The sequence below is a fragment of the Bradysia coprophila genome (genome assembly GCF_014529535.1).
Source record: "Bradysia coprophila strain Holo2 chromosome X unlocalized genomic scaffold, BU_Bcop_v1 contig_185, whole genome shotgun sequence".
NCBI classification, from domain to species: domain Eukaryota; kingdom Metazoa; phylum Arthropoda; class Insecta; order Diptera; family Sciaridae; genus Bradysia; species Bradysia coprophila.
The window spans coordinates 251,058-477,430 of record NW_023503305.1 but is presented as its reverse complement, the minus strand read 5'-3'; the positions used below and the strand labels follow the sequence as shown (position 1 = coordinate 477,430).

The 226,373-nt window shown below is 34.1% G+C and overlaps 5 protein-coding genes and 1 long non-coding RNA gene across 11 annotated transcripts; 5 read left to right on the top strand and 1 right to left on the bottom strand.

The window, feature by feature from the left end:
• Positions 1-59,904: 59,904 nt before the first annotated feature.
• LOC119068518 lies at positions 59,905-216,861 on the bottom strand. The gene is made up of 9 exons (XM_037172124.1): positions 216,417-216,861; positions 197,144-197,219; positions 194,253-194,464; positions 188,419-188,554; positions 161,503-161,614; positions 161,417-161,438; positions 96,434-96,505; positions 93,163-93,289; positions 59,905-60,980 (listed from the first exon to the last, which is right to left on the bottom strand). The coding sequence occupies exons 2-9, from the start codon at positions 197,202-197,204 to the stop codon at positions 60,877-60,879; spliced, it is 846 nt and encodes a 281-aa protein (XP_037028019.1). The 5' UTR covers positions 197,205-197,219; positions 216,417-216,861; the 3' UTR covers positions 59,905-60,876.
• On the top strand, positions 71,560-75,596 carry LOC119068517 (multiple inositol polyphosphate phosphatase 1-like). Its single transcript, XM_037172123.1, has 6 exons — positions 71,560-72,008; positions 72,087-72,178; positions 74,198-74,344; positions 74,450-74,665; positions 74,730-74,957; positions 75,013-75,596. Exons 1-6 carry the CDS (start codon positions 71,795-71,797, stop codon positions 75,592-75,594), a joined length of 1,479 nt encoding a protein of 492 aa, XP_037028018.1. The 5' UTR covers positions 71,560-71,794; the 3' UTR covers positions 75,595-75,596.
• LOC119068520 (extensin-3-like) lies at positions 143,755-157,558 on the top strand. Its single transcript, XM_037172129.1, has 2 exons — positions 143,755-143,858; positions 156,926-157,558. Exons 1-2 carry the CDS (start codon positions 143,844-143,846, stop codon positions 157,469-157,471), a joined length of 561 nt encoding a protein of 186 aa, XP_037028024.1. The 5' UTR covers positions 143,755-143,843; the 3' UTR covers positions 157,472-157,558.
• Positions 165,379-173,074, top strand: LOC119068515. Of its 4 annotated transcripts, XM_037172119.1 has the most exons (10): positions 165,381-165,922; positions 166,014-166,073; positions 166,311-166,537; positions 167,189-167,346; positions 170,697-170,864; positions 170,930-171,090; positions 171,153-171,276; positions 171,332-171,487; positions 171,551-171,820; positions 171,884-173,074. In XM_037172119.1, exons 3-10 carry the CDS (start codon positions 166,456-166,458, stop codon positions 172,961-172,963), a joined length of 2,199 nt encoding a protein of 732 aa, XP_037028014.1. In that variant the 5' UTR covers positions 165,381-165,922; positions 166,014-166,073; positions 166,311-166,455; the 3' UTR covers positions 172,964-173,074. The 4 variants fall into 4 exon arrangements, with proteins under 4 accessions (XP_037028017.1, XP_037028014.1, XP_037028015.1 ...); XM_037172122.1 differs by having other exon boundaries at positions 165,379-166,073; positions 171,335-171,487; XM_037172120.1 differs by lacking the exon at positions 166,014-166,073 and having other exon boundaries at positions 165,381-165,823.
• On the top strand, positions 203,175-203,554 carry LOC119068521. Its single transcript, XR_005086167.1, has 3 exons — positions 203,175-203,244; positions 203,387-203,393; positions 203,544-203,554. It is a non-coding gene; the product is annotated as an uncharacterized LOC119068521 (long non-coding RNA).
• Positions 206,481-209,455, top strand: LOC119068519. 3 transcript variants are annotated; one of them, XM_037172126.1, is made up of 4 exons: positions 206,481-206,640; positions 206,718-206,924; positions 208,485-208,643; positions 209,126-209,455. In XM_037172126.1, exons 1-4 carry the CDS (start codon positions 206,574-206,576, stop codon positions 209,293-209,295), a joined length of 603 nt encoding a protein of 200 aa, XP_037028021.1. In that variant the 5' UTR covers positions 206,481-206,573; the 3' UTR covers positions 209,296-209,455. The 3 variants fall into 3 exon arrangements, with proteins under 3 accessions (XP_037028021.1, XP_037028022.1, XP_037028023.1); XM_037172127.1 differs by lacking the exon at positions 209,126-209,455 and adding an exon at positions 208,774-209,119; XM_037172128.1 differs by having other exon boundaries at positions 206,499-206,650.
• Positions 216,862-226,373: the final 9,512 nt, after the last annotated feature.

Here is a 226,373-nt window from a genome sequence, read left to right as displayed (position 1 = left end):
CCAGAATACTTTCAAAGTATTTTTTTGCATGCTGCTACGTACTTCATTACTTCGGAAACACTCGCAAACTCACTCGTGTGTTTTTGAACAACTTACTTTGAAATTGACTTCTGAGTTGTTTTTTATCAAAAAAATTGTTACACTCGCACCAACACAACACACTCATCTTCTATACAGTAAAATATATCTGTCCAAATAGAAAAGATCACACACAGCGTGCGATGTTTAAGTACTCAACAAAAAGTAATTATTGTGAGAGCTGTGAAAGGGCGAACTGTCAAGTAAACAAAGCAAAAATTGATAAAATTCAATTTTGTCTATCACACGGAGTACTTTTATGGTAAGTGGAAATCAAGCATTACATTTAATGTGTCCGCTAAGGCAAAAGATTGTGCAAATTGAGGTAAAATTGATTTTATGATTTTATTATGATCTATATGGAATGCTGATTCCAAAATCATCAGGGCCAACTCCGGCAGCTCACTCGTTCCGCCTGGAGCGGCCGTTATGTCACTTTGGCTTCACTGAATTTTCATGCCCATTTCCAAACATATATCGATTTGGAATAAGTTGTAACATATCCTTAAATGTTCAAAGTTTTTTTTAGAATAATTTTTTTGTTGACAAAAAATCCAAATGGCTGAAAAAAAAAATTCTGCTTAAAACCTTGAAATCCCATAGAAATACTAAAAAATACCGAAAAATTTCTTCGGGAAGTAGCCAATTCAAAATCCTATAGTTTACGCTTTAAAAAAATTTAGATCGGTCAAAAACTTCAAGAGATATCCAGCATAGAGTGCACTTTTTCATAGGGTATTTCAAAAGTGTCAAAAAAATTTGTCAATTTTTTTTAGTTATTTTGTTTTTAAATGACGTGTACTGGTAAGATAAGTAGATCCTGCCCATTTCTTTATTTTCGAAAAATGTCTAGAATGTCCAGAATACGATAAAACCGAAATATCTCGGCGAACTTTGAACCACCCTGTAGCGCACTCAATTTATTTTACTGTCCAAAATTTAATTTTACCTGAAACTGTATTTCATCACCTTTGCAACGATACCCCACACGACATATTTGAACAAGAATTGGATTTTTGATTGAGCCTGAAACGACCCAGAGTCGTGCTACTCGAAAGGAGAAAGCACCTCAATAGTAATCCTTGCGGAAGACGCAATTCCTCTTCAAAAATGTGCAGTTCTGTATTGTTTTGAAGGAAGTGGTTGAGGCTGTAAGGAAAAAGATTAAAAAAAGTGGTTGAGTGATCAATTCAGGGCGACAGAGGACCCTCAAAAGGGAGTGACTTAGGTATAATTTTGAGTTCATGAATCCTCAGAAAGAATGTACCTGAGCTGTGGAAAATACAGGACATACGGAATCGAGTTTGTAGTGAATATGTATGTATATGCAGGACCAGACTGGGCAATAAGGAAAAATTACAGGCTTACTTTTCGAATCAATGGTTTTTCAAACACTTTGACCATTTTGACTCTTTGATGCAATTTTGAGTGAATGTTGTTACACTCTACGCTACGGCAGTATAATTTTAATTATTTTTTTGTCTTTAAATCAAATATTTAACATTCAGAAAGAAATCGCAATTTAGCGCAATTTTTCGTAATTGTATCGAACTCGAATTTTAGAGTGTAATATAAGTGTTTGAACAAATTCCGTTTGCTTACACCAAGTTCCTTTTCATGTTGAATTTACAGCGGTCTTACAGCGTCAATTTTGCAGACAACATATTTTCAGAATGATTAACAATTCCTAGTAGACGAAGTTCTTCATACTATGACGTCCTTTAAAAAGATTACTTTACGCAAATGTATTTATTAGTTCTAAACAAAAGTGCAACAAGGATTGGTTCATTCTGTGTTCTGTTCTGTTCACAAATTACGCACGCATAGAATTATGAATTTCAGATCCATCCCTCTTTTAGATTAAAACTCTGAATGCAATTTCTCATAAAATAGTTTTCAATGAAATAGATCCTACAAAATTTTTATCCAAATTTCCACATTTCCACATCAGACGCCGCAAACTTTTTTTTAGATTGTCTTAAAAGTTTTCGTATTATTTCATCACCTGTTCAGTTATGTCGTACAACCCGTTCACAGCAATCACGGTACGTTCTTAGACATTTCTCAATGGTGCCCTTAAATTCCTTATTTTTCGACAGAGTCAATGGCGATGTTGGTATGATAGCAGATTAGCATTGTTGTAATTTTCACACCGATGTTGAACATTCCATTCGTTAGGTCTACTTTCATCGAGAGGTGATGTGGTGAACCATCACACCAGCGACGGCGTCTGTTGAGCTGGTCTTGTGTTGGTGGGACCATGTTCACAATTAATTTTTTTTCTGTAAAATAAGAAACAGATAGCAATAAGTAAGTCAGGGAGATTGATGTTTCTATGGTGTAGACTTTCGTAATTTTTGTCAATCCCATTCCTGTAGAATACATTTCATGCTTAGTGCTTAGTTATGCTACATTGTGCATAAAAAAATATGGCAGCGATCACACATACGAACTTTCTTTATAACTATAGTGTTCTAAGTGTATCATGGAATTGAATTTGGTTACGTGATCACTTTTAACTATTTTCTGAACAAACAAAATTACGTTCGACACTGTAAGGTAGTGAAAGAATCAAGTAGCCAGCCAAAATGTAGAATAGTGTTTGTAGAATACAAAGAAATAAGGTGTGAATTTGACACAGAGAGCTGAGAGTTTGTTTGCTAGAGAGAGTATTGATCGGATCTATTACTTCAATTTTTAATAGATTTATTTCAAATCTTTAACTTCATGTCTTGAATTTGTTTTTAGCCCCGTACGAAGTACAAAGGGGCTTATAGGATTACGATGCCGTGTGTAATTGATGGAATTCGAAGCAGACGGTAAGGGCAAAGTGTTTGCCTATGTTCATAGATGACGAATCTGCAATAAAAATTTTGTCTGTCCGTCTGTCCGTCTGTCCGTCTGTCCGTCTGTCCGTCTGTCCGTCTGTCCGTCTGTCACGTCGATATCTTGAGTAAATCAAATCCGATTTCAAAATTTTTTTTTTTCCCTGAAAGATAGTCGAAATAGTGAGGCTAAGTTCGAAGATGGGCATATTCGGGTCGGCCCTTCGTGACTTAGGACCACCTAAGTGATTTAAGGTCTTTTGGTGATATTTATGGCAAAATAAACGATGGAAATGTAAATGACACGGCAAATGATAGGTATTGTCAATACCAATCCAGGAAAAAAAAGTTTTTTAAAATCGGGTGAGTGGACCGTGAGTTAGGGCCTTAGAAGTGAAATGCTACTAGGGCCCTATGTGTATTTCACATAGAACTCGAGTAAATTTCATTCGTTTTTCGTAATTTTTGTTTGATTTGGAAGGTAATCGAATGCCGAATAGAATGTAGTTGAAAAAAAATTAAATTTGGGTCCTTGGCCTAAGGCCGCTACTAGGGCCCTATGTGCATTTCACATATAACTCGAGTATATTTCATCCGTTATTCGTAATTTTTGTTTCATTTGGAAGGTAATCAAAGGCCGAATAGAATGTTGTTGAAAAAAAATTAAATTTGGGTCCTTGGACTTAGGCCACTACTAGGGCCCTATGTGTATTTTACATATAACTCGAGCAAATTTCATCCGTTTTTCGTAATTTTTGTTTCATTTGGGAGGTAATCAAAGGCCGAATAGAATGTAGTTGAAAAAAAAAATTAAATTTGGGTCCTCGGACTGAGGCCGATACTAGGGCCCTATGTGTATTTTACATATAACTCGAGCAAATTTCATTCGTTTTTCGTAATTTTTGTTTCATTTGGAAGGTAATCAAAGGCCGAATAGAATGTTGTTGTAAAAAAAATTAAATTTGGGTCCTTGGACTAAGGCCACTACTAGGGCCCTATGTGTATTTTACATACAACTCGAGCAAATTTCATCCGTTTTTCGTAATTTTTGTTTCATTTGGGAGGTAATCAAAGGCCGAATAGAATGTAGTTGAAAAAAAAAAAAATTTGGGTCCTCGGACTGAGGCCGATACTAGGGCCCTATGTGTATTTTACATATAACTCGAGCAAATTTCATCCGTTTTTCGTAATTTTTGTTTCATTTGGAAGGTAATCAAAGGCCGAATAGAATGTAGTTGAAAAAAATTTTAAATTTGGGTCCTCGGACTGAGGCCGATACTAGGCCCTTCAAAAAAATAAAATTTTAGGGCGATTTGAAATTTTTGTTTCATTTGAAAGGAACGTCGTACGGGGCTTCGTAATTGCGCTATGCGCAATTTGTAAGATGTACATATTACATAATAATTTTACTTTAACTACATTAACCGGCGCAATAGGCTTACGGTCAAAGTAGGGTGACAGACGCACTAGGGTCACGTACGCAATAGATATACGGGTTTGTACGGGGCTCAGTCGCAGCAAACGCTCCGACTGTTCTGATGGCTCGTTTGAGATGAAGATTATTCAGAGTTTGTCGTATATTCCTGCAGTCGTTATCGATAACAGACACGACAGAGTAAAGTTAACCAGGCAGGAGCGCTACTTTGACTAAGGACCTGAATAATCTAGTAGCCCTACATTTTTTGCGAATAAAATTTTTCAATTTATGTCAGTGTTCACTTGAGTTCATTTTCATATAGGTCCCTTATTTGACTTTTCGAAAATGAACCGCTACTGCCTGGTTTATTTTATTCTGCCGTGATAACAGATGATAGTCGTCCGTGACAGAGTGGTACATGGAACTACTCGTTCAATGGATGATTACGATTGGGGAGATGCGTGCGATATGACTTTACTAATTCTCGTTGTTAGCGTCATAGGAACCTCTCGTCGAGAGTAACACTATAATGAGGGAATAATTTGTGTTTAAATGTGTGGTTTTGTTACTCCGTATCCATAAATCTCTTAATCTATGAATGCAGCAACATTAATTTGAAAAAAGAATTTTCGACGCACGTAAATGAAAAATATTAACATAACAACCGAAGATTTGCACTCAAAAGCAAGCAAATTCATACGTTCAACAAGTGGCTGTATCTCTAAATAGACTCCACTTGATGTGTTTGTGGTTATATATGTCAGACATCTTCATAAAAAAGGCAATATTTTTTTAGAAAAATTATGGAGCTAGAAGGAAAATATTATGATAAAAAGTCATGTACATGCTAATACATAGGAAAAACAGAGCAAAAAGGAAAAAGGGAAAAATTGTTTAGCATCCAACCAAAAAGGAGTATATGTACATCGTATACACGACCGATTCCAACCTTTCGCAGGAACGAAAAGTTTCATTGTTTTTTACAAAAATTTATGCAAAGAGCAAGCAATACTTTAATCTGATTCAAATTTTAACGCAAAATATTTAAAGATTCGATTACAGTTGACAGACTGTCAGACCTGTGACCTATTTGTAAAATTAATTATTTTTTCCTATGGCACAGCACCATAACATGGATTATGACCGGTGATGCCTTCAAACAAAGCATAGTAAACAGGCAGTAGCGGTTCATTTCTCAAAAGTGATAAGTAGCAGTGCAGTTGACTATATCTAGAATGAACGCAATGAATTTTAAGTGAAAGTAATTTCGGCGCTTGCCGATCTTATCATAAGACATCATTCGTAAAGGATGTCACATGTGACGACTATTGACATCTCTTTCTATCACATTTTAAACGGTATCTTTTTCACACGCGCAACATACATCAACGATCCCTCATGTGCTTGATCAGAAAGATCTATTTTGTTGTTAGATTTCTATAAAGTAGTACCTTGAAAGGTACTAACTGCCCAATTTCCGATATGGTTTGAAACATTGTTTGAAAACATATTTCTCATGGCCTGATGCTTATATGGATTCGGTGACACATGAGAAAGTTGTTATACCTACTATAATGGAGCACCACGTAAGCATAATAAGCATAAGAAAAACATTTATGCTCCGTAGTTTATCACAGCATTGGTTCAATCGGAATACTTTCGAGTAGAAGTCAATTTATTCACCCCCTTTATACGAAAATATTGCCGCGTTACGCACATATACACACATACAGGTAGGTACATCATTCCTATTTTTATCCACGAAGTATAAACATTCCTGTGTTATTTGTCATGATTTTGGAGGTTGTTTTTTTGGTATACACACAGTATATTTCGGTTATATGTATATCTTATTGTTTGAGATGGAAACGATGAAAAGTACCTATATATCATATAATTGGAGTTTGGAAGCATTATATACATCTTCTTGAATCGAACAATTCGCTCCATGATTCGCGGGTAAAATGTTATAATCAAAACTTTTCTAATAAAATTTTCATTGAAAATTGAGAATATATTTCACACATTTCTTTTTTCTTCTTCGTTTAACTGTTGAGTTTTATTGCCTTACATGGTGGCACTGAATAGAAAATGTTAACATTATGAGTGACATTATAATTGGAAATTTAAATTATTTTTTTTACAATAAAAAGTTGTAAACTAATTACGATGCAGTACATCTAAAAAATTTCTTTGTCGGTTGTTACGATTTTTCATACGCCACAAGATCTATGGGATATGAAAAGTTCCTCATGAACTAAACATATGTGGTTGGTTGTTACACATTTTACGTAAATGGCAATACCGACAAAAGACTCAAAACGAATATCAGTCCCTTTTCGTACTAGTACATTGGTTTAGTTTCATTAAGAAACTATTACACTACTCGATACGAAAAACATTCGTTCAACTTTAACTTTCCGAGACTTTCTCTGACTTTTTCGACTTTCGTGACTTTTTTTAATCGATCCGGGGTCTACCGGATACAACGTAATTTTGACGATTTTCATGATTTCGTGACATTGACTTGACTTTCGTGACTTGTTTGATTGTTGTAAATTACGCAATTCTCATTATTATGAATGGTTTTCAATGATTTTCCAAAAATTGTGTATTTACACAATGTTCGTCACATTCAAAAGAGTCTTAAAAGCTGTACGACGAACATTAGGAACGAAGTGTCATTGGCAAGACTGGAAGTCTACCTTCAAAATGAGAAATGCTACGAATGGTTTTAATTGTTATTTATGCCACAACGACGGAAAAAGTTGAAAAGTCGAGAATGAAAAGAATGAAATTCGAAATATGTTTCTGATTTGAAAGTTGTAAATCGGTAAACAAATGAGAATTTAGATTTTCTATTTTCTGCCTTTTTGCAAGCTTCGCGCACTTGACCTGCAACGAAAAACTAGATTTTCTAAATTTATGTGGAAACAATGGGGGATTTAGGTTTTATAAGTTATTTTGAATCCACGTAAAACATTATTCTAAACAAAAAATTGTTCAACGGTATGTCTCTAAAATGCACTGATCTTTTTATAAGTTCGTCTTAACTTCGAAACGTACAGCCGCCCGAAAGAAAATTACAAAATGGCGGCCCAATATTTTTGATTTTACACTGTTTTAAGCAATTCTTTTGATCAGAATTGTCGATACCCATTTAGTTCTTGCTGCAGAACACCTTACACATACTTATTATCATCGAAACTGGAAACGGCTACCGGCACATTTTAGGCTGCTGACAAAATTGGGTCGATTTAGGGTCATACTTTGTCAACAAAAAATCTGTGCATTTTGTAGGCATGACGAAACACAATTTTTTGCGTTTTTCGTCGAATTGGTCAAAACTTCAACCCCCCATTCCGAACTACAAAAACTCTCAATTCAGAAAATATGTCGGATTGCACTTTTCCAATACTGTAGATTGCTCCTTTGAGGTGGTGTAGTTCACGACTGTATAATGGTGACTTTTCCTACCTCACGAGTTTTTGACCTTTCGTTGAGTTTTGTGATTTATTTGGACTTTTAGCATGACTTTGTCACTTTCCGGATACATTGTGACTTTTCTTGGCCCTGTATTATGACTTTCCGGATCAGCTTCCTCTTCGACGCAGGGCCTTATATTGGTAAATTTTACCCAAAAAAATTCGGTAAATTTTTGGTAGAGTTTAGTATTAGGCGCTGGTTCTACGACTTTAATTTTTGGAAGGGCTGAAAGCGACCGTATAATAACGTGAATATCGATGTGTAGGACTTTAGCCGCAGCTGCTTACAACTCGCCAGCTTTTCCCATTCTTTATTTTTTTTGTTTACAATCGGAAACCGACACAATCTTTGTGTTGTGAATTTAGTTGTGAATTACATTTACTTTGCTTAACAGATGGAAATTACTACATAGATTGGTTAATATGGAATCTCCGAGATGAAGTACTAGAATTTTATATCGTGAATTTTGTTGGATACGTGCTCGCGATTTATAGTGCGGTTGCTTGGACCAGAAAATGTATTCTGTTTACTATTTTTTTACGTTTGTCTCGACTACTACCCCTTCAGCTTTCATCGAACCTAATCTACTTTCTTTGATGATAGCTGATTTCGGATCGTAGTACCGTTGGGTATACAATACTGGTGTCAGAAATTTCAATTATTTTTAGAAGCTGCGATTTTTAGACAAATGTGAGGCAGTGGCAATATTTAAATAAAATGGAACATGTGAGAAAGTACACGCCTATTCCATTGTTTCTCAATAAAGAACACCCATTTGTTTTTTTGTTAAATGTCTTATTATTTTAAAAACCGATGTTGTCTTCCTTCGTATTTTGTTAGCATTCGTTCAATTGAAATTGAATAAGATAAACAACTAACATCAATTTTGATATAGAATTTCATCTAATTGAAGCACCATTATATCTTATATCCAAGAGATATCAATCTATGAACAGACTGGAAAACATTTTGTTGATTTTTTTTGTTGTTATATATATATCATCGTTTCGGATTTATTTCCCGCTGATACAGAGAATACATTGAAGAATCATCATTTTATAGGATTGTTTATCTACGTGGATTTGTTAGGAAAATTTCTAATCGTTGTTTTTCTCCTTGTTAATTTGATGAACCTTTGTTAAGCACAGAAAAATACGCGGCATGTAACCCCTAACATTCATAAATTATTGAACGAAAAAATTACGATGCTCTCCAACAAATTATCATTTTCACAAAAAGAATGTGTGGACCTTAACGCAAGACTTACACCCTTCCTCCAACTCTTGCGCTAAGTAATTTATGAATGACCTTATAGTAAAACTCTGAAAATTCAAAATAATTGTTTTTGTTGTCTTGCGGCCAGAAAATGCTTCATTACTGTCTTCGGCTCGAACTACAACCTCCCCACACCCCTCAACAAAAAATGTCCCAACAAGACAGTAATTTGCTATTAAGAACTAAAAATGGTCTCTGCTGATTTACTTACGATACAAACAACATTGTTAACCACATAGTTCAACAAAACAGCTGTTTTACCAAAAATTACTGAAAATTTTCTGAATTTACCGAAAATCAACTTAAGAAAGTTTTCGGTAATTTTCGGTAAATTTCAGTGAATTCGGTTAATGAATCTACTAACAATAGGCCCTGATTTAAGCATTTGTTAGATGCAGGATTCAATTGAGACGATATACATAAAGCTAAGCCTGTGCCAGGATATCAAATTCAATGTACTCTAATTTCGCATGAAAATCTCCATCGCATCAATTTTATCGGGTTGGAAAATATTGAAAATCACCTCATTTCATCCCTCATATATCCACATACATTACAATAGACTGCATGAATGATGTAACTAAAGCTAAATCAAATTACATACCAAATACAAAAGCGAAATTTTATTGGTCTCTCCGTGTTCCGTGTTCTATTATATGTCGAATTTTGCAAAAATCATAATCAATCTGAGGCGATCATGTAATGTGTACACATTAATACGTCGAAATTTTGTTTATAGAATTGACATTTTTCATTATATTTATAGAGGAGTAATGTATGCTATGATGTGAGTGCTTATATGTACCTAATAGGTACTACCTATACACATCGTTTAGGAAAAGCTAACTTGAATTGTATTTTAGTCGACATGAAAAGCTATTCATAAATAACAATTGACGTGTTCATTAGCGCTAATTCGTCTCTACTGTTCATATTATTGTAATGTTTCGCAACATAAAACACACAAATGTTTAACTTAAACCAGAATCATGTTTTTGGTCGGTCTGAAAATTTAATTGATTATGGTGGATGGGTGTATGGATATATGTAACATACATCCGAATTTCTGATTTACTTTCACATTTTAAATTTGATATAGCACATGTAGCTGACACTCTACTTCGTGTAGCTGTGCAGCCACAGATTGAGGGTTTATATTGTTCTCACATGATGTGATTTTATTTTTCGGAAATTTTAATTTGTTTGGACATTTATATATGGCAGCGATATGGAAAAATTCAAGTTGGTTTATCTTTTACACGCACACACACAGACACAAAACAAACCAGCACATGAAAATCATACTCACGCTCTCGCACATCGTATTTGCTGGGCCTCCATTTCTATATGTTTTGTGTCGCTGCTAGAGAGTGTCATGGTTTGGATTAAAAAAGAACAATGATTTTTGCACGGTTCGTTCAATTTTAATGAAACTTTTCGAGCTTTTTCATTATATAGAAAAACAGTCACAAATTATAGCTAGTGCCGGAATAAATAGATTTCACACTAGACTCAATTCACATAGTGTGAGGTGAAGTGCTAATAGCAATCATCCAAAAGCGTCCATGTTGAAATGGTCAAACAAATCACTTTCACTTTTCCTCACCATTTCAATTGATATAACCAAACTTCTAAACTCTGCAGAGATTCTTATTATTTACGTACATTTTGTTCAGTGTAACACACTCCATCTGCTCAAACTACCAAATTTTATCGACCAATATTCAACATGCTAGCATCTCAGAAAGCGTGTAAATTTGAAAGTAATCTCGATTATCATCTAACAAGTTCAATCTCAATAGCATAATTGCCCACAGAGCAAAAGATATTGTTCCAACTTAAGATTCCCACAAGCATATTACGGCCATGGTATCCGAACATACGTAGTTCTTTAAGACGGAACTGTATGCAAGTGTAAGCTAAAGAAAATCCAATTTCCTTTCGTTTTAAACTTTCAAAGATGAAATTGTTTGATAAACCACAAGTACTTATTACAAGAGCAAAAATGTGTTTAAAGTACAGTGCATAAAGTTGGTGTTTCTTAAAGTCATCACTTTAAACAATTCGTTAGGCTGGTATGTGCCGTGTGTAATCAAGAGGATCAAGGACCAGCAAATGTTGGCGAAAATTTCGTTGTTATGTCGTTCGGAAAATTGTGCATTCACCTGCACCAATAAATTTCGGTTGACCGAATAATATACCGTAAAAATCGACATCAATAAGCAGCACTATAATACTTTGTACAGACGCTCAACATTATTGAGTGTATTCTATGTGGATCATTCGTGCAATTTTAAGGTTGACAAGTTAATGTTACTTGTGCCCTTACACGTTATCTGCATAAACTTATGCGAAATATTCAGAAGAAACGAAAAATTGTTTATCACACTTCCAGTGGGGCACCAAAAACGTACATCCATTGGTGGGACTTGAATTGCGACTCTAACACTTTGTACGTTGCTTTCGTTTTTCTTGTTCCCAATCTTGATACGAAAAAAACTCTTGATGGAAATTCATAAAAAGAGTTATTTTATGTTAATGGAATATTCAATATGAAAAACAAATCCTTTGCGTTCCAGAGAAATAATCCACAGAATTGATAAAAAAAATTATATCGAGGGGTAAATCACTGCCTGAATAACTGGATAACAATAGTTTTTCTTCCAATTTCCAGTCATGTTTTTGATTTATTATTTCATTTTTCTCAACTTGTGAAATAAATCGCTTGAATTATGGACTTGTCGATCGATTTTTTTTTATTAGATTTGTGGTACACATTTTTTGTCCCAGTTTAGCCCCTGGGAGAATTTTCATCTGACGCGATTTTTTGGAAGATAAAATTTATTCTGTGTGCAGTTGCAGTACGTGCTGTGTGGACGTAAGACTGTAAATTGTTTATTTATTTACCGACTTGATAACAAAGGTGACTGGTCGACTGTGGATAACTGTGGCTGCTCACAGTCAACCTTTACGAATTTGCAACTTTAATAGAGGTGTGCGCCGGGTATCTTTTCTTCAATCGGCGTGACCCTCGGCGTTGGGTCTAAATGACATCCTAGACCAATGCAATCTTCAGAAGACTTTTAGATAACAATCCAACGAATCAATTTTTTTAATTTAAATGAATCGGCGTGAAGCAAAGTTAAAAGTTATAGCGTTTACGCCGACAATTTTCGAGTTTTTCCTTAAAATGTCAAAAAATTGTCGGCGTAAACGCTATAACTTTTAACTTTGCTTCACGCCGATTCATTTAAATTAAAAAAATTGATTCGTTGGATGGTTATCTAAAAGTCTTCTGAAGATTGCATTGGTCTAGCGTGCCATTTAGACCCAACGCCGATGGTCACACCGATTGAAGAAAAGATACCCGGCGCACACCTCTAACTTTAACAATAGAAATCATTGAAAAATATTGTTGCCATCCCACTTATTAGAATCTTAGTAAGAATCCAATTAAAATGAATTAAAATGGTTCGGATATCCTTTTAGTCTCATTCAAATTACAGCTTTTAAAGTGAGATATAAAATCAAGCAGACATTTTTCAGATATTCTGTTTACACTTTTGTTCTACAGAATTAAAAATAAATTATTTATACTTAACACGGTCTATTAGTACATACAGTTTCTGAAAGATGTGTGCTTTTGAGCAGTGAACTTGGGATTGCAATGTGTCAGCGAAATGATGCAAAATTGATTTTTCGATATAGATCATTGTCAATGTCGTTTGAGATGTCAAATGAGCTGTCATTTTCACAAAGCTAACCAAAATGTTACAAAAATTTATATGGAGCTGTCATTGTTTGAGGTTAGCTTTGTGAAATTGACAACTCATTTGACACTATTTTGAGAGAAGAACAGTTATTTGACACTGATCTATTGGTTAATGTTATATCGGAGATTGAATTGAAGAGAAAAGTATGTACAAAAGTCAGAGTCATACATCGGTAGTCCCAGAGCTATAAAAAGACAATCTACATAATGATTCATATGTGATGCTAAAATTTTCTAAAAAGAAATACTTCCAGTGAACATTCTGTCATAGGAAAAATTATAAAGGCCACTTCAGGGGAACCGCGATCAATAGATTATTTATTGCAGAAAATTTCAATTGCGATACAAAGAGGCAACGCTGCGTGTATTTTGGGGACTTTGGGACCGGATAGAGTAGATGATTTTTATGTTTTGTAACCTTTGATTTTTGAAAAGATCGTTTTTTTACGGGCTGCATCTGAGCAGCCTTTTTTTTCGCATATTTAAATAAAGAGAACGTTATTCTGTCATAGCATCTAGTGACACGTAAAATAAATAGTCCGGTAATTCAGTATTCTTCAACAATCGATGTTCCAAGTGGGTCCAAATGTTTCTGTTGGTCTAAGCGAAAAATACTGATTGGTTTTGATGTTACATCATTTTTACGTGGGCGATATTCTAAGTGGAAGTTTTACATTTTTTGGAAGAAGCAAAAGTTTAAATAGGAGAAAAATGTACCTGCCACTACCTTCTATTCATCAAAAATAATGTGGACGTTATTTACGCGTTAATACCAGCTAGATCATTAAAACTGTTAAAAACAGACGACATGACTGGAAATGAACCAGATGTGAAGGTTTTTCGGATTAGTTACAGAACCCTGAAGCACAGTAAGCAAACTTAATAAAAAAAATAATTCTCTGATGAGTTAATATTTTCCTCTGTTCATACAGTGTGAGTTTGATAACGCAAAAAATAGACATAACAAAAGTAAGTCCGGTCAAACAGAGTTATTTATTCGTTTGTTTTGTCTCGAATCGACAATGTGTACAATTTGTCGGTCACAACAAAGGGTTTTACTTTCTCTGAGTATAGTAATTGAATTAACATTCTAAATTCCTCGTTGCTTTTTTTCTGTTGTGAATTGCTCTGACTTCGGGAACAAATGGAAAAAATTTAATTGAAGCTTTATGTGTACTGTAAATTCGATAAATTTTCTGCAACGCACAACTGTAATACGACTATATTTCCCCTGATTTTTGTTAAGGTGTCACTTTTTTCGTACGATAAATCAAAAAAGTTTTTTTTTCGAGTTTCGAAATGGTTGCCTTTTCCTCAGTAGTGTGATAAAAGATTTTGATATATCTTTTTCGAGTAGACTGATTTCGTCGAAAAATCATCAGAGTCCAGAAATTCGTGCAAGAATCTTGTATTGAGATGATCTAACTAGATACGGTGAATGTGATGTTAAAAGTCTATTGTAATTGCTTGTACCTTGATAGGAATGTTGATTTTTTCAACACTCGCTTCGCTCGTATGGACAACTGCAAAAGCGCTGGTGAAAAAATCGACTTCTGCTAGCTCAATGCAGAAAGTACTATTTTTCCATTCAAATGAATTTTTTCGGTATAACATTATTGCTTTGAAAATAGAAGAAATTTAAAAGCTAAAATAGAAAAGCGTTTTGCTTTGTTCATTTCTCGTTTTCATTTTCCATTTTACCACAATTATTTTTGAAATACTGTTCCTCTATCGACAATTCTTTGTTATTTACGTAAAACTAATTCAGGGTAAAAATACCTTTAGCAATTGTTATGCGTGTTGGACAAAAGTTTTTTAATTAATTATAATAATGACACCAAAACACTGCTATTATCAAGCGAGAAAGAGAATTATTTTCAAACGGAAGAATGGTATTGCCACTCTCATCACCCTCACGCCTCACGGGTATTAGTACCATTTGCAGCGATAGTTTGTTTGGAGCAAGTAAATTTAATGCGGTCGTTGTGTCCTGACTGTATCTGATGAAAGTAACGTTGAACGTGTAATTGGACATCACATTAATATGTTGTCATTTAACTCGTATCCAATTCGTATCTAATTTTGATGTCAAAGCTGAAACCATCTTGTCATTCAAGGGACGGAAATTTTATTGGCACAAATTAATCGAACATCCACGACGAGACTTTTCTCCATGGAGTTTAAGTTTAAATATATTCAAGAAATGTCAAAGGGCAGCTAGAAAACTCTCGCCCATTAAGCGTGATCTTGATCAGAGCGAGATTCTTACTCTAGGGTAGGAATTTAGCGCCACTATGTTTTTCAGTTTTGATTTCGCGATTGACGATGTTTTTCCGAGAAGATTAATAATAAATTAAATTAAAAAAAAAATGGGTAATAGAACTCGATATAGAGTGTATTCGAGAAACTAAAAATTGAAAACGAGAGATAAGAACACTCCGCAAGATTCGCATATAATGAAAATACAAAAAACTGATAAGTGGACGAATTGTAGAAACGACTCAGCAACGCTTTAACCGACAGGAATCAATTTGAACAATTTCCATGCAAATACATTATTTCTTTGCTAGGGATTAACGCAATATAATTTTGAATATGAGAATCGTTTCCAAAACCTTCCTATAACACGATTTTAGGCCTGCATGTGATAAACATTTGTAATGTTACCCGAGACCTGCACCAGTGCCAACTAACTAGGTCATAATGAAAGCAACATAATCATTCCGAATATATTTGTTTTTCAATCAATTCTCAGATTTATAAAACAAACACGGCAAACTTCTTCAAATAAATGTTTAATGCATGGCTGAATTTTGGACGACTCAGGTACAATTTATCATGCTACACTAAGTAGACTTATTCCTATAACTTTCGAATGGAAACAGACGCAAGGATAGAGGTATTCTATGCAAACATACATTCGTGGTTATAAAATATACAAAGCATATACCATAAGTTAGACATTCATTTATCTATATCACATAGACACACACATTCTCTAAAGAAGATCATATTAATATTAATGGTTAGGTATTGCGAATTTCGAATCATTTACATTTATTACTTATCTGATACGTTGAGAATTAAGTGCTGAAATAACATGATACAATATTCACAATATCTACATATTGATCTTTGCCATTTTACCACCTTAAAGTTATTTTGCGAATGACTTAATTTTCCTTCTACAATGAAGACTGGAAAATGTAACAAATTTTAACTGGTAAGTGGTCGGAATAACGTTGATATTACGGAACTAGTTCACGAGGCACTGTAGGGCCTATGTATTTTCGCACATCTCTAGCGGTCTGCTGCCACTTAAATTCGATTAAAATCCGTTGATGTAAACCATCATGGGTCGTAAAGTCCGTGAGTATGGCGATTTCGTTGTCTTTGGACATAAAATATATGGGAGAAATGTCACATTTACCACATTTACGAACCATAATGGTTTACCCCTCCTGTTTCCTGTTACATTGTGTAACATGTATTGACATCAAGAATCAACAAAGTAGTACGTTTCTTAGCGCATGCTAAAAGATTGTCTTTAGAGAATACGAGGTTTCCGGCCCAAGCAAGAGGCGTTTTCTGGAATCGAACTAGCTTAAACAGCATTTTTGTTAAAACGTGACGAATATCAGGCGATCAAAGAGACTTTTTTAGAGAAAATGTTTTCCCATTTTTTTAAATTTTGCAAAGATTTTCCCACCTTTCCTCAAATAGTTCGTTTTTGGAAAATTGTGAAAACATTTTCCCAATTATAGTCATTGGACATACGTTCTAAGTTACCATATAAGCGTAGGGAGTACGAATATTGCGTATTATTATTTGGAAAAGATCACAGAAAATCTGCAGACGTGGGGGTTAGGAAAAGAATTAAATGTTTTTTGTTTGCAAAGGGAAGTGTATGAAGATTAAAAAATGTTTTATAGAAATGAAAGGTGACAGTAAAGGCGAGAAAATGATATACGTTTTACATCAGGTATTTAGACAAACTTGAGTTTTTCATTAAACATAGAAATGGCTATTTTTTATACCAATGACCCGAAAAAATACTACTCGCACCACGGACTAAAAGTCTTTTTTAGCGTATTCGATTCCAGACCTCGTCTTCGGGAAACTTCTCACAAGCTAAAAAAGACTTTACGAAATGCACTATTTCATGCTAGCGATTCGAAAGTCCTTAATTTGTCCACTATGAAGCGTTGTGAAAATGGCATTTTGTTGTTATTCTGAGAGGCGCCATTACTGCTGAGAAAATAATCATTTTCTCCCATAAAATGGCAGGTTCAGCCATATTGCGTGAGAAAATGATCATTTTCTCGCCTAAAATCAATTCATTTTGTTTTCTTCAAAGTGGACAATAATGCGGATTTTCGCTAAAGGAATGCATGAAAAACATTGTGTTCACTTCGGGGAAAAAACAGGAAACTTTCGCTCTTGGTGAAATTACCTATTTTCGCCCCTTGGTTAACAAATAACTATTATTGAACGCAGAAATGGACATATTGTTCGGTTCCATTGTGTTCTTGTATATGAATAAACGTAGCACTTGTTTATAACGTATTTACCAGACCTGTTCCGAAATATACTAAAACCATACGGGAATTTGTTGTTGTATTTGGTTTTCGGATCACTTAGCTATAATGAACGAGTACATATTTTGAATTGTTTGGAATAACAATAGCATTATTTTCCGCACTTATACATTTGTCTCATACACAATTTTCTTCATTGCTAAAACCTTCAGTCTTACAGATTCAAAGACTTTCGGGTTATTTGTAAATTATACATGTTCGAACAGACAAAAGGAAAATTTTCGAACCCTTTACGTATAAACCCGAAACCATTTACTCAAGCATTAGCTGATGTAATGAACTTAAAGTTTTTAATTAGGTTAAGCAAACGAAGAGTAATAGGTAGTACTCACATATCTGTATTTGTATACGTAATTATATGAATTGGTGAATGGGATGGAGAATGATTTCTGATAATGATGTCGAAAATAAAATTCTTCCATCTAAATCCCTTCTCTAATCGTCTAATCTTCTCCATGTTACAATCGATGATTATGGTTTAGAGACCACGTACATAATGTGTAGCTATACTGGACGGTCGTAGCATAGTTGATTTGAGGATGGAAACGGGTATATAGAGTTCGTCTCCATCATCGGTTGACAACACTGTCGGTTTTCTAATAACCATTAAAAGTGGAACAACAAACAGAAACAAAAATGTCGTCGATTATGCCGTTCAGCTTAAGTGACAATAGTTGCGGCAATATTATTTTCCTGCAAGAATTATCCCGTCGTCATATTTTCCAACGAGTAATAAAAGCTAAAAAAAAAATTGATTTGCTGTTGACAATTTGATTGTGGTGCGCAATGTAATCTCGCTGTGATTTTTTTTTTCTTCCTCGAGAAATCTCAACACTAACATTTCATAATGTTTCCATTTCCCGATATAATGCACAAAACCCCAGCACCAACACATTATTAAAAGAAAAAGAAGTTTCAAGTTTTAACACTCATTGCAGCAAGTTTCGTTGTGAAAAATGTTCTTGACATGTTTCAGTGGAAACGGTCTGGGGGAAGAAGGAGGAGGAGAAATCAACAACAACAACAAAGTATTTTTCGGTTGTATAAGTGTTTCGCTTCATATAAATGGATATTTTCAAGTAAACATTTTGAAATTGTATTGATTTTCAACTGTAATCTTTCCGTTTACCGTACAAGTAATTCCTTTGCTGGAGAACTCCGCCTGAAACAATATTTTAATTCCAATAAAGTGTCTTTTAGTAGACATCGGATATATACGGACGTATAAAAGACATTATTGTTATGTGGTGTTCGAGAAGCGGACGGATACCATTTTCTACACATTGCTTTTATACTATGACGCCTAGTGTGTATTGCTAAGATGATTTTATCGTTTCGAAGGGAATTCACCTGCGTAATTGAGAGATTCGTATCATGACTTGGATACGCGTATACAAACAATCGGATCAATACGAAAAACACATAAATGCTTACCATTGTAAATATATCGTTTTTATTTACTGATCAATGAGCAGTGTGTAATGTAATTATGGCAATTTTGCCATTTTGTTTGAAAACATTTATAGCGAGCGTGAAAAAAAAAACCAAAATGATAAAGCTTGTGGATGGTAGGGATTTGCCAAACGAATTTAACCAGCAGCAAAATTGCATTTAAATTAAAACACTTGTTACCACTTATACAATTTACAATAAAATAGGACGAGACGGAATACAGTCGGAATTTCTTTTGTTTATTATCTCGTTCAAAATGCTAAATATGTAGATGGACCAGTCAGTGTTCCAGTGTACATACACAAAACAAGGAGAAAAGAAAAACATGAAAAATCATCTCGTAAAGAAAATCATTATATAGCTAGCTAGCATTAGAGCTAAAGTTGAAATAAATTTGAGTTAGCAATTTACAGACGACATTAGCCGAAAGCAAACAAGAAATTGTTCTCCGAAAATGTTCTTCGAATTTTTTGTTGAATTTTCCCCCTTTGACAATGAACCAAGGTTCTGAAAAAAAAAAAACTGCTTTCAGAACCTTGATACGAACTGGGGTCAGGCTAGTCAATTTTTTTTTAAACATATGTGTTTGATTAGTTATTTGCGTACGAAGGCAATGTCGCGAATTGTAGGCTGAACGAAGTGAGGCTTACAAGCGAAAGTGCCTTAAATCAATCGTCACAAACAGGCACACATGTAAGTTTTCATGCAGAAAGCCGAAAACCCGAGAAAAGTTGAAAAATTGTCCTCATTTTCGGCCCGTAAGCATGCAAAAGTAAGTAAGTATTAAGATGAGATTCTTAATGTCGGTTTAATTAAAGGGTGACGAGGAATTTAATAACAAGCAAGGACACACAACTACGTTAATATTAGCATGATAAAGCGAAATCCATCATAATATAAAAAAAAATGGAAAATGAAAAATTATCCTTTAAACTGTGAAAAGTTGAATTTTGTCCATCATTATGTCTGTTTAACGGATAATTTATCATTTGTGAATTTTTAAATAGTCGCTTTGACGCAACCCGTGTAGAGGGAGCAGCATTGAATCACTGGTCAAGTTCATCAAATTACATACCAAACCAAATAAATACAAAAGCGAGATTTTATTGGTCTCTCCGTGTTTTATTATCAGAGAAATGTCGAATTCTGCAAAAATCATAATCAATTTGAGGCGATCATGTAATGTGCGATCATGCAATTTTGTTTATAGAACAACATAACATGAGGATTTTACATGCATCGCACTCATGCCGCTGGGATAATAGCATTAAACACAAATAATTTCATCAAACAACCTCGTCACTTTTCACAAAGTCGGCAAAGTCGCATTGTTTCAACTCGTAATGCTTAGTTTCCTCTTACCAAAAAAAGTACTCCGTGTGAGAGACAAAATTGAATTTTTTCAATTTTTCTTTGTTTATTTGACAGATTGCTCTCTCACGGCTCTCTAACTTCTCTCTCACGGAGTACTTTTTTTGAGTGGAATGGGCACTTAAAGCTGATCTTTTAAATTCAATACAATAAAATTTGTCGGCAAAATAGATTTTAGATTAGAATTTGTACGGTGCGGTTGAACAACTTTTTTTCGAAAAGTTCGTAAACATGGGGTTTTCTTGTTAAAAATGATTGGGGTGATCCTAACGATTATTTTTCTCCTAAATTTAAAATGTTTTGCCGGGGCCTTCTCGAGAAAGGTTGAATTATCTTTAAAAAAATGAGTCAAAAATGGCCCTTTGGGAAATGTTTTCTACTAGGAAAGCTAGTTAATGTATTTTTTGGTTTTATAAGCACAATTATACGAAGAAGAGACTCAAACCTTTACAACGGTGCCTTACACACCATATTCGAACCTTTTAATATATGATTGGAATCCCGTTTTGGACGAACTTTAAGGAAATTTCGATGGTTAGGTGGGTTTTCCCGGTATTTTTTTTAGCTAATAGGTCCGAGCTATTTTTTTTCAATGGTTTCATAAAGATGACATCCATACCTTTCGATTGATACCAAACAAGACATATAAAGACTCGACTAAGGGAGCCGGAACTGATTTCCCCTCGAGAAATAACGATTTTTTATGAAATAATGGAACTCGGTAAAGTGTTTTACAGCAGGAAATCTCATTAATTCAATTTTTTAGGTTTCTTATTACTTTTGCAAGAGAAAGAGACTCTAACCTTCACAACAGTACTCTACACACGCTATTTAAACTTTTGGACCAGGAGTAGGATCACTTTCTTCGAGCAGTTTTAAGGGAGTTATAAACATTTTGCAACAAAAAAAAGTTGGTTTTATACACAAATTTAGTATTTATTGTCCATTTTCAATGTGTGATGTTAAAAAATGAAACCAAAGAGTTAACAATATTCACACGAGAAAAAGAGCTTGTGTCTCTCGAAAAAGGACAATAAATACTAAATTTGTGTATAAAACCAATTTTTTTTTGTTGCAAAATGTTTGTAACTCTCTTAAAACTGCTCGAAGAAAGTGATCCTACTCCTTGCAAAAGTAATAAGAAACCTAAAAAATTGAATTAATGAGATTTCCTGCTGTAAAACACTTTACCGAGTTCCATTATTTCATAAAAAATCGTTTTTTCTCGAGAGGAAATCAGTTCCGGCTCCCTTAGTCGAGTCTTTATATGTCTTGTTTGGTATCAATCGAAAGGTATGGATGTCATCTTTATGAAACCATTGAAAAAAAAATAGCTCGGACCTATTAGCTAAAAAAAATACCGGGAAAACCCACATAACCATCGAAATTTCCTTAAAGTTCGTCCAAAACGGGATTCCAATCATATATCAAAGGATCGAATATGGTGTGTAAGGTACCGTTGTAAAGGTTTGAGTCTCTTCTTCGTATAATTGTGCTTATAAAACCAAAAAAATACATTAACTAGCTTTCCTAGTAGAAAACATTTCACAAAGGGCCATTTTTGACTCATTTTTTTAAGATAAATCAACTTTTCTCGAGAAGGCCCCGGCAAAACATTTTAAATTTAGGAGAAAAATAATCGTTAGGATCACCCCAATCATTTTTAACAAGAAAACCCCATGTTTACGAACTTTTCGAAAAAAAGTTGTTCAACCGCACCGTGATTTGTTGTTGAATGAGAACATACTTCCACTTGCCTCCTCTGATTCGGTCTCTGTAGCGACACCTCCGACCAGCTTCATTGCAACACTATCCAGAAAATGTTGACCCACAATAACTGTAATTCTCCGCATGTTTTGCAGTCCACAATTTATCCAAATAGAAGCAGAACCCAGAGGAATCATTGTCTTGTTGAATATGTTCACTCTGCACCTCTCCCTTTTTCTTTTTTCGTGTTCAACAGGTTGAATGCCGTTTCGGCAATGATCCAATGGTCGATACCTGTTGCGACAAATGCGTTCAATCGTACGCCGCGCCATTGCATTTGGCCACAAAAACAATTTTTTGAATATCATCCATTCTTCTAGTTGGCGGTTGTTGTGATGAAGAAAAAGTTGGGTATTAGTAGCTAGATTCGCTCCCTGAACCTTGCACTATTACGTAATATTACGTAATATTGCATGGTTCAGGGAGCGAATCTAGACGGTCGAGCTTAACTTTTTCTGGGTTCAGCAGCGCACTTTGGTGAACTTTTGTGAGTACTTTAAAAGTTCGCAAACCAAAAAATTTTATCTCGCCGAATGGCTTCAGAAATCAAAGATGCCGTTTGTAACGCTACATTACATTACAATGTATGTGCAATGTGTAATGTAGATGTAATGTTGGATTTTTTTAGTTATTTAGTGATATTTCTTGAAAGGGCCTGCAAAAGTGAACGAAAGTACGCCGTTTAGCACAAAAAAGATGAGGCCCATGTCTTCAGGATCGCTCCCAGGACTTAGTGAAACATGTGGTTTCTTAGTATCACATTTAGATTGATGGAGTTGTTCTGGCGATTTAAAATTAGATTTTAGTGGGTTCAATAGCCTACTGTGATGAACTTTTGCATGTTCCCCACAAATACGAAAAGCGTAAGGTATATATTGCCTAAAGACCTTGGAAGTAGAAGTCTTAGTGTGGTGAACTTGTAGGACAGTACCGAATTGAATCATATGCGTTTTTATTGCCTTTTCCCGCATCTTCCACTGTAAGGTAAAATAGGTCTATTTAGTGAAAAACTGAAGTTCTCAGTGAAATCGAGCTAAACGCGTTCATTTTCCAGGACTCGGGAGATTGCTTTAGTTTCTAGCGGAACTGTCTATTCCAATTAATAAAAATAGAGGAATTTTAGTATGAAATTCCTCTTTTAAATATAAAACATCGAACATAGTTTTACTGCAGACCTTATCGTTTTATTTTTAAAATTCTTTTCTTTTCGTGAAATTTCTGGTAATAACAAATACATCAGTCTTTTGCTTCTAACATATTAGATGAACTACAAAATAACAAATACGAAGCGAAAATTCTTCTCATTTTTATCTGATACAATTTTTTGTTGTTGATAAATTTGCGTATATTAACTGTATTAAGCACGAATTATGCTCAGAATTATATTCCAGATAAATGTAATAACCTCGAGGGTTGATGGGTTTTTTTTTCTTGTGCTAAATATATCACGATAAATAATGATGCACAATCCGAAAATCTTCGCTTTTTTATCGTCTAAGGGTCTTTCTCAATAATATACTGTCTGCAAACAACGATCTAATCAATTTTATTGTACTTTATGCTGCATTTGATAAAATCGTAAAATCGTTATTATATTCCGATGGTTTATATGTGACTATGCCAAGGTGATTTTTTCTTTAGGTTTTTTAGAGGACGGTTTTTTATGACGCCAAAAAGAACATTTCTACGGAATTGCATAGCAATTGATTTTGATTTCATATAAAAGATACTTCGTTAAAATTTACGAAAATGCTATTCGCACAATGTGTGATTAGTCACTTTATAATAATAGCCTTGAAGCCTTCTACCAAAAAGTACAGAATAACCAAAGTATCATGTCCGGAGCGATAGCGGAGGACTTGACGCAGTCTAACTTCCAAAAAAAGAACGAAGAAAATTTTTTGAGACGCGGCAACTATATATAGGCGAGAATTTAAGTTTCTTTCCTTTGGCCTGTATCACCACAAATCCTATTCTATCTTATTCGCGCTTCAAATACGAGCAAAACGAGCTATCACTCGACTATGTAACTTTAAAATTGCCGGAGATACATCGTTTTGAAGTTGGTCATTTTGATAGAAAATGCACCAAATTAACGTTTTCCAAACAATCAAAATCTTTCAACTGTATGTTTCTATCTGTCTATCTGTCTATCTGTCTATCTGTCTATCTGTCTATCTGCCTATCTGTCTATCTGTCTATCTGTCTATCTATCGACGGTCGATCTCGGAAACTAGTCAGCCAATCTCCATGAAATTTTGCAGGAACCTCAGGGTGGGCATAAAAATGAAAATGTGCTACGCCACTACCCCAGGAAAAACCAGAATTTTGTTTTATTGGCCTCGAAGTGGTTTCTGAGTGTGGTTTTCGAGGGTCGGGAACGCGTTTTCAGCTGTAGCTCAGCTGTATTGAAACCTGCAGGGGCGTGTGACCCATCAAATGAAAGGTATTCGCCACACGAATCGAACAAAAAAATAATTAGAAAAATTGGTGCAGATTTGGTTGAGCTAGAGTGGTCAGAGTGACCAAATTTTGAGCTACTCGAGCGTAGGATGAAAGGACTAATATTTTTTGGCTTATGAGAGATAGAGATTTACTTTCTTCGGCAAAGTCTCAGAGTTTTACGAGTAGAACACATTGGCATATGTGAAAAATGTCGAAAGTTGGAAATGGGTGGGTCAATTATGTTTTTAGAGGTATTTCTTGAATGGTGGCAGATAGAGAGTTACTTTCTTCGGCAAAGTCTCAGAGTTTTACGAGTAGAAAAGAAGGGCATTTGCGAAAAATGTCGAAAGTTGGAAATGGGTGGGTCAATTGGGGTTTTGGAGATATTTCTTGAATGGTGGCAGATAGAGAATTACTTTCTTCGTCAAATTTTCGTCAAATTTTCGATTTTCGTTAAATTTCGTCAAATTTTCAAATTTCGTCAAATTTTCGATTTTCGTCAAATTTTCGATTTTCGTCAAATTTCGTCAAATTTTCGAATTTCGTCAAATTTCGTCAAATTTTCGAATTTCGCCAAATTTTCGAATTTCGTCAAATTTTTGAATTTCGTCAAATTTTCGAATTTCGTCAAATTTTCGAATTTCGTTAAATTTCGTCAATTTGGAAAACTAGATCAGCTAATTTCAATTAATTGGCTGTGAAATTCAATTTTGCGTAACGACGCTGACAGCGTCACCTCTAGCGATATCACTTGTTTTAGAAGTTATCACACATATAGACTGTAGACTGCGTCCAACTTTGCTCTGAAAGAGTTTTTGCCGGGATTATAAATTGACTATTCGCACATTATAAAATATGGTGAATTCTTATCATTATTGTAAGACGGTTGGGTTCGAATCTACAAAATGTAATATAAAGGCATTTCGTTCGATCCTAGTGATTTTTCGTACTATCGTAAACATTTTTTCCTTCTATAAAGTGAAATAACGCGAATAGCCACAGTATTATCGGACGCATGGTCGTGTGTGGGGTGTCATAAGCAAAGAAATTTCACGTTCTTTCTGGGCCAAAGGAGTCTTACGATGAAATATGAGCGCTTTAATACTTCAAATTCCCATAGTTCATCGTAGATGCTGCCCCATAAGACCCTATTTTCTTTGTACGTGTCGTGTAGCTATCCAAAAGGGCAATGCTGCATCTTTGGGAATTGTACCTCCGACGCAAAACTTAAGTGAAATATTCTACTTGTAAACTAAATGTAGTTGAGTACTAATAAGCTAATGAATCCCGAAAATACAATTACCGATCTAATGACACCCCTTGTACGTTTCGTGTAACTGAAGAAATTTTAGTCCGAAAAGTGTGTGTTTTTGGTTTTTGATCACCTCCCATTGGACACAGAAGCGTCAAGGGATTTTTTTTTTGAAAGTGGTTTTGGTTTGTAGGTTGGAATACCTTTCTAGGCACATATGAAAAAACCAATGGGAAATGCGTCCGATCTCGGTAGGTGATTTTTGAAAAGAATCCCTCAAAGTGAATATTCAGTATTCAGTCTTCGACATCTTCTTAGACCAACAAGTGACGAGATTTTTAAATTAGTCACATTCCACTGATTGAGGTAGTTGGCAAAACGAATTGGCTGAATACTTTAGTGTGGTTTCGAAATATTAAATTCAAATTAATTCGCTTCAAGTAAAAAGGAAATATATTGATCAATCGATTTTGATGTTTACTTCATTAATTATTGCGCTCGCGAAACTGGAGTTGAGTTAATTTCTATTTGACATGCACCCATTTGTTCCCTGTGTTTCAATGTACGAGCTTTATTCAACGAAACCAGTCCAACCACTCATCCAACATACATTTTCTATAGAAAGGACAATCGTCAAAATTATATCGAAGCCACAGAAGTCTCCAAACTAGAAGGTAAAGCCATCGGTTCATCACTCTGCTTTTTCATTTTCTTTCTTGTTTTGCTGAATTTTCTATGTTTTCACAAGAACATAGAACATCTTGGTATTATCTTAATATATTAATAAAAATTAGGTTGATGAACAGATGATTTTACCATCTAGTCTGCAGACTTCTATGGTTTCGATGTCATTTTGACAATTGTCATTTCAATAGAAAATGTAAATTGTCTGAGTGGAGTGGTTTTGTTGAATAAATTTCGTTTATATAACATTTGTATCATCCACGGCCAATCTTCAATTACCTGCAAAAACAGTCAGCGCCTCGAGTGGCAATCTTACTTTGAGAATGCTAGTTCATTATCCATATCCATTCAAAGCCTACTTTCATCGACTTTTTCCCTTTTTTTCCTTTTATACTGGAAGAGTCCTAAGCTACATCACTGGCTATACAAATGATTTTTTTCACAATATTTTGCAGATTATTCTATGTCATTTTCCCGCAACTCACATATGAAATCTACTGATACTGAACATTCATCTTAAATGTATACCGGCCACAGACAAATTTATGTGAACAAAATCCGTATATAATAGAAAATGACTTGGATCATTCAATTTTCACTGTGAATATTCCAAGCTCTAGTTTTTGTATTAAACTAAAAAATTTTAAATTTTTAGTATTTTCCACAAAGTTCTAACAAGTTGCAAAACTTTGAGCAAAACATTTTTCTTTTCACAATGAAAGCGGCAAACTTTTGAACATTCATAACTTATAGCATCATGTTGAGTGTAGCTCTAAGTGAACGAAAAGAAAATATTATTTTTCGCCTTTGCACGTACTTATATTATCAGAGTACTAATGCGTCACTTGTCGTAGCCCAACGCTGCTATTCTATAGAATAAAAATGTCGTTGATTAATAGCCATACTCGCCAATGTTGATTTGTATAATAAATAAAATCGGAATGCGCATTTATGTGTATAGTTGTCAAATTAACAAAATATAATTTTGGGGCTGGTGTATCAGTTGGAAAAATGATCATAAATTTTCTTGACTGCGTGTATTATTATGATGACATTGAATTGCATTTTCGTATGAATCATTTTGAATCATATCCAATGTTGAATGTTCTCAATTTGGTCAAATTTATGACCAACTACCATTATGTGGCAATTTGAATATAAATTTCGGAATTGAAAGAAAAATCATTTACGGAAAAGCTGAAAAAATAGATTTCCTTTAATTTTTTTTTTTGATGGGGGCGAAATTCATCTGAACAAAAGTTTTTGTTATTCAATGGCAAATAGTATTGTTGTGGCACAATGTTACCGCTAATGCACCTTACCTTCATTTTAAATGGAATTCAATCTTTAGCGAGCGATTCGTAAACATCATAAATCTTTTAATAAATGGGGAGTTGTGTACCATAGCAGTTATATGGTAGAGGGCATTGTATTGTCGATTCATCGTATTTCTTTTTAAAACGACGCTTTACCTAAAGTTCCGTTGACAATCAGGCGTTATTTAGATGAAAGTCGCACAAACGTTATTGCCAATCATTCATGTTGTCAGCTGACATAGTGGTTGTAGTGAGAGTGGCAAAAAAAAATCATAATTCTCATGGATGGTATCCTTTTGAATTTATTCGTTATAACGTTCATGCCCGCTGTCTGGTCCAGACACTGGTAGCATGTCTTAGTACTAAGACTTTTACTGTTTTCCGCTATGTTTTTCCGATTTCTCTTATTTTCTATGCTACTACAAATGGCAAATCAGAGAAACCAAGACAAACAGCCTAGATACGACAGTGGGATTTTTTACGTGTGCGAAACTACCACATTTTCGAGTGAAAATATTTTAATTCTTCTGAGGTGGAATTTCTATTTTTTGCAAAATCTCACGAAGCTTCTTACCGACCTTCTTGCAAGTTTGCCTTATGAATTTTGAGAATTTTTAAAGAATTGTGGAAATAGTTTTAATAACAACTTGTGTTCAACTGTTGTTGATATCATAAGACGAATAGTCAATAGACATCAGCAAAGATTTCATGTTAGCCAAACATTATCCCATTACTAAATCAAAACCGACTCTATGTTACACGAAAATATACATCAGATCCGCATGTTTTGGTATCGAAGTTTTTTTTATTATTAAATTGACTTTTCGTCTCACAGTGGGAATCTCGTTTCAATTGCAGATGATTACATGGTAACACATCATTATTTGTAGCATTGTGTGAGCACCGAATCGAAACAATTTGCTTTATTTACTTGCTGTAGTTGGTGTATCAATATTATTATTACTACGATGATGATGATGATGATGCGCTGCGTCTCTCATGCATTATCCCGTTTCAATTAAGAAAAACAATAAATCTACCCTGGTGATTAATAAATTATTGTAATAGCACATACGACTGATGTATACGTACACTTACTCTCTCTCTCTCTCTCTCGCCTAGATAATTTGAATTGTCCATGTACAAGTTATGCAAAAGCGTAGACACTTCAACACCAGAGCCAAGTTTCTCCATATTGTACATACAATTATTTAAATTGATTTATTTCATTCTACACTCACCACTTTGCCATATAATCCCATAAATTAAAATGTAAAATTCAATAAAGACGAATTTCTCGATAGCTACTGATATATTTTGTGCAACCGAGTACAGTTTTGAGCCAAAAAAGAAGAGAAATTGGACGATGGGAAAAAAATAAGAAAATTGTTACATATGGAAAAAAATACACTTAGCCAACCATCTACACACAGTTATACTACTGAAATCATATGGTCAGACTCGTGGGTTGAACCAGATAGCAACGAGCAATAAGGAACCTACGGAAATTGGATCACTGACCTATATTATGATATTCAGCTGTTTTGATGACGCTTTTCAAGTGAAACCCTAATGGTTTTGAAGCAAATTTAGAGTCATCCGGCGGTAGCTGGTAAATAGAGAAACAAATTTAGACAAAATAAGAAAACCATCGCTCCGATCCTGCGTGCAATTCAATCGACTCAGTAAAAATTCCATTGAGTTTGTTTTTCTTAAAAAAAAAACATTTTTGGCTGTAAAAGAACAAAAATTGATTTATGAAGGTCCATTTTCATTGAAGAAGTTACAAAGGGAAATTGGCGACATATTGAAATATTTTGAAGTTTAATGTTCTATTACTCCCGTTAGACTATATCTCTCTGTATATAACAACAATAATTTCTTTCGCTGCACTCGCCTGCAATATGGAAAGTTTTACACATCACATTCCGTCTGGGTGCGCATTGATATTTCTTGGAAATATTTTTTTTTCTAATGTGAAGTGGAATTTGGATCAAATAAATCAAATAAATCGAAAATGTTGGAGCAGTTTTGAAAGAAATAAACTTCGTAGTTGTCACATATAATCTTTATCAAAAAAAAAAATTGTTGAATTTAGTAGTTTGGCCAGGTGCAGTTATAGATATTTATTAAGCTTTCAAGCTTAGACTCGTACAGGAATGGTTTCTATCGCCGGTAAATTTATGAAAATTATTGCACTGATTATCAAATAGATCTGTTTTCACAAATCCGTATTATAAAAACATAAATTGGCAGGGGTTATGGAATGTGAAAAGTTCATCAATTTGCTATCGTTCGTAAAAGTTTGCAGCAGAAAAAATTGTAATCTAAAGAATAGCAGCTGGACACTTCCTTTGTTATTCTTGAGATTGAGAATTCCCAACAAAAATCTCTACGAGAAAAGTGGGACGCAGTCTTTGAAGTACAATTTCTAAAACGAATGATAGCGCTAGAGTTGACGAAATTAAATTTTACCCATAGTTAGTTCAAACAAGCTAGCTTAGCTTTCCTCATCATCTGGCCAATAATTTTTACCCAAAAAAATTTAACTGAAAACAACAAAGATTTTACCAAAAAAATAGAAACTAAAATGGTCGGCCATACTTAGTTGACGCGTCTCAAAAAATTTTCTTCATTCTTTTTTTGCGGAGAAACGCTGCGTCAAGTCCTCCGCTATCGCCCCGGCCATGATAAGCCCCGGCGAACTTTAGACGCGTTTCTACGATTACTCGGAAGCGCCTATAGAGTGCTTCTGTTCGTAAATGCAGTTTTGGAGCGCCTAAAGTATAGTTTGTAACTGTCTTCAAATTGTTGCTTTGACGAATGTGAAAAACTCATTTAAACTACAATTTGGAAGCAGGCACTAAGTAATGTACTAATAAATAATTCATAAAAATTAACGCAAAGCGGCTACTAAGTCAAAAATTTGCTCTTGTGGTAATTTCCAAAACTCTGCATCCTACTAAATAATCGTAAATCTTTAAAGTTCATGTTTGGTTTTTTAACCTTAACGTTAACTCCTGAAGGGTGTTAAATATAACTGCTGGCAGACCACGATGACCTACGCCCTTAGGTCGAAGGAGCAATGTTGATCTACTTTATCTTAATCATTTAACATGGACGATGGAAAGGGAAAGGCATCGAGATGCTCTGCTTTTAACATTTGCTCTGTTATGCTTGTTCGCCTTCTGGTTAAACATGAATGATTGTTTAATGAGTTGTGAAAGCGTAATGTTAAAAAACACCAGTAACCATTTCAACGTAACATTTTTGTTATAATGTTTAAAGAAACGTTCTTAAAACCACGAATTAATATCTGTCTTTTTTCAAGTTCGTTCTGCGCCGTTGCTACGTCCATCGTGTGGGACTATTTTCTTTTACGGAAAAATGTTTTCAATCTATTTAACAAGTGTACATCGACTTTCTTATAAGCCTCATCACGAAAAGCTCATGATTAGTAGAAGAGACGACAATTTACCGTTTATATCATTCATGAATTACGAATGTGTATAGCATAACGGTCATGGCAATAGATAAGAGAGTGAATTAAAAATATATTTTTTTGTGCACCACAAATGGCAGGGGATGCAATTATAACATATATAGCATATATAATACTCGATAAGCCACGATCAAAATTTCATTCATTTTACCGTTTAATGCTTGCGGATTATACATTTATCATCATTTCAAATCAGATAGAGTTAAACACGCTAACGAATTGAAGGTACAACGTTCACGTAGTTTTGTTGTTGTTCATAATTGTTTGCTACCTGCGACCACACAGTTCACACACTGTGATGTGAGCAGCATTTTTTGCTGCAGATGCCTTTGATTCGTATATTCGTATAGTCGGCTCGGCATGGCAGTTGCGTAACTGTTTTTTTATTCGGAAACCTAAACTAACACCCCTATCAAAAAGAAAGTTTTTCTTTGTAGCCTTGTCTGTTATTACGATTTTTTTTATTCTCATTTTGTTGACTCTGATCGCTCTGAAGACGCAAAGAGGATAACGAAAGGGTAATTAGTTTTGGCAATATTTTCGAGATTATTTTAAGATACTTTTCTTAAGAAATTAATTATGAACGATTTTTCCGTGCAATTAGATAGAGCAAACAAGAAATATGTCATAATCGAAAAACATATAAAGTCGTTGGAGAAAACTCACTTTCGAGTAGGACTTTTATGCTAAAAGATGCATTAGACCACTTCTGTGTTAAAGATCAGTGCAGTTGTAGGTGCTGCGATTTGAAGAAAAAACTCTATAGCTCTATTGAACAAAGCAAAAAAAAGTTTGTTTGTGTACATTACGATTTAATAGATTTTACCTCCTATGTGCTGCGAAAATTCACTTTCGCCACTTTTAAGAGTTTTGACTCGCTTTCGGCTCAGCATACAAACTACACACTCTTCAAAAAAACGATTTTCCGCACAAGATCATGATATGAAATTCGATGAAAAGAAAGATTTTCGACCCTCAAGAACAGTACATTACGTCCGAGGTTCCAAATTTTTATTTTGACGAGTGGGGACGTAAATGCATGTATGAACAACGCGCCATTTACATTGCCGTACCACGTAAATAAATATTACTTAACGTACTGTTGTCCTAGTTAGATAAATAGGATATTAATCCATGCTGTGATAGTACATTACGCCCGTGTTTGGAGAATTTTATTTTGCCGATAGGAAGGTTTGCCTTCGGCTCGGGCTATAATACCTCGTGGGAAAATAACAATCTCCAATTAATTACCGAAGATATTTTATTTGTGAAGCCCTGCGAAAATGAAAATTGTCGAAAGTGTCAACGGTGTGGCCCTTGATAAAATTTCACTTTCGCAAGGTGCCGCAAGTAAAATTTATTTATTTTGCTCTTTTGTTACTTATTTATGAAATTAGTAATCCGTTTGAAACACGGCAAGTGTGTAACTATCTCTTCGGATCCGTTTTTGAACTCTTAGTTATTGTTTCTTTTCTTCTTTTTAGTTTACATGTAATGTAATACCATCGATAATAACCCCTCGTATCCATTTTTCACAATTTCTGCCATAGATACGAAATCTACAATCACCAAAATCTACAATCACCAAATTGTCAGTAGTTTGATTTATGACCGCGATACTCAATTATTGTCGTGAACTTTTCGAAAAGAAGGAAACAAGCGACACTTTTGTTAAAAGTGTAGCCTAGATTTTGTTAAGGAATCTTCTGCTGCTACGCATTCACTTGAAAGGGCTGATATTTTGGGTTTTGGCAAAATGTCAGTATTTCGCCCATTTCAAGGGAATGCGTTTTAAGAAGTAAACCTCAGTGAAATTTAGACAGGAATTTGATTCAACTGGTATATATATATACGGTTTTACCACTAAACGTACGTGCGTGTAATTGTTTCACTCGCATAAAGACGAAAAGGTCCATTTGTTTGCATAAGTGCACCAGATGAAAAACAACTGGAACAAATTCGTGTACAAATTTCAATGACGTCGGCTGTAAGAAAATACCGCACAAAAACATAGCTAACGCCGACCCGTATGAAACACCTAGTCGTATCAAAAGCCTTTAATGTGAAACTCTTTATTTCTCTTACTTCATACTCTTCTCTACTGAAAAGCTATTCGCCCTTTAAAATCACTTACATTATCCACGCCTTGTTATCATATACAAAAAAAAGCCGGAGGCAATATCGACAACCCCGTACGAAGTCAAATTTCATCAATTCCTATTTAAACAGCTATATACCGCTATATTTACCTATATTTTACTTTAAATAAACTTTTCACAGAGGAATATGCTATTATATAGCTATATATGCCTGTATATAGCTCAATATAGCTGTATATAGATATATATATATATGTCCACATATGGAATGCCTGCAACCCCAAACACAAAACCAATTACTTCTCTGTTAACAGAAACTGAACTGCCTAAGTACAATTTTTCCACTTTTACTAAAATCCAATATGGCCGCCTGCAGCCATTTTATTAGTAGACCGGAAATAGTACTGACGCTTCACATTAATACCTTTCAAACAAAAACAAAATTCATGAAATTCGGTCAAAATTTACTCGAGATATTGACAAAATACTTTAGACCCCAGTCTAAAAACCTAGTCAGAATACATAGCTTAATTCATCGATATCGATAAAAGTCGTTTAAAGGTCTAAAATAGAACAAGGAAGAGTGGAAGGCCTGATCTACTGGTCGGTATAGTCGGATGTCGTATGAGGGGATTATTTTTTAAAAAGCTAAACCCAATTATAAATTTTCCAATACGCAGTGAAGAACGGTGCAGTGCAGTCTACATTTTTTTTTTTCGTATCAAGAACAATTTGAAAGTAATACAAATTACGCCACCTCTATAAGCACTAAATGCTTTAGTTGGTTAAATCAAATACACAAATGGTTCTATTGAGAGGAAAATGGGATAAGCTGCAGCACATTGTAATTTTTTTTTACACGGCTTTTCATACTGGTATCATTGTTCTACACGAGACGAGAACATATTAATTTAATGTTATTACATTACACACATTTTCTCGTGTATATAAATGTTTCAACTTTTTGTAGTAATTTCCGTTATTTGAATAGCTAAGAAGAGGTTAATTATAAATGCTTTAAAACTCAAAACCATAAATAATTCTATAATTTACATTGTCATTTTCACGGAAACGCACATATATTCACTTCTCTTGCTGTTACCATTTATAATAATAATCATCTACAATATAATGATCTGCAAAACACTAAATTCTAAATAAACACGTACAAGAAAATTCATTCCAGCACACAGCCAATGTACATTATTTACGAAAAGCATTTTGACTATAATATGGTACAAAATTGAGACCTTTCGCAAAAAAGGAAACTTTCTTTCTTCGCCAAGGTACTTCGTGTGTATGTGTGCCTGGCTGTGTGAATATATATATGTCATATACATAGCCGAATTGAAAATTTTGGAAGATATGAAAAGCACGCTCAAAAACGGGGTGCAAATTATGTAAATAATTTTATTCGAAAATATTCTGATTTTGCAATGCGACGAATGGAACTGCAAGTTTAAGTTTGTTAAGTTTTGTTAGAGAAATGCATTGTAGGAGTTCTTCGTTGGTGGTTCCGTTGTTTCACTATTTTCTTTTTAAGTTTCAGAACAGCATATAATATCCGCCCTTACACCAACCGCAAGCAAAAGCAAAGTCCCGACGCTTTTTAATTTAATTTTTGTTGTGCATTACCATTCATAATTTCAGTAACGCATTCTATGGCTTTTCTTCTTTCTAACGGATTTCGTTAACTAAATTTACACACAGCTTCGTTGTCGAACATGTGTACCGAGCTACACTCCACAACACTAACATTACGTGTCACCTTGTGTTATGTTAATTAAAGCTGGAAAATATTTCAAATCAGTTAATGACGCAGAACTTTCTACCGAAAAAGGGATGGATTATTAAAGTCACTTTAAGTGGTTCTAAACGACACACTTTTTACACGTTCATTTAACACTTTTATCATACTTTAAAATTTCAGGGTAGGGTGGTCGATTTTCTGTGGCGCTACCGAAAGTTGTCATTGTACATAGAGTTCGATCGAAAAAACCACTTTTTTGGAAAAGTTTTAGGAACAACAAATTTTCGTTGGGATGTTCGTTTTTCTACTCTAATTACCTGCTCCCCAAAAAATTTGACTTTCAGCGAATTGTGATTTTCAGAGCAAATTGACAACTTAAATAATTCGTGCGAATTATTTATAACTTTCGAAACGACTTCAGAGTTTGCTAGGTAATCGCGATACCCTTCTATGTGCTGTTGAATTTTGAATTCGCACGACTCACGTCTAATTCCTTAAAAATAATGAATTTGTAACTTATGCTAAAAAGCAATTCAATTAGAGAACTTGTGACCAGATCGTCCTGGAAACCTCGTCTCATTTCTTGTAAAAATTGTTGCTTCGAATGATGTCGTAGAACTTAAGGACATATATTATTACACCAATACATTATTTTAATCACTCCTTAGTCTACTTGCTATGGTAGATAGCTCATTTTTGTGCACATCAAAGAGAGTTACGCTCTATCTTCGAAACAAACCTTGGCTGCTCTGTCTCGTTTACCTTAGTAAATCTTGGAATTTCATGACTTAAAAGCTTCTTGTCAAGGCCTTAATTTTCCAATTGTTTTAAAATGTCAAACTTGCGAAAGCTACGCAATTTGGTCGATTGATTCATTTAAATTTTATCAAAATTGAGTAGCTTACGCAAGTTTGAAATTTCAAAACATGGAAAAGCTCCGAAAACAATAGTAAATTACTTACCAATGGAAATGCAAATAATGGAAATGGTACTTCTTGTGTGAAATGTACAGATAGAGGCGCAGCCAAATTTTATTCAAATGCGTGAGGTAAAGTTAGGGGCCATTCAAATAGTGCGCACGCTACTTTACTGCACGGATCCAAAACTTTAAATCAAGTTTTTGAATAAAATTCCCAACTTGGCAGTAAGGTAAATGATGGAAATGGTACTTCGGCTGCGCCTCGATCGGTAAATTTCACACAAGAAGTACCATTTCCATCATTTGTCCCATTGTTAAGTAATGTACTATTATGTTAAACTCGCGTTGCTATGATCAATATGACACTGTTATCAAATAATGATTGTAACTGGAAACCCGCATGCTGTTTACAAATGTAAAAGTTATTTACGTGAATGTTTTAACGCTTCTGATAAAACTGACGATTCGGTTAATGAAAATTTAAGTAGGTTTGATGGTAATGTGTATACCATTACGCCGAAATATTGAATTGGATTTATTTTATTTTTTGTCGTTGTTGCTTTTTTCGCAGATTACCGACAAATCCGAAATTAAATTATTATTAGTTAAAATTCCATGTTTGCATAAAAAGCGACATAATTTATTGGACAAACACAAAAATATTGTTTTAAATTTTCACAGATTTTGTCGCACCGTAACAATGTGAATAAAATTTAGTTTTTACTATTCAATTTATTATAAGTAAATTCAGGTTGTACCAACATTGTACACAAGCGGATATGTACACGTGAATTGAATAATTTATTGATTTTTTGAGTATATAATGAATTTAATGAACTCTTTTGTTTTTTTGTCAGTGAATAGAGCTCAATGTGTGCCTTTTATTATTTGGAAATTGATTAGAGAATTCTGTAGATTCTCTAATAATTTCACGAAGGCTTTATCGTAATCTCAATGCTCAACTTGAAAATCTACCTCCAATGCACATTTATAGAATCATTAACGGTGGCGCCACTACCCTTAGTTCCAGTAGATGTGTTAGGCAACGCATCTGGCACAATAATACAGTATTGCTTATGTCAAACGGCACAGTGAGTTTTCATTTTTACACTGTTTCAAGGTCATGTTAGTGTAAATCTTACTCAATATTCTACTACTATGCCAGGTGCTTTGCTGGTTACATATGAGTTTTACTGAAAATATTTCACCTCCAATTGGTTTTCACATTTGCTTTATACTGATCGCATTCAGCTTTGAAAAATAAAGATGGGGCCACTTGAAAAATGACGAAAAAAACATCAGTCTTATGTTGAACCTCACATTCACCTGAAAAGCGATGAAAAATCTAATTAAGCAATGATCTATTGTGTGGTGATATTTATATGAAGTCTACAACAGCTTTATCAAAACAAAAAAGGTTTCGCGATAGCAGAGAGCCATATTCATTCAAATTAAAACATATTTTTTTTCGGTTGCCAGGTTTTTTGTAGCTGAATTTTCAAACATGCAAATTGATTGCGTTATATGGTGTACAATGTACATAAGCCGCCATTGTTTCGAAATATAGTGAACAACTTTCAATTTGCAATTTCCAGTTATTTTTTGTAACATTAATAGAAAAAAATTATGAAAATCAAAAGCCTTAGTCGAGCCTTAAATTGGCGTGTCAAACATTGTCCCCGCAGCCCTCTCCCCATATAATATAATAATCCCCTCATGTCTCTCACTTTTTGTACGCATGCACAGATTTAAAAAAAAATGGCAGCCGACACGCATCATATTTCTGGGTAATATTTACAACTATGCATTAACATCAGATCTAGATCTCGCTTCGTTCTGGTCGCAAACATTCGCTATCGGGTGAAATTTCCTATTATATTTTGACCAGCTGATTAGTGCACACGAAGGTGCATCAATATCGTATCGCCAAAAAACATAGTGCCGATTCGACAAATCATCATTCTTTTTCATGCTAGCGATGCGAAAATCCTTATTTTGTCCACTATGAAGCGTTGAGATGTTTCAATACTCGCTTGATGATTATTACCCAAATATATTCATCGATGTGATGCAAACTCGAAAAGCGAATTGCATATAAATCAGAACGAAATTTGAAAATTCGAAATTCATAATACTTAATTTGTATGCAACTTTTATGTCCCGTGATAGTTGCAAACGATTCATATTCACGTATAAATACTCTGTATAATACATTTATGGTAAAATTGAGAATACTCCCACAAACAACCAAAACAACAAAATTCGAATCTGAAACCGAATTGAGAGCTTTAAACGGTCGTTTCGGTCTTTTTTTTATATATTTTTGTGTCGATGTGAATGAAAAACGGAAACACATGACCATTAAGAAAGCAAAATGCAAATATTGTCACAGATAATAAATTTAGCCTAAATAATCCAGGCATTGATCTGAAAAGATTTTCGCTTATCGATAAAATGAAATGAAAAAAGACGCACACAAAGCCCATTACATCGAGGCAAGAGTAAATACACTAAGGGGTTTTTCACCAGATTACAAAGTATATCACAAGGGATAGAAAATCCTTCCTCACCGCTATTTAGGACAAAAGTTAGAAAACATAACGATATTGGGTAAAAGTTGGTTTAAATAAATGGATAACGTAAAAACATAAGTATGAGGTCACATTTTAGAATAAAATAGAGAGAGACAGAGGGAGAGAGAAGACCGATTTAATGTTTTGTATATTTCCAATTACGGTTTTAAGAAAAAGAAGAAATATGGAAAATACAAAGTGTATGCTGTGCATTCGATAGAAAATGTAGAAAACAACAAGAAGAAAAAAGTTCGATAATAGACGGATTATGGTTAGTATTGATTTGGTCAGTGTCATATAGAGATGCGGGTACTTGTGAGTAGGCTTCGCACATTGCAATGAAGCACATTCTGGAAGTTGGATTATTCGTCCGACCAAGTCACTCACATTATGTTTCTCTGATTAAAAATCGAGTATCTACTGAATGAGCCATTTTTTTTTAAATCTTTTTTACTTTGAAAGTCTGATTAAGGGGTTTTTTCGAGTTACCTCACGCCCCGTTAATTCAAAATCGATTTTTGAAAACGGGATTTACGCCACTTTGTGCAGATGTTTAGATATAAGCCTGTATTTTCACAGTTCCTAGAACTGAGATTTTTCCACATTATTTATTATCTGTTTATAAACAGAGAGAGAGTAGTGACATTACATTAGATTCCATTCGGGTTAATTTCGATAATTGTTTCTCAATAGTAGGCACTAATGTTAGGAATGGTCCATCAACAACAATTATTAAACGTAAAGCTTGTGCAGAATCAGCAACAGCACAAACACATTCTAAACAACGAGTTTACCCCAGTCATACGTGTCATGTGCGCACGTGACATAGATGATCTTATTTTTTTTAAATTAAATTCCAGCCATCCTACCGAAGTGACTTTTGAGCGGAGACCACCTGTTGGGCCCAAGCTGTTATTTCAAAGAACTGAATAACTATTTCGCGGGTACTGACTAAACTGAATAATCTGTTCTAACAAATACAAAAAGTATTTGTCATTCCCCAGGTGCGTAAAAGGGGAAGACCTTAAAACAGTTGCGTTAGCCAAATGCGACAACGACAACAACGATTCGGGCTAACGTAACAAAAGAGAAGAATGAAATTGCAAGTGCGATCAATGAGGAACGCACCACGATCTTAAATTAAATTGAATTAAACGCTGAGAGGGATTCTTTCGAAAATCCACCTATCAATATTCGACCCATTTCGTCTGGGATGGATATATACATGGTTTGATAGGTCTTTGCCAGTAGACCTAAAAACAGTCTCGAGCCACACCTGGTTGCTGGTGGAAGATCTTCGAAGTTGGAAAAATAGTGATTTTTATCCGATTTTTTGGCCGTTATAAATGATCGTTTCGGTTGAGAGTGGGCTCGTTGGAAAGCTGAGCTTAAGTACTTTCGGGTCATACCTAGTTTGATTAGATTCATTGATTTATGTTTCCAAAGATTTGCAATACAAATTTTCAAAATCTGTATGAACTTTAGACAGGTCTGGGCTGGTACTGATGACGCTTAATGAAAACCTAACATGCTAGTCATAACACGCATTGTCTAAGCTTTCCATCGATACCTCATTTGCAGTGCTGGTGTGATTGCTGGCGAGTTTTCCGAGTAGCGGTTGTACTAACATAAAATTCTGTTATGTCGGCAATCACCACCATTGGAAATGAGGTACAAACGGAAAGCTACGTAAGCTATGTTACGACTAGCATATTAGGTTCACATTAAGCGTCATCAGTACCAGCCCAGACCTTTCTAAAGTTCAAACAGATTTTGAAAATTTTACTTGCAAAATTTTGGAAATATAAATCAATGAATCTAATTGAACTATGCATGACCCGAAAGTACTTAAGCTCAGCTTTCCAACGAGCCCACTCTCACCCGGAACGATTATTTATAACGGCCAAAAAATTCGGATAAAAAACACTATTTTTCCAACTTCGGAGATCTTCCACCAGCAACCAGGTGTGGCTCGAGACTGTGTGAGGCCTGTTTTGAGGTCTACTGGCAAAGACCTTTCAAACCATGTATATATCCATCCCAGACGAAGTGGGTCCGATTTTGATAGGTGGATTTTCAAAAGAATCCCTCTGACCCTGAAAGGTAAAATCAGGATTTTTTTTGCATACATTAGACGTAAGCAGAAACAAAGCGAGGAAGAAAAAGAAGAAAAAGAAAAAGAAATGGGTGACCGGATCAATGTTATAGAAAGCTTGCAAAGGATCGAGCTCGATAAAATTGCTGTTATTCAGTGACTCACTTCTAGATTAAATGGATTAAATGGATTAAATGGAATAAAAATTGGATTAAATGGATTAAATAGGAAAAAACTTAATTTTACCAAATACTTTAAAAGTCTTAAAAATGGTTGATTTTGATTGAACGACGTACTACAACTCATACAACAACGTTAAAAAGCGTAAAATTCCACTTTTAGAAGTTTTTGATGTAAAGTGGAATAAATTGATCAAATGGATTAAATAAATTTAATACCATTTTTACCAAAAATTTTTTTTCTATACCTCACGAGTACTTAAACGCCTTGGAGATCGTGCAGATCTAATTTTCGTAATTAGTTTACAAATTTTTTAGGTGGGTAGCCTAATTATTTCGGTAAAACTAACATTTTTTTTTTTGGATTAAATGGATTTAATGGATTAAATGGAAGTGAGTCACCCCTCACTGTTATTACAATTCCACTCTCACCTTATCATCGAAGCATCATGCGTTATCCATATTCAACCGTTCGATTGGCCGTGATTCTATTTTATTATTAGGAACAACGTCGTTACCAGACGGAATACTTGGTATGCCAGACAAACAGAAATTAAATTCATGTCAATATTAACGTTCGCTTATTTTGTTGTTATACCGTTTTACTCCAATCACTGACAGAGCATGTTGTTTTTATTTTTCAGCAAAATAAATGTTCTCCCATTAAAAACGAATACATCTTTTTCTTCAAGCAAAACAAAATTGACTTCATCACTCAACGTTAACATCTTTTCATTTTTTTTTTCATATTTTTATTGTGTGTAATTTTCAAACATTTATTACAGCTTTTGTTAATGTCGTTGACCCTTATACAATATCTTGTCGAAAAAAAAATGATCCTTTATACATCGAAAAAGTTTAGGTAATAAAAAGTCGAATGGTGACATTTACTTCATCAATCTTTTCGTTTTGCCTTGTACGAGTGTGCTTTCAGAAATTTATCAGATGTTAATTTATTCGCAACGGTTTCCCTATTGGAAAGACAAAGATAGAAAAAACAAAACCCACCCCGAATCATATCTTCTCTGCATTTCGGTGGCTTAAACCGAATTTATGAAATTTATGAAATTTTCAATTCGCTACGCTCCGATAATACAACTCACGTTCAGCACAGAAAGCTTACTGGAAAACTACCCATATATACCAATATATACCTAAAGTCTATATGATTTTCACCGCAAAAATGGAATGGAATAGAGTCGAACGCTCGAGGACAATTTTTGTTGTCGACGGTAACGTACGAGCCTAAAGAAAGATTATTCTTAGGATCATTTTAGCTAGATTTATTATCGTCGCTATAAAAATTGTGTCTCAAACAAGGCCAATCTATTTATAAATGTATGAATAATGCATATAAATAAAAACGAAATGTACACAGATGAATCCTCAACAAAACGACCACGACGTCATATGATCTCATACTCATTTTTATTTTTATTTTGATAGAAGATAATGTTACATGTTACCATTATAAATGATATTTTTCCTTTTTTTGTTTTTATTATTCTTACGAAGTAAATAAACGATTTACAGTTTTCAAGAAGTTGATGTCATTGTGGAAAATTACTTTCTTGTACGAATGTCGATGGGAATGAGGGGGGAAACGGAGAGGCTTGTACAAGTGCAAAGAATCGTAAAGAAACTTAGAAATCATCGTTCTTGTCATCTACCTCTTGAGTTGATTTTTTTTTTATCTTCTTGTTGTTGCGAGACTTTAAGTGGTTCAAAGAAAATAAAAATGAAAATCGTGGGACTGGAAACAACCGATTCACTTTTGGGATAAATAACATATTTTTAGTTTTCCATACAGATACGCTTGTTTCTCAGAGTCAATACCTCTAGATTAGATATTGTTCAATTCAGTAAGTTCAATCAAGCACTGCGACTCCATCAGTTCGAAAATTTTACGAACTATTAAAATTTAAATTGCGCTCAAAGGGATGATTGATTTTAATATTTATTTAGTAGCTCATCCGGATATATCAATTGGTAGAAGGTTGCTCTAATTAGCTCTAATGACTCTAACAAAGCATTTGCACGCACAAGTGCTACATCTACATTTAAATAGCCAAATTATAACTTCCTACTTAAAATAAGAAATGAAAGGAAACTTGCTCTTAAAAACATGGGAATGTATGTACAACATGCCTATTGGCGTTTAGGAAAGATGGGTTTTCTGACCCATCCTATCCTATCTCGTGTAAAGTCGTATCAAGGTAACAGGAATCTGACGGAAATACAAAAAGTTCACTTTTAAGAAACACGTAAGATCGAAGCTGTTTGGTATAAGGAGGAAATAGAGAACTTTAGCAAATCACACAATAACGACAAAACCAATAATTCTCAACAATAACGAAAACGATATTGACACGGAAAAATTGTATCATTGTGAATGAGGTGAGATGGGTAAATATGTTCACAAATCATGGTGTGTCATGTGGTGGTAGAATTCAAACTTTCTTGTGAAAGTAGATACTTTTATCAAAAATTAAATTCGAAAAAACAAAAATTTCAGGTTTCTATATAAACTGTGGCAATGCTCCGCGCGAGATTAGATAGAGACATTTCCCACTCATATATGCACTTTTCAATGGCTAACTTGATTTAGAAAATTTTTACGAGTACTTGGTGATAGGTTGGCGGTAGATTCAGTTGCGTTTCAGGCACATATATTTTTGAGATGCAGATTTTATTCTAATACCGACGCATATTGTATCAGGGATACCGGTATCCCAACCTAGAAAATGTGGATTTTGTATCACGGATGCCGGAATCCCAACTGATATACACGCATTTTGTATCACGAATGCCGGTATCCCAATTGAGATACACGCATTTTGCATCACGGATGCCGGTATCCCAATTGATATACACGCATTTTGTATCACGGATGCCGGTATACCGAGTGTAGATAATTCTTTTACTTATACCGGGATACTGGTATCCCAACTGATATTCACGCATTTTGTATCACGGATGCCGGAATCCCAACTGAGATACACGCATTTTCTATCACGAATGTCGGTATCTCAACTGAGATACACGCATTTTGTATCACGAATGCCGGAATACCGACTTAGAAAGTGTGGATTTTCCTTTTATTTATACCGGGATACCGGTATCCCAATTGAGATACACTCATTTTTGTATCAGGGAAACCGGTATCACTACTTAGAAAGTGTGGATTTCCTTTTAGTTATGGCTGACATAGCTCGCCTTTAGAGCGCCAAATTGGCAAGGAATTTAGAGTAGCGCTAGATTTCTACGTTAATAGTGTAATTTCGCGACTATACGGCAGTATATAGACAATTTCAACCCGAAAAGTTATGTGCTTCTATTTGAATTTCATTTTTGTTTAAGTATCTACTTTCACAAGAAAGTTTGAATTTTACCACCACATAACACACCATGATTTGTGAACATATTTACTTATCTCGCCTCATTCACAATGATACAATTTTTCCGTGTCAATATCGTTTTCGTTATTGTTGGGAATTATTGGTTCTGTCGTTATTGTATGATTTGCTAAAGTTCTCTAATATCTGGCCGACGGTACTACATAATATAACACTCGTTCTGCGGTAATTTATGACAGCCCCAGCTGTTGTAAAAAATGATTGTAATCAATAAACAAACGAATACCGTTTTTAAACAGGGAACCGAAATGGTGGTATTCGCCATTATCGCATCTGCCGAAGTTCATGGACCTACGGGATTTGTTCACAGATTTCACCTCCAATCAAATCAAGGTCAAGTCTAAACATTTCTAAAAAAAATGTATTGACCCATCAACAATTACATCGAATATCTCGCCGATATCGTTGGAATATAGAACAGACTTTCAGTCAACAAAATATGAGGTAAAGTCAACCCTTCACGTCATATAGCCGAATGATTTCACCTCTCGTTTACGAGTCTACGTTTACGTATATACGAATTATCTATGGGACCAATGGGATGGAAATGTGTGAAATTTGTTCATCCGAGTTGAAGACATTTATACAATTTTGTCATATTAAAAACTGTTCATACGAGTAATGAATCTTCTGTATTTGACAAAGACCATGCCATTTTTAGGGGGTGACAATATATAAAAAAAAAATGTTTAGAAGAGATTATGTGAAAAGATCGCTCTGGGCCGTATAAGCAAACAATATGATGGATAGAGTTAACAATAGAGAGGTTTTTGCCCATGATTTTTTATTTCTCTTCACTTAAATAAAATCAAGCTGCGAACATATGTTGCAGAAATCTTAAAGGTAAATAGTTTTCCAATTGTAATGAGAAAAGTTTTAGTGACGCTTATTATATACACTCATTGCAAGTAAATTGTTGGTATAAATTTTGTATGTACTTCAATGCTACTACACATAGCAGGTTTGCGCGAAAAGTTTTCGGTACATAGTTTTTACTAGCCGTTCTGTTTTCAGTGGACATGAATCGTTTAGCAAACGGTTTGTATTTAATATTTATGTCTTTTTGCTACAAATTTATCTTGCTCATACTTTTGTTTAAAACAAAAGATTTTATCATCGCAGTTCGGTGTTGAAGTTAGTTTCATGTTTTATAGTTTTTAACACATTACGAATGCAAAATGAGAAACTCTTCAAATTGTTATCCATCGTTTTCAATACGATTTCATTAGGATAGAACTTACAAACGATATAGTTAAACATAGGCTTGGCAGGCTATCGAGGGGAGCGTTGGACGAGCGGATGGCGTGACGCAGAAATTAATGACTCATTTAAAAAAATGAAAATGAGACACATAAAAAAACGACCAAAGAACGCATCGGACATCGACCTTTTGCTAGACCGTCAGAGGTATAGTGTCCGAGTATATAATAATCAGAAATATGAAATATTATGTCTAGTCACCCGAAAATCCCACATTACATATTACTGGTACACACAACATTCTTTGTTAATAGATGAGAAAGAAAAAAACGAACGAACGAAAATGCGAAAACACCATCATGCCGAACGAACATTCAGAACGTTGTTCAAAATCTCCGAAAATAGTTGAGAAACATACTTCTAAAAACCGATTAATTTAATTGAAATTGTTAAAATTCGTTGAAGCACAGACAAATGGAAAATAATGCATAAAGACTAGACGAACCGACGCAATTGCCGAGAGCTTATATAAAGAGTCAATTTGTTTGTGAAAGTTTGTATGGTTTTATCTCGAAGTTCAAAGAAATAATCGCAAGGATTTGACGACTAAAGTCTATTAATACATAAGGCGAATAAGGAACGATGTTAGTTCCGACGGTCTCCAGCGGCCAAAGAAAGCAAAATAATTACAGAGCTTCCGATACGAATTTGTCAATTTTATACGTAAATCTATATCGCAACGGGCAATCAGAAAAAAAGGACAAAACGCTTCGACGGTTCGTGCTAATTTACTTTTTCATAATTCTATTGCTCATACACACAATTTGGTATGGTACACATAAGGTGTGTATAGCCTGGAGTATATCTATATGTACGCACGTGCGAGTTTATTTATCGCTTATTTGCTAAACACTGTGAAATGTGTTGCTTTCGGTGCGTCTTCCTTACTAACTAACAAAATGTCTTTAGATAAACGTACGCCAATTTCAATCTTTTTAAAGGTAATTGATAACATGAAAGCTGTTGCGCAAAATGGTGTGCAATTTACTTTTATGCTTCTACGTGAAAAGAAGTGATAAAGGATAAATGAACAGAAAATGCGAAAGATACCATAAAAAAAAATTGAAATGAAATATTATGTTTTATATTTACCGAGGTAATTGGTGTGTATTTTCGATACAATATCAGTTACTCATACTTCGACTGGCAGACACCATTATATGCTTTCATAAATATCGTATCATCCTTTAACAGCTATGGCGGCGTATATGGAATATAGAATAAATGGATAGCAGCACGTATTTGATTGCCAGTGTTAATTTATTTGCTTTCTTTTTTCTGATGGTCTCGTTTTTTTTTCAATCTTATTTTCTCCAGAGCGTAACCCCTACCACCACCATCCGAATCTCCTGAGATTCGCCATGTTTGTGCGACTTGTCTGAGAACGGATGGAGTTTTTTTTTCACATTAATTACTACAATTACTATGCATGCGATTTTATGCGAAAATCAATTATTCAGATGGATATGTACGTATTCCGTGTATTTGGAGCGGGGATTTTCAAGTAAAACGTACAAGATGTAGCTAAGTAAGCCGATTGAGAGATTTGAATCGTTTCTGCCAGAGAAGGCAATCTGCTTAAATGAAAATTGAATGCAGATCGACACACCGAGAAAAATATGGAAATAAAAATTGCACGCAAAAGAAGTACTAACTCCGCAATAGTAATTTCCGCTGTACAAATTGAGAACCGCGTTCAATTTTACTTCGGAGATCGCAAGAGTGAAATTAAGGACAATAGTGTTGGAGATTCCAATTTGTCCCAAGAAATAGAAGCGGTTTACAAAATATTGTCTTTATTAATTGACTGACACAAAACGAATGAACAAAAATATTCTTCTGTACCAAAGCTAATGTGATTAGAATAAACAATAGAATTTATACGAATGCTTCGATCGCTAACTAACTTCAACACTTCTTCTCATTCATATAAATTCTTTCAATTGCATGAAATAAATTTCTCCTTCAGCAGGATCAAAAAACAAATTTAACTCATCTGTTAAACCTCAAGAAGTTCCTTTTTAAATGTTGTCGTATAGTTGAATATCCTGTTCTTTCCACCATTTCCTACAATTTACTTTCTCCATCTTCTTCGTTTCTTCTTTCTCTTCTTCTTCATCTTATTTTCTTCTTCTTCTTCATCTTATTCTGCTCAAACTGTGTTGCTCTCCGCTCAAGTTCTATTGCAAGCTGTATTGGTCAAATTCTGTCACTCAAGCTCTGTTGCTATCATTCCGCTCAAGCTCTGTTGCTCAAATTCTGTTCTTTTCTTCTTCTTTCTGTTCTTTTCTTTTCCTTTCTGTTCTTTTCTTTCCTTTCTTCCGTTAAACGTTGCCAAGGTCGTTGCCGTTAATAACATTTGATTGTTTCTTCATTTATCTTTGAACTGTAATTGTAATCCAATCTTTGCTCCTTTTTATTCCAGTCATCAACATTTTCTTCTTTCAGTTCGCAATTCCAAATCATAATCCATTTTCGTTCCGATTTCGTGTATCCAATAATGTGTTCATAACAATACCATTCCGCACAAATCCATAGTAATTCCATTCATTCAATCCACAAATATTCGACCTGCATTCTATACGGCTCTATTCCCGATCTGGGCCCATAACCTGTTGGAAATTCCAATTTGTCTCAAGAAATAGAAGCGGTTTACAAAATATTGTCTTTATTAATTGACTGACACAAAACGAATGAACAAAAATATTCTTCTGTACCAAAGCTAATGTGATTAGAATAAACAATAGAATTTATACGAATGCTTCAACTTCAACTTCAACAAATAGATCGATTAAAAGAGAGAATTTGCTCAGTTCCGCTGCATATTCTATTCCTCGTTGCTGTACGGCATTGTTTAAATTTCCATTTAACGCAATGGAAAAGAATGAGACACACTTATATTCTTTTAGCCGTACGAATACAAATTTACCAAAATAGCTCTCCTTTTATCGGTCTTACTCTAGCTACAAACAGCTACGCGAAGGACATCTGATCCAATTTTATCTCTCGGTGTTAATACAGATCGAGCGACGCGAATGATTTGCTCTTTTTCATTGAACCTGCATCGACAGTTGTTGCAAGCACAATTTGGTCTGGTGTTTCGTATCTAATCGGTTTCTACTTTGTCTAAGTAATTCCAACGGTAATCTTGTGCTACATGAGTTATAATAGTTATTTGTGTATCTGTTTTGTACGATTGTTTTTAGGTAATTTCGCTTGTTGTACATTCGCTACATGCGAAAGTGCCTAAAATAAATCGTCCAAAACAGATACTCAAAAAAATTTTCATGTAAGGGGTCGAAAACCTGAGAAAAATATCGAAACTCCCTCATTTTCGGTCCCGACACATGAAATATACATTTACATACTAAATGACTCCAAAACCGCACTTTTTATGTTTCAAGCACTTCTCTCGACGTTGGGGGCAGCATATAAAATCCATTATATAAATCGCGATAACAATGAAAAGTCGCACACGAAACTCAACTAGTCTACTCTAATTTTCATCTGTTTGTCCCTAGTTATGTAAAATAGTATTTGCTATAATAAGAGCTGTAGCTACTCCCTTATCATTGTCTTCTCTGTTGATAATAGACTTCTTAGCCGTCTAGAAAAGCAATCAATGAATTGTGGCATCTTCGATTTTACAAAATAAATGCAATGCAGTGTTAAGGATTACCGCAACTACCTTTCAATCTAGTTTCTCACCATTTTTTTTTCTTCATCACAATCAAAGAATGTCAGGAAAAAATGCCTTACAGCGAGCCTTACAGCCTCTCAATACCGTCTAATAAAGGTCTCATAACATTTTTGTTTGTGTTGGAGCTTTAGGTTTCGGTGGATAGTCTGGCGATCAAGACTAGGCGCCGCAGTTGTTAAACACACAGAAAAACTCAGGTTTGAAAATGTTCGAATTTAACTTAGGACAAGTGCTACAAAGATGGACTTTGTGCAAGACAGTGCACAATATACTATTATGGCAGCGCTGCCTAATGAAATCATACAACCATTTTATAAATTTAAAGTATTTTGACTGAAATTTGTAATTCAGTAAAATAAAAGTACCCAGGCGGCAAGACTATCAAACCGTTTTGAGGCACCATAACCTTCAGATTTAAATAAATTCTCTGCAATTTCACCTCGAAAATTCATTTGAATATGTAATCAGTTAGACTGATAAATACATTTTAGTATGTATGTAGGTAGGTAGGTAGGTAGAGAGAATGCTACTTTTTCACAGCCACTAAAAGTATAAATTCTCTGGCTCTTTCGCATATATAAACTTTATTTAAATGAAACTTTAAAATGCGCTTTTGAATTTAATTACAACTAATTAATTATGCCATTTACATTAAAAAGCTTGTATAAAAGAAGGTTAACAGTTCACACATCCACACCTTTGTTATATGCACCGAAACAAAGTGTTATAAAGGACATAATTCTCTGTTCTGTGATGGGATACCGTTCATCGGAAAATTCAAAAAAAAATTTATGTTAAAAAGTCCTATTCCCAAAAGAACGCACGTTGGACATATTTTTTATTTTACACATCTATCGTGATGTAATGCGTTTTAACATATTTAACACCAGGGTTTAGTTTTTACCTCGTGTTACTAGTAGGATCATATTATATTCCTCCAACGCGAGCCACAAACTTCCCACTCGTCAACTACACAATTATTTCCACGAAAATGATAAATGTTTTTGAACGATCCCTTAGATTAACACGGTGTATACAGCAACGGCACGAAGCGTAACAAACCAGAAAAAAGTCACTCTGAACTAAATACGACGCCATTTGAAAAGTAACTTGTAGTGGCAGACGAAATGTGAACCATAATATCTCATTGATAGAGATTGTGCGTTCATACGGCTGTATATGACTGTGTTACGGATGCCATATGAACCAGCTGTTATCAAAGAAGCTTTGTTCTAACAGGCAAAAGGTTAAATGGTTAATAATTAACTGAAAAGCCACTTATAGATAAGTGGGTGCATTACGTCTCATTATTATTTGATCGATTCGATGACTCAGTACAAATTTTTGTTATATATGCGACATCGTTTCCAAGGCTTAGTGAGCGGTTTTCATCACATCGAACGAACTTAGAATCCATTCATCGAATAATTATAATTTTCGCATATTCCGTACTTAATTCTTTGTCAAACGAATGCTATTGCAACCCATCCCATAATTTTGGGATAAATTGGAGTACACAAGTTCAGTTCATAAATTATATTAGGATGCGTTGAATCGTGTTGAACATGAACAAACAAGTAATAAAATACAAGAATCTGTTGAACTATCGGCATTACGCATACCCATAACTGCAAAAAAAAAAATGAAAAATGTAACCGAACAAGGGAAGCAAAAAAAAACGTTAGTTTTATGGCCCATAACAGCAATCTGGTTTTCAAGTGGATATTGAACTTGTAATAAGATTCCGTTTACGGCAGTATTGAATTTACAATTTCTTTTTATATCTCCTTTTTTTTGTTATTCGGTTTTATGTGCAGAAATATCACAAGCAAACAGCACCTACATCAAATTACGTTTATCAATTTCAATTTAAACAGAGGTGGTTTCGAAGGCGTCTTGTTTTTTTCGGTATATATTCTCCGATCGGTGTTCTGCATCGATTATGCTGTTATAGTTAAGGTAAAAAAATGTTTTCATGTTTTCTACCGCATTTTGGATTAAGCATTTCCGTTTGTCTTCAACAAAATACATCAATTTTACCCAGCGGAGACAAATACTTAGGTTTTGATAACAAACAAGAGAAAATAGCAAATTCTAACAAGTTTACGTTTAGAGTGCAGCGAGTGTCACAGATCGCTTTGATTTGGGGTATTTTTAATGTGACGCTTTGGCAGCGGATTATTTTAGTACATGAGTAAGTTTAAAAGGTTCATTGTGGGCTTGTGGACATGAATTGAAAAACTGGTGCAGTGACACCCCAACCCACTTCACCTTTAACGACATCATTCGATAATAGTTATATTACTAACACATAGTAGTTTTGCGCACTAGATGTGAGTTTGCCGATACGAGCAAAGCGAGTTCAGCAACACATAGTGTACGCAAAAGCCCATTTACTAACGGACAATTTTTGTGTGCAAATCACCTACGTTTGCTAAACTAGATTGTTGCTGAATGTTATGAATATTAGATAAAAACCTATTTCGAACGTATCAACCCAAAAACAGTTTATTGAAAATGAATAGTAGTAGTAGTAGTAGAAGAAGTCTTATCAGTGAAAAAAAAATTGATGAAAATCGATTCACTGGATCATGAGCTAGCTGGCTTTAGTTCGTTTCTGCTTTATGTAGAAAACACGGCTGTCTCGTATTACCTAATTCACACGTATACTGTCATTTCGTGGTTTCGATCCTGTGATGCACACAATTTTGCGCTCGTCACACCCTGAAATACACAAACAACAAAACCAAATATAATACACACCGTTCAAGGTTGAACTTGAATGAATAGAAGAAAAATGAGAATAAAAACGAAACCGAAAATACGGGATATAAAGCCGAACGAGTTGATCGTTCGATGTGCATCACACTACTCGTTGATACGGAGAGTAAGCTCCGCCTTCGTATCAAATTTCTCTCTTTTACGAATAACATAAACAAACTCCACCATTAAGGAAACCGTCGCCTGAATCCCTAGACCTGTTTGCAAGGTCTGCTAAGAGAGAACTTAAAAAAGTGTGGTTTACGATAACTTTTAACGCGAGATATTCAGTGTTTTCATGGTTTGGCGAGTGTAAAGTTTTTATCGAAATCGAGAGTTGACCATTGCATGGCACTAACTCCATTTTTGGAAAAGTGTTGTTTTATACCTCGTCTTCGGCTCAGATTAACAAACTCCACACTTGTCGAAAATAAAGCTACCAAAGCTAGTTGCTCAAAAAACACACTTGTGAGTTCGCTTTATCACAAAATTGTTACCTCATGTAATGAATTCCTTCCAACGTAATCTACTTTTACTGTAAAAGTATTCACATCTTCTGTTCTCATAACAAATAGCATAGACAATATCCCACTTTGTCGTTACTTAAACACTTCCCATTTTGTGCGGAACAGACGAAGGAAAACAGTTCTTCCACTAAACCGTTTAATTCCCAGGTAATATACCGTACCATGTTTAACGTCCAGTAGTAGTATCGTTGTTGTTTCGCTCAAACATCCTTCTTCAGCTCATAATTGATTTTACGACGTAAAATTACGTACACATTTACTTTTCATTGCTTGGGTTAAAAAAAAAGATAATAAAGAGAAGGATAAGTGCAGAATAATAGTTTCAGTAGCTTTGTAAAACATTTCACTGTGGCACATATGGTATGGATGTTTCATAAACTAATGAAACTGAAACTTAGTTGACTGACATTGTGTGTGTTTTTATAACTATTTTTTTAAAGACTTCCCACAATTACACGGAACTTGTTGCTAACTTATTTCAGAAAAAAAAGGTTATTATATTTACCTACCTCTGTCTCCGTACGGAAGAGTAATTACATCAAAAAGCAACAATTTTCATTTTCATTATTTTCACATGGCAAACAAAATTACAAACTTATAACGCTAGTAGGGCGTATGATACCTTAAGCACACAGAGGAGACGAAAGAAAGAGTTACAGCGAACATTTTCCATATATAAATGTTATTATATGTATGGATGTTGAAGCTTGGATGGGAAGAAGGAGCTATGAAACTCCGTTGAGTATAAAACCACACACGTAAATAAAGAATGCATACAACACAAAGTGGTTATTTTTTTATATACATCACATGTATTTCCTTAGTAATTACATTAAAAGTTTCACATTTTTTTTTCTTTTACTTTTAGTTTTCTTATTAATCAAATTATTTTTTTTTTGTTATTTTTTTTTAATATGAATATTCTGAAAGGAATCTTAAGCTTTTTTGTAATAAATTTATATATTCAATACAGAGAGACTTAATTTTCTATCTTTGACTGAAGTTTTCCCATTTTACTTATTGAAGACACGTTGCTAAAGAAGGGGTTTCATTGTGATTAATTACCATTTCGGTGTAACGATATATTTTTTTACATAAACATTAAAACGTTGAATTCTTAATAAGGTGTTGCTGGAACAAAATTTACAACCAAACTTTTTTTTTGTCGTAACAAAGTTTTTCTTTTTCATTTTTTTTTCTTCTTTCTTTCTTTCTTTCTATCTTCTTTTTGTTGATATGGAAAAAAAGCTGCCGAAATCTATACGTCAAAATGGAAGAGGAATTTTATCTAAGTGGAACCATTTTCCGGAGGCTATTTTGAACCAGGTTATATACGTGCAAGAAAAGAATCGACCGAGTGGAATATATACTGTGTGTAGTGTGTTTGGTTTATACAAATGACATTCGTGGATGACAAATTACGTATGAGTGCTGGTGTGTTGAACCAAGAATTGAACATTCATCATCATACGAAATCGATTCTGTTTCGCTTACAGAAGAAGAAGAAGCAAAAAAAATGTGAATGAAAGAAAACGAATTCATTGGAGTCGGGAATTGTGTAGAGTGAATGCTGAAATGAATGGTAATGTTATAGTCATCTTTCGATCTTTTCGTTTACACGTTAAGGTTTTCTAACGATTTTAAAGAAAGTATTAAACAAATCTTTGAATTGTTGCCGAAGTTAAATGGCTAGGAATTAATTTTTGTTTTCTCTTGTCAAATAGAAATTGACGGAACCAAAAATTTTCATTGCTACGACATGCGCTGGTAGAAAACAAGTGCATCGCAAGGTAATTCAACTTTACTAATACACCTAGCTCTGTTTATGTCAAAATGGTAATAAATTACGACATGTGATTTCTCATTTTCACACTGTTTGAAGGTCATGACGGAACGTAAATATTACTTTATTTGACATAAGCATTATTCTACTACAATGCTAGGTGCTTTGACTTTACCGTTCAACGAAATGGTTAAATTTATCGTTTTTGTTTATTTTGGAAAAATCATTTTCTATTATGATGGTTTTCCGTTCAGTCGTGTCATATGATTTTATTTATATTTTTCGAACGACTGTTCGTTCTGCAGTTGTTTCTTTTTCTTCAATACGGTTTTTACTTTTCTTTGTTCGGGATTTGTTTTGATTTTATGTTTTTGAATTGAAGTTCTCTTTTTTAATTGTTTTACTTACTAAAGATTCTAGACCATTCACACAGTTGCATTATGTTTATTTAATATCAATTTAAATCAGAGCCTATATTCGTGAAAATGTATTGGCGAGTTTTCACGATTTATTGGCGAAAATTATTGAAAACATTTTCTCGAATATAGGTCCTGGTCAATAATCGATTTTCATTTTTTTTTTATAAATCATTAATTGATTTATGCTTTTTTAAACTTAACTACACTTTTATTTATGGTATTTTGAATATTTGAATTAAAATATTTTTGTTTTGGTTTCTGTTTTTATATGGAAATTATAATTTCTTCAATTTTAATGATTTCATTTTGGATTTATATTATGTACAGGTAGACAACTGCTTCGTCATATTTAATTTCATTGAAATAAAACAATGCAGAGAGCAAAAGAATAAAATATGTGTTGTGTGCGTTAAAGACTGGTGTGCAACTTAATGCAGAGCTGTTTCGCCAAGGGAATTGGACTATAGGCGCCAAATATTTTTTTTTTATTTTTTCGTATCGTAACTAGACTTCATAGTCTGCACCGTATTTTCATGTGACGCAACGTCACTGTAATCATTACAGAGTAAACGTTTTAATAAGGAAGTTGGTTCACATGAAAATAAGCTCCACGACATCAGCAATTTTTTTACAGAAAGTTACCAAGAAATAATAAATTAGGAGAGATTTCTTTTACATTTTACACTTAGTATCTAAACATCATTTTGCAATGACCCTAAACGCATAAGGCAAGTGCAAGTAACGGGAAATTTCTCTCGCGTGAGGCAAATACTATCATCTGATAGGCTCAAACTCCCTGGAAGGTAAATGGCGTTGTTTGATTGGATTGGTCATTTTCTTTGACTTTCTGCACTTGATTTATAATTCGAGCCAATCAATGTCATTTGCCTTATGTAAGAAAGCTTGAACCAATCACTTTCCCTGAGGAACATTCACAAATTACGCACGCTCTTCAGGGGGTGGGACACTCGTTTGTCAAAAGCGTAGTTTTCATATTTTTTTTTTAATTTTCTGCACACTTGACGAACGCACTTGGATGGAATCGGAAATTTGTAATTTTTCCCATGCATTTTTTGTGAATTGCCCCTTACAGGTGATAAATTTACTATTATTTGCACAATGTGCAAATGCACATATACCTTATGAATGCTATTGCATTGAAGATGAAATCTGTCGCTAGTTTACATCAACAGTTTTTGCGAAACTCACAATTTATCTTTGTGCTCAAAAGAATCAGTTCTACAGGCAATATCTTTCTGTTGTATGAATTCTTTTGTGAATAACACAAAGGGGATTGACGTGAATCTAAAGTATTTCCTGGTCAAAGTGTTTCTCCTATCTATTGTGAATAATCTTTTGTGAAAAACACAAAGGGGATTGACGTGAATCTTAAGTATTTACTGGTCAAACTGTTTCTCCTATGTATTGAAAGGCGTTGCGTGTTTGAATTTGAGAGATTAACTGTGAAAAACTCACTGGTTGTTGAATGCTGTGCGTCACTGTCTAAAAGATTAAAGTTTTCAATGACCCGTTTATCATCATTTTTTTTACACCGCACTGCACAATTTATTTCATTTTTTTTATAAATGCCAGTTATTACATATTATGTGAGAGCAAACACAACTCGTAGAGCAGGTTTTTTTTTTTTTAACTACTTTGCTATTTCACAAACAGGAGTGCCAATAATACGGTAAATTCAAGTGCTTTTCGCAAAGGCTTAAACTAGAAAAATGGTTTCAATTACTACCACTTTATATGAAAGTAAATATTTCAAATAAAGATTTACGTTTACATTTTGCATTCGAACAATAAATTAACGATCTGCATTTCTGAATGGGAAATTGTACGCAATTGTACGGAAAAAAAATTCAAACATTTTCATTTATGCAAATTAATCGGTTTTTTTTCGTAGCAGCTGCTAGCATATAAAAATACTTAACAAAAACAAGAGACTGATGAAAAAATGCAACTTTTTTGCAATATGGGTACGAAAATTGTGTGTCATTCCGAATGACTCATTCGTCAATCGTTGTTGTTCTCATTGTTGTGACACTCGTTTGGATGTTATATTACCGTTTGTTTTGGTGTTATTATCGAAATATAGTGCTGTCAACTGTTTATTGACCTTGGCTTCGCCTCACATCAACACCATTAAACAAATGGACATTTCAAGTTTTCCTTCCAATTTTTTTTCGGTTTTATTCTAATGTCGTTATTAGAAAGGGACGCGTATTATACGACGTTGACACTGGAAAATAACGCACAACAAATTGAGACACAGCATGAGTTCTGTAAACTTTTCACTTATGACTAAAGTGAAGAAATTAAAAAAAAAAAAACAAATATGACGGTAGTACACCTGTTGATCTTTTGTTGACGGATGACTACGTGAAAGTCTACAAAAATTCTGAACTGCTGACATTGAACATTGTGCGTGCAGATCGTACAGCTGCTTTACTAAACTCAATAGATTTCGTCGTATTGACCAAATTTCCAACTTTTTTATTAAACCAATTTTTTGAACAAAATCTGTTTAATAAAAAAGTGACCTTTCGTTTTCGCCTTGATTTCCATCCAAAAGCTTCACGTTTTTTGTTGCAATTTGCTGAACAATTTTATTTTGATCATTTGGAAGGATAGTTGAATTAGTGGTAGGGCAAATACTAATTAGCTAATAGTTGAAACTTGAACGATAGCGACAATGGGAAGGTTCATCCGGAGGTCTTGGTCACCGTTCATAAAATATATGCCACACAGAATTATGAGTTTTCAGGACAACAATTTATTTATTTGACTTATCCCATTACTTTCCATGTGAGTCAAATTACTGTACAGCTGATCGAACATGGAAATGATATCAGCGAAAATTTATATAAGAGAACGGCTCCTCATACAATAAATGTGTTTGTGTCACTGGGACAGAAAAATGAAACAAAAAACAAAGTTTAAAAGCTTCGCAACAAAGCAACGTTCGGGAGTGGCGAGGTAATAGAAATAGAATTGATTTAAAAAGGAATCTTATGGACGTAAATTGTTTAGCGCCTTTTCAAACCTCCGAAAATTATGTAACAAAGGAACGCTGTCTTAGCTTTAACCCTTTCATTTTTGATTTTTTTTTTAAATTTATTTTTTTTACAAATTAATTTGAAATTTCAGATTTATTTATTCTGATAGAAACAACGCATATAGATATAACAAGTCTTCGATTCTAAATTAAATAACATTTTCCAATCAAAAATAGCAAAGAAAATATTTATTTATTTTTTCGTCTATCAATTTCACTACAATTCTAATTTTTACTTAACAATTATTCACAATATCTAATTCGGTTAATTTTTTAGTTAAAAACATTTATCTTGAACAATGTCCACTATTTTTATAACGATTTAATCATTCAATAGATGGAGAAGATGGCGCTGAAGTCGAACTTGCCTAATAGTCACTATAGTCTGCACAAACTAAATAATCACAAAAACATAGGATAAGTAGCGCGGAACGCCATTTTATTAGAGGCTATGCACTACTTCCATATAACCAAAACAACATGAATTGATTTTTTTTGTTAGTTTTACCCAGCTTTTAAATGCCTTTGAATTTATGTGTTGAACTGGAATGTTTAAAATTTAAATTTGAGTAAAAAGTGATTGGAAAACGAATATAAATTTACACAGCGAGCATTTGAACCATTTGTATAACATTCACAAGTGCTAACCACTCGTGCATAGGCTCGTAGTAAACACGGCAAAGGGGTTCAGATGTTCGTTATGAAAGCTGAAACATTGGTGTTTTCGCCAGTTCAATCATTCTATGTTGCTTCGACTTCACTTTACTGGTGTTGGTGATTTTTAATCGAAAATTAAGTGTGTTAGAATGAAGCATCACGATTGCAAAAAACATCTCAGAAGACATAGAATTTGTTTTGTACTTTTTATTTGCGTAACTCCAGCTCGACATGGCGACGTAAGCGAGTTTGACACAACTTGCTGAGTTGCAACGCGAAAGGACTTAGCTCTTGTCTATTGGTGAAAAAAATTGAATCAAATGAGTTTTGCTGTCGGAACAGATGTTATGAATGAAATTTAGTGTTGTCATAAGAGAAAAATTTGGATTTTGGTGTTTCTGATGCGAGATATTTCGCTTACGTTGCCGATTGAAGCAACAGTAACTGTGTAAACTGACTGTGGATTTACATAGCAACGTAAAAGTGACAGATGCAAAAATTTTCTCATACGGCAACTCGAAATTTCATTCATAATTTTAATTTTATGAATGAAATTTCGGGTTGCAGTATTTAAAAAACATTGCATCTGTCACTTTTACGTTGCTATGTAAATCCACGGTGAAAGTTCACAAAAACACATTAAGTCAACAAAGAATCGCTTACCTTGTTTGGCAAAACAACACAACAGTTGCATAACACAGCACGACCACGCGGCACGACCTATATGCAATCAAGCTATTAATTAAAAAAATAAAAGAAAGATATTAGGCCATTCTCTTTCACTACGTTCGCACAAAGAAGTTAGTGCCGTCACCACCTTTTCTTCCTTTCTATCTTTTTCCTTATTCAGCTTTGCTGAACGACATGGCAGCACTTAAAAAATAAGGACAAAGTGTCGTTGAATTCGTACACATGTCCAAACTCCAAAAATAATTTGCACTTGGAACAAAAGGGGAGAATTTGAAAGTTTGCTGTATATCGTGCCGCACTTTACGACAAAAGAAAATTGAATTTTATTCTTGTAAAGCTCGGTTTTCTAATGTACTCAGCAAACTTTTTAATTGAAAATAGTCATCTTATCACCTGTTGAATGATTCTATAACACTCTCAAAGCTCAAATGTTGATCTCAACATTATCAGTATTTGTGAGACTGTCATGTGTTCGTTGCAAGCTCGTTGCAAAATGAATAAATTCGCGCCTGAAATTATCTACGTATTTTCGTATCGAAGTTTACATCCGCCGATCAGCCGTACAAATAGCCGGTAAATTTTCCAGACGCATGCGTTTAGCTATAATGTAGAGGATGCAAACTTTGACACAAAATCACGGCAGAGTAAAATAAACCAGACAGGAGCGGGTTCATTTTCGAAACGTCAAATAAGGGACCTAATACACTGGATGAAAATGAACTCAAATGAACACTGACACAAATTGAAAAATTTTGTTCGCAAAAAATATAGGGCTACTAGATTATTCAGGTCCCTAGTCAAATCAGCGCTCTTGCCTGGTTAACTTTACTCTGTCATGCACAAAATTGAATGCCACTGGCTGTATTTTGATCTTATAACACTTATCGTTAATATAGTTTCACATTTTATAAATTTTTTGGATAGTAAACTCTACACTTAAATTGGAGTGTGTATGTGTGTGTGAGAAAATAAATGCTCTACCCGAATTCACGCCGTAGGTGTGTTCAAAATTCAAAATGAAAAAGGACAAACGAATTGCCTGGGTGACAAAACGTCGAAAAGCTACAACTTACGATGTCGCTTCAAACTTGTCCTAATCCTCACTTTTTATGATCGAAGTGGGAAGCTTTTCTTCGTTATCGCATAGGGAAAAATTCTCCCACCACCCAACTTGGCTTACAAATAAATTAACACTAGAACCAAAGTTTCAGTCAACTCAAGTTGAAACTTCTCGACATTGCTGCCACTGTCAACTCTATCGTAACGCAGCGTTCAAGTGTTGTCATTGGCGACTGTTTCATATAACGGAGCGTTGATCTGTGGTTTACATATTTCGTCGTTCACGGGTAAAATACTGTGGCGCACTTACGGCGTGAATTTGAATAAATTTTTAGTTATCTTTTCAGCTTGTCATAAGAGAAACGATCACTATCGTTTCGTTTCTTTCTTTTGAATTGAATCGGTTTTATCGTAAACTAACACACGATTCATATTTGATTAGCATTATCCGAATATTTTTCCAATTAACTTTCTCTCTGCTTATTCATTTTTATGTTCTAAATCGTTTCAACATTAAAATATATACAAAAACTCTCTGTTCCGTCATTTTTTTTTTTATTTTTTTGTTTTTGTTTTGTTTTGTTTTTCAAATGGAATCACTAAATCATTTCGGGTTATAATATCCATGGTTTCACCAAAAGTTTCTCCATCCTCCACTTGCACTCAATTCCACGGTGATAGCCACACTATCTCAACACCGTTCGCACAAACAACATGCATATGAGACTTGATGTAATTGACATAATATAAATGGTTGAAGCGGTTCGACCACTAGAGCTGGGTGAAGTAACTGCAAAAGGGATAATGAATAGAAAATTTAAATTAAAAAAATATTTTAATTTAATATGAAAAAAAAATCGTCGAAATGGAAGAGAGGAGTCATGAATTGTATATTTTTCTCGGGTTTAATTGAGTGCACTTTAACGCAATGATAAATTGTTGAATTACTTAAAAAGGGATTATACGCTTGCGGTGAAAATAAATTATTCTTAGCACTTAAATATATATTTATCAGCGTTCGCTGAAGATTTCCCGGAGAAATCTTGTGTGCTTGTGTGCACAGTGCACATTGTAACGTAATCCGATTCATGTTTGTAATGACTCGTCAGGACATTATTATTTAATTATAAAGGGATTTAGCGCTGAAACTACTACACAGGGTTTTATCATTAGAAAATTAAATTCTAATGAAAATGCTAAACTTTTTCGAAATCGTCTTACAAAACCTTCCGACAGACAGTGGAAAATACTGTAAGAATTCAAAACGGAATTATTGACTACACGTCCTGAGGTTATAACTCAAGGTATGTATGCCACGTCTGTGCCAGGCGTTTGCTCCGTATACATGCGACAATGTTTCGTTTAAATCGAATGCTCATACAATGTAAAAGTTGCGATTCTCAGTTGGAAAACCCAGCTATCAATTACAATCGAAGTGATGCTTGTTGTATAAAGAAACGCCCTTAAAAACCGAATATCACAGCAATACCACAGCTAATGTATACGTACACGGACACATTTTTACTCGGGGTTTTCGGTTTGTTCACCACAGACTGCAGCTTTGGTCTATTTTATAGAAAACTTATAAAAGGATTAAGGAAGTGTTAACAAAAGTTTGAGGAGGCAAAAGTTGGATTTTAATTGGATGGATTGGAGCGGTGGAGTGTTCGTTCATACAAAATTTTGCTAAATATGTGGTACACTTTTGCAATGGACTTAATCTAATACAACTTTAACTAGCAAAAACCAGACAAAGATTGAGTATAAATACTCATTCATTATAGCTTCTTTTGAATACTGGGAAGAAAGATATAATTTTCGCTGGAGTTGTGTGTTTTAACTCAACAAAGCAACACTGCTATGGAAGAAAAATGAAGTTTCCGGAACTTTAAAATTTTGTTGATCTTTGTAGTTGGATGGTATTTTGTATTATTGAACTTTTAATCGAACTTTATTGAAATATTGAACCATTGGTTATAAATGAGAGAAATTCTGTAGCTGTAATGAAATACAACCAATTATCACAGTATAACTTTTTGAATAGAAATCGCAATAACTGTAATTTGTTTTTTAATGAAAATGTGAAGAAAACTCGTTTCGTAATAAAAACGAAGTAAACGTAACAAAGGTAACTGTAGCATTGATTGTTATTTCTGAAAAAATGATTTACAAACTTTTGCAGAATGGTTCGTTGCCATTAACAATTACGTTTCTTAATTTCGAACATTCAATTTGTATAAGTGCCATGACCAACGAGAAAAGCTATACGCAGAATGAAATGGTATACAAAGAAGCCGAAGAAAAGGGTTCTCAGAAATAAAATGGTCTATATACAAGTCACCGAAACAAAGTTTAGGTGCTACTGAACAACGAAGATTTCATTTTGATTTTTGATTGCTATTGAAGTCTTTCATCAAACAAACGCTTTTGTTTGCGTTATTTTCGAATTGGCCCCAGATCAATGATGTCCAGGAATTTATACAGAGTGTTTTGAGGGAATGCAGCCACATCAATAACAATATCCCGGCTTAATGTTAGATTGCTTCGATGGTCAATCCTTTTTAACCGAAAAGAAATAGACAAACAAAATCTATTTCCCTGATTGCAATTGACCTCAGCTTTCAAACGACACCGATCAAAGAAATTTTTTGACGGTAGGTTTGGCTCTAGGGACCAATACAATCTGACATCTCATTTTTGAGTGTGGAAAATTTTGCAGAGAAAATTTTGTTGATAAACGATTTTGAGTTCCATTTTATCCAATCGCCTAAAAAAGAGATGCAAGTCCTTGAGTCTTTTTCCATACAAAATAACTGATATTGCAATTTTTGGGTGAAAATATTCTTTGTGTAAGTTCCAACGCAAAATGCGTCACCACCAGCCATATCAGTTACTTTTTTTAGTAAAGGCCCCTGCGTCACCTTCACCCTTTATGGGTTGTTTGACTGATTGAGTTCATGACGAAGCAAAGCCATAAATTATCCTATCATTGTAGACAAGAAATTGTTTAACAATCACACAAACAAAAAGTGGATTGAGAAGTCTCAAACAATTTCGTGAAAAGTGCATTTTGAGAATAGTGATATTCACAACCATGTCGGAAGTATATTTAAGGAAAATGAATGGATTTCATCAGATAATAATTGCTTTGGACTATGAGTTAAGGCTAGTTGCTTAAATAATAATAATATAATTCCATTGTTCAATAGTTAATAATGCTTGTATCAGCATCAGATTAGACTGCAGTTCTGATTTAAAAGATTGGTTCTCTAAAATATATTGTCATAAGGTTATTGTCCTATTATGACGACTGTACGGCAGTGCCGTCGGCACTTTGTTTAGTAACAATTATATTTGAAAACAAAAACAACGCAACAGCAGTTGCGTATGTGTAGTTCCGAACCACAATTACCATAATCGAACAGTCTATCATACGGTCGACTGGCACTTGTAAAAAGATGTTCGTGCAACTAAGATACTTTGCATGTCATTCTTAAGTGCAGTGCTAATGCTGGTGCGGTGTTGAAAGTTATCGGACACTGTCAATTAATGAAACGTTAAAAGTAGTGCTCCATCGAATATGGATAGAAGCGGCTCTTGGGTGGTTCAGAATGTTTGGGAGAACGACCACTTCTGGAGACTTCCTTGACCTAAGAGTGCTTTTGAAAACAATTTAGATGAAGTAAGTATTACCAAATGGCTATAGAGTACAGGGGTAAAATATGAATATGAGCGGAAATCTACTAAAGTTTCATGAGTTATCAGAAAGGATTCAGCAGGGCGCTAATTTCATTTGTTGGCACATATAAACGAAAACCAATTTATAGATAACAATTCGCAACGGAATTTCTGAATTCGTTAAAGCTTCCGAATAAATTTACAACTCAATCTGAAGTCCACCATCATTTCTATTATGACCGCATTCGACCAACCCGAAAAACTTATATTAAATTCAATGGGTTGCGATGTTCATTTAATCTTTTGAAAATGCAAAAAAAAATTGAATTTCGTATGGCATATGAATCAGAACAACTCCTTTCGGACGTGGAGAGCCATATTCCGTTAATTGAAGGAATTATATTATTAAATATTTATTTAAATTCAAAATGCCATGAAATCGCCATGAAATGGCAAAACTGATGAATTGGTATTCATTTTGAAATAAGTCTCGTTTAAATGAAATGAACTATGCCCTAACATCTAGAATTAAATGCTTCATGAAGTCAGAGCTCAAATAAAATTCGGAAATTAACCTTTTCAATTCCAAAGCAATGATGAAACGAAAATTTTGATTTTTGAAAGCATTCCGTCTGTCTGTGCAATCAGTTGCAGAGAGTTTTAGCCAATTAACCAAATCCCTTTTGAAGATGGTTGAAGGTGTAACAACTATGCACTTGGAATTTCATATTTTCTATGCCGTTCATAGAACTCTGAGAATGCTGGCTAAAGTGCGCTCCCTATAACAGATGCAGAGGAATTTGTGGTCGACGGTTCTTCAGAAGTGTTTTCAAGTAAATCCTCAATTTAATATCTGATTGTATGTATAACATGCAGCCTCGACAAGTCATTACAAAATCGTTTTTCCTTTGTCTATTTTACAGATCTTATTCAAACGAGCATCATATACGATGAACACAGCAGCACACCATTATTTCTTTGTTTGACTATGGAATTTAAAAGAATTAATTTTAAATACCAAAGAGAAATCTGTTTTTGAACTAATTAAAGTTGTGATTCCCATTTATTGAGACTCGAAACGTTTGCCGTAACACCATCATCCTGTTTCACTGGAAAATGAACAACTTTCAAATTCTTTGAATCGAACTAATTATTTTAAAATGTTGTTACTCGGAAGTAATGCTCCAACGCGGTGGTGGAATACGGGATGTTTTGGGCATGTTAAGCCAAAACACCGTGTCGCATTGTTTGTGTGCTTTGGAGAGCGTTCGAAAGCTCTGAGCTTCTTTTGGATTCCATTGGAAAAGTGGAAAATTTCAGAGGAGTACAAAAAAGCTTACAGATCTCGAGACTCAAATGTGATATGGTGTTTTGGCTCAAAACCGCAGATCGTTTCAACACGAGCCAGCCCACACCATTATTTACAACCATCGAACGATAACTCCAGAAACAGAAAGCAGTGCAAAATCTGGTTTGTACTCTTCAAAAACAACAACAATATCGCAAATTTAAATTTTCGGTTTCGACTAGTTAATTTTCCCATAGTTATCTGACATCCACTGTTTTCACACTAAGCGCGTGGATACTTTATGCAACCCTAATCCCTGTTTATTCTTGCGATACATGAACTGTTAAGTTAAGCGCTCAAAAATTTGACCTAAAATGGATCAGGTTGATACAAGTCGAGGCGGTCCTTCTATATAGCAGAGAAAGTTAAAAAAAAAACTGTCCAGACGTTCTGCGGACAGGAAGTGGTTTTTGGAATCGATTCTCACGGAATGGTTATCACCTAGTACAGTAAAATTTCATAAAACACAGATCGAAATATTGCACGGTGCACTCTACAACAAAACCTACTCCAAAGACAATTCAACCGAATATTCTGTAATGGATTTTACCGGATGTGACCAAATCTTCAATCAGTCAGAGGGGTACTGTGGTTTTTCCCTTTTGTGGGCAAGATAATTCTGCATCGAACCAAGTTTAATTTAGTAATCAATTTACTTAATTGATTCTATGTAACTTTATACAAATATTACAATTAGGCCTCACGTTGGGTCTCTTTTGTGTCCAATTTGCTTCTCACAAACTTTCCTCTGTCCGTATACTAGACGCTAGCACACCCAGTTTTGACGATGAAGAAAATTTTAGAAATCGATACAAAAGATCTTTAATTGGAATACCAAAGAGTCGGTCTCAGGTATTATTGAAAGATGATATCTGTTACTGCTACAGCGGGCAGACTATATTTATACAAAAAAAATTCACTGTAACAGGCAGATGACAAACTACATAAGGACCGAACAGAACAAGCATCAAATGGTATCACACATTTAAGGAGGGTTATACATACACAGCAGTAAGTACAACAGGGCTATTCCCTTCATTTTATTTATACTGGATTGGATATACGAGCGTAGTTTTTTAATCAGACCAATATCTGCTGAGCAATAAGACTTTGGGAAAAATCTTTTTTGCACATTGAAAACAACGTTGTTACAACGTCCAATACGTTGTTTTCAATGTGCAAAAAAGATTTTTTCCAAAGTCTTATCGCTCAGCAGATATTGGTCTGATTAAAAAACTAATTACCTTGCCGGACTCCTGAGATCTCGCGCTACACGCTGGCATCTTGTTTGATCAAAATCCGTCGCGTAAAAAATATCATTTTCTTCCAGGTGGCAGTTGTCAAACTAATACGATTATACTCGATATACGGGATATATTCAAATATACTTGATATGCTGGATTGGGATATACGCTCGTATATCCAATCCAGTACAAATAAAATGAAGGGAATAGCTCTAACGAATTTGTCAGAACTCTTTGTGGGAGAATTTGCAGTCATATCTCGTATATAGCAGACAAGTGAATTCATATAGCATACCACCTTCAGCTTTAAAGTCTTTCACAAAAAATTGATTTGACTTGTTCGCACTCGACGCTAAAACATCAATATTACAGTAAAGATAAACAAGAGATGTGTTTCTTGGAAAGAATCTTCTTCTATCGAAAGAAAATTAGTAATCTCACATCACTAATAATTTTATAAAATAACGTTACATCATGCCATCTATTCCACTTAAGTAACTTTACACACAGTCCATCACACAGCCAACATGTGCAGACTAATTTCATTGAGTTTCTCGTTCAATTTTTGTCTAATCGATTTTTTTTAGTATATGTAAGTTTCACTTCGCTTACAACAAGAAGAATTGAGACTGCAAATTCAATTATACGTGTAATTCGAACAGCATCAAAAGAGTACCGTACATATTAATGGAAGCAGAAAACGAAAGAAAAGGACATGACGAAGAGGAAGAAGAAGAAGACGAAAAAAAAAAAGTAAATCGATCTTAGATTCTCGTAAAAGTAACCAAACATTTATTAATAAAATTGCCAGATGCTGCATGTCACAAATATTATTACAAGTAATAAAGAAAGAACGAAAGTAACAAAAAAAAACTTTCTGCCAGATAAAAGTTTTGTATGGGATTATTACAGACAATAATTTGCAGAAGTCTCAATGAATGCTCTTGTGAAAGAGCATTTATAACCACACGAAGACCTAAAAATAAGTGAAACTCCAAAATTCTATTTACTTCGAAAACTAAAACTTTATATTGATAGATATAAAAGAGAACAACCCATAAAAGGGATGGTAAGAACTTTGAACAGACATCACACACTAACACACAACATAACACGACATAACTACATTTTCGGGTTATTTTTTTCCCCTTCTCTGTATCATTTGCGCTTTTGTATACAACTTAATTCAATATAAGTATTCTGGCCTACACCACGATCTGTAGATCCCAGAAATCCAATGACCCCCGAAGTCGCCACAAAGCAAAATATTAATTTCAACAAGAAAGCAGAAAATTATTCCGTAAAACTTTGATTGGATGCGATTGTGCTATGTATTACACCAATGGCTTTATACATGCAGAAGAAGAATTTTTTTTTTGTTCTACGAAAAATCTCCGTTTGTATTCATAGCAATTTGAATCATATAATTTACCGATATTTTCCTTCCTTTCTATACATCATTTAACTTCCGCAATTTCGTTATTTCGCAATCTATGCAGCAAGTAATTTGCGATCTGTTTTATAAAATACGTTATATGCTGTTCGACTGGAAGTGGGGGAGGCGATTAAGCATTTCATCACAGTGTAGACAATGAATTTAGTATCCAAGGGGAACGATCAAATAGTTTAATTTGAAAGCGTCGTATTTTATGGACAACATCCTCTTCTTCCTGGAAGAGTATAGAATGTGTAAAGCTCTACGTAGATATACAATGTATATATTCATAGAATCTTTGGCTTATTCGTTTAGCTTACTTCATTTTTAAAATTCCTACCGTATACCATTTTAATATTAAATTTCTGAATAATTCGCAAGAAAAAAAAATGTTAATATAAAAAGTTTGGTTGTAGTGAGGGGTCATTAACAGTTGCTGTTATGAAGTATATATCGTGGAGGTGAATGGTTAGGTTAGTTAAAAGATGTTCATTATCTTTTCTTTTTTCTTTTTTTGATATTTTTCTCATGAATATTTTTTTTTTTTCGGTGGCAAATTATTAAAGAACCACTCCAATTCCGAAAGATTCATTAACGGTTTCGATTTGAAGGCGGCGATGAGCATTTTGTTGATTTAATATTTATGTAACGTTAGCGTTGCTATTTATGCAACAAGTTGCGGAATATGGCGTTGTTTCAGATAAGAACACACAGATAAAAGTCTCGAACGTTTCAACCGTTACAGTACAATACAGAATACATATCTCTTTTGTGGACATTAAAGTACAGTACCGGAAGGTAAGTTGCACGATTCTGGTGTAGTTAATGTAGCATACTGATGTAGACAATGTGCTATTTTCGTGTAATGTCCAAAGCTTATAAACACTAGTGATTGCATTTACCGACTCCTGTAAATTTACGGTAAATAGCAGATGCAGTTTAGAACTCTAAGCTGATGACAATTGTATTGACAATAGTGAGTTAATTTATACATGCTCTGACCCACAGGTACTGTTTCTAATAATCTCTAATAGACACTGGTGGTAATGCAAGAAAAATACTGAGCCCAAGATTCGGTGGTTTTTATAGAACCAAAGGCTCTACACCAGGCAAAAGTTGAAAATTTTTTATCTGGTCAGAACGGTCCCTAACAGCTGTCGTTTGTTTACATTTTTATGAAGAATTTTGAAAAAGTCGGATATTAGGGGCCCTTTTTGGCAGATAAAATTTTTTGATCTTTTGCCTGGTAGACATGATGGAATGTGACGACTACACTAGAATTAACCCGAAACTTGAGCGGATCTGCCATTTTTAATTTGATTTTAATTTTGAGGAAAAATCGTTTGTAGTTCTATGTCACGAAATAACGGCAGAGTGAAATAAACGAGGCAGGAACGGTTCATTTTTGAAATGTCAAATAAGGAACCTAATCCAACACTGACATAAATTTAAAAAATTTATTCGCAAAACACAAAAGCTTCTAAATAATTTAGGTTCCTAGTCAAATCAAACACTCCTGCCTGGTTTACTTTACTCTGCCGTGCACGAAATTCTCTTCAAATCAAACAGCAGAGATGACTATTGAATATGCGCGTGACATTGGGATACGTAACTTTGATTCAAGTCAATAGAAATGTCTGATTCCGCACAGCAAAGATTGATCAACGCTCACGCTCGTTTCATTTAAAATCGCCACCAGTCACAAAGTAGCGAAAAGAATCACCAGACCCGGTTTCTGGCCAAAGGTGTGTCTTATCAAGCGATTCGTAGATAAGTCAGTTGTCGATTTGTCTCAGATTAACGATTCGTCGAATTTATTATTTCGTTCGGGAACCAACTGGCTAATTTTTCTTTTTCCGATTGACTGGCTAATTTAGTAGTGGGATAATAGATTAATAATTAATAGTTGTTGGCCTGCCTATTTTGCCAATTTTTGACGACGAATTTTTTCTACTAACTTTTCTATTAATTTTTCATTGAAAATTATTTTTTTTCCTAATTTAACTGACGATTTCTATTTTCTTGTATTTTTGAACTTTGTAATTTGCAATGTTTTAAGTCTGCTTGGATTAAGTTGACTATAAATAAAATGATTTATTGATTGAATGATTGATTCCCAAATGCTTTATCAGTGTGTAACTGAATGTTTGAATATCATTGTGCGTGACTCAATGATGGAAAAAAACCACTAAAAGAAGAGGTCAAGTGAACATCGTATAGAAAAAATTAACTTTTCACAACGGCATTGCATTTCTTCTAATTAGTGATTCGTTTGAAATTAGGTCTACAGCTAAGAATATCACCGCACCACAAAATGGAAATGTACAGGAAGAACGGGGAACATTTAGCACACATTTCGACAATAAGAGAAAACATTCCGTGTTAGAGCTCCTGTATGCAACTATAAATTTTACCATTTTCCAGGAAAAAAACGATAAGTTTTTCGCGGCTTCTGGACCACCGCATTACCATTTATTTGTACAGTTTTGACGGTGCGGGAAAAAAGTCAAACAGATTTTGGGACTAACAAAACTTTGCAAACGAGATGTTAAAGTCAATGAAGAAACTTCGTAAACAAATAGAACGAGATTGTCAACACGACTATCAAAAGTTTGAATCTTATACGAACTCCCAACATTTTAATTCATTCTCCAGTCTCCGTTTTCAGTCAATCATTTGCTTATGATGTCTGGTAATGCAAATTTACTAGTTTCACTTCGGAAATTATGGGAATTTAAATAATATTTTAACGGAATTCGCATTATACTTTACGCGATGTTTTTTTTATACAAACTTCAACAATCAATTAACTAGCGAAAACTGTTCATCAAAAACAATACGTACGTAAGTTTACAGTACAACTTTGAAATAACTACCGACGTCTTTATGGATGATGTTACGTACAACTTTGCTCACCAATCCTAAATCAACATTGTGTAACATTCATAATTAACCAACATTTTGTTTACAGACTGTCGTCACTTTATTTTGTCACAATTTTCGATCATGCTTGTAAATGGTAAATTGAATCGTTTCAACAAAATTTGTTGTACATTTTAATTCCAAAGAAAATTCAATGGTATGAATGGCGCTTTTATGTGAATACACAACATGTTATCTGCAAGTTTAATGTGTTTTATGTGGCAGTTTTATGTTGGTGAAAAATGCACAAAACATTTCCTCCAGAAATCATTTGAATTCAGTTTTAAACATAACCGTAGAGTATGTGGAATGACCTTTAGCTATATAATGTGAAGCATTTACTGGGAAACGGTGATAGAAACTAAAATAATATTGAATCGACACTCCTTGCGATGATATAAAAATTGAATAGCTACGTAACGTGTTCCTCACCGAAGCTTTTTCATCTCCATTGCAGGAAATATGTTTTCGCTGTGGTTATAGTGGTCGTCTATATATATATGTAAAGACTATGTGAAATGAGAGTAACAGAAGTAAAAGAATTTCAATTTCCACCTATTTCTATTATATCCACGGCAATGACTCAATTTTTCAATAAAAAGCCCGACCAAAGCACACATTAGTCACACAAAAAATTAATTAAAAACTTTCTTATCTGCTACCAAATTAACAGTATCTTGCTATTAGCAAATCTATACGATCTGGTAGGTATTTCCTAATCAATAAATTGAAAAACAGTGGTAAATTGAAGCCAGTGTGAAATGGGATTAATTGCTTTACACTTCCAAATACTCAATGGATTAGAAATTAAATTGTGTCAGTAGCGTTCAGAAATCGGTGAACATTCGTTGTGCAACATAGAATATCGCTCGCGTCTAATTCGAGGTGATAGTGAAATTTAAGTATCGCTGTGTGCAGCCGTTACGAGTTCTTGAAAATTATTACATTTGGATATCATCGCATCCACAATATAAATCATGATGAACACGAGCATACATTTCAAACCATCGCTAATAATTATCGTTGTTATTGGATGTCTGGTATTAACACCACTAGCCCAGGAATGCTGTGAAGATTATTGCTATGAACAGGACTCAACTACGCCATTTCGGCCACAATACCGAAATTTGGGTCAACGAAACTCTTATGATTTTATCAAAGGATCTAATTATCAAATTTTTAACATAGAAGGTGAATTATTTAAAGGAAAACTACCAAGTACACCTAAGCGGTTAAGATAAACGTTTGTGATTTTTTTAAATGTTGCAGGATGTGAGGCGGAAAAGCTGTGGACTTTAGTTAGACACGGAACGAGATATCCTAGTCCTGAATCTATGTTGGAATTGGAAACGTTGGAAGATGTGAGTAGAAGAACGATAAAGAATCAGAATTTGTCGAAGGTATAAATGAAAGTGGTCCGTACGTGTTCAGAATTAGTGATTTTACGAAAATGTGTTCAAGGCTTGAATAAGTTGATATCAAAATTATTGTTTTTCGACAGTCTGTCGCAATGTGGCGATAGATCTTAAATTGTTTAATTCCCAGGACTTTGACGCTTTTTCAAAATCTCTAACTTCTACAGCTATTGAAGCATCGAAATTATTGCTTCTTTTCAAACTGTTCGTTATCGTTATTAAAAGGTAGGTCAGAAAGATGGAATTCTTTAATTGAGAATTCGGAAACCAGATCAAAGATCCTTTGGTCCCTACTCCCCGAACTTACTACTTCTATCAGGGAAATATCCGTATTTTCGATAAGAAATCGTTAAGGCACTTGTCATCTAATGACGGTAGATCCTCATCTAGGAGTTCATAATACTCGAAGGTGCGAAACCTGAGATTGGTGTAAAGTTGTACTAAAAGTCAGATTCCAGAATCTATTTATTCACGTTTCTCGATAGAAAAAATTGAGTTTGTTTGTCCGCAGCCCTCATTCCCTATTATCTTTCAAGTTAGATCTATCCATCTACCGCTAATATTTGCAATATACATCTGCGGCTGATCAAAAAAAAAAGTTTTTTTTTGTCCGCAGCCCTCATGCCCTATTATCTATTTATTTAGATCTTCCATCTACTATCAACAACTATTAATTAATTTATTTGAATTTAAAATAATATTTATTAAAAAATGGAGACACGGGTTTGCCACGTTGTTAGTGGCCTTACTTGTGATAAATAAATTTTCGAAAATTTCCTATAAATTTGTTAGTATTTAAGTATAGTTTCCACTTAAAAAGAGCACTCCGTTTAGCCTCCGTTTACATGACAGTTGTAAAATAGAACAAAGGAACTGTCACGTCAACGGAGTAAAAAATTGAAATAAATTCAATTTCCACTCCGTTTGCGTGACAGTTTTTTTGTTCTATTTTACAACTGTCATATAGACGGAGGCTAAACGGAGTGCTCTTTTTAAGTGGAAACTATACTGTTGGCAGACTTCGATAAATGGCTTGAAAATTACATAAGGTCAGCGCAGTTCATATTTCTTCAATTGCCAGTAAAAAATGAGGTCTCAAAACGAACAAACTAAAAGACTCTGATTGACCAGCCATATCTAAAATAATTTTTCAAATAAAATCGAAAATCGCAGATAAAATGGATAATAAATAATTACATTTATCACATCCTGTTCTACCAAAAACATAATCGATCTACGAAAGACAAGCATTTCAAGCAATAAATAAACAGAATAAATAAGATCTGGGAGCCATTAAAACATCACTACTCATATGTTGGCATTAGTCTTATCAGCTTATCATGAAAATGACGTTATCAAAAGAAAGATGAATAAGCTTCAATAACATATATTATGGCGCGGTCATTCAAATAAAACTAATTGTAAGCGAATGTTAAGTGTTGCTACAGATAGTAACTCGAGAACTGGAGATAGACCTAATTCGAATTTTTCTTTTGTTATGCTGTCAAACTTGACCGTAGAACAATAGAAAAATTGAATTAGTTCTGCTGTTTCGCTGAGAAATTTGCATTTGAATTTCGTTTGTGTGAAAAGATAGACTCTTTTTGCGTATCAACACATTTTTTATGTGAATCCGCCTATCAAACATTCTCGTATGGAGACGTTCAAGTTTAGTCAACGTTTTATATTTTAAAGGGGAAAGTTCAGCTAAGTAGACCCATTTGGAAAATCCTTTCGACGTCTACAGTTCAGTATCGGAACTGATTTTTTCAATTGCCAGGATATCAAAATCTTCCTTTTTGACATTGAATCCTATTTCAAGGATCGAAATCAGTACAAATGCAGGATACAAATTAAAATATTTGAGATTTCTCCCCTTAAAATTTCCATGCTTCAGCACAATGTTTTGGTATTTGGTCGTTCGTTATGGCTAAGTAGCGAGTAACGAAAATTTTCTATTTTCAGCTACGAGACGAAGTCATTCGTTTATACAACGAAAACACTTCGCTGCCGGAAAATGGTCGATTATGCAACAATGATCTTCAATTGATCAAGGATTGGAGTTGGGATAAAAACATAACGGCGAGATACGATGAGTTTTTAACAGTTTCGGTAAGCATTGTCTTCAACAGAGATTTTCAACTACTTTTTAGTTGCTGCAGAAACCGCATGCAAAATTTGTCGTGGTCTTCATTTTATTGTTTAACTTTTTTAAAGGGTTGGAATGAAATTAGAGACATTGCACTTGTTTACAAGTCCGTGTTTCCTGCTCTAATCGAAAACAGCTATTCACCCGCAAAATTTCTATTTCGTCATACGGACTATCAACGAACCGAAGGTAGTTTCAAGGCATTCGCTGAAGGGCTGTTCGGTGAAGGAGCCTACAATAGCTTTACTATAGATCCACCAGTTACGCCTAGCATGTTATTGAATGTATGATTGAATACTTATACATAATTCATGTCGAAAATGGTAACTGATTATACTGAAATTACAGCCAATGGATTTATGTCAAACATACACCGATAATATTATCAGACAGAATGGACCCGATACAGAAATGACGAAGTTTCGTGAAACTGAAATTTTTCAGAAACTTCGTTCTGATGTTTCTAAGAAACTTGGCATTGCCGAGACACTTGACGACAAAACTGTTTTAAACATTTATGAAATGTGCCGTTTCGATAAAGCTTGGTTTCCACTTAAACCTAGCGCTTGGTGTGCTGTGAGTAAATTTTTGTTGTAAAATTGAAATGTACAAAAAAGCAATCCATTTCTAGGCATTAACCCAATCGCAATTCAAAATTCTGGAATATCACGAAGATTTGGAATTGTACATGAAAACCAGTTACGGTCATGATGTCAACCTAAAGCTCTCTTGCACCTCCATAGACGATATGGTGAATCATTTAAGAGGAAATTCAACGTTGAATGTTGTTGCATATTTTGCACATATTGATAACATACATGCACACTTGACTGCAATGGGTGCATTTCGAGATACCACCCCATTACGCAGTGATGGTTTCGAAACGATGGCCAACCGAAAGTGGAAAACGAGCGAAATCTGTCCATTCTCATCGAACATTGCTGCTGTTAAGTATCACTGTCCCAATGATGTCGAGGAAACCGAAAAGGTTCGGTTCTTTTTGAACCAGAAAGTCTTAAACTTGGATTGGTGTGATGGTAACGGAATTTGCAAATTGTCGGAAGTGCTGAAGCAGTATAGTGTATTTACGAACGGCGATTGTGATCAAATATTCTGCTCCAAAAGTGGTAGATTGAACAGTGGATTAATGCTGGTTTATGCATGGCTGTTTATAATGTTTAGTAATATGGTAATAAACAGATTTTACTTCTAAAATTTCGGTTTTACGTAGTAGTAATATCTAACTCTTACTTAAGGCTCGGAATAGGTCAGATTTAAAATATCTGAACCTGTTTTGACTCGAACCTCTTTCAATCAATTTTGAAGCCTGATTATAGTGACCCACCTAAAACGTGATAGATTGATCCTGAAGAATTCTATAAAAAATTCAGGTTTCCTGAAACCTGAAAGGTTGAAATGAAACTAGATTCAATTCAGGTCTGTTCAATTTCAGGTAATACTGATTTTTGACCATTTTCGACTTATTAGTAAAGCTTGGATACTTATTTATACTGTCAATAGGCGGTAATTGTTTCTCGTTTACGAACATCATCTATTAAAATCACGTCGAACCCTCATATGAAAATTTGAATTATATATTAGTTCAGCGGCCGTTTAGTCCACAATCACCATATTAACCTCACTGGCAGGCCACATTTTTATTTTTAATGCGAAGTAGTCACGTCCAACAACAATGACATGTGAGTTGAAACAATCGATGGTTTTTAGCAAGGGCGACACTATTAGACAAAACTGTATCCAACCACTTACTCTTAGTGCAAGCTATTTACACTTTAATCGACTTTATGTGTGCAAATTTTATATGTCATTCGTCTCCACGATTCACCGGTTGACCCGTTTAGAGGCATACATACGTTCACTACTGCAGCAACGATGTGTGAAACGGAAAGCTTGTTGCGGTTGACTACAAATCATACCAAATTCAATCTATTGCTTACGTCGTCTCTATAAAGCGATTGAGTTAATTTTGCATGACCTGGATTTGACCTGTTCTGAGTGTTAAACAAAGCTACTGTTTTTTAACAGCAAGCTATTTCAAAACTATCTGTGAATGGTTTTGTCTCAGAATAGAATGAAGAAGCAAGGACTGAATTAGCTAAGACGAGCTACTAAAAAAGAAACTGCAAAATTGTAAATAACCTTAGCATTCAACGCATACAACGACTCGTTAAATTATTATTGTTCTTTTTCAATGCAATACCTGTCGCTATACATTTCTGTATCATTTTGTCCAGTTGTTCCTAAAATTTGGCATAATGTATACAACAATGGTAGGCAAAGACTCTTGTAATTACCAGCAGACCGTAGCTAAAATTTTGGTTTTAATTTGATAAAATTTAATGAAAAATGTAAATTTTATCGAAACCAGCTGTTTGTTTATTGATTTTTTTATGGCGTTTCGCACGGTTACACTTTGAATGATACTACATGGATATTCTGCCGAAACTTTAGGAAATTGATAAAATTTAGTAGTAACGCTGATAACCAACGGATAAAAGGCCTTTGATAGAGTGATATACCAACGAATATTATTCATTCAAACGAATGAAGTTAATTCTCTCATTTTCATTGAAATAGATTAGTGTGACCTGAAGTCTTCGTTAACTCATGAGTCTGATTATTAACTTTACCCGAATAAAGCCAAAACCCGAATATTATTGACTAGATCACCATAAAATGGTTCAGGTCGGGTCACAATTGAGGCAAGTCTGTCAGGTCTTCGATTAAAAATGTCAGATGGACCTTGAAATCTGATCTGACCTGAACTATATTTCTAGGTCAACTATTTTCTAATTTCATTTTATAATGATAAACATCACCTCACAATTGGAATTGTATCAGTGCTGTCGTCAAAATTAAATCTTAAAAAACTCGAGAAACACGCGGCCTGAGAAGTTATAACTATGTTCTATCGTTGTGGTAGAACATAGTTTTAACTTCGCACGGCGGGTCTTTCTCGAGGTATTTAAGATATATTTTTGACATCATCACTGGAAAACCAATGCGTAATTTTTGAATGATCCTAAGCTATCAAGAGGTTGGAGTGGGATTATAGGTATTCTTGTCGTTTATACCTATTTCTTCAACCAGAGCTACCCTCTGCTCATTTATTCGTGAAAATTGTCAAAATTCTTCAAAGTTTATTTTTCTTCAGAATTTTATTTTCAATAAAGGGCCCTGTTCCGATGAATTTGTTGACGAAATAGAAAAATGTTTTCTTTAGAATGATTGGAGAGGCCACTAGAGAGCGGAAAAACGGTCCGCTTCAAAACAATGACTAATAATAATCATATGAAATTAATGGAAAGAAAATTTTTTTCGTTTTTTTTTTTTTTTAAGAAAAGTTATCGATATCGATTATAAATACAGCACACAAAATAACGGTTAAAATCAATCAAACATTTACGGTTTCGCTTTTTCTTATTCGAATTTCGGGCATTAGCAGAAAAACAAAAATTTAATGGCCATAGAAAACTCCATTAAAACACTGCTTTATGTACCAGAGAAAAGCGAAAAGAAAAAAAAATGTTTGTTTTATTAATGACTATAATAATCTGTATTATGAAACGCACTTAATTAGAAACGTCCAAAAATTGATGCGAGCAATAAACTTTGTATAATCATGATTAATGATGAGAAAAAAAATATATTTCTCCAAATGCTTTTCATGGTAACAATATCAATCATTTCAGATGAAAAGGACCTTTTATTTATTTAGATATATATACTGAAGCATACGATTTTATGCGATATAATAAATAAATTGTATAGAAAATTATAGTTAAAACATATTTCCATCATTTATTTACTTCCATACATCAGACAGCCCATCTTACATTACAACTCTTTGAATTTCCTTTCGGTCCTTTTATAATGTAGGAAAATATCAGAAAACCATTACAATAAGTTTATGTTGACTACGAAAAGATGAAACCCAAAACGAACGCAAGAAAAAAAAATAAAAATAAAAATGTTTCATAAAATATGGTTGATGTTTGTTATAAATTTGTTTTCCCAGATATGTACGTACATACAATACCTACGTATATGTATATACGTAACCGAAGTGTATATATACCTAAGCAAAGCATTTACTGCACACGGCCCCGTGTGTATAATATTCAATTTATTTAGCTCATAAATCAACGTGAAAATTTTCGCATAAGAAAATTTACATTTAAATTCAATGCCATACAATCATATCGAAGAAGAATTTTGTTTATTTTATGTGACAAGTAAAAAATGAGGTTTTCGTGGCGGGGCCGATGCTGGGCAGAAAATAGAGACTGTATATATGCATAAATATTCTGATATATCCCTTATTGTCTGTTAATGATGATTCCTTTAGGTATAATGTTGGATTTTCAGTGCGGAGCCACTCAATGACGGGGTGGCATATGGTTGAACTTGAATATGAACTCTCCGCGATATGACGATAGCACATCTTTTGACTGTATGGCAAACAAAGAAAAATGTGTCCGAGCGCGCGTACAATATTCAAATTATTTCGATTTTTCGTGCGACCGATTGACGTTATGAATTCATAATCGAGCCAATCAATTTTACTCTGTGCGAGGCTAGATTCTAATCAAATAACTATTTTTACCGGTTAAAGCGTCTAGACAGCTTTCTATAATGGCAACTGCAAAAACTCTCGTCAATAAATTTCACGTCAAAAATGGCAGAATTGGAGAACTTTGTTGCACCTGCTTTTGATATCTTATCCCGACAGAGATGAAAAATGCAGTGAATTTCATTAAGAATGTTTTGTTTTGTTCTTTCGTATAAAACGTAAAATTTTCAATTTTCTTAAGTCAATATGTCGGCTCTCAAATGCATTTACACTTCACAAGACATAAAAGGCAAGACAAAGGAACCATTTAAAGTGTTGCAAAAGTTTACTGAACGTATACCAGATATCTTTAGTTTTCAGTCACTGTTCAAATTCGATCGAAAAAGTAAACCATTAGTTTTAAAGCACACTTCTGGTTGTTGATGTTGGGTGCTGGCTGATTGTAGTATATGATTTTATCGTCCAGATGCAGTCGAAGAAATACGTTTTCGTATATGGTTGAGTGTTGGTTAGTAAACAATGGTTATATTAACAGCACCCACAGAACCTTGTTTTGCGTAATCATCACAACGTCCAAAAATTTTCCCTTTCTCGATTTCGACCATAAAATTTTCATTTTTCTACGCTATTTTGACCAGAACATTTTTAATTTAATTTTCCCGCCCTATTTTATTATAAAAAAAATCGGCATTTTCCCACCTTATTTCGACCTAAAAATTTCATTTCCCCGCCTAATTTTGTACAGAAAGTTTTAAATTTTCGAAGCCGTTTTGGACAGCACAAACAAGTATAACGCTTTCTTTAACACAGCCGTTTAATTTTTCAGCATTAGAACCTGAAGGTTTGGCAAATCGCAAATGTCAGCCCAATCACAAAATCGATTTCCCATCAATGTACTAGTATCGATTCTCTACTTTTCATCTCATGTAATGACATCTGAACAATTATAACTCCGGGGGACTCTATTTAAAGTTACAAATAACAGAATGTGTGTGTGCTTAACGCTTAATCATTCCAATAGAATGTACTCCAGTTTCGCGACATGAATGCCTGTACATTGACAAAAAAACAAAAAACAAAAAACAAATGGAAAATGTGCCGATCCTAGGTTTTTTCCCCTGACCTTCTTATAAAAGCCTACAATGTAGTTCTTCAGTTGAATAAATCGTGAAATGTGAAGAGTTTGGACAAATACATTCAAAAAAAGACAGATTCCAATTGAGTTCAGTTGGAAATCATATCAACTCTTTGTCAATTCAAAACTATTTGAAAGCTCTATAAAGATAAATTATTATTCCAACTACCTACCTATCTACATCGTTACGAAAAAAAGAAAAAAAAATGAATGGAACGGTGAACTGAGCAAAATGATTATGTACAAGCATCGTGTACCGAAAGTTTCCTATTTCACGACCTAAGGCGGAAAATGCATTTTTCAATGCCTTTGGCATGTAGAATTTCATGCGAAATTCAAAAGGATTTTTTTTTGTACTGTCTCTTCGACTCGGGCTACCTCACAAACGTCAACCGAAAAAACCAACCATTTCTACATAGTTACGCAAATAACTGTATTTACCTTTTCATGCATTTTTCATAATATTTTTCTTATTCTCGATAACATTCTCATTTGGACCATTCATAATTTCGCTTCACATTTCATTGCTATACATATACACGAAATATTTTCTTTTGGTGTGTTTTAAAATAAAATTCGCTTTACATAACGGAAGTAGACCTAGGTATCACAGGAAACTGACTTGAAATATCCGTGCTCTTGCACAAATTATTTTCATTCAAAATATTCTATTCTATGTAATATACCGATAATGTGCATTGCATGAATACATGAAAATGTCTCAATATATATCTATTCAAAAAAAGAATTCGCAAAATATTCCCGACTAGAATTGTAAACTGAATATATTCGAATCGTAAAAATGACAAAAAATCAGCGTAAATAAGAGACAATTGAATTCTTCTGACAAGAGTGACTAAATGGTTGGCTTACTGCACCATATATGAAAATAGTCACCCTAAGCCGAAGGCAATTCCGACTGCACATCAATGCAATAGTTATTTGTGTATCTGTTTTGGACGATTGATTTTAGGCAATTTCGCGAGTTGTAGCCCGAACGAAGTGAAAAACAATAATTTAGGATCGTGTTCGATTTTCTTCGAACCTCAGATACGACAACAGCTGCAGCACCTCCAAAAAGCGGGATAAAAATAAAAGCTTAAAGGACTTCGGCTCAATTTTTCGATTTCTAGTCCAAGCGCTTTTATTCTTTTTATTTTCTAAAAATTGGACAAATGGGTGGTCAATCTAAAATCACGCCTGTCTAAAATATTTTTTGGATTCTCGGAATTCTGTAAATTTTCAAAGAAATTAGAAATTCTTCAGAAATTTACAAAATTCTTAGAATCCAAAAAATAATTTAGACCGGCGTGATTTTAGATTGACCACTGTATGGGGTGAAAAATAAGCTTTTCGCCAAAGAATGCGAAACTACGGAAAAACAAGTTGAAAAGTCAATTGTTGGTGTGAATTTTTTTGATCTGAACTCACAGTTGCGTTTTTGAGCCGAGGGTGAGGTATACAACTATGAGAATCAAAATAACAGTTACCAAAGCATGTTGTCCATAGTCAAAGTAAACTCCCATGAAAATTGAACAGAACATACACGGAATGACAACTTTTCGTGAAGATGTAAGATTAACAGTCCGGACAGGACATCAGATAGTAGTAGATTATGTGCTTTAATTTCCAAATCATAATGTAAGTATTTACCTGTTTTATAAAGAAAACTGCTGGGAAATGAGTTTTAACGTTCATGTCAATAATGCTAATCGAATTGAAACATGAAAAGTTCGGTTTACGTACAGCAGTGCGATCAAAATAGTTTCAAATTGTCAAGTAACTAGTTAGCAAAATAGCTATTTCTACGCATGTAATAGTCACACATCTACACCTAGTGCCCCTAAAAAGCATTTATCACTCGGTTGCGTAAATAACTACTATTGAAAAATATAAAGCCTGTGTCTCGTTTATGTGTGATTATTGATATCGGTTTCGTCTCGTATCGACAAAATTCACTTAACTTTTAAACTTTTCGTTCCGAGTTTTATGTAAATATTTTATCATTGAGGTAAAAAATACGTCTACATCACATCATTGAGAAAATAGTTTCAATATTTTACTTTACAGTATACGAACAACAATATAATTTATCTCATCGTTGAAGAAGAAAAAAAAAACCGAACATATGATGTCCTTCCATCTAAGAATATTCTCAATAGCTGTGCCGGTTTTTTTTTTGCACTGGAAAAGCCATGCTATTATATGCCCTGGGTATATTGCGTCATAATGTCAATACAGTGTATATTTTATCTACCTATATACCTATAGCTTTTCACAATTTAAATTCAATTTGCCAAGAAGAGTGAGTCGAAAAATGTAAATTTTAGAAAATATTTTTTTTGAGTAAATATGTAATTTTGTTCCATTTCATTTAATTTAAATATATTGAAGACGTATGGAAATTGCATTACATTTCTTTTCCTCACATAGAATGGGCTAATTTATCTGTTTCAACTAATTAAAGGATAAAGTCGTTTTCATTAAAAAAAAAGTTCTCAAATAACTACCAAAAAAGGCACTCCGGTAATGTACATAATCACTCAAGCAAGCATACAATGTCATAGTTTGTCAAAATACGCAACAGAGTATAGTTCCCTTGACTGTAAGTCATGGGTTTTACAAAAGAAAATACACCGTACATAACACGTTCACTATGATTAAAAACGTATGGAAATGTGATGAAAAAACGTTAAATGTTGAAATTGTGTGCCCTTTGTTAACACGATAACTTAAGTAAATCTCAACCGATTTTCAATTATTTTTTTAATCTACGAAGTCCTGAAATCCTGAAATCCTGAAATCAAGTTCGAAAATGGGTGGTATCGGTTCAACAATCTGGTGGTAGTTCTCGAAAGAAGCCTTTTCTGCTCTTTGTTAACACGATAACTGGAGCAAAGTTCAACCGATTTTCAAAAACTTTTTTTTATTCGACGAAGTATTGAAATCCTCAGGTCAAGTTCGAAAATGGGTGGTATCGGTTCAATCATCTGAAGGTAGTTCTCGAAAGAAGCCTTTTCTGCTCTTTGTTAACACGATAACTGGAGCAAAGTTCAACCGATTTTCAAAACTTTTTTTTTATTCGACGAAGTCCTGAAATCCTGAAATCCTGAAATCAAGTTCGAAAATGGGTGGTATCGGTTCAACAATCTGGTGGTAGTTCTCGAAAGAAGCCTTTTCTGCTCTTTGTTAACACGATAACTGGAGCAAAGTTCAACCGATTTTCAAAACTTTTTTCTTATTCGACGAAGTATGAAATCCTCAGGTCAAGCTCGAAAATGGGTGGTATCGGTTCAACAATCTGAAGGTAGTTCTCGAAAGAAGCCTTTTCTGCTCTTTGTTAACACGATAACTGGAGCAAAGTTCAACCGATTTTCAAAAACTTTTTTTTTATTCGACGAAGTATTGAAATCCTCAGGTCAAGTTCGAAAATGGGTGGTATCGGTTCAACAATCTGGTGGTAGTTCTCGAAAGAAGCTCTTTGTTAACACGATAACTGGAGTAATTCTCAAACGATTTAAAAAAAATGTTTGGTGGAAAATGGAATTAATTCCTGAGGCTAGGTTCTAAGATAGATTATGTTGGTCTAACGAACAAGCTGATGCTGCTAACAGAATTTGTATATCTATTTCAATAGTATTTTTTCTTGTTATGTGCCTTGTAAACAAAGCCGAATAAACAGAACAAAAATTAACGAGTGTGAAGTTAAACGAGTTTAAATTTTATTGAAAATATACGTCATTTTTTACCGGGGCATTTTATATACAAAGTTTCGAAGATTTTCAGTGAAACTAAACAGAATTAAATCATCAATGAGAGATTTATTAGACCGTTCTAGTAGTTCTTCTTCTAAATGCGTTTTTGTGGCCATCAACATAGAAAATTACATTTCACTGAAATAAATCAATAAATCATTGCCAATAAAAATACTATCGAGAAGCTCAGACAAACAGTCAAGGGATCTGACCCACCCAACAGGTTGGACCTAGTTGCTCATAATATTTTTTTTTTAAATTGGATTAAACATAAAATCATAGTTTCCACTTTGCATTGAGTTTTCCTGAGAGACCTGTACTGTTAACGTTTACAACAATAAAAAAAGAGAAGGGAAGTAGAACCAGCTCGTTTCGAAATAAAAATGTAACGAAAACTCCGTAGAATTCTCCTGCGGGATTTGACTAACAACAGTTGGAATTGACTTTCGCGGAGACGATTTTTGTTTTAAACGAAAATCCTCAAATAATTTATTATCGTCATTTACGTGATTAGATGGCCTGTCAGCAATCAGCATATATGTTAGTCAAACTTTAGCAGTAGACAATTTACTATCTATCTTTGTTGTAGAAGTGGAAAGTTCGTTAACAAAAGCTTTGTGCCATTATCAGGATTTTTTCGCTATTTTCTTTTTGTTAAATACTGTGGCCAACGCTAAGTGCATTCCATGACATTAAATTGTGATATTCCATAATTTTTCCTCTGTTCCATTTAGTCAATTCACAAAGTTTCGACGAAAGTGCTTTCATGACTCTCTACTCGATATAAAGTATAAATTTAACGTACTTTTAGCACCGTTCCACCGTGTGTTTTGATTTCACTATAGTTTAATCACTCAAACCCATCTACGAGAGTAAAATTCAATTACTTTAGTTTAAAAATGTTAAATTAAATTAAAAACATCAAAGTCTCCCTGGGGAAAATTTTCTTTCAACAACGCGACGCCGCTAGAAATTCTTTTTTTTTTACCGAAACACTATGATAAGAGAATGAACGCATTTTCGTGCTTGAATAATATTAAAGACAGAAATTTTCAGGATTTGTTTTCATCTTTAACACAAACGTTTATACTGAATTATTACGAAATTATTTTTGAGGTAAAGAAGATATTTTTTTGTCGACAATGTAAAAAGGTATACCTTTTTGTTTCATCATTCCAGGCAGGAAACACTCCTGCATTTGACGTACGTTTCTATGGTACAAGTGTTGCAATAGCTATTTTTGGAACATGTATCGAAATGGTATACGTACTAATACGAACCCCGCAGGTGAGTTTTGCAATATGTCTTCCGAAACATATTTCGACATTTCGAAATCAAAGTACAAAATAGTAGTTTAGGCAACACCACGTTTCGAAGAAATTAGTTTTTGTTTGTATGAGTGGATTAGCTGAAAATCAGCTGAAGCAAATTTCTCACTAAATTGCTCTGACGTACACTGTTCTTCATTGTATTTATCAACGAATAATTGTAAAATCGATGCACCAGTCAGAGTTCTTACAAACAAAAATCAAACAGTTCAACAGTTCTATGTTCTAAGTCCTCAGACACAGGTAGAATGATAAAAATGGAGAGACAATAGGATAGAGTGGGATGAAACACAAAATTCCCTATGCAGTGGTAAAAAGTGAAATTCGAGTGATAAACAACCTATTCGTTCTCTACCAAAAACTTGTACGAAAAAATTCACTTCTCGCAACGGAATTGCATAAAAATGTTTCTGTTGTGATTGGGGAGTCATTAAAATTGATCGTCTTCGACTCGAATTTAGAAACGCTCTTAACATAAAAAAAACTGTGCATTTCTGTTTTGGCAAATGTTTGTTGTCATCCTTCGACGTTACCGCCCCAAGAATACAGCTTTTCAGCCACGCGTGGATTTTGTTGGGTACTACAATTATTAACAGCACAGGGAAAATTTTGTACAGGTTTGTGCATCGTACCATCATACACTCACCTCAAAATTGTTAGCAGGAAATTCATGTCTTTGGTTGCTTTTCTTAAATTCCAGTAGTTTTAGTGTAAGCAATAGATCCGACTCATACTAAAATTTTAAATGTGTGGAACTAAGAAAAACAGAGAGCCGCATGAACATTGCTAACTATTTTGAGGTGAGTGTAATATTCAATATGAATAAATTGCCGTATTTATGTAAGCTTTGTTTCGACCAATTTCGATGAGCCTACTTGAAATTCAGCTACATCATATTGGTTAAATTCTATTAATATGTTGAAGTCGACCAAAAAATTATAAGAAATAAAATTACCATAAAGAATGGCATGGCATGTTTTGCGGTACCGACATTAGCTAAACGCCTCACACATTTTCGACAAAAAAAAATTGTTTTCACCACATTTCTCGTCTAAAAATAAGAAAATCGCTATTGTCGCTACCCGCAGCCGTAACGTACAACTGCAATTGTCGCATACAAAACGGTTGTTTTATCCGGAACAGGATATTGAAAGTTTTCAGTGAACAATAAACTTGACTGTTGAACTGAAGCCCAGGTCCCGACAAAGTAAAAGCACTGCAAAACCAAAAAAAAAACAACAACAACTCTAAAACCATTTTCCCTCTTCCGGCTTTAAGAAGAAACTTGGTATTAATTTTTAGCAGGGGTATGCTTCAATAAGAAAAGCACCAACAATGAATTGAGGTGTTATGATCTACGAGTTTCGCTGATTTGAATTGGCAGCGAATCAACTTTCTACCGAAACGGAAATCTAATATCTCAGGTCCAAGCGTGTTGAAAAAAACTCCTCACAGGTCATCCGATTAAGATGATATTGTTCGTTCGTATGATTACATTTTTGTGTGGAAAATATTCGGATCGTCATCTATGATATATTATTTGAACGTTATACTCTCTCTATTTATCGATTCAGTTCACACTTACCGGTTTCGTCGCATCTTATATCTTTTCTATATAGGAAAATGTACTACATTAACATCAAACGAAATCTAATTTGACCCACGACAACACAACTAATGCAGATAATTTTGTTACAAGAGAGTTATCCAAGGAGATCTCTCAAAAGAACATGATGAAGACGAGAACCACGAACGCACACTAATAATTGGCCTACATTCTTATTAAATTAATAAAGCGAATGACACGTACTCAATTAGGTCACTTTGACGCTAAGCTGTGAAGTAAGTTTAGAAAAAAAGGAACATTCAATCACAATTCAACTAGGCTTACAGCTATATCCTTCCTGTCTTGTATATATTTCTGAATATCTTTTATTAATGAGATGTGACATTCTGCGTGACTTCTGGACGTTAAATATTATTATTTGCCAGGTTCTGGAGATATTTTCGTTTCGAGTTTCTTTTTTGTAAATGTATTTATATGTGGGAGAGGAATGAAATGAAGAAAAAAAAATGTTTATTCGATTCATTAAAATAAATCAATCAGTTGCGCTATTTATGCCTCGGAAAATGAGAAATTATAATTTTTGGCGGAAGCTTTTCGTTTAGAAAATGAGGCCAATCGAGCAGTTCATTTATATAGGTGTGTGTGTGTGTGTGTGTGTGTGACTTTTAGCGTTATTGTGTTCTAACCGGAAGAGAAAGAAGGAAATAATTTTCACTTGATTAGGTCATTCAGTTATTCAGACCGTTAATAAACGGGGGGAGTCCCTTTTTTATAACATTGATATTTTTGGAAATTAAATCTGAGATCAGAGAAGTGATGTCTTGTCCGTTAGTTAATTTACGGCCGTCACCTGCGATAATCCTGCGCTAAGGTGTTCTGTCAATTCTTTACCACGATCACTCCTCCTTGAAATATTTCCTTTCCTTTTCTTGTATCAAGTTAATTGTTGGGAAATATTGCGCAGAAAACCTAATGGACATGTTTCTACACATTCTGACCCATGACCATTCGGAAAAGGAATTCTTTGCCGAATCAAACAAATTTTGTGATGCAAGGGACACGAAAAAAAAAAACATTTTTTCCGCTCTATTGAATAGCATAACTTGATTAAATTTGTTATAAGAAACTCGGCGTAAAGTATATGCTAGTATGCTTGACAGAATAATAAAAACGGTTTTCCCTTGACTATTAACACATAGTATTTTGTGCTGACAGCTCCTCTGTAAATTTGATGCTTTGACATTTTATTTATTTATGGGCAATAAATTCAATGTGTTAAGACCTGCAAAGAAGATTTGCTCACATATCGGAAGCCGGAAAGTAGATTTTCAAATATATTCTTTAACACTTTTTCGAAGACGATATGTTTGTGAATTTTGTGTATCGTCTTTTATGTGTACATTCCATTTGAATATGGTTTGAAATCTATACAATATGCATACGAAATGTTATATGCATAATATAATACAGTTTTTTTTGTGTGCAAAATGTGCTTGCTCAAATCTTTGGAAGGCAACGAAAAACGTTGGGGGTAAAGCTAAAAGATATTTTTTATGGAATGACGGCGAAAAAAGCTTTAATTTTGTTATGCTAACGAGGAAAAAAAAATTTTTACTTCGACTCTATGATACTACCTCGTGTTGTGTAGCGATTGTATTATCTACAACCTAGAAGATGCAGCGGTGAATACAGGCACATTTTTGCAAAAATAAAAATGTGATTTAACATACACCGTTTGGAACGTTGATATTGTAATATGTATTTGGCAGCAACAAGAGCCGTAACCAGCTTACATAGGTGTCGAAATGCATATTTCCATTTGTGTAGGGGAAATTATAATCAGAATTCTTATTTACTGATTTTAATTGATTCAATAAAAGAAAAGGTTTTGGGAGAATGGGCGAAGAACCTCACAACCGTACGTCTAACATGAATAATAAACAGCCAATAGGTTTCGCAATAGGTTAACGCTCTTTCACATGAGAAACGCTAAAGCAGAAAACACACGAGTAATTTTCTTTGTCGATTCTAGCAAAGTCTCACATCTATATTCGTACTATTAATCACTCAGTAGAGCAAAATAGCATGTGTAATGTTATTAAATTACTTAAATGAAACTATTAGTACTGAAAACTTGTATGAAAATTGTTAGGATTGACAGTTCCGATTGCTCGCGTGTTTTCGGATTAATGATGATCTGTGCTAAGCTTTCACTATCAAGTGGATTGAGAAATCGTGATGTCAGACTGAAAACCACAGATCGTCAGCTCAAATCTTTACTTTTTCGTATTTTTTCACATCCCTTATTTTCAAAGGATCGGGACGAAAAGTACATATGGGATGGGATGCAAGGTAGACGAGGGGCAAAAACGTGTCTTTTCACACCACAGATGTGAAAAGTTCTGGAAAATAAGAGACTTATATTCAGCATAGTCGTTGTGCCCGTCTCTGATAAAATTGCAAGTTAAGTGAATTACAATACCTGCTTCGCTTCTGTTCAAATTATCTCTGCTTGTACCATAATAACTTTGCCCTCGTTGAAATTTTCTATTTTCTCTGTTAGTTATGAAATTTACCAATATATTAAGTCTGAAGATCGACCACACTCGAGATATAGTTTCTCCTGTTTTCTTTAACGTTCAAGTCGTTTATGCTGCTGTTGAACTTGTTTCACCTACCTTTAGAAAGTGGTGTTTACAAACATAAAAATGAACCGAGAGGTCCTATATATATATATAAATCGACCCTGATAACTGTGAATGGCTTTAAGTCTATCACGTTTATGTCAAGTACTAATATACTTTGATGAGAACACACTTGAAATTTTTTATAATGCGCAACAGATGGTAGGTATGAATGGGGTAGATAGATACAAATACCTCGTCGAATGAGAGAGCCAAGAAATATATCGACTTTGGTTCTAATTAAATTAATTAAATGCATTTCTCAGTAACATCTCAACGAAGTGATACTGTTGCTGACGTTAATGAATTGAAACAGTAGGTATATTTCGAGACTAATTTGAATTTCTACGAAAAATGAAAAGAAAAACGAAAAATGAAAAGAAAAACGAAAAGTTTAATTGTTTTGGCAGCATTTTCTTTAACGTAAGAATGAAGCCAATTTCTAAATCAATTATTGTTCGATTTCAAAAAAGAACGGGAAACTAATAACTACGAAGATGTTTGCCTACCGTGAAATTGACGCTTATAAAAATGCCAAATAAAATCTAAATAGCCAAGCTAAACAGACGTCTTTTTAAAGCCATAAGAACTTTTGCCAAAATTTTAGATTTGTTTTTTTTTTGACAAAGTTTTCGTTAGAATAGTTATTTCCTCACTGCACCACCGGAAAATGAGTCATTATTTCATTGACACGAGCGTTAAAAAACTCATTTGGCGAGTAAGATAACTTTGTATTTTACCTTTTTCTTCGGCTCGGGCTGCAATCCTCACACTTGGCAAATTGAAAAGTTTCAAACAAATCAACTATTGTTATCGAATGTGGAAATTTTCGACAACAAGGGAACAAAACGTTTCATCTGCTGAGGGTAAAGCTAAGGGTAACTGTGGTGCAGGTCCTTGTGCCTTCATTTTCAAAATTTCTATCATCAATCGTCACAAATATTTTACGGATTTTTGAAGTTAAACCAAATTTTTAAGAATCGTCCCTACCTAGGGGACCTATAAACATATATAATCCTTGTCCTCTATAAAGAAGAAGACAAGAAGAAATGGAACAATAAAAGTCTCTTTTTGTTTATTGTCTATTGTCCCATGTTAGTCGACTTCCTGACTGCACTGCAGTTGCGTAGAGCACCTTACTACCTTCCTCCCTGAATACAACACAATCTGTTATGTCTTTGTGCATTGACAAATAGATATTTTTTGTCATGACGTCACGGTATTCAGCAATTATTCGCTGGAAATACTCATTCCCGCTGCATTTACCACCACTAACCGAAGATAAAAACCAATTACGTATTTCAATTTACAAATACTTCTGATATAGCTGCCAACCAATCGGAGAATATTTGAGCAATTATGCATCTTGATTAGCAACCAATTTCAATCCTTCGAATTGTTATTGGAGAATTTAATAATCGAAATATACAAATTCGTGATGGAATTTAATGACTGGAAAACGTAATTTTATCGCTATTTTCTTAATAGTAATTTCCTTCTATGCGGACGACTCGCTTGGAACGAAATGTAAAATCAGTTCAGTTTTTAAGTTTTTGGTTGCATAAATTTTGGTTCTATTGAACTTTGAAAAAAGAAAAGAAAAGAAATTATACGACAGACGTGATCTGCGTGTCTCCGACTTAATTTCATCGTCTTATCTCTACATTATCGATTGGTGCAAGTCATTTTAGAAAGTTCGACAAAGTCAAATCAAATCACCTTTCCCTTTTGGAATTAAACATTTTAATCACGTCTTGTGTGCAGTTTCATTATCACTTTGTACATTCAAGTACATAAAGATGTCGATTAAGATATACTTTAACGATTGGTTCGACTTTCACCGATTTTTAGTTTGCTATTTTCTTTCTCGTTCTGCCAAACGAGTTCATGCACCGAAGAAACGAGTTTCTATGCATTACTCGCTGCAGGCAATCATTTGCGAAAGTTATGCTCATCTCTCGAATAACTTTTCGACGAAATTAGGTGTCGGGAGTTGATTCAATAAAAAATGTTTTTATTTAGGAATACAGCAATCAATCAATGGTACGATGTCGAAAATGAAATTCTTACACAGTTACCCAATGAAAACCGATTAGAAATTGAATTTATTGTATTTAAAAGATAAAGCGATACGACGTTGTTAATGCTTTAAACTTTAGTCGAGAGATCGAGAATTGACGCAAAAGCGCTTTATGCGACGAGAAGTAAAATACGGTAGGTTTAAAGTTGCTATTGTGTTTTAGTCCCGCTGCCTGCATGTGACGTTAAAATAGTATGGGTTTTGGGCCTTGGATTTAAGGCAATTTCTTGTGTTTCTCTCACTCCGGTCGGGCAATAACAAGTAAAATTACTAAATGACTAAAAATAACTAGTGCTGAAATATTGTTATTTCATCGTTCCTAACTTATGCTAGAAGGCTTTTTTCGATTTCAGAGCTCCTCCGGCTCCTTTCCTGAACTTTTCCTGACCAGTTTTTACTAGTTTCGAAATTTATGGCACTTACATCGAAACAGTGACACACGTTTCTGGACTCGTTTCGAAATGAATGTGGGTTTGTGGCACACATGCTACATTTCTCGCTCCGTTCGTATGGAAAGCTTACAGCTAGTACCATGAAATTGAACTCTTTGCACCGGACAACTGAAAATATTCTTAATCGCGAATTGAATGTATACTTTTGTCGATCTAGCGCGAGAATGAAATTTCGTATACATTTTGTTTGTCTAGTGTCGGAATATCGCGACTTCGTCGCACATTCCAGACACACTATAAACAAAACGTTGTTCCTTCCTCGCCTCCGGCTCGTGCTGGAAACCTCTCGTTCGCTAAAAAAGCCTCTTAGCATGCGTTAGGAAAAACACTATTCCCGCACGAGTTGTGACTACTTGATTATTTGATTGTTCGTCGAAGTGATTTATTGGGGTGTTTGTCTATTTCAGTTGTTTGTACAAAGACAGGAAAAGTCGATTTTTTCAGCAGACTTTCTAAACTTAGGTCTAGTGCTGAGAAAATCATTTTTTCCTGACTTGGTACAAAGAATACTATTTGTAAAGTGGTACCAGCGGTGCCAAAAATGTTTTTATTCCCAGCTCGTTCGATTCGCGAAAATACAGCTCTTTTCACACCGGAACTCCGAGAATTTATTTTTCGCTCTGTTTACCTACTGCAATTCGAATTTGATTTTTATTCTTTAGTAACACGAAATGTCGAATAATACAACTCTCTTAAAAGTTGAATATAACTGAAATTGCCAGCAATTTCCAACTTATTTAGATTTTTCATTATATCCAACAATTGCGATTGCGATTGATTTAGAATGAACAATGAGAAAACTTTCTTCAAGACAGCGAAAAAAGTAAGTGTGACGAACATTTCTATTTCCGTTGTAATCAATTTATTTGATTTCGTGAAATTATGAAGTTTCTGAAGAGTATAGAAGAATTAAATTGTATCTTTCATAAAATTCAAACGACGTTATGAATAGATGAATACATTTCCTGAAACAAGTGACAAGAAGGAATATATATTTTAAACCGGTGTAGCATTTTATAATAAAATATATGGAACCAACTGCAGATGTCATACATAAACGACACCTTATGTACAATATTATATTATACGTACACACAGTCTCGAAGTTATAAAATAAAATAAACAGAGTCGAATGTAATGTCTAGACAGAACGATGATGTTATGACAAAATATTAACTTCCTTTACCTCGTTCTGGTATTGGCTCCTTCCGTGTGCTCCATAGTGGAGCTTCCGCACTTTCAGCATACAAAGAACCAACTTCCGCCGTACATCTCAATGTTAATTGGCCATTTTGATAATGAGATGGCAATATCTGGAATGACAAAATTTTCTCGTTTTTTTATTGAAAATATTTAGCGTTTATTACAGGTTCATGGCTCAATAACCGGCAACGAGGAAAAAAACATAATATGTTTTCGGATGAGTGAGCAAGTTAAGTGAGAAAGAGGAGAGGCATGGAGAAACGGAGGAGATGGGGGAAAAAACTTAAATTATTAATATAAATACACTTCTGTTTAATATGGGTAACAAAAATTTAATTAACTTTTTAATGTCTTTAATTTTGAAATTATGATGTACGAGAACCGTTCATATTCTTACATATTATAACCATGGAAATATTATTCCAGAAACTGACTGAATTAGGTTGTTTTGTATGCTATGACTGCCTTTTCAAATGGTTTTAAAATTGTGGAGGGTTTATGTTCCCGAAATTACGGGTAATGATTTCGAGTTTTATGATTATGTGATGTTGTGGGTGTGGGGTGTTTAAAAAGAACCGGCCAAAAATGCTTTTAAAATTTGTCAAATAAATGTGGTGGGTTTTTTTCTGGTTGGTGGGATAAAAATGACATGTTTTATGTTTCGACAAAATAATGTTTTGTGTGAAATTTATTTTATGATTTTCAAAGGGGTTAATTGTTTTGTGCTAAATGGTGCACATACATAAAAAAAAAGTTAATTTCATAATAAAAGCCAGTGTACAATTATACTGTAGCTTTAGATAAGACAGAAAAAAAATTAAATCTATATTTTCCCGTGATAATTATACCAACCATTAAAGTATGAATATCACTCCAGTGACCGAACAAAAAAAAAACAAAAGTTTCCTGTAACATCATTCATTCAATATTGGTATATTGGTAATTGTTTGTCATCTGTTTTTGCCATATCAGATAATTAAAATTTGACAAATAATAATTAATCAAAATATCACCGTACATAGTTATTCACCGAGGAATCATTAATCCCCAACGTAAATTAGTGGCTATGTTTACGTACATGTTAATATGCCAGGCCGTATTTATGCTTCCATACATAAATATAGGCAAAATTTTCGAAATGCAAATGCTTTATCACAAAGCAGCGGAAATATAATTATTTTAATTAATTAATTTGTTTAAGTTATTTATCAAATCAGATCGAGGATTATATGTATATTTATAGATAGATATATATATATATATATATATATATATATATACAACTCATGTGATTATAATACGAATATAATACAAAGCCATTTCGCTAGAGTGTCAATTTTTCATTTTTCGGACATTTGGCAAGGGTGCCGCGCCGATATTATATATGTTGGAAAAGTTTATGTCACACATATTTATATACCGTATATCCACCGTATCACCGGAAAAAAAAAGACGAGGATGTAGTGTGAATGTAAATATTTTAATGAAAATTAGGGACTATCCTGTCACTCCATGTGGATATGATGGATTAATCTTGTAATTCAATTTTAAAAAAGGAATGTTTCTCTCGGTAAGAAAATTGGATTAGACCTAATCGCCGCTGGTGAAAAGCTTTGAGAGTATTTTTTTTTCCTCTGCAAAAAGAACATAAATGTAATTACACACAGAAGGGTTTATTATTTGCCACTGAATATATTTCAATTAAAAATTATTTTTTTTTAATCCTTTGGCTTTCACATACAGACTTCTAAATGTGATGTTCATAAAACGGAACATATTTTTAGGGGCTGTGCGAAAAGGGGATTATTAAAATCACAAATTATGAAGTTCCAGTTAGCATTGTTGGTGGCTTCTATCGACAATGCTGTTAATATTAAAACATCCATCAAAGCTTGGCAGGGCCTATTTACAATCAGCACACCACCAGCCATATGATGAAGCCAGGTAAATTTTCATTCGCTAATTGGACACCATTTTGTAATAATCAAGTTTATACCATTTAAAAAATGTCTTTAAACATGGTTATTGCAAAATGCTGCTGAATTATCTTAACTATCAAAAGTGCTGCTTGTGCATAAATGATGGTAAATCTGAAGTGGCAATTTACCACCTGAACCATCTGAATGGCGGCTCGAAAGCAGAAAATCAGGATCAACAACACACCGAGCTATTTGGGTCTTCCATGGATTGCTCTTTGGCATTAAACCTAGTGCTGACCGCTGACGAGGTTCTGTGAAAAGCTCAAATTATGAAATAAACTGGTTGGAATTGATTGGGGTGCTAAAGGCAACACAACAGGCCTTTTGGTCTACTCTATTGCTGAATGTACCCATATGGTATCGGAGAAGTCGCGTGGACAAAATGGACACGGAACTGAATATGAGAACCATCACAGGTACAGTAGATTCAACTTCGGATCCATGGATTCATGTATTATCAAAAATTGCTCATCTAGATTTAGATTTATCAGTTTGGGACGATCAGTGACGATCTCGAAACACAGATCTGTTGATCCTTCGTTTCCACTCCGCAACATGTAATGCATCCACACTCCCAGAAATTACAGATTTCAGATAGCAGATGATCTGAAAATCCTCCAACAGAAAGGCTTGCATCGTGGAATTCGATATGAATCGATCATGTTGTAGTACATGATATATATTCGGAAACGATATATATTGGAAATCTTTGATCGAGAACGAAAAGCTTGAAGCATTTAACTTGATTTGCCGGAAAGACATGCATGGAGAATTTAGAACCGATTGATGTGTGGACACAGCTGTTGCAGACAACGACGTTTGTCGGGCAATTTCAGTGAACTAAAGCCGAATACACAAGAGGAATTTTGTGTTGCTGAGGTCAATAATTATGCTGTTTTTTTTCCAAATTTTGACGTATGCTGCAAATCGAAATACGATGGAAAACGAAGCCTAATTGTCGATCTCAGTAACGCAAAAATTGCTGCTGTGTTTTCGGCTTAAGTTTGGTGACGAAAGATGCAGTTGAGTGGCTTAAGAACTTGGACTGAAATATAAAGACCAGATAGTGAAGTAATTTTTATTCGATTTTATGGAAAACTCGTAACGCATCTAAAGCAGGGTCTATTTTTGAGACGTTTTCCATATTTTCCAACATTTTCCTTAAAAATTTTTTTTTTGGAAAAACTTGTCTAGGAAAATTCAAGAAAACATGGGATAATGTTGTCCCAAAAATAGCGCATTTTTTTCAAGTAACAGAAAATAATATAGACTCACCTGTATCGACAAATCTTTGGAGGCCCACTGCAAATTATCGTGGCTATGTAAAACGGTTGGATCCGATTCCACCTGCAAAAAAAAAGAGAAAACAAATTTACATTCAAATGTACACCTCCAAACGGGTTGCATCAAAAAATATTATTTTTCCAGCGGCTAAATTGTCCGCTAGACCAACAACAACAAAAAAGATTATTTCTAATCCATAGCACTATATTCTGCCATTTAAAACCGCAGGGAGAAACAAAAATTAAATTAAATTCTAAACAAAAACCAATAACATTTTGACTTAATCGCTCATCCATATATATTCCTCCATATGTTTCTTTCGACACACCGTTTAATATTCGATTTTCTTTTTTTTTTATTTCATTTTTCAATAAATCCGGCACATATTTCTGTTTATTCATATCCATATTCAATCTATTCGAGCTTAATATATACACAAAAAAAGCCGAAGTAATATTTACTTTATCAATCTTTTAGAAGGTATACGGATAATGGTTCGATAAACTTTACGTTTTTTAAAAAAAACCGCATTGTTGTGTGTGTGAAGTCATGAGTACGGTAAAGCTAAAATATCATTGAAAATGTGAAAAGAAAAAAAAAATGTTTATTGTTCCTGTTCCGGAATGGTACAACAATAACAACAACAAAAAATCTTCTACGTTCGTGCTGAACTTGAATGAAATAGTGGTATTCTAATAATAGATTCAGACCTTAATCTGAGAACCGTTTCATACGATCGCCGATTCGGATATCTGCCAGTGCAAAAATCGGTAAAAGGTGAGTTGTACTCGGTGACAATGATCTTAATAATCCATTGACCGACCAATCAGAATCAATTGAATAGATTTTCTTTACGAAATTAATTTCGTCGGACAACACCTTTTCGATATGAATTTATTCAATTTATTTTTCTTTTATTTATTTACCATAAAAACAAATTGGGAAAGGGTTCTACGACTCGGCTGCACCGTCGACATATACGGGTCTAAATGGCATGTAAAAAGATTTTCCAAATAGTCATAAAACATATATAGAATTTAATACGTTCGGCTGTCATTGGGGCTAAATTGCATGTGTTTTATTGTCTCACAGATATTTTATGGATACTTTATTCATTTCAAAGTAATAAAAGCTTCGTTTATGTTGCATATTGAACATAAAGTTACACACCCACAGATATATCACACAAGGGAACATACTTCCTGGTTTGGAAAGCTTTATGCTCTTGTCGAATATATTTTTTTATGTGCATCGTCATTTCACATAAATAGTCCTACTTAAAGACGATTTAACCGCATAACACAGTGTGTGTATTACACATCTATATCTATCTACAGATATGTAACAACGGCATTATTATGTGAAAATCAATTTGAAATATTTTATTGATTTTTCATGATGGTGAAATGATCGTTCCGCATGGTTTGGTCTCTCTTATTGTTTTGAAAACAAAAATAATTTCATTGTCTTTTCTTTCGTCATATTGTTATTTTCATTGCAAAACGAGCGATATACAGAGGAGGAGAAAAAATAATAATAAAATAAATTGAATCACAAAGGCATCAAAAATAAATAACAATCGAGCTACAAGTTTTGATAACAATTCCATGTCGAATAATAATATACTTCGAACGGGAGGGGAAACGCACAGAAAACAAAAAGACCTCCGACCCAGACCCACACACACACACCCACCGCGCACAGCCATTAAAACAAGGAAAACTATTTTATAACTCAATAACTAAATGCTAGAGACTAAATTTCACTAAAACTTAAAATTAAAATAAAATTTCCAACATGCGACTATCGCACAGTATAATATCCTATCCTAGACAACGACATTAATAAGCGTTTCTTCTCAGTGACATCATTGAGAAAAGAATTTTTCGTTATTGCCATAGCAAATATCTCTGTCTACGTCTTATTAAAAATTTAATTTGCTTGTAAAATTGTAGTAGAAACTTATGAAAATGAACTGAGCAGTGAAATGGCAAATTAAGCAATATACTGCTGCTGGTTTACAAATGTCTGCTTCGCAGCACATTACTATAGATTTACAGTATATTATATACTACAACAGAACAAAACTACACCGACTTCATCTATATATTTTGAAGTAAAAAAAATATTATATTTTCATTGAGAAAAATCATCCATAAACGATAATCTCTTTTTCTTTTTATTTACTTTTTTTTTCTTCTGTTCATTCTTTATTCATACACTTTCTGCTTCCATTACACATACACAATACACATTATGTTTACATTCCAATGGATGCGGATATTGAATTTAAAAGAATTTACTTATTTGCCTCTTTCAGCATATGCCAGTATAACCCTCGGTGTATAACCTAACCACAGCAGTACAGTGTTAATGCTTCTACCTCAAAAGTGGACCGAGAGATCTGATCATAATAACTTCTTTTTTTTTCCTTCGTATTTAGAAAAGCTTGTGCGGTGCTATACTCTCTGGCTCTGCACAAAATTGTACACTTTTAGATAAAAATTACCGTTTCCTCTTTGTCAATGACGATGGGAAAAGCTTGTTTTTGTCTGCGAAACTGGAGCAAAAACAAAATAATTTGAATCTGGTTAAGGTTTAGCGACCCAAATCAGTTCAAGTAAAGTATAAAATGGAATAATTTTAACACCAGGTGCTATAATCGTAAAATAATAGTCGAGGTTAAGTGCATTTTCACGCACCAAGACCATAATTTTTTACTCGCATATCGTGATAATTTAGCCTCTTTGAAATTAAGACAAAGCACGATAAGCAACGATGAGTTCTTTAATAAAAAAAACAGGTCGTCAGAACAGTCGGATCGTCTGCTGCGACTGAGCCCCGTACGACCCTAAAGCCTAGTGCATCCGTAGCCATAATGATTCTGTAACCCCATTGCATACTTGATATTATTGCCCGCTTAGCCCAAGTGTGACATGTGAAATGAAAGTATTCAACTTAAAAATTGCACATAGCATAACTACGAAAGCCCGTACGAAGTACCTCTCAAAGAAAAAACAAATATTTACGATGTAATTTTAAGAACCCAAAAAACCTCAGAAATCCTTCAAGTATCTTGAACTCTAGAAGTGGGAATTACCTTCCATATAAACAAAAATTGGCAAAATCGGATGAAATTTACTCGATTTAAAAATGCAAAAAACACTTTAAGCCGAGTAATACCCTCAGTCCAAAGACTCAAATTTAAAACTTTTCGACCAACATTCTATTCGGTATTCAATTATCTCTCAAAGCAAACATAAACTAGGAAATTTTTAGCGCACTAAACTGTGTGAATTGATTGAATAAAGAAGATGTTTGATTCGGTTATAGAACGACCAAAGTGATCTCACATTAATATACTATATTCTGTTGAACTCGTACTTCAGTTGTTCTTGCAGGATATTTTATATAGAATTTAAGTTCCTAATATTCCTAAATTTCTTTCATCTTAATTGGAATTTAAAAAATTTCATCCGAAATTAATTAATTGACTCGAAGTCATAAAGTCAACGTCGGTATTTCAATAAAGTTTCAAATTCAGATTCTCGCATTCCCGGTGATTTGTAATTCATTGTACGTTTACAAAAGATGTATGTTATAATCCAGATTTATCGCCACTTCTACCTGTTCTAGCCTGTTTATTATTTTTATCACAGTGGTAGCTATTTGTTGGGCACATAGAATACAATAACTCTTAGAAGCAAGTAACAAGGGATGATAATTATTTATTGAATTTGCAATATGGACTGTATTGACTGGTAAAGGAAGGTAATGGCATGCTTGTTAATAATCAAGTTGTTGACATCAACAAACATTCACAATCATTACATTCTCTTTCAAGTGCAATGATTCGATGGTTATTGGTTTTAATTATGGGACGAATTGTGTTTAATTGCCCGAATATTGACCACAAAATAGTCGGCTGTGTATTATAAGCACAAATTTTGTACATTTGGTAATTGTGAGTAATAAAATTGAATCTGACTTAATAATCATTGTAAATATTTGATCTAAAGGTGAACTCAAACAGATCAATCCACTACGTAGAAAACGGGTAACATTTCAACCACAACCGCTTCTAATCGGGTTGTAATTGATTACCACAATAATAGTAGTTGACGGTGATGGTTGCATGTCTATTAAATTAACAGGGATTATAGACCATTCATATCATGCGATATAAGTGTTCAATTACAATCAAGACAGTGTATCGAAAGTAGGTTTATGGATTATCTAGCTCTGACAAATAAAACGTCAATGAGTCAAACAAATAAATGCAGAGTTCATGGGACTATGAAAGGCAAAATATATTATTTAATTCGTTTAAGATGGTCCAATCAAAGGAAAATGCTTTTTTGTACGGTTAAGACCTATAAAGACGTAAAAGAAGTTTTGTGTTTATGAGGCGACCAGCCGAAAACCAGCTGAAACGAAATGAATCGCTTATTTCAAGTCACCGACTGTAGAACTTTGGATAACCTGATAAAAAAAAACGTTCGGAAACTTGTTAGTTTTCGAGAAAAAGAGAATTCCGTAGATATTAGATGTATTGCGAATTTCGACCATTTTTCGGTGTGAGGTGTGCGAGACTACCTTACCCGCTTTTTTCGATCATATATTAAGAAATTATGAATAAAAATGTTAACGTGATAAATTGGATTTTTTCAAATTTTCCACACTCACCAACAAGCCAAATTCACTGCATTTTTGGTGTAGTAATTTTTTAACAACTCATTGCCCTAATCATCTAATTTACAGCCAAAAAAACATAAATTGAACCAAAAACAGTTTTAAATTCAGACAATGGAAAGTACTGACCACGTACCAATTAGGCAAATAAAATTTCGTCGAAACCTGATCATTGTATAAGTACTTCGGTGGTATAGTGATAGGTGGTGGTTTTTCTTCTGTCTCGAGTAACCTTTAACCTATTGGAAAATGTGCCATTCTGGGTACTGCCAAACAAATGTCCCAGCAAGAAAGTAATGTTTGAAATAATTTTTTTGTAAAGCAACGTAAAGAAAAAAAGGAATCTCCACCGAAATTTTTTCGATTCCCCACACCCTCATCTAGTGATCCTACCTTCTAATAAATTTTTTTAATTTACTGTCGACCCACTAACCTGCATATCCCACATCCCTGTTGTGCACAACGGTATTTTATTTTCCTTTACTAATGCAGTACATAAAATGTTAAATCAAAAAATAAAAACTAAAAAAAACAACAACAACACACAACCCAAATCAAGAAACGAAACCCGAAACGTATAAGAACGTCTTTATTTTTACAAAATAAACATCTCATTTTCATTACACTCACGTGGCGCTGTGAAATTCTCCCGTATAGTTTTACAATTCGGTATTCTGTTTCCCTTTGTTCTTTTCATTTCTCCTAGTTTATTGTATATTATACATATATGTGGTTCGCCTTTTGCCTTGTATATGTTATGTCGTCTTGGTTCGCATGCATACACGACTACAGAAAAACCCCATATAAAATATTCCAGATTAGATAAGTATATAGGCTGTTAAATCTAAACGGAAAGTTATTTCGAGAAAATGAAACATAAGAAAAGTCAACACAAACAAGTCTTCAGGAAAACAAATAAAATGAAAAATAGTTGAAATTAGCCTTATGTGGCGGCATTATATCTATACAATGATAGATATGTGACAGTGTCAATGTTTTTACGGATTCGTGCATATTATGTAGGTATACTTATAACACGCAATTACCCACGTTTGCTGTATTAACGGAGCTCTCTGTTTTGTAATTAGAAACAACCAATAACTCAGGAAGTTTCTTTGAAAATATTTGGCTCAGAGCATGTGAGATTGAATTTACTCGTTAATTAATTTTGGGACAAAATGCGTTGTTAGCACTAACAAGTTGCATAACGTTGCTGTATTTCTTCTGTGAAAAAACGTGTCCCACCACAATGAATGTATTATAATATTATCGCAGTGAATCGTACGCGTCTTAAGATAAGACAAAGACATGACTAAACTCTTTAGTAGTGGCACACGTGACTAGTGTGTTAGAAACATGTTCAACCACCAATTGAATCGGAGGAATTTAAATGGATCGAGAGGTCGGTCGATTTTTTACGGTTATGCGGGTATGGTTAATTGTAATGCAGTCTTAGCCAAAGAATCCATACAAACAACAGCTGGTAGAAAAAATTAGGTTTTTCCTAACAAGAACAAGTAATCAGGGTCGGACTGGCCATATAGTAAAATTGGACGATCCCGATTGCGCCATTCACTTTTTTGTTAAAATGCCTATCTTCCCACCTCTTTTGATTAAATCTTGCGCCTCTTGCCTTTCAGCACACTATGCGCCATTTGGTAGTCAGTGCGGCTCTGTAAGTTATCATTATAAATACCCACAAATTCTCATTGTTCTGAATATACCTCTCAAAACTCAAAACATTGATGTACAGTAGATGAGAATAAGTAAAAACTTCCATACATCACACACTTCAAGATAGAGTTCGTGGCGAAATCTCGTATGAAGGCTGTGCTGTTTACGAATAAGGTCTGAATTCAACCCATTCAACCACTACATTGAAAACAGTGGCAGCCCTTACATCTTACCGACATGAAGAGAAAATTCAGAAGAGACGGGCTGGATTCTCTTGTACATTGTCTTTAAAACGATCGTTGAAATCTTCAGTAAAAGTTTATGAAAATGTAATCTCTCAATGTCTTAAGTGGGGACTCCTAACGTTCGTTTTCTTGTTTTCTGAAGCAAAATACGTTAAGGATGTACCGTTCTTATTCGAAAACCATGCGCCATAACAGAGTGTACTTGAGCAGAACACACCTGAATTGAAAGCTTATTACTCAAAATGTAAATGTATAAACTATTCCTTGAATCGACACCTGAAGGCTGCCCAGAATATCTTGTTCTGGAAAGTTTCAGGTTGCTAATCATCACTAATTGTACATCAGCTAACAACAACAAACCAATCTCTGCATTCATTCGGTTGCCATTTTCTATAGAGCTTTTTTCGAAAAGACATCCGAAAAGAAGTGCTGATCTTGTCAGGTCGTTCCGAAGACATGGTGAGAAAAAATGTCATTTTATAGGGTTTTCGAGTGGATTTTGTTCGTGTACAATATACGGAAGTAACTTCATATTACAGACATACAGTTCATATGGGTCTCCTACACGAAAGATAGGTGTGATAAATATATTTATAAATACCTTGAATGCAACACAAACACGCCACAGCCAGCGACCATGTCGTATAACACAACTATTCCCTGATGAAACTCACTGATTATGTACGAGTACATGGATTTAAAAAGAAATAAAAATGTGAAGTCAAGGAACGTCTGCTATTTAGCCGATTATTTAAACGGAAAATGTCGAATTTTGTCAAAATGTCACTTCTGCATAACTTCTGGATTCATGTGGTATAGATGAAATAAAAAGTTTTTGTTATAATGAAACTATCGCCACTTTCGTTACATCGCAGTATTAGGTCAGGCCGTAACAACTGGTATCACTGATGTATGATGTCTTCCAGTGGGGCCCAGTAAAAGGGAGAGAGGGTAACAATTGCCACTGCATGTGAAATATTGTTCCACTCATGAAATGGGAGAATAGAATCAAAGCAGATTTGTAACATTTACCGAAATATTATCTGGTCCCCATGAGCAAAAACCGAAGTCGTCGACGCCTCTGATGTCTTCCCTAATGTATTTACACTTTTACGTTTATACTCTCATATATGTAATGCGATGCTAATTTCAAGACTAATTTACCAACGGAATGACCATTACATTTTGTTTAACTTTTGTTGGAACCTATGACAAACAACAAAAAAGAAACTTTTCCTTCGTACTTTGTTGTATATCCAATATATCAAACTTCTAATTTTTTCCACCAAACATCCGATTCTTAACCATTAAAAAAAAACTTTTCTCATTTCTAATGTTTTAAACTTATCGCTGATTTTTTATCTCGAAATTCCTCTTCGTATTTTTTTTTCTGTTCTTGTTGAGAATGGTAAAACATCAATGCTCTGGGTAAAATTAAAGGTAATGAGTCTGGTTCCCTGACGCGAGTTTTTACCACCACCAACAACAATTCAGTTACAGCAATACAGAATGAATAGAGGGAAAACTCTTCACGTTCAGATCGTTATATACTTGTCGGATGTTGTTGTCGTTCCTTTTTTTTTCTTAAATAAAAATTGTTTGTCATCATTTTTCCAGTCACAACACGAACATTAACTCAGCTGCTGCATTCATCACAGAATTATGTTTGCTAGTATTTTTTTTTTGAGAAGATACCCAGGTCTTTCATTGCAATGACAACTTTAATACACACATGTCTACAGAAGATTTCCGTAAGAAAAACATATTTTCTCACACAACGTCAATTTTATATTAATTTCTAATACCTGTTTGTATCGCGTAAGCATTTTAAATAAAAAAATGTGTAATACGCCAGTGCTATAAAAAAATATTTTTTTTTATTTCTTCCTATTTTCACTTAAATATCGAACGTAAAACCTTTTAACTTTTTACCTAGGTACAGAGAGAGAGCATTTATAGAGATCGAAGAACACACAAAGAAAAAGATGAAGGAAACTGTGACGGAAGAAAAAGATATGATTTCGTACTATATATGGTTCATGACTGCAGCAAGCACCGAAGCTTTCATGGTTACATATTTATAGATATAAAATATGTATACAACCGACCGACATATCGCTCTCAGATGCGGGGTGTAAGGGTTCACCGAATGATAAATTGCAGGATTAGCAATTTTTTTTTTCTTTTTGCTTGTAAGAAGAAATATGTCTGAAAAGAAATTAGTTTCACTTGTCAGTATAGTAATTACTTCAATTTGTTTCTTATGTGGTTCTATGTACGGTTTTCAGTATTTATACAGAGAGGGTAAATCAACACAACGACATAATGAAATGAGTGAGCTGTGTCTGGGGATTGCAATCTTATGTGTGAATGCTTGTGATACGGAATAGTCAATTAAAAGTTAAAGATTTTTGTTTTTTGTTTTTTACAAAGAGAGTAAATAATTTTTAAGTTATTCACTCTTTGTGCTGCAGAATGTGACTCGTCGGTTAGACGTGATCAGTAAAAAGAAACCCATAAAGGGTAAATGTGACACAAGTTCTTTATCTTACATACAAAATAACTGATATCGCTGAGGGTGACGCATTCTGCGTCTGTACGCAAAAATTTTATAAACACAAGATGAACCCAAAAAAGTAAAGAAAGAACTTGCGTCACATTTACCCTTTAAGGTTTTTTTTTGACTGATATCAGTTCTTTTGTAAGCTTTAAAGTTAAAGCGCCAGTTATGACATATCAAAAGTTTTTTTCTAGAGGCGAAGAAAACAATATTATATGTCCCGTAACACAAAAGATAATACCAAAACCAAATTTGAAACAGGAAAATAGAACGACCCGATTTTCATATTTGCTTCTGTTTTCTACTCTTAAAACTCTGAGACTTTGCCGAAGACATCAACATTCCATCTGCCATAAGTTTCGAAAAAGTTTAAAAACATAAAATTGGAAAACTTTTCCATTTTTGGTCATTTCGCCCGTATTCTACTCTTAAAACTCTGAGACTTTGCCGAAGACACCAATTCTCCATCTGCCTCACCAACTGAGATAACCCTAAAATCCCAGTTGAAACACTAAATTCCAACTTCCCGACATTTTTCGCCAATACCGTCCAATTCTACTCCCAAAACTCTGAGACTTTGCAGAAGAAACCAATTCTCTATCTGCCCCACCAACGATACCCCTAAAAACACAATTGAAACGCTAAATTCTACTCCAAAAACTAACACCACCATCCATCCGTCATCGCAACTTGATAATCGTTTCACAAATCATTTCACGATTATACAATTTCTCGAAAACACACACACACATACAAATTGGCTGTTACATGGCGTTTGTATGGAGTGTTTGGGAAGCTCCAATTCCTAAGACATGTGTTTTCTCCAACTTTTGAACATTCCATTCTTATTTTTGGGCCATTATTAGCCTATCACCAAAATTTCAGGAAAGTCTATGGAAGTTAGGAGTTGCTGGATCCACTTTTCCATAGGAACTAAGTAACTAACGTAGGTGATTTGCATTATCTGAAAATTCGAGATTTTGCTTATTTTCATACAAACATCAATATTTCGAAGTTCAATATCTCTACCAATTTTGAAGCTGCAGTAACGTGTGATAGCTCGTTGAACTCGTATGGATTACTAGATTCCAGATATCCAGGTAAGAGGAAGAAGTCAAAAATTTGCTGTAAATATGCTCCGCCATCCTCAATTTTTTTTAAAACTGTTTTGGTAGTGGACTCGCGTCACGCTCGCTTACTAACATGCGGTCATGATCTCTTCTCAATGGAATATAATTGTCATGGAACTTTTTTTTTTTAGTAAAAGTCGACACCATTTCTGACCCTCATACTATGTTGTTATGTGTGTTTGTGTGCAGTGCACGAGCATACTAGGTCATTTCGTTTCGTTACAAAATTGAGTATGCATTCAACAAAGTTGATATTTTTATTGGCTATAAGCACAACTACTTCATTATACATACTAAATAACCTCACCGAAACGTCTTATGGTTGAATTCAATTTATAAAAGAAAAGAATAAAAAAAAAGTTCAAAGTGAGATTAGTTTCGGGCAGCAAATACCATACGACTGTGAACGGCGGGGTAAGATTATTATGTTCGTTTCACAAATATGGAAACTTTAGTGCTAATTTCCTCGAACCACCTTCCTACGTAAATTATATGAAAAACGGAAATATATTTCCATTTCAATTGCATTTCGCTGCAGCCAGCGCCACTTACATGTATATTTCAGTTTATATACGTAGATGTGTTCGCCCGAATATATAAACCGTCAACTCGATTAATCTTTGGCTAACAATTTAACATGAACGAGCTAGTTTTTGAATTTATAATGTAAAGTTTCGGCATTCATACTGTGAAGAAAAAAGCCCGAATGGACTTTAATTTTTGTTTTGTTTGTTTTGTTTATAATTGAATGCACAACACTGACCAAAAACAAGGGTGATATTAAGTTTTCGTTCTTACAATTTATACAGCCGCACATTGTGTGTGTTTCGCTTCTCTGGTATACGCTGGTTACGAGAAATGTACGCTGAAAATACAACGTAAATATTTGCACTGCTCAAACCACAGTCACATGATGCAGGATTTTATGTGCATGTAAACGGTTTCTGTGTTTTTGCATTGTATAGTCTGAATAGTAACATAGTATCGGTCATGCTGTTGTCATTATAGGTATGATAGTCTGTATCCTCTATATATATGTGAACCAACCAGTGATATAATAATGACTTGGCGAGTCATTCTTGCTCTAAAAGCCTTAAAACATCAACTGGTGTAGTTGGAGGATATTTACCGTGATGTTGTTGCTTTATTTTTTTGTATTTTAATTTGAATGGAACAACCGTTGGGTAACATGAATAGGGATGTACAAAAAGTTGCAAAACAATTGATTATTTCCATTCAAATTGAAAGTTATAGATAAAAGGTGCAATCATTTGTTAGTACAGACCGCTTTTACATTAGTTTAGAATTAATTAAACAAACGAGTTTCTTGTTGTTATAGAAATGGGTGTAGTAGCCGTTGTTGTATTGTGGATGGCAATTTCGTAATTTATGAATCAAATCGAACATTTTCAATCAATTTAATTACATATCGTTTTTAATTAACACCGATTGATTCAGCACGTGCGGGTCGGGATGGGATTGAACTTGGGCAGGTCGGACCACATGATATGACAGGAAATAGGTGGACGCGAAAGATGTGGGTCAGAAATTTCTAACAATATGAGGAGGCGACATCCTCAATGATTTTAAGTTTGATGTCATGGAGACAACTATGGAGTAACCGTAGGGCATTGGCTGCATTTCGTGACTCTTTTGGTTTTAGAAGTAAAGTATCACTCAATACAAAAATGTTTTAGACTCGGTCCGACTTGATCTGAACATAGAATTTGCTTCGTTTTTTTATTTGGTTTATTGAAAGCTTAACGAGCTTTTGCGAACTTTTATTTTCTTAGACTCGAAGCTTACAAATAACAAACAATTTTGAAGGCGATTTGCCTCAGTTGTTACGTACTTACACCTTACACCAAAAAGAGCCGGAACCGTTTACCCTGTCAGACAATTCCATAATTTCCCTCAAGATTCATAAATTAGTTGTAGCGTATTTAGTGACGGTAACGATGTACACACTGAATGACTCGTATGACTTAACCCAAATACGATTAATTTATGTACATTATGACCGGCCTACATTTAGGCGAGATATCAAATAAGCACCTAACTTTCCTCAGAAAATATTAGCATTATTCGAGGAAAGATTCGGAAGGCATGTTAAGCCTGTGGTCCCAACTACATATGTTATTGACACATTTGCACAGGAGAAATTTAACTTCACACTCCCCATTGCGTACTCAAAAATTGAGGTCACTTTTAAAAGGCTAAATTACAAATTACATCCCCTCCCCTATGTCGAGCGTGCGTAATTTGTGAACGTTCCCAATGTTTTACGTTGATTGGATTTTAATAACATAAAGCAGGAGACTCTTAGACGAGATTGAAATTTTTTAGACCCAAATATTGTCTCGGATTTTCGTATGCACTAGAAACTAGTCTTTTCTTGGCACTCAGAAATGGAAAACTCATTCGACTTATCAGATGAAATGGTTCCGGTTACCTCAGATCGTTCCCATATATATAGTTTAACAAGTGTGCGAGTCTTGTCGCCAATGAACGCAGAAAAACTGTAAACTATTATCTCGAAAAACATATACACCGACCGACACGGTTGTGTTAAAAACATTGATTTATGGGAAAATGGAATTGAACTGCACTATACGTTATATATTGCATACAATATACTACGTATGCTCATATGTGGATACTACCGGTACGGTGCTAATTCAACTGAAAACAAACACCATTATAAGATCCAGTTTATACGATAATGTAGTAGTTTTTTTTAACTGAATAAATTGATTTCTGCAGTTTGCGAATATATGTACTTGCTTGGAAACATGTGACTGCAATTTCCTCGGTTTGATTTATTTATACTTTTTTATATTGAAAAGGTATAGCCACTTGACCATAACTGATTAGTCGGAAAGTAGCAATGAATAAAATATCTACAGTTCTAGTTACACATACGATAGTAATTTTTACTGCATTAATGAAATGGATGAGACAAATCACAGATTTTATGGTCGAAAAATAAAGGACGTTCGCGATTCTGTGTTGCCAAAAACTCACTAATTTATGCTGTACTGCCCATTTAGGGGGTTTATTTTACGGTCGGTCACACATTTTAAATCTCAGAAATTCACACTACTTATAAAGTCATCAACGACTGAAAACTGAAAACCTGTATGACAACACTGAATCTTCATGTATATCCCATATTAGTCAAACTAATTTTGGGACAGCTTGATACTACTGAATTTTGGAATATTTTCATCTTTCTTTGGCGAAATGTGTTGTTAAAGTTCACGATTCATTAAATGCATATCGAGGGTTGCGGGAAACGTTAGCAACTTGTAGAAATGCGAGCGAACATTCAATTCATCCGTTCGTATTATTGAACATTGTCAATGCTGCTCTTTATGAAAGAGTATTGACAGCGTTAATTGAAGAGTGAGTAGCGAAAATGATTTTTCTGGAAAATCAATAATTGAACTGTGGAAAAAATCGTATTCGTGTGTTGCAAAGGCTGTACAAGTACATATAACAACATTTACACGTATACCAGTTGTTGTTTACCAAATATTTCCTCTTCAAGCCACTTTAAAAGTTTTTTTTTTCAGAGGAAATTTGTTATGTGTGCTCTGATACCATTTCCCAATTTCCTCACACATTTTGTATTTTCCTGTTCAAATTTATTTTAGAACTCATCTCCGTGCAAAGAGTTGGGACTAGTTACAAAATATGTTGAAGATTTCCATCAAATCTCCTCTCAAAGATTTTGGATAATCAAAACTTTAAATTATTTCAAAAGAGAGACAATTTTTAACTTGAATCATTCTTGGTTATTTACCGATACAACAACACTTCGGAGACTGATTCTTTGGTAAAAGGAACATGTTTTTGCTGTATGAGTACATACAAAACAAACAATCTGGAGTGGTAGCTCTTATCACTAAAGCCTCCAAATTTGAAGGTTGTCAATCCAGTGTTAATGATATGATAAAAGCGCTTTCGAAATTAGACTTAGCTCAAAATACGTTTGAACTCTTTCTTGGGTTTTATTCGTTCCATACTCATTCCAATCAATCCACCCTCTACTTTCACCGCATAAATTCACGTCTTCTCCAAGCAAAGCTTTACGCATCTACAATATGTATTTCGGTATTAAATTCGCCACCCGACACAATTACACTGAAATATCAATTGTAACAACTAGTATACATGGTTTCCGTATCTGTTTTGAAAGCTTTGGTGTGGAACAAACAAAACTGTTGATTCTGTGAAGTACGCAAAAACTTATTTTAAGCTCAGTTTATGGTGAGGCCATAAGTATTACACACACTCTATAGATGAATGCGTGGGACGGGTATAACATGCTTGAAGGTGAACGTATTTAAATGAATCGGTTCAACATCTGCTTCGGCTACAAAACATATTTTGGATGCCTTTATAATTCGTATATCAATGAATTATCTGAATCATTTATTGTGCCAAGAAACAGGATTCACCTTTATCCATCTGAAGATAAATGTGTGGTGTGTAAATAGATTTCCCTTTTGCCCGTAAACACTCTGCTAAACTAGAAAACGATAATAACCTTTGATTTATCACTGAAAAACAAAAATCACCTAGAAAGTCAAAGGCAATCGGTTAATTTGAACTGATTAATATTCCATCTCTAATTATTATTAAAACTCAGACTTTTTTTGTGTTTCAAATTCAATTATGTTGCTAATTTACATAAATAATATGCAGTCAGATAGTTGCGCATACTAGCCTAAAAAAATATAAATTATAAAAAAAAAATTAATTGTTGAACAGAGCGTTGATTTTAACCCACTCTGGTCGAAAATTGAATTTAAGCGACAATATTATTTACAGCCAATCGTATCTCGATTTTGATTTTTTTTTGTGTGCAAAAAAATGTGTTTTGACTCTGAATAGAAAAGCACGACCATTTCTGATTATAAATTGACTATTTTCCACACTCTAGGGGTATTGTAATTTTGTTTTAAATGGTTATTTATTCCCAAAATAATCGAATAGATTTTTCAATGCACTGTTGTGACTCCCACACCGAACACCAGCATACAGTATTGTAGTAGTACCGTACATATACATATATATATATATATCTAAAATATAAATTCAACGATAATTTATATTAAAACCTCATTAAATTATAAATTGTATTTGTCAATTTGAATATTTAACGAAGTTTCTCTTTCAATAAAACTAATTCACAATTGTTTTGGTCTCGAAAATAAAACTCAATTTGTGCCATACCAAAATGAAAACATTTCCATATATTTTCATGCAATGCATGGCGCACAAATTATTCATTCACACGTTATAATGGCACATCAGCCATCTATATTGTGTGACATAACCAAATAAAACAATATATGGCAATACTCAGAATACAATATTAAATAATATAAACTGAAAATGAAAATAATATCATTTGGGAGTACGGACTTGATGCTTAATTAACATGCAGTGAATGTGGAATTGGTTTTGCTGTCATTGAGTGTTGGCTAAAATTGTACATTATTTCATATATGATACAATGATATTGCGCCCACTTTACACCATAACATTTATTTGAACTTTTTGAATAAACAAATAATAAAAAGTTACTAAAAGTGCATTTTACAAACAATCGTCAAACTAAATGAGTTTTAAAATTGAGTACCTGACTCTCGTTCGTGCAATGCGATTTACGTTTGAAAGTAGAATGGTAACACGTCCCGCATTTATTTCTTAAAAGTTTTTTTTTTTGGAAATTCAACGAAATAAAACTTAAATATGGTTTTTAACACTGCCTCACTTAACGAGTATACGAGTACATTTTCAGTCGAGTTGCAGTTTGTTTGTGACTTGGAATTTTCGTCTTTCGAAACATATTGACTCGCTGCAATTATAGTTGCGTTTCGTGTTAATTGAGAATCACAATTGCAAGATGTATGAAATGTTTTTGCTCATACTGGTCTCCACCAACATTCTGCTTGTACAGCACAAGAGCCCAGGACAAGCTACACAAGTGTATGTGATACGATAACGTTATATACATGTGCGTACATATCACGCCTTAGCGACTGCTTACCTTAACGTTTTAGTTGTTTCTTACACATGTATGTGTGTTTGTGGACCAGCTGGTCAACTTAACAAAAACTATTAAGAAAAATTAAAGCGGGAATGATAGCAAAACATAAAAACAACTCTGGCACTCCAAATCCAGTTTTCGATGGGATTAGATTAGATTAGATTAGATGGGAGGGTGTAAGCCCAGCACCTAAGCCTCAGATGGGCCTGTTGTGCTATTGTACAAGTCTCTTGATCATATGGACTGTGATTTTACATCATATCTCTCCCGACTTAGATTGTTCACAAATCGACCGTGTGTTAACGTCCCATACGTTGTGAATTCTCCAAGCCGTGGGTGGTATGCGAATACCACAACCATCACTAATTGACCTGTACATTTTCCCAAAGATGGCGCTATCAACATTGTCATGTTGTAGCTCTTTCTACTATTGACATTATGTCGATATGGTTTCTTTTATGGAGAAAGCGAATGTTGGGTTTTTTGATATTTCCGACTTTGTTACGGTTACGGCTATTAGTTTTAGGTAATAGCAAGTGTCTAATCACCATAGGCCATGAGTTGCCTCTTCGTATAAATCGCCATGCCACCATGTGACTGAACTCGTTCTGGCGTTGCAGGTTGTAGCGTTTGAATGATTCGTATTTCGTCATATCCCTTGACATCCATACAACGTATCAATCAATAGATCTGTTAAACCTCGCGGTCATTTTGGAGTACAAGATAGTTTCTGTATCTTGGGATTGTACCACAGCAAATTTGTAAAAATTTGCTATGTGGTTTTGGGGTGTCAAATGAGAACCCGAAGCGTTTGTACCTTACCTGCACTAAAATTGACTGCCAGATGCCATACGGCAATGTGTCATTTTCGTACATTAATCGAGCACGTAATTTAGCATTAGCTTCTGGTAGAGTCGATTGTTAATCCGTAAACCGACGCCACGAAGCACATGTTAAATAACAAAGGAAATAACACAATTGTTGATATCGCACAATGAGGCGAGAACGACTTTATTGATCAAAGAGAAAATGACCTACGAGAACAACACTTTGACTTCGTTAATAAAACCTTTAAAATAATTTCACCATTTAAACATTACAGCAAAATAAAAACACCAAAGCCGTAAAAGTTGGCACAGAAATTAGACAAAATCGAAAATGAATTCACACACAGCCACACAAAAGAAACACTTTTAGAGAGCAACGCATAAACACGTCCGTTCTCTGTGACTGCCGTTGTCCAACTCTTTCGATGGGATTAGTGCAGAGGTCTGCATGGTTAACTGTTTCACTAGCTATTTTTCTGGTCTATAAAAATATGGTGCTAAATTGAACCAAAGAAAAACGGTCAAATATATCAGCATTAATTTGCTCGTTATATGACGAACTAAGACATTTTGTAGTTTTGCTGAATACTAGAGAAGAAAACAGTTCAAATTAGTGCCAAGTTTTCTGCGATTGGGTTTTCTGGAATGACAGACTTTCGACTAGTTAAGTGCGGAAATGGTTAACCATGCAGACACCCAAATGAGTGTGTCATATATACTTAAATCTAACTTTCAAGTTCTTGATGCAAAATCTATTACTTCGTAATTTTAACTCATAGTTTGGTATACACACACGTAAGCGCACCTGACAAGGGCCGACCTTGCTACCCAAATGTGGTTCGATCGATTGCGCTTAAGTCGTCAATTTTGTTCACATTTATTACAAAGTTGTTGTCGTTGCTCTACTTCAAAAAAACGTTTGCATCAAATAAATATTTATTTTTGACAAATATATTTAGACAATATAATCCGAGCCTGCACATGACCTGAGAACCATTAGAGAGTTGAGTGGAAGCTATTAATCTAAAGTTGATCGTTTGTCGTAACTCACAATTATTATTGAAGAAATTACTGTTATTGGTTAGAGTAGCAGCCCGGCAAGTTGAAGGTTGTGAGTTCGTGTCCCACCCGTGCATATCAAAATTTTTATTTCAAATCCAATTCGATTCTAGTATTTCTAAAGCTGAAAATTAAAAAGAAATCGTCGCGGAATATAGCGTTTCTCTAGAAAATTACTTTTATCATTCTGTTAAGGATTGCACCGACATCGAAACGAAGCCAATCATTCGATCATTTATTAAAATAGTCGTGTGAAGTTAACTTTCACCAATATTTTGACTTAAAAAGTCTAGCACCACCATTTCGATACTCGAGACACTTTTTATTATAGAACCAAGAACCATTAAGAGACATTTTCCGACAAGGGGCGTCAGACTTGGCGAGATCTTAGTTTTTTTTTCTTTGGATCTATCCTACCGTACCGTATATTATATATCTATCACCGTCGTCAATAACAGATGACTAGCCGATCCCGATAGTTTTCTTTTCTCTCTTCTAGCTTAATCAATGTATGTCTGCGATCCACACTGAATTTAAGCTGATAAGAATGATATAAGCTGTATTATACAAATGCAAACAAATCCTAATCCGAAGTTATACAAAAAAAAGAAGAACAAAAAAAAGAGAAAGAAAAATGAGAGAATAAAACTCTTACAGCATTCGTACCATTATATTGAGTCGAAGATTTACCAACCCTACAAGTAAACAAACTAATCTCAGTGTTGTGAATTTGTTAATGCAGTTGTAAGCAATTAATGTCTAAGTGTAACATAAAACATCTCTTTCCTTTTTATATTTATCCCCGCACAGACAAATAACACAAAAAAACCACTATCACTAATTTATTACAAGCAACAATAACCCCTAGCTTTGAAGACTTTTGATATTGCAGACAATGTTTTATTGCCGTACATTTTCGTAAGCGAAATTGCTGTAGTTACTTGTGACGATTTGTAATCATCAAAAGAAGTACACAAAGCATTCAAACGGAGCGATATACAAAGTTAATTTTATTGAACTTCTTTTTTTTTCGATCAGTAAAATGTCCGGTCAGAGAACATTGTAAACATTTTCCATTCATGTCGGTAGAAGGGAAAAAAATCAATTCCGATAATGCGAAACGATTTCGCTACGTACAGAACTCGAATGGAGAAACTAAAAACGTGAAACCCCAGAACCGTTTTTGAGTTACAAGATTAAAGTTTATTTGAAACTGATTAACAAACAAAAGAATTTTGTTTCTTTTTTTTCTTTCTCTGCAACAAAAAGTCGTTACATTACGTTGAATAATCCAACCGGATCGATGTTACTCTTTCGTTCGTTTTGTTATTAAATTTTGCCCATTCCCTCATCTCCTTCCACCATTCCCTGTGTCTCGGATATAAAAGAATTTATCAACGCATATTTAAAACTCAAAAGAGCTGCTTACGTTCAATGGTCTTACATCTTTTAATAGAAAATTGAGGATAAGAATTTTACCTTAAATACGCTTAATGATTCTGGTTTAATGGTATTAACTTGCTCTTAATTTAACAAAGGGATTATGCAACCCAACTTTCATGTATAGCACGATGGGGTATAATGAATAACATACACATCGTACAAATTCTTTAAGCATACTGACTGTATATCTATATACCGAAATGATAGGTATATACCACTCGCATGGGGTTGTAACTTTTGTGAAGACTTTTGCAGATTTTTGTTTTGTTGATTTTGTATTTTCAATAAATATTAAAATATGTTAAAATTTGTCAAAACGTATATCTAAACATGTATATATGAGCGGTATGGTATGTTACGCAATTCACTAAAGAATGTAGCAAAAGACGAAGGAGGAATACGGATTTTATGGAAATGAACTATAAAATTCCCATTCCGATCAAACGTAAAAACATTAAATATAATCTTTGTACCAAATGGAATTTCAGTCGTTTCAAACCATAGACACTAACCGCTTCAAGGCATGAGTGTGTAAAATCCAGTAATTTCGACTGAATCGCCACGAAGCTAAACTTTAAAAATGTGGCAAATTTAAAGATAGTGAAAGGAATTGCTATATTGATTTCGATGGTAGACAGAGAGATAAATTCATTGTCATTTTTTACTTTGTGCTCGGCATTGGTGTTGCATGTAAACGAAACTATGGGATACATCAAAGGATTTCTGTAGATACTGTTTTACATAAGTATTCGATCGATAGTATCAATAACTTGGTTTGGAATTCACACCTTAGGTATGTGAGTTATTCGGTTTCAAAGACGTCCTTCAACGTTCGTAATTGCAGTCGGAGAAAAAAAGGAGTTACAATTATACAATTCTATTTATTCATTCCACATGCATTAGCAGTGTTACGACATTTATATGTAATCACGTGGGTATCGCATGTGTAATGGATAACATAAAGGGGGGAGTGACATTTTGACAAGTTATTTTTAATTGACAGAGAACATCACTCTAAGCAAAAAATGTTTTGCCAAATGCTTCCAAAATGCACTACATTTTTTATAAGTTCGTCTTAATTTCGGAACGCACTTTAAGAAAATTACATATTCATATTTTCATATTTCATATTTCATATTTTTTATTTTTAGGAATTTTTTTTTATTTTAAACATACCGATACCGATACAGTTCTTGCTGCAGAGTACCATACAAATACTTAAGTTTACCGCGGCTACAAATGGTCTCAGGGTGAGAATGTTTTGTTTTGAACTATTGTAATTTGGAATGTAATCGGTTGAAAATGTGACTTCTTCATTTTACCCAACCGTTATTAGCAAGGGATTTTTCACTTCAAAATAACGAAGTGATTAGAAACAAAAAAAAAACTTTTAATTCTTTAATCCTCAAATATTATCAATTTTTATTTGATTGATCTCGAAGTGCAAGATTTCGGTAACAGTCGTGCAGAAAGTGGTCGATGTTCTAACTAAATGCCAAATATGGATTTTTTGACTGTACAGTGGAAGTATAGGGGTTGAGTGTTCAAAATTATCAAATTGACAGTGTGACACATATGGGATCAATCTCACACCGTCGCCTGAGTCCATTCGAACGGGATGTTGTTTTTCTTCCCGTGCGCTGGCACAACAAAATAATTATATTTGCTAAAGCATACAAAAATGGTTAACAAACCATCACAAGCATGAAGCTTGATAGCCGAAAATATTGTGTGTATGAGAGTTTAATTTCACCTATATACGGCACGGTAACATTTTGTCACCAGACGGCATTTATGTTTGCAAAGGATATTGTTTGGGAGATTTTTTTTTCTTCTCTCTAACCGAAAATCCCGAGTTGTCGGGGACAGCTTTCTGATTTATCGATTCTGTTGATGAAATATTGTTATGTAATACTATCAACCGTACTAATACCAAAAATAAACATTACCTTAAACCTCGGTTATTAAATTTATCTATATATTCGTCGAAACACAAACAAATGTCCAATATATATATATGGTACATCGTTCATATGAATCGTCCATATGTATCTCCACTTCACTGTTCGACAAAAATTTCATTTCTCCATATATATAACGACCGATATATGTTACGTTTCCTTATAGATGTTTATCTAAAACTCATAAACAACTCATTTATTTTCAGAGTTTTCTTCAAAAGAAATGTCCAAACAATTGCGAGTCTTGAATCGCACATATGCTTTTCAAAATGATGAAGAAAGAGGAGGGAAAAAAATATCTGAAAAGATTGAACCAACAACCTTTTGTTAACTTTTCAATGATGTGTTTCTACATATGAAAATATAGAAAAGAAAAATATATTTACAGCAATACCGACAACAACAACAACATCATCAACAACAACAACAACAACAACAAGAGCAATACAACAATCAGGGAGAAAAAAAACTTTCAACATTTCCACACATTCATCTATAACACAACCAGCCTCCACTCTGTGTAGGACAATACATATTACGCTATTTCTCATATATTTATTTCATTTCATTCAGGACAAAAACGAGGAGAAAAAAAACTATTATGTTTATATAGTTAGAAAATTCACAAAAGCATTGTTACTTCTTTTTTTTACAAAGTGAAACCTTTGCTTCTGTATATCTCTCCACTTCTTTTCATTTAAACCCTTGGGGAACGATTTAATTGCCTGCAATGTTATATGTGGCGAAAAAAAGTCAAGAGGAAAAATAATGCGACCGAAAAAGAGAAATATAAAAACAACACCCTGCAGAAACGGTGTAACAGATATGGCGCCACAAAAATTTATGGCACCAGCCAGAGCTTTACATCCTCAGCCCATAATGTGCTAAAACAAAAAAAAAACCTTCATATAAAACCGAAAGCAGCCAGCTCAACCAAAGTTCAACTCCCACAAAAAAAAACGAGAAGAAAGAAATTTTTAAACAACAAATACTTATATTCTATATATACTATACACACACTGACAAAACGGTAACAACAGGGCATTGTTTTCTTTTAATTATCTAATTTCGTGGAAATAATATTATCAAACGAAAATTTTCTTGAGAAAATAGCGCGCGAGCAAGGGAAAATATGATTGTATAATTTACATTCGTATTATGCCCCATGCCCATGACACCAAACAAAAACTTAAAAACATATTTATATATTATGTTATACAATAAATGGAAGTGTTATATGCTGCGCTGGTATGTACATAGAGACTACAATTTTTGAAGCATTCAGAAGAAATGAAATGAAAAATCAAAGGAAAGAACAGATTTTGCATCAAAGAGCAAATAAAATTGTTTGGCGCCACACAGCTGCAAAGTTCTTTTAACTTTCTTTAAGTGCATCACATACTTGTATCAATACATTTACTCGAAATTTATCCATATATGCATTGCCATATTTGCCATCACATTACTTATTTATGTACATGGAAAATAGGAAAAAGGTTGGGAGCGACAAAAAAATGCAGAAAGACAATACCATAAATTAAACAAGTTTTTAACTTAATTGTCCGTATAAGTGTCGCAAACTTTGTTTTGGACTTTTGTTGCCAATTTTTAATTGAATACTAAAAGTAGATGACTAAAAATTGTTTGTACATGGACATGGTATATAGATAAATATGTATGTATTGGATGCGTTGCAAATACAAAAGTGCAATTTGTTTAATTGTGTAGAAAAGGGGAAATATAGAGGAAAAGAGCATAAGTTTGTTAAAACTATTTTCCGCCCTAATGGCATCGCATAAATACAATTAAGTTTTCATTTTATCAAGTTTTATAAAATATTTTTGCAATTGTCTGAACAGATTGTTTTTTAATGGTTCCCGACTAATCGATTAGTTTTTATAAGTAAATATGCAACGGAGAGGCTCCGGACGTTTTAAGAATATTATTTTAGGTTCAATCACCCGAACTGATATTCTGTTTTATGCGGAAATTGTATACCACCTCATTATGGCTGTAGCTATCTTACATACACACATACCCAAACATTTTTCGATGCCACACATAATAATGTCGGTAATAATATCTATGCTAATCAGTGGAAAATTTATACATGGCTAATTCGCGATGCACAGTTACATGCTTTAGATATGTTGATTTGCATAATATTACATAGAGCGATGCTGTGGCGTGTCATACTAATCAGCATTTAACATATCTAATAATATCCCTTACAGAAAAGACATTGATAATCGAGTTCGATAATATTTATGATTGAAAATCGTCTCGGGGAACATGTACTGCAAGTAATTCCAATACAGATACCAATATCTAATCATGAATGAATGAATACGATAATGATGTTGTTTTTTTAAGATATCATCAATAAAGCTTGCACAGCTAAGAAATTATCGATGTGTTTCGGAAGAAGAATTTCTAAACAGTCCTGCAACCAATTTACACGTTTAGTGTCCGTCTGAGACACAGACTTCATATAACGAGCGTGGGCTCAATACTACCTGAATCTCAGCTCAGTGAAAGAAAAATCTTTATTTATAAAACAAAGTGTGCTGCCCTCTTAGAGAAGGTTGCCCGACCACACAGCATATCATCACAAGGGATGATCGTCGACCCAAGAACATCTTAAAACGAAGGGAAACATGTGTTCTACTCCCTAATTAGGGGGTCTATTTAGCGGGGTAGAGAACACATTTGACTTTATAAAATGAATTGAATAATGATTATTGATTAATTTGTGATTTAAATCTACTGGCAGCACTGAAAGATGTGGGCGTCATTAAGGTCAAATGCTCTCTGGCAAACATCGAAAGGTATACAGATCTACTCTATATAGGAAATGGTTAATTCAAAATTGAGTCTCTTTATTAATCCAAAAAAAGAGATTTCAATGAAAATTACATATTTTACCCTGCAATCTCTGTCAATACGATGTTCGTTTTCAAAATTTTAGTGCATTCAGTTCACATTGGAATTCGAGGAAAGTTTTTGATTTACCATTGAAGTGCTGTTGAAGGATTCCACGAATAATCAACGTATGCAAGAATACGGCAACGATCAAAGCCGATAACTTATTATTAAGGTAAAACGTGTAACGAAGCATATGGTAATTAGCTAGTTAGTTTGAAAGAGATATAATTGAATGCCATGCACGCCAACGATTCCAGTACAAGAGATTCAGCTAAACCTTTAAATTATTTCGGAGTATTTCACATTGAGTGAAGTCATTTAATAAAATTTAAATTATCTTTCATGACCGTTATATGGATTTTAATTAGAATCGTCGTCTACCCTGAAGATGTGGGTGGGAGTCTCATATTTAACCGCAAATTAGAAAGGAGTGATATAATTTTTGAAAGTACACTTCTTGATATTTGCACATTTGAGATGGCATTTATCGTCAGATTTAAAGGCAACCAAATCCGTGTCGCGGTTTGCTTGGGATGGTTATACGGTTTCAGCAACACGTGTGACTGTTCATAATTCTATTAATATGCCTTAACTACCCACGAAGGGTTGGGAGTGTCCGTGGACTGTGTTTTTTTGAGATTTTCACAGCAGTCTCTCCGATTTTCACCGTTTACTCGTCCTAGGACAAAAAGCTACAAACGTTGAACGAGTTACTGACAAACTCACTAAAAATTGCCATCTACTGATGGAACGTTCGGAAATACGTGGGAAAACTGCTCAGAAAATCAACCCAAAAAACGCAGCGAAAACAAACATTCAAGTAAAATTCACAAATTCAGACAAAATCAAAACAACAAATTAAGCTCACGTATACACATGCCATAGGTCACGCTAGTCTCAGACCGCCACTGAATCCCGAGGTCGAAACAGCGTCTTTGCTTCATTGTTTTCACTTCACGTGATCCGTGAGGGTAAGGGAAGAGCTTTCTTGCTCTGTTGGTTCTGTGAATTTGTAGCCTTTTACCTTTGAATTTGTAAGCATTTCACCTTTGAATTTGTAGACTTCTGCCTTTGAATTTGTAAGCATTTCACCTTTGAATTTGTAGACGTTTTGCCATCGGATTCGTAGACATTTTGCTTGAAAATTCGTGTTTCATTTTCGCTTTTTGTTTGTAAATGTTTTGACTGATTTCTTAAGAGTTTATTCGTAGGCATTTCAGCTTAAAGTTGCTTACATTTATAGGCATTTCAGCTTCTTGGATTAGTAGGCATTACGCCACCCTTTTAGTACCTTAAATTTGTAGGCATTTCAGCTGTGTTAATTTGATTTTTCGAGTCTTCAAAGATCTTTTCAAAGTTTTTAGTCTAAAAGCCTCGCGCTGTGGGTGAGTTCTACTGTTGCATTTAGTCCGTTGCTAAATCGTAACGTTAAAAAACCCGACGCTGCCCTTTCTACCCACGAAGGGTTGGGGGCTAGATCATCACTGCACTAGTTTTGTTGCTAATGGTTCTATTCGTTGAGACCCTTCATTACTGAAATATTTTATTGTACCAGTGCCGAGAGAACAACTTACGATTTACTAGGATTGAAAGTAGAAATAAAATATCGGTCGTCCCGACGTTTTTTGATGCTTTGGGGCGGTAGTAGCTATTGCCGCCTCATGAATAAATATAACTCAATTTTCGCAAGCCTCGACATTAAAAGTTTTTTATGTTTAACGTATGCAGTAGCAGCTATTGCCTTTTGCTCAGGTAACAACTTTGCATTCGCCAAAAAAAACCTTTCCCCTGGACATGTAAATATTTATTGCATGCATGTTAGTAGTATGAGGTAGCGACGCTATTGGAAACCTCGGTTGGCTCTACAAGCCTCAATTTTTTTCAATACTTCATTTTTTGTGTCCCGTTCTCTTGTGAAATAACTTCACTCGAGTAAATATTCATAAAATGCCATCGCTGTGAAGTTGGTTCCCAAAAATCTGTTACATTTGAGCTTTAGTTTCTAAACAGTATTTCCATTTTGAGCTTGAGACTGTTACATCCGTATTAACACTCATAAGCAGTGCGTTTGTATGAGTAGATGACTGTGACTGTATTTTTGGTCAGAAATTTTTATTATCCTTCACTTTCTTCATCAAATAGTTGGAGGATCGTTATCGGCTGTGAAGCTTTTCTATACATCTTTCAGATACGATCCGATTGGGGCATGTCATAATTTATACTTGTGCATATACTTTGACCGAGAAGGTTCTGTGTAAATTGTAAAATGAAAACGCAGAAGTAATAGATTATTCCCTTCGAAACATTGGTCTATGTGTGGCCTTTCAAATTGCACAAATGCAGAAAGAAAGATTTATTATATTCGTAAAAACAAAATAATAATTTTTCAGTATGTTGGTCTAATGGTAGTTCATTGCATGGTGCACATACCAACACTATTTGAAAATGAGGACGTGAAGGTATGTATTTCAGTAAACAACCGTACAAAATGAATATAAATTTGAAAATTCAACGTGTATACGTTATTAATCGCATACCATTTGTATGAATATCTTCACCTTTACATGTACATAACACACGTCTTTCGGGGAAAAAATATAAAAACCAACCAACCAAAATAGCGATTTCTGGATTGAGGTTTGGAGTTGTTGTTTTGCAGTCGATTTTATTTCGACACAAAAAAAAAGTAAATTCAAAAACATTTGCGAAGGTAATAAAACGATTTAATCGATGAACTTGGTTGGACAAATTACTTTTTGATTAAATATAAAAATTAAATTAAAAATTCGCTGCTTTGTTGTCTTGTACAGATATACCCTTTTGCAAGGTGAATTTTAAATAATTTAAAATTTCCTGCACTCTATTATAACATTTTAATTATTAAAAAAGTAATTAAAACTATGATGAAGAGGATAATTCATAACTTATTAAAAGGGGGATTGATGGTCAAACTTTTTGAAGACGTTCGTATTTGGTTCAATTTACATTGTGCATTTTTAATTAACTAACACATAGGAACGGTCTATCTAGGATATGTAAAGGATACACCATCTCGTGTGGATGGCATATAACATACAACAGATATACGTTTTAGATTGTGTACATGATATGTTATAACGGAAATGGAAATGTTCGAAGAAACTTTTCTACAAAACTTAGGAATATTCTTCATTATGTGTGTTCAACTCAACACATTATTTAATACGATGGAATTGATATCTTGTAGTAGATAATAAAAGTTTGTATTTTAATTCAGATGGGAATTCGAGTTGTTGGCGCCAACATTTCCATGTTTTTGGCAATAAATTTATGTTTAACAAGCAAATATGTTCCTTTCTTTATATTATCGGTAAGTTTGCAACAAAATCAAATACGTGGTTCATTTTCGTAACAATTTTTGTGGGATTTTTCTTTTTGTATTTTTTTTTATTATTATTTTATTTTGCGCATTGGTTGCAGGTGGACTTTTTCCATAGATTTTTTTTATTATTTATTTTCCGTCGTCCCTTGTGCATAATATTCTACTAACGAACTTCATAAATTTCGAAATCGATTATTTTACCGCAGATTTTAAAATTTCCAATTTTTTTTTGTCCATCGTGACGCATTCAATAGCACTCGTCATATATAAATGATGCAACATAATTTCGATAATTGCTTACTAACGATGCCATTCTATTCTAGAGGACTAAACAATTTTTTAAGTGCGGAAAACTATTGCTGATGTGAAAATTATAATTTTGTCACTGGTCATGGATACTTTAATTTTTTATCTACACACACAGGGTTACGACTACTCAAAAGCCTTTCAGGCGTCATATGGTGAAAAATTGATTTTTATAGAGACTTCACTAGAGCCTCTACGACCAATAACGCCTCAATGTATGCAAACACTCTCCGAGGAAAGTTGATATCTCGCCTGAATGTACGCTAGACTTGTATACTTAAATTCATCGTATTTACGATTCATTGAGTACATCGTTGCAGCCACCAAACACACTACAACTACCCAAATTGACTAAATTATGAAGCTTAAGTGAACTTTAGAATGATACCAGTGTGATATTGTCGCTAGAAAAATTCCGTGTGGAATTGTCTGACACGGGGGGATTCTCGTGACGGGAATCTAATCTGGATTTTTTAGGTGAAAGCCTTTCGCTCATACAAAAAATCAGTGATCTCATCGGGCATCGACCGAATGACCATAGAGCCCGAGCCTGTACAATACCAACGAAATTCTATACAAGTACTGAGTCGTACAACAATAACTGTGTTTGCAATTTTAAAACTCAATATTGTACACTGACGAAGCAGATGATGCACTTTCGCGCACACGAAATGACGTTCCATATGGTAGAGTAGAATCGTTCAAAAAAAATGAATTGGCAGATGCCATCCGAATCATGAAGCACATCAATTAAAAGTGTCGTCGTAAAAAATACTCCAGTTTTCTATCCGAATTTCCATCAAAATAAAATCGTTGCTCGCTGCGTAAGGCATTAACACAGGGACCTTTTATTCAACATTATACGTATATACCTGGGCAATACACAATGTATACTGGTAAATTGTTATGTGACGGACTTGGAAGGTAGAACTTTAAATCGTTACAATACCGATATTCACTTCTTTTTATTACTTTTCAAGTTAACAAACCCATCCACAAAATAGGGTTGTGTCAGACAAATGGAATAAGAAGGAAAAAAACCCAGTTCAAAATATCCCTTTTCCTTTCAGACACATATATAAACACTAAATGTAAATCAGCAAACTATTACTTACCATCAATAAAATTCTACCCATATCCATCACGCCACATTAAGCGATTACCCTTGTAGAGCACAAAAAAATGAACCTACATTGTTTGTGACACTTTCGTAGCTTTCTATAATTGAAATTGAATAATTTTACGGATTTGATATCACTTATCATCGGTGTTATTACTTTCGCTTCTGGTGTATGTTGCTTTTCCACCTATTCGAAATACACTTTCCACCTTCGTTAATTGAACTTTGGAGAGTGTGCTGTTGCACGGTAAGGAAATTATCCGATCCATTCGTATAGTTTCATAGGAAATGTGACGAAATTGCATTCCATCCAAAAAAAAATCTTCGTCCGACCTTTTCATTTTATACCAACTCCACTGAAATACAGTGTGTGGTGCAATGACAGTATCGAGATTATTTTTGGCATTCATATAAAGCGAAAAATGCGACGAAGAATTTGGTGAATGGGGGATGAAACGGAATGGTAACCGAACGGGACATGACCACTGAAATTTAATTTATTTGACTGAGGATTTTCTGAAAAAAAAGTCCCGGCTTTGCTCTAAAAAATTACCTACATAAGCGTCAAAATGCTCCGTTTAATCTGAAATCATTTTTTTGAGACTTTCCTAAATATGCACATGCACACTTCTTTAATTAAACGTTGGAACGAAAACTATTTTTTCGCTAAATTATAGCTAAATATTTGCACTAGCGGCTGCATCAACTGACATAAATAAAATCTGGTTGAGTATTCCTATTCAGCATTCCATTTTCCTATCTTTTTCTCCCTTTTTTTACTGAAAAACGTTCACATTTATATGTCAGTTTGAGGAAAATGCGACATATTCGAGAGCCTTCGTTACAAACATCATGCATATCCATAAAAAAGAGTTTATCGGCTCTAGGATTTTATGATGTTATATAAATTTTTATTCGTCGGCGAGAATTTTGTTTTATTTCGTCCTCGTCTGATCTCCACTACTCACACTACAGTATGATTTTCGGATCGGTGAACAAAACTGATTGAATCGGTTCAATTCACGTAAAGTTGTAGAGCTTTCGCATGGCTTGCCCGTAAAAACATTGTTTGGAGAACCGGTATTCGACTAGTATACTACTAGTTTAGTTTGTATTACATCAAAGATGGCACTAGGTATGTCGCTCAGCTTAACACTGGTACAGTGAATAGGTCACGCGCAGAAATAAATACAAAGAGCTGCATGAAGAAAAAAATCGAGTTGCAGATCAGGAGCCACCCCTCTCGAATGTATACCACAAATTTTGAGGATAACAAGAGCGCGTCCACCTATTCCCATCAATTTTGAAAAGAGTTACACAATTATGATATCTGCAAAACGTCTCACTCCGACGGAAATAGATCATTTTCGTTTAATTTACCAAAAGAAAATTTAAAAAAATGACCTATAGATCTTGAGGTGCCTTCAGCACGCGCAAAGAATGTAAATATGAAAGACAAAGCAAAAAGTCTCCCCAAGGTTCTCCCACTTGCTGTGTAAATACTCTTAAGTATGCTAATAGAAGGACTATTATACGGTATATACGTAAATAACAAAAAGATTCATCAGAGTAACTTCTTTTTCGAGTATAACTCAACGAGAACAAGTTTCGTAATGTTTGGGTCGTTTTAGGCTTCACAAAAAACGAAACAAAACAAAATTGTGCACAAATAATTGCATAAGAAAATGAAATTAAGCCAAACACTGAACCAGCGTTCATAATATAAGACTTCCTAGACTAAGTCTCAAAGTTTCAATCTTAAAATTTATTATGCATTTGAAAGTACGTGACGTCATCAGTTTTATTTGGTGAAAAAAGTTACGGAATACAAATAAAATGCAAATCACGTAACTATACCATGAAATATGTGTATATTTCAGTGTTAAGTCCTGGTTTCGGTTGTATGTACGTACATCCAATAATGCAATGAGTTTATACTATGTTGTTGGCATTACTACATATAGTATTGAATGCACGTAACCGTGTATTGTAATAATACCATTTTACGATATTTTATAGTGAATAACAGAGAATAGGTTAGGTGTACAATTTCGGTTTTAAAGTCTAGGGTATACACTTAGCAAAACTACGTTAGAAACTTTTCCTGTTTTCACACACGAATTCCACAAGTTTCACCCATATTAATACTGATGTTCGTAAGATTATGGATTTTGCATTTGGAATACGCACACATTGTTAACGACATTTCGCCAACATATAGTGTATCGCGTTCAACCATATAATATGATAAAGTGGATAGGAAAAACAAGTTATTTCTTGTACCTTTTGAACAACGATTGTTTGGGTGAATGATGATAAATGATTGATTATCATTGATTTGGAATTCACGGTGTTTGATCCGAAGTGTTTAGCTTGAGACCCCGACTGGTCATAGTGTAAATTTGGGCGATTCCTAAATGGTCCTTTAAAATTTTTATTTAGTGGAATTTTTGCAAATGGGCATCCGGCCCTGTCGAGACCTTATACATGCGGGACGACGACAACTAATTAAAAAAAAAAAAATTGAATAAAAAAAGTTTCTAAGATGTTCGCTGTATCGTAAAAAATGTATCGAAACTAGTTCCCACCATTTCAATGAAATGATTTCATTTTTGCGACAAATGTATATTATAACCCAAGTTCACCAAGTTCACCTCACACTTACTGTTCCTTCTGTTTCTAAAATTCTGGAATAAGTTTTGCTTAGAATACGCACCTATCGCATGAAATCTAGTACTTCGAAGTCGGTGGAAAGGATAAATTTAAAAAAATTGACAGCTCCGGCATACTTTTCGACCGAGTTACAGAATACGTGATCGACCTACATCACACAATCTCCCTAAGTAATATTTGCGGGTTAACGAAACAGAAAATAAAATCGAATCCAGAAAAACGTTCCTAAAATCATTCGGTTGTCTGTAAGTACATATGCGGTTGGTTGGCAATATACGTAAAAGGCAGTTGTATATATGTATGTTATACACAGTCCTTTCGACCGATCTGCAGTCCCGCATAAAAAAAGGAAATTCATTTGATATTATCTTCATATTCAGAAGAAAAAGAAGAAGTTTTAAGTACTTAAGTGTTTTAATAGCAGACCGCTTAAACTGTCTTCCATTTCATCGAATCTGTAAATAAGTTCGTCCAGCAACGGTTTATAAAATGTATGATATGTCACGCTTCTTACAAACACTTCTTTCATTGAATTGCAATATTTATACGATGAAATTTTAACTGAAAACTCAAACTGCGAAACAAACTGGAAAATAACAGATAAATAAAAGTTTTTGTTACATTGCTGGAAGGAGAGTACGGGCGAAAGGGTTAATAGATAGATAGATAGAGGAATTCAACTGAAGGACAATTCAAGTGGAATTTATATAAAATTTCAAAATTTGATAGTAAAGTAAACTTGGGCAAATCAACAATTTAATTTAAGGGAGTCCTTCATTGAAGTGGGGGAGAGACTAGCCGTGAGTGGAAGTTTTTTACCCATCGGCGCTATTTGCTCATACAAAACCATAAAACTGCAGCAAAGCTGCATTATTATATGTGAAAAATGAGCCGGTAGGCAATCACTTTCCCCTTATGAAATAAGTGTATTTACCATTGAAGACTCTGATTTTAAAACGAAAACAAACGAAACGTCAAAAACGAAAAACAAACTGGGTATGTTCCTCTCGAACATTAGAGAACTTTAGCAAATCACACAATAACGACAAAACCAATAATTTCCAACAATAACGAAAACGATATTGACACGGAAAAATTTTATCATTGTGAATGAGGCGGGATGGGTAAATATGTTCATAAATCATGGTGTGTTATGTGGTGGCAGAATTCAAACTTCTTTCATTTTGTGTTTAAAATTTTTGAATCCGATTGATTTGACATTTTCAAATGAAAGTCACACAGAGGATATAAGCGTTTCATGTGAAAATGATAAATTTATATGAATCTCTCGATAGACCAGCGTTGACAATAAGTGAATTTCGAATTTTTATGAATAAATTCTAGATTTAGTCTTCACAAGTTGTCAAGGATTTACTTTGAATTAGCACCTCCAACTAAGGAGAACTTATAAATATAAAATTGAATCCATGTGAAATAAAATCGCTGATTTAGCCTATCGCTTTAATCAATAGGAATTAAAAAAAAAAGAAAGACAAACGAGAGGAAAAAGCACTAGTCTTCAGTTTTAGGACGTGTGCTGAGAAAATCACTTTTCTGTTGAGGTAGAAACAACGATTTATGCACAGGACAACTGAAATAGACAAACGCCCAAATGAATCAAGACTCGAATTTATGCTCCAGTAGATCCAGTAATCCAGTATAGCTCCAGCAATCCAGTATATTTGAGTATATCCACTATATTGTTTTTAATTTGTTGACAGAATCGTCATATCGTTGTTTATTTAATTTAGAATTTTTGTCTACAACGTGTGTCTCTGAACATACATAGATTTATTGAAATCTGTAGACTAGAACATTCTGAAGCTAGTGGAAATGAGATGGAAAAATTAGCTTGCCTTTTGACGACACAATTTACAGAACAAGTTGTGCTGTGGTGAGCATAACCTCACAAACAGCACGTGGAGCACATGCTCACTCGAAACACATTTTTTTTTCGGGTAACTCCCTTTACCATTCAAATAGACACGTTGTAGAGAAAAATTCTAAATTTGTAAGTTGACTCAAAATTTCTAGTTGTAAGACAATTATTATTGCGATTTTATATTTGTCGCAAGTGGTTTATGAAACAACAGCATGAGACAAATATAAAATCGCACCCTCTGATTGGTTGCGCAATTTTTGACTCTCAATAATAATTGTCTTACAACTGGAAATTTTGAGCCATAAATAAGAAGTTAAATTGTCCATATAACAGATTTTTATGTAATTACACCCGCTACTCGTAAAATTCACCAGCACTGCAAATGAGGTATCAATGGAAAGCTTACAACTAGCATATTAGGTTCACATTAAGCGTCATCAGTACCAGCCCAGACCTGTCAAAAGTTCACACAGATTTTGAAAATTTTTGTTGTACATTTTTTACAACATCTATCAATGAATCTAATGAAACTAGACATTCCCCGAAAGTAGTTGAACTCAGCTTTATAATGAGCCCACTCTCACCCGGAACGATCGCCAAAAAATTAGGTTAAAAACACCCTTTTTCCATCTTCGGATATCTTCAGCCAGGAACCAAGTGTAGCTCGAGACTGTGTGATGCCTGTTTTGAGGTCTACTGGCAAAGACCTTTCAAACCATGTGTATATTCATCCCAGACGAAATAATAGTACTTTTCACTGCTAAACTGCTATTATTTCACCTAGGTAGATAAATTTTTTAAAGCTGAATATCTGCTTTTAAGATAGTTGTCCGGTGCACAAATTATATTTTTCTACTTGAATTTAATTTCTGTTAAAGTACTTCATAAGTATTTTGAATTCTGCCACCACATAACACACCATGATTTGTGAACATATTTACCCATCCCGCCTCATTCACAATGATAAAATTTTTCCGTGTCAATATCGTTTTCGTTATTGTTGGAAATTATTGGTTTTGTCGTTATTGTGTGATTTGCTAAAGTTCTCTATTATTAAATTTTCTCCGTAAGTACGCTTGTACGTAATTCAATGTTGCGTTTAATTTCGTTTTTTGCGTTTTTTTATGTTGATTTTGAAGCGCAAATACGTTCTGAATAGTAAATGAATGTGTAACAGCAGAAACACAACGAAACAAATCCGTCATATAATGTAACACTGTTGCAGATCCAACATAATAAAAAAATCTTGGAAAAAATTTCAAACCAGCGAACGATGTGATTTCCACTAAATAATTTTGTTTATGTGGCAAAAAAAATGGTAACATTAAATATCACCTTTATGCTTCAGGCGTGGTACACACGTTCATTCAAAATATGTGTCGCTTATAAGTTCATTTATTGTTTGACAAATTTTTATTTTTCTCCATAAAAGTCCAAAATATGTCGTTAACTGCGTGTAGATAAGAATTTATATGGCTTCATGCAACCATTTAAGTGTGTTGAAAAATGGATGTGGAAAATACGTAAGAGTTTAGTTACGAGATTTTTCATTGTGATGAAATTTTTATTTAGTATCCGGGGATACAAGAAAGAAAGCAGAAAAAAAAATCTTGTAATTTGTCGAACTTATCGTAAAGGAAATTGAACTTCTAACATTACATAGCCGTCATGAACCATTCACCGTCATATGAAAGTGAAAATATCCAATCCAATGAGTATACGTCTGAAAACTTTTGATCCGAACTTCTTAACAACAGACATATCAATCCTGAAAGGATCACTCGTTGAATCGTTGAATAGTTTAATTCGTAAAGACTCTGTCGTGTAGCGATATCGCAAAATATATAACACAAATAAATTGAAACCCTTAATACAATTATGCATGACTGAATGTTTATATGCCATTTTCGTAATGTGTGGCTTTCACATCAGATGTTAAATTTCTAGACAGAATCGTCTTGAGACCAGACCGCCTGTTTCTGTCATTTTGTTTTCTTTTTTTGACTTGTTGGGTACAGACAAACATTATTTTGATTTTGTAATCATTAAAACACGTTTTTACGACGAGGATCTTTCTGCCGATTCAATTCCCAGTTGAATCGAAGGGATTATGTTAAAGGTTTCGAGTTTGTGCATATTTAACAATGTCGTTAAGTAGTTGATGTTGTTTTTTTCGGGTGGTGTAATGTGGGAACAGCTTACACCAAACAAAAAAAAAACAGTTTTACGAAAAGTTTTCTGTCTTTATTAATTCAACCGTCAAACTCTGAGCTAAAGTAAAATCGCGTGAACAGTTTGAACTCGAACAAAAACTATTTGAATTTATTGGCTGGAAAATTTTGTCAATCGAAATAGTATACCGAGCCACATTTCAAACTGTTACGATTTCAAATTCGGTAAATTTGAGTTGTGCCGGCAAGAAGAGTGGTGAACGGAAACGGAATTTCGTGGATACAGTAACTTTATCGAGGTGATTGTCGACACAAATCGGGAAAAAAAAAACACTCATGTGCAATACATTTGAATTCGACATTATATATCTTTCCGGGAGATGTAACATTTACTTTTCGATTTTGAAAATTTACAACTAATTGATCGAAAAGTAACAGTTGTTGTCGGAATTCGATATTTCGTTTCATTCATATGTGTGCGCATTGCATGGCGGTGCTGCAGTTAAAGTTAAACATTTTTGCAATAAATTTACAAAAACTACAATAAAGCATTTTGTATTCATGTACCAAAACTTTCATCCATCTGCAGATTTTTATAACAATTTTTGAAGTTTTATTTGATTTATATTTACTGGAGAAATTCAGACGTTGCAACTTTCGAAATTTAAATGTCTGAAGCGTTTTATTCTCAATCCTACCAAGTATATGACTGACAGAATGATGTGTTGGTTGTAAATTCATTGCTTTTTATGTTCGTTTTTTTCGGAATTTTACGTCGGTCACAAAAGATCATTTGCAAAACATAACGCAAACAGCGATACATATGCACATGGTATATATATGCGTCACACTTGATAATTGATACGGACTGTAGCAGTCAACTAGAAAAAAAAATGATCCCAGGCTGGGCAGAACTCTATCTCACTGTTCAGAAGCCACTATTTGAAATACCTATACGACACTTAAGTGGAGGGGCGTCAAGGATTTCTTCAATACAAAATTTATTTCAAATATTGTAGATTACGCCCTTGTTTGGAACTTAATATTTTACCAAGCAGTGCCGCCTTTTCCATATGGGCCAAATGGGCAAATGCCCGTGGCGCCTGAAGTGGAGCAGAAGTAAATGGCGCCCGAGGTCCTTAAAAAAATTTAGCTTCACTAAATTGGCGCCTATTTTTTCAATTGCCCGATGGCGCCCAAAAGCTAAAAGCGGCACTGTTACCAAGTGTTGTGTTTGCGGCTCGAGTCGTTGGCGAGTGATGCAACCATACAATGGAAAATACAAAGTTCCACACAAATACTTAAGTCAACAAAATGTATTGACTGTCACACAACTGTTCCTTCCAAATTCTTCCCTTTCGCGCTACGTAGCTTATAAACCCCTAATAGCAGATTACGTTTCTACTCGAAATTTCGGGTCTGGTTACTGTCGAAGTGTATAAGTACCCTTGTATTGTTATATGGAGTCCAGACAGGACTTTTAACAGAGCTGACGATAGAAAAAGATGAAACGAAAGGAATGCGAGCTACTCCCAGCACTGAAAAAAATTGTCTTTTGCTACTAAGCAATGCTTAGTAAGCATGACATAACGACTACTGTAACATCCTATTGCTAAAACGGTATTGATAGCGAAGTTTATAAAAGAGGTAGAAACATGTGAAACAAAAATGTCTACACGTTTTGGACATCTTTTCAGTCACCCCAGTCTCTAAGCCAAAAGCAGGTGGTAGTAAATGTAAGGTTGCGAATACTTCAGTTAGATTATTTGTAATTCTGTAATCGAAAAGTCATTTTGTTTCGTTCTCGAAATGGCAATGGAGTTAGAGGTACCTAAATTTTCGCAAGAATATTTATTTACGCAAATTGGAGAATTATTTTCTCAGCGAAAGATTTTGTAACATGCTAATGCAATGTCGAAATGAAAAGAGTTTCTCACAAAATACGCATTCTCTATTCATATAAAAATAATTTGAGCTTATCCCAGATTTATACAATACGACAAGCGACAGTATACGTATGTACACGTATACTTTTGCTTATTTACATTTATGTGTTGTGTTGGTGTAGCGCAGGTAACCGAGATGTCTTACAATCTTGCGGAAGCAGATGAAAATGGCACAAAAAAGCGAGACATACACTGGCGGTAAAAACGGTGCATTTCTCACAACATTTGCGAAAATACTTTAAGAAGAAAATCGTCTACTGTCGGTTCGTTCAATGCATTTTTTTTACTCTTCACAAACATGCTCTAGCGTCAATGCTGAACCAAAACCGACACAATTAATGAATGAATTACTTTACACAATTTTTTTTCCCGATTGTGAAAAGAAAAACTCCGACCAGTCCAACCATCAAAATCGCATTCTTTTTTTTTAACCAATGGCAAAAAGGGCTGTAGAAAGGAAAATGTGTTTTGTTTTTCGTAAAATTAGTGAACTGTAAATTAAGTGCGACATTATACAAATCGGTATATTTGATTGAATTCCTTTTGTACACACCTTTAGCTAACTCACCCTCACTCACTGCCCCCACCACCACTTGTATTACGATGTTTATGATTTACAATGTCAACAAAAAGAAGCATTTCAATGATTATTTCCTATTACTTTTCGAAACACGAACTCACCGAAAATGGAGTACTAAATTATTTACGTGACCCAAAACCTCCAATTTACACTTCGACGCGAACATTATTTTCGTAGCATTGATATATTCTTGGTCCATGGTTACTGTATATAATTTATGCTATATATGATTGTATACGTATTTTTCTGCACATAAAACATTTACCATCCTTTTCGGTATAAATTGAAGATTGATGGAATTCAAAATCGAATGCTGGAGAGCAGCGTAGAGCGACACGTTCCGCAGATATATGTTATCTAGGTACCCACTTCTCCCCCCACTCTCCGCAACGAAAAAGAGAGAGCAAAATGAACGAATGGACAAAACATAAAACAGACCGTAAATTCTATGCCAGCAGGGTATATTTTCCCACTGATGAAGATTTTTTAAACAACAATTGAACACGTACAAAACACTGACTTCGACAAACAATAATAAATCAGATACAAAACGATAGCAGCAAAATGAAAAGATTTAAAGCTCAGAAAACTTGAATGGTACAATAATGATAGCAATTCAGCTAACGCTCTATTGAAATGAGAATTTTATCAGATATTTTCGCCTGTACATTATATTCAGTGTATATGTGGTTGGTGTAATAGTAAAGACAACGGGAATGTGAATTAATCCTTTTCCTAAGTGGAAATCGATCATATAACATTTTATCCATGGGCATAATCACTTAATCGACAATCAACTAATTAGACTTGTTAACCCTCCTTTTCAATTTTCCTATCAGTGAGACACGTATAAATCGATCATAATGTTATTAAGCAGTGCAAATGGATATGTAAGGGGTTATATCCACTAAATCACAAACGTTCTAGCGTATTCATACAAGATTATGTAATTATTTTCAAATTATTCCCACCGATAAAGTTTCTACGACGGAATTTTCTAAGGGAAGTTTTACGTGAAAGTTTAACTTTAACAGTTACAAGTTCGGATAGCTTTCAAATGTATCAAGAAATACTATGTAATTGATTCAATACCTCTTTTAAGCTCGATTTCAGATTGTACTCTGTATCATTTTGTATACAACTTTAACCTCGGTCCCATTCACCACATATGTTAGCATTAGATTCTTAAGATATCAACCGAGTAGATTGAAGTAAGTATAAATAAATGTATGTACGTATATCATTCCGGTAGGTGTGTAGTGAACCATCGGGGTAAATACACCATAAGGTACATCAAAATTCAAGACGAACGACCGTGAAAACTTCTTGAAGTAGACGTGTTATTGGTATAACCGTATTGAAGAGTCATGCGAGTTGAAAGTTTTGTATTTTAGGTTGGGTGGTTTCTTCATTTATACCAATTGGTATATTAAAGGGGAGTGATGTCATTGATATATCCATATATTTTATTATATATTGTTCAGTTCAGTTCAATGAAACGAATGTTTCGGCAAAAGTCCTATCAATACCGAATTGATACGGTGGCAGTTGAAATAGCAACTATGTGAACTGAATACATCATTTGTGGCGAATGATATTGGAATTTGTAAGGAAGTATTATTGTTACGACATAGTGATAGAATGCTTTTATTTATTTGGTGGGATGAATTACGATTTCCATGGGAATGGTATGTGTTCGTAGACGGAATATATCTTTCTTTTCGGTCGGGAAGCAATGAAATCATTTCGCGTTGGTGTTTAAGAACAGGTTCACGAAATATAATTGGATTATCAGTTATATCGCAGAGGAAATTTTATATTTCTTTTGTGAAAAAAGAGAGGAAACAATCGACATAGGATTTTCCAATATCTGTTGCTTCTCGGAATACAATAAATGGTGTAGCAACTTTTACAAAATTGATAAGATTCATTAAGAGAATCAGCGAACTGACCAAATAAAATCAAGAGGAAAATGTATTTAATAGTAGTAACAGTCTGAATAGGAAGGTGTTCTGTTCGATATGTGAACCAAAACTCGTACGATAACAAAGGCATCAGCCCAACCATAATAAGGCGACCAATATGTGATGTCCGTCGGTAGGATGGACAACGACATCAAATGAAGGGCAGACACGATATGGAAGTTAGTGACAATGGAACGAGTGAAGTAGCGATCTCTGGTAAGCAAATGCGCCGACTTTGGCTTTGCTCATTTGGGCAAAACAATTTTTCGGATCTCTCTTTTTTGGGCGCTAATCTGCATTGAAACAACCGTCTCAATCATGGGTGGACTCACAGACTTTCGACTTTCCAATTGCTCCCATTGCCTCCGTATGCTCGGCGCTACTGAAACGGAACATCTTGCATTGAAAATCAAAGGCTGAAGAAGAATTAAAATAAACGAAAAATTGATTGAGTTGTCCTAGTCCCTGAATTGGTTGTCTAATTAAAGAAAATGTGGGAACGATATTCACTTTCCGCTGTCAAGGTCATTAATCAAAGCGGTCTCTGAAAACCCTGAATGAAAAATCTAAGTGACACTTACCGTGGTGATTGGTACGAACTGAATCACATGAAAGAAATATCGCAAAAAATAACTCTGCAATACATCATGCCACCATTCCCCCCATCCAGTGTAACACTATACACTATACACGTTATACACGGTATACACTCTAATGAAGAATGTATGAGAAATCGTTTCGGAAATAATTGATTTTGTCGACAGTCCTGCTGTTTCTTTTATCAACAACAACTGTGTTCTAACCTTGAAATGATGTTGTCTGGAGCAGCTTCATTTTACTTGTTTATTTAGTGTCGTACCATTGTTCGTTAAATTAGGTAGAAGTAGTGAGGAAAGTAACTCATTTTTTTTGTGTAAGTGTGTCAAAGCAACATCTTTAGCAAAAGTGGACACTGAAACCATACAGATGATGTTGTAGTTGGTTGCCAGTACTGATACTATAGACGTTAAATTTCTTCGAAAAGACGTCACAATGCAAAAAGCGCCCATTTTGAATGAGATCTATTTTTAAAAAAACTGAAAGAAGTCGAACATTATAATGGAAACATAGGACAAAGTAGTAAAAAAGCGTACTCCAAACGAATATCAATTGAAAATCAAAGGGACAATCCTTTGACAGTTGATGCAAAAGCTCTTTAAAAATTGGTCAACTCTTTGATAAATTCAAGTGGCCATCATATATTTAAAAAAAAAATCTTTTTTATCTGCACAAAAAAAGGGACATATTCCACTACATAACTTATATCTCATTCAATGTTTAGTTGGATCAATAATATGCAAAATATCTTGTATCTTTCTTGCTTAGCATTGTGTCTAACCGCAAGGGTTAATCGCTAGTACTTCGTTGTGAAAATATATTATACAAAAAATATCTTTCCTTCACAATGTTTTTCCTTCTTTTATTTTGCGTTTCGATACATAACAAGATTGCCATTACGTGCAACTACCGTACGTAACTCACAATTTTAATGCTCCATGAACTGAAGTTTCTTTTCATTTATTTTTTTTTTTCTTCTCGTCTCTTCATTCCCCTGTATTCAATACGTATTTATATTTACAATAACCAATTTATTAAAAAGAAAAGCATGTTTTTGAAATATCGTATCCATGGTTTTCAGCCAAAAACTTTTAAAGCAGTCTAATTGGATCTCTTGATATTTTTGTTCAGATTTTTTTTTGAAATTCTTTCCTTTGCTTTGAAGATTTTATAGTAACACATTTTAAAATCATTATATCTGAGTACTCTGAGTGAGCATATTTATTCGATTTTGTCTCGAATTCGATCTATTAACGGTGAGGAAGGAGCATCGCATGTGGCCTTTTACGGGTAAAAGTAACACAAAACATAACAAAAATTAGAAGATAATTAGAAACTCAATTAGGACGTGTTCATAAACGACGTCTGGTTTCGAGGAGCGTGAAATTTTTTTTTTTGGTTAATTACAACATTTTATCGTTACGCTGTGCTGCCTGTGCCAAGAAAATCTCAATAATTATGTTAGGTAAAATGCTTTTAAATTCATAATTGACTGAGGAATTCAGAACAGAAAATTGTTTTCGGACATGTCTTTGGAAATGAGTGAATTATAATTTATCTTATACTTTTGAATGAGTGTTCCGAAATGTAGTCAACGCTAAAGTCGTTAGCAAAGTGTCGTACATTTTATGAGGACAAAGAACTATACGTAGTAATCTAGGTAGTACCTTAACCCAAAAGAAGTTTATTTATGCAGATGTGTACTATAGAAGAGTGATGCCAGAAGTAGAACACTTTAAAAAGACATTGGAAACGACTTCGCGTACGGTAACCATATTTCTAATAGAAACGTTCGGATTGCCAATTAATTTAGGTTTTTTTTACATAACTGGATTTGCAATGGAGTGTGTAGTACAAAATTAGGATAAAAATGAAAGTCGTGCACTTATTGACCTCAGCTTCGCCTCGGACCAAAAGCGAACAAATGCACACACATTTTCATTTACATTGTCTCATCACGTAAATTGTACTTATGTAGGTTCCAAGTTGTTATTTGGCAAGTGGGGAATACACCCCACATATCAAATACACAACTTGGAACCTCGGAAGTAATATACTATTATCCTAAGTTCTGTAAACAACGATTGTTTCTATACTGATTAAAGAAATTACGTTACGTCTGTTAAACCCAACCGGTGTAATTAGCTATCTAGATCTTCGTATTTTACAGTGTGAGTTGTAAAACTTGTGTCGTATATTTTTATCGGTTTTCCAAAGAAAAGCGAATTTAGTCGTTTTGTTACATAGAATATGTGGGGAATGTTTTTGTATTTTTGATGATTTACATGTCAATTAACTATTAACTTGAAGAAACAGTATCTCTTCCAACACTTCGTTTCCTACCACTATGCCTGAGTTGTTTACGAAATATTTAGTTTTCCAGCACGGTCGAAACTGAATTAAGACCCCGAAGTGAGTCAAAGAATATGATTTGCAGAAAAAAATCTACATCTGTAATGTGATGAACGGGTGTACCAGTTTCATCAGATCGTATCAGATTTTCCCAAATTCGTACCATCCTGCGAAAACGGGAGAATTCAGCAGGGAAATAACAATTCAAAATAATGTATCATTCAAACCTTAAAATGAAGAGACCTAAAGTCATATCAAGGCAACATGCGTTGAAAAACTAACTTTTCATGTTTCAAGCACAATATATGCTGGAAAGTAGATTACATTAGATGCAGCGAAAGTATTTCATTATAATGGTGAAACAATTGTGTGACGAAAGCAAACTCACAAGTGTGTTTTTTTAGCAACATCACACTTCAGTAACTGACTTTTCGATAAGTGTAGACTTTGTATAATTCTAGCCGAAGACGAAACAGTTGCCTCAGCAAGTTGTTCAAAAACACGAGTTACTTTGCGATTATCACAAGGATGTTTCTAAATTAAGAATTAGGTAGCAGCATCCATATCCTATATGGCCATGCGAATGACTATCAGGAATGATAGTCGTGGAATGGAACATTCTCACAGAAGGCAAACTGCAATGTAATTGTCAATTTTCGCATAGGGAAGACAATAAAATTCGATTATCCTCCTAAACATTGCGTACGTAAGGTCATGTACACTCTGTATGCGATTATTATTTATTACTCAATACCTCTGTAGGGAAGTTTCAGTTTCCATTATTGAGCAATATACAGCTAACCAAATTTATCCAAATAGGACTACGATGATCACAGCAGATAACTAGGTATAAAAACTTTAAAAGTCTTCAAAGTTTTCAACGTTTTATTCTTCGAATATGCTATCGGCACCGGGTGCCAATAGTCTCTTTATAATACTGTGGCTAATGGCACCATTTAACGCAATAATTTAAAACTAATGAAAGCGATGACCGATTTGTACATTATACTGTATCTAACGGCAAACATTGTTTATTGAATGAATAAATGTATATAAAAGTAGTTTGGTCGATGTCAGGGAATTCGTCCTTTTACGAAATTTAACGTAAAGGCGGATTGTTCGATCCTAAGGAATTAATCTTTTTACGAAATGTAACGTAAAGACGGGTAGTTCGATACTAGTGAATTAATCCTGTCACGAAATATAACGCAGATGCGTTTTGTAGAATACTAGGGAATTCATCTTTCTACGAAACGTAACGTAAAGTCGGATTGTTCGATCCTAAGAAATTATTCCTTTTACGAAATGTAACGTAAAGATAGTTTGTTCAATCTTAGGGAATTCGTCCTTTTACAAAATTTAACGTAAAGGCGGATTGTTAAATCCTGAGGAATTTATCCTTTTACCAAATGTGTCGTATAGACGGATTGTTCGATACCTTTTCATAAAATTTTGTAAAAGGACGAATTTCCCAAGATCGAACAAACTACCTTAACGTTACATTTCGTAAAACGATGAGTTCCTCAGGATCAAACATCCGCCTTTACGTTAAATTTTGCAAAAGGACGAATTCACTAAGATCGAACAAACTACCTTTACGTTACATTTCGTAAAACGATGAATTCCTCAGGATCGAACAATCCGCCTTAACGTTACATTTCGTAAAGTTTTATTTTCAAAATATCCGCATTTTTTATTCAAATTTTAATTTTTCCGAGTGCCAATAGTCTTTCTGTAATACTGTGGCTAATGTCACCGGGTGCCAATAGTCTCTTTATAATACTGTGGCTAATGGCACCGGGTGCGATTAGCGTTAGTATAATAAAGAGACTATTGGCACCCGGTGACAGTATTATAAAGAGACTATTGGCACCCGGTGCCAATAGTCTTCTCATTTATTCTTCATCATGTAAATGACTATTGAAAAATATTACGATAAGCCACTGGTTCGAACGATTTAAGTAGCGAGGAAATGCATTCATTCAACAACAACAACATTAAAAATCGTTCAGCGAAAAAATGCAGAAAAATGAGGCACAATTTTAATCTGACTCTTTAGTGAAAAAGACTTTTCCACATTGAGGATTTTGTATAATATCAAAATATGTCTGACTGCAACCGATACTGCTGCAGACAGTATTCGAAGTATTAAACAACTGAAAGATGTTCTACATTTCAAATAAAATTATGAAACCACATTAATAATGCTCGCTGGCTGGAATAACAAATGAAATCTCTTTTCTTTTATTATTTTAGCATTAAATTCGTCAAATGATACGACAAACCTTCAGTATTAATTTATTAAAATTCACTTCGTAATACACATGCGTCTCGACCGATTCGCACACCATCCGAATAAATTAATTTATACGTTGACCACAAGCAAAAGTGTTTTCTCAATAAAAAAAGTAATTGAATTAGTATGAGGGAGTTAACGTCTGCAATCAATATTACATGATGCTATATAACAATAAAAAAGAAGAAGAGAGAATGTCAAGTGAAAGTCTATGTGACAAGATCAATTAAATGACATGTACGGAGCAACAGTTTGTTTACCGTACCCGAGATTACAGAAATTGGGTTCTGTAAATATTTGAAAAACATTTGAAAGTCTAGAATGTTGTAGATTTGTTTTTTGAATAATTCATATATGTATTCGTTACCCCTCCTCACTGTGTCACAATAAACAAATAAATAAACATCCGTTCGCATTAAACTTTAGCCAAGGGCGGACAAAAATTCAAAATAAAATAAAAAGCGAAGAAGACGGCAAAAAAATAATAATAAAACAAAACAGAACACATATTCCCCCGTAACAAAATGAGTCCACATAATAAAAAGGGTTCTCAATTTAAAGTAAATTCACCTGAAAGGTAAAGCATCCTCTGTCAATAGTTAATTTAATATTTAAGCCAAGAAAAGGGAATATTTGAGGCCGTGTGACCTGACATTTCCATTTTAATTTATGTTTCACAAACAAGTCTAATTAAATATTTTCTTTAACAAGATATACAGTGATTAGCAGTCAATTTTGTGTCAAAGTGTTAGCTTGCAACAAGCTAGCTAGTATACATATAAATTCATACATATTCTTAGCAGTTCGGTATGATCTTCTAATTTCAAGGGTGTCATCGTCAGTACAAGCCCATGTCTATAGGATATATATAAAAAAAATCTACCAGCTGATTTACTTCCAAACAAAGACTGACATCCGCTGAAACCTCTTGGTACATAACTGAAAAATTCCACATTTTCAATCATTTAAGCTTGAAGTGGATCACTGTACCTTGACTATAATTGCAAAAAAAAACAGTTTTGATTACTCGCTGTTGGCTTGGATTGAATGCAGTGGATTTTCCCCGCTGCAAAATGCAGTATCGACCAAGTCGATGAATGATTAATGAGAATATGAAATTTAGTATGGTGACGGACAGCAATGAAATTAGGATTTTATTTTAAAAACCACTCTATTTATATTGCGATCAGTTTGTAAATAGTATACAGTTGCAATCACGAAAACAAAAAGCCTGTGGAAAAAGAATACGCTTCGTTGGGTTCAAAAATATAAAAAAAAACTTCATTGATTGATGTGGATATGTGGTGAGTGTGTGTATACGAAAATACCTGCAAGATGGATTTTAAAACATATAACTCACGTGTGGCTTAATTAATTTCGTAAAGTTTGTAGTTTTCCAATTTTTTTTTCTCTCCATTCCGTTATGCCCACCCAAACGTACCCATAGGATTTATTTTCTATATAAAACGATAATCATCAAAACCGTTATCAATTCACAAACTGACGTTCGTGTGAATAAAAGCACAGCCACAAAGAGCAGTTTTTTTTTTGTGTGTGTTGCATAAATAATTATAACATGAAAGGTTTTTTGGTGAGTTTCCACATAGTTTTCCTAAATTTGATATTGTGTATGAGTATGTGCTGTGTACGGTGCTGTATTATGTGGCAGGCGTGGAATATATCTACTATTCTATATAGACGCGTTTTGTGTGGATAGGAAAATCAAGTTGTGTGTGAAAACTGTTCATAAAGAGATAAAATGAACACAGAAATTTTAGTTTTGAGTGATTATCGTTAAATGGATTATTAATAAAATGGAAATGACTGTAAAAAGGTTTTTCGGTAAATTGCAGGGGATTTATCGGGGTAGGCTATAAACAAGCCGGGCATAGTATTAAAGTATGATTTATTGAGGTGTTTTACAGTGTGTACCGTGCCGTTCCCAATTTAATGTATGTTTGCTTTTACGTAAAGGATATACACATCGTTTGAATAAATTTATTTCTGCATTAATTTATTAATTTATAAACCTTCAAAATGATACGGTCGGCCTACACTCGAATTAGTTGTATTTGATTGCTCTGATTACCTCGGATTAATAGAAAGATTATGTGAAATATGTGATTATTAATTCGGGCTATTCTTAGGCCGAAAATTTTGCGTAAACTAAGATTTATTTAATGATGAATGCTATGGTTGAATGTGTATATTTACCGAAAATAATAAATTTGAATTTAAATTCGGAGAAACTGGTAGAGTAAGAAAAATTACAACAATTAAATCGTAACGATGATGACAAACATCAAACAAATTAATAAATTAAAGAAAATTATCGTAAATCATTTTTCTTTCCTTTTCTTATTATAACGGCAAAGAGTAAACGAATGGAAAATGGAAAATTGATTCGTTTGTTTTTCCCAAGATATAAGGAAATTGAACCATAAAGATTTAATTTGATAATTAAATGAAACAGAAAAATATGCTGAGGGAAATGAAAATGATTAGATGTGCGTAAAATTGTTCAAATTGAACTAATGATCATTATTTACGCGAAATAAATAGAAAAGAGATGATTAATACGATCTGAATTGTAAATAAATGATAATAATGCTAAAATAGTACATCATCAGCTACAACTTTTTTTTTTCCTTTCTTGCTATTCAATGGGAGTTTAATTGGACCCCACTGTCTATGTCTATCTATATATGAGTTAATTTTCAATAGCATTTCTTGATTCCACAACCAACATGATTGGTAGTATACATTTTGAATAGAATTATTTTCAAGACAAGAAGGCAAAGATTGGAAATGTTTTACGAAAATTACTTTATAAGTCAGTTGGAAAACTACCAACTTTGGACGTGCAAGTTCTAGTTAAAAATCTAGAAGGTTCGTCAAGGTTCGAGATTTAGTATTGTTTTGTTCATTTAGTGACCATAGGTCAGGTCATGATTTTTATTTTATTTTGCCTCGATCTGCCCTGAACTTTCAGATCAAACTGAAAAATAAATCCAATCGACGAGATTTAAAAAAAAACTAATTTTGATAATTATAAATTTCTCTCCGTCTGGATGAAATCGCATAACTCATTTAATCAATTGACGCATTCCGCGCATTCCCTTCGAAGGACTGACATTTGGGGTTAAAGAAAAAGTCAGGATTCAGCCAATTCTAAGTTAAAGCGTTAACCCTGACGTGTTTTAAGAATCTGTCCTTAAATTTTCCAAGAGACTTAACCTTGTGATAAGCTAAATCTGTTCCAATAAAGCTCGCTGTGTGGAAATTTGCATTCACATTGCAGATTCCCACACAGCAAGCTTTAGTGGTATGCAGTCATAGAAAGTGATTTTGTATACAAGACGTGTAATTCATGCGAATAAATTCGAATTCGAGTTCGCGGTAAACAAAAACGTAAAAATTACTTCCGTTCGATTTCCTGTTAATTGAATTTTTTTCCAAAAAAATTCCTGGCCATCTGAATACCGCTGATACACATTTCTTGCAACCCCGTTTCAATTCTCCAGATCACATAGAAATTCGCTTCACCCGTGTGTTCTATGCCCTAAACATTGACGAAGTTCAACTGATTTCATTCGTTATTTTTATCTAAATTTGACATTAAATGTTGGTTGCCTGTGCCTGATGTGGAACCTATAAAAAGTTGTGGAATGTCAAAAACATAAAAAGTTTAATTGATCTTTCTGTACGAAGTTTTTACAACTTTTTTTTTAAGTCAATTAAAATTTTAACGGCCCCGACAATCAGAAGATCCGCCAAAAATATTAATCTAAAAATATTGGCCAACCCGCAATAAAATAAACCGAAAATAAAGTTGTGGTTTTTCTCCATATTATTATTTGTGACAGAATATATTCTAAAGCGGAATAATAATTGTGCATGTACACACATCTAAAGTGCAACCGTTTACCGAATTTAAACACAGAACACGATAATACAGAATATAATAATCTGGAAATTGGTTGTTAAACAGTGTACTTTGCATGGTATAATGAGTTAAATTTAGTTACTGAGAATTATGCTTTTCCTCGATTAAAAATTAGTGCCGCACGACCAATTGTTTATTCCGATAAATAGCATCAAAATCAGCAGAAATTGAAATTTAAACCAATTTTATGTTAATTTTTTAATATCCCATTGTAAAGTGGATTGAGCCAACACACACATTATATACGCATCGCCAATAGACGGTTGTTCAAAATTTTTGTTTGTGTACATACTATATATCTATGTATACCAAGGACACTATATCAGACCTTACATTGCTGATTGAACGGTTGAAATCCACAATTTCAGTTTCGTTGAGTAGTACAATTAAAATTCAAATCTTGCCGTTCGTTTGTGGTATATGTACCCCCATTTAGTTTATGTTTGCGTCTACGGTTAGGACTACAAATGACCGAAATGACAGAGTTACACGATTATAAACTATTCCCATGTTATTCCTTTTTGAAACTATACAACTAACTTTATATAGAATCGTAAATTACTTTAGCATTCTACGTATGCACTAAGTCTCCTATCATTTAAAAGTTTTGAACCGTAAAGCTATTCTACAATTTCATAATGATTGCAGATAAACTTATTTCAAATTCGTTTCAACATTTCAATGTAAGAGCTTCAAGCTTTTAAGACGGATATACACAAAATCTACCATTTCTCTTCGTAATATTCTTTTGCATCATCATCGTGTGTGTATGTCTGGCAAATTACATTACGCACACATTCGATAAGACCCATAAAATGAACATAAATTCACATGAAAATAATAACAAGAAAACTGTGTTTATCAGAATTCATATTGTCATATTTTCACATTGATTTCAATTCGCATCCAACCCAGTAGCATAACAGTTAAACGCCTAAAATTCTCTGCGGAGCAATTTTCCTATAAAAATTACGGCACACACCGTGAATACCTTACTCGGTTGACAGATATAAAATATATTAAACGAGAAAGTTCAGTTAAATTGACTCAAAATACACCCTCGGGAGCCATCGATCAAGATAATGAACAAGTCGTTTAAACAATGTTGAAGCCTGATCATCATATTTTGGAGCCAAAAGTTTGATGAAGTTGTATCTGTGTAATGTTACACAGGTATATATATAGTCGACAGTCATATCGTAAATGGTTGTATATGAAGCGAATCGTTCTAGCTTTTATTTGAGTGATTTGTATAGTATTTATATACATTACACAATAGAATTATAGCGACTAAACCAATGTAAACGTAATTCTGCAAAAGAAAAACTTTTTTTTCTTCTTCACAATCATAAAACGCTGATCAAATGAATATTTAATACTACAAACAACTTTGAGGGTAGGAAAAATAGCTCATGCTACTTTCACATTTAATATAATAATTACGGTAGTACTACCGTAGGGCAGTATTGTGTAACTTCCCACATAGAACTCTTGGAATGAACACAAAATTAAAAAAGTGAAGAAGAAAAAGACGAAACACTCTTTGAATTCGAAATTCGGCATAACTGTGGCGTAATTATAAGAGAAAAGAAATAATAAACGGTTTAACCTTCTTTTTCGAAGTTCATCAATGTATACCATGGATACGGTCACCATCTTCCATTCAGAAAAGCCTCCTGACGCCAACGCACACACACACACACACACACACACCGCAAAACAACGGTGTACCTACTCACTCTGATTTTTTTCCCGAGAGTATACAGGATACCCAAAGACTCTTAAAATCGCTGTGCATGTTTTCAAAGACGACAGCTAAACAAATTCGAAAATATTATCCAATCCAACTTATATTTACTGAAAACACAAAGGCTTAAAAGGAAATCCATCTCTATTTGCAATGCAATGCCTTTGGCCGCCTTTAGGAAATGGTGTTTGAAAATATCGGTATCTAAAATTGCTTTGATATGAGCGGAGGAGTTTTTTTTATGATAAATATTTCTTTTGATACCTCAGGTGCGAATATAGTCTGCTTTTGAGCACACTGAGAAAAAATCCATTTATATCTTCGATGTTTCATTTTTGTTTCATAAGTGTATTTCGAAATTTCAGCACATTACACAACTAGTTTTGTGGTGTCATTAGTTATTTACATGTAAAATGTTGAAAAGTCCAGTCAACGGCATTAAAAGTTATTGAATTTTCATGAAAAGAAAAACATTTTAAACTCACAAGCATTTAAAATATGCAGCGAAAACCGTAATTTCCATGTTTCAAGCACTACTGTCAACGCCCTCAACACGTAACATCAGTTCCATAAACAGGGATAAAAATTAAAATTATCGGCTTCGCCTCGCTTCAACAAATAATACACGAAAGCTCTCTCTTTTATCTTCTGATCTCTAGTTATGTAATATATATTGATCTATGTGATTGTCTTCAGCTCGGGCTGCAGCAAGCTCTAGACCCATCAAATAATAATCATAATGTAAGCGGGTCTACTTAGTAAAATAACACAATTTTCCATTCTTTCAATGTCGAATAATGTCCAAATATATATTATTGTTTAAAGAAAATCACGTCCGATTGAGTAACCGGATTCGAGCGATTTACTGGGTGAAATATTTTTTTAAGAATTATTTTCCGTTTTTTTTTTCATCTTCTTTATTCTTACATTTGTAAGCTTCACTTGTGTTTGCTCACTACACTTAAAATTATTGTCAGGATAACAATTCAAGATTTTTTAGTCTTTTGTATCACATAAAATGAATGGTTTTACTTATAAACATCACACGATGGTGCACGCATGCATGGTTATACACAGATACACAGTTGGTATTTTATTTCCTTCTCTGTATGTCTTCCTTAAGACTTGGAAAATAAAAAAAAAAGTTTTACAATGTCCAATGACTTACGTGTTATTTTTTCGTGATATTCAGGGATGTTTTTAAGAAGAAGAAAAAAAACCTTCGCACGTAGTATGGGGGGATGGCTTTTTTTTTGCTTCTACGAAGCATTTTACACCACAACTTTGTAGAGAGCAAAGTTAGACAGAAATTCAATACTTTTTGGACCTAGTCTACAAGCCTGTAAATTATCCTATGTACCACATATTACGTGTTTGAACTTTTTGATGCTTTGGCGTCGAGCATACTATCCATTTACATAAACCATTGAAAGTGAAGCGCGACCGAAATTCCGTTTGTGATGCTTAAAAAAATACAAAATCCAACTCGAAACTCGGGTGAAAGTATATTTTTTGGACGTGTGTGATTATGGTTATTGCATATTATAACGATCATTCGCGCCCCAGAAAACATAAATGTCGCTTGTTACGTTAACAATTATTTCGAAGAAAATCTCGTTGAAATCGCTACTTTTGCTACTGATCCTTTTTCAAATTAGTGGAGATTGCAGCGTCTGCAATCCGCTTCATAGACTTAGCCACTTCGCAGGAAAATGTTATCCTCGTTTCGTAAATAACAAAACCCTCTATCCAGCCATACATGTGTTCGGATGCTGCATGCTGATACACCCATACAAACACAAGCGTATTTCATGGCTTTAAGATGTTGAAGTCAGATAAGTTCGTCATTCAATTTCAGTTTGATGTTGATGATGTTATTTTGAAATAGAATTTAAACGATTATCTTTTGGACTTTTTATCCGTTTCTTGGTATACACATTAATGCCATATACACACAAAAGGTACATATATACAGAATAGGTTGATAATAAGTATTTATTTAGGTTGAAACTCAGATACGGAGTATATTATATAACTCAATAAATGTCGTATAAAACGAAAAATTTGAAACGAGTTTCCATTATTAAATTGTCATGATTTAATTTCATTGTCTTGGATTTATATTTGGAAGATTTGTTCTTGGTAATTTGTGAACATTTTTAGCCACACGTCATGGATCAAACGTAACCGCATATCGATTAATTTCGGGTTTATCGGCTTTTACACACTCGTCAGACCGACATATAAGATAATAAGATATGATGCGTGACATTCAATAACTTTGACAAAGATCTGCCAATAGTAGTACTCGTTCGAGGGGAAAATCACTCTTTTGTGACTAACATTGTTAATCAGTTAATCAGCAAACATGATTTTTGTGAATACGCACGATTAATCAGTGATTAGCCATGATTAACCACCATAATAATTGTAGCTTTGCGACGATTCCCAGCGTCAAATGCTGGTTGATCACTGATTCGTCATCATGTTAAACACTGGTTAATCATGCTGTCACGTCAACAAAAAAGAGTGTTTTCCCCCTCGTACTCATTACTAATGAAGCTACTATTCACAGATGGTTCGGTTTTGATTTACCGTTTTCCGTATGTAATATTTGGCATTAACGCAATATATCTGCCTGAAATATGGCAAGAAATGCCTATACTTGTCACTGGCAGTGTGAGACTTGCAATAGGGCTTTGTGACGGGATTTGGCAGGTCTGATATCTATTTTAATTTCTAATAATTTCATGCTTTTGAGTAGCTGAAGGCGGTCGAAACAAATTTGCAATGAAACGACACACATAACATTTACAAACATAGCTCGGAGATATTACTTTTGAGTTAACGTCTTTTATCAACATTATTATGGACAACAGCATTTATATTTTGTTGTTATGTTTGTTTGGACAATGCTGCAAGTAATATAACTTGAAAGCTTCACAGAAACTTGAGTGGACTGCAGCATATATACATATATAATAAACGTTTATTGCACTCGTCAATTTATTTTATGTTGACTCTCGTACACGTTTGTTTGTTCACATAAATTGTATACGTTTATCCGAACGAATACACCTCTCTCTGTTCGTGTTAATGACACGCATTTCAAATGTTACCGGAGGTAACGTGTCGCATCTAATTTTGTAGCATGTTAGTAGGTTGTAGCAAATATACGTTGAACTCCTTAGGCACATGAAAATTAAGGGTGCTAATAAACGGGAAGACATAAAATGTTTATGTACGAAACGTCCTCAAATCAACCGAACGAGATTATGTACACGAAAACACAAGAGAAAGAATGTTGAAATGCCATTACTCGCGTCATCGAGTCGTGTAAAATATAATAAATTCAAGCGTTGCAGCTCGAGCCGAAAGCGAGGCGACAGTCACACGCGTACAAAAAACACTTTCATCCGATTTTTGTACTAGATTTTGTTCACTGGAAAGAGTTATTTATGTAATCCAATGATCAATGCTATTGTATGCACTAGATGTGTAATATACTGGCCACATGGGCTCCTCGGGCAGATCCCGATGCGATTTTGCTTTTTTGAAATGCCTATATTCCGAGTGAAATTTCCTCCCCTTTTGGTTGTCAGCTTGGGCCTGTATTTATCACCTAGTTACACACAACGTCAGTGAGTTACACTGCATTCTGACGAACCAGTCAAACTAGTTGAATACAACTGTTTTTGTCAATCACGTCAATTCCTTATCCCAAATTTTCCACCCACATTTTCAACGTTTTTTTTTCCAACCCAGCAAAATATAATATCCCAAAAATTAATCGAATAATTTGCAGCAGCACCATTAGAAAGTGGATTCTATGTGGTGTACGAATATGGATGTTTGTATAGTCTACCAATTGATGGATTCAATATCATGTAGAGGCAGTGTTTGAGATTATATTATGGGAGAAAATTGTCTGAAATATTTTTCCTCTGTTTAACAACTTTTATGATGGACGCTTATAATAATAGGACATGATGTAAAAGTATTTCCCATCATCTATTCTCACTCACGTAGGTAATGATGAGAAAATATGAAAGCATAACCCTTCAAAATCCCCCTTCAAACCGATATGAATTTTATTCGACGAATAAAACCAACCAAAAAAAAAAAGATTGAAAAAGGAACGAAAATAGAAACAATATTGTAGCAGTTAAGATGATCAGTATGATGGCTTTAAGTGTATATATATACGTATATATCTATCTATATAGCTAATAGGTAGATATATTCACCATTATCCCCCCCAAATTATCATTGTTGCCATAGTCCCATGTTTATTAGTTTGCACAATACATCAAATAAACATTTTGTACATTTTGTGCAGCTTTTCATCCGCACACCCCCATCGTATAAACAAATGACATATAAATTTATGTCTACGAGTAACTCTAGGCATAAACGAATGTACAATGAAGCATATATGGATGACCACGTCGTAATGAAATATGAATGAATTCAATGTATATATATATATATGTGTCTGCATGGATATATGTATAATATAACGAAAGCTATATATAATATTATAATATAGTACATGGCATGCATAAACCGTAGTCTGATATCCGTAATAATCCATATAAAAGATGAGTGGTATAAGCCTCTGTTTGTTGTGAATGGGTTTGAATATTTGTTGGTACATATCAAAATGACGAATATATTTAGTTAAGCATTCCGCAATAAACTGTCAAATATATATCAAACTCAAATTGAAACAACATGTAAACAGTCATACAAATAATGGTCAATAAATCAGAATATGAATCCCAATGTTGAAATGATTTTTTTTTTTTTGTTTTTGTGTGATTATCATTTATTAAACATTTATTTGATGTAATACGATGGTGATTTAAGCCGTTCGTTCGGTTGGTCGTGTGTTGATCTATTTTGATAAAATCTAACTTTGTCCGTTGTTCCCATTTTTTTTATCATTTCTCTTTGACAAATGTGGTACTTTACTCAGAGATGTGAGGTCATAGTTATTTTCATGTGTGCAGTGTGATTAACCTTATTTTCTCCATTCAAAAGGCTGTGAGCCATGAAAAAATGACGTTTTGTTGAAGCTTTGTCGGATAACAGTTCGGTGGAGAAAATATCAATTTTCTCTTCTCATATATTGACAGAAGGGGAAAGTAGAAAATTTTGGTTTTGTGTTTCTGTTTCGTGAAGAAAAACGGGTAATCACATCTCACGCATATCAATAACGTTGAATTTCACATCTATTAAATTTTTCGTTCACACATTCATTCAACATACATTCCTTAAAGGTAGAACTATGGGTTTTTGTAACACGGTGGAGTTATCCAATTCGCTTAATTGATAAAATCACATCTAGTGACAAAAACAAACCCATTTCGCAACTTGTTGCATAAATGCACTGGTTGCACTGGAGCTATGCTGTGTTACACTGTTTTTGTTAATTGAGTAATGAAATAAAGAGAGAAAGAAAGAACTATTGTTTCGTCGCTCATTTCCGGCACACTATAAACAAAATGTTGGGCTCGTGCTGGAAGCCTCTCATTCCTGTTTGGAAAAATACTATTTTGTCACTCATTGATAAATGCTTTTTAATCACTAAATGTGTAGACACTGCACACGTTTTTCTTTAAAAAAAAAATTCAACGAAAGATTTACTTTTCGTTACTGAGTGAATGTGGTTTTACCATGGTTGTGAGTAAAATACTTCACATGCTTTGGATGTGCCTCATTGCATTGATAAATATTTGTTACAACCGAGAGATTCTACGATAACGTCACTATACATTAAAGCGAGCTACTATTGTAAGCACAGAAAATACGTATGTGAATATATAAAACCTAAACCATTAGCAGCTGGTTCACATATATATAATTCTGCACAATATCAAAGTACTTGACGAACTCAAAATTTGAAAGGACGCTCTTATGAATATCTAACAATAAAATAGTCCCTGCAGCTGTCTCTACTAACAATTGCAACAAAGTCTAAAAGAGAGTAAACAAACCCTGAGAAATAATAGCCAAATGGCACTGAGAAAGGATGTCGGATTAACATTTAAAAAGAAAATTCTATTTTCCAAGCATATTTCCTTAATCCCAACATCCACTATAACATTCAGTGCCACAACGAGTAAATGCACAAAGAGGACAGAACTATGCTGTCTGATAGATACATCATATATACCTTAATGCATGCATGCATAAAACGATATAAAATTTCATCCTTACTTCATTAAGCTATAATAACGCCATAGCCCTTTTGCAATTACAAAGTTTTGGATCTCTCTAACCATCCATCCATACATCCAGTGTGTATCTAGTGTCGATGTATCAGAGATATTGTTCATGTTCAATGTTAACGACTTTCAACAGGCCGATTTTATGATCTCTTTGAAGATTATCCTTTCGTTAACGATGTGACGAAGGAAATTGGCGAATTTATTTTGTTTAATCATAAAATTTGGCCATTTTGAATACATCTTCCATCTGTTGGACGGTAAACGAAAACTGTCTTTTTTTTCTGCTATTAATTTAAGCACGTATACAACCGGGAGGAAAGACGAATTCTACCTCCTAAAAGCATTGCAGAATTTAAAAAAAAAAAAAAAAAACGAACAAAATCTGATTGAAAGCTCACTCGACGTACGTCAAAACGTATGGAAAAGTTCAGAAGAACATACCCTAAAAATCTACTTAACGGTCAATAAAACCGTCGAAGTATATTGTACTCACAGAGTCTCGTCACTCATAATTTTCGATGAATGTAATGTTACAACATGTTCAAGCCAATATATTTTGCAATGGATACCAGAACAGATCGGTTTACACATAGGATGGATGCATAGAGTGCATTTTACATTATGTACCTTTGGATTTTATTTACCGTTCGCACAACTAATGGGTTAAAATTAAATATTTCCTCATGTTCAATTTAGACATAAATGTGTAATATAACAAATGCATTCAAATTCGTTCTCAAATCAAATGCATTTCATATACTAAATTCCAATCGAGTTTCATTTTTAGAATTCAATATGAACACATCGACATGCTTTTCTCTATATTTTAGATTTTTTTTTTGTTCGCCCGAATAAAAGTGGAAGAGTTAGGTATGTAATGTATGTACGTATGTAACATAAGTATACGCTTGTGATGTGATATAGTAGATGCAGTAAATGACGAAGTCAACCTTTAGAAATCGAATACGATGTGTTATGTAAAAATATTATATTGAAGTATTAGAAAAAAGAAGACAAATTGGTATCGTAAGTGCAGATGGGACGATATTGGAAAATTTTGTTTTCTCTCTAGAGATACGAAAATGTGAGGATTCAATCTGGATGATAGTTTAGCGTGTACGTAAAAATGAATGCTGATTTTTTTTTTCTATATATAGTATGTGTATAGGCAACATAACATCACACATTGCAAATGCTATGTCGTTTTTCTTTTTGTTTGCTATTTGTATTCTCTCTAAGCTTTATTCAAGGTTGATACTTCATTTTTTTCTGAATTTGTTTACTTTTTGCTAACGATACAATAGCTACAGATAATAGCTCGTTAAGCTTTTATCCACTTTGGTGGAAAATCATGCACTGAATGTAACAAGCAAGGAAAGTATTCAGAAAAAACCTTGAGCTGAAACGACTTGCAGTATAAATAAAAAATCAATAAGGGTATCCCATTCCACCTCTCCACCACAAATATTTCTCTTCCTCCAACCTGCTTTTCTACCAAAAAATCTTTCCCTATCCTAGTTTCTTGTTCAACCTGGGTAGAAAAGATGGAAATTGCTCTGCGAGAGTGTTGTTTTCCAGAGCGTAGCAAGAGCATCAATTCACTCGAGAATATTTCCAACCTTTTCCCCCGACTTTAACATAATACTTTTTACAACAAAGGCTTCTGAAGTTTATACGAAGGGGAGAAAATGACTATTTTCTCGCCTGCATTGTGAAAAAATAATTCCAATTCTACGATTACACTTAAAGTAAGTGACGAACGAAGCAAAGTCCTCTTCTCAACACAGTATCAACTTTCAAAACTAAGTCAAGTGACTAAATCGTCAAGCGTGTTACTGGTAAATTTATTTACTGAAGCTACTGAAATTTACCGAAATCTACTGGATTTATGTTTCCATAAATTCAGTAAGTATTCGGTAAATTTCAGTAAATCTCGTTAAAAATCGGTAAATATTAGTCGTTAAAGTCGAAAAAATGTCATTAAATTCGGTAAAAAAAATATCAATACTAGGCTCTGGTTGCTCGTTTGTCGGTGCCTTTTCAATTTGCTCGCTTTTTATTTCGCTCACGACAATTATAATTTTGAAAAAAAAAAATTGTGGGCCAAAAAATTACAATTTTTATTTAACTACTATCTAGCCCTACTTGCTCTTGGAAATTTTGCCTTGTTAATCCTTCTGGAAAGGACTTCCACGCTGCTTCTTTTACTGTTATTTTTTTTTTGCAATGACAGATTGATTCATTAAATTTATTTTTGAATTTAATCAAACATTTCCAACATTTCCACACACAACCATAGTTTTCATTGCGCAATTCGCTTTCGATCAAAATACTCGGCAGTATCAGCATTTCGTTGGACATTCCGTTCGAAAGCCAACCACGAGTATGTCAATTAATTAACTAAAAAACCGAATGAAATAGTTTACCTTATCAATATAAGGTTTTATCGCAGTTACCACCATCAGTTACTACCGTCGTTGTCGAATTGAAGTTGAAAAATACTTTAAATTTTAATAATATTAGCTTCAACATGCCAAAAATAATATAATAATAACGTGTGCTTTGTAGATTATGTTGTATACTTTTCACCATATATGTACGGTTCCGACGACGCCGTTCTGGCATAATTTTGCTTTCGTTCATTTATCTTTGTTAAATACATTTTAAGTTTTAAATTAAACAACTGTTCCACTGCACACTGTAGATTTATTATTGTTTCTACACATTTCCAGGTGTTAACATTCGCTCTGATTGAGTTGACACTGGCCCGACCGGAAATACCAAGCGATCATTACGGACCGCCATCAGCTCCATTGGATCATTACGGTCCGCCAGTGCCACAAAAACAATATGGCCCGCCATCGCCTCAATATGGGCCTCCGGCATCCCAATACGGTCCACCAACCGAATATGGTCTACCACAAATCGCAAAGCAGGTCACCAAAAATGTTTACGTTCACATTCCGCCAGAAGAGCCGGCAAAAATTATACCCAGCCAAGTGATCAATGTGCCCGTACCGAAAAAGCATTACAAAATCATATTCATCAAAGCACCTACACCGCCCACACCAGCTAAACAAATTATACCCGAACAACCTCAAGACGAACATAAAACATTAGTCTATGTACTAGTTAAAAATCCCGAACCGCAGCCATTAATTGATGTACCGATACCAGAACCGACGGAACCGAGTAAACCTGAAGTGTTTTTTATTAAATACAAAGAAAACCAGGAAAGGCAACCGCAAAAATATGGTCCACCACCAGGACCATACTAGACGATTTTCTTTAGTTTAAATTGAATGGGAATATTTTGTTACTTTTCTGTTTTCGTTTCTCGATTTGCAATAGAAATATATTTTTTTGGAACAAAAAAAAACATTAAATAATTTATCATAGATGTGGAAGGATATCTGTAACATTTTTGAAGATATTTCGTAATGCATCGATGATATAGATCATGTTATAAGGTTATAAATGCACACTGCACTTCAAACTATCTATTTTCAGTGGAAAAAAGGTAAGGAAAAAGCATTATAATTCATATACTGGCTCCATATTCCACAAATACACAGCCAAATGAGTGGATGGAAAAAGCCAGTTAAATTCATTTATCAAAAGCATTGCCAGAAAATGCAACATTTATATTAGACTTGACATTCATGTTCATATCATGTTTCATTCTCAAAACTGTGTAATAAATGCCATATGGAATTCAAGTTCCTGACAATATATGGACTAAATTTGTTCCCGTTTGGAGCCATAAAATGAAAATCTTAAACGCGTTCTTTATGTCTCTGGAGCGTATAGTGAACAAAAAGATCACAATTTTGATGGATGCTGCATAGAGTTGTTAAATTGTAAGTTTAAACGTAAAACTGAACATTGTATGTGGCAATGGCAGATACATACATTCGTAGAAAATTGTTTTATTCGACCGAGTTAGAATGGTCAATTGAATTACATATCAAATTAGGGACAATGACACAAGTGATTTACTGTAATTGAAACCGAAAACTAAATAGATGTCTGGTCAATTCTTAGTGGTTTTCATGGTATATGAGATGTGGTCAAATTACTTTTGCAGAATCAGTGACAGGTACGAGTTATTGTTAAGGGTAAGAAAAAACAGCTTCATCGAATCTTGCAAATATTTTTGCATCCACTCAACTTGGCATCTTAACGTTATCCATTAAAATTGCAATAGCAGTAAGGGGACATTCACAGTTCAGTGTTGCCATATGTCAAATGAAAGACCGACCTCCCGACCTTGTATAGGGTAGACGTATCAGTCACCGCACATGTAGGAGTAGTCGGACACCTATTCTCCTTTCATTAAAAAACTTTTCTTTATGAATGAGAAAACAGTAGGTGTCCGACAACTCGTACAAGTCTAGTGACTGGTACTTACACCTACCCTGTATGTAAGAAATCGATTACGTGCTATAACACCACCTCGAAATTGGTCAATAAGTCTTTATTATGGGAAGCAACAGATACTGTTACTGATATGCTAGCCCTGTTTCACTTGTACCTTCTAATATCCACAAGAAAAACAGTTTCACCTGCCGACCACTATGAATCTCTTAACCATAACCACCACGTTGACTGGAACGAAATGATTTTTTTTTATCCGATCGTTTTCGAATATTTATGTTTTCGGTCCAACGGGTAAAGACACGATCTAAATTCACAGCATCACTTCGAACCGATAATGAAAATTGTCTCTTCGTTTTTGTCTATACGACCCAAATTCTTGGGATTTAATTTCCAAACTTTCGGTCCCTATCACGTACCACATTGATATCCACATCATTCACAGTGTACCAAATTTGTACCTCGATTCGAACTGGCATTAACCCCCAACAAATATACCACAATAAGGGGTATATCACTAAGACAAAATCGTGACGCAATATTATACCCATATTTTGTAAAGCCATTTACCTTTTCTTGTATATATTGACTTTCGTGCAAATGTGTCTTAGTTGATTCTAATATGCCGCACTTGTGCGATATCTGTCCTTCGATGCGGAACTGTAATCACCCTCGACGAAAATCAATGCTTACACACTCATTTTTCTAAGTATTATTAGCAACAACTCAATAATTTCTAGCACAATTTCCTTCCGTGAATGATTTCTACCTTATTCATACATGGCTTAAATTCTCATTCCTTTTTGCACAATACACAAATTTATCTTACCATCAAAGAAGAAAAAAAAACCTTTACAAACTGCATGGTGTAAAGTAAGCTTTTAAAAAATTATCGACACGATTAACGCTAATTATCTATCAATCAAACTATGCCAAGTGGTCGTATACGACTTTCTCGATTAGCCCAGTAAAATTCCGTATGTAGCAATATTGTTGGCTTACACCAAAGCACTGCTTCTAGCATAGATAATATTGGGAGGTTGATGAAATCACAGTAGGCACTGCGTTTCTTTTTGTAAAGATAGATAACTTGTTTTGGTGCATCAGATAAAACATACAATACAAACAATCCTAAGCGGCAGCTCTTATCACTAAAGCCTGCAAATGTGACACTTGGCAACCCAGTGTTCCTGCTAGTAGCAGTGCTTTGCTTACACACTTAAGATTTACAGCTTGAGAAATTCATTTCGTGAAGAGAGTAAAAAAAAATCTATTGCCTCCATTTTCCCCAAATATAGCCTTTATCTTGCTGAGAGCTTAACGAAAAAATCAATTTCTCTTTTTTATGATTTGTGTTATTGATGCTAATAATTACAAGATGCTGTTTATTCGACGAAAAAAAAAAATCCACACGAAATTTCCCCATGTGAAAAGGATGTTACTATGTGCAAAAAAAAAAAAATATTTTTGTCATGGTTATAGATTATTATCGGTTTATATGTTATGTTAACCGAACGGGTTCTACTACACATTTGCGGAAACCAATTTGAAGAGGAAACAGAGAATCATAATTTTTCTTATTTTATTTTTATGATTTTTTTTTTTGGCTGATAGAGATGAATATGGCCTCAATAATGTCAATAATAATGAATTAGATGGGATTTTTATATTTATTTTATTAATAAGTCGACGCCTTCATTGATTGATAATATTCAATTGGTTTACACCCACCGGCTGGGAGTTTCGTATAATTTACGCGAAACTGAAATAGTTAAGCATGAAGTTTAAGAGCTTTGTTAAATTATGGCATATTGGGTTATGGTTAGATGTTTGCATTTGTTAGCTTGTTTAATTTAATCAGATTTTCTTGTGAAATTTCGGGTAAAGTAAATGTGAAGTTTTAGATAAATAAAGAGCATTAGAATTGCAGAGCTATTGAAGATGCAGTTGCGTTTCTCTTCGGATACTCGGCAGCATCCACTGTGGTGGCTAAGACGTTACGTTTACGTTTAATGAGGAATGCAAATGCAAATGATGTCGGTGTATAGAAATGTCTATATTCACTGCTATATTTCGGCTGTCATTTTCTACTCTCTAGTCTACCAACGTTATTTAAACACGAAAATCATCAGCACTATGCATTGAAAAACATAACAGACGACGTTAAATATATGCGGTAGAGAAAAGAGTCAGCCGTATTTCCACTCAGACTTAATTAAATTGGCAAATAGTCCAGTAGTGTAGTTATATTGCACACTCAAACTTAATTTGTAGCAGGTTTATGTGTACTAACTTAGTTGGAATGGAAAGTCCTAAAAACAGGACATGAGTCACTGGGTGGATGAACCATCTTGGACCTTTATAGTCTCAATGGACAGTAGCAATAAAATATAATCGTTGCCATGTTGTCGTCTTTATTGGAGTAACAATGAAATTTTTAATATTATTTTTGAGTGTCGTCCTTGAGCACAGAAACCTCGCTAATCTTCTCTGTATATTCGTTCCGACTGTGCCGAAACAAGAACAATAATTGGTGTGTTTGCCCTTCTGACTGAACTATAACAGGGAAATAGATACGGATTATCACAAGGGATGCATTGGGAAAGTTGTTGATACTAAGTAGTTCAAAGCGTTTGACCATTTTCTCCTCAAACTCGCTCAATTACGTTCATTAAAAATACAAAAAAAAAAACATTTTCTTATCCAGCACAGATTCAAAGATGCAAAACATGTACAAGTTGATGCAATTTATAGTTAACTATTTCTTAATTCAGTCTTCTCAAAGTCTTCCGAAGATAATCACTTTAGAACAAGTCAAGTAATAATAATCTTAATTTTGCACTTACCAAATTGTTATTCAAGAGAAACCTAGAACAATATATGCATAAAGTTAATGCGCTATAGCAAATATTAATGCATGAAATTATGTTACGTTATAGTTGCACCCGGTTTCGAAGGCGGTGTTGAACAATTAGCTTTTAAAATATCACCAGGATCGTATCGTTCTCGTTCGGTGAAGAGCGTTGGTGCCGCATGTGGTAGTTCTGAAAATAGATTATTTTTTTCTTGATCAGATTATAATTTTGCAACTGATTAAAACAACAGCCATATACAAACAAGAGAACTTATCGATGAGCTGTTGTTCTTATGAATATTTCAGTCGATTTTCATGTTCTTTAAGACGGGCTAGTAAACATATTTCGCCAGATGTAGCAAATTTTTGGAAGTTTAGATATTTCAATTTCCGCAATAAGTGCGGTTTGTGATCATAAATACTGTTAAGGCAAACTCGAATGGTAAAAACTGGACTTTCGTGTTGGTTACAAAATCATGAAGAGTTTTTTTTAAAGTTAAATTTGACTACAATACACATCTTTCAATGAGACCATAGTCATCCATTACCTACACTTCCTATAGAAAAATTTTGAGACCGGCTTTGGAGGTTTTGGCACCAAGACCTTTCCAGACATAATGTGTCAGCCTTCAAAAAAATAGTTACGATTTTTTCATGTCGAAATTCATTCGTTATAAATTCATCTGAAAACTGCTTCTTCTGTTGCTTTCGAAACTTTAATATTATGAAGCAACAAAATCAACCACTGCCTGCTTTTCAGAATTCAAATTTCAGGTTAACGAAATTTTCACAAACTGCTCATTGTTCTCAGAGCTGGTCAAACTGCTACAACCAAATCTTTTTTCTGTTGAAAGCTAACACATTCGTGTTCGGAATTGCGGTCGTACATTTTTGGAAAAAGATTCTGGTGGAAAGATATCATCAAAAGTAAACTAAAATCCAATATTTAAAAATCGCCCTAATGTAGGCTTTTCAGCAAAGTGCCGGTGCCTCTTAAACAGATCAATGTATTTTGAAAACGCAGCTGTACGGGCGTTGTACGAATATAGAATAATTGATGTAATCCCAATACTTATATTCCAATTTTTAGTTAACACGTAGGTGATAATGCTCGAGCAGGCATGATTTTTAGAAATTTATTTGGAGGTATTCATCGACTCCCTTAGCACTTTCCGGTGTGCCTTAAGTTGACAAGTCACAATAACCGGCAACGTGAAGGTCAATGATCAGTGGCAAAAAGTGTTAATAAATTTCGGAACATTTCTGTCTAAAGCAGATAAATATGATACCGGCAGCTCAAGCTCCGACTTTGCGAGACTGGCAAAAACGGCATTTCATTTCTCTGGCCGTAAGTAAGTAGCCTCAAGTTACACTGTAAATCTAATTTATCTAATTCTAAAATCTACTTTTTCATAAGCTTAGGAAGTTATTTATCGCATCGACTGATAAATGTTTTTGAGACACTAGATGTGTACATTGTCACTCGAGTCCGCAGGCACATCATATATCTTTAAAAGTACTTAGAGGTCGTTCCCTCAATATTGCAAACAACATTTTCTCAGAAAGTGCAATGAAAATTCTATTTTTTGTAACTGAGCGATCTGCGAAAAGAAAATGTATGATTCATGATGCTGATAATTAGCTATTGTTTATCGGAAAAAGGAAAATTTATAGTTACAGCAGTACAGATATAGAGAGCACTTCACCATTTACAACATGTTTCTCATGAATACTCAATTAATTAAAGTGATAAAAATAAACTTTAGCGACCTAACAAAATTCAAAAGATAAATGTTGCTCCAACTTAAAACGAATCTTCCTAAAGTTTTAATTAGCACTTATGCAAATGTCATTCTTTCTGCACCTGTACTCTTTGGAATCGAGAATTAAGCAAACAACTTTGATCTAGAAGCATCACCGAAAGAGCCTCCATCTAAATGGTGGTGTCGTTTTTATTTAAATTTAAATGAAGTTACCGCGTAAATATATATAACCCGTTTTCATTGTGCATGATTTTCAAATAAAATATTTTTGATTGACTCCATTATTACGAAAGATATTTTTTTTTTCTGTTTAAATATTAATTCCGTTTGTCATTAAAATTTATTAAAATTTGCTCACATGGTAATTGACAAGCAGAATTAATAAATTTCGAATAATCCATTTGATTGGCAGCACTTTTTTTACGCCTAAAAAAGCTTCCTGTATCAACTTTTGACCTCAATAAATAAATTTAAACTTTAAATAATAAATTGCAAAAGAAATTAAAAATTGTGTCCAAAATTCATGGGAAAAAAGTTTTTATACGAGAATACATCTGGTTTATTATTAAACGATGAAATTGTTTTATTTATAGATTAACTGGATATTATTGGAATAATTCCATATGAAAATATTATAATTCATGAATGGACTTACAGCAAACTAATTATAACTTCCATCATTGGCTGCGATTTACATCCAGTTTTATTTGCATGCGATGCTCAACACTGTCATACATAACCATAACTGAATTGTGGCAATAAAATTGATGTCTTTTGTGGAATGAATTTAATTAAAATCGAGTACGATGTGATGGAAGTTATAATTCATTCACTGTATCTCGTTTTTCGATAAATTTACATTTTTGTTTAGATATGCAAATCCTTGCGAGTATTTGTGAATATTTGAAAGCTTTTCCAACTCCCCCCATTGTGTTCTATTTTCCAACTTTGTTCTACCTTTTGGAAATTTGTCCTACTGTCCAGCGTAACTTTGCGTAAATATTATCAATGGAATGGAAGTCTAAAAAATCGAAATACGCGACGAAAGTATGAAACGGATATACTTTAGTTTTGGACCGAAGGACATACAAATATTTGTAAATCGGTCCATCGGTCATACCTGTTTCATATTTTATTTGGAAAGACAATAATATGAAGAAGGATTATAGTAGCCAGTTCGGCACTGGAATATATGATTCCTAACTTAATTGCCAACCTCTCACTTTGTAAAATGTTCTACTACCTTCCTACTATTCTTTTCGATACGAAATTTTGAATGAAATTATCTTCATTCGTAAACTTTCGCTTAGTGAATTAGATCAATAACTGAACAAAATTGTAATGATGATGCAATGATAACAATTAGAAATTGCTGTTCGGTAGACTTTGGTAATTCTCTATCGACACTAATGTGTACAATTCATAATGCCATTGAATAATTTAATTAAATGAATCCACTGAAACTCAAGTTTTTTTAGATGACGTAGGTGGATTCAATGACTTAGAGAATAATAGTCATGTTCATCTTCGAATTCACTTCGTTTTACTTCATCCCCCTCCTCCCAGGATCCACTGTTCTTAGGGAAAGTCATGTACTTCTCGCCCCACTTTGAACTCATTCCACAACTGTCTAAAATTCAAGGCAATAAGAACTTCCTCCGATAAGGTAAATAATTGTGACTTGTGTTAATTCGATAACTTTGTATGTGAAAAGAGAGTTGTCCTGTGTAAACTGGTTATTTCATGTAAAATTGGGAAAATGATTTCCCATATTCTCTTGAATTTTCCCGCATTTTTTTACAAGTTTTTCCATATTTTTATTACTTTTTACAAAAAAATGTTAGGAAAATCTGGGAAAAAAATGGAACGTTATAATCGCCAAATCACGGTTAAATAGCAGACCGTTAATAGCTATTTATTTTCAAACAGTCAGGACAGTGCAACATGAATTTGCTTCAGCTGTTTTTCAGCTGATCCAAACATACGATCAAAACTGGTTACATGGTTAAATCTGCTACACGCACGCGCGTGGTTGTTGTAAAACAATATAAAATGACGTATAAACAGTTTTGATTGTTCACTGCTTCTAACTGTGTAAATTTACACGCACTAGTAATGATTTTTGCGTGCACAAATCACAATTCGTTACCTTATAATGGGTCGTCTTTTTTTTTAAATTTCGAATCAAGGATTTAAACGAAACATTCACAGACGGCGTTTTTCTCCGCGTTGAAAATATCAGTAACCTCTGAACCATTATTTCGTTGCTTTCACTTCCAATAATTTGCAACGAAAACTTTATCAAGTAGGCAAATGTTAAACGTTTATTCAGTTTATTATATTTTATATATAAATACCCTCGGTCTATGTCAAATAAATCGGTTCTTTAAATATAGCGACTAAATACAAATATTGTATGTGTATCATATATATATATATACATATACCGCAACCGACACCGCAAGCAAGTTCAACACGACCAATCGATATCTATAATAGTTTCTAGGACAACCGGTACAATAAACAAAGGAAAATACTTTGGCACTCAGTCGAATTTCAGCACCATACACTTTTATCCATTCAACATTGACGTAACAACCATTGACACATCCAGAGGAACAAGTCATTCTTTCAAAGTATAAAAAAAATAAGAGGAAAAAACCCGTTTAATTTATTTTTTCCGAGTTTTCATCCGTTTTTCCCTTTTGTGTTCAAAAATGCTTGTGTATGACTGTGTACGTATATTATATCTGAAAAAAAAACCGACTTGTGTGCAAACACTCAAAATGTAAAATCTAATAAATTTTTGAACGTGCTCGAAAACAGCCATACAACAAAAAAGTATTCCAGTTTAACTGGGAGCTAATTTATAGCGAAAATAATTTCGTGAGTTTGCAGTAATTCACCTTTATTACACTTCTTAAATATTCTTTAAATATAATTAAGGCTCTGCAATTTTCGAGTGTGTAAATGTATAGTTTCTTGGTCGGTTTATACGGTGTGTGTGTATATATATAGATGTTACCGACACGGAATATATAACCATTTTTCCTCTTTTTGCTTGTTTTATGGATATATATTTTCTTATTACATTTTTTTATTATTATTTTTGTTTCTCATCAGCTTCCCAACGTGTATATACATCCAACGGTTTTATTGGTACATTGGCATTTTCGCATATTACATGTGTAAGGACTAAAAGGGCTCTTTTTATTTCTATTCGTGGAAGTTTATGAAGGGAACACACATTGGAATATAAATCATCGAAATGGTTCAATGGCAAATGTACTGTCCGGAACAAATAATTGTTCCACAAAAATTTCCAAATATATTGAAAACATATGCGAAAGGTAAGTTTTCTCCGAATTTGCATTTAATATTTATTCGAGCATAAACATTTTTACTCTCTATAGTCCGTAAATCAATGAGTCGTAATTTTACCCATAGCAAAATGAAAATGAAAAAAAAAAAATAATAAAAAATAAAATAAAATATGAAGTGAAGTTTGCGAGAGAAAAAGCACACACACTCACACATTTTAAAATTTTTGTTGTACCTACTTTAATGTATAGATGCTTCTGAAACCAAGGGCTATTGATCATTTTTTTCCAATTTAATTTTTATGGTCGAATAACCGTCCTTTTCGTGTGTATAGTCCAATTTTTAACACACCAAACATTTTTTTTTATTACTACTCTCCCATTTACATATATTATATTTATATTGTAGATGAAACATTTTAAATAGCTTTTCTGAGGTTTTTTCCATTCCATTCACTCCATTTTAAATCTGAATAACTTTATGTCGCATACATGTATAGTATATGCGATATGATATATCCTGCCCATGTGTACCCATGTAACCCATGAACAAAACTATTATTATCCTTTACATAACTTATACTTATACAATGTTTAATACACTTCCCAAATATAATTCTAAAATATAAAATATGTGCAAATCTAACCCATAACATAATTGACATTAGATTAATTTTCTAGCTGTAATTAGAACACAACCGTACGATTTATTGCGATGGTCAGCCGCCTATTTCAGATGTCTGGCATTAAATTTACCACCTCCAGTTAAAGTACGATTGGAGAAGGAAAGTCGATTCGGTAAATTGACCAAAGGATACCTACGAGTTTTGGTGGAGCAGGTTTGTTATGATATCCTCATTTTCTATTTATATATGGTCGGTTATATTGTGTGGACAATAAGGAATAATAGTAATAAAGTGTTACAGAGTTTCGTGTAAAACGACAGCACATTAATTTTGTTAATAGTTTTCGTAGAATTTTTTGAAAGAAAATTGACAGAGAAAATTTCTTATATTTTTATCATAGGGGCCATATTAGGGTGGGTCGCATTTAACAATTGATTTTCCTTCCACGCATATAATCACTGAGTTTTTGTTGCATAAAAAAAATAATCTCCAGACGGATTTTTTTGTAGAGGTAGTTGAGGGAGTGCCAATATAATTCTGAATAATTTCTACAATGTGTGAGAATAAAACATTATTATTGACTCAGAACAACAATGTAGTTCGAACTGGTATCCTCAACACACCCTTCATGATGCCTTATTTTGCCAAAATGTGTTTTATCGGAAGTAAAAGAAAAAATTTTTGTATAAAACTTTTTAGGCCGGAAGAACTCTGAGTTCTTCTGAGTTCTCATTCCCCAATATACATTATTGAGCTAATAATCACAGTCAAAAAAGATGTTTTTATCTCAAACATGTTGTTTTAGTTCAATATTATATGTGTTCATTTACTCTTCTACCACAAAATAAAATCTTTGTGGAGTTACGCGGGTAGACAAATCCAAAAACGTCTTCTATAAAATGGGTTCACATTTTTCTCTTCTATAAAAATTGTGCGCGACCCACGCTAATAATCATAGCGTTCATAACGATATAGCGTTAATAAAAGTGGGGAAAAAGACAGGTGGAAAATTCATGAAAAATGGGGTTTGGTATCGTTCATAAAATTTGTAAATTGTTCTAAGTCCTTCCCATCCATTTCCAAATTTTACTATATTAGAGTTAAACGTTCATAGTAGCGGTCTAGCTACACACACGCAACGATGTCCAAAAATAGTACATGTACTTTAAAGAGAGTACGGATGGGAAAAAATATTCGGCTAGAGTTTTCTCGGCAGAAAAGGAATCAGGCTGATTTTTAAATTATATATCAATTTAGCAGTAGATGTGACATCTCATATAATATTTATGAATGCTTCGTTACGCGTGTCGATGAATAAAACGTCGGCATATTGATCATAATTAACTATTTTTTTAACGAAAAACTCGTATATGTACCATTATGCGAACGAACAATGTTCCTGACAGAAAATAATTATCGGGTCAACAAAAATTATTAACCTGCCATTTAGTGTATGGTATATGATAATTATGTGGAAATTTCCATATTATTTGAATATGTCGGTTGGTGGGTTAATAATCAACTTTGTCTGGCATTTTTTGGAATTGCTGATTCTGCGAAAACGTTTTTCAAATAAACCGCTAGATACATAAATTATAACACTAATGTATTTCTAAATATTAAACGCCCACAAATCGATTCCACTGAAATGATTCACGAGCGCCACTAATAGAATAAAAGTTCGATTAGTATAACTAACCAAGTTCGTTGATTTATTATTTACTTTTGTCGAAGTTTTCACTTTAATTTAAAGGAAAAATGTAGAGGAAAAAAGATCAGTTTCTGTTTTATATACTTATATGTGGAAGAAAATCTCTTTTCAATGAAAACTAAACAGAGACAGAACGTAAAGATGCCGGTTATTTCAGAGACAAGCAAGGAATATAAAAAATTGAAGAAAACATTTCTTATTGCACGCCACATACGAAAGGTGACCATTACGTGACAATTTGCTCCGTGTGAAAGTAATCCATTTCATGAAAAATATTTTACGTGAATTGTGACAATTAAGTTACGCATGGAACACGCAATAAACCCGAATATGGATGCTGCTACGTTATTCATTAATTGGGAAACAACTTTGTGATACTCGCAAACTCGTGTGTTTCTGAGCAAAGTTGCTTCGGTAACTATTTTTTCCTACAAGTGTAGTTGTACTGTTGTATATCTCTCGGCTTGGATACACATACTCTATAGTTGTCAATACGACAGCTACCGAAGTTTGTTGTTGCTCAAACACACACTTGTGAGTTTGATTTTATTACAAAATTGTTACCTAATGTAATGAATCGCTTTCGCAGCATCCCAAGTAATCATTTATTTTTCCAAACAAGGAATAAGTTTGATTTCAAATTCAAATCGTTTTTAAGAATTGTCTTTAGGATTAAAACTTTTATCGACATCGACCAACGAAAAAAAGCTGTGGGCTGCAGCAAAGGGTTGTTGAAAATAATAGCATTAAAAAGAACTATTTGATTCTAACTGATAATAGGCTTGTCGTAGCCTTCATTAAAAGGTTAGAAAAGTCAAATAATTGCTACGTTTAAATTGATTAAAGCGTTCAAACGGAATATATCGAAAACAATCCTCAAGTCTTAAGTATCGAAGTCAGTTAAATTTAATGGAAAATTAATTTCTTTTCACAAGTTTATTCTGTGCCTGGTGAAACTTTTGTTTTTCCACTAATGTGACAAACTCAAAGAATGGTGACAAAATACAAAATCATTTTATGAATAATTCCGACAAAACTTGAGATGCGATGATTTATCGCCAAGTTTTGCACTTGAATTCAACATACCATACATTTGTAAACAGACAATTATTTTTCTATAACGCAGACAAACTTTTTTTTAGAAATTTATCCCCATTCAAAAAATTTGAAACTGCGATCACGAATACATGAAGCGACCACTTTTACCATTGATCGTGCCTTCGAGAGCCGAAAACTTCAAAAATTTTGATATTCGGCTTTGATGAAGAACATGGTTGGTACATAGCTTTTGGTATCGCTGTAATTGCTTTGCTATTGTCATAATATCACAATAATCCTCGTTGCTTCGCTGAAAGACTTATTACCTAGAGTCGGTTATTGAATCGGTATGGTATTCTGGTGTAGTACCTCGGCAGAAAAAAAGAATTCCATTTTATTTTAATGGATTTTTCCGCATAAAAAAACCATTTAAGACAATTTAAAAGAACAGAAGTAGGTTGATATGCTTTTGTTTTGTACCAAATAGCAGATTTTTACCCCACTAATAAGCCAACAGTTATATTTTACAGAAAATGCAGAATTCTATTTATATTGCAATTTCCATAGAAATGTGTGTGAGTATAGTGCATAGGTATTCGAGTAATTAAGCCATTGACTTTTAATGCATTCCATGGAAAATATAGTGGAAATGTATGTTAAGGAGACTCCGATTTCGTTTTCAGCATTCTATTTTCTGAAGAGTCAATCAAACATTATTTGCTTAATTTTCTTTTAAAAACTTTGGTGAAAGAAAGTAGCATTAACAACGCAAACAACTTTCTCTTACATTTCGCTTTTCTTTTCTGTAAACCAGTTGGGAAAAGGATTCTTCGTTCAGCGGGATGTGCTTCAAAACTCGTGGACAACACTATCGCTGCCGGAAGAAGATCTACTCAAATTTCTGTCATTATGTCGAATGTTACATTGGTCTCAGATACATTGGTTGGAACTATTTGCTGTCATGGTTGGATCACTCAATGACGTAAGTGAACATCAATTACTTAAAAAAATTTACCATCGTTGGTACTAACAGCAATGTTGCACCAGAATTTCCAGTCAACAGTACAAATGCTGTTTGAACTACTAACCGATGATCCAGAAGGTGGCCCTAGCCCGATTCCGAGCTGGATGTTCAACGTTTGTTATTCCTTTATAGCGAAAATGGATTGTTCCAGGCCACAATCGTTTGTAAATGGGAGAAAAGTGTTGTAAATTTCAGCTACCCCGACAACAGCATGATCGTTGAATATATATTCTATGTAATTTCCAGAGGAGATAACAAACTTGAAGACGAGAACATAGAGCCAGATCCACCGAAAATTTATTCACTTGATCTCTTCCGTTATGCTCTGATCGAAAGATTTATCCAAAATGAGCAATACAGACAGTTCGAGGTAAGCATCCAAATAGATTGTTAAATACAATTCGATTTAGTAAGATTAAAATTAGCAGGAGAATGATACGTTTGACGCTGAGTCGCAAAAAAGTTTCTTTTCGAATCATACAAATGTGACCACATCGTTCAACTTTGTTGGACTCGATGAACGAGAGAATGTGGCTAATCAAGCCAAAGATTTCAAAAGTGTTTTGGTTTTTCTAGATGAGGTAATCATTGCCTATTTATGTGAAATTTCTGATTTTTTAAAAAAGTAATTCGTCATCCAATAGGCACAAAGAGAAACGTGGACCAAGTTCAACGATCGCGAAAAAAAGGATAAAATCATTCAACATTTACTGATTGAAAATAAGGTTAAGAAAGCTATTGACACTCCGCGCAACAAAGATAATGCTTCCGAAGCAGCAATGGATGAAAGTGCACCTTCCACTGTACGTACGGGTCTCAGTGCCAGTATGAAATTCATTGGCAACTTGAAAAACCCGTACGAAGGTACTAATAAAATACCGGACACCGATTGCGTTTTGATGGCTTTAAGCAAAGTAAGTTTGTCTGTGGGAATACATTCATGTTTGCAGACGATTCAAATATTTGTTAACATTTAGGAACAAAAGAATACTCTCCGCAATGTAACCAAACGTCAAACCGGCGACGAAAGAATCAAAGAAGAATTATTCCGGGATTTGTCAACTGCCAGAGATGCACAGAACGCTGACAATGCCTCTGAAAGTGAGCAACATGCGAACAGCGTCGATTTAACCAAGGGCCTAGAGCTACCATGGGCATGGATGTATCAATTCGCTGCAGTGCCTCAAAGTGAAAAATCTTATAATTTTGTTGAAGATGACTCCACTCCAACGGACCGAACTCCGAATCTTTTAACGGATGGAAGTTTTGATTTTTGTGCTGGTCATTTCAAAGACGATGTTTCCGACTTCGATGAACCGCCACTTCAAACTGGCAAAACGGACGATACCGATGAAAAATTTGTTGTAGTTATGGGTCTGATTGATGATCTGATGGAAGAAATTGGTACTGCCATCAGTAAAGGAAATTGTGATATCAAAAATGTAGAGAGCATATGCTCAGTTATGTCTGGAAATCGGTTCGATGGTAAGAAGGATCCGATTAAAGTGATTACTGAAGTGTTGCAACAAGCTGATGAGAGTAAAACTCAGTTTGAAAATGTGGACGAATTGGGAAAGTACTTGAAGGAGAAATGTTCAATTGATCCGTTGAGCAAGAGACTAATGGAATGCGATATACCGATTGACGAAAACATCGCAACTAAGGTCGTACCCGACGACATGATATTGGGATTAGTCGAGCCAAATGCGGAAACAACTGAATCCGCTGTGTTGGAAAATCAAAACGGTGATAGTCGACACTCTCCAGTGAGTATTACATCCGAAGAGCGTAGAGAAAACATACGCATGGTTGACGGCTTTATAACAGACGCTATCGACGAAATACCAGAATCGGATAGAGAAAGCGACGAAAAATGTTTACCAACATTCAATTGTGATATGCCAGCTCTACCGGGTATTGGACAAGCATGCTCACCAAAAACAATGGATGCTTTTCTCGTTTATATTCTATCACAAGCTCGCGCTGAAAAGGGTATGGTTTATCCACGTTTTCTGAAAGAACCAAATTGTCCGGCTATGATGAATAGTTTAAATTAGCAACGTAGACTTTCGCACAACCTAAAATTTATACCAATCACTGTGTTTTTGTCGGTAATCTATATTTCATGTTGCCATTTTCCAATAAATCAAATTATTAGCAGAGAAAAATTGTGGGTTTAATTTACGTCCGTTATTGTCTGCACGAAGAAAAAAAAAGGAGAAGAACGAAACGGAACTTCGTCTACACTGTTCTACCATACCTTATAGCAGCAAGCCTTCAACAAACAAATGATGCTATCCCTTTAATCGACTTTTCTCTTAAAAATGTGTTGAAATCAATCTGTGTGGTCTGAACCATCGTTGATATATTGGAGTACATGGCAAAGGCAAAGAATTTGCTTTATCTTAGCACGAGATTTGTAACGTATTCGTGATTAATAGGGAATGGCAGATATATTATATTTCCTTAAATGGAAAGTTCAATCGCCAATGTATCTTTGTTGTGGGCGTGCAAATGATTTGAGGAAGAAAAAGAAAACATTTACGAATATATTGCAGGATTACGGGCGACTTAAGAAATGTGTACTCGGTTGCCTGTCAGTTGTAATATTATTTTGGCATCATTTTCGTGATGTTTTTGGATCCATACTACTACACATACCACACATATCGATCGGGACAGATGACGAAAAATAACTTATAGAAATGAGAAACGGTCAAACACGCAACGTGACCCCGATATAGTTTAACCTTTCACATGCGGTCATATCAGCAGTGTTACTTTTGGATCTATTACTTCATTTGATCTAATTAGTTTAAGAGATTGATTTCAAATCTTTTACTTCATTTGTTTTGAACATGTTTTTTTGCTGTATATAGTCAAAGATTGAAGTTAATTCCTGAAGTCGTTCTTGATACGATAACAGATGATAGTCGTCCGTAACAGGTTATATGCTATTGAGTTGTCGAATTGTTTCAATTGGATTTCTGTAAATTTCTTAATTCCTATAACCAAACCGAAAAATTGAAATTGGTACACGACCGGTGCATTACTTTTGTTCCACATGAACCGGCTCTAAATTTTCTCCTGGATTAGCGTAATAAATATGTAAAAACAAACTGTTGCGGTCAAATCTGAAATTAGTGTTTTTTCCAAATTTATCGCCTTTACATCTTCCAAACCACCGCGTACACCGTATAACGTTCAGTATCGGTACGTATGCCACACATGGTACGCTACAACATTGCACATCATTGATTATAAGTCTTCGTGCGCCCATCAATGGACAGTATTGAGTATTGAGCTGTGTGGTGCTAACAACAATTATTATTTTAGTATTCTACAGCATTGCCAGTCTAATAGCAGTGTGTTTTTTTGGTCGGTACACCACAACTCTATTAGAACCATACATAAACTTTCATTACACTGTGTTCTCATATAACGGGCAAACGAAAAATTCAAAACTAAAGATTTATCGTTTTGTATATAAAAAGATGCACTGCCATATTTTAGTAACAAAGCTTATGGCATGAAATGCAGTATACGTGTTTAGTAGGTGTACAGAGGCAATGGTTAAGAAATAGATTTTCAGGTGAAAACGATTTTTGAATACAGAAACGATTATAAACCTTCTTTAAATATGAAATAGAAATGTATTTTTGTGCATGAATAAAAATGCAGAGCTCTCAACTACATACAGTGAACTCGTACGTTCACTTTATGCACTTGTCTAGTAAATATTTCTAGGAACATTTTATAATGTTGCTATAAATATGAAAGAAAAACACCTGTCCAACCCCAGGAAGAAGAGCAAAAAAAAACAAAAATATATCAATGCTGCATTACATTCTACGGTGGAACATGTTTTTTCGAAAAAAAAAAAAAAAATATTTTACCGCGTCTAAAGGTGGTGCGCATATTAAATGTGCATTCTGTACGAGAGGGTCTTTACTGCAAGACTTGTGCGGTTTAACAAATGTGACTTATTGCACAAATGCACATACCACACATAATATGACCATAAAGGACCAGTGTCTGTAATCGCTTTCATATTTTACAATAAGTGAAGAGATTTTACATATTCATGCGTGTCGTCAACTATGTTACAGTTGAAGTGCTATAATAGCTTGGCTATGAGATAGTGTTATTCGATTTGAATTAGGCTAGTGAGTATTAATTTGCGACCAAAACGTTCTCAGATGTTGTGATGGCGTTAAATTGGGTTGGTTAAAGGAAAATGGAAAGAATGGAAAATTCTGCTGTAGCCACCACGTGCAGGCTCTAAATAACATTTTATTTGAATTGGCAGTGTATGATTTAGGGTAAATTAAATTTCTATCCGAAAGCAAATAATAAATAAATTGGCATGCTCAGACCATAAGATAACGATATTGAACACTATGGGCGAATATAATCGTAAATGTGTTATATACAAACAATTTTGGAAAGCAAATGTCTCTGAGTAATTTAACTACAGTAACTAACATTCTAAAACCAGCCAATCTAAGAACATTTAGCTTTTCGATAATTTTGACATTCACCAGTGCCTAAAATGTCGACACCTGTTACTTGTTAAGTTCTCCGCGCACTGCCGTTTATGATCAAACAATGTAAGCTCTTCCCACTTTCCATTGCATTTTTTCAAATATTAGGAGAGGTATGCATGAACCGAAATTTTTTTATTTGAAAAAAGTCTTTTTCTGACAGTTAGTGCGTAAGTCTCCTCATATTTTTTTTGACACATCCCATTCTATAATCTATAGAAAGCCGATAAAGAAACTTAATTGATTGATTGTTGTATCGGGTGTCGATGAAATTGAATTGATTGTTGTATTGCTTGAGCTTGACAAAATAAAACTCCAACGATTCGTTTGTTTAGAAGGCTATAATCCTTTCACCGAGCTTTCGACTGTTTGATCAGTCTTCTAGGTTGTAACAAAAATTACACGGTGTATCAGGGCCTAATATTTGACAAGGTTTCACAAATGTTTCACTAAGATTGTGTAAACATTTGTGAAACATTCGGTAAATATTTGTCAAAACTTTGTCAAATAATAGGGCCTGAGGTGTATCGATCACTTAGAACTATTTCAATATGTTCTTTTGTGTTGGCTTACGTTATCACAATAATTTTTACAAACTTTAATATTTTAACAAATAAGTAAACAACTGCTTCTAGCAGTGCTGTGACAACTGACATTAGACATTTCAAACACTGGGAACTTCAAAACGTTAAAAACTTAAAGACGTATTATTCGAAACTTTGCCGAAAAGGACTTCTGGAAAGAGGAAAGAGCGTAGGCAAATTTATGAGCGATTTTAAGGAGTTGGAAATTGAATTCGTAAAAAAAGCTATTTAAAGAGATTCAAACGTCCAAGAATTATTGCAAGAATTCAAAAAGAAGAAATCCATGTCGATCGAAATTGAACTGAAACTACTTAAGAGAGGGATGGAAGGGTTGAATAGAACCATGGAAAATGTGAAGAAAGAAGTTAAATCAATAGCGGACAGTGCATCTTTCAAGAAATGGGCTAAACAAACATACCGATGACATTGCGAAGAAATTCAAAATATTCTATTCCGAAGAAGCCAACAACTTGTACGATCATATTTATAAAATGGATGGAAAGGTCGAGCAACTAATTAGCGGCATCGAAAGGGGCACAAATCTCATTAAGCACAACGTCTCCACTCCAAGGCTGTATATTTGGGGAGGTCACGCAGATACAGATACGCGGGTTACACACCACAGTTGATGATAAAATGGCCGATTTCATACAAAAATTCACCTACTCTGATGATTCTCGTCGTTTTGATGATGTGGTGAGTTTTTTGTATATGTAAAGTCATCAGAAGTGATGTGTGTTCCCGCGTATCTAATAAAATGGCGGTCTGCGTGACCTCCCCAAAGTATACAGCCTTGCTCCACTCCACTCTCGAAGAAGAAACGAGAAAGTTTATTAAAATGAAAGCAAAATAAAATGATCGAGTCTGGTTTTTGACAATTGAATTTCAATTGTCAAAAACCAGACTCGATCATTTTATTTTGCTTTTACCTTAATGGAAGACTTATGCGTAGACGAAAATTCATGGATAGAAGATGGAAAAGAAATTAAAAAAGGCCAATGATTCAGGATTCATCTCCAATGATTTTGGGCTTATTGATCCTGGACCAAATGATGATGATAATGACAATAACGAAAACCGAACGTACGTCATAGTAGATGCAGTCGGGGATATAGATGTATCTGGATTTAGCGAGATGTTAGAAAAAATGACCGGTTGAGATGAGAGTGAGCCATGAACGTAGAAGTCGATTTTTTTCTACAGAAAAGTCAGGGATTTATAGCTTCTTAAATTTTGGGAACTACCGAGAAAAATTTGTGGACCACCGAATGAGTGAATGAGTGAGTTGGACTGTTGAATCGGAGCGTTTGAAAGAGCGTTTGAAAAAGAGAACATCAAGATGATCAGGTAGCAATTATATTTATTACAAATTTTGAGTTCCTGTATATGGTCATGAGAAGAGTTCGGATTTCGTTTGTTTAAATTTATCTCAAATTTCGTTATTTTGAATTTGTTCGAAGTTCGCGTTTACTCCGTGCTGTATTGGGGATTTTTCTAAGCACTCCAATTTCTATTACCTTCATCATCTGATGACAAAGTATCCAAATTTATAAAATTGTCAACAACCTGTTCGTTCAACGTTGCAAATTTATGCCGTATTTTAAAGGAGCCGGTGGAACAACTGATGATGGACAGTCCTATACTGTCCTAGGGCCAACATTGAACTCTGAGGCCGAAACAGTACTTCCGTTTCGATAGAAGTCTCTATCAAATTCACTGTACGTGATGATCGGTTGGGGAGGGAAGAGCTAATGCTCTGTTAAGGTTTGATTGAGTTCAATGATTGAGTTCATTTTTGTGCAAATCTTGTCGTTATCATCGAAGTGTATCGTTGTTTGTAGAATGGAATGTCCATACAGTTGCCAGTTTTAGAATGTTAGTGACTGTAATTTTCAATTCACAAATTTTTAGAAATTTGGTCGATGTTCGTACTTCGAATTAAAGGAATAAGCTCCGAAATGAAGACTTTCAAAAAGGCTTTTCGTCTGGATGTTCAACGATTTTTGCTCGCCTAATAGAAACCTGCTGAACGTTTCTAACAAAAAAAAAAACGGTAAAAGACAACGCATTTCGCTTAAATTAGTTTGGATGTTGTACATTCACCAATCTTTACACGCTACATTAATATAAAAGTTCGATTTTTTCAATGGCTGCGATAATTAGATATTCGACCAAATTGAGCAATTGAAATTTATTGTATGGACCAATACGTTCCTCATGTGATTATTTCCTCAGGTTGTGTGGATGTATGCACAATTTTAATAAATCGAACTACGTAGATATGTGAAAATATTATATTCATTCTATTGTAAAACCTGCAACCTGAAACCAAAAAATTATTATTTTCAACAAATAGCAACATTTTTGAGTTTCTACAACCTGTACTCAACTATTTACCATATATACCTCAACAAAATGCTTCGGTGAGTGAACATATGAAACTCATTAGATTGGATTGGACCAGAATCTCTATCATAAATACATTCAAGTACAATATGTGAACAGAATGAGGTACATAAACATATATATATATATATATATACATAATGGTCTACAACATATATGTTCACATCATCAGATAGAATATATATGTTGCATGATAAAGGTTTTTCAGATAATTCTGCTATGAATATAAAACATTTTAGTTATGTTCGTTGACTGCCCCGAAAACTCAAGTCTTCTTGTTGTTATGTTTGTTTATGTTGCATCCATTTGCATAGAGCTAGTCTCTCACAAAATTTTGTTAGAATATGTACATTATTTATATAAAAAGAAACTTGCTTAGAGCTATGAGTTTTGAATATTTAAATCCCAAAAAATAGATTTTTCAGATCCAGAGCGCTATAATGCGAAGTTGACATCGGAGACGAAGCGAGTAGTTTACATTTTTTTTTTGAATCGTAAAAATTTCCTTATGCTTTAATATATTTCGATATTATTATCGTCATCGTTTTTTTGTTGTTCAGGCGCGGATCCACCTATGTGCGGTCGAGGCGGTCGCCGGGGGTCAGAAGATGATTTTTTTATGTAATTTTTTTTTCAAAACGAAAATCGCCCGGGCAAAAATTTATTGTCTTCTAACCGCCCGAGTCAGACCAAAAGCTGGATCCGCCCCTGTTGTTGTTGTATTTACATGAGAGAGAAACCATCTACGAGTGTTTACAAGTTTGTTTTGCGGGCAAAAATGATGGTGATCTTTTATCGTTTCGTATACAATTATTATTATTTCCAAGTAAAAAAGATTGAATCATATTGAGCAGTATTGAGCGGTATATGAACTGAACATTCACATACCGCAGTGAGTGGCATAATTAAATAAAACTTTCTTGTTTTTCACAATAGATTTCTTGTATTTATGTGCAGAAAATCAGACGGTAAAAAGGAATTATAAGTTTTTTTAGCGACGGAAATATCAACAACGAACCGTAGTTTGTTTTTGGTACCATATATACTGTTGGTAGGATTGAACGCTTTTTAAATTAGCAAATCCGTTTATTTGCAATTCAAAAGAAGAAAAATATTCAAACGAAAAGTTTGCTCAAGTCAGGTTGTTCCGGTTTTCTTAAACTTTCTTTTTCTCTTCTTCCTTTTTTGACATTCACTGATGAGGTCAATCAGATCTTAAGTGAAAAGTTGTTCATAAGACTGGAAGATAAAGCAGAAAATATTGTCTTTTCGTCTTGATTATGGTAACAGTTTTTAACTTTTAAAAACCAACCACGGTGTCAGGATTGTAAAGTTAGATCTCACATTTTATTCCGTTGATTGTTGTGCAGTTAGCCCCAATCAAATTTATGACGCAATTTGATTCAGTTGTTTTCAGCTGGCAAATGTATGCATTAGGAAAATTATTTTTTAGTTCAATTAAAACGGTACAATTCACTAGTCTAAAGTACCCAAAATACTAGCTATATTTACTATTTGAATGTGTGGAGAAATTAGATGGTTCAAAGGCCTCTTACTGGGAACACCTGTTTTTTCGATCAACATAAAACTGAATTTATTAATAAAGGCAATTCGTTATGTAAAATGACATTAGCTTCAAATTTGGTTCACTATACTGGCTATTTTTTAAATGTTAGTAACTGTACGAAGCATATAGTATGTCTTTGACGCAATTTTCTTTTGTTGGCAGCGAAAGCACCTTGAGTCAATGTTGGGAAATTGAGCTCGTTTCAAATTTTGCAAAATATAATTGAAACGGAGGTATCTATGGTTGACAAGCAACCTAATAACATTTAATCTTTGTTGTCTCTAAATATGGGACTTGAAACATTGACCAACTACTGAGGATTTTTTTTTTTCACTTTTAAGCGTTATTTGACGGCGTGCCGTAGCTGATGCGTGAGTTTTTTTTTGCCAGTTTTGCCATTGCATTGAATTGAATTCTTTAAGAGGCATCGATGCTTTGCTGAAAGCATGCATTTAGGCGTTTTTTAAATACTGGATTTTAGTTTAGAACCGCAATAAGGACAACGAATGCGTTAGCTTTCAAAAGAAAATAGTTTTGGTTGAAGCAGTTTGGCCAGCTCTGAGAAAACTGAGCAGTTTATGAAAATTCCGTTAAACTGCTCAGGTTTCTTTGAGCCGGTCAAACGACTACAACCAAAACTAATTTGTGTTGAAAGCTAACACATTCGTGGTCGTTATTGCGGTCGTACATTTTCCGAAAAGGATTCTCATGAAAAGACATCATCAAAAGCGAAATACGAGACATGCAAATGTAGGGTACAATTTTAGCTAAGCACCAGGAAAACAGGAAAACATTTTTGTAACGCGTGAAAATATTTTTTAAATAAAAATGTACTTTTGATGCAAGAAAATATTTTTTTTTTGAAAATCTATTTCTGACTCGAACAAATATTTTTGACGCGTAAAAATATTAAAAAAAAAAAAATTGTGCCGCGTTCCTCCACTAGCAATTGGTAAAATTTCAGTAAATTGAGAAAATTGATGACGTTGCGAATTAGAATCCGATTCACACCTTCACAATCTTTATGGCTCTATCGGATTCTTTTGTTTCGTTTACGGATTGTTTCCATTGTTGTAGATCATTATCATGACTATAAACTCGAATAAAATAAAATAAAAACCAAACCGAAAACAATGGATACCACCGCTTGTTTTATGAAATCTTGAATTGTTCTGTTTATGTAGACATCCTTTTGTTTTGATAGGTGGTATGGTGTTTGGTTTTTTTTTTACAAATCGAGCAAATGCATATACAGCACTCAAGCATTGTGTAATAGAAAATAATAGAGGACTAAATAATGGCATTTCACATTTCTGCACTGTTGCAATGTCACGTGAGCCCAAATTGAATTAAAAATAGAAAAATGTTTTGATTCTGTATTGTATACTCTTTCACATGCTTCAGGGCCGATTTTTCTTTTATTTTGTTTTAACAAATATATGAAATTAACTCTCGACAAAAGTAGACAAAAGAAAATCTCGAAATTGAAATTATATGGTGGACTCCACCATTGGTGGAGCCATAAAATACAACTGAGGAATCTTGGCTACAATTTTCATTACGGTCTGATTGTTATTGCCGTTCTCCAGAACCGAATTCAAACCAATAATGATTGATAATAAATTCCACAGCATAGGTTTTTGATGTTTGATTCGTTAGATTCTCGAATGGTTTCAATACCCACGAAAAAATACCATTCGCACTCCTTAAAGAAGCTTTCAAGCGTTTTTTTTTTTGTTATTGTTTCCAGAGGTATTTAAATCGTCTTTTTGTTTCAAGTGAATTTTATTGACTGAATAATTCAGAAATTTATAGTCCTCCACTTTCAATTTCTCAACATTTGGACATGTTACAATTAATGACGAAACTTAACAGGTTAAGGCGCTTTACATAAAACAATGTAAACATTTCGCTAGTAAACACCATTACCTTAACCATTCTCCTGAATATTTCTATTAGGTTTTCTATTGAAATACTCTGTTAGTATAGATCAGTACAGTATTCTGTTGTAAATATTTAAATTGCGTTAAAAGAATTGGAGAATTTATAAGTCGTCTGTGTCCACAAGTTTTTTTTTCCTCAGAATTCTCTGGCATTTTGTGACAATAGCGCAGTTCTGTCATATCGAAAATTGCGTTAAAATTACTCTCGCTACGCTCGAGTTATTACCCTTTCAGAAACTGAAAATTATTAATCTTTGGCCAGTTTGTCAGTTTATAGAAGTTTTTGTCACTTACTTTCAGAGGTACACTTTTAAGAATCGAAAGTATATGGCGCATTCGCTCTAAAATTGGAGTGCGATAATAATTGCACCATTAGAAATACATATTAGCGCAATTTTATTCAAGCACAATTACAATAATTCGAGAGAACAACAAAAAGTCTCGTTTTTGAGTGATTATAGATCTCAATTTCGGCTCGGTTCAACAACATTAATGTGTCGCTGCATAACGAAGCTTATCGCAAATCTAGAACACATAAATGTTGCATTAGTGTTTAAAATGCACGGTAATGTAATGTCGTTTATTTTCCAGTCTACTTAATTTATATAAAAGGACATAGTCTCTGTGTGAACTGTTAAACGAAATTGCACATTGTGACAAATAAGAGTATGTGTTTTACGAAACGAAGCGAAGTCGACGACGCATCTATCTACACGACCTACACGACGTACACGCACGTAACTGTAACAATGCCATGGAAGATAATGCAGAGATCCAACGTAGATTATTAATTTGTTGCTTGCACATAATTTTTCATCTTTCACATTGTCAAATATACAATCTCGAAACATTCTATATCTTTGGGCCCGACTATAGGAAGCATAATAACACACAATTCGATAACCGTATATTATCATTAAATTCAGCATAAGGCAGGCCCATACGTGCACAATACAATCTATTGCAAAAACAATGTGTGCTGAGAATAGAATGTAGCATAACCGAATAAATAATGCGAAGCATTAACTTTACATAACATACTCTGCATTGTGTGTAAAGTGGAAAATATAATTGATACATAAACCTACGATGCCATTCACGAAACTACAGTTCGTATCAGGATCATCTAATCATTCATATAATCAAGAAAATGATTTAGATTTTAACATGCTTCTGGTATGAAAGAATGAAAGTGTTGGAATTTTAGAATCGGCTCTCGGCACTATTGCATCAAAGTAACCGTCCAAGCCATATACACAAAGCCAAATTCTGAAAATTCCGATTAATTCTGATAGAAAAATTCTGGTTAAAAATCGACATTTTCCTGACGTTTTTCAGAATGAAGCGGAATTTTTAGAAATGAAACTTCCAAAAATAAACCTTGGTACAAAACAAACTTGCCAAAATAGTTAATTGAATGCAGAAATTGGACATGTCATATTAGTAAATTATAAGAAAAATGAAATTTAATTCATTTAGTTCCGTTTCGAATAGACTTACTAGGTTTTTCAAAACAACAATTCTTTTGCCTGAAAATTTTCTCGTAATTTTTGTTAAGCGAACTAAGGTAAAAGCAAAATAAAATGATCGAGTCTGGTTTTTGACAATTGAAATTCAATTGTCAAAAACCAGACTCGATCATTTTATTTTGCTTTCATTTTATAACCTTTAGGAAAATTTCAATAAATTTCAAGAATCGAATCAAAAAAAGTCTACTAATCTAACTTGTATATCTATATATCTATCTATCTATCTATTTACCAGGCCACTGGTTCTATCTTTGCTTTTGGCAATCTCTAAATTTAATTCATAGATTAATACGACTATATCATACACATCTCTAGAATTAGCAGAGCGTGTGAGACACGGATGTCTGACTTAGTGAGTAAACTAATAATTCGTTATAGTGTCAAAGTTTGAAACTATTTTATACTCGGTACATGACCTCGACAGCAAAAGCATTAGCTTCTGTAAAACTAAACCTTTTACACATTCTCATGTAAATTGAATTTCGTTTATAAATAAAGCCACAATTATTTTTTTTTAACCAAATGCAGCACATAGTTCTTATGTCACGAAAGTGTCTGGTGCATAAAGCACAGGTCAATTTTTGTGAGATACTCAGCCGTATAAGTTTACCTAGTGTTAGTGACTGTATGACTCGCATGACTTTACCTTTATCGTGGAAACTACATGAAAGCGGTATTTGGGTATGTATGTATACAACAACTACTGTACCTACTGACGAAACATTTCATCTCAGCTTATTAATTCTATATCTTACAATGATATTGATTTTCTGACAATTTGTTCAATGATCACATAATGGCTGGGAGCCACACATTTATAGGCGAAGTCCTAAAGACAAAGTACCCAAACAACTTATTCTTCCTTTCAAGACTATATTGTATCCACTGCTGGCGTTTTCAAAACCTCAAAGTCTCAAAACACCACAACGGCCATTGCGGATGAGTGAGTGGACCACATGCTTAACGTGAATTCCGAACTACGCCTTTAGGTTAGGAATCCTTTAGGATTATGCCTGGTTAATTATACACTGTGGCTATTCGCACGCTCGTGCGAATAGCCATTACACTTTGGTTTTAACTATTCGCACGCGCGTGCGAATAGCCATTTCACATTGAACCTGACTATTCGCACGCGCGTGCGAATAGCCATTTTACATTGGGTTTGACTATTCGCACGCATCCACATTTAATCTCAAATCAAAACGATTCCATTTTGTCGTTATAGCGTTATTTATTGGCTGAAAACTTCAATTTAATATGTCTTTAGTGTAAATTCATTCAAAATACATATAAAAATATTTTGAGATCAGAATTAACTCGAAATATCCAAAACTTACGTTGCATTAAAGATGGATTTTTTTTAATTAATTCAATATAAGTAAAGTAAAAATATCGAAAAGGGTCACAATAAAAATTCCTAGGGAATTTTTCCTTTTAACGACTTAATGTAACTACAAAGCGTTTCGTTCGATCTTTGGGAATTTTTCCATCGAGAAAATGTAAACGCGTTTGTTGATACTAACTAATTTAGCCTCCTACGAAATTTAACACAAGTTGGTATGTATACATTATTTTTCATATTGGCACATTCATTGTTCCACTTTGGAACAAACCATTTTTTGGTAGAATAAACCAAAAAACGTTTTGGTACATTTGAATTTACAATTATTTTTATGGGAACATTTTAATGCTGACAATATCGAAATGGCTTAAAGTTCAATATTGAAAAAAAAATCATTAAAATCGGACAAAGTTCTATATTGTCCATTTTGCATTGGCTAGGCATGATCAATATGATTATCTGGACGATTGTTTTGGGTGGTGACTGAAGAATCTTTTTAATGCTCAAGTTTAGTTTTAATCGCACACTTTTTATCACTCCTTTCGTATTTTTCATGGGCGCTCGATTTCGCGTGCGAATAGCCAGTACTCGTAGGCTTAGCTATTCGCACGCGCGTGCGAATAGTTAAATCCAATGTGAAATGGCTATTCACATAGCACGCGCGTGCGAATAGCATCAGCCTTAATTATATCTCCGACTTTATGCTCCGACTTGAATATTCGTTCAAAGAATTCATTGTGGGTCGCATCATTCTTAAGCGTACAATTCGTTGAGAGAACAAGCCACACCAACTACCCATATTATGTAGCTTGGGTATTCTTAGGAACGTTAAGTTTAGTTCTAAACATTGAAGAGAAATCCTATGCAGAATTTGACCTCGCCGGAATTGTACACGACTTTTCTTGGTGGAAGAACACTGAGCCAATCCGTTCAGGTTCAAACCACTTCAACAAGAATTAATTTGCTAATTATATCGAACACGATTATTCAAACCGGAAAAAATTGCTTTTTTTATTTGAGGTCAAATTTTCGTACTACTTTTATTAAAATAAATTAGAAAAAAGATGTATCTGTCTCAAGCAACACTTATTCTCTTATACTAATAGTTTTTTTTTGTCTTCTTCTTTCTCTCGGTTAAATCCACTGGAATCCACCGTCCTTGTCTGTGTTGCCTAACCTTTTTGTTAAATAAAACATTTTTAACGTATCTGGCAAAAAATTAATAATTTTTATTACATCTTTTATTACAAAATGCGATTTGAATAAAGAGAGAAGGAAAAAATGTCTAAAGTAAAGAAAAGAAACAGACTTTCTGGTGTTCTAGTAAAAAAATTTATTTTAAAGTTTTATGTGCACCAACGACAGTCTGCTCTCAATATTATATATATTCACATTATGGAAACGCGAACATCATCAAAATTTATATTTGTATTTCATATATTGGAAACCGCCTTTTTCCCATATAAAACTTATAAAATACTTTACTTACAAGAAATATGTGGCACAAGAGGAAGCCTATAGAAATAGGTTTTATGGAAAAATTCACTTTTAAACATTTAAATTTTTATTATTATCTTTTTTCTGGATGTCGCACATAAAAGTCTCTGTATTTATATTTGCATCGAAAAAGGAACAACTAACAAAAAATGCTAAACAAACCGTCTAACATGAAGTACGGAAACTGTAAAAGTTTAAAGTAACTACTTCTATGTATAACGAATATCACTATACCAAAATGTTTGCAAATTTAACGTTGTTGTAATTTAAAAATTTTCAATGAAATGATACAGCTGCATCTCGATCTAGATGGAAAGGGAGAAGAAAAAATGGAGCTCGCTACTAAAATGTTCAATGGGATTTGTCAGATACAGTTCAGTGCACAGAGAAAATGCTTAAATAGCAATTTTGTAATTATAATAAAATGAGATTAAAACTTCTTGTTCATATTCAAAAGAAATCACACAGACTTAGAAAAACTTAGACTTTAAAGTAAAGTACTAGATTTGACATTTACTTAAAATAACGAATAAAACCAAGGTTCTGAAAGAACAGGTTAAGACAACTATGAGTTGATCACGAAGGCGGTGACACACAAATGGCGTCAGCGGCTACGAAGTTTATATGAAAAAGGCGACTTAACAAAAACAAAATTCCGAATTTTCCTAATGAACATGTTCTTTAAGTTGATTTTACATACAATCTGTTTATCAATTTCGGTGTCACCCGCCTTCGTGGCTGTCTTAACCTGTTCTTTCAGAACCTTGAATACAAGTAAGTAATATTTGTGTGTTTAGGAAACAGATTCTCGCTAACGGCAGTACAGAGCATAAGATTACTCAGCGGCGAATGCTAAATCATTTAAAAGACAATTTGTAGGAAACTTTACTCAAACACGATTTTTGTTTTAATCACACTAGCTTGCCTTCATTAATGGAAAACTTCTAGGACTTCTAAAAGTATGGAATTTCACTGAAAATTTGAAATCGACTAGAGCGACAGGTATTGACGACGGCTATTTACTGAACTAAAACATGAGTTGACTGGCAGCCACACTGGAAAGATTTTGAAGTACTAGACTTGATACATTGGCATTCATAGAAATTTAGTTCAATCATGTGAATTGGTTCATACTTTTTTGTGGGTTACCGAAACGGAAAAACGCTACTAAAATAGTTTTGTTAGCTGTACGTTCCACTTGTTGAATTATACACATAAATATTAAAACCGAATTTTTCGATTGAGTATATGAACCTACTAATCCTTGTCAGAAATGTATATCGGGAGATTTACGATTTGTTTTAGCTACATAAGCCAAAGCCTGTTAATTGTGCTTTGGATCTGGTTATTTTAAGATGTTTTTATTTATTAAAGCCAAAAAATATGACTCTTAAAAAAATATTACGAGTCAATTGGCGAGTCAGTGGAGCCAACTCTGCTATATTTTTCCTAGACTTTCCTTATTTTAACCGATTTTGGTAAGATCTGATAGTAGAAAATGAGCTTCCGTCACTCACATTTTCTGGCACTGGTCTCTTGACCCTCATTCGACACTGACAAAAAAGAGGTGAAAATCTTACCTGTTGCAAGTAGCTTTGTTTTCAGATAATGCTGTCTGATACAGCTGTATTTTTTGTATAGAGAGCACAGCTGTGGCTACTCTCGAAGGTTACCTGAAGACAAAGTTACCTGCAACAGGGAAGATTTTATACTCTTTTTTGTCAGTCGAAGGAACATAGAAAACAACTGATCAAAAAATTACTGCGTTTTTCGTCAAATTGATAACAAATGTCCATAATTTGTCTCTGTTCTCCATAAAACTTTATATGCCACCTAGAGAATCGTCATCATTTATAGTTACGCTTGTGTTATACTATGCCTATAGTACAAACTACAACCTGAACTCTTGCACCGCTAAAGTAGCCAAACAAATATCTCTTATAGTACACAACAACTTCAATAAAATGTAACCAGACCACATCATATGTATATGTACACAATGCACATTATACATGCGATAACAGACTGCACATATCAAAAAATATAAATTGTGTATGAACGGGGAACAGTAATAAAAGAAACTTTTTTAATAACACTTACCGACAACTGTCAATATATTTGTGGCAACTGCCGTATAAAAGGATGGAGCGTCTGCAGTAACCTCACACGTGAAGTTTCCAGATAAATTAAATCCTACATTTCGCAATGTTACTTGTGTGGCATTCGACACTGACAGCTGTTGAGAAAAATACGATGAAAATTGATTAAATGGTCGTTAATTAAAAAAGGATTTGAATGATATAATCGACTATATGCAAAAATGGGTGATTCGTATTCGTTGATCTTTCATTTGCAATCATCAAATTAACAAAAAAGAGAACTTATTGAGCGATCTCGTTCTAATGTCAAATAATCTTTCTTAGATTAGATAAACTCGAAACTGTAGCGGAGCACGTGACTGCAACGTTAGTCTGAAACCCATAAACCGCTGTGGCAACTGACCTACCAAATCAACCATTGTCATTAGTCAAAGAAAACGAACCGTGGTATAGCACTGCTTCTTACATTAACATTATCAACATAATGGGTTTAAAAATACAGTTTTTGTGTGAATTTTCTTGATCCGAAGTGAAGCCGAGGTAAATAAATACACAAAAACGAAATGTAATGGATTTTATCACATACGCGCGGTGTTCCGATGTCAAAATTACTTCACTAGAAGTTTAATTCAAAAATTACACTTCAGGTCTATGTTGTTGTCTCGTTTTCGCCTATATGATAAAATACAGTACACACTTGTCACTATCAGTCTCGGCAAGCCCCGACTTCTTCGTGACAAGTGTGTAATATATAATACATGCAAAGGATGTTGAAAGTAGTGCTTGAAACGCAAAAATTACCGTTTTCGATGCATGTGTCGATGCATGTGAAGACAATATTTGGATGTTGCTGAACCATGTATAAAATTAGGAAAGTTTTTGACATCTGACATACTAATTATGAATGCTAGGAACAGTGCTATGCCGTAAGTGAATTTTTTTCTGAGCTTCAAAGGCTTGAGCTTTCCGCTTCTTTTAAATATCATCAGAATTTTATGGAATAAGAACTTTCTTTGGGGCTTCTTTTACGCTGAACAAAGTTTTAGGCGATCCATTTTATTTGCACTTTGTAGCAATTTAATTCATAGATGGCTTAACAATGTCTACTTATTGACTGTATAGATCTATTACATATATACCTTGATGCACTGCACTACAATACAATACAAAGAGAATGTAATTGGAACATTAGAAAGCTTAAATAAATAAATTTCGGTACAAGCAAGTCTAATCGCGCAATAAGAACAACAACAACAAAAATGAAAATGAAATTTTAATCGTATATAAGTACAAAGATCAATATTGCCTACATCTTAGCACAAATCTATACAATATTTTCGATATATTTTCTGATTTAAAACCATGTTACATTCTGTAAAAATTTATTGCGAGTATTAATTCCCCTTCCTCTTTATTCTTGTAAGCTCTGAACAACTCTCCATTAAAGTAGAACAGAAACAGTGAAAGCATCTTCCTGTTGAATGTAGTACTTAGTTTCAAAAAATAAAAAAATCTTCCATGTTCTACAATGCAAATATTTGTGTTTGTTATTTTTTACGTCGCGTTTCTTTTTTATTATCATGAAGATGAAAGGACTATTGTCTCTAATATGAGCATAAAATAGATTCACCCCGACGACGTTATATTCAACAAAAAAAAAGAAGCGAAAAAAAGAAAAGTTAAGTTCCCAGTAAATTCTAAGTATAGAAGAATAAAATAGTCCGGTCTGAAATGAAAAGAAATTTATGGCCATTGTAAAAGAGGAAATCAATTTCTCAGTCTTTTGTTTTATGAACGCATTTAGTTTAGCTTGACTGCGATTATTATGGTCCAGTTTTTTCTTTCGTACATCCAATCGAAACTACTCACAATTCATTTTACCATCGTCTGGCTGCAAACTGTCTGCTAAGCGAGAAAGATTATTTTAAGAGTATTTGGGAGAAAAATTTTAATGGACTGAATTCGGTCTCCGCTCATAAAGTATGTCACGCGCCGAACTGTGGAGGGGGTACAACGTTCTGTGACAGAGGCGTGACAAAGAAAAAACTAAAATTATTTGTCGCCGTACAACCGGAGGAACATTTTGTCGATTTCGTTTCCATCTTCGGTATTCTCTTTAGTACTCCATTTCGGTTTTCCAATGCTCTTGCCAATTTTTGACAAGATTGAGTGGGACGAGCAAAAAGCTTTACGAGGACTTTCGATACAGTTTTTAACAGGGTTTTTGCTATTCCTTTCCTATCTTTCACTGCAATCTAGAAGAGTTTCAACGCATTCCTAACCCAGAGTCTTACGAAAATTACGAATACTCGCACACGCAAAAAAGTGAATTATTGGTGGTACGTTGTAGACGTAAGCATTGTACGTGTGAAACAAACATTGGTCTTATCATTGTTGATTCTGCGTGTTAGATGTACAAAGTACGTATCAGGACAACGCACTTCAAGCAAAAGTGATACTCTAAATAGGATACTGAAACTTAACAGTGCATACAAAATTTTACACTATAAAAAGAGTGGGGATAAAATTTCATACAAAATAGTACTCTATTTGGCAGCTGTCATTAATAGCACTTTTGCTTGAAGTGCGTTGATCAGGAGTAAAATGTTTGTTTCACACATACAATGGTTAAACCGAAATTTCATGTTTTTGCGTACAGTGAAATATATGACATAGCACTGCTCCTAGCATTAACAAAGAAAATTTTTGGAGGCTGATTGGCTGATTGTATCAGTATTGAGCTTTGAATTTCCTTCGTTAAAGAAGGAGTTATGTTTTATTGGTGTGAGTTTGAAGAACATAACTCATGAAACAAACATGCATCTATAAAAAACTGAAGGCTTTTCGAACTATGAATGTGAGCGATAAAATTCTGTTTCGCCAGACCTCACGGGTAAAAAATTACTCCCTTCATTTCGGCAGGGCTACAAACGTCCCTCACGCCAAATTGAAGGACATACTGTGACTAGGATTACTGTAAATAAATTAGTGTGGCGTTAATAACATATTATTCTAGCTAACAATCATGTGAATCATAGAAATCTACCACAATAATTTTTTTTATTCTCAAAAATTGCACATTTGTTTAGAAAATCCAATTCATTGCGCAAATGAGACCAACGTCGCAATTTCCAACTTTCTTCTGGCTCTAAACAATTTACCCAAAACTTCTGCGTTTCATTGATTTCCTTTAATGTGCTCTCCGAAAATAGAATTAGTTTCGAAGAAATTGAGAATGTTTTCAACAAACTACATTTATTTTCGCTTTTTCAAACATGCCAGACCCCACTATACGAACAAAATGTGCATCGTCTAAATTAGTTACTGTATGAAAGTTAAATTCTGCATAAAATAATGTTGAAAAATCTTTCGCTTTTTATTCTGTTATCTGTTTTATGGTAGCACTAGTAGGTATATATACACAAGAGGATTATAATAAATGGAGAATTAATAAGGAAAGTTTTATGTTTTATGGGAAAAAAAATTGAACGCTGAAGAGATAGTTAATTTTGGTTGTTATTTTCGAGCAAAAAAAAAGTTTAGCTTCGTTCTCATCAAATTTGAATTATTTTTTCAGAAAATTATAAAAGAATTTCCTTTCAGTTTATGCTCTACAGCGTACAGCGAAACAATTTCTACAGATTTATAACTAAAGACATTTTAGACACATGTTGCTTTACGTGTGACTGACAACCACATCATGTGCATAAATACAATTTAAATTATTTGTGTATCGAACAAGACTATTCGTTAGGTTTGTTTAATGAAAACCGCACCACCTTTTTTTTATGTCGCACAACGGACAGAACAAGCAGTATACGTCCGCTAAAAAATGAAATTTATTTATCATGAAGTGATCTCTCAACAACGAACAAATAATTATAATCCCTTGTATTGCGGTAAGCTTTTTTTCATTTCATAATTTTGTTTTTTTACGTCTTGTGGAAGGTTTTTCTTTGAAAATGAAAAAGCTGAAGGTTTTCGCGATGTTCGCTGTAGCGAAAAGTGTTAAATTAAAGAAATATGAGGCAAAACAGACCGCGCATAACTGGCGCACTGAAACCTTTTATTCTTTGTGACGGAGTTGCACTTCAATGGCTAGAGGTTTACATTCACCTTGATTTTACTTAACATCACATTAAATTTGGAGGAAGATATAAATACACAGAAAAGCTACCGGGCAAATATTCCGATCCGTGAAAGTGAAAGAGGTTGATGAAGTATCACAGAAATAACCGAGATTACACCCACTTACAATACAGTTTATAAAGGTTAACATAAGGTGTTGTTAATACAGACAAAACATCACCACCACCACCACCAGCATCATCATTATCAAAAGCCATCGTGGGAGTTAGAAGGCATAACATTTACATTTCTTATCTGGAAAAAGCACTTGTTCCAGTTCAACAAAGAAAATTATTTCAATTGTTCGTAAAACAGAAAAAGCGGAACTTAAGATAATTCACCGCGAAGTAACGAGTCAACAATGTTTTATTTGAAAAGTAAAATGAAATCATAAACTAAAGTAATGTGCAGTAAATGTAATATGAATTGGGAAAAGCAACCAGGTGATTGCAGTCTGGTGGGTTCTTCGGTAAAATATACATGGAAATGCGTTGGGGTAGTTTGACAGCTGATTGATTGTTCGTCAGCAAACCATCAGTTGTCGTCTATTTAATCAGCGTTCAATTTTCGAATCAATATGCTAGATTTTCCGGGTTGTGGGAGATGTGTGGGGTATCACTGGAAAAGCTGAAGTAAAGTACACAAAAATGCAACAAGCTACAATGTGGAATGGGTGCAGATTTTCGAATGGCTATTAAATTACATTCAAACCATGCTCTAACAATCTCAAATTTGGTAAATTGTGGAAAAATTCCAGCTTATCCTCGCAAACTTTTCGTCAGGGTCACAGTTGCCAGCATCGCACGGGATAGAGCCGATAGAGGACTCATTTGAAAGACGATGTACGAGAGAATCGAACCGATATCAGACCAGTGTCGCACGGCACTTTGAATCTCTCATTAGACCACGGTCTGAAACCTATACCATATTACACTGTCCGATACTAAACACAATTGTTCTACTTTGTTCATATGATCGTGGTCTTATGTGGAATTCAAAGTGCCATGTGGCACCAGTCTATTAACAATACCGTTTCTAGGTAAACTCTAGGGAGTAGAAACTTTTTTTCGTCACACAACGCTCGAAAAGATTTTCTAGCCAGTCCGGCCCTGTTCAGCAGAATGGGTGTCTTTTGTGTTTCTATTTGAAACGGAAAAGCAATCAATTAGTTTTAAGCTTTATCTTGAAGGCGATAGCAAGTAGAAGTTCCTAGTTTAACTTAGAAAGTCGTACATGACTCATATTTAACTGGCTCTCGTTAGCTGTGTTGTGCACAATTTCAACATCCATACACTTACCGTCCAACAAAAGTTTTCGATTTTGCAACAGATGGGCAAATATTTTCAGAACCTAAAGATCATACCGTAACCTAATCGGCTCGGTTCTTGATAATTTGATTACATCGATTGCAAATGGAACACTTTAATTAATATGAAACTGTTTTCATGGTCTTGTTTATTTATACACCAGGTAAATATTATACAGTCCATATCCAGGTAAAATTCATTTTAATGATCCTAATTAACAATGAAATATAATATTTCGTTTGAATATTCAATTCCAATTTTGATTTACTACACTTTGATACAGTAAGTTAAATATCCATTAACATTATACCATTAAAAAAAGCCGTAAATCATTAATAAAGCCAAATTTAAACGCAATGAATCAAGATTATAAAATAATTGAATGAAAATTTGAACTTACATCAACTTTAATGCCGGTGTAGGGAAAAATTTTTGCTGGTGGATGCTCTAAAGGTGAATATCTATAAAATTCTAAATTCCCTCGATACCACTTAACCGAGTACAACGGTGCACCTTCTAATTTGTAGCTGCAGTGCAACTGTGCACTTTGTCCTCGTTTCACCCAGTTCGGTTCGATTGATAAAGTGAGATTTTTTAACTCTTTCGCAGCGTCTGGAAATGTATAAATTAATGAATTTGTCGGATTATCTTCAGTGGAAAGTGTAAAGTGTAAAGACTGTTTTAAAGGATTTAATTTGTAAAAAAAACATTAGTAAAGAAATTTCTCAGTACTAAATTATCGGAAAAGTATTAGCGAGTGTTTAAATTAATGAATAAATTCTCATTGTTTTTCGCAATGCGAGTACTTTATATCGAACGATTAAATAGGAATTTACGTAAAACTAGGACGTAAAAGTTGAAGGGACGAATTTTCGCGTGACATTTGAGGCGAAGACGAAGTCATTAATACCGCAAGAACGTGACTTTAAATTTTTCGTCCGAGGTACAAACAAAGTTTTTTTTTAGTACAATAGCTTACTTGTCAATATGGTAATGGTTGGAAATGGTATTTCTTGTGTGTTTACTGACCTTAGATTCGCCTCGATCGGTAAATTTCACACAAGAAGTACCATTTACATAATTTTCCTCATGTACTATTACTATTATTACTATTCCTTTATGAGCAATGGACCTGAGAGGGAAAAGCCTCATTACTTCACTAGTAAATTAAAGGATAATGTAGCGTTGACCTATACAATCGTGTAATAATCATTCATTGTCCCATCATCCGAAAAGTAGTTATTACATGTGTCTGAGCGTCCTCCAACGAAGGAGACATGTAAAGCAATATTTTCGCAAATGCGCTGTGAATTTTATGAATATGAATTAGTGAATTGTAACACGATCGAACGGAACGGTGACTTTAGGTATTTTACGAAAGGTCTTGGACTTAACCAGGGCAGAGTAAAGTAAACCAGGCAGGAGCGATTTGACTAGGGATTTGACATTTTAAAAATAAACCGCACCTGCCTGGTTCATTTTACTTTGCCGCGACTTAACTAGTTCCAGTTGTTTCAAAGTGGGATTCCGAATGATGTGTGTTGCTGAAATGTGTGGTCGTTATACGTTATGACCGTTAAAAGAGTTAAAAGGACCTGAAGACTATGTAAACTAACCGGTTATATATAGTCTCGACTCGTTTCAAAAACATTTCCGCCGGAAGTACTCATCTACTATTCTCAATTTCACAAGTTCTCGCTTTTTTATATGATATCAATTAAACGAATGAAACTACTGTCAGTGTAGTGAATCCAACGAGACTTTTGGCACCGTTTCTGATGTCACAGTCAGGCGCTATTTTTAATTACCCTTCCCACTTTCAATCTGTACATTTAACGTTTACACGTCATGTCATAACGATGTTTAATACTAATACAGACGATAAGCACTTATTCCGTCGACCAATAAAATACGTCGAATGCAGGAATAAATACAGTAAATAATTTCGCAAACACATAACTTAATGCATGACCGCATGCAATTTACAAAATCAAAATCTGGATGCACGTATCGGTGTTATATATATATTTGGTATGTTCACCTCGCTATCGGAATAAAAATATTTACATATTTTACTGGTATTGAACCCGCTATATATGTGTTGTAAATCAAAGGACACATTATACCATTCTGACTGGACCAATTTGAATAAATGTTTTTTTTATGTCGAAAGTAATTGAACCCATTTTTCTTTTGTAGAAATTGCTTTATGGCAACAATTTGAAACTTCTTTCATCAAATGTGATAATTGCACGACTGGATTTTCGAAAAATTTTGCAAAAAAAAAATGGGAATGGAACGTCTCGGCCGTCTCGGCGTAGTGTGTAGGTAGTCCAGTGCCGGACTGGCCCTATGGGCGTTCGGGCGATTCCAGAAGGGCCTTTTGATTTTTGTATGGATAAATGACAACGAATGGCTTTTTGGAAAATTTCTCCGTACGCCCGAAGGGCTTTTTTGAGCCAGTCCGGCACTGGGTAGCCGTCAGTAAAGACGAATATTTACATAGATTTTAAATCGTAATTATTCCGTGAAAAATATGTCTTGCAAAAATTCGCACAACGCAGATGAAGAAAGATAGAAGAAAAAAAAAAGTTTATGCGAATGAGATTCACAACGAACAGCCCTCGACACAGTCTAATCCAAAACATTTTCTGTTGCAATCGCATTGGATATATAATAAGCCAGAGCACGGTTTTCTTTTTCAAATCTGTTCGGAAAGCTTATATTATAAAATTTGTTAGAAGATTAGCAAATGCGAAAATAAAGAAATAATTTGCTTTGCACGGAGATACAGAGAAAAATAAAAATGTATTCTATATTCTTGACTTGACCAATGTTTCCCATTTAATCCCGCATACTTTTTTTTACCCCCGTAGAAACGTAAAAGAGAAAATTTAAAAATCTAATTTAAATATTTCCGTACTTTTTCATTGTCGTTTTGATCTTCTCCTTAACTACGTTTTTGTGCTTTTCCTCTGTTTAACATCAGCAGAAAATGGATTACCGGTGACGGTAAAGCTTTCTTGTTGCAGGTATTTAAATGATATTTATTCCGTCGAAAGACACACAAAAGAGATAAAAAAGTTTCAAATGTCGACCTGATTTTTCTCATTTTTTTATATTTGTGGTGCCATTCTTGTGCTCATCTGCATCATTGCTCGCTTTTAGATTTAAAAAAAGGGAAAAAGCAGACAAAAAATTGCGATATATGCATCGGACTGATTTCGATATAATTAAACTGAAATTAAATGACCTTTTTTTCGCTACAATAAATTGAATTATGCGACTTACCGCAAAGAGTGGCTATTAAAATTAACCAAAGAACTCGAATTATTGTGTGTCCCAGTTCCATTTCGATGAAGATTATCTGAAATGAATTCAAAAGATTAAAACAATAATTGATGAATTTTGATGAGAATCGTTGCGGTAAAACAATATCAATATTAAGTACTATATTTTGATACAGTCAGAGACAGTGAAATTTCAGAATGAATATGTTTCAGCAACGCACTGAAATTTTATCCCCACTCTTTTTACAGTGTAAAATTTTGTATGGAGCACTGTTAAGTTTCAGTACCCTATTTAAAGTACCACTTTTGCTTGTAGTGCGTTGGTTTCAGATATTTTTCAGCTGATCCACAGAAAGAATCAACACTGTTTATGACTATTTAATACGAAAGGGACTTTTTGTAACTCGTAACCGGCAAGAATTTTCCAAAATATTTGAATGATTATTCATTCAATTTCACATACAAATCACATTTACCCTAAACTTAGTTAAATGTGGTTTAAGAGCTATCTTCACTTGGCAATTTGTGGCCTACATTTGGGCACAAAAATGTTACATTTTTGACGATAATTTTGTCCTCGCGTCCTTTTTGGAAAAAGTAAAAGCATCGTTTGGTGTTGACATGCGTTAGGTTTTAATACAAAAATTGAAAGGTTTGTGATGATGTAACCTTAGTAAGAGAAAACTCAATAGTTTACGAAAACTGACACAAATTTTGAGTTTCCTCGGACTTATGTTACATCACCACAAACATTTCTATTTTTTATTCAAAGCTAACACATTTCAACACCAAACGATGTTTTTACTTTTTCCAAAAAGGATGCGAGGGCAAAATTATCGTCAAAAATGTAACATATTTGTGCCCAAATGTAGGCTACAAATTTGCCAAGTGAAGATTGCTCTTAACGCAGAAGATCATCGTAAAACTCGTCAATCGTATCATGAATATTCTTGAACGTCAAGAACGTCAAATCACCAACACACAAAATTAGTCTTGGTTGTGAAAAATGTAGTAATTTCGATGTGATTTAATTAAGATTTTGTGTAAAAATGTACTTCTTGTGTTTTTAACAGTGCACTTGCGGTTGAAAACAAATAAGAATATTGTCGTTTCGTGTTATGTGAGTTGCAACAGAGAAGCACAGGGTGCTGATTGCTGATTCTCGAAACATTCGTAACTTTACAGTTCTTATAAATGAATACAGGCATCATAGATTCTTTGATTACTGGAGAAATCATGAAGGATGTAGACAATCAAAGAGTAATATCCCACTACGTAAAAACCACACAAAGTTTTTAGTCAATCTGAGCAGAACTAGACTTAAGGTATATACAGGAGTAATGACGGGACATTTTGACTTTAACAAACACCTTACGAACATCGGAAAAAGACAGGATGCGGGTTGTGATCTATGTGGGGAACACATTGATTCAGCCGACCACTACTTATGCCAATGCCCAGCATTCATTTCTTCAAGATTTAAATACCTGGGCAACTTTACAATAAAAATCGGCACAATCAAAACGTTACACCCCAGGGATATCCTAAACTACATCTGTAGTACAGGTAGATTCCAACAAAAATACGGAGTGTAGCACACTGGCATAACTTATAACATGGGTAGCACAATGGGCCCACTGGCGGCCTAAGTGCATGTTTACTTAAGCAATTAAGGAGACGCCCTATTTAATAATAATAATAATAATAATTACAGTTCTTATGGGATTTTATACATGCAACTGTCAAATGTAGATTTCTTAGTGTTGCGAGAATCGAGTAAGCCCTCTCAAGAAATATCACTAAATAACTAAAGAAATCCAACATTACATCTACATTACACATTCCATTACACATTGCACATTACATTACACAAGAAACCACTCCAGGCCGAGGTCTATTCACAGGTCGAAGTGTAGTGAATGATCGAAAAGTTGACTTTTGTGTGCTTCCAAGAAGGAAGTTGACTATTATCCGAAGATTATAGTCTTAGTTTCTGTAATTTTCCGTGTTCAATTAACTGACCAATTAAATGGTGCCAATGCAATAAATACCTCTACAAAGGGAGCGCGAGCTTAGAAAACTCGACAATAATTTGCAGTTTTTAAAGCGAATGACGATTGGATTTAACTGGTGTATTTCAACTGAAATCCACAAACATTTCCATTGGCACACAAAAACAAAACACAATTGTTTGCACAAGTCAATTTATTAAACAGTCGGTCCGAACTGGTTGTATTTCAACAAAGACCAATTCACCTTTCGAAATACTAAAGCTTTCCCAATTTCTCAAAAAAGTCAACACCAGTTTCTACCTTTAATTCATTTACTCCAGGTGTTAAAGGAACGAACAGTTGTGTGTAGAAGGTCCCCAAACTGGAAAAGCGTTGAACTAACCGAGAAATAAAATCTATCCAGAAAGTCGAAACGCAGGTATAACACTGTGCTAGAGCTAATGCTCGTCTTTTATTTGAAAAGCCCAAAGGTAATATATTTAGACATATGCAAGGGTACTTATAATACCGGTGCGGATCTTTTGTGAAAGGGCACATCTCGCAACTACCGTGTATATATATGTATACAAACATAAAACAGAATTGAAGGAAATATTGTAACGAAAAACATAAAAAAATAATAAGAACTCCCAAATACAATGTCAACTGTCGAAACACAATGGGTAGAAGGCAGAAAACATAAATCCAGCACAAATCGTATAATTTTCCCAAGGACCGAAGGGGTTGTTTATTATTATTAAATAAAGGGACGAAAAACAGGAACATTTTCAACCCGAATGATTAATGAACAAATGTAAAATAATGTTCATTAATTTCTTCACATTCAAAATGCTCCAAATATATATATACATGTTTCACGTTGCGATTCGTTGTCAACTATGAGAGTTGATTCTTTAAAGCTTCTAATTTATAATTTAATTTTAGCAATATTATGCGCGCTGTATATTTATTTTACTTTACTGAATGTTATCAAAAGGGATGCTTCAGAGGTACTTAAACATTTTCAATACGCTCCGTTTAGTCAGTAAAAGTGTATATTATGCTTATATTTCAGACTTCAATCAAAATCTTTGATAAAATGTACGATGTACATTTGTTATGTATGTAAATGTGCATGTTGTGTGTGTTTAAATATTCCTCAAGGAGTTACATGTATCCGTATGTCTATATCTATATATATATATATATATATATATATATATATATATATATGTACATTATACACCCAAGCATCATAGTATATCGGAATTAATCAACAAACACGATATTCTACATATTTAAGCAAATATAAATTAAATATATAAACTTGCATCCCTACTACGCTGTTCTGAACATCTCATACACGGATGTATACAACAAGCTAACAAAATGAAAATTTCATTTAAATACTTGATTGTTGATTTGTGCCATGAACAACGGAGCAAAAGGATTCAAATTTTGTACCATCAAATTTGAAATTTATTTATGTCTTGTCTATTTGGTAGTAAATTTGAGGACAATTTGTTATTTTGCATAGTTTGCGTGAAATAGATTTTAGCTATTAATATTTCAATACAGACTCCTTATGTCAAAACTGAAGGTTATTTCATTTAAGCAATGACTTATTATACTGATTTGTCGTATTGGGTATGGATGTAGTATATTCATATACATACAATATATGTATGTACGTGTATGGATGGGGTATACCATATTATACACGTAATAAATCATAATTTAATAAGTCCATAGTTACGGTATAGAGATCAGAAATTCGGTAGAGTATGTTATTTTCGGAGCATTACCTAGAGCGTTATCGCATATAAACTAAATAACAGCAAAACCGTCTAGCTATTAATTACCAACGAAGTGAAGTTCTATTGTCATAATTGTACGTCCCATTTCCCATTCCACGAGGGAACGCAGAAAATTGCTTTCATTACAAAAATAAATTTTAATCCATAAAGTGAAAAGCTGTGAGAGTCGCGAGTCAGGTTTCTTTTTATTTATACTTTTTGTCATCGGTTAAGTACTTGGTCATTTTTTTTTTTCGAAAAAAATAAAATAAAACTTTGTGTATTTTTGTCTTCTAAACAAAGATTGATGTAAGCCATTCAGGTAGGAGAACTCGTGAAATGGCTCAAATAAGCTAACATATTTTGGGATGAAGAGGAGTTTTCTTTATTACTTTTCGTAACAATGTAAAGTGTAATAAAAAAAAAATCTCGTTGAAAAGTTATATAAACTCTTTGGTGTCAGTGGTGTCGGTTTTTATTTTTTAAGCACCTGTCTTTAAAGATAAGCTGCCACTTCGTTTCAGTTTTTCATTATCTTTTTTTATAGACATAAAAATAATGTAGATATCTGTCACCGTAATACACGCAGGGACAAGATGTTTATGATGAATGGCTAGAATATCTTTGCCATAGACAAGTTCACGGAATGAGACGGATTTAGAAAACGGGGACCATGAAACAAAATGAGTGTGTGAAGGACCGAAATAGTCCGTGTGTGTATATAATGTCACATCGTCACACTCACCCGCTAAAATGGTTTTGTTGTCTCCACACAGCCAATGAGTATGCTTCATTCCGCGAAACACTCTATTAGCATGATATGTTTAAATAAAAAATCACGGAATTATCGCTGAATTCTATCATTTCACATGTGTGTGACATCATTTTGTGAACACTCCTTATCGTGCTGTTGTGAATCATTTTGGGATTGTGTTGCTGAGAGCAATTTCGAATGTTTTTTTTTTGTACGTATTTTTGCACGTATTAGCAGTATTTTTGGTATATTTATCTTCTGTTGGATAGACAAATGGCGGGAAGTCAATAATAGTACATTATTCTTATCGATGAAATGATACAAATGATGGAAATGGTACTACATGTACTTTTAACTATCCGAGACGAGACGCCATTGATGGAGTAAATGTTTTCCTAAAAAAATTCATTTTTTGAAAAAAGTTCATACATTCAAATGAAAAATAGCCTTTCAATGGAGTGTCTGTATTACATGGGTGGGTATCTTGTATCCAGGCCTCTTGCACTTTTATGAAAAATTATTTTTGATGTTTTGGAACACAGAATATGCGAACGAAGCGAACGAAAAATTAATTGAGTCATAGCTTCTCGATTATCGCAGTAGACAAATTCTCTGTATACTTTATCAGGAGAAAATCAAAGAAAGAACCTCAACTCAAAAAGGTGTGATTCTAAACTTGTCTGGCACGACAGGCCATTCAAAACAAAAATTGTTTTTCCATTTAATTCTTCTTTTTTTTTTTGCACAAATACCTTCATTTTGATACCAATTTTCTACGACGTCTGACGGCCGATGTAAATATCCAATACCCCATTCAGGGCTCTTCTATGGCTCAAAAGTGAAAGCAGTTTTTCGTACAGTATTGCGAAGCCATACATAAACTAGGTCCCATCTTATGAGTGGGTCAGGTCCCTTGACTGACTGACTGATCTTTTCTCAATAGATTTTTGTAATTGTTACTAAAATATCATAGATTGATCAAAGTAGCTCTTTGTCTTGTTTTGTCATAAATTGTTCGCTCCTTTTATTTTATTGAAAATCAAATTTCAGAATAAACAAAGAGAACTTATTTCCAAGGTTCTGAACCTTGCTTATTTCTATATTTTCAAACAAAAGATGCTTCGATATTACTATGTCTGCTGAAAAACGCTGTAATGAGGACGCTAAACTCTTGAATAAATTTTAACTCGTGTTGATAGACTCGTTGAAATTTTCTAGCATATGAGACTTTTTTAGCAAATAATTCTAAGGAAATATTTTCGTTCGACAAAGTTGTCAATCGAATCATCGTAGCTGAATGTTTCAAATGAAACTGCAAATATTTTCGATGTTCGACTGAAAATTGGCCCTATTTGCTTATGAATAAGGTATGCAACTCGTGTGATTACAGCCCTCGCTTCGCTCTGGCCGCAAAGTTCACACTCGTTCATTTTTTTCCCTAGCATAGACAGCAAGTTTTTTCGGAATAAATCACGGATTATTACTCCAGTATTTCCATTAACGAACTTAGCCCGAGTAATTTCAGTACAAACGTTTTTGGAAAGCTGTCGAAAATTACTCCGTATGATAAGTAGACAGATGATCTGGTTACCCTCACGAATTTCATTCTTAGTCGAATAATATTTTTTAAATCTGTTGAGGATTACTTAAGTTAGCATGTTATCAAGCGACAAGACAAAAATTCTTTTGGGAATATCTCTAAGATCAATCGTTCGTTATAGTTCATCCTTAAAATTAACCTCAGGAATTTATTTCCCCTTTCGAATAAAAAGAAGTTTTTGGAAATCTGTTAAGAATTACTCAAGTTATCGTGTTATCAAGCGACAAATCAAAAATTCTTTTAAGAATCCCATTGACAAGTGACGTATTTTACTTCGAAGCCTGAAATAAAGTTTTGTCGCCGTGTCAAAGTCAGACTAACTTCGAATGGGTAAACGTCACAAAAGAAGTACAATTTTCATCATTTGTCCCATTCATTGATAAGTAATGTACCATTTCAGTCTAGTTGAAAGAAAGTACAGTCGGTAAAATGTTACATGACGAATTTCATACGTCTTGGAAGGTTAAGAAGGTATATAATTATTAATGAATGCCACGAAAGATAATTCACAAAGTTATCATACTGCTACGAGATGCAATCACGAAAGTCTTACAACCGCCAAAAACATTTCCAACAGTAGCACCGTTTCACATTATTTATCATTGCACAACTTTATCATTAATTTTACATATCTAACAGAATTGTGGTTGTAATATTTCCCTTGTTGATATAACTCACTGTGCCATATCCGTTGAATAATCGTTATTTTTTTTCGTCTCTTCACTTTCTAAATTATACGAGCTGCAGCTAAATCGGATTTGGTTTACTCTATATATATACGTTTATTACAAAGTTTAAAATATTTCGGGGAAATTACAAGTTCAATAATTATTTCGGAATTTATTTTGTTAAATAACACCAAAAATTAAGAAGCTTAGGAAATTTTATTAGAATTTGGTAATATTTAGCAGTCAGTTTACCTGTAAATAGGGGTTGAACTCGCTTATTACTTCGTAGCGAAGTTGGGGCTTCCGCTAAAATCGAGAATAGAGTGTTATGATGAAAGAGAAGAAGATATTTTGACAAGTACCCCAAGGCAAGTTATAATAAATAGTCTTCGGTTTTCTCGCTCTGATCATAACAGTCTATGCAATTTAGAGTAAAATAAAATATCTACAGTGAACGACATCTCAAATGTCTCACTGTCAAATTTTTCTGAGAATTTTATTGTGTCAATGCAAATTCACAATGACATTCTCTGAAAAAAATGACAGTGAGACATTTGAGATGTCGTTCACTGTAGATATTTTATTTTACTCTAAATTGCATAGACTGTTATGACATCTCAAATGTCTCACTGTCAAATTTTTCTGAGAATTTTATTGTGTCAATGCAAATTCACAATGACATTCTCTGAAAAAAATGACAGTGAGACATTTGAGATGTCGTTCACTGTAAGATCGTCAATTATACATTTCCCTAACTATTCGAAAGTTAGCGCGCTGTTACCAATCGTCATCGGAAAGTCTAGGTTCCACCCTAATTCATGATTTCATGAGGTTATCGATCATCCATAATTCCATAAAATTAATTCTATTTGAGCGTCTGATTGGAGAGCAAAACAAAGATTCGTTGGGTCAATTCCCCAAGGACTTTAATTTCTGAAATAATTAGACCCACATAACACTCTTGTATTAGAGTTTTTCCCCTACCTTTGAGTATACATACTTTCAGACAATAAACTTTTGAGGTACAACAACTTATACGACTGAATTTAACACAAATTATACGACTGCATTAAACACTCGGCCAGCGACAGGTATTCGCAAATTGGTATATCGGCCTAGAGGGATAGCATAAGTGAAACGTTTTAAGTTTCAAACTTTTGAAAATGTTATACTCAGATATAGAATTATCTATTTCTCTCCTCATAGTGCTGAAGTGATACGAACAAATAGCGACGCTAACAGTTTAGCGACGGTAATACAACCCCGCCGGTGATTTATGTTTTTTGATAGTAGAATCAAAACCAGCATAACGTTTTTGTGAAATGGACCTACACCTACACCTGAGCTGCTTTTGATTATCTCTGGCTATTTCCATAATACGAAATATTCGTACGTAATCATAATAATCCGTTGTTGTATACTGTGGAAATGTGTGTCTGTGTATGCTCAAAATAGAGACTCAAATTTCAGGATATTGCAAATGGTCGCCAAAAGTATTCCTATTGAAAGCAATCTACTACATTAATATAAAATTAAATGCTGCAGCAGTCGCTGCGACTTGAGGGAAATTGATGTGTATATGTTTGAATACGTTTGAATACGTTGATTTACGTATCAAGGGAAAAATGATTTTTTTTTTGGTCAAAATTGGAGTAACGTATACAATTTTTCATGCCAAGAGTTATGAAAGAGATTTTCATGTGTTGTATCTGTTTTGGCCGGCAGTTTTTAGGCTCAAGACAGACCCCAGACAAATTACTGGGGGTAAGCCAATATGCTTCGTCAAGTAAGTCAATTCGTAAACTTTTCGCCCATATATTTTACGTCAAAAGTTTACGAAATTGACTTACTTACGAACTTGACGAAGCATAACGGCCTCTTATAATAACTATTTCATGCCTTGAGACAATATAATTTCTCTCTACATGAAACATTGTATATTCATATCCGTTGTAGATTTTGTAGATTTTAGGCAATTTCGCGAGTTGCAGCCCGAACGAAATGAGTTAATGATTACCCTCATTCGTGGGGCGAAAGTTGCTGTTTTCACCCCATGGTATAAAAACTAGTCAAGAGTTTCAGATGTTACAAACGCGTTACACTAATGTCTCAGGTCCTGAGTTTATGCGTAAACGTAAACGTAAATGCGGGGTTTAAAAAAAATAATCCGTTATTTACTCGTAATATTAGCTAGAAACAAGCGAATACAAAACTTCATATCCCACAAATTAAACACAAAACCGAAATTGCGTCAAATTTCATTTTTCCATGCATAAAAATTCTTTTTTTTTTAACGCATCGTGCAGTGTTAGCTTCTACAATTAAAATTATTGCCTATAACGGCACACAAAACAAACTTTTATTGTTACCACATTGGGTTAGTGGAATCGGTCAGATGAACTTTTTATTTCGGAGTGAATTTACAATTCATCTGATTCGTAAAATGAAACAAAAAATTTAAAATTTTCATTAACAATTATTAGAGTGGGTAAGTACAACCGAGTTTTTTTTTAACGAATATCATTTCCCGTCGCTCTGACTGCACAATCGAGTAATAGTTTTAACAATTTTATATCATTCTCAGTTTCGAATTGGTAGTGCGCTACACGACATAACAGAAGTATGTGCTCTACCGCAGTTTTATCAATCATATTTTTTATTTCGCTGTTATGTTTGTCCCAAAGCACAAGTAATATTTTGTAAGAACATACAGTTTCTCAGTTTGGTAATAAAAATATTTTGTTTTTATTTTATGTTACGTGCAAGATGGTTGTACAAAACTAACGACAATAGATACAACACGTCAATCGTTGAAGCTGACGAATCTGCAATCCGATAGTAACGCCACCCTTGAAACGAAAAGTAATACTACGCTTGAAATGAAACCATTCTTGATACGATCGGAAAGTGGTAATATTGCAATCACGTTATCTCAACACTTAAATGATACCAACTCTCGTTGCTACCAGATATGTAAGTATGATTATATATGCTCTTGAACTAAACTTATTTTATTGTTCAAATGTGTAAGCACCATGTAGGTTGTATTTACTCTACTCAACAAAGTGAGGCTTTTTATTCATGGCGGCGAAACTTTACCTCAAGTTTTTGAATAAAATTCCTCAATTTTGTTTGACACTAGTTCATGAAGTCTTCGATAAGTTTCATGCCAATACGAACGGTAATTTCGGAGAATAAAAAAAACTGGTGAAGATACGTGTTTCATTTGTAGATATACATTCAAACGAACAGCCCGAGTGAAAAAAAAAAATTTGAAGGAAGATATCTTAAAGCCTAAATCTGTCGAAATCATATGTCTCGAGTCTCAAAGGTTGCTAGGAATCTCGCGCCGCATCATTCACAATAATTGACATTTTGACACATTTTGTAAAAGGAAGATGTCACTTTGTGAATTATTGTGAATGACGCGGCGCGAGATTCCTTAACACCGTCTCAAAATCTATTGTTCTTCTAAACTCAATGAGACTTGAGATGTCTGATTTCGACAAATTTAGACATTTGTGAGAAGTTTTTTTTTTACTTGGGAGAGCTTATTTCAGGCAAAAATATCAAGGGAAACCACGAATTCACATTTTAAGTGCATGGTGCACATCAGACCCTATTTTTAGGAATTTAATTCCATTCAGTTAGAGGCAGTGAAATTTCAGCATGAATTCGTTTCAACTGTTTCTCAGCTGATCCACATTAACAATCAAAACTATTATAAGTCTTTATATGGTTTTACCACTACCACATGCGTGTAGCAGCACAAAGCGTATAACATTTACATATACACAAGTATTAACAGTTTTGATTGGATGTGTGGATCAGCTGAAAAACAGCTGAAGCTAATCATGCTGAAGTTTCACTGCCCCTGATCGTAAAATTCATAACAATTTTTAGGCACACAAAAATTTACGAATTTTAGCGAATTTCTAGGAATGTTAAGGAATTAAATTCCTAAAAATAGGCAGTTTAAACTATAGCGTTGTAGAAGTTGGATTTTTTTCTTGCTTTGTATGGGTTTGGGGAGGAATGCAAAGTCAAAATGAGTTTACTTTTGTTAAACGTTTGACGTTGCTTCCAAACCTTGTTCAATCACCACTTTCAGTTAACACTGTATATATAGTACAAACGATAAATGTCAAGTGTTATATTACACTTAATGCGTCCGGTTGTATTATACAATTACATTGGTGCTAAGTACTTTACGTGGGTGGGAAGTAGTAGTAATTAAGAGCTTTTTCATGAGTCACACATGTTGGTTCGCATAAAATCGACGTAACCTTACAGGGGTTGTATACCGTTAATAGCGAGATTGTTCGTCTACACTGGTAATTATATGGTTTCAGTTTCTTATTTTAAAATTATTTTCATTTTAAAATAAATAAAAGGCAGGATCAATCACAATGGACAAAAATGTATGGCTGTGATGCCAGCATAAGTATCAATTGATTGATTGATTGATTGATTTTGGTCTCCTTTGTCATTTATTTTGTTATTTTTAAAAGTAGATTATTTTCCATTTATCAGTCATTGAAGACCATGCAACAGACAAAATTCGAATGGGATGTTTACAAATATCAGACAGTTGGAGCGATTCACGAGACCAGAAAGGCTATCAGTGTAAAAAACAATTTATTTTATCACAAGACGACGTCGACTTTGTTATGCTTTTTAGGATTTATTCAGGTAAACAAAAACGAGTTGAACCTTTTTCAGACGGCTATGTCACCTCTTTCGCTTTCATCTTTTCTGTCTTTCCGGTTTTTGATTTGTTTGTACGGTAGAAATTATAGTTTTTCTAACTTATGCAAAATAGTTATTTATCTACCAAGTGTCATATCAAGGTGTTTTGGTTCCTTATCGCACTAGATGTCAGATCGTCAACTCCGTTTTGCGTGTGATAGAATAATATTGACAGTTTTTCCGTGGGAGCAAATCAGAATCTGTTTTGGAATGTTTACTTTATCCGTTTAGTCACTGCACTCATATTCTGACGACGAGAATGAGCGACAACGTGTATGTTAAAATTAATGAAGTAGTTGATTTTGTGGTGATCTGTTTAAAGTGAACGATTCCGATTAGTTACTGGCCTGGCCGTCTGTAGGAGGTTCAACTAAAATTGAATGGAACTACATATATGAACTGTGAACACTGTACATTTCATTCAGATGGAGTCATTGAATTGAAAATTAACAATAAAACAAGGTTCATCTACAAAGACCGAAAAACGCCCATTGACGTCAAATACATTTCAGTTGCATCAACTGAACCGGATAGCTATAACGAATTTTATTTCAACTGTTTTGAAGAGGCAACGAACACCATTAAATATTTTTAATTAGTTTCGCTTTGTAATATTAAAAAAAATAAAAAAAACGAGAAATCAGTAGTATAAACTGAACAAATTAATATTTTATCTTTTCATAATTATTTTTTGTTAATAAAATAATAAATTGAATGCAAATCATTTTGCTTTGTGTGTACTGGAAGCCACACACATACGCACCTTTTTTATTTCAAAAAATTTCATTATTTCTATCCAAATTGTTTTATATCAGCCCTCAGGGGATTGACGTATGGGGCGCTGAGAGTAGGACTTTTTTAAATATAATCAATAAAATCACGACAATGTGAAGTAGAAAAAAGAAAGAGTAGTTCACTTGTTCGTTGTGGAATTAGGAACCTAGGTAGGAGCAGTTAACTTAATTGTGTTGAATTTTACATCAAAATGAACACAATGAGAGAGCTTAATCTTGGATCTGAAAGAACAAGTTAAAACACCTAGGAAGGCAGCTGGCACCCAATTTTGAAAATGTACATTTTCAATAAACTGAACTCAAAATAAGTTTTCACTTTTTCTTTGGTTTTGTTCGTTCTACTGGGACGTCATTCTACTAAAATTTCACCGCATTTTGGTACAAATTTGAGCAATCTGATACCTAACACTGACATCTCAATTGTCTTGTTTTTGTTTTGAAGAACCCGCAAGTTAACCGAGAAAATTGGAGTTCAGTTTATAATTTTTTTTATTACAAAGAAAAATCGTTTCTTACTTCGTGGAGGCACCTTCAGGAAATTCGTAAACATTTCCGCTCACTTCCCTAAATGCCCTAATTATGACCTAACAAGCATAAGTGATCGTAGTCGACAGCTGCCAAATAAATTATTATTTTGTATAAAACTGTTTTTTGCATTGTGTTACATTTTTTCGGCAAGCCTCGACTTCTTCGTCACAAGTGTGTAATATATATTACATAACTCGGGATAAAAATGAAAAGTCTCGTTTTAGTTAGTTTCACACGAAAACTCTACTTTTCATCTTTTTATCCGTAGTCATGTAAAATACTGTTTTTTCAAGGGTAAGCTCAGCGCTGAAATTTCTAATCCCGTTACTTTCTTCCATTATAAATTAGCTTAATCGAACAATTTATTTCATTTCGATTTACCAGCTTGTATTGCTACCATCAAAAGTTTTAATATAGCCCCTAAACTTCGTTCTCCGCATTGGGCTGCCTTCACACTTGGATCTTTTACCCTATCATCTCGAATACAATGCATCCAATTATAACATACAATTAGTTTTGAATGGGCATAGACCTCAGTTTTAGAAGAGTGCAATATTGACACGATAATATTGACCGTTCTAGTTCAGTTCCTCTTCAGTATCTAATTATCTGCAGTATGTTTTCAAGTTTTCAGCCCTCCACACATATATGTATAACACATAACAAGCATACTATGTGGCAATATGGCTTGCTGAGAGGTAATACAAGTGATGTGTATCGAAAACCAAAACATAAACACACGGCTCGTCAAATATCATTGCCATTCAATGGATATAATTTCGCAAATTGCCGAGAAATGTACAATTTATACACACACTAAAACGGGTGTGTCTTTACGGTACCGTATTAGAACAATATTGGAGTGAAGCTAATTAGGCAACGTTTCACAGAAACAATTCCCGTACACAAATTCAGTGAGAACGGCTGGTCGCTGGTGGCCATAAAGTCATTTATCCTCGCATTTAATATCACACATTTTTGAAAAACTAAAAATCGTTTTAAATTGTTGGTATATTGTTGAAGGGATTGTTTTATGTCAGATGTTGAAAGCTTGAAAGTAGTCAGACGACGAAGGTTTCATGCTTGAGTCGTATTTCTCGTCCAATCGTCCAATGAATTTTTTAAGTTAGTAAAGATATGAACAAGTTTATCGGGTTAGGGCTTTAAAATTTGGACCGGACTCATTCGGGTTAAATTTGAGAATTTTTAGGAATTTTAAGAAATTTCAAGAATTATGGAGAAAATTGAAAATTGAATTGAGACATGGTTTCCGATGTAGGAGTTGTTGTGGTCTGTAGCTGATTCTACAAGAATTTCGGTGAACAAATCAAAATCTAGATTTTCCTAAATTTTGGTTAGGCACGCGCTCGCCGCGCTCGCAACAAGAATGAAATACTAAAATAACAAAAATCTAGATTTTATTTGCTAGACAAATGTGTGGAATCATTTACAAACCGCACCACTACTCGAAAATCCTAAATCACTGGGATTCTAAAAATTCTCTAATTTATCAACATTTCTAAAAATACTTAGATTCATGAATTTTGAGAATTCAATTCTTAATACTCTTGAAAATTCCTGAAATTTCTTTTTTATTTTATTTCTAATGCCAATGAATTAGTTACAATCGAAATTCAGGAGAAGGTTATCCAATCAGGTTTATATGGCCATTATCAGCGTTTGTTGAGGCACCACAGAAGGGTAGCTGACTCACCAGTTTTCTTGACAAAATCGGTATCAGATGTCCAGTTATTTTAATGGAAAATTTTTCAGGAAGGTCCTTATTATTTAACCGAACTTAACATGTCGATAACGAATTAGCAAAATAAATTATTTTATTCGAAATTTTGATGAAATTTTTCGCGGAGCAAAAATATTTCGTGTCTCAAATCTCAAAATTATTAAGAAAACCTGAAAAATTCTAAATAATAAGTCCTGGGTCGAGAAACCCTCGACCCACACAACTCTAACAGTTACTAACAACGGTAAAACTGGTCCTTCAACTTTCTGAAACAATGTTTGCACTGGCGAAAAATTCATAAATCTCTTTCGTGAATGAATGAAGCAATTACAGTGCTGTTCAATGGTTTAACAGGAACCTAACTCGTGTTCCCTGTTATTAAGTTTCGTGCATGTAAAAAAAGTTGCTCTGATTGCCGTTAATAAATTTTAAATCATAATACTGCGGTTGAACTTTATCTGTTTACAATTAATTTTAATTTTATGTGTACTTAGCTGTACAGCGCGCGGATTCAATTGTATTTTATATTATCAAAAATTAAAAGCGTTTCACAGATGGAATTCATGCTCGTGTATATACACATGCGTTTAAAAGTTTTTGGATGTGAGCATATTTATACATACAGTAAAGCTGCTCAGACAATTCCAATGTGAGAGCATTTAAGCTCCTCAGACAATTTAAATATTATTTATGATAATCAAGATGTGAATAAATTTTCATTGTTGTACTTTGGTTATCGCTAATTATAAGGAATTAGAAAATAAATGAAACAAACAGCGAAATTTTCGAAATATGTTTTTATTTTCGGCTAAGTGTGCTGTTATACGCAGCCATCGATTAGAATGTGGCAGAAAAACGGCGCGAGCACAGAGAGACATTAATTTAAATATGCTTTTCACAGCTTTAAAACCAAAAAATGGAAAGAAAAAAAAAAACCGAACTTACAACTTCGCATAACACATTAAAATCATTACAAGTTTTTATTCGCACATATTTATGTCTCAGTTCGTACGAGTATATAGAATGTACATAGAAATTTATGGTCGACTTTTTTTCTAATGCGATAAATCTTACCCAGCACGTATAGTAAATGCGAATAAGAGGAAAATGTTGTGTATGCAAATTATTACATAAAATATGGTTTTGAGGAGTGTGAACATTATCCAAGTGTTTAAAGACAGGGAACGTATTACGACCTCGATTACGACTAAGTGAATGCCATCTTAAAAAAAGAGTATATATCCAAGTTTTCTTTGTCGGAGTATTTTCCCATACGATTATTACCACAAATTATTTACGACTAACAAGACTATTAATTCTTCACATCGACGAAGCATTCGAGTGTTGCCGCTATATTTTGTCGAAAATAATATTCAAATTCAAAAATTGTGAACTTGCATTTTTGAGATCGGAAAAAAAATGAAGTGGCAAATGGTGTCGTGGTTTAATAGGTGTATCGTGAAAATGACTGGGAAATCTATAATGAATGGATGTTGTAAGTATGCTATACACATTGTTTGATGAAGTCGAACACCAAAGATTACACAAAATGTATCTGGATTGTGCAATTTGTTCTTGTGTTTTACTTTCCCAGGTGGGTCGTTACCAACGTGATTTTTGTTTTGACTCGGTAGAATCCATGGATTTTCTTTGCATTATGGGGACGTTCAGATTTAAGGGGAAGGGATCTTGATCTATAAAACTTAAGTAACAATAACAATGTTAGTTTTGGATGGGACTGGGCTGGGTTCAAAAGCTACCAATAAGGTACGGACACCTTTTACGAATGCATGTGGAATATATGAACCTCAACGGAATTTTTTCCCCTGTCGTTTGATGTCACCTACAACTACTGCAAATACTTGACGAGCACATCACAATCAACTACATACAATAATTAGGATTGTTACGATACAACTAAACTGAATAGACTACCATGCTCACCTCAGCCGTTGTAAATGCTACGAGCAATATTGCTATGTGATAACAATCTGTGTGAGCAAAAAAGGATAGATATTACAAAAAGAACGAGGTCGAGAAGCGGCTTATATAGCTTCGCTACTAACATTTGATTCTTGAGCTTCGTCTCCTTGCTTTTTCCATTCCTGATTTTTCTTTTCCTCATACATCCCATTAAAACATGGTGTGTAGCCATTACTGCCACCGTTTCAGGTTTGAGCACCTCTCCGACAACGTGCGCTACGTGGTAAAGCGAACAGACCGAAATAAGAGAATAGAAGATTTAATGCAAATCCAGTGAACACAGACGGAGTTCTTATTTTGACCGAATATGAACGGAAAACTTGGAATCATTTAATTTTATGATTCGCTGAAGATTTGCATTACCATAACGTGTGTTTATACTTTTCAACAGACGGCGTTTCCAGAGGAATATGAAACAATTTCCATCGAGATAATTAGGTTAGAAAACGTCAGACGTTAAGAATTGGCAAACGGGAGCATTTTCAACTACCTCGCCGACATAGTACCTCGGTTTAAGATGTTACAACGAAGCCACCACACATTAATGCACCTCTTGTATTTACGATGGATTGTTTTAATGACTTTCCTTCGTAATGTTTATATAAAAAATCAGGCATGTCGGACATCTAACACCGCCAAGAGTGTAATTTTGCATCGATTAAAATGAAATTTGTAAAATATGGAGGATTAGCTTACAAAAACCCATCCACATTGTTGGTTTCCAAGTCAGATTTACGTTGAAACAATCATCGTAAAATGTATACAATAACGAAGGACAATCACGGCAAACCCCAAGTTTGTCTATGATTGCAAATTCTTGATTATAGAGTAGAGAATTAGGCATCCATTGAGTTCGACTGTGGTACACCAACAGCTTCGTTGATCTAATTAGAGATTTACATTTTGTACACCAAAGTTGAATTAACATGTGAGCGAACATGACCATTCCACTTCACATACGGATTAAAGAAACCCCCCCGAGAATTCGAATTGATCTAATTTACCATTTAGAAATTTAAATGAAAATCGCATAGCCCTCAAAATTTTCAAGTTTCTCCCGTTGAACAACAACCGACCATCACAGAATGTGACCGTACACACCATCCATTCGTCGTTATTTGCAAAAGTTATTTCAATTAATTCGTTCATTGGTAGCCCGTCAATGAATAGGAGAAAACCAGAAAATGTTTATCAAAGAATTGTTTACTTTACCAACATTTTCTTCATCGATTTTCGGTTCGAGTTTGTGAGTCCAATATGTGTGTTCGTTGTACATTGTTTATATATGCAACATCATCATTGGGACTATTAATTCGTGTAAGTTATTGTTCGGATGTTGAAAGTTTGTTTGTACACACAGCATGTTTTCGGTGAGAGAACTAAATAGAGTTATTTAATTTACAATATTATATCATATTCCCTTAATCGCTTGATGATTTAAATGCCAGCTTTATGGACGTGTATTGTTGAAGAGGGAAAATAGAGATAAATCCGTTTCGGTCGGCACTTGGAACACGATATGACACTTAAAAATGTATAAAAATGAATATTATTGATGAATTTTATCCAAACGATGCCGAAGTATTGGACGAAGACTATTTATAACAGAAAGCGTTGTTGCCGAAAACTGTCGGAAAATTAAAAAGTGAAAATTTTGGGACGAAATAAAAAATCGTCAAAAAAATTGGTAGACGAATGAAATGAATCTGTCCAATCGATTCGCAGGTAACACTTCGGCATAGAATCTCGGCAATTACCACGTAACTATAGCCTAATGCAAAGGTATTTTTTGACTGAGTCGTTGTTGCCCAAATTTCGGTTTCTTGAAAAATTAAGGTCCGTTCATATCAGTTTGAGCAACATTCGAAGGGCTGGTACAAAAATCAAAAAGGTGCTAAGCAGCACCAATCAAATCTGTTCTAAGTTTCACCCTTGTGAATCGATTGCAAATTAACAGAAATATTTGCGGTTTTCCCTGCACAGAGAATTTTTTTTTCGTTGTTCGTTTATAACATGAAAGGATTATTCTTTTTGTGAAAATCATCATTTTCATTGCAAGTAAATAATTGAATTTTATGGTATGAGAGAGGGCGGATAAATGAACTATGCACACACAATAGCGAACTGTGTGTATTGTTCAGATAAATTTTCTCAGATAAATTAATTATTCAGAGTCGTTGTTCATAATTTTTAATTAAACTTGGAATATAAAATTCTGATTGCAATTTTATTTTGAGCGCAAATTTGATTAAGTTTTTATTTGTTTGTCTGTTTGTTTGCTCGTTTTTTTTTTATTATTTAGCTTTTGTTTCCTCCTATACGGAATTACATACGATTTACGCGTCGACATGTTCAACGTTTTGTTTTGTTGATTCTCTTAAATGGTATATTTCTCTATAATATTGAAATGTGTTCGTACAGTTGAACTAATTTGTGGGAAAAATCATGATTTTATCATTTAATATCCAAGTCATGCCGTTCACGATTTCATTCCGTTATGATTTCCTTTCAAACATTTTATTATCACAACAGAAACGGACGGTCTAGGGAATAATTGTCAGAAAAAGAGATTAGGATTCAACGGTTTCAGTGGAACGGAAAAGAAAAATCTGTCATATTAATGATGATGGAATGGTTTAACTGCATTGATTAAAATTAATTATTCGTTACCTTTAGCTAAAATTTGGATAAATAAATTTACTGTTGACGAACTGCCCAATTATTTTAACAGTAATCCATGTCCTAAAACTCTGCACAGGTAATCCATATATCATCCGGTCAGTATCAATCAAATTGCACTTTGTAATTCAGTTTTTTTTTGTTTGTTTTGTTTTATCAGAAAATTTAATTATTTCGACTAACATTCAATGCAACACCCATTTTAATTCAATTGAAATTTCAAAACATTAAATATTAATTTCCATGCAAAAGTGCACCATTCGATTTGCTGTAAATGTTATTTCTGTTCTCTATTATTTTTTTTAGTTGTAATACGCCACAGTCATAAATCATTCAGTTATAAATTGTCCAACAAACAACAAAATTCTCCCGCCGAAAAACTCTTTTATTTTGCCACAGCGGACTAATAATTTTGCATATCCAACCAACCGGCTACACGAATTGAAACAGACTGAAACAGTTTCCATTCATTGATATTTTTTGTCAGATGAAATTTCGTTACCATATTATCAAATGTATGGAGCTTTTCTCAGGAACAAACTTAACGTGTCGCAGTTCGGTGCAAAGTTTTTTTTTTATTCGGAGAGCGGCGAGAGCGAAAAAGGGTGAGTGAGAGAAAGCTTTCGGTAGAAAAGTTTTGCTAAACATAACATTTCCGACTGTGCGCGGAAACACATTAAACACATTTGCTTTTCACCTATGTTGTTGAATATGTTGTTCATTCTTTGGGAATTAAGGACGAATAAGGACAATAAAGGACAATAAAAATGACGAAGTCGAATGCGAATTTGTTTGCTTACTAGGATATGTGTTGCGTATTTTTCTGTTCGCATTTGACAAATAATTTCTGCATTTTTTTTTCATTTTTTTTTGGTTTTACACTGGATAACAGTACACTAGGTACAAGTTCGTTGGAGTGCTATTGACATAAAAGTAAAATTCTAATTACCTTTCTCTATTTAACTTCGTTGTGCTCGTTTTGAGTGTACTTTATTCGCTTTGACCTGTGCAGGAACATTTTGAATGTAAGCTAAACTACCAAACATGTGAAACAACTCGGTACTTAGAAGCTCAGAAAATGAAACACACGCTGCAAAGACTGAAAAGAAATGCACATGGGATTTATACAGTCAAAGTTAATCAAATTTTGTGTCTGAGATTTCTGCATCGTTTTACCACTAGCTGGTCCACTAATACTACACTGCTTATGAGTGCCTGTGCTTATACACTGATAAAAAAGATTTTGGCGGTGTACTTCGGATATGTATGATATACTTCTGTTATGCATAGTATGCGTCGGGTATGTATGGCAAACCTGTCGTATGTAAGTTTACGTACGATATGTGTGCCTGTGCCATACATCTCACGCGTGTAGTCGACGTAGGACATGTGTAAAATTTTGGTATGTGTAACTTCATCGCAAAATTACCTCATACGCCCAACACGTTTGAGAAAAGCACACGTTTAGGATGTTTGTATACGCATGGTAAGTATGATGTCAAAAGATCGTACTTGTTGTGCGTTAACATTCGTACACTGTGCATTTTATATTAATAGCAACTATGTCAAGTCCTTTACGTACATGAGATGAATGTATCAGGATTTTAGGATTCACTTAAAAACAGAAATATTAAATTCAGTCATTTAAATTTCAAAACGTTTTATTCCCTGAGTTCCAATCTCATACTGTTGAAATATCGAAATATTACGCAAAAAGAAGACGAAGGAATTACGATTACGATTCTCGATATTAGGTCATTGTCATATACCATAGTTCTAATTAGAATAAAAAAAAATATTTTCAAAGTTTCATATGTGTGTCATGTAAGTAAACGTATAGCATGTATAAGTACTTTGTGTGCAAACGTGCTCCACGTTTACCTACTTCTACCAACGCTTCACAATACAACTATCAATGTAGAATGTCTTAATTGCAACATTGGTTGAAGCGCCGCTTTGAGATCAAGAGGTCCCCAGTTCAAACCCAGCACCAAACATGGAGAAAATTTTTATCTAAGAAAAAGTTACGATATAAATGAATAAAAACACGAAAAATAAAAAAATTAAAATTAAAAAGAACGAAATTTGACGAAATAATGTACATCAAAATTTCATTTTATTTCGGATACCAGAGCAAACGTACTGGACGTTTACTGACGCAGTGCACGTGTACTAAACGTTCCCGAAGTTCGATCCAAAAATAGCTGTCTGCCAGCCAATTTACACGTCCACTACGTACAGTACACGTCCATTGCGTTAACTTTTCTATCAGTGTATGTGGTTTAAATATGATTATTATAAAACTCGTATTGAGACATATAAACAGCATGTTTGAGTGTATGGACCAGCTGGTGAGACAGCTAAATCAACCTTAGACCCAAATTTGGTTGACTTTAACTGTAAAAATTAAAAAGTTGTTAAACATTTGATTTCATATCTAGTAAAATTTTCGAATAATAAATGGATTTTGCCGGGTTATCTCCTAGGCGGTTGCACCACATGGTACATCCTGAAAAGCTAAAAAATAGGAAATTTGTGGATAAATCGCGTACAAGAACACAACGATTTATTATTAAAACGAACTTCTTAAATTGAATCTTTAACAATAAAACAACAAAGTCAAACTTTTCGATACAAATACAGAGATAAAGCGATGCTTAGTGTAATTCTTTAAAGTTTTCAATTTATTTCATAACTCTGATCACAGCATATTATTCAGGAAGGTAAAATTTACTAGCATTTAATGTACAAAGTATATTTGTAGAATGTATCATGAAAATTTATTTTCGTAAAGGGTGGTTTAATATTTGAACAACTCACTCTTTTGAAAAACACGTCCTCTGTGAAAAATATTAAATTTGTTTAACAATTCCGTAACGTTTACTGTACAAATATTACGAAGTGCAGCTACATGAAATGTGAGATGAGACCAATATTTGCGGTTAATGTGCCAGTGCGAAAAAATGTTTTAAATTGTTTTTGCTTTGTTATTTTTTTTTGACAGAACTCAACTAAAAGTCCTATGGCGTCAAGCCAGAGGAGTGTTCAAAGACACCAAGAGTATTATTTTGTAGGGTCGTTCATTTGATACGTAGCGCAAGAGAGGAAGGGGAATACAAGGCTTGCGTGACGGTCCATACATTTTTTTTCGGAAATTCTCATGACTTAAAGGATGGTGTTTCTAAAATGGGGGATGGTGTTTTTCAAATGCACTTGGCTCTCTTACCTACTAAAATTCATCGGTTACTTCAAAAAACAATATATGATATGCTTGCCGGAAGTTAGTTACATAGTCCAGCACCCTTGTTAAACTCATTTTTTGAGACCCTTGTTGATAAAAAACTTTTATTTTTAAATAAATGAATTAAACAAGTGGTCTAGACTTTCGGTAAGCATATACTACTTTGATATGCCCTGAAAATATTTATAGTGGAGATATTCGAGGGATTTAGGAGGGTAAGAGAACCAACTGTATGCCAGAAACATCCTAAGGGAGTGGATATAAATTCCTGATTTTTGTGTGATGCATCATGGGCGCGCGTTAGCATAGCGCTCTTCTAGTGTTCTTTATGTGTGTGTATGTGTGTAGTAGAACAAATTTGTTCGCTCAGATTATTTTAAACTTTAAGTTTTTAAACATTTTTGTAAATTTGTAACATTTGTTAAAAATTTTTTAATTCTTTAAAGTGGAAGCAAAATGAAATGATTGATTTTGAGTGTATTCAGATTTGAAAGCCAGTATAGTCTTAAATAGCGCCCATTTGAACTGTTTATGGTGCATTTGTTAAGTTTTTTATCTGTAAATAGTTCCAATGCATACGCATAAGCTCGAGTTCGAAGTATAAACGTCTCAATACACCGAAAAAACATTGTGAATGTTATGCAAATCGATCGAAAGCTTGTTATTTAGATCTATACTCGTTCCAGAAACCATCATTTTATTTTGCTTTCATTTTAAGACTATACTGGCTTTCAAATCTGTATACACTCAGAATCAACAGAAATCATTTTGCTTCCACTTTAAATTTTTTTAAAATTTTTTTAAATTTCTTAAATCTTTTAAAAATTTTAAAAATTTTTAAATTTTTAAATTTTTGAAATGTTTTTAAATTTTTTTAAATTTGTAAAAAATTTTTGTCGTTACTAACCATATGAATGATCTCATTGAAACACGTGATTCAATTAATTGGTTATTACATTTCTAATGCGCAATACGAATCTAACGCGCAATAAGAAAGACTCATTTACTAAAAATTTAAAAAAAAATTACGTCACCGATAAATTTAATTAAAATTATTTTGCATAGTAAAAATATGAATGATCTCACTACAACACGTGATAACATGTCATCACTAAAAATATGAATGATCTCACTACAGCACGTAATAACATGTCATCACTAAAAATATGAATGATCTCACTAAAACACGTGATTCAATTTAAATTAATTGGTTATTCATTCCATTTCTAATGCGCAATACGAATCTAACACGCAATAAGAATGACTCATTTACTAAATTTTTTTTAAAAAAAGGACGTCACCGATAAATTTAATTTCAATTCTTTTGCGCAGTTAGTTCTTAATCAGTCAAAAACACTCAAAAGAGTAAAAGTGACGCAAGTCCCTGTGCATTTACTTCCAAAACAACCGATATCAGTCAAAAACCCTTAAAAGAGTAAAAGTGACGCAAGTCCCTATACATACTTCCAAAACAACTGATATCGCTGTAGGTGATGCATTCTGCGTTTGTACGCAAAAATTGTGAAAGCAAAAAATTGATCAAAAAGTTCTAGAAAAAAAAATTACCAAAAAAGTTTTGCTTCACAAAGTGGCAGATGATTCAGCCTTTTTTTCATTTGTACATTTTTTCAGGACGTATGTTTCCCTATTTTAACAATTTTCTTAACAGTAATTTCCTCAACATCTGCCACTTGCGACGCAAAACTTTTTTGGTAAAATTTTTTTTTTCGAGAATTTTTTTTATCAAATTTTTGCTTTCACAATTTTTGCGTACAAACGCAGAATGCGTCACCTACAGCGATATACAGTTGTTTTGGAAGTATGTACAGGGACTTGCGTCACTTTTACTCTTTTAAGGGTTTTTGACTGATTTTACGATAACGACCCCTTATTAAAAAACGGAAGGTAAATTGAATTTTACTTCACGGCGGGGAAACTCTACCTCAAGTGGTTGAGTAACACCTTACATGACCTCTTGTGCGTTATAATCGGCATCGCCTCGGATCTGGCAATTTCACACAAGAGTACAATTTCCATCATTTGTATCATTGGGAACTAATCTATGTGTTTACACTATATTTAAACTACTTGTAAATTCATTGATGTTTTTCACCGAGAGTTTAAAAGTGGAGTCAACGTGGTACCACCCGCCGGAAATATATGTCAAGAGAGAAATTTTTCAGGTTGTGATTTTTCATGATGACTGTCGGTATATCGGTTATCAGAATTTGTCTATTGAACAAATGAGGTAAGAACATTTTCGCATATGTCATGTCAGTGCTTATGTAGCTAGAGTATTTGAATCACTCCATAAAACTCGAAATTGATCGGAACCGCCTAACACACAGAAAATTGATTAAATAATCATCGAAAATTTGTTACTGGTATAAACACGGAGAACGTAGGATTGAGAAACATAAAAATACAACGCCATATTATCGCAACATGACCAAGATCATCTATGAAATCATCACAATGTCGGGCAAATTATGCCACATTATGTACCCATACCACTCATACTTACATTAAATTAACTTAATTTTTTTAAAAATAACATCCACTGTTCCACCCTCTCTCCACGTACTCATAATTTGCTTCATTAACATTTTCATGCAAAATTAGACGAATGCTCGGATGAATATTACACATGACTGATAACTATGTCACGCTGATTAGTCTAAGAAAATTTCGGTCGAGTTTACGGAAACATTTTCCGTGCGGAAAATGGATATCTGTAACAGTTTCTTTACGTATTAGACTGTTGATTTTAGGCGAAATCGTTCGTCCAAGACATATAAGTACGGACATACAACGTTAGATCCTGTAGGCTGTATATCCAGTTGTTGGAGACAATAATGACAATGGTACTCGGCTTCGCTGCGGATTGGTAAATTTCAGACTAGACGTACCACTTCCATCGTTACTACCATTGACAAGTGATTTTTTTTGTCAAAAACATTAGGTAAAGTTTCGGCCGCCGTGAGTGATTCCACACATTTTTCAGCCAGTGAACCGTATGCTTTTTTCATTAATTTTTCAACCATTTTTCAGGAATTGTGTACTCGCCTTGTGATAAGAGCGCTATTCTAATGTAGAACGATGGAAACAAACAAAACCCTTGAAACCGAAAAACTTATTTTGAGCCTGCCCGAGCAAAAAGAAAATGAGCCAAAAAGTATATGCATATACACTAAGGAAAAAGAGTTGAAAATTTCACCTGTAGCTGGTAGCTGGAGCCAAAATTACCAGCTACAGGTGAGATTTTCAACTCTTTTTCCTCAGTGTACTGGTTTTTACGTATATGATCTTATACTTTTTCCAGGAGGACGTATACTGCTTTCAGTGTATGAACAATAAACATTTATATACTGGTTCCTTCCAAGTACATAAAAGTAAATGTTCATATACTGAGAACAATATTTACTCGTACCCTTATGAATACTCTTGCATACTAAAAGTCAGTCTGTCATGAATTCTCGCCGAAGCAACATAAAATCAATGTTCAAAAATCAGAAAATCCATGAAATATTTTCTTATCAGTTCACATTATACTGTTAATTCCGTTGTCGTTTTTCTTGTTATGCGTATCTGTAAGGCTTTCTCTTGTTAGGAATATGTGTAGGGCTACAACTCGCGAAATTGCCTAAAAACAATCGTCCAAAACAGATACACAAATAACTTTTGTTGTTCTTTGTACGACCGACTAACAAATCAAATGTGACTAAAGACTAGACAAAGTCAATTTTTGTATTGACGAATGTTTTCATTTACAGGAGGTGGAACGACTTAGATCTGCGAATGTAGAAAAATTTGTGTAAACCGTAATCTTTTCATGCATTGCGAAACTAATACATCCGACACGCGATGTAAACGTTAATACACATCTCATACGTACATAATGTTCATAAAAAACATTAACGTTAACGCCGCACGATAAAATGAAATTTTAATTTTGATCACAATAATCCCAGCTCTTAATTAATTACTTTTGCCAAACAAAAAAGTTTAATTGAAACAAAAAACTTAAATTTTATCCAGATGTGTTATGCAGAATGAAATTAAATTAAAAACTCGTACCGACAATTTCGCACAAAAAGACCAGCTCTGCTGGCTTTATATGAATCAAACATTCAAATGAAATTGAATCAACTTTAGTTTTGAAAATATTTATACTTTTTTTGTAAAAAAAAAACATTTTGTTTTCTGTCGTTCGGCGAATGTTTTTATTGACGAGATTTTATTTCACAAAAACATGTGATAATATCAAAGGAATCCAATACCTATCCGGTACGATTTTGACAGATAGGATATTCCAATTAATGTCGATTGTGACTGAAAACAATTTGTAAATTACTTTACTCAAAAAAACGTGAGGTAAAGTTAGTGAGTGTATTATATTGTCATATAAAAATACAGTAAGAAAGCTTGGAATGGAGAAATTATCAAAAATAAATGATCTCTACATACAGACACACACCCAATAATGGACATGCAATGATTTTAACCAAGTATTTTCATAGAAAACGCAAGTGTCATTAATTAGGCGAGGGTGTGGCGAAAGGTGAGTAGGATTTATATGGAGAATAATATAAGCCAAACCGTGTTTTTAACGTAATTAGCTCTCATTAGGTTCAATAGATTAGATTGAAATTCATGCGCTTCGTCCTTCGTGATGAATTTTGAGTGTGACAAAGTGAAATCACATTTTTGGCTCAAAATAATTAGGAAAATTTTGTTTTTCTCTTTTCTACAGTGACTAACATGCTATATTCTATATTCTACTCAGTGTCTATATTCTGAATTCGAAAGTAGAAAAAGTCACAAGTTCATTGGTTCTCCCTACAAAAATGTACTCGCGACTGATCAATAAAATGCTGCAGCTAAATCGAAATCGCTAAATTTGTAAATATCGAGACATTGGAAATTTACTTATCGAGTCGAATTAGTAATTTTCATGTGGAAAAATCGTACCACTTGTGGAGCCAATGTACAAAAGTCCGATGTATTTCCGGCTGGTGGCCACATAAACTCGTTAGAGTGGAGCCGGACAAGCCGTCAGGGACAGTTTTTTCGGATGGCTAGGGCTTCGCCGGACCAATATCGAGACATTGGAAATTTACTTATCGAGTCGAATTAGTAATTTTCATGTGGAAAAATCGTACCACTTGTGGAGCCAATGTACAAAAGTCCGATGTATTTCCGGCTGGTGGCCACATAAACTCGTTAGAGTGGAGCCGGACAAGCCGTCAGGGACAGTTTTTTCGGATGGCTAGGGCTTCGCCGGACCAATATCGAGACATTGGAAATTTACTTATCGAGTCACACATTCAAATAACAAATGCGACAAGTTCATTAAATGAAATGAAATTTCTTTATTGAATGACGAATGGTCAACATTTTACCTATGAACGGCCAAACAAATTGTTGGATAGTCGTAACCCCACAAATGTCAACACCGAAGTCAACACATATATCGATTGTTGTCATTCCTTGTCAAAATGTTTGTATTGAAATGAGTTTACAGCGTTTACAGGCGTTGATAGGTGCTGCATTTGCCGTTACAATTATATGTCAAACCTCAATATGTCAAAAAAGAGCTGCCACTTGAGAATTAAATTTAAAATCATGTGAAAAAAAAGGAACGAACAATAGGCGGCGGTTCAAAATTTTTCGTTCAAATGAAATTGTTTCTAACGTGGATGGCAGTTCTTAACGTGGATGGCATTTCAAACGGCCTTGTCGATATTTTATTAACGAGCTGTTGTAGTTATCACTAAATCTAAAAATAATTCGAATAATTGAACTCACTAAGCGCTGAAATTGGTTTTTGCAATGGTTTTCACGCGCAGCCAATCGAGAAGTGTTACCCCGTCGACTAAAATGGCAAGTGATCGTATCGACGACGAATTAACTGAATTTTTATCCAGCAGCAGCCAATCGGTAAGAACTCGACATTCAAAGCTAACCTACAAAACTAAAAAACCTTTGACTCTAAGCTCTAGAAAAGTCCCATCGTAGGGCAATTATTAATTGGTTTAAAATTTGTAAGGTCTCGAGTGCCTGGTACGGCAAATTTTGAAAAGTTAGATTTGACAAACATGCTAGAATTATACCAACGAAATACTTATATTTTATTCGTCATTCGGTCGGTTCGGTCGACGATGTATGACGGCTCTTCATGTTTCAAATGATGGCTATAAAAGAGATATGCCGGATAACTTATGCACGCCGGTAGACTGTTGATTTAAACTCGTTTCCAACTGCCTTAACTTTTTACTCTTCTTCACGGCAACGCGATTAAATGATTATCAAACAATCTATGCCTCCCGACTATCAGTTAATTTCAACGGTAAAAATTGATAAACTTTTATTTAATTTTAGACAACGACACGGAGCAGGGATTCAAGATCTGGGTCTCGTTCTCAAAGTTTGGCAACAAGAATTGCCAATAATCGTATCGAAGATGGTTTAGCTGAATTTGCAACCGAATGCGATGATGATAACAGTTCCGACAGCGATTCACTGTGTGGAAATGTAATTTTTAGATCTGTTTGCGGTTCGCACTGTTTAAGATGTCTAGTGTCAGTGGTTTGTTTATTGGTTAATTGTACTCGAGCGCATGTGATCAGGACAGATGTTTTCATTTAATGTACCTCGCCCTGAATCTTTGCAAAACGTCTGTGGAACGATTCTAGCTCAGTCTCTCT

What these genes read in the sequence shown, in the direction of transcription:
- LOC119068517 (XM_037172123.1), top strand. Translation starts at nt 71,795, where the DNA reads ATGATGAACACGAGCATACATTTCAAACCATCGCTAATAATTATCGTT. An exon ending in TCAAATTTTTAACATAGAAG is followed by an intron (nt 72,009 to 72,086) that starts GTGAATTATTTA and finishes TAAATGTTGCAG; the next exon opens with GATGTGAGGCGGAAAAGCTG. An exon ending in AATTGGAAACGTTGGAAGAT is followed by an intron (nt 72,179 to 74,197) that starts GTGAGTAGAAGA and finishes TTCTATTTTCAG; the next exon opens with CTACGAGACGAAGTCATTCG.
- LOC119068515 (XM_037172120.1), top strand. Translation starts at nt 166,456, where the DNA reads ATGGTTCAATGGCAAATGTACTGTCCGGAACAAATAATTGTTCCACAA. An exon ending in TGGTTGGATCACTCAATGAC is followed by an intron (nt 170,865 to 170,929) that starts GTAAGTGAACAT and finishes ATGTTGCACCAG; the next exon opens with AATTTCCAGTCAACAGTACA. An exon ending in GTAAATGGGAGAAAAGTGTT is followed by an intron (nt 171,091 to 171,152) that starts GTAAATTTCAGC and finishes TGTAATTTCCAG; the next exon opens with AGGAGATAACAAACTTGAAG.
- LOC119068518 (XM_037172124.1), bottom strand. Translation starts at nt 197,204, where the DNA reads ATGGAACTGGGACACACAATAATTCGAGTTCTTTGGTTAATTTTAATA. An exon ending in AAATATATTGACAGTTGTCG is followed by an intron (nt 161,615 to 188,418) that starts GTAAGTGTTATT and finishes ATCTATTTTCAG; the next exon opens with AACTACCACATGCGGCACCA. An exon ending in CCAAAGATTTGTCGATACAG is followed by an intron (nt 93,290 to 96,433) that starts GTGAGTCTATAT and finishes TTGTCATTCCAG; the next exon opens with ATATTGCCATCTCATTATCA.
- LOC119068519 (XM_037172126.1), top strand. Translation starts at nt 206,574, where the DNA reads ATGTGCTCTACCGCAGTTTTATCAATCATATTTTTTATTTCGCTGTTA. An exon ending in ATGTTTGTCCCAAAGCACAA is followed by an intron (nt 206,641 to 206,717) that starts GTAATATTTTGT and finishes GTTACGTGCAAG; the next exon opens with ATGGTTGTACAAAACTAACG. An exon ending in GCTTTTTAGGATTTATTCAG is followed by an intron (nt 208,644 to 209,125) that starts GTAAACAAAAAC and finishes CATTTCATTCAG; the next exon opens with ATGGAGTCATTGAATTGAAA.